This window comes from Accipiter gentilis, chromosome 18 (assembly GCF_929443795.1).
Source record: "Accipiter gentilis chromosome 18, bAccGen1.1, whole genome shotgun sequence".
NCBI classification, from domain to species: Eukaryota; Metazoa; Chordata; class Aves; order Accipitriformes; family Accipitridae; genus Astur; species Astur gentilis.
The window spans coordinates 18,401,702-18,627,401 of NC_064897.1; the positions used below are offsets into that span (position 1 = coordinate 18,401,702).

General features: G+C 41.6%; 1 protein-coding gene across 6 annotated transcripts; it reads left to right on the forward strand.

Annotated features, from left to right (window-relative positions):
* The first annotated feature begins 39,009 nt into the window (after window positions 1-39,009).
* On the forward strand, window positions 39,010-215,617 carry BICD1 (BICD cargo adaptor 1). 6 transcript variants are annotated; one of them, XM_049822525.1, is made up of 10 exons: window positions 39,010-39,472; window positions 131,450-131,662; window positions 166,122-166,274; window positions 169,817-170,254; window positions 176,911-178,005; window positions 185,803-185,954; window positions 192,544-192,861; window positions 193,839-194,029; window positions 208,479-208,554; window positions 215,084-215,617. In XM_049822525.1, the coding sequence occupies exons 1-10, from the start codon at window positions 39,260-39,262 to the stop codon at window positions 215,169-215,171; spliced, it is 2,937 nt and encodes a 978-aa protein (XP_049678482.1). In that variant the 5' UTR covers window positions 39,010-39,259; the 3' UTR covers window positions 215,172-215,617. The 6 variants fall into 6 exon arrangements, with proteins under 6 accessions (XP_049678482.1, XP_049678488.1, XP_049678483.1 ...); XM_049822531.1 differs by lacking the exon at window positions 208,479-208,554; XM_049822526.1 differs by lacking the exon at window positions 193,839-194,029 and having other exon boundaries at window positions 192,544-192,751; window positions 208,469-208,554.
* The last annotated feature ends 10,083 nt before the right edge of the window (window positions 215,618-225,700 follow it).

Below are 225,700 nucleotides of genomic sequence, written 5' to 3' on the forward strand. Positions count from 1 at the left end.
AGTGATACATGAAGCTGACTTAAATGCTTGAATGAATTCTTTTCAATAGGAAATTATTCAATCCATTGACCCATGATGATTATATTCTAAATATTTGGAGAAGTTTGCTCACTGACCCTGTGCACCTGCTAAGTGAGAACGCCAGTTTTGAGTCCTAGTAGATACAGCTACGTCTTCTTCATCTCTTATATCAAAGAGTGAATCTTGGCTCTGTGACTGTGTTTACACAGTGACTTGTGCCTACGCTGCTTTGTTATGGCTAGGATCTTTGGGATAGACTGGCCACATCCTTTCTGCTCGGTTCGTGTGTTGGCTCAATAGGTATCTTGTAAGCCTTAGCACTTAAAGTGCTTTGCGCTTACAAATGGCTTCTAGCTTATGCTATGATTATTGCGTAATTGTTGTATGCACCTGCATACTAAGGGGGCTGTGTCAGATGCTCTTACTCAGTTGCCATTTCTCCTGCTCCCTATGGTGCTGGCTGAAGCCACAATACTACAGCAAGCCCTTGGCCTTGGAGAGGCAAGATGCTGGCATCCACCTCGATATGGCTACTGTGAGAAAATGAGTGTTATGTTGCTTGAAGCGAGCTGATAAATGTGAGCATGAGGGCATTCACTAGCATTTAAGATACCTATCAGGGATGTGATGTGTGCCCATTGTCTTGTGTATTGCCTGTACTTGAAAGGACTTGTAACATGAATGTCACCAGTGGGGTTACTTTGTAAAAACCATGGATCCTGTCATGGCTCTGAGAGCACTAATAGGTCTTAATGGTCCTGATCATTCATATGTGGGACCTCCACTCACACCCCCTGCTCAGGGGCCCAGGAACTCCATTTAAGATAAGCCAGGGCTTCAGTCCCTGCCTGAGCAATGTTCAAGGTCTACCTGTTTCTAGCTCCATTACAGTCATGCCTGTGTGTGGGCATGGAAGTTGCCCGTTGATCCGGACCCTGACCCGTGGATGGTCTTCCTGCCTGGACTCAGATGTATGTTACTGTGAAGCTACCTGTCAATTGTGACTGTGTCTGACCCTGGTTGCCATTACTGGATCTGATCCTGGCCTGTGATTGACTTCCCAGCTTCATATTGGCCCTGCTTCATCGCTACAAGCTTGTCTGATGATCTGGACTCTGGCTTGACCCTGGTTACCATCCCTGTCCTGCTTAGGTGCTGTGGCGATGGGGCCTTGGCTGGTGAGGCCCCTGCCTTGCCAGCTGTGGTATCTCCCTTGGTTTCTGGCCCCTGGCCCTTAGGGAGCTGCTGGTCCTTGCTGAGCCCTGACAGGTACAGAGCTGTGGGTTGTGGGCATGCAACATCCTGTCCTGTTGGTGTCTGTCTTTTCTGTCCTTCCCCTTCCCTTCTCAGAAACTTTCTGTGTCAGTAGGAGGAGCTACCACTTCTATCATTCTTGCCTTTGTGCCCCAAGAGAGTCATGGATGAGGTTCCTGATAAGTGTAAAAATGTAAATGTCATTTGCCACCCATTTTCAAAGGCAAGAAGATGACCCACAGAACTACAGGAGACTGATCAGCCAGCCTGATCCCTTTCTTTGGAACGATTATAGAACAATCCTCCCTGAAGCCATGACTACCCAAGTACAGTAAAGATAAGGTGATTTGGAATATTTGGCATGGATTTACAAAGGGTAAATCACACCTGACCAACCTGATGGTCTTTTATGATGAGGTGACAGATTCTGTGGACAAGGGGACTGTAGAAAATGTTGTTTACCTTTAACAAGGTTCTTGATGTAGTATTCTTGTAGCCAAATTGGAGAGAGATGGTTTGGATAAGTGACTTGCATGGTGGGTGGAAAATAAGCTGACCAGCTGGGCTTCGACGATGCTGTCTGTGATCAGGGGTACAAGGTCCAGCTGGCATCTGATTACTACTGCGTTCTTCAGCAGTTGGTACTGGGGCTGTCATTGTTCACCATCTTCGTTAATGAATTGGGAGAATGGGATGTAATGAACCTTTGCAGGTTTGCAGGAAACTCAAGCGTAACTGTCGTGGTTTAAGCCCAGCTGGCAACAAAGCACCACAAACCTGCTTGCTCACTCCTCCCCTGCACCTGGCCCAGGTGGGATGAGGAGGAGAAAATGTAAAGAAATGCTCCTGGGTCAAGACAAGGACAGGGAGGGATCACTCACCACTTACGGTCTCGGGCAAAAGACAGACTCAACTTGGGGAAAAAAGAAAATCAGTTGAATTTACTACAAATCAAAACAAGGATAATGAGAAGTAAACCCAAATCTTAGAACATCTTCCCCCCACCCCTCCTTCCTTCCCAGCTCAATTCCTCTCCCAGTTTTCTCTCCCTCCCCCGGCATGGGAATGGGGGTTGTGGTCAGTTCCTCACACGTTGTCTCTGCCGCTCCTTCCTCCTCAGGGGGAGGACTCCTCACTCTTCCCCTGGTCCAGCGTGGGGTCCCTCCCACGGGAGACAGTCCTTCACGAACTTCTCCGGCATGGGGCCTTTCCGCGGGCCGATCTTCAGTCACAGACTGCTCCAGCGCGGGCTTTCCCATGGAGTCACGGCCAACTTCAAGGGCATCCACCTGCTCCACTGTGGGCTCCTCTCTCCCCGGGCTGCAGACGGGCATCTGCTGCCCCGCTCCCCTCCGTGGGCTGGGGGACACAGCCTGCCGCCTCACCACGGGCTGCGGGGGCATCAAAACCTCCTCCGGCACCCCTCCTCCCCTCCTTCCTCACTGACCTGGTGTCTGCAGAGGGGTTCCTCTCACACCCCACTCCCCGCTCCGCTGCAGGTTCCCCCTCTGAACTCCGCTCTCCCAGAGGCGCGACCGCCATCGCGGACGGGCTCGGCCTGGGCCAGCGGCGGGTCTGGCTCGGAGCCGGGGAAGCTTCCGGACGGGCTCGGCCTGGGCCAGCGGCGGGTCCGGCTCGGAGCCGGGGAAGCTTCCAGCGGCTTCTCACAGGAGACACCCCTGCGGCCCCTACCCTCCTAACAAAACACCGCTACACAAACCCAAACCAGTAACTTTCTGTGGAAATTCAGGAAAGGCACACAGGGTGTCTCCCACAACACTTGCTTCCTCTCACGTCCAACAGGTGGAACTAGAAATACTTCCGAGAGCTGGTTTCTAATGGCGTGACGAGGCCATGGCCCCAGAAGATGGCCTGTCCAGCAGGTGCCTGTCTTTGGCTTCAGGCAGCAATGCTTGTGTGGAAACTGGGCTCGCATCTGCTCCAGGACCTGATAAGGAGCCCCTGCCCTAACCATCCAGCGAAGTGATGTTCAAGAAGATCAATAGGATGGAAGTCTGTAACAGCAAGATAACAAATTTGACATGTTTAACTGCAACACGGTTATTTCCTTTGACCAGATATGAACACAGATGCCATAAATTCAGTGGCCATTTACTTCATGTAATTGTCATGACATGTTGTAAATCACACCCATTGTCTTGCCATGTGTCCGGTCGTGCGGTGACCTGGCCCCTGTAAACTGAGAATAGAGCCAGTCATCGAGAAAAAAAAACACACGCAAAGTGCTGGGCTTGGGAACTTGGAAAAATGTTACCACCTGTCGTGGAGTGATGCACTTCACTCGTAGGAGAGAAGGAGCAATAGGTTTATTGATATAAAACAGTGATTTAACCAAGTTTGATAGTAAATGAACAGTGGTTTAACAAGATCTGATGGCAATATATCAGAGAAGAGCCATTGGTTAGTTTGCAATGCTAATAGAGAAGACTGCAATGTATGTTCTCATTTGTTTAAATCACTTGTGTTTGTGTTCCGTTTACAGTAACATGAACACAGCATTTCTGTTTGCCATCCTGCAGGGTGCTGTAAGAGAAAATAAAGACTTGTTTCAGCAGGGAGAGTCTGAACAGGTTACCCCATTAAAAAGAAGGAAAAATCCATAATGCACTAATTCTATGTTTTGCACCACTGCTATCAGTAGCTTCCCGGGCAAGTGGGCCATAAGGTTTAGTTGAGGTCAATTCCTGTTAGATAGGTATATCATTTTCTGATAGTGGGGTTTTGTGCAACTCCTTCTGGGAGAGCAGTCACCTTTAGGATTGCTTCTAGTAAATTAAATGGTCCGCTGGTTTGCACAGGTTGTCCCTGATGTATTTTCTCCACTTGTTTAACTGCTCAGACTAAACGTAAAAGTCCCTTTTCCCATTCAGAGTATAGTTGTTCTGTTTTTTTAAGTGTGGTTGAGCTAAACAATAAAGGTGTTTTTGGCCCACGGGGACCAGTTAGGAACAGGTTACAGTAAGTAGTGTGTTTGGCGAAACCTCGTTCGGCTATAATAGGGTCACCAGGCTGTACTGGTCCTAGTGACTGATATGTTTTTAATTTTTCAGGTAGAGTTTCGACCACTCCCAGGGTCAAATTTCCATTCCCAGGGTTTGCTTTTCCATAAAAGTGAGTATAATGGATGGGAAATGATAGAAAACCTTAAGTATATGCTTCCTCTAATATCCTAAAGTTCCCATTAATTGTTGTAACTCCTTTCTTGATTGGGGAATTTGCAGCTCTTTGATTTTTCCTAAGGTATCTGGAGGAATCACTGCACTGCCTGCTATCCACCAAGTACCTACAAATTTTACTTCTTTACTCAGTCCCTGACATTTTCCAGGTGGAATCTCAATTTCTACTTTATTTAGTGCTTGCCATGCTGCTGCTGCAGCTTCCCCCACCTTCTCAGGGGAAGTTCCTCCAATCAGAATATCATCTATATATTGGTACAGTTTTATATCTTGGGGGAGTGAGACTGTCTGTAAAAGTTCAGCAAGTGCGGCATGAGCAATTGTGGGTGAATATTTATACCCCTGTGGGAATCTGTTAAAGGTATTGTTGTATTCCCTCCCAAATGAAAGCAAACTTCTCTTTGTCCTCCTCCTTCAAGGGAACCATAAAGATCATACCTTTTACATCTAGCGCCGCTATCCATGGATGTGCACCTGCTTCCAAAGTAGCTGTTAGGTTTGCAATGTTTGGTACAGCAGCTGTTCACAGTACTGTATTGGCATTCAGGTGCCGATAATCAATTGTTAAATGCCACCTCCTGTCTGGTTTCTTAACTGGTCAGGCAGATGCATTATATGGGGACTGGGTTCTGGAAATCATTTGTCATTTCTCCAAATCAGCTAGGACTTCAGGAATTCCATTTCATGCCACAACAGAAATCGGATATTGCAGTACATTAGTAATTTTGAATCAGGGAGTGCAGGGGCTGCATGAAGTACATGCACTGTGGCCTCCCTATTTCTGCCAGGATTGGGATCGATTTTTGAGCTGAAAGACCACACACTGCCATTCGGCAGGCACCAGGTTCATCCATTTAAAACATCGAAACCTAAAATATTTTCAGGATGATCTTTAATTGCAAAGCAAGTAGTTGACACGCTTCTCACCCAGGAGCCATAAATTGACATTGGCAATTTGACATACAGCACTTGCTCTGTTCACACCAGTAATCTTAACTCTTTGCCGTCCAGATCACACGCCCAGCTTCTCGGCATCTTGTTGCATTAGTACTGAAATTTGTGCTCCTGTATCTGTTAAAAACTTCACCAACTGTCCCTGAGGACCAACTGAAATTAAAATGTATGGGCCATCATCACGTATCCACTGATAAGCCTCTGCTTTCCGAGCAGGCAGACCCAATTAACCTCTGGGCATTGCTCATATTTTGACTTCATGTCCTGCAGTTCCTCCCTAAGGGGGAGGCAGGGGTTGTCTCCCTTTCTAGGAACTGGTGCTGGAGGAGTTGAAATACACTCCTTCCTTTCACTGTTATCTCATTTCTGGAATGCTTCAATTGGACTCAAGATAAGACCAGTAGGCTGACCTTGAATCTTGGTTCTGGGAATGCGTAGGGCAAGGGCTTCCCAATTACACCAGTCGTCACAGGCCCAGTCTTCTGAGAAGTTGGGACTCGGATTCACTCCATGCCTCCCTAAACAATCAGTGATACTACTTGCCATTGTGCCAACTATGACAATTTGTCGTGGATCGAGTGATGCACTTCACTTGAAAGAGAGAAGGAGCAATACCTTTTTTTATATAAACCAGCAATTTAACAAAGTTTAATAATAAGTACAACAGTGGTTTAACAAGATTTGATGGCAAGGTACACTTGAGTATTTACTGCATAGAGGACAGGGTCAGACAAAACTGTCAGGGAGACCCTCCCGTTGAGTCATGAGGTTCAGAAAGGACCCCCTTGCGTTCTAAACTCCTCCTCAGAGTGGAGTTTAGGTGTGGATGGATCCAGACTTAGTCCCAGACCTGGCCAATGTCTAAAGGATTATATATGCGCAATCGATCCTTTATATCACTTAGCTAAGACTTCAAAGTTTCAGTGTGCTTATTCCCAATTCACTTACTGTTTGGCACGATAAGCATTCTCTCAACCTCGAGGAGTAACCTTGGAAGGTCTCTCTAGTCAAGGGGAGATCCTGGTGTGCAGCCCACTGCCATGCAGGAGAGCTCAACGGGCCCTGGGCTGTCTACTATTTATGAAGTAAGATGATGGACTCATATTTGCGTACCAACTAGAGACATTAGTTTCTTCCAAACTTGCTTGAGTCAGACATTGACCGTGTCCTGGTTTCAGCTGGGATAGAGTTAATTGTCTTCCGAGTAGCTGGTATAGTGCTGTGTTTTCAAGTTAGGTATGAGAAGAATGTTGATAACACACTGAAGTTTTGTTGTTGCTAATTAATATTTAGTCTAAAGGACTTTTCAGCTTCTCATGCCCAGCCAGCAAGAAGGCTGGAGGGGCACAAGAAGTTGGGAGGGGACACAGCCGGGGCACCTGACCCAAACTGGCCATTGGAGTATTCCATACCATGTGATGTCATGCCCAGTATATAAACTGGGGGGGAGTGGGGCTGGGGGGAATCGCCAGTCAGGAGCTAACTGGGCATTGGTCAGCAGGTGAGCAATTGCACTGTGCATCACTTGTATATTCCAATCCTTTTATTATTACTGTTGTCATTTTATTAGTGTTATCATTATTAGTTTCTTCTTTTCTGTTCTATTAAACTGTTCTTATCTCAACCCACGAGCTTTACTTCTTTTCCCTATTCTCTCCCCCATCCCACTGGGTGGGGGGGAAGTGAGTGAGTGGCTGTGTGGTGCTCAGTTGCTGACTGAGGTTAAACCACGACAGACCAGCACTGTAGTTAGGTGGGTGCATTAATCAAATTAGCCCTTGGCTATTGTGTTGTTCTCTGCCTCCCAGATGCAGTCATCACAACCAGACCCATTCATTACAACTGCCGCTGGTAGTTATCACTTGAGCAGGGTTATGGGAAATACAGGGCAGGTTGCGGGCAGGAGGAGCATGCTGTCACATCACCACATTTGGTGTTGACAGTACTTTCCTTCCCAGGTGTTGTAAGTAATCTTTTTTCCTACTGGTGCCTCATTAGCTGAGTGCTAGACAGGTGAGTCTTCTGCTTTCCAATCCAGAGTGATCTTCATGGTGGCAGACAGGTGGGTTGTAATTTAGAATAAAGCCTTTATTCTAGAAACCTGGTCCTTTAAACAAAGTCTTCCTTTAAACTTGGCTGTAGTGGCTACACTTGCCACATCCCTGTCTCACTATTTGTCTCTGTGCCTTCCTAGACTTAAATATTTTGCCCTTCATTTTGGAAACCTTGCCTTCATCATCACCTTTTTTTCCCTCCTGGGATTTCTTGTCAAATTTGCAAGGTTGCTACTGCAAGCCTATTTTTGAAAATCTTTTTCTCTTCTCATCTTCCTGGGCTCCAACTTGGCTTCCTCTGCCTGCAGGCCCCCAGCCTGTTTTCATCCCAGCAAAGCTTACAGTCTCGAAACTTTTCCTGGGCTCTAGCTCCAGTGCTACCAGCTCAACCATGCAAAACCTATCTCATTTTTACACTTCTGCATTTAAGCCAGGGGTTGTTTTATTTTTACTTTGTTTGCTGTCTGTTCATCAGCATTAAGACTACAAGGGGAAAATGGTTCCCTGCTTTCAGCTCTTATGCTCATTGCTCTTAACATCTTCTAGCTGACAAGAAAAGCAACTGAGAATATTTGCATCCTCCCTCTAGGCTTGGGCTGGAGCATGCCCATGGCAGTGGGAGCTTTGGAGCACTTAGCTGTGAGTCTCAGCAAGTCCCCTTGGGCACATGCAAACAGATTATACAGGCTAGGGTGCTCTGATTTTGTTTGCTTGCCCTTTTTTTTCAGATGGGGTAGTGGTTTTGGGGAAGATCAAAATGCATACAGCCACACCAGGAACCCATGGTCCAGGTTTCCAGCCCTTCATCGTCAATCAATAGAAAGATGCTGAAATTTCCCAGTGAATGCAGCACAATATTTCTAGATTTTTTTTTTAAATGGCTGAGCTATTTCTGAAGAAACTTTAAAAATAACCTGAAGCTAAGTTCCATTCATATGGCATTTCAGATAAGGCAGTTAAAGTTTGGTAATCTGTGGTGGGTTGACCGCAGCCAGCAACTAAGTACCCACCAGCCACTTATTTGCTCCCCACCTCACCCCCAGTGCGATGGAAGAGAGACTGGGAGGAACAAAAGCAAGAAAACTCACGGATTGAGATAAAGACAGTTTAATAAGTGAAGAAGAGGAAAAAGAAACCCACAAGTGATGCAAAGACAATCACTCACCACCTCCCGCCAGCAGACCAATGACCAGCCAGTCTCCAAGCAACAGCTACAGAAAGACTATCCTCTAGTTTTATTGCTGAGCATGACATCACATGATGTGGAATATCTCTTTGGTCAGTTTGGGTCACCTGTGGTGGCTGTGTTCCCTCCCAGCCTCTTGCCCACCCCAGCCCACTCGCTGTGGGGGCAGAGTGGGAAACAGGGAAAGCCTTGAGGCTGTGCAAGCACTGCGCAGCTGTGGCCAAAACGCTGGTGTGTTAGCAACGCTGGTTTAGTCACGAATCTAAAACCTGGCACCACATGAAGAAAATTAACTCCATCCCAACTAGGCACAGTATGTAGTCAAAGATTGACTGAAGTTTTCAGTCCAAAGCTATGACACTAGGAAAATGAAGATCCACATGGTTCTCTGCAAGCACCTCAGTCCAAGTGCTGAGACTTTGTGAGCAGAACACCTTCTCATCATTAAGGCCGTGATGGTGGCAACTGGTGTCTCTTGAAATTCAAATGAATGTGGGCCTTGCTGTCTTCAATGTTAAAGGAAAAATTCACCTCAGTGTTTTCATTCAGTGAACAGTAGGAAGAGAAAAATTTCTACCTTTATGGTTATATCATGGCATAAAGTGAAAGACACCCATACAGTGTAATGGTGGACTTTGCCAAGGTATCTGTTTTCTGTAGTGTTGCTTTCTATGGCTACATACATAAGCATTTTGCAGTACTGATTAGTTCATATCATTCCTTGCGTTTCTCCATGCAGTGCTAACTGATGAGCATTGCTTGTTTGATCTTGTAAATCTGGCTTAGATGATTCATAAAATGATTTCAGTCTTAAAATGTAAAATTTTACACCTCAGTGTAAAATGGCAGGTTTGCTGCTTCTGTTTCAGTTTTATGCTGCTATGGCACTAATAATTCTAGTGCATGGGAAACAAGCCCATGTCTGAAAGGGCATTAGGACTATAAAGCAGAGCCTGCACCATTGTGCATGTCAAGCCCTCCTATGTTCCCCGGGGGACTATCCTCTTTCCTCCAATCATCAGTGCTATTAAAAAAATCATAAATAACATTCTCCTTAAAAATAAAATTGAAAAATAAAGTCCCTCTGCCGTAGCAGCACTTGTTCAATAGACTACAAGCTGAAAGCCAGAAACTATAATCTTTGCAACAAAATAATCCCACAGAAGATGGTCTTCAGATCACAACGGGGAGATACAACTAATAAGAAGTAAAAAAATATACTCTGTATGTTAATTGGCTCATAGTGCCTTTCCCTTACATCCCATTAGAAATTTTTCAGAAAGAAATTAGCCTGCCACTGTGCTCTCACCCAGTAACTTTGGACTCTGTTGACCAATATCAAGTAAAAACCATTTACAAAACCCAGTAACATTGATGGCTGGTTTGAGATGAGAAAAATGATGAGTCCTTCCTGCCTTCCTTCCTGCCTTCCTTCCTGCCTTCCTGCCTGCCTGCCTTCCTGCCTGCCTTCCTCCAACGCTGCAGTAAAGGCAAGGAGAACTCAGCCCTCAGGTTAGCCCACAAATTAGCATACGTGTGGCTCCCAGCTAGCCACAAGAGATGCTGACTTGTACCCTACGAGTGGGATGAAGTTGGGGTGCTGTGTTTGGGCCCGGGAAAATACGGGTCTGAACAGGGGATACTGTAGAGAGGTTGCTGATGACAGCGGTGGGGGAGCATCTCTTTGGAGATCCTGGATGCATTTTGTTTATCTCACTACTTACAGGACTTCTCTGCCTCTCTGCTTCTTTAATGATTTAACTCCATGGATCAAAAAATTATATGTCCCTTGCACTTTGGAAGTACAGAGACTGTTCTGAATCTCAGGCACTGCAGAAACAAGATGCAGTGTTGCCAGAAGCAGTAGAAGAAGGAGGAGGCAAGGAGAATTTATTGCAGGATTCACCTTTAAACTGAACCAAAATTAAGTTTGGCATAGAGAGGTGCTTGTTTGTGCTTGAAGACATAAGGAACTAGGAAGAGCAGTACCAATACAAACATGAAAAATGTTTAGTCCATAGTGTTCTATCAGGAGGACTTCAAGGAACAAACAAAACAATATAGATTGGAAATAATAGGCTATAAATACTATGGATATGAATGAAGACTAAGTTAAATACTCTACCTGTGCATGCAATCATTTTGCAAGTAACAAGGAAAAAGAATGCTCTTTTTAGACCTCAGCAGGAGGCAGATTGTGGCCCACCATGCAAATTCATCTTCTAGGACATTTAATTAGAACAAAAAAAAGTAAAAAATATTTGATAGGCATAGCAGACATATTCTGTAGGTGGATGGAAGTTTTCCTAATACAAACCAGCAGGACCATGACAACAGCTTGTCAGCTGGTAGAACAGGCGTTTTCCTTTAAAAAGTTATCTGCAGAATCCTAACTGGATCTGGCAGTATGCTTTACAGGAAACTTCTGCAAAACTGTCCATAAATATAATGTGTAAGAGATTCATGTTCCTTGCTGTATCCAGTTCTTAGTGCAGGAGGAAAAGACAATTGGAATAATCATACCAATATTAAGAATCCCTGTGTCAGTAAACCAGCAAAGATCATCTAATTCCAAATACGAGCAAATATCAACATGCTAAGAAAAAGATGACAGCAAGACAGCAAAAATCATATAGGCAGAAAAAAAAGCAGTTTTTTTCTGTTCATTATCACAACTGGCTTGCCGAGGCACATTGACAAAGGGAAAATTGTCTGATCTTATCAACATGGAATAATTAGTTCAGTAGCAGTTATCCTCGAGATAAGTCAGGAGTTGTTATACATTTGTAATTTGTCAAGCTCCATAAGCAAATGTCCTTTAATGTAATTTGCAGTTTGGGTTCAATGATGCCATATTCAGCAGGTTGCTGTTATTTTAATCCGCTCTATGTAGTTCCAGTCTCCAGAGTATTAACTTCATAGCGATTTTGCCAATATTTGAATCTCTTTGATAAATTGCTGTGACTGATAAATTGGCCACTGTCCATTCAGACAGCTGCTCAGAGGAAAATAGCTGCAAGGAGCAGCATTATGGCTACAAGGAGTACCTACAGGGAGCAGCATAAAAAGTCTGAAGATCATCTGCTCCATAGAATAAGCAGTCTGGATACGTGCACAAATGTCGCATGTTAACATCAAACCTCTTATTGTGGTCATGCTGGCTTAGCACAGACCTGCATAGCAAAGGACCAAACGCGCCTGTCTCTAGTACTGTCTGCTTCACCTGTGGGCATCTCCAGCAACTCCAATATAAATGGGCAGCTCGGCAGAAGAACCAACACAAAAAGCTTTCTGTAGGGAAACCTGATGTTGCTCCTCAGCATTTCTGCTCTGCGTCTCACGTAGCCAACTGTGGTTGAACCTGTTTTGATGTACAAGTACATCCAAAGCAAATTCCTTCTCTGATAAGACCACAAACAGCTACAGACAAGACTTAAACATGCACAAGTCCCTAAACTTCAAATTTGAAAATGTTGTTATGACAAAAAGATACTCTTTATAGAAAGAGTATGGGAAAGAGAGCTTGAATAAAGCACGAAATTATGACATGCTTTAATATTTAGATGCAACTATATATAGAAATAAGGTTAGTTCTAAGGGTTTAATGGCTCTGTAAACTTTGCTGGTTTTTTGGTATTAATGTTGAAAGACATCTTTATACTCTGCTATAACAATATATATTCTGGGTAAGTCACTGCTGTCTTTCACAGACATATTTTGAAAAAGCTTCACCATGATATAATGGGCAATATGAAAGAGATGTTTAGTAATGACTGTATCCTGAGAATACTTGTACTAGATTTATTTGTGAAGACTAGTCCCAGAATGCTTTTGACTTGTATTAATTTGGCACTGAGATGATAGGTTTCCATACATAGTGTAAAGAAGGACTCTCGGGGAAAAAAACCAGAGTAAGATGAGAAGTCCCGCTGCTGTCTGGTAGGGACGCACTCTGTGCTGGGTTAGTGCAAGTGGCTTTCAGCTTTTCTGTACTCCTGGGATGTTTTGTTGGAAGTGAGATAAGAAACTGCTACACCTGTGAAACGTAATGCTTTACAGTAGAGTGAACTGGACACTTGGAACTCTACAATTATGATTTTTACTAATGATAATTTATAGAGGCAACACTTATACTAAATTAGACCAAATCATACCAGTTGGAAATAGTGCAGTGGAACAGAGCTCAGAAATGAGACAGACACATCAGAATTGAGAAATGGGCCAAGACTTCCCCCCCAAAAATGAGCTTAACCATAAGTAAGTATATCCACTTGCTTTACTTGGGAGACTTCGTCTATGTATTCATGTTAAGATTATAGAAAGAGAATTCTGCTCTGAAATAATTTTTCTCTTGTCCTGAATTCTGTTACTCCAGTGGTCCTTTCAACAGGGACAGGTTTCTACTAAGAGCTCGGTGGCGGGGCAGGTTAGCCATCATCTCCAGGAGAGCAGCCACCTGCTAGCAAGGTCTAATACAGAATTAAGTCATATCTAGTACATACACCAATTTCTGAATTCCTCATGTCCTTTGTGCATCATATCCTGCTTAATTTACTTGTTATCATTAAAGTCCCTCTCAATTCTTGGAAATTAATTGCTGAGAAAGTCAGGTTTCTCTAGAGCAGGTTGCCTGAACTCTGCACTTTTCTCTACACAGCTTTTGTCTAGGAGTCAACCATGAATGTGGCAATGGGTCTCTTTCCCAGCTAGATCAATACCCTAGCCTCTGGAACAGACTTTTTCTCAGAGTTTTTGGCAGAGGGTCATTAAAATTGTTAGTAAACTGGAGATTTCTATTAAAAAAACCCTCAGAATGCACTCATGCAAAAAGTTTTTGATAGAGCCTCTGATGTGAATGCAGAAGCACAGTTTTAGAGAAGAAAAGCTTTTCCGGACTATTAGCTGGTGGTTTGTAAACTGTTAGGCTAAACAATGTTTAAAGTCTCTCTCCCCTTTCTGTTGCATGCCAATGGCCTCATATTCCTCCTTTGCAACCTCTGACGAGTCATTTCCCATTCTCTCAGTTTTTGTAAGAGAAAAGCTGGAGGCAGTGGGAGCGTCGCAGAGCCTTGCTGCAGAAAGGGGATCATTGAGCCGAGATGGGCCAGTGGCAAAATTGCCAAACCAGCACAAACTTATTTTCTTCTGATGGGACAGCAACTGGCCAAATCACTGACTTAGTATAACTGTAAAGCAGTAGTGGAATTGCTGATCGGGCATTGATATATTTAGCTAATTGCTGATTTAACATCTGGTAGACCGTAGGGTTGATGTTGTAAAATCACTGCGACTAAAAAAACTGCAGAGTGGGGGTGAAGTGGTTGATTGTCTCTGGGTGAGCCTGGGGAGCTGAATCCTCAGGAAGGCAGCTGCGGGATGCAGATGGAGTGACGGGTTGCCTTTGGGACAGATTCAGAGCCGAGTCCCCAGGGATGATGAGCAATCTGGCTGCATAAATGAGGAAGTACAGAAGGTCACAGGTCACTGAAACTGAGACGATAAAAGGGAAAATCAAAGACCAAGAGGTAGGCTCAGCAGAATAGGATCAGCATTGAAGATCCCACTGTCTGGGAATCCACAGCTATGAAGGCTAACATCTTTTCCAGGCCACCTTGACACATGAGGTGAGACACCCCTCATGACTGTGGATCCTAAGGGCTAACAGCTGCATCTTGCAGACCTTCTTGAGCTGGGAGAACTCAGGATTTTCGGAGTGCTTGTCATGCTAATAACATCACTTGGCTAATATTTATCATATCTGCATACTGCTAAGTTTATCGTAGTTACATACTTGTTAGGTTTAGGCAAGCATAGCTGGCATAATTGTGTGTCATAATTTCCTTACCCCTGTAGTACTTGAGTTTGTTGAGCAATTTCTCAGAGCAGGAGACTGCAAGCAGTGTGGGGCTGGAGACTGAAAAGGCAGGGATGCCGTGTGAAAAGACAGACAGGCACCCAGTGTGTTCAGCCTGTAGAGCTGTCTTTGAAGACTAGAGGGGGTATCAAAGGGCACCTACGCCACTTACAGTAAATCTATAAAGGGTTTTACTCTGTCTTTCACAGACAAGAAACTTATTTCTACCTTACTGTAAGGAAAAGAGTTATTTTCCTAAATGAAAGGAAAGAAGATATTGTGCAGTCACTGGCTGGCAGCGGGGAACTAGCCTGCCTGGGAATTACAGTAGCCCAAAGAAAAAGGGTTTATTGTACAAAGGGATTAAAATGGAGAGAATGAAATTATTGTAAGAAGGGGATTCAGAAAGGAGCAATCCCAAGTGAACTGGGTGAGAAAAGGCAGAAACTGCACAGAAAAAAAAAGTTTTTCAGCTGCAGCGTGTCCAGTGAAATTACAAAATAGTACTAAACTGAGCTCTAGATATCACTGCTAAATCCACTAGATGACAGTGTGGAGACTGCATTCAGCCCCACAGCAACATCTGTCCTTTACAGGCCTGTTGGCATTGTCTCACTGCTTTGCTAGAAAATCAGTTTGCAGTGTGTTTCTGCTCATACCCAGGGTCTTTGTGAGTGTCCATGGAGAGAAGGTGGTCTCAGTCGATATTAACAATAAAAGTAACACTGGCATGAGAATTGACTGTCATTTTTCCAGCACTGGCTTTTTTTTTCCTAAGCCTAGAGGTCTGGGGGCTTGGATTAAGTTGGGGAGTGATGACAGAAAGTGAGCTAAAGGATGAAGGGACAGCCACCATCTCTCTGCTGTGCCTTGCAGCCTTGCAGACAATCATGCAGGGGGCAGACTTTTTAGTAGTGCCTATTGCGATAGGACAAGGGGTAACGGTTTTAAACTAAAAGAGGGTAGATTTAGAGAAGATGAAAGGAAGAAATTTTTTATGATGAGGGTGGTGAAACACTGGAACAGGTTGCCCCGAGAGGTGGTAGATGTCCCATCCCTGAAAGCATTCAAGGCCAGTTTGGATGGGGGTCTGAGCAACCTGATCTAGTTGAAGATGTCCCTGCTCATTGTGGGGGGTTTGGACTAGATGACCTTTAAGGGTCCCTTCCAACCCAAACCATTCTATAATTGTACGATTCTATGCTTCTCTTTGCACACCATGAGCTCTCCCCGTTGCTGCCTCAGTGCACTCCCACAGCGTGTGGTGTCTGGCTCAGCCATCCCCCAGGAACTGCCGACTGATACAGCAAAGAAAAAGCTGAGGGTAAAGGAAGAGACTAGAAGACAGCAAGTTGGCAAGGATTAGATGCACAATACAGTTTTGGCTTCTCCAGTTTTGTACAAGGTAATCGGCAAAGCAGGGTAAGAACACCTGGGGAACACAGCAAGTTTCCTTTCATAGTACTAGGTTTCTCCACACAGCCTCTTTCCAGCTAGGATGTGGTGTGACCCAGTGTACAGATATTAGCACTGTAGCTACAGTGTGAAGGACCACTAAAAGTTATGACTGAATATTTAATACTCAACTGGGATTTACACTACAAGAAAAAGAAGATTGAAGCAAAGACTGTATATGAATCAAAATCAGTGCAAACTAGTTTAATGTAAATAAATCTCTCTATATATGTATTGTAATTTCTATGACAACACTGCCTGTTTTGAAAATGTGCTGTCAGTATACAGGCAAGATTAAGTTAATGAGCCTGCAAACCTTGGTTGCTGTGATTAGCCTTGCTTTAAGGTGATCTGTATTGCTTAGTCCTCTCCAATATCCTTCATTTTGTAGGACACCACACATTTTCACCCCAATATTGTCTATGTTTCACACCAGTTCCACGGGTTGATCTCCATCCCTTTCTTGCAACGTTAATGGTTTTTAGTTGCGCTCCTGCAGTCCAGCCCACAGAGGTTACAGTGGTGACTTCTCGTGGTGGCCTCCCTGGGGCAGGAGCGCTGGGGGGGGCTACAAACCGTCCGGTCAGAGGGCACAAACCATCCGACTGCTGGTTATGGGGCTAGGGTGGTCACCCCCTTCCCTTCTGCTCTGTCTCTCCCCTATTAAACAATGCCTTAGTTTGAGAGATATAAAATATTCATCTGTTGTGCCATTTATTCTAGCGCAGTTTACCAGGCACTGGAATCCCAAAGCACCCTCAATTTTGTCAGCCTGATACAGATGCCTTGAAGCTGGCACTTAGCAGTTGTCCTGGTGATTTTATAACACCCAAGGTTTTAGGATTTTTGATTCATGTGCTGCAGAAACTTGTCCTTATAAGGGATAACATGAAATTCCACGAGTGAAAATGGGTGGATTTTCTTTTGTTCTGCTTTTTCTTTCCATCTAGGGGAAGATTTGTCAGTCTAACTTTCCTTACCTCCCTTTCTGTAACTAGAAAGAGAAAAATAAATACTGTGAGTGATCTCACTTAATAACTGCCGATCCATGAGTCTTTCATGGCCTTTGGATCAGATGGCTGTGCAGAGAAGGATTTAAAATCAGGATGTCTGTGAATCTTCCTTTTCTTCTAAATTAACCCTATATTGCAATTTCATAAACAATTATTTCGGTATCTTTACTTCTTAAACACAGTATTACTTATCATTAAAGGCCGCTTTGAACATAAAACTATTAGGATGCCCTTTATTAGAGTGGCTTACTGCAGCTCTCTTTCTAATGAATTTTTTGCTTTATGACTTCCTGGCTGAGCTTGGGCTCTTACTTTAAATCACACAATTGATTCAGTGTTCAAAGTCAGTTTATCAGACCGTGTCTTCACGAAATTGCCTGCCAGCAGAGCAGCCTAGGCAATGAAAAATTAGGATGGAAAACAAAGTAACCCTGTCATTTTTTTAAATTGTCAAACACTTGGGGTCTGCTTCTGCAACCCTTAAACTGTGGAAGGAAGGGGAGCTTCTGATGCTGCCCAACCAAGCCAAAAGCAAGCAGTCCTCTGGGGTGACACCGCTTCCCTCTGGAAGGGGCAATGAACAGCCCGGGACTGGGGCAGCTTTCCTGACGGGTTCGTCACATGGCAGGCTCCCTCCTCCTATTTTTCCAGTGAGATGTCTGCAGACGCCTACACTGTAAATTCATTTTGTCAGCGGAACGTGGTGGGCCCCAGGGAAGCCATCGCCTGTGCTATGAACGATGCGCCGTGAGTTGCCATGCCTGTCTTATAAAACTATCTAGCAGTAAAAGACATTTTACAAGATATTGTAGTTGAAATGATGATGAGAGATATCATCTGAGAGGATGAGGTTGTGGCAGACACTTAAGGAAAAACATCTGTCTTCCATTAGCTAGCCCGGTCTTACCAGTGGTGCAGCAGCCATCAAGCGATGCTGGGAAGGGGGCATGTAAAACTGGGCTGGACACAGAGCTGGGGGGGGTATGGGATACCTGCAGTCCTGACGTCAAGGGTAAAAGCTCACCTGCCTCTGGATTAGGCAATCCTGGGTCTCATCACCTGGATAATCAAGTTGCTTTTATTTTTCAGTGCATCAGTCACAGCAGCTTGGCTGGACCGAGGCCTGGTTTCACGCACACCTCAGTGGTTCGTAGGCAGGAATAGAATTTGACCCTTTAACAAAATGAAATGCCACATTGTAAAAACTGGTTAAGAATTATCATGTACTTCCTGAATGTGCACATGCTTAATTTTGCGTACTTGGACATCGCAAGGAAAGCCTTAATGTAATGCAGTGAAGTATAAACTTACAAATACTAGACTGCACAACGCTGCCAAAATCATTTTTAATCTGCCAGCAGAACAAAGAGTTAAATAAGTATCCAGAAAATCCTGTTTTTTGAAGAAATATCTCATTTTTTGTCATCTTCTCAGAGAAAAATTATTCATGTTAAATAGGCATCAGATCTTTATACAATTTTTAGTCACTTTTAATTGATTTTCTTTTCGTTCTTTTAGAAATATATTGAGGTTTGTTTAATAAAACTGTGTGTACTTCAGTCCCTTGATGCTGAAATAAAAACCACTGGACTGCTATTTATGAAAATAACTTTATTTGTAAGCCACAGTGGAGAGAATAATGACGCAAACTGTGGTAAGGAAAGCAGCACTGCAACGCACAGGAGGAGTCCCATGAAAATAAGTTGCTCTAATGAAGAGGAGACTGATAGCTACCTAGGATCTCAGGAAAAGTATTTTACTCATCAGTGGAAGCTTCAAGGCAAGTGTGCAGGTGGAAATGTTGACAGTCCCCTAGTTCAACTCACATGGCAGGTTTCAAGACTGTAAGAGGTAATTTCTAGAGCTGGGTGAAAAAGAGATCAAGAAAACCTGATAACACAGCATTAGTTTTGACCTAAATTAGAATGCAAATACGTTTTCCCCTCAAGATTTTGTTCTAGAAATGCTAAAAGTTTGCATCAAAACAAAGCAGCCAGACGTTCCTGAAAGGGAAACACATTTTGCTGTAACTTCTTATGAAACTACATTAACACAGACCAAATTCTGGTTTTAGATAACCTAGTGCGACCCCACTTAAAGTCAATTTATTGTGACTGATAACAGAACTTGGCTCTACAACAAATGAACATTGCTGCACTGTATAATAACCATGTGAATAACTTCAGGACCAAGTCATATTATATGAAAAATAGCTCTTGATTTTAAAAATGCTTTGCTTAGAGCAATTTGTCACATACAGCTTTCCCAATATTGTGCACTGCATCTTGGATGTTGCTTTTGAGCAACCTGATGCTCACTGTAATGCAGAATTTCCTGGTCAGACACATTTTCCATAGCACTATGAGAGTCCCGTGGCTCCCACAATGCACCATCCATGTTGTTTAAATAAAGAACACATTGAATTATGTCAGGGAAACCAGGACATTAAGGAAGAATGTAGATTGGCACTCTAATTTGTATCATAAAATGCACTGCAAGCAACAATTGCAGTTTATCGTAGAAGTGCTTCAGAATGAAACATTTTGGGTCACTTGGAAGAATACTGAACTTTACTTCAACTTAAGTACATTCCTCATGTTGTTCAATGAAGATAATATTTAATTTAAATTATTCTAATTGTAAACTGAAATTTTTCCTAGTGGAAAATTTTAATTCTGCAAAAGTTACTTTTATATCAGGAAATGAGCTAACTGTTCAATGCCCAAAAGACTTTGCAACTGACTGTTTTGTTAGCAGTATACGGCCCATGCTGCAGAAAATATGACCTGTTGTCATTGATCTTATTTGGGTTTCATCAGAAAGAAGGAAACACACAATCAAGACTACTCTGAATTGTAATTAAACTTTGTCCTCCTGTTGACCCAGTTATCAAAAGCTACTTCCCCATGTGAACTGGGAAAATCAAAGTAAGGTTAATATGACACAAGTGATGCAGCTGGGTTCAGTAACTACCATGTAATAACCATGCCATTCTAATGGGCCAAAAAAAAAATAATAATCAGAAATATGTGAATTGCCAGTTTGATGGTAATCGATGAAAAATGTATACCAGCAAAACGAGAAATAGTCGTAATGAATTATTTTTAACTAGAACCTTAAATCTTTGGTGTTTCTTTAATATTTTCTGAAGAGTAAATAAACAAAGAGCTAATTAAAGTAATCAGGATAATTGTGGCTCCTATCTGAGGAACCTATCCAATTATCTAAGCTTGTAACAAGCCTTGCATTACCTGGCAAGGCATGGACGTCCTTGAGGAAAGCCATCTGGTAGCAGAAGACATGGAATTTTTAAAAAGGAGTTCTTCAATCATCCATTTCAGGAGAGAGTAAGAAGGCAGAGATCTGGCCAGGAATCAGGTAGAGCAAAGCAGAAGGTGGCTGCCTGGAAGGGTGAGTACTGGAGGGGTGGAATGTTGAAAAAAAGTAGAGGAAAGGAATTGCATGCTGTTCTTGCTGGTTTTCCTTAGCGTTGTATAATTTCTTGATCAGTCTTTAGAGTAAAGCTTGTGTTTAGATATTCCTCTGAGGGCTCTGTGAGTGACTTGCTCCATCATCACGTCGCCCATGAACAGGGAAACCAGACACAGCCTGTGTTCACAGCCTGGGGTACTCTTGGGCTGTGCAGAAGCTGCAGGTAAGATACGAATGAGCCGGTACTTGTTTTCCGGGTTAGGTAGCTGAACTACATCAAGTTGTTGGCTACAGAGCATTTATTGGACATAAGAACTACGAGCCCTGCATGTGAAGGACACAGTGCTGAGGAACAGCCAGCCCTATTTGCACAAGATACAGAAAAATCAAAGTTTGGGGTCAGCATTGTAGCTTCTGCAGATGAAGCTTACCCAGGGCTTTACTAGTTGTATTAAAACTTGTTAATTCTGGTAAAAAACTGGGAGAGTAGATGATAAATGGAAGAAGAGACAGGAGATGGCAAAAAAAATATTAAAATCTGCAAATCATTATATGGGTGCCTGTTCTGGATTTAAATGTGTTAATATAAATTAATTATGAACCTGCAATCAAAGTGAAAAGTTGGAGTATTTATGGAAGGAGTACAAAGTGGTATAATCTAAAAATAAAATAGTTTGGGCTGAATAAGAGGAAAAATGGGGCCAAAAACTTCCAGTGATCTATCTCCAGCTTCCATGTTTTGATGATCATTTGACTGAGTTTGTTCTCCAGTGTTGCAGAATATTATGAGATCAAAAAGGCTGACCCATATGGAAATTTCTGTTGGAAAATAAAACCTGATCCTGCTGCTTTTCTGACACCAGTGAGGTTTGATAGCAATGCAAATCATGGAAGCACAGAAAAATGCAGCTCAAGAAAACTATTTGAGAAGAACTTCTTCCTTTTCCAACATAACTTTCAAATATATGTACACCCCTTCTGTCTGGGTACGGACAGCAAAGATACAGGTCTGTGGGGGTGGGAAAATCCCATTAAAAGAGGCAAATGGAATCTATTAGGATTCCCTCTAAAAATGTATAAATTGCCCCCCTCCCAAGCAAATATGCTGAAGCCTTTCAGTTGAAATATGCTGAAAGAAACCCAAATAAAATATCTACCACCTACTCCTAAGTTTTAGACTATGAAAGGATTTAAAGAAATACAGACATTAAATAGAAGCAAAACTTTCCTTTGTATCTAGCCCAAGTAAGTGGACATTGTATTGTATCAAGATACTACTTAGATCTTCATACATGGTAATGTGATTTAAGCTTCAGTAATATGAATAATAACAAAAATGATAAATAATCAGCCTCTTTAAAGAACAACTTTCTAAAATTGCAAGGCTCAGTGGGGGTACCAAGAATCTCTAGTATGTACCTGAATAATCTGAAATCATTTTTAGATTGAAATAATTAATCCTAGGTGTCCTGTGAATGGAGATGAATATTAAAATCTGTCCTAGGCATGTATTATTTGAAGAATATTTTCTCTAAATCTGTTACGGAGACACTGAGGTAAAACGGTTTATTATTTTAGCTGAGAAAATAGATTTCTCTTCTAGTACGACTAATTTCTTACATTACCTATCTGTCAGGATGGTCCTCGTAATTATCATTCCTTATCATAATGGAAATCAGATCTCTCATTGATCGACTTCCTAATACATTTTTTGCATTGGCTGAGATGTGAGCTGGAAGGTAAGTTAAATACTGATGCATAAGGTAGTACTTTGGTTAAAGTTGTCTTAAATTCCTTAGCATCACCTTTACAAACAATGTGAAGAAAATGACTGGGTGTACATGGGAGCTCCAGTCTTTAATTCACCTTGTCATTTCTGTGCATTTGCTTGGTTCATATGATTTATCTATCAAATTCTGAGTTCAGTCAGTTTGGCGGGGAAAAAAAAAAAAATAAAAAAATCTAATTTTTCCTCCTATCCCTGGTTAGGGAGAGAAATGCCAGACCTGATATTGTCATTATTTTGCCATATTGACTCCTCACAAAATGTAATCCTCCACATGAAATCCTAGTCTTGCTGCAAACAATGGAGAAACTTATAATTTCATTGGAGTACTGATTTCAACCTCACAGGGGAGATCTACTTCCTTGTGTTTTCTTCTTTTCTCTCATTTGTACAGATTTCTTTGTTCTCATGCTTCCACTGCTCCAACTTTAAGATTTTGAACTTTTTTATTATTCAAGATATGTAGATTAACTTCAAGGGAAAAGTTCTGCATGTTTGGTTGTCTCATTGAAACAACATAAATTATTCTAATGACTTCCTATTTCTGACTATATAGTGTTTGTAAATAGTCATTCTGACCAAATAGCAGACGAACAGCTGTAGTATATCAGAACAAAGGTCCATATACCCTGTCTGATATATTATACCTCTACTATAGCCAGTGGTAGACAGTGAAGAAAAAAAAGCCATAAAAGCAGGGCAATCTTGGATTAATATTTTTTCCAAGATACTCCTCCAGTTTCCAGCAATTTCTGATTTAGAGACTTCCTGATCTACAGATTGTATCTACATCATCTTGTCCAGCTGCCCTTGACAGAACTTTCTTTTATGAATCCATCTAGTAGCTTTTGGAATTTATTTCTACTTGGGCATCCAAACAAAACAGGATGTTGTGCCCTGCAATGCAATTAGGCACTGCATGTGAAAGTGCTTTGTTTCATTTGTCTTTGACCTGCTGCCTGATGATTTCATTTAGTGCCCCATAGTTCTTGTCTCATGAAAAATAATGACTAATCATTCCCTCGCCACCTGCTCCACGTGATTTATTTTTTTCTAGACCTCTATCATGTCCTCAGTAATCGCTTTTCCAAGCTGAGGAAACCAAATCTCTTCACTTTCTCCTACAGTGGAAATCATTTCCTATTTCTGACCAATCTGACCCTCCTTATCTGTATACTTTCTAGTTGTAAAATCTCATTTTTGAAGTGACCAGAGCTTCACACAAGATTGGGTACACCGTGGCTTTATGGAGTACTAAATGATAGTTTCTATTCCCTTGCTGGTCTTTTTGATGGTCAGGGAGTAGGAAGCTTCATCTTCTAAAGAGGTATCTGTAATGACATAGAATACTTGGTGATAAAAGCTGACATGAGAACTCGCTATGGGGAACGTAGAATTAGGGTCACTCTTCAGCATGTGCACTGCTTTGCACTGATCAGTGCTGCATTTCTTCTACCACTTCGTTAGCCAGGCAGTACTGGGAGATCTTTCTGTAACTCCTGGCTAGCAAGCTCAATTCTGTCACTCCGAAGCACTAGCCCTTCTGGGAAAAATAACCCCAAACCCCAAAATGATAGAGATTTTTATGTGGCATCTCACAGAAGAAAGTTTTTGTTCTTGTGTTTGCTTCCAGTTCTTAAGCAGCCTAGAGTAAAAGAAACAAAAACAAATAGAGGAATTCTTTTTTCTTAACTTACTTTGCCTCTCAAATTGTCATGGCATTGAAATGGCAAACCATTTCCTTCAGTTATAAACCAAAGGCAGAGGCTACAGATAGGTTCCCTGACTGTAGAGTCTCCATGAGTAAAATTTTCAAGAACTGGCTAGACAGACAGCTGTAAGGAATGGCAGAACAACTGCTGTCACGGGGGGAGATGTATGAGAGGTCTGTCTGGGATGTCCTCCGATGCTGCGACTAAAATAGCCTTAAACATGGGATCGATACATTCACAATGAGTCCTTGCTGGCTTTGGCACATTTCATTATACTGAGTGAAAAGTAATTGGTCTCATTGGTATATACTTCTTTTATATGTGTTTTTAAGGATGGGGATACATCACATGTATGTTTTTTTTAATCAGTGTCCTGTCAGTACATAGCAGCTGAACCCAGCAGTGATGACAGTATCATTTAGATTAGAATTTATAAATGGAAATGCTGTGAATTTTCACTTTATTAGCAGCTTTGCAAGAGACAGGCTTCTTGTCTTTTATTTTATGCCGTATAAATATGAAACTAAATTACCTGAAGAAGTGTAGCTTTTGTAGGGCACCTTAGTATTGTCAATGGCACTGGTGGCAGGAGAAGCCTGAGGAAAGCAGGGAGGATGAAGGGGAACAAAGAGAGGACAAAAAGAAGAGCAATATGCAGAACAGAGTGCGACGTAGTGTCAAAAGGGATTTAAGAAAAACAAAGCTACTCAAAGACCAAACAAGCAATTTTTTTGTCTCCCAGGGAACTAAATGAAGTTGCTTGGGAACTATTGACATACAAACCCACGAGGAAAAACAGAGAGCAGAAATTTAAAGCATTGATGCCTATGGCAAATAATTCTTGCAGTAGGCATGAGCGGTCCCTATCTGCTGCTACCTGTTCAGAAATGTCTGCAAATGATGCAGTGGGAAATGCAGAAACACATCTGGGATTTACTACAGAAACCTACCTTCATCATTTGAAAGACCAAACACTCGCCCTGGGCGTTGTACAGTTCTGCTGTCCCTGTGGGTCAGCACGGAGCTGCTTTAGTGGTTAAGAAGACGAGATGTCCTGTGGTCTGTGGAACGCGTAAATGTGATCTTTCACGTGTATCAGCAAGTCTGCAACATTCAGCATGAAGCATTGTTTAGAGGAGGACTGATTTATTTCAGACATCATTCCTAACTCGAGGAATAGACAACATTAATACAGAGCCATCTGTGTAAACATCAGATCTGTGTGATGTGGAGTAAAATGAAAAAAAAGGCAGTACAGGCCTTTATCTTTAAAGGCTTTTTAAAAATTCACACTGCCAGTCAGTACGTCACGCTCCAAAGATTTAAATATTGAGTTGTGTAGAGGTTTAACTGCAGTCAGAGGATGCAGTTTAGCCATGCTAAACTAACCCTCAATTGGGACAGCCTGTCAGGTTTAGGTGGGAGGTGTTTGTGCCTCAAGCAGTGCCTGCTCCCAAAGTCCCAGCATCCCGATCCTCCCAGCTCCCTGAGCCAGCCTGGCTGCTTGTGATGCTGTGCACTGAACGGGGTCAGGGAAGTGATCTGCAGGGAAATTTTGGTCACCTGTAATATTTTTTCTTTTCTCTTTAAGCAGATGACTCGTTAAAAAGAAAATTGGGAATCTCAGAGCAGCTAATGTAACTTCTACCTATATTTAGTGCATCCAATCATTACACCCACAGCTGATTAATAGCAATAGTTTAAAAGAAATTTTGCTTAATAGTGACGTTTCTTTTCCCCTTAGGCTGCCAACAGCTTTCCCGTATATAATCTCATTTTTCAACAAGTTTCAGCTACCAGGCTGGCTACAATAGGGCTTTCACTACATTTTTTTTAGTGCTTAGTCACCTAAGTAAGTTTTCTCTTGATATTTTTATTCAAGCGTCTCTATTGAGACAGTAGAATCTGGAGCACATGAAGCCCCAGACTGGAGAGTGCCGTGCACCGGGGCAGGTGGCTGGCTTGTCATCTCAAGCAGCTCCTTTCCTGACATCTATTTCCCGTGAGCATGGGAGCAGCAATGTACCTGTACCTGAAAATGAGTTGTTTGGGCCACTTAAAGAATCACTGTCAAGGGTATTAGCAAAAACGATTTAACAGGAATTTATAAAAGCATGACTTTGCAAAGTTCGATGGCAAGGTTCACTCTATTACTTAATACATGGATAAAATGTACACAGGAAAATCAAGTTAGAATGAAACTAGAATTATTTATACAGAGACCAAAGACAGAAAAGTGTAAGAGAGAAACATACAAAGGAAAATCAAGTTAGAATTGATTTTTCATCATTTGCACAGAGATTGGGGATGTAAAAAGGTAGGGGAGACCCTCCCATTGAGTTATGAGGTTCAGAGAAGACCCTCTTGCTTTCTAAAGTCCTGTTAGAGCTTAGGTGCAGCTGGATCCACTCCTAGTCCCAGACTTCGACAACAGGTTATGTCTAAAGTAATTATGTGTGTTAGAGAGTCTGAGGTTCATTCACAGTGTGGGGTGAATTGTAGGAAAAAGCAATATTTATACTATACTTGCTATAGGATATCTAGGTTAATTCACACATGCATGCACACAATATATATATATAAAAATAAAGCAAAGGTATATCTGTTAAAATTTCCCCTTGAGTTCAGTGAAAATATTAATGTCAAATGTCTCAACATTTTTCTCAACAGGCAAAGGGTTGAGCCTTAAGGAGCAAAGGGTATCAGCCCAGTTCCCATCGTCAGCTTTCGGCAATAGTCCTCCAATTTTCACAAGCCGGAGAGTTTATGAGCTCTGAGAGGTGTCCCCCTCAGAGGGAGATGCTGGTCGCAGCCCACTGCGGTCCAGGAGGGCTCAAAGGGTCTCACTTAGTACCACTGTTTATAGGTTTGTGAGATGATTGGCTTTAGTCATCAGCAAATTACTGGAATTCCAGTAGCACCGGTGCCATTTTCACATGAGCTACAATTCAGATAAGGAAAGTTCCAAGGCTGTCGGGAATGACTAATATCCCTGCTCCCATTCCCCGCCTCCGCCAGGCAACAGGAGTCCTTGGTACGGTCAGTGCTGCTGCCCATCTTAGCCATGCAAGAATTCCTGGTACGGTCAAGGGACACTTAACCACCCAACTCATTACACAAATGCTAAGGCCTAACGGGAATTCCTGAGATCATGGAGTGGCCCAGGAGCAGGGTGGAAATGCACCACCGCAGTAGTTGGCCGTGTTTCCTGAAGGGCCAGGAAGGGAGGACCCATTTCACTCTCCTGTCATATGCCCAGGCGCTGCTGACAAGGATCAGATGGCAGGTTGCCATTCCTGAAGGTTGTGGTGGGTGGACGAATCCCTGCCACCCTCGGTTCTGTCTCTGCTCCGCTGACAATTTCCCTCTCAGCCAGTCACTGAAGTCTCACACAGTTCCCATACGTTTTCTCATTTTCTTTTTATTTTCTTCTTATTGTCCTATTGCTAAGGTCATCCTTCCACCCCTCTTTCTCTTTTTCTCTATTTTTCTAGTTCCCATCTGTCATAGGTGGAAAAGAAACACCAGACAATGCAATATTGCCAAGCTCAACTTGGTTCACCAAGCGAAGGGACGGGCTGCATCAGGAAAAGCTACGCACACGGGCGCGTACACACACAGAATTAACTGAGGCCTTCACCGTGCACACTGAGTTGGCACAGTCAAGCCCAGGGGAACGTGATGCTCGCTCTGCCCAACCTGTCTCTGTGTTGGTCTCTGGGCAGCAGCTCAGCACCACGTGTGATGGTTCCATCTTGAGCAATCTGCTTCCATGAAGTGTTGGACATCTTCAGAGCAATGCCTCCGCCTAGTCTCTATTACTCTCTAGTGCTGGGGACTTATAGCCAGATGTCAACACAGGCTACCAGCCAAATCCATCCACAACAATACCACTTTCCCAGCAGTTTCAGATGTTCTCTAGTTCCTTGCTGGTCCATGGCCTGTCCCAAGGCTCATCATACTCAGTCATTTGCATTATCCCATCAACCATAGCTCATTATGCTCAGTAACCCAACCCTTGATCAAGGCATAGTCATGATGCTCCTGTAATAGCATTATTTATAAACAAGTATATAAATAAACATGTGCCTGGCGGTGTTTAAGTCTTGTTTTGTATTTACTTAACACCAAATCTCAACTGCTTGTTGTAAAAGACAATGAAAAAAATCATTCTGCTTGCCCTTTTCTTTGGATAACCTTGAAGCGTAGGTGTGAGTGTGTGTCTGTTCCAGCTTTCCATGGATTGCAGTCAAAGGATGCCAGCTAACGGCCACAGAGGTCAGCCAAGAGACCTGTCTCCCCTGACCATTCCTATGAGGAATTCCTTGTTCAAAACAAGTCCCTCATCCTGCTAATTCATTTTCAAAACATGTTTCTACTCTGACAGATCCCTTGCAGAGAGAATCTGTGACAAGTTTGTAAATCAAACTTCCTTTCTGCATCTAACATCAGTACGTTGCCAAATCTCTTAAAATGCAGCAGCTGCCATTTTCTCACAGGATTAAGGAGAGGGAGTACTCTTGAAGTAGGGAGGAGGGGAGGGTTGGTATTTGGTGTTCTCCTTTTAGCTGAGCACTTGTGTTGTCTTCTCCATGCTGGTGAATTTTCTTATTGAAGGATGCTTCATATTTATTCAGTTGCCTGTCAGCAACAGCTTTGAGTGATCGGCAGCAGACATCAGAGCAGCAGGAAATCAGGCAGAAGCAGAACAATCAGGTGCCCACATTTATTTTCCCCCAGTTGTACTGAATGGTCCAAAGTACCATCTTTCTTTCAGATAAGTTTATGTCTCTATCTGTGTTTGCAGATCTTGTTCTATTCATATCATATAGATAAATGTGACGATAATAGCTGCCTGAGTTTTCAGACAGCCTGAAAATCGGAAAGATTCATGAACTTATTAATCTTAGAAGGAATAATAAATGGTAATCATCAGGCATCAATGTTAAATAACATCAAGACATATTACCTCTTTGCTCATCAAAGCAGGCACAAACAAGAGGTGTGATCAGAGATGATGTCAATAGCAGAACTGAGATGTTCTGCAGGACTGTACAGTCTGGTATCACAGCTATAGCATGATCTTTGTGTGGACTTTGCTTGTAACTAGGTTTTCAGAAGATATTATCACTCGTGTATTCAATGTGGCACATCAGGGAGCAGTTCCTTTGCGTATTGTCCTATATAGCTCACTTGTTTCGGCTTTTCACAAGCCTATTTTGGGACTTAGCAAGAGCTGAGCAGAAGTACAGCTCCCCTTCTTGTCATGTCCCCTTCCACAAGCAGAATTACTCTCTCTTCCATCTTCGCCCATACAACCCACATTCACATTCGCCATTCACAGGCTGTCTCTGAGCTTTTCCACATAGTATCTCCAGGAGCTCGTGGGGAAGCAGTAGCAGATGGATTCCTTGCATCAAAGGAATTGCCATCTGTTATTTCTCTTCCCAATTTTGTGCAAAGCTGGCAAGAATGTGATTGTTTCTCCTATTCTCCCTTGATCCTTTGCTGCCCAGTTGGGCAAACAAAGGTAGGCAAATAGCAGCATCCCTCTTGCCTTTTCCCCCGGTTATACTAGGATCTCCTGTAAGCGATGGTAACATTCAGCACCCAAAGGTGGTTATACCCCCACTTCACAGACCCCCCCATGCCAAGCTCCACCTGCTGTGCTTTCAGAAACTCCTAATCATCCAACAAGAAATAAAAAAACCTTGGGAGACAACCTCACAGAAACTCCCAATTAACTTTATCCCCCTCCCAAATGGTAGTACATATCAGGAAAGGCTCTGGCACTGTGGGATTGGTTTACTCTACTCTTACACCGTATTACTGTTTCCCAGGTAGAGACATTTGGATAGCTATTGTTAAAATACACCACCATACCTATCTACATATCCTCATTGACAAGACTTTCTTCTGAGAGAAAAATGCCTCACCCAAAAATCTTACCATGTTTCCCACCAAGGGAACTCTAGCAGTCGTATTTTCTGGTCTGTAAGGTCAGGATTGGCAACTGCTGCGTTCTCATCGTGTCTTGCTAATTTGCAGGTTTAGTTACAGTCCATCTCTCCTGGACCTCAAAAGTTCATTCAGTAATCTGCTGGGGTTTTGGGTTCTTTTTTTCAAACAAAGCTCTTGGTTGTAAGGAGAAGCTAGAACCAAATACCAGCCAGTTTTGACCTGGCTCAGAAAGCATAATACAAATGAAAATAGCCCAAACTATTGTGGCAAAACAAACCACAAAGAAAATACCCTTAGGACTTTTTTACGGGTTTCAATTTTTTTTTTTAACAGTCAGATTTGACAATACAGAATTAACATGAAATATTTCTATGCAGTACTTGTTTCAGCTATTCCAGTCCTTGTGTGTGTGCTGAATAATGTGATTATTGTAAGAAGAAGCATTTCTACTATAAATGCAATTATTGGAAAAAAGTTCTAGAGAGGTTTTTACGTAATTAAGCTTTTGATACCATGCCTTACGATAGACCAATCATTTAATCCAAGATGTAAAAAGCATGAGTGGGAAAATTCACACCAAAGTCAATCTCCAGTTCAAGATCTTAATCTCTTAATTGTGCTTTGACTCCTCTCTTGACTGTGGAAAATAATTGTAGGTTTGATCCAGATGCCTTCTTTGTAAGCCTTTATTTAGCATTTTGAATACACTCCACCTATTCTGTATTAGGTATTGTGACAAAAAGCTAATAAACCCTAATTTTATAGGATAGCATCATAGATCTGGCACCCTTCCCAAATGCCACACTCACTTAATAGAAATGTAATGTAATTTCTTTGTGTGGTGTGTTCTGCGTTCATTGTAATGTGTGTTTAGCAGCTGCATTGGAGAGAGGGCCACAACCAACCTATTCCTGAGTGCTGAAGTATTAGCTTATAGCTCTTTAAAAAAAAAGCTAAATCATATGCCTTTTTTAGTATCTGAAGAAATTTTCCTAATATTATCAACACAGCATTATAATTAGATTCCATACAAAAATTTCAGTTTCTTTTTCAGCCATCATTGTCTGTAAATATTTTTAGTCATTGATGCATGGTAAGGAATGTAAGGCAAATGCTAACTTTAGCAGAAATAAGTGCTTTTTAAAGCTATATTTAATAGGTGCACTGCATATCCTTGCTTTCAATTTCAGGACAAGGTACATTGTTAAATACAAACTTGTCTCTCTCTGTGCTGGTTTTGGCTGGGATAGAGTTAATTTTCTTCACAGTAGCGAGTATGGGGCTAGGTTTGGGATTTGTGCTGAAAACAGCGTTGGTCATTCAGGGATGTTTTCGTTGCTGCTGAGCAGTGCTCACCCAGAGCCAAGGGCTTTTCTGCTCCTCACCCCACCCCACCAGCGAGGAGCCTGGGGGGGCACAAGGGGTTGGGAGGGGACACAGCCGGGACAGCTGACCCCGACTGACCCAAGGGATATCCCAGACCGCAGGACGTCATGCTCAGCATATAAACCTGGGGAAGAAGAAGGAAGGGGGGGACGTTCGGAGCGATGGTGTTTGTCTTCCCAAGTCCCCGTTAGGCGTGCTGGAGCCCTGCTGTCCTGGAGATGGTTGAACACCTGCCTGCCCGTGGGAAGTGGGGAATGGATTCCTTGGTTTGCTTTGCTTGTGTGCGCGGCTTTTGCTTTACTTATTAAACTGTCTTGATCTCAGCCCATGAGTCTTCTCACTTTTACCCTAACGATTCTCTCCCCCATCCCACCGGGGAGGTGTGAGCAAGCGGCTGTGTGGGGCTTAGTTGCTGGCTGGGGTTAAACCAGGACACTCTCCCACACCAATCACTTCTGAGGAGAAAAATCAGTTAAAATGGGACCATAAGCTGCAGTTTGGTTATTATTTCACAGTCAGCTCTCATTTCAAACAGGGGATCTCCCTATTAATCTGATTTTGCCAGCTGCTTTTGCCCATGCTGCGGTGGTAGGAGGAAGCCCAGGAACTGGGCAGCTCAGCACATCCCCTCGCTCCACAGATGTTGGCAGAGACTTGACATAATAGAAGGAAGAATGAGACCAGAGGAATAATGTACAGCCTCATTTCACTTCCCAGAAAAACACTAAAAATGATTGAACAATTGATTTGCGAGCATCTGGAAAAAAAAAAAATAATCAAGTTTAAAAAGTGCCAGGGTAGACTTGCCAAGAAAAGAGGGCATCGGACCCATCCCATTCTGCTTTAAGGAGAGCTGCCTGGGCAGGTAAGTGGCAGTGGGAGGCTTGGGTCACCGCTGCCGGAGCAAAAAGATGCTGTTGTGTGGAGGGACCGGGTGCTCCGGGTGGCAAAGCCCCTCGCTAACCTCCACAGGTACCTACCTGTCTTGGGGAGTCGTTACTGACGGCTTGATGGCAGTGTGACGCCTTAACCCAGGGGTGGTGGGGAGCAGCGGGTGGGCCGCCTGGCAGCCCTGGGGAGGACTCCCGTGCACCCAGGGCACCGGTCTGGAGGGTGCCAGTGGGGCAAAGCCCCCAGCCTGGTGCTGGGCTGGTGGGGACTGGGGGCAGCGGCGGCAGGAGGGAGGTGGCCATTACCAAGCAGGGAGACCTAGGGGCTGTGGCCGGTGGGCAGGCCCTGAGGAGTTTGAATGACATGCAGATTTTGGAGTATTTCTGCTTAAAAACCTCTCAGCTGTCATGATGGCAAAAACTTAACATGCTGTTATCATGCTGGATTTGAGCTAAATGCGGCAAACTCAACTGGGTGTAGTGAAGAAACTCCCTGATCTGATCCTGCTCTCTGGGAATGAAAAGTTTTTAGACAAAGAGCAGTTGATCACACATTTGTATGACTTTGTTGATGCCTCTGTACAAGAAACAATCATTGCAGGCCTTTTGGAGGAGGATATTAAAAAGGATCTTGACATACTGAATAAGTGATCCAAAATCAACAAGATGAACCTCAGCAGACATAAATGCAAAGATGTAAGTGGCTGGAAAAGCAGCAGGGCAAAAAAAGATCCTGAAGCTACGGTAGACTGCAAAATACTTACTAGTTAACAATGTGTTGTGGTTCCTTAAAACATAGGATGGAGTCCTAGAAGTGGTACACTGGCAATGTGGGAGATAATTGACCCATGTTATTCAGTAGCGGGGAAGACTTCACCTGGAGGGACTGTGGTCAGCCTAGAAGAGCAAGAAATAAACCAGTTCATAAAAGGCCATCCAGGACTCTGGATGGGATTAGAAGGGATGATTTACAAGGACAAACTGAGGGGTCTGAGGAAAAGATGGAAATTTGCTTAATGAAGAAAAGAGAAACGTGACCAGCCTAAAAACGTTGAAGAAACTGATGAAAAGGGCATGGTGCCTACTGAAGGATAGGAACAGATCATCTTGATACAGGGTGAAAAAAGTTTAAACTCTACATTAGAAAAATTTCCATTTGTGATGGTGATGAAATATTGGAAAAGGCTTTGTAGGCAGGAAAAGGCTTTGTAGGCATATTGTTGTATATCTGTCACCGGGGGTTTTAAGAACATATTAGATAACTCTAACCATGAATGGTCTAGATGCAGCTGATCTGACCTACATGTGGGATTGGACTCAACGACCCTCTAAGACATCTTCTAGCCCTCTGATGCAGAGACAGACAGGCTCGGGACTTCTCAGGAGCGAGCGGCAGGTGAAGATGCCGGGGGGGACCATACGAGGGAGGGGGAAGGTGCGAAGTGCAGATGCTGTCCCGTGCTCTGGTGAAGCTCAGAGGGAGGGAGTGGAGCTGACCTTGTCACTGCTGGAAGGATCCAGTCTCCCAAACACAAGCTGCCTTGCCTCTCCACGTCACCCGTCTCTCAGTGGGCGCAGCAGTGGGTGCCTGGCTTTCCAAGGCTGTGACAAAAGTAAAAAGGTGTTTCAGGATATAGTTATTTTGCCGTCATCTCTCACAACAATCTGCTGCCCTAGACGGCCAGCTACTTTGCGGTTTGCCTGAGCCCCGATTCTAGTGGTTCTCTGGGCAATGGATGCTTCTGCTGTTCGTCTGAGACAAACTGTGTTCTCCCTTCTCCTCCCAGTCTTAAATCTGTCTGGTAAGGAACTGTTTGCACTGTGATGCTGATTTATCTAGGCTAAATTGCTGAGAAGCTGTTTGGACAAAGTATTCTAAGTGGACATGTCTTCCTTGTGTCACAGGAAAGTGCCTAGCAGTTTAAATAGGCATACTAATCCTTTCTGTGCTTCTTTCAACCTTTTTTTACTGGTACTGTGAGTCTCTGCATAGAGTGGAAGAGCTGTGTCCTGGGTCTTGAGCCCAGAGGCAATGCTGTCAATTGAAAGACTCGGCTGATGTCTGTGGAGCTGAATCAAGACCCACGTGCAACACTCGCTGAAAGCAACACCCTTGCAGGCTGAGGTGGTATTACTCAGTTTAACGGAATAATAATTCACTTTCTTTGCTATAGTCTGTAGTTTTTCTATACTGCAGGTATCGGTTTGCCGCTTAGTTCTTGCTGACTGTTTTCTAAATGTCCTTACACTTTATTTTATATTAGTTTTCTTGTAAAATCATTTTTGGTTCTCCAACCCCTGCTCATTACACACAAAACATCCTGCCAACCATTTTTGTACAGTCCTTTTTTGTGATTTCCTTGTTAAAGTGTTCTGGTTTATCCTGTTCTTCCTTTTGGATTCTGTATGTTCTACAGTAGTGGTTTTCAACCTTTTCAGCTTTTTGGGGCCCAGAATTATTCTGGTGGGGATGCAGGTTCCTGTATACCAAATTTAAGTCTACCTGATAATAGGCTTTAAAAAAAAAAAAAAAAATTATTTACCTTTGCAGATCCTCTGAAGGTACTTCACAGAGGACTCACATAAGGACACTACTGTTCGAAAGCCTTTCTTCTGAATACTGACACTCATGTTAATCAGCATAACATCATTACTTTTCATTATATGCATTATTGTTTATTAGCTCCTGTGTTTAGTTTCTCTTGGCATTCTCTATAAACTAATTTTCTTAAAACCTATTACCATTTCTATTGCACTAGGATCTTGAAATATCTTTTTAAATGTCATTTTCTTCTCAGTGCCTCCCTTTTATCTCTAGGATGGTCATTCATTACGAATGTGGTGCTTATATTCAGCACTCCAGAAAGATGAAGCTTTGGCAGTACAACAGCCACTTGTTTATTTCCAAACCAGACCCAGCACAGTTACCGAACTGCCTTCCCTCAGCGCTTTCCCCCTCTTTTCACTTTCAGGAAATCAGTCCTATTCTACTAACAGCTACAGATTTGTCCTCATACCTTTTTTTTTTTTTTTTTTTTCCCCTTTGGTCACTCTGGTGAGCCTGACAAACACTACTAATTAGCAGTTGTTAGATTTGGGCTCTGGTCCTCTGAGATGGTCCATACAAATGGACTGAAAGTGATTTCTGTGTATGCTGTAGGTGCAGGGATTCAGCCATCTGCAATATATACTACAGGGTGGCTTTTATAGCTGCACTTCCACAAAGATGTAGAACCAGTAGTTCATTTCATATAGGTCATTAAATGCTTCTTAAATGGTTTGAAATTTGGATAATATTCTCCGGAGCAAGATTTGAACTGTATCATTTTGCCTGTCCTTGAATATCTGATTGTCTCCAAAAATGTGTAATCAGAACAGCATTTTTGGTACTGGAACATACTACCCTTGGTTTATGAGTCCACTAGTATCACATGCCAGGAATTCAAAGGGCAATTTCTGCCCATGAAATGGATGCAGTCGGAAGGAGGCTCATTTTAGGAGGGTATGTTGAATGTCACTAAATGACTATAGATTGGTTTGAAATATTCATGTGAAAGGGGTGCCGCAGGGCAAAATGAAGGAGAAATAACAATGCAGGGTGCTATGCTAACCTTTAGTAAGATCGGGGCATGTTTTTTGAGCTGGGGGAGGCAGAAAAAGTAAGACCATTGTAGCAGGACTTAAACCAATGTGAGATCATGCATACGCGGGCAGTGAAATTATCTAAAATGCCCATATCGTTGTTTAGGGCTATCTGCACTGAGAAGTAGGCTCCTAAAGGTACCAGATCTGTGACTGAGATCAGCTCTTTGCTGGCACCACCGTGCAGTCACTTGAATCCATGCATTGTTATAGGCACTCCAGAGAGCAAGAGATATCCATTGAAGGGCGTCCCGTTGCTTCAGTTATTAAGTCTTCACTAGGGAATGACCAGCTTTGAGTCATGCTGCAACACCTCCTTCTTTAATGATGTCTTTTCCTATAACTGTGATACTTTTTATAGGACTATCTTTTCACATCTCCACGGAGTCAGGAATGAGGAAAACCAGAGCTCCTTATATCAGGGAAAGGAGGTTGAATATTCCTCAGATCCATCAGCATAGATGGAGGAGTTTTGACAGTTGAACGGAGATGCTAGTTTTTAAGCGCTAAGAAAAGATACAGATGCAAAAGACAGGATTCATATAATTAAATGTATATGTCTGAATGTATACCTCTGTGCCTGTGCTGGCCACCCCAGGTCCTCTGTAGTCAGTGGAGGGAAACCGACAACTCTGGGGACTTTTAAAAGAAGACTTTCAAAGAAGTAGACTTCTAAAACAAAGACAAATATCACCAAAGGAGCCAGATCTGATATTGTGTATGTTTAGGAGGCAAGATGCAGAATAAAGGGGTACTACCAACAGCAAATCATAGGCACGCTGGGTGTTTTCAATTTAGAGTTAGCTACAGGACCTCCAGTTTACGGCAAGTCTCCCACAGTCACTGTGAACTTCTGCACAGTTCACAATAGCGGGACTTCCCTCCCCACTTTCTTGTGAGGTATTGCAGAAATATTGACACATTTTAACACGCCAGATTTTCCCTCTGGGGTACAGATGTTCAGACATGCGGTGAGGCTGCCCTTGGGCTGTGAGTGAGATTGTCAACTAAGTGACATTAAGTGGAGTTACACCAAGGCTAGGTTAGCTGTAGGCATCTGGTTGCTTCAGCCAGTTTCCACACTGTGCTTGACCCAACCGCTCATTTTCAGCACTGGTCTTAAGCTCTTTGTTTTCCGATCCACTCCTGAATGAGTGTTCACGAAAGGCTTGCTTGCACAGTGGCCTAGGTTGAAAGCTGAGGAACACAGCTAGACTAGAACTTGTAAAAGCTCTTGAGACAACATTTCGCTCACGCTTTGGGTTTTTTTTGTTGGTTTGGTTTTTTTTTTCCTTTTGATTTGTGGAATCTTTCATCCTCTTTTAACAAAAGGATGTTGAGATTAGGTGTACAGTTGGAATTACAGTTGGAATTACAGTTGGAGTACTGGTGTTTTCCTCTCTGTTTTGACAGTCATCGATGACAGCCACTCAGTCTCCTTCCCTATTAATATTCACACTTGTTTATTTGCTATTAATATTCATGCTTGGTTCTACACTGGAATTTATTAAAAATGTGCATTTTTGGAAGCTGCTTTCAGCTGCAAAATTGACAGAACATCTATTACTTTGCTTCTTCCATTTATGTTCTCTAGGCAATGAGAAGCGTTTAGGCCAGCTAGATTACAATGTGTTAGCCACTTATGCAGGCACGTATATTTGTAAAATAGATATCTGTTGTATACTGTATCCATACATTGTATAACTAGTGTTAGCACTTCCATTTGCAGATCTCAAAGCACTTTGCTGTGGAGTCTAAACATTTTTACCGCTTTCTTAGACGTGGGGAAGCTGAGGTAGAAAGGGCACGTGGCTTGTTTAAAACCGCATTAATAGGTCAGCAAGAAAGGGAATCTCTGTCTTTGATTTCCAATACAGCGCTGCATTGGTGGGCAGCGATATCCACCTTCTGCACATAACTTCTTTTTTTTTAAAAACTACCTTCCTTTTCCTGGAAATTCTTACTCAATTGCTAAAGACATAATTCTGCTAGTATTTTAGAAAGAAAACCAAAGATCTTTGTAAAGCGTGAGAAGCTGATCCCGCTAGCACTCAGAGCAAAACTTGGTCGCTATCAGTAGGATCAGGTCTCTGTTCGCAGGCCCTAGTTTGAAGAAACAGTAAATTTGGGTTTAATACTCCTAGTACCGCACAAAAAAGGCTGCGCCATGGGACTTCACGACGACGGTGATCCAGGATGAACTCACTTTTCCAGTTCAAATATGTAAACCGCCCCTAATCCGGTGTGTTAACTTTCTACTGGCAGGCTTTGTACGAGATCAGTTACTGTCTGTCTGCAGCACTCCAATTTTACGCTGGACGAGTAGCATCTGTCTTTCCGCAGCCAGCATAAAGCCAGCGTAAACCTGACATAATCTACGCCTCAGGTCCTCGGGTCGGTTTGACAGAGGAACAATGGTGTGACCGCATCTGATGCGAGTCAGTTTTGCCCTGCTGGCTGACCGGTAGCGCGGCGATGCTGCGCTAACTGACGGTCATGGAAGCGTGGCCGCAGCTCGACGCCCCCGATGCCGCCGCCGTTCCCTTGCCCGTTCGTTCCCCCGCGCATTCCCGGCGGACAGGGAAGGCAGCGGGGCAGCTCTTCCATCCCAGTAGCCCGAAACGGCAGGGGATGATTACCTGAGGCTGTCCTCCTGCTCCCGCAGCTTACCGGGCCGCGCCTCCCTTTCTATTTATCCCAGCCTCGCCGCAACACGCCGAGAAAACCCGAGAGGCGCTAAAATTGCACCACGGCTGCCGGGGGCGGGGGCGGGGGGACGTTCAGAAGCGGCCCCGCGGCGGCGATGGCAGAAGATGCCACCCCGGGGTGAGGGGCTCCGGCTGCGTCGGCCGCTCCGGGCGCCTCCGCCTGCGCCGCCGCGCTTTAAGGCCGGTTTCCCTCCTCCCTCCCCGGCGGGGAACGGCGAACCGAGGACGCCGTCGTCTTAAAGAGCGCAGGGGAGGGACCGCGTGGAAGGGAGGCGGAGGTGCCGGCGGCTCCCCGGGAAGAGGCGGGCGCCAGCAGCAGCAGCACCACCAGCAGCAGCAGCAGCAGCAGCATCTCCCCGGCGGCAGCCGCCGCCGCCGCCGCACCGAGGCGCGCTCCCGGCCGCCCCGCTCGCCTCCCCGGCCTCCGGCGCGGCCTCGCCGCCTCCGCGGGCAGCCGGGCGGCCCGGCAGCCGGCGCCGCCGCAGGGCCGGGGGAGGCGAGCGCGGCCTCGCCGCCTCCCGGGCGGCCGGGGGCGGAGAGGAGAGGAGAGGAGAGGAGAGGAGGGGGCGGCCCGCCCCCGCGTTCGGCGGCGGCTGCCGCAGGCGGCCCCGGCCCCCGTCTCCATCCCCGGCCCCGGGCCGGCGGCGGGGCCGGAGCCGGAGCCGGAGCCGGAGCCGGTGCCGCCCCTCGGCCGCGCCCGCCCCCTGGCTGCCTCGGCGGCGGCGGCGGCGGCGCGGCAGTGCCGGCGGGGGCTATGGCTGCGGAGGAGGTGCTGCAGGGCGCGGACCATTACAAGAGCGAGATCGAGCGGCTGACCCGGGAGCTCTCCGAGACGACCCACGAGAAGATCCAGGCGGCGGAGTATGGGCTGGTGGTGCTGGAGGAGAAGCTCACCCTCAAGCAGCAGTACGACGAGCTGGAGGCGGAGTATGACGGCCTCAAGCAGGAGCTGGAGCAGCTGAAGGAGGTGAGCGAGCCCGGGCTTTTGTCTCGCCCCGCTGCCCCGCAGGGGCGCGCAGCCCCCGCCGGCGGCGGGGAGGTGCGGGGGCGCCCCACGCGTGTCCCTCCCCGGAGCCCCGGGCCGAGCCCCCCCTGCAGGTGGGCGAGCCAAGATGTCCGGGCCCCGGGGCGGCTGCGGGGATTCGTGCCGTGGGGAGGAGGGGTTTCCCGGCGCCGGAGGATCGGCCGGCACCGCGGGAGCTTAAGGACGGATTACAGAAGGCTGCAACCCCCCCCCCCCCCCCCCCCAGCCAGCACCACCACCGCCCGGGGCAGTTTTCCCGGGAGCCGGGGCCGCGCTCCAGCCCCTGCCGCCGGGAGCCCCAACTTCGGGGAACGGGGCGTTCGCAGCGCCGGGGGGGGGGCCGCCGGGCGTTACCTGCATCGGCCGGGGCCGGCTGGGGCGGGGGGAATGAGAGAGCCCGTGGGGCGAGCGCCGGGCGAGCCGGGGAGGGAAGGGCTGGGGATCCGTGTAAACAGTCGTCTGCAGTGCGTGGGGGGGGGGGGGGGGAGACGGTTCCTTCCGAAGTTATTTATAGACCTGCTGGGCTCTGCCAGGGAGGGGGGGGTCGCTGCCGTTAAGGGGGGGGCGAAGTAGCCGTGCGATAGCCTCGAGGTCACCCCCCCACCAGTGGAAATTAAACTTCTGCGTCATGCTGGAAGGATAAGAGATTTGAGCGGAGCCGTGGGTTTGGCTTGTCTTGCAAAGGCGTTTTGGTAACAGCCGAAGTGTAAGGTGGGCGAGTGCTACACCTTACCTCTCAGCTTTGCTAAACATGACTCTGAAAAATCATCGCTCTTCCTCTGTTCGTCGTTAAGTGACTTGGGATTCATACAGGGCACGTACACGGGAGCCACAGAAGGGCTGCGTGTCCACACATATGCACCACTCGTAGCTCTACATTTTAGGGGTTTTTTAATACCGTCTTAGAATGTAAGTAATTACATATTTTATAAAGAGAAGACGAGTGTCAAACAGATATTCTCCCAAATGTAGAAGGTATCTTTTCGTTCCAGAAAAATATATTGCTGTAAATAATGTGCAGAAATTCTGTTCGGTTAGAAATTGTGAATGTATTCCATATTGAAGGAAGCCACTTAATAAACTTAGTATTTTAAAGAATAGATTCATATATAACCTAACTGATGCACTTTTAGAAGTATTCTTAATAAAATAAAGGTTTCATTTTACTTGCAGGTAAATGAGTTATGCTACAGACTTGGTTCAGTGTCCAGAAGAGTTGAAAAAATTATATTTTCAATAAGAAGAATAAAGCTGTTTTTCAGAAAAACCACTGATCTCCTTAAACTTGATCTCTGCCTTCCGGCCCTCCCCTCCTCCCCCCCCCCCCCCCCCCCCCCCCCCTTGAGCCTATGCAGCAGGCTCAGGACTTTGAAAACAGTAATCACAGGTTGAGAGAGAGAGATACATAACTTGCACTGGCATGAAGGCAGTGCTGTTTGAAATGACCTGGCAGTAATAGAGGAACAGAGTTAAGGGGGAAAAGTGCAATGCAATTTCTCGGAGGGGGGGTGGTGGTGGGGTGGTAAAAAAAAAAAGATAAGCGGAGCTGCAGCTAGCTGTTATCCCATCATAATAAGGTACAAAAGAAGACTGATCAGAAACCAGGCGGCACATGGGTGCGCATGGTCACAGATAGAAGGGATAGTGCAAGGAATTGAGTTGAAATTATTAAACTAGAGGGGTTGGTCAACAGAATTAACTGAAAACAAAGATGGGCACAAGTTCTCTTCCTGGTTACCTCCCCTCCAAGTAAATGGGATTGCATGCTCTGCGGCCCAGAATGTCTCCCGTGGGGCCGTGCCTTCATGCTGTGCCAACCACAGCATGGACACCGAGGATATCCACGGAGAGAGGAAGAAGTGAAATCCTGTAGCTCGCCTGATGCCAAGCAAGAGTGGAGCCTCTCAAGTTTCCAGTCCAGGCCTGGGACTCAATTCCAGAGCTCTCCTTAGCTTGCAGGTAGGGCATTGCCATCCCCCACCTAGACTGCAAGAGATTTTTTTTCTTGCTTCTAACCTTCATAGGAGAAACCACACTGATTCTTGCTGCACATGCAGCCCTGCAAAGGAGAATTTACTCGTATCCCTTCCTGTTGCTGTAATCTGTTCTCTAGCTTCTCTGTTACCGCCTCCATTATGACTGTTCTCTGAGCGCAGATCAGACTCGTAACTGTGAGACATAAGCGAATGGTGCCTCTGATGACGCTAGCGAGGCAGAATTCAGGTGGTTTGGGCAAACTGTCTTGTGGAGACTTGGGGGTGTAGATTTTGGGGCTGTAGGGTTCTGTCGGGAAGCTCTCAAAGTGGCAGAAGAAGTCCGAAGACAACTTTTCAATTAAGGCTCCATCCCAAATGTGTGGAGGAGGGTCTTTGTGTAACTTCTCCAGCAGGCCCTGCAGAGGATGTGCTGGACAACGGCCTGGGTGGACATCGAAGTGCCATGACTGACTAACGGGAGCCAAGACGACTCCCGGTATGTCAGGGGAGATCTGTGCTTCTGCTCTTCCCTCAATACACCTCCAGCCTCTCTGAAGTCGTATTAGGGTACAGAAATCAGGCCTCAGGTTTGCACTGAAGCAAACAGTTTATCTATTCACGAGGAACAGTAGGCGCAAGAGCGTGGGCAGGATTATGCTTAGGACTATTACCTCTCCTTCTGTGCACCTTCTCTGACCAAATTCAGTTACTGGGGTTGAATTTTATTGAGGCAGTTCTTCATTTTTTAACTGTTTCATTATTAAATTCTTGTGTTCTCTTGTTAGGAGCTCCTTGTATTTATTGCTCAGCAAACAGAGCTGCCCATCTTTAACTACTCAGTCATGGCTTAGCAGTCTAAGATCTAAAGTCTTCTTCCATTCTCCTTGGCAATTCAAAACTCCAGTGAACTTCAGCGGGGCCTTTTCCGTATAGATTGTAATACGGGGCCTCAGCTATACAATAATTTCCATTGTTGGAGGGTGAGATGGGAAAGTAAGGCCATTATAGGATGTTGAAATAAAAGCAAATTGCAATACATTACATTAAATATTAATACTTCTATACAGGATATATGCTATCCACCATGCAATATGAATTGTTTTAGTAACCTCTGATGTTTCTTGTGCTGTATTCAGAGGTCTCTCCTTTAGCCTAAGACTTTGATGTTTTGGGCCATGAGACTGATTTACGTTACAAAAACTTTGAAGTTTTAATCAGTGACTTAATAAGGACTTCTTCCAACTTAGAGCAGTTATTAACACATGTAAGCTGTCCAGGAAAGAGTCGAGACACCTATCAGCTACCAACCTTATGTTTTCAAAAATGAGCTGAATGGTAGGAATGTGAAAAAGTATACTCCGTTGTGTTGACTTTAACAGCTTTCATCATTAGGAGAGGGAGTACTTGTGGTCCTCATGCTAGGCAAGATTGTAGTGTTAAACAAAGCATTATTATTTTTAAAGCTTTATTAATTTTCATAGGGTGTGGGGTTTTTTTCAGTCTCTAAATGACGTTTCTGTGCCTCACTCAATTACATCTCAAACTAGTGGAATTTCGGGCCTTTGGTAAAAACACTACAGCTTTAGGGCCCCTGTTCAGAAAGTTACTTTAGCAGATGTGCCTTTTAATCTGCAGTCCATAAGAATGCAGAGAATAAGACTCGTTGCTATTAGTCACGGGATTGAAGGTAGCCTGTTTTCACTGTCTTGCTGAATTGGGAGTTTAATTACCAGCATATTTTATGGAAAACATTTTCCAGTGTTTTTAGTATCTGTGAGTCTTACATGTTCTGTAAGGATAATCGTTGTTAGTTTTCATTCTTCTAATGAAGTGTAAAATGGCTTCATACTGATCTTCTTGCCTAGGCTATCAGCTGTAGCTGACCCTGCTTGAGCAGGGCGGATGGCTGAGATGATCTCAGCAGGTCCCTTCCAACCTCAACCATTCTGTGACTCAGTGATTAGTTACTGTGCACTGGGGGCCTGCAGTGTTTTTAAAGGGGAGAAATACCACTCACATCCCGTCATGATAGAATGGGGATGGAAGGCAGCTTTGGTGTCCAACTCTGCAAGACATTTAGGCATGGGAAATCCTAAGCAGAGATTTCTCTTTGGGAATCAAATAATGAACATAGCAGCTGAGTAGATCCTCAAGTCCCTCTCCTTGACTCGCTCTCTGACTGACTGATTTAGGCAATATCTCACTTGGCTTCTTGGCTTTTATGTATTTCATTCTATGGAGACAAACTCTCCTGCTGAATTATGCATAGCGCTGACTATCTGATTTCCAGGTTGAAGATGCAGTTTGGTATTTGCTTTACTTTAAACCCAGTTATCCTTGGTAAATTATTGGAAACCAGGCTATTGGTGAGCAGCCCTATCTTTGGCAGGTCAAAAATTCTTGTTTTCTTTATGTCACAGAGATGTTGTATCAATTATTACGAAATGCTTAGTTTACTAGCAGGACTTCTACAAACAATTCTTGGTCTGTGACTGAGAAGGGGTTTTGAGGAATAGAGCTGAAGGTCTGTCTGGCAGCTTCTTTTCTGTTCTGCTCTTCCCTGTACTACTTTAATGCAGGTGACCCAAGCTCCATCTCCCCTCTCTTCTGACACAGCGCTGCCCGTCCAGCTCCCCCACTGTTCACCGAAGCCTCTTGCGTGCCTGCTGCCGGAGTCACCTCTGCTTCTTCCATCTTTGAAGTGTGCAGTTGGTGGGACTTCTCTGGATCCAAAAAGGGCAGAAGAGGGGGAGACTCCTTAACCCAAATACAGCCCTATTAACCGGGGATTGCTTTACACACCTGTCTGCATCACAGGACGCTTAGAAAAGTGTGAAGCGGCTCAAATCCCAGTAAGATGTTCTGAATTCTCCCCAAATATGAATGTATCCCAAATATATAACCTGGGAGCGTGAACTGTTGCCATGTCAGTACATCTTACAGTGACAGCATCTGTGGGCTGGGGCCGGATGAGGCTGAACATTTCCAGCATCTCATCCTGATCTCGACGCTCTGTCCTTGGTGTCTATTCACGTCATGTCACTCCGAAAGGCTGTGCTGCCTCGCACCCAGCTCAAAGATGAGGAAGGGCAAGGGTGAGTGAGCTGCAGACCTGGAGGGACAGTACTCGGATGCTCTCTGCAGTGTTGGCTCCTCCAGAGCCCACCTCCGTCTGTCTCTAAGGCATACACTGCTAATGGAAGAGCAGTTCCTTCGGGGAGGTATGCTTAGAAGGAACGCCTGAGCAAAATCAAGCAGCAGCTTGCAAAGCTTTCATTCAGTTATTACAGGCTGGGGGCTGACTGGCTGGGGATCAGGTCTGTGGCAAAGGCTTTGGGGATCCTGGAGGACAGCAAGCTGAACACGGGCCAGCAGTGTGCCCTGACGTTGAAGATGCTAACAGCATCCCGGACTGTTATTAGCAGAAACGTAGCCGGTAGGTCAAGAGAAGTGATTATCACTTTCAAATTGGCACTTATTAGACCCCATCTGGAAAACAGCATCCAGTTTTGGGCTCCCCTAATACGAGACAGACATGGATAAACGGGGCTGAGTTCAGCAGAGGACCACCAGGATGGTCAAGAGCTGAAGCACTTGCCCTGTGAGGAGAGGCTGAGGCAGTGAGCTTGTTCAGCCTGGGAAAGAGAAGGCTGTGGGGGACCCAGCAGCAGCTTGCCCATACCTACCAGGAGGTTACGGAGAAGGCAGGGCGAGGCTTTTCACAACGGTGAATGGTGGGACAACAAGAGACAACTGACATAAATAGAAACTAGAGAGGTTCAGACTGGATTTAAGATAGAACGGTTACCCTGTGAGGACAAGCAGTGCCACGGGTTGCCCAGAGAGGTTGTGCGGTCTCCTTCCATGGGGGTTTTCAAGCCCCAACTGGATACAGCCCTAAGGCACCCGGTCCGAGTTCAGAGCTGACCCTGCTGTGAGCAGGAGGTTGGACTAGAGAAGAAAGGAGGTAGACGGCAAGGGACCTCGACCAACGCCAGGTCTCTGAGGGTGCCCGCTGTGCCTAGTTAAATTCCAGTAGCAGCTTGCTGTGAGTTACCCAACACATAACAGCGTGCTGCCTGGAAGCAGTGACCATTAGCAGAGCTAGAGCCTCACTTCACGCTTGAATTTCATTTTCTCTTGCTTGTCATTAAGCCTGCATTGACCTGAGGTTACTAAGGGTGTAGTTTGATGTGCTCATCTCTAGCAAGACAACCCTGCATCTCCCTTTGTCATTCCTGCCCCTGTTCTGGCTCTCGGTTGTGCGACTGTTTATACTGTCACACCAGGGTAGAAAACTGACCTCAGTTAAAAATAACCGAGGAGGGGGTGTATGCTGTCTGTGACCCAGATTGGTTACCTGAGCTGGTTCACAGTACGTTCCCGTAAACTGTTTTAGCCCTGTATTGCCAAAAAGTGAGCGTGAGGCTGGGAATCTGTGCTGAGGAAAGAGGGGGATGGGATGAACTGCTTAAACAGGTACTGATGTTAAAAGAGATGCTCATCAAATTATGGCAGGATTGCTTCCTCTAAGAGGAAATTAATCCGTGCATTAGCCTACAGAAAACATAAACAGGTGAAATAATCTTAGGGGAAATTAGGGCTATTGTTGGAGCTTTGGCAGCATGCAAAGAAAAATGTAGATGAACCTTTTTTTCCTTTTTTTTTTTTTTTTGTTCCCAGGGACCTGTATTGCCGGTTGCTCTCAGTAATTGTGTTATATCCTTATGAGCCAGTACAGATAAACATGTGATTTTAGTCTTAATAGCCATCCCTTAAACAATGATAGTCAGCTTTAAACTCTGGGGGCTCACATACTCCCAAAATAATCTAAATAGAGTTCAATTTCTTTTCTCCCAATACTTAAATTTACTTTCACTCTTTCATCCAAGAAATCTAAGCAATCCCTCTCTAATCTGAGGGATTCTCGTTGAATCAATCGTCTGGGTTGAATTCCTCAGAGGTAACTGGAAGTTGCAACTGGATTTTATGTCATGGAACAGTTAATTTTTTGTAGATTTTCTAGAAAATATTGGATTAGTACCAAATCTGAAATGACTGAGGTGTTAGTGGGTGAGCCAGGCGTTATTATTGTGAAGTACTTCCTGCCTAAGGCTCGAGAATGCAAAATTAGGGCTCACTGAAGAGATTTTAATCTAAAGGGCCACATCTGGTTGGAATTAGGCCTTTTGTAATGGATTAAACAAACTAATTTGCTACCATCTTTTCACCTTCCTTTAGGTGAAACATTTTTGCTTCCCTTAGGTATTGCATTGTGGATTTTCTTTCTAAGGGATGTGCCTACAGTGTGTGTGCACAACAGCAGTCAGATCCAACACCTGGCTTTGTTGAAAGTGCAACTAGGGGCAAAACAATGGCAGAGAAAGTCAGATTTGGCATAAAACAGTAATTCGTGAACATTCAGCATGGTAAAAGGAGGAGCATTCTCAAAGTCAGATGGATAGAGTAAATCTGCACCTGGGCAACTTTTATGTACCTTATGCAGTTGGCAGTTGGAGGAAAATACATGCAAGACCATACATTTTTCTGGCTGTATTGAGGGCTTCTAGAAAAAGAGCTTTCTTCCTGAACAACCTCTCAGTTTTTCACATGAGCTCAAATATGTTCGTTCTTCAGCACCTCATTTTCTCTCATGTTTTCGCATTGGTGTTTTGTTCAGCGTATGGAAAATGAGAATAAAATTTGATTCACTGCTTGTTCCTGCATCCCTCATGGCTTTGCTACGTTGTAGGGCTTTGCTGCACAGTTGCCTTTGCTATGGATTTCCCTTCCATATTTGTCTGATACCTGAGGGGGTAATGTTTAATTCAATACAATTCTGTACCGTACATTTTTTCTTTGGGATGATTTTAATTTCGAATGGCAGAGACTGAAAAGCATGCATTCGTTTCTGCTGAATGTGGCGTGACTTTCATAGCCTTGTGAACTCAACACCACCCTATTTTATGGAGGAGGAGAGAGGGTATTTTCCTAATTTAGAGGAATTGATATGTCATGTAGAAGCATGAATGTGCCCTTTGTCCCTTTACCCACTTGCATCACTAGCAGCAGATGATTATGAGGAGAAACCAGCAATTTTTCATACTGTACTCTGAAAGCAGACCAGCTACAGATGGAAGTCGTTAGGACTAGTCAGAGGGTGAAAAATGTATCTCAGCAAGGGCAGGTGCCTAAAGCTGAAGTAAGCAGGTAGAAATAAAGCTAGATTGCAGATTAGTGTTTTAATGGGGACTTTACTTCTCTGTGGAAAGTAGCATTAAAAATAATTTCAGGATTATAATATTTGTGTTTCCGAATTTCTCACTACCAAAGTTTAATTAACTTAATAGTTACAAGAAAAAGAAGGCCACTGTCCTAAATCTGTGGTTTTGAGACAGGCCTATGAAAACTATTAACACCAAAAGACTTTCACTAAGACTGAAATTGGTCCACTCCTGTTTTCTCCAACTCTCTTGTGGTTCCTCCCTCTCTGCAGCCCATCATTCTCTGCCTCTTATTCTTGTATAGCATTTGTCTCCTGTCCATGATGGTTTATGTACTTTTTAAAATCTTTTTTTTCAGTCCTTGCCCTACATCTTAATTAGTGTTGATGTGCTGCTCTGTAAGACATGGAGCTGATTTTTTATATATTAAAGACCCTTTTTGTCATTGTGTGAATGTAAGAAATATGGCCATTTGTGGCAGACGAGACCTTCCATACTATGCTCAGATATTGCAATCACATGAGGAATCCTAGAGATACCTAGAAACGTTGTTTTAACATGGGCTGAAAATGAAGCAGCAGAGGATTTGTCAGCTCTGCTTTGTAGCAGCCTCACCATTAAAATCATCCTTGGAAAGATCACTTTTAACATAGCTTTAAAATTGGGTTGGCTGCATGTGTGCACATAGAGAAGATACCTTTTCACAAGGTTTTGCAAAAATAAATACTTTTTTAAAAAATTATTGTATAGTTTCTGAGGTTGTTTATTTATTGAACCCCAGACGGGAAATTGATGCCCGGTGAGGTTAGATAATGCACTCGGTCCTTGTGATCAGCGCTGGGAGTGGGACCCATTACCCACACGGTCGTGCCATACCTTTTCCATCGCTCTCGCTCCCCCGCATCACACCTAATTTGCCTCTGTGCTGTACAGCTGTGTTAAATCCATCTACACAGCAAGTAGTTTTCCAGTGCTAGCAGTAATATGCTTAACCAAGAAGCATAAAAGATGTCCTCGATGATCAGAGGTAGTCATCTTTCAGTTCAGTCAGTCACTTCTGGGGACATTTCAACTAAATTATACAAACTTCATCTTTCCTTCCTGTTCTTTTTTGTCTGTGTTTGTTTATTTTTAATTTTGTGATCTCTCAGAGTTCACAGGTGACACGGGGTTAGCAGGGGCAATGCCATGCCTTCAGTATGCACTCTGGGAAGTTTATCTGCACCAAACAGCCTTTCCTTGGTTCCCGTAGTCACTCTGGGTGGATTTAAATGTTTGGGTACTGAGAATGAACTGTGAAGTGCTGTTTGTCATCACTGACTAATGGCTACATCCACTGAGGGAAGCTGGGAGTTGTTAACAGTTGCGGTTTTAACTCCTGTTTTGGATACTTAGAGGAGAACCAGCTCCTAGTAGTTGTAAAGCTCAGATAGGAAGACGGAAAAGGATTAGCAAGTATAAAGACAGGAATTTGGGTCAGGCAAAAGGAACAGGTGGCTTGGTGAAATAATTCATTTATAAAAGCTTGGCTGTTGGCCAAACATGAACACAGCATGATTTGGATTTAGTCTTGCTCAGGACTGGAGTCTTGTCTACTCACATCCACAAGGATGCCAAACTGCACTGAATCCTGGCCCCGTACTTCCAGCAAGACAGAGCTCTCGACCTTTTTGGTATTTGAGTTTTAAGAGAGCTAGAGCATTTGGTATGGGGGTACATGGAGAGTTCACAATTGGGTTAAACTGTCTGTGTAGACATAGCCTCTGGTTCTCAATTTGATCGCTAATCCAGGATACTTAACAACTATTGTCCAACTTGAGTCTCTGATTCCTCTTATTAAAAATGTGCTCGCAATAGCTTGTAGTTCGTGTAATTTGTGGTATTAATAAAGACAAGTTGGGTTTTTTTTAAGTGGGTGGGAAAAGTTTTTCTCATACCCTGAATACCTCATGGAGTTTTTACGAGGCGTTAAAAGGTTGCACTGTTCTGGATAATTCCAGGTGTCTGCACAGCAGTGGCAAACATGGGGAGCTTGTCCGAGTTTAGTTGAGGGGAACATTTTCATTCAGTCCTTTCTTTCTTTGATAACTGCGTGTGATTCCCACCTACAAAGAAGAAAGGTTTTATTTAAGCATCAAGTGAAAAGTGCTGTCTCTAACAATAGACCCTATATTCAGGATTGCGCCTCAGGGTCATTTATAGCAGGTATGACTTGAAGACTGACGCTGAAGTCCTGGCTACATGGGTAAGTCAAAGACAAAACGGGGCCATAACTTAACTTTTAAGTCTGTGCCCACCACCTGCTGGCAAACAGCGCTGTCATCAAGATGTAAGTGATAAAATGTGTTATAAACTGAGAATTCAGATTTCTTCCCACCAAAGAAGGGAGAACTGGTGTTAACTATCATTACTGTGTCTCAAACATGTGATCTTATTCTTGCAGTTTAATGAATTGTCATAACTCTGCTGAGCTTCAGCAACTGATTGTGTGTGTGCAGTTGGCTAGCCCCAAATGTGTAAGGGCAAGGTAAAAAAAAAAAAGCAACCCGCAAAAGCCAGCAGAAACCTGAAGGAAAGAGTTTTCAGCCGATGTGTCGTCAATCCACAGTAAGCTAAAAACATGCACTAGATCAGTTACTAATCCATAAAATCTCAGTCATAAATCTGGGTTCTTGGTGACAAATTTTTAAGTAAAAGGTAAGGATATGGTAACAAGGACTCCTCTGTGAAATAAAGTGTATGATATATAACTATATATAAGAGAAACAGTGGTTAGATGGAATATAATTGTCTCTGTATACCAGTATGGGAGATGGAGGCACGTGATGTCTGTTAGGAGTGCATTACTTTGGGCATTAGGTAATTTCATTTCTTGGGCATTAGGTAAGTTTTTATTTTTTCTGCCAGTTAAGGGCTGATGGTTGCCATCTGACAATAAAATTTTGACTTAAGATGCTGTAAGCTCAGCTGTGTAAAAATAGCAAGTCTGGAACAACACAGTTGAGCGATAACATTTTTTTCCAAATGTGCTGAATTTGAAGTTACAATGATGCTATATATTCTTAGATGCTTACTATTCCTGAAAGAAAATCCATATTAAAGTGATAGAACTGAATTATCAAATTTAGATAACTGGAAATTTGGATCCTAAATGCTGTATTTTAGTTATCATGGAAAACATTGGGTTTGCTTTATTAAGCAGGCTTAGCAACCTCGTATTGAAACCTGTATGACTTTCTTTTTGCCCACATACTTTGAAATTACAGATCACACTTCGGATACACATTTACACTCCTGGCTTTAAACATTTTTTGCTGTAATCTATTTAACTGCTTCATGATTTGTGGTTTCATGTATTTTCTGTTGTCTTGCTTGTGGAGAGAAATTTATTAAAGAACAGAAAATGCAGTAATGCTTTGAGTATAGCTTTAGCACTTGGTGTTTGAAAAGTACTGTACTCACTATTCCTCAGGCTGACATTAGAGACATTCAGAGTCATGCCTGTGTTTAAGGTTGTTGAATTTTCTTTTGTAGCAGATTAGACTGATGAGAAGACACTTCAATCTACAATGAGCATATAAGCCTTATTTGGGTATAAATAACCCTTTCCCTGGGTATAACAGGAAGAGTTGCAGTCAAAGACCATGCCCTGTACACTTCTTATTCTGTGAAGACCTCTTACTCGCAAGATTCTTCTTCAAATGTGGCCCCTGGTTTCTTTACTGGTGAGAACTAGAGTTAGGCACCTGCAGCTGAAGCTGAGCTGGGTACTGACAGTTGCTGCTTTCTTGCTGTTACCCAAGGATCTGCTTGTTAATTATTCCACTCTGAAGAACTGGGTTTGGAAATGGAGGTCCTGAATTCTGCCCCAAAACCCTGTGGCAGAGACTATCCTCCTGCCAGGTTCCTCAACTCAGCTGTTCCCTTAGGAAAGAAAGCAATCTGGTTAAAAGCGAGAGGCCTCTATTTCAGTCTTTTATCACTTATTTTTTTTAGCAGAAAGCAATCTACCACTTGAAAAGGAGTCCAAAATCTGATAAGAGACATTTTTAGGAGCTTGCAGTCCAATGCTTTGTGCCGTCTGTGGAGAAAGGAATTGCAGCTTCGCAAAAGTGACAGCGTTATGAATAGTCAAGCACTTACCAGAGCCCTGGCACTGGACGGATGCAGGGGAAAAGCCAGAGGGAGTGAGTCAGCATGACCTTGGCTGCTGCCAGAGGGATGGGTACCGCATCCAGCCTCCGTGGTCATTGACATTGGTTGGGGTCTTTAGCGGGAAGAGCCTGCGGTGAAATAGAATTCACTAGAGTAACCAACGCGGGTATGTTTCTGACAGGTGTCACGTATATAGTAGTTATGGAAGCATCAGCATAAAACAGTTTATAGTTATTAAAAAGTAATTTTGTCAGTAAACAGGTCTAGTTCTTTGTTACCCTGTGAAAGAACGGACCCCGCTCTGTTAAAGCAGAAACATTCTGAAAAATCAAAACACTGCTTATTTCATGAGCTGCTGTTTTGCCTACTAGGTTTGAGCAAGGTGGGATAAATTGTTATTTATTGCATGACAGTAGTACCTGGGGATTCTGTGATGCCTGGCACAATGAGTTTCAGGCATCAAATAAAAGGTTAGAGATTTTACAGTGGAAATAGACAACCTTGTCAGGGATTTGCTATTAAGCAATAGTAAGGGGAATTTACAGATGAGTAGTGGAGGCCGAGAAGCTGTGGATGGGTAGGTTGTTCAGCTACGGTTTCATAGGAAATCTGTGGCTAAATCACAAAGAAAACAGGTTTTTCTCAGATCTAGTGCAATCATTTATCTTCCAAAGATCCTTCCATTTTAAAAAGCTGGTCAACCAGAAAGCCAAAGCAATCAAGTGCCCTATGCTCACTGACCAGTGTGTGCACTGGCAGTACCTCCCACTGGTGCCAGTGTGACCAGTAAGGCCATTTAGGAATGGTGTTGCTGGTAGTTTTGCTACTGTAACACAATCAAAACTTAAGGAAAAATGAGGATGACAAACTTACGGACAAACCTCTTTGGTTTCTTACTTCATTATTTGGCAGCGTTTCAGTGGCGAAGCCCTTGTCATTAGAGACCATCGGTAGCTCTTCGCCTGCATCCTTCCCCTGTGGAACTGCCCCTTTGCCTTACCATCCTTCTGTGGTCCCTCGCCCACGTACTCTGGTGATCCCAGGGCACATGGAAAAGCACCTGGAATCCCAGAGCACATCACCATTCCTCACCCCCAGCTGCCCCTTCTGCTCTGTCGTCTCCCCCCTGGAAGCTGACTGCTCCTGGCTGCCGTCCCACTATTTCTAACAGTCTTCCTACTCCTTCCCACTTATCCCTTTCTGAACCATGACTCTTCTCTGCTGTGACTGAGATTTTCACATCAGCATTTACTAATCCCTACAGCTGTTGAAACGCTTCATTTTTCTTTGCTCTTTCCCCACATCGAGTTGTTCTTTGCAGGGGAGACCAAATTCCAGCCGCCTCTCCCTGTGAAGAATGCATCTCGCCTCTCCTCGCCCACTGCCTCCGGGTAGCCTCACCCCACAAAGTACCCCTTGTTCCTATTGCTGCATGGGGAAAAGTTAAATGACATACTTTACTGTATTGAGCGCTGGCATGTGGGATGCCCTTTATCATGAGAATATGTGGGAAATCTTCATTTAAATCTGTGAGGAGTGACTTTTGCAGTTCTTCGGGAGCTCGAGCTGGCTAAAATTTCACAGAGCGTGTTGAGCGCTAAATCGGGCTTCTTGCAGAGCTGGCAATGGTTAATGTGGAGCTTGGACTGGGAGTTTGTAGAGGGCGAGCTCTGTGGGGCAAGGCCTGCGCTTGCCCTCCTGTTTGTATTGAATGTAACACAGTGAACCTCTATTCTTGTCTGGGACAATTAGGTTCTATGGCAATATGAGTAATTAATAATAATAATGGGGCCTCTTCTGTGGATGGGCTGTTAGAAATAATTTCCTTCTGCCGGTTGCTTCTCTAGAATGTGGTTTTGAACTTTGAGATCCTGAAAGAGATAATCGAAACACAAGCAGCTGTCACAAACCTTTAGCTTTGTTTGTGTAGGCAGTGGTGAAAATTGCCGAAACTAAATGGTCAGATGGCTCACTGGTTTGTACATCTTTTGTTGCAGCATCGAGCTCTTATGCAATGGACCCTTGTTTGATTAAAGACCCTTCTCACCAAGAGGGGGTTTCAACTGTCGCTATTTTTAATAAAGGGAAAAGAAGCAAAGCCATGCAAAGCAAGCCATTGATCCCCCGTTGCTCTGCACCCATTTCACTTACGGAGCACTCAGAATTAGCTGTGCCGTGCACTGCCAATGCCCTGCCATCGGGGTGATCCAGCTGCTGCAGCTGCAAGAGGTAGGCTCTTGTTTCCAGGTGTGGTTTATGAGATGGTGGTGACTCTGAATCCTGCCTTCACCCATGCGGCAGCTAAAGGCAGGATGAAGCATTTGGTTGCTTTGGTGTGTCACGGTCCTTCAGCAGCCGTTCTGCATCCCCTCTGCAGGAGGCGCGGCGTCTGGCCCACAGGTTGCCATTTGGCTGAGCCTAGTGAGTGGTGGTAGTACGACGTAAGGAGCGGCGTAACATGGGTCCTCCTGTCCACACGGTTCATCGAGGTCTGAAGGCTCCTTCTGTCCATCTTCTTCCCCATACGTAAGGGAAGCTGAACTGTAGAGGCCTTCAGAGACCTCTTCCACAACCGTCTTTGCAGCCTTTGTCGGAACTCTGCCAAAAAAGGCGTTAATGACTCGGAAATTCAAAGTTAGGCGTCCAAAAGATAATTTATTCCTCCAAATATTTTACTACTAATAAAAAACGTATTCCTTCAATGAACGCAAACCTGACTTTTTCAGGAAGCTGACAGCTGGTGACATGATGGCGAAGATGAGTATGACTGAGAATGTCACATCGTAATTCAGGGTTTTAGAGTACTGTGTTCCCAGTAAGCAATGTAAGAATGCAAGTGTCCTCAGTAGATTGTTGCTAATGAGCAGGATAGTAATTTCTGAATTTTTTTTTTTTTTTCAATCCCTGTTCTATTTCTGCTCTGGTAACCATAGTAATTACACTACGGTTTTGTGGTTTTAATCTATCCATGACCAAAACCTCCTCTGGTGACCAGTTTGTTATTATAAAGATCATGTTGTGGCCTGCAGCCAAAGGCACCGGTACTAATACAGAATGTGATTTTTATCTGTTCTTATGAGGTATGCAAAGCCAGGTACAGCAAGTATTTTTTCAAATTTTTTTAAATAAAAATATTGGGCTCCATCACAACGCTGTGAATTATGATCTGAATTCTCTGCTACCGCACCTCTCCTGAAATCAACAGAATTATGCTACCAAAGAATTTGGTCCTTCGTAGTGTTAAGTCACACAATTCTAATAGTGACTGTCATGATGACGTTCCCAGAACTATAAGGTATTTTGATGGGACGACTTGACAGCATACTGGAAGCACTGGTGACTCAGTGTCAGTGCTCTGCCTTCTGAGTCAGAAATGAGCTGGTGCCCCAGCAGTGCAGTTTGTTTTTTGTGTTGTTCTTATGAGATGTAAACCCATCTGTTTTCACAGAATTATTACATATGACATTTTCTGAAGGAAAATTAGTATTCTTGCTACTTTTTTGTAAATTTAATGTCAAGATAGCTTACCCTTGGCTGTCTGTCTTTACTGAGCTGGTAGGAGACATTAATCACCTTTGCAATCTTTACCCTTCAGTCAAATTTGGTCATAATTAGCCAACAGATTCCAAGTTTTTAGAGGAGGTGAGACTGTAAGAGCCCATAGGAAACAGTCTAGGACTTGCTGTTTCTGGTTTGCCCTGGATAGTTAGGTGTAAATTTGTGTTACTGAACTTGAGTCACCTTCCATGCTGCAATGCACCCTAGTGAGGTTTAAAGGCAAATGTCTTTCTCATTTTCAGGTTTGGGATCCATTTGCAGAAAGGAGATTTTCTTCTATGATAGTCGTGAGAAGGCTTTTTCCTCAGTGCCGTGTGGCATGAAAAGGGCAGCGGTACAAGTGTCAGCTTTGACAAACCAGGCAGCTTCTTACACTGGAACAGATAAGAGCAGAATCTGGTCCTCATGGCTAATCGAGAAGTTGTGCCTTTTTGCAAATGTTAGCTGAAACATTTAGCTAACATATTTTAAAACTACCTCCGAGTGGACAAATGGTCTGCCAGCTAAATTCCTAACTCTGACATAAGAAGGAAACGTAGGCACATCAGTCAGTCCCCAAGTTAATCTCTCATTAGTATGTCACAGTACATCTTTCAGAATCTGTTCAACATAACTTGAACTAAGGGACCACCAGAAACATTGTATAGCTAGTCTTTTTCTCGAATACCTATACCGAAAGTTATTATGAAAATACTAAAGAAGTCTAATTTTAAATTGTGCGAGCTGGGGGCGGGGAGCGGAGGAACATCTATGTTATGGAGTTCGTGAAAGATTATTGTACAAGGTATGTCTGAAACCCACTGACTGTAGAAGCAAACAGGGATAAAATGTGCACTTCAGAGATCCACTTTACCTCAAAAAGTCTCAAATAGGTAAGGTTGCTTTAAGAGTCTTATAGACGCAAGGCCTTTTAAAGCAACGTTAAGTTAGCGAAGAAGTGTATGGTCTTGAGCAAAGAGCTCCGGGTGGCCCTCCTTGAGCAGGGGCTTGGACCAGATGACCTCCAGAGCTGCCTTCCCCCTCAGCCACGCTGCGAGTCTGCGTAAAGGAGTTCTTAAAGCTGGCTTCAGAACTCCAGGTGTACGTGTGAAATCCATGGAGGATCTTTGCTTCTCCATTTGAATTCCCTCATCACTTTCATAAAGATGAAATAAAGGAAAGTAAAGCAAGAGATCAGATTTATAAAAGGAGCGTCTCACCACAGAAGGCTGCACAGTGGATTGTCCCCAGCAGAATTAGCTTTAAAAACTTGTGGAAGACCTCCTGAACTAGCTGCAGCTGGGATATAGGTGTTACATAAGCACAATACATTCCTTTGGTTTTGTTTGTATGATCTCATTGCTAAAGATTTGTTTAACCGTTTCTTTGATGAAGTGTGCTGGGCTTGTTATTTTTCCTCTTTATCCAGTTATAAGTGTAATCTAAACATGAAACTTCTACAAATGCAGGCCTCTGATCCCACAGGAACAGACAATATTAAGAGGGTAGATAGATACTCATGGAACAGCAGGACCCCTAAAATGTACATCCTCTCCACCGAGCTGCGCAGGGTTGTATCTGCCATGTCCATAAACTGAGATCTTCTGCGGGGTCTGTGAACCACGACTGCCAGGAGCAAAGGGAGAAAAAATGCAGAATGTTGGTTCTTTTTCCCTTAAAAGCAAACAACAACAAATAAACAGCAACTCCCCTGTGCTGTCTGTATGTACAGTGATTTATAAAAGTATATAAACATCATCAAGACCTGGAATGAGGTGGCATCTTAAATGAATGTAAAAATCATACTGTTTGCAGCAATGACGGCTGTATTTGTGATCACAAAAATTTTGGCTGTAATGTAGAAGTTAAACTTGCATCTGTAACTGGCTGAAATGAAACAGTTTCTAAATTAAGTTTAACAAAAATGGCAGTATTTCCTTTCAGTTCCAATGGAAACCTTTTTTATTTCCCAGGCTGTCTCAATTTTGTCTACTTATCTATGTCATTCAGAGTAGGCAGGTTTTTACCTTCTTTGTAACAGAGGTGGAAAGTAGTTTGAAAAAACATGGGGGGGGGGCAAAGTTTGCAATAATTGTTCATCTAAATCTAAAATATGATTTGTATGTTCTGCAACAGATTTTTTTTTTTTTTTTTTTTTTTTTTTTTTTTTGCTTTGGCCATAATTTCCTGATTTTGGCCATAATCCCATAAAGTATTTCTAAAATATTTCTCCTGTCTGAAAATATTTTTATTGACTTGGAATGAAAGTGAACTGCATTACAAGATTTTATTTTTTATGATAGACTTCATAAGATGTGCAGGTAAATGTGCTCTGTAATCTATGCAACAGAGGAGAAGAAAGCAGCAGAAAAATAGTTGTAATTTACAGTTGGTAAATTGGACTGCCTCTGTTAGCATCAATAAACGCTGTGTTGTTTCATATCTGCTGAAGATCTCATCCAAAATAAACTAATCAGTTATTGTAGGCTTTATAATATTGACATTTTAGTAAGGCATTTCTAAGTAAATATTACATTTCTGCATAGTGTTGTATACCTGTGGTAATTACCCTGGATTGAAGAAGTCTTCTTCATAATTTATGAATGACACAGACATTCCCACAAGTTCTGAATGTTGAAGTCTTTTATTACAGGTATACGCAGACAGTCATGAAAAAGCTCATTTTAAATTCATATGGATTCAGTATTGCATAAAGTGACAGTTTTTAGTGCCAAACACGCAATGAGATGATCAGGGGAATATGCCTACATGTGTATGTGAAATCTGGTGGTGGCTACTGCTGCATCGCTGAACGCCTTACCGGAGGTGAAGTCCTTTGTGTGCTGCTACGGCCGGGTCCCCCATTTTCTGGATGAAGCAATATCTAAAGAGCCGTTGAATTTTGATAGCATTTTTTCTAGAGAGAGCACCTCAGGTTAAGAGGCTGGTTCGATGCATTTGAAGAAAACCAGGCTGACCCAGTTTTTCTGCATGATTGGGGTTTACAGGAATGAATTTACGGCAGTCTAAAGAGACCAGGTATTCTCACTCTCCTTGAAATCCCACCAAGAGAGCACAGGGATAATTAAGGCTGCAGTCATACACGTTACTCCTGCCGTCGTTTTACCAGAAGAAGGGATTACTGCCTTTACCTATTGATCTTCCCTTCCTCATTCCTCACTGTCCGCTACCAATTGCATGATTGCTTCTTAATGCAGTTCTGGAAAAAGAATGTGAAAAGTCAAGTCTACAGCTCTTAATCACAGCGTTTTAGTAATATTGTGTGGAAAAACGTAGGGGATTCCTTTCTTTATGGGCTTGGCATAGCAACAGGATCAGGCGAGGTCTAAAATGGGCTGTAAATAAGGGAGAGGAGGTAGGTCTCGAGGGGTGGTTACGACAGAGAAGCCGTGTGGACCCTGATTAAAAAAAGCTATAGATTGATCCTAAGCAACATTCAAGGAGCTATTTCCCTGGCTCAGTTTTCCCACCAGAGCTGGTTAACTGCTGCTTTGATGGGTATGTTTCCAGTGCTCTGCGAAGTCAAGGGCAGCTGGTGTTGAAAGCTGGAGGCAGTCTGTCTGGTTCGGCTGTGTGTCCCTGAAGGCTGGGCCAGCCCCACGTAGGGCCAGCTGACAGCACGGGAGCTCTGATTAAGGCTGTGCTTTGGCTCGGGGTCTGTTTTGTTTATTCTGGAGGTTTTTGCTGCTCCAGGGAGGCTAAAACAAATACATAAACAATTCTGCACTTTTGCAGTAAAGAAATGAGGCAAAGAACTCCCAGCCGCCTGCTCTGCTCCACTTCACCCTGCCCGTGCTGAAGGGATGCTGCAACGGCCGGCACCCGCGCTCGGAGCGTTGGCTCCTATCGCAGGTGAAAATGGGTTTACACTAATGCAGTGGGTTGTAAATTTTGCTCTCTCTTGCAGGGAAGGTTGTTGGGGTTGCCTGCTTTTTAGTGCTGGAGTCCTGGGGCTTTTAAGAAGGTTGTGCTGCTTTATTAGTACTGGAACCATAAAGACCCATCTCCCTGTAAGAAAAGAAGTAGGGGTACCCAAGGATTGTGGTGGAGCACGGATGTTGTTTCCAGCTGGGTAAGTGCCAGAGCAGTAGGGGTTAACTGGGTGGGATGCCTGTGGAGCAGCCTGGGGAGTCTTTTTAGGGCTGTGGCTTGTGCTTACCTTGGGAGAAAATTTTTCATTTTTATTGGTATGTTTTTATTTGGCTTTGTATTGTTTGCCATGTGGCCACAAATACTCCATGTGCAGGCTGCAGGACTGTGGGAACTGTCTAGTCCTCTGGTTTTTGGGTTTGGTGTTTTTTGGGTTTTTTTTTGTTGTTGTTGGGGGTTGGTTTTTTTTGGTTGTATAAAATGTGCTGCTTCTGCTGCTACATCCTGGAAGACATCAGAATCTTCTCAGCCATGTTTGGGTAAATAAGGTCCTGAATAATGCTCGTTCTTCAGTTCTACAACTGAGTAGTTCAGCTGTGGAAATGTAACAGAGGTGGTAACTGAGCTGCTTGAATCCTTTTTTCGGAGAGTGTTTGGGAAGTGGTGAACTCAGTGCGACTTTCACACCTATTGGCAAGGAGTTGGGAGTGACATTTGGAAATGTCTTGGTTTTTCTGCTATACTGGTAGCTCTACCATACAATTCTAAGAACAGAATCCTCAGATGTCACTTTTTTCTATCCTCTTTTCTGAGGGGAAGAGAGGTGGTAGTGGAAGAGAAAAAGACTTGGTAATTCAGCACAAAAGTGTGCCTTTATTTTGGCTGCAGCCTTGGTTGATCCCACAGGCTAACCAAGTGTCAGACACATGGTAGAGCTGAGAGAGAGACCAACTTCTGTGCTTGTTACCTGAGAATTTAGTGATGTTTCGGTGTCAGGCAGTGCATTATTTGAACATTCATAGCCTATTCCACAGGAATGAATGTATGAAACTTAAGTATTTTGATGGATCAGTGTTTCCTTTTCACTTTCCTTTCTGTGTTTTCCTGCCTTAATCCGAGACGTGAGGCTTCTGTATTCCATCGGGTGCTGGATGAGTTGGTCAAAGGGACTTGAGTTTAATGTTTAGTGTTATGGGTTTAGTGTTATGTATCTCTGCTTGGCTGACCGAGGAGCTGGACACAGCTGTCATTTCATCATTGTTGGTCTTCAAAGAGATTTCAACTGATACTTGAGGATGAAAAGTCTGTTACAGTCACCAAGTAGTCTTGCTTCTTCAACTTTTTGTATTATGTGTGGCATGATTACATTTTTTTCTGCCTACCTGTATATATTAAATATGTAAGGCTTGCCTTAAGGGCAGCATATGCTGCTAGGTTTGTGATGGTTTCTGCAAAAGAAAACAGGAGTGAATGCTTACAAATATTTAGAATTATTGCTTAGCTGCAAATCTCTGTACTGGTGGCTCTGATTAAATGGAAAATATGCTGAAAAACTGTTTTCTGGAGTCATACAAACACCTAATTTTCATTAAAAAATTAATTGTTCATAAGACAGTATTCATAGAATGATATTACCAGGTTATGGCTCTGTCTCATTTTCCATTTAATTAAGCCTGTGTTTTAGACTAGTCTATAGCAAAGCTCTTAACTTTAGTCCTGTCCTTACTATTTGACTGCATGTATCAAACTGCTAATAGAAACCTAAAATGCAATTGTTCTTTCAAATTATTGTTTAGATTAAAATGTCAGTGGGCACTATGAAGACCTCTGACACTGGAGGTATGAATTAAATGCAAATTCATCTTGTTCTCATTTCTATTATAGCAGGTTTTGCTAAACACCAGTTAGAAGGTAATTTTTCTAATCTCAGTTGTTAGTATTTCAGCATTGTTTACTGTATCGTCTGACTTTTTTGTTTTAGTTTTTTTTCTGCCTCAAAAGCTGAGAGGAGATATCGCCTGCTCGATGTCAACTGATCATTCTTTGAAAATACAAAACACATTTGTAGCTTGAAAGAACTTAAAGAAGAGAATGTAGATTTTTGTGTATGTTGCTGTGATTTTTTTGTTTGGTTTTGCTTTTCTTTTATTCAGTTGCAGCTGTATCCCAAAGCTCAGGGGCTAGAATTAAAAGAGCCCTCCCTGCACGAGTGCAGAAATGTGCCCTCAAAACCAGATGGGCTGTGACTGTTAACAGAACTGGACTTAAGAGAAAACAACAATTTTCAGGTTTCAGACCTTGCTTCACTTGTCTTCCTTAGGTCTGTGGAAGTTATCTACTATGTCCTTTTTCAAACTTGTAATGACCTGTTTCTGTCCTTTAAAATTATCTCTAATGATCACATAAGATACACTTCTTATTTAGTTTCAAATCACAGATAATTCCTGATGCATACAGTATCTATCCATTTTTCCTGCTGTGTTACTTAAGTCTCTTAATTTCTTGTTCTTCAGTGGCTCTGTCCTCTTTTTCCAAATACTAGGCTCTTCTCTCTCAAGCGTTTGGAGTAAATTTCTGGAAAACTGCATCATGCACATCTCTCTAAACTTTCCAAAATACTTCTTTGGCTTGTATTCAGAGACTACTTTAGTGGCAAATAAATTTATGGGATTATTTTAGAAGAGAAAACACTTATTCAGTAGCTATTTTTACATATGTAAAGGCATATTTAAAATTTTGCATTTAGCTTCATGAGTTGTTATAGAAATGAGTTCTGTAAGGCAAGAAACAGCAAGGAGGGGGGAAAAATCACAAGGCTGTTGGATTTGGGGGGGGGTAGGGAGGGAGGCTTAAAAAAAATAAATTTATCTAGCAGTTGGGCTGGAAGTCTGGGCTCTGGTGATAGTGCATCAGAAAATGTGCTGTCATCTTGCAACATTACTATAGGTTACTGCTGTGAATTTTCTTCGTAAGGAAGCACTTCAGTTCAACTGCACTCCGCTACACGTTAAATATTTAAATGTGTCATTGAAAAAGAAATTCAAATTGCATGATGTTGAAGCGTTATTTTTGCTTTAACGGCTAATGCCTTGTAAGATGAATTCACCACGCACATTTGGGAGAGATGCTCTGTACACCTCTGAGGAATCTCATTGTCTTCCCTTCGGTTCTTTTCACGGAGTTTTTCTTTGGAGTAACGCTGGTGCTGTTTGAACGCTGTGTGACGCATCAGCAATCGGTTCTGACAGGTCCTCTCTGGTCGCTTCCCTTTGCTCCCCAATGCCCCCACGTATCTCTCTGCTGGCTCTCGTTTTGGACTCTGAACCCCCTGGAGGAGGGTTCTGCCTTTCCACTCTGAGGAGCACCCTGCCCTGTTGGAGCCCAGGCATTGAGTAAAAGACTAGTAGGTGCGACTGCCATACAAGTAATTCATAATAGGCACAAAAGTCCTGGAGTCGCTGAAGTCAAAGGTGAACCTCCCCTTGACTTAAACCAGGAGGTTTCATTCCCAGCATCTGAGAAACCAATTCGTGCTTTTGTCTTTGGTAGCGTTACATACTGTCATGAAAGTTTGGATTCATCTTGCTGACCTTCTGCCACCCAAACGTTAAGCGCGTAGCCCTTGGGGCTCCCTTCTTACCTAATGGAGGGAGAGGCATGGACAGACAGACGGTCAGACTGCAAGAGGTCACTGCTGGAAGTGCCTCTGCTGTGAGGAGCTAGTGGCTTTTTTAGGGTGGGCAACGAAACTTTTAGATGACTTGATGTTGGGGAAGATAAATCCCATCCAAAGTGCTTACAGCTACGCCATTCAGATTTACTTTTGGCTGGATGAACAGATTCAGAGAGTTTAAGGGTAAAAAAAGTGCTTCTGGTTTGCATAGTCTGATTTTGGGATTAAGAGGTGGAATATAACTCTCCTGTTAGCTCTGTGCTGAACCCTATGGTTTGCGTTTGTTTTGTGGGCATCTTCTGAAAAGGCATCCAGTCTGGATGTGAAGACATTGAAAGGCAGACTCTACCATTTCCTTGACAATTAATTTTAGTAGTTAACTCCATCTGTGATTAAAAAAAATCTGTACCTAATCTCAGATTTCAATGTGTTTGGTTTACAGTTCCAGCTGGAAGTTCCTTTTTATGCTTTTCTCTACTTGAATAAAAAGCCCCAAGGACATTGCAATTTCTGCCTGAGGTGATTTTTTTTTAAATTTTTTTTTTTTTAGATGTCATAGTGAAGTCACCCGGCCATTGCTTTGCAAACAGAGCAAGCTCCTTACCCTCAATGCTGAGTTTTCATATAACCTTGAGACAGTATTGTAATAATTCTCAGCATCATCTCTAAATTTTCAGTGTCCTTTAAAAGAAACGAGTTATTGGAACTCTCAGTTAATCCTGCATCGTGCAGCTAATAACTTATGTGGGGAGAAAAATTGTATTCTTGCTTCCTAATTCCTTTCTATACATCTGAGGATTGTGTTTGCTCTTCTCTGACATAGAATCATGTTGAGGTTTGTGCTGAATTGCTCATCCTCTACTATGTCTCATTTCTCTTTAGAGCTTTTGTAGCTGCCAACATTATTCATAAAAATACTGAATAGTGCCAGACCTGGACTTTGTTAATTAGAAACAGCCTCTGCAGTCTCTACTCTTCAATAGAAAATGGTGGCGGAAGTTTAATGAAAAAGCGTATTTGACCTTGTGTTTTATCTCTTGTATATCATATCATCTGCCTGCAGTTACGCAATTTTATCTGGAAAATACTGTAAAATTAAGGGAATATGAAGATTTTGACAGCTAATTTCTAGATTTTTAAATTGCTCTTCAAAAGAATGAATTATGAAAAAATTAACTGCTTCATATCTGACATATAATGGGATGAGTCTGGTAGTAAAACCTTTCAAACAGCAGCATGAAAAATACTGATTCATATCTCCATTCTTCCTTATTGCATAGCTGCAGATAGTGATTTTTTTTTTTTTTTTTTTTTTAGAGCTTTGCAAAAATGCTGTATGTTGTAGAGAATTCCAAGGTTGCAGAGTTTCTTTTATAAAGGTACACAATGAATTAAAAAAATACAAAGAAACAAATAAAAAACCCCAAACCCCCCAAACAGCAGTATTCACAATCATAGTGCTGAAAGTACAGTACTCTATGATGCTTAACTACCCTAAGAGGGAAACAGCTTTTTGGGTACTAATGTACTTAAGCAAATCTGCTTTACGGTGGGGGTGGTGGTGCGTGTCTGAGTCTGCATTCATGTAAGGTATTTGGATGTCAATGTAAAACACTGAGCAGGATTTAACTAGGGCCGTTTGGAAAGAAGAATTTAACTTTGTGAATGTTGTAGCTTGAATCAGAACAAAGCTGAGCTTTCTGTGCAATTAAGTTTAGGGGAGAGAAAAAAAGAGAGAAGAGGTGTCAAACAAGCTAATACCGTAATGGTTACGTCACTGCCAGGTGATCTGAAAGGTCTAGAGTCAAGTACTTCAAAATTAAGCAAAGTGCCAGCCTGAACAAGGGTCTCCACGTGCTATGGCAGTGGTTTGGCTGAGTAACTACTTCAGGGTGGGCCCTCTGCTATCCTCTTTTTTTGGGTGGGAATCACTGTTTTCTGAGGAGGAAAGGAGATGGGGTGAAGGTTGAAAACAGTTTGTCAGCTCTTTAATGAGCATGTTTGTTCACAGCAGAAGACCATTAGTGCTCATAAGATGCAAAATATTTTTTTTATTGGAACCGTATCTGTTTCAAATCAAGTCTACCAAAGTTGAAAATCGTGGTAATTGAATGTGCAATTTCTTAAGCAGCCATCTTCTGTTGTTCTGAGAAGAAACTAATAAGGAGCAAGACTTGCACTGTGTTTGCAGTGAACTCCTTCAGCGTGAAGCCTCAGCATGTGGCTGGTAGTATCTTAGGGAGGGGGAGTGCAGCCTCTGCTCGCTCTTAAAGACCTCAATCTAACTAACCTGGCCTACTTCAAATTGACAGTTAAGGTAACTAAGGTGATTAACAGGATACGACCAGATTCTGAGTGGAGGGCACTTGTGAACGTTACGGCTAGGTAATAACCTGGCATTACACCTTTACCGGGTCTGTCCTGGAGTAAAACCTCAGGACCTTTTCTACAGTTAGGTATCCCTTGGTGAAACCAAAAAATGTGGTAGTGAACAGGTGGTGGAAATACGCCCTTTTGCTAGTGAGGGCGATGGCCTGGGAGTGGGACCTCGGGTGGCAGCAGATGCTTCTGAAGGTCCTGCTGCCGGCTGATGGGGGTCCAACGCGGCATTGGCTCCCAGCGGCGGAATGTCGTCTGAGCGGTACGAGTTGGCTGCCGAGTGATGTGGGGAACCACAGCTAACGTGTTTGACAGACCACTGTGGAGAGGGTGACGTACCTGCTCAGCCCACTGCGCCAGCTGAGTGCTTGTGAGCTCAGTACGGCCCGTTACAGCCCTTCTCCGAGGCTGGACACGTTACTGCTCTAGCGTTGGGTCATCGCCTCGTGAAGGAGGTGCCGTTGCTGTTCTGCAGTTTGCCTGAGGTGTACGAGCGGGATGTCAGCACCGTGATGGGGCTGTATCGCTGCTGCCTCTGTAGCGACTATTTAAGGGAGTGATGGGCTCCGTGAATAGGAGGTCACCAGCCTCTGCTGTAGGTTAGCGCATCTCCTTGTTTCACACCTACCTTTTTCTGCTTGGGAAGGTATATGGTATCGTTGCTGTTTATTATTTGTCTTACTATGGCTCAGGTGATTCTTGGCACTGGAGCAGCACCTCACTGATCTGAACACTGTGCAGGCACAGAACCAGGAGATGACTTCTGTCCCTGAAATCTTGCAGCTCTTCAGGGTGTCAGCTAATGGTGAAAACTGATGTAACTAGACTCAGGGGTTTTTGTATGGAAACATTTAAACTTTGTTGAAATACTTTTTGCAATATCAAAGAATCTGCAAGCTGAGAAAAATCCCATTTAAAAGATAAAAATGCCTTTTATCTGGAAACATTCAAATATGCATTTGGTTTTAACAGAGTAAATATATTTGTATAGGCAAGCACGCGGATGTTAGGTTTGGGATTTTGTTGGAAAAGCTTTCTTGTTTATTCAAACTGATATTTTAGTTAAAATGTTACTAGTTACCCCTTACCACCATCATTTAGTTCTAGTTATACCATTTGCTCCCAGGAAGTGAACATAGGGCTGTAGGAGAATCACGTTTCCTTACAAGTCGCTAGAAAGAAGTTGTTTGTTTTTTTCCTCGTTATCACAGGAAATTCATCAAAGCGTTGATCCTATTTGAAGAAAGTTTGTATGGAGAGGGGTGTGGTGAACTTGTGGTATCTTCTCTTCCTCTCTCTCTATATCAAAGTAAACTTTTTAAAATAAAAAGTGCTGTGCAATCTGATGCGGGAGGAAGAAAGATGGGGAAAATCTGTAAGTTTAGAAGCCAGTTGTACTAGGGTAAAAGGCCTGTGGCCATCACTAACCAAGGTGTAAGTGTACTTAAGCAAGTGGACAACAAACTTGCTCAGGCTTTAGAATATTCCCTTTCGGATATACTGACGGCATAACAACTCCATTGTGCTTTCTGACAAGAGGCTGCATGGGAGGAAGGAAACAATAGTGCAGCCGAGGTCCGCCGTTTGGCTCAGGGGAAATTTGCCTGTAAGGGGCTTGGGACGGAACAATTAATTGGAAAGTGCTAAGAGTCCTTTGGGAAGACCTCTTCTAAGTGACTATTTGCACAGGAGCAATTGCTTCCCTGCCTGAGTTGCAGAACAGGGTGGAAGCAGAAATAAATCTGTACAGTTTATGAACCTATGATTGTTATTTATCCCTTTGAATACTAGTAGTTGTATACTGGGAAAGTTCGGGGTAGGACTCTGCCTGGCAGCTGGCTAAGTGTAGCCACATTGAATCTTTCATTTGGAAGGGAATGTGCTAGGTGTAATGGACTGTGATGTCCTACCAATCCAATGGGAATTATAATCCACTAAATGCAAGTGCTGTTAGTGTGTCTGGGTATCGCTGCCCCTGTGCATCACTCAGTGAATGGCAAGATGCACATTCTCCCTGAAACTCATCCTGCCTTTACTGAGCATGTTTGACTAGGCTCTGGAGTTGCTAACCCTGCTGTTAGAACAGTGTATTTAACTCAAGTATCAACTTTTTTGATGTTTTGTTTTTTTGACTGGAACTCATTGCAGGTGATGTTACCCACTGGATTTATATGCAGGTGCAGTTTAGCCTGTGAGTGTAAAGATAACTGCCTGATGTGTTCAGTGTGGAAACCCTGGTATGTTTCGACCTCTCTATAGCTAATGAACTTTGCAATCCGACCATAGTTTAAATTGCATAAATATGATGCCTTGTGGATGAATGTTTTGTTTGGTGGTTGGTTTGTTTGTTTTTTTTTAAATCTAGCATTCAAATTTGTCACTGAATTAAACATGGAACATTAACTACAATGCCTCTTCCTATAGCCTGTTAATGGTTATTTCTGCTAAAACAAGGTAAAATATTGCAATTGTTTTGCTTCAGAAAGGACATAAACAGTTTAATTGGAAACTAATTACTTATTAGATTTCTAACTGATCAACAGCGTGTGATGCCAGAAACTAAGTGCTGCTCTTTCTCTGCATGTCGGTCCCTTAGTGAAGTCCTGGAGGTTAAGGGTAGGTAAGCCAGGGTACACCTTTTCACACCAGTAATTCTGTGTGTCTCCACTGTTTTCAAAATATCTTTTACAGGTGACAGCTGCATGCACTGAACTATATTTTAAAAAATGTTGATGTTGAATGGGAAAAATACTCTTTTCCTGTGTGTGCATTTTTGTGAAGCAGTTTGATGTATAACAATGCTTCAAAGGGTTTCACTGGCAACACGAAGAGGAGACATTGATATGTATGTAACTCTTTTGTGACAAACAGGAGGTGCATTAACTTCGTAAATTGAGATCATCTCGAGTGGAAGTAGCACGTTTCCTCTTCTAGTTTGGTTCAGCTGCAGCAAAAGGGGTTTTTACCTTGGCTGGTTCAAACTTCAGAATATTCTGATTTGGTTTTGATTTTGGGAGATGTAATAGATCGCCAATACTAACAAAAAGCTTTCTGTAGTGCTCTTAAAATAACATTGCTATTTCAATGATTAATACCATTGCACAGTACATTGGAGTAATAACATTAGACAGTGTGATTATTTTTTTTCCCCTCTGCAGTTTCAATGTTTTTTGTTTGGAATTCCTTTTTTTATTCAAGTGATACTCTTGTTGCTAGCAATTCAATTATGTTGAGTATAGATTTTTATTTTCTTACAAAAATGTTTCATAAAAATTACTGAGTGTAAATGCAGGAGTAATCTGGGTCTGACCTGCATAAATGCTCACTGTTTCACCTACATCATGAAGTGATTGACTGCACAGGTAAGATGCACATCATCTCAGACTCCTGCAGAACTGATTTATTTTTTTTTTTTTTTTTAAGCAAAACCCAAAGCAACTGTTCTCAGCAGTTGAGTAACTTAAGACATCCAGTATCCGTGGTCCAGAAGAGCAGCAGAGAACAGGGAACAAAGGCTGCCCAGAAAAAAATGAACTCAGAAGACCTGTTTAGAGGTGCTGAGGTGGAGGGAGTATGTATGAGCTTTTTGTGAAGGTTTTCCTCTCTTGGGCACAAACCGTTTCTTCTGTGACCAGGCAGGAGCAAATCACAGATTGGTACCTTAAAGATATAATGCTGCTCAATGCCATGGCTGCTACTGAAAGACCCAGCTGTGCAAGTGCAGTGCCCCTTCTGAATTGGGCTTGTTTTAACTACAGTGTGGTGTGGTTGCTGTGATGCTCCTGGAAAGTGTCATTATCAATTGGGTGGCCTGCATTTTTACTTCTTAGAAGTGTTATCTGTAAAGGCATCTTCCTGTTTTCAATGGTATTGGCAGCCTCCCCTTCGGTGCAACTTAAGCTCCCTACTCAGGAGAACAAAAACCGGCAGAAAACTTGCATTCTGACCAGCCGGGAGACTTGGTGGGTAAGATCACGGCTGCCGGTCCGTCCCCTCTACCTTGCTCTGATGGCCAGCTCTCTGGGTTACCTCTCATAGGCTGCACCGAGTATGTTAAGGTCTGACTTGATCGGAGGAAAAAGAAGCCAAAAAAGTTGGCTTTAATGTGCCTTCTCTCTAGGGTCCTGTTCCCGATAATGATTAGCAGGTGGAGCAGTCGGGGCCCAGCAGGACTTGAGGAGCGCGAATCAAACGGCGCAGGCTGTGCTGAGGTGTTTGCCTGACCAAGACCAAAGGGGAAGCAGGCACCTGAAGTTACTGCTGCCGACGCTCTTGTGATGTTCTTCTCCAGGTCTTACTTTTTAAGTAAAAGATGTGCTTGCTTATGTCTTGCAAGCATAGTTAGTGTTAATATTGCCATTAATATTGTAGTTATTACCTCAGATATGTCAGTCCTGCAGCCAGGATTGCAATAGATTGTTTATGATTTGGGAAGAGCGGTTGACTGAATCTTTATACCTGAATGTCTAGATAATTAGTGTAGCTCAAGGCAAAGGATATCTAAAGTATACCGCTTCTACAAGCAGTAATTAATTCATTTCCAGCAGTTCTTGGATATTTATTTATTCCATACGGTGTGCAGTCATTGATTTTTTTGCATTTACTGTCTCATCAGTTTAAAGATGGAAGTTGGGGAGAGACATGCGACAAAGAAAAATATTTTATTATTACTTCATAAAGCAAGTCTAATTATTTTTTCTTTGTGTGGAAATGTATTTTGCTGATTGAATGATCCAGTATGCTATTAAGTACAGAACTTGATTATTTGCCAGGTTTTCATCATCATGGCTGATGTTACTAATACTTGTTAAGCAAAACTACTGTGAGCTTATTCTTGCTACCCTGCTGTGACAAAATACCTTCAGTAGCATTGCCAAAATGTCCACGTAGAACTGCAAGCTGTTGTGTTAAGTTCTGTTGGGACTATTTATCTGCTTAAAGGTAGGCTTTTATTTAAATCAGCGATGAATATACTTGAGGCAGAATATAAACAGTGATGGAAATAAAGTATTAGAGCAACTGCATGCAAAAGTGTATACTATAAATTATTAAAAAGAGACTGCAGGGTGAATGGAAACTTTCCTAGTGTGCAATGATGAATTGCAAAAGGGATCATGCATAGCTAGGTGTGGTGGTGGTGGCAGGATCTGTATTAAGTGGTTTGTGTATAGCTCCAGGCCTGCCTTATTTAGGCTTTGGTCAAAACCAACCTTTTTAGCCCATGAGGACTGTGTGCTGTTGTCATCATCGCTTGGGTGGGAGTCCTTGTCGGTGTTAGAAAACACTCCGCTCTGTGAGGCTGGGCAGTGACTCCATTTTGAATGGTGGTGGGAATCAAGTCAGGTGGAAGATAACAGGACTGAATGATGAAAGCTTTAACTAGTTTGTAGCTTTTTTTTTTTTCTTTAGTCAGGGTAGATCATAAAGATGGCAACTTTCTTTTTGGTGATGCTGTATCGTTCCTGTGCTGCAAGTCCTCATGCATCTGTGCAGAGGAAATGGCTTATAACGTGTACATCTCCAGTCAGACATGAGCTTAATGGGACATAACGGGAGTCTGAGTGCTTCAGATTTGTTGTGGAGAAGGCAGAATCTGTAACAGCTGTTCTTTGAAATACAACTTCTCCTTCCGCCAAGATATGAAAGAGATGAGGAAAACGGTATGTGGAACTGCAACCCCTGCCAGTTAAATCCCATCTCTTCCCGTAGTTTATTCTATGTTGAGCACCTTTGAAAGTGTGGATGCTTTATTTCTCCAGCTGAGGTGAACAGGATAATTTCTCTTGGATCAGACTGTGCAGTTTTAATTAACCAATGAGGTGATAATTGCTCAGCCTGCGGAAATCCCCCTTTCCTGAGGGGTGGAACACGATAGCCTCAGTGGTCCTGGTCCTCCTGGTCCTGGCTGAGGGCAGAGGGATTTGATCTCCTTTTCAGATGAAAGGGTTGCTGCGCTGCTAACGCAGAAGCTGGGTAAACTGGTTCTGCCCAGCTTTGTGTTTGCCTGGGGAGACCCCGATAGCTGTGTTGGTTCTGCTTATGTGTTGGGGAGGGGCTGTTCCTCTCCCTGGCAGCGGTGTTGCACACCTCACGGTGCTTGCCCCAAATCCACTCCTAGGTATGGTGCGATATCCACCAGACTCTGAGGTTCTGCGTTGCTCTTCTGCTGGTGACACCTCTCAGTTCAGAGGTCCTGCTTCCCCTGTGCTCCTCTGAAAGGTTGCTGCTTCCACCAGCACGTCAGTTCAGCTGCTTTCAGGGAGGGTCTGCACAAAGATCTGTTTTCACAGATGCTTCTCGGGAAGGTATTTTCTCGGAGTTGGGTTAAGACACGGCTCTCTGAAGAGCCAAAGCAATGCTGGTAGTGGGCAAGAGAGGGGCACAGCTGCAGGCTCCTCTCCGCTCATCCTTTTGCTCTCCGAGGCTGTTGCTTACTCCCACTTCAGCAGGAGGAACCTTGCCTGCCTGGGTGAATTCCGTGCTTGCTCTGTCTCCTCTGTGGAGGCGTACCCGTTTCTACCTGTGGCTGTGCAAATGATACTGGAGGCATAAATCAGAAGGAAATCCTGAATTCAGAGATGGGAACAAATCTGCTTACAGCTCTCTTAATGAAGCTGCAGACCGTTGTGCCGATGCCTGAGCTAGTGGTTTTGTGTATCTGCATGGGGCTACAGAAATGGGGGAAGGCAAAGCAGTCGTGGCAGCCTAACCCGTCTGTAGGTTTTCTATTTCTGTATTTCCTGGATCATTACCTACCCCTGCCTGGATCTCTTTGCTCATCATCCAAACAGCTGATTTCCTGAAAACGGTTCCTGTCTGGTTCCAGCCACCTCCAGCTCTCTTGGACGTTTCTGGAGAGGAGCCCTACTCTCAGCAAGCACTTAAGGATTAACCACAGCGGTGGTGGCTTCTTGCCGGCGCTGGAGCCCCGAGTGGCGACTCCTCGTTTCCCACACCTTCAGCAAGTTTTTGCTTATTTCTGCCAGACGAAGGGATGGCTCTGTAATGGCGCAAACCAGATCCAAGTCTTCAGTCTGGGATAGCGCGGCCGCTCTCATCCTGTTATGCTGGCTGAGAGCGGTCGCAGGATTACGTGCAGAAATAAGGCAGCTTCTGTTTCATAGCAACAGCTTGTTCTGTGAAGTGTGTGCCTCCCATTTCTGTTATAGACTGGCTTTATGGAAAGGAGAATTCAGCGATAACCTCCTTGTTTCTGGTGTTAACAAAAAGTATTCATGTATCTAGTTATTTAAGCTATTTAGGAACAATCTGGTGAGTGAACTGTTTAAAGGAGGATGATTAATGTATGCTAACCACATTCTCCAGCTGAAATTTGTTTACCACACTAAAATGTCAATATTATTATCCACTATTATCTTGAAGTGGTAGTATTTCCATCTTCAGACAATGCAGCATTTCTAGAATACCAAAGAGGCAGATGCAGTGAGGAGGCAGAGGACTTCTGAAGCTCATAACTCCATAAGTAAATCTTTACTTCATACCTGTTACTTTGGGAAATAACAAATGAGGTTTTGGTGCGTATTTCTTACAGTACAGGCATTTTCTCTTCACTATTTCAGGTGTCTTTATTTACATAAGCAGGAATAAAAAACCCTATGGAACTTCAAAATAGTTCTTATATAGTAGATATGAGGATGTGATTCATAATCTCTAGGTGGGAAAACGATCTGTTTAAAACTATGGATAGTATTTGAAGTATTCAGGGTCTAAAGTGGTATGTGTGGGGGGTTTATTTATTACTTTTAAATTTGGGCCTTACCCTGGTTTTCGCGACAAAATGCTGCTCTGCTTCTTAAGCCTAAACCGTGAAGATACAGTCAGGAAACCAGTTGCCCGAATACTTGTTTGTAACAACAGGGTGGCTACTTGCAGATATTTTAAGGGCTCCGTTATTTAAAGGCCAGCCCCTGTTTGACTTGTCAACGCTTTAAAAACTCTGGCCAGAAATAGTTAAACTAGTGAATGTTTGGTCGCAAAGGATGAAAGTAAAATCCCAGTATGCATCAAAGCAGTTGCTGCGGTTGTGACAAACCTGTCTGTCTTTGCGGAGGCAGAGGAGGCTCCGTTGGGATTGTCCGACTGCCACGTCCCAGGAGGAGAGGGGAGGGCTGGGACAGAGGAGGATGGCTGTGAGGAAAGGCCGCGTGCTGCTTCGTAGCCTGGGTCTCTGCGCTAATATGTTTAGCAAGAAATTAATCTGAAAAGGCAGACGTTTTTTGCTTGTCGGTTTTTACCTTGGCAAAAAACCCTTAAAGGTGTATTTGTGCAGGATGGGTGCTTGCTGACTGAGCACTGCTCGTGTTACAAATGAGAGGCCAAGAGGGAAATATGCAAAGTCTTTACTGGACTGATTCTTTGTCTCCTCGTGTGTCTGTGAGCATCCCAAACTGATTTGAAATGGTATGTCTGGAAATCAGTGGGTTTTGGGGGGATTGTGTGGGAAGGGGAGGGTAGAGAGGAAGCATCTGAATTAGTTGTTTGTTTTGTTTTTTTTTTTTTTTTCTTTCTGTTCAGTAGCTTTTGCTGTTCCACAGTGCTGGATAATTTTCCAAGACCATTCCTTACCACTCTTTACAGTGTGGTATTTTAGGAGACTTTTAAACAATACTGGAAATTAATGGGAGATATTAATGGCTCATCACTATTGTTAATTTATATTCGCTACAAAAGCCTCTCGTACTAGATATCTGGAATCCTAGTCACCCTCTAACGTGTTTTATTGCATATCTGATCTGAAGGATAGATACTGGTTATTTGTGCCCACAGTTGTTATTACATACATATCTCCCAGCCTGATCTGGAGGTGAGAATCCAAGTTGTTCGGATGTAACACCCGGTTGCTGCAGGAACTTTGTGGCAACAAATTTTGCAAAAGAAAATGAAATCTTAGTATCTGAAGGCTGAGCTGAAAATTGAGCCTAGTCTTATCTACCAGTGTAATTTTAAATCTTCTCAGGCTTGTTTACCAGAACTGCTAGCTCTGGTGCAAAAGGCTGTGCAAGGCCCTTAAGTGCTTGGTCCTCTGCCTCCAAATCCTGTACGCGGGCTGCAGTGAGAACCCTCTGCCAGCTGGTAATAGCAAACACCTGTAAAGGAAGAGAATGTTAGAGAAAACACCAACCCTCTCAACACTGCAGACGTCAGGGCTTCTGAATGGTATGGAAGCTTCCAGATATTTCTATTGCATGATCTCATCCTGAACTGGGTTTTTTCTGTGCATGGTGCATGAGATGAGACTAGTGCTGGGGAGGAGATGCTGGAGTGCTGACTGAGATGCTGAAGTGTGGTTTTAATGGCATAGATGCTCCCGCAGCCCTCTTCAGTTCAGTCTGCTCCTTAGCAATTGCTCCGAGGTGCCGAAATACGTTCTGCAGCCACTGCTGAACCACCTCCAGCCAAACTCAGCAGTTTTGAAGCCTCCAAGGGTCTCTTGTAATGCTTGCTAGCTGTAGAGGGTTTTTTTTTTTTTTTGATTGATTCCTGCTTTAGTGCCTTTGTGTTCTTAGCCCACAAACCTCACTGAAAGGACAAAGAGAAGGGATGATATAGCTCAGTCAATGAATTAATTTTAGAAAACACATCTTTCAGAATGCTAGCTGTCAGCGAAACCTTTGCCTTTTGGAAATATCTCTTAGCCATCTCCCTGAATTGCTGCTTCAAAGTATTTCCAAGGTTTCCACTCTAATTTTTTTACCCATAATTTAACATCAGCAGTTTGCTCTTAAGTGCTTCCATGGTTGCTTTAGACAAGAATCGGTGTGTTTTGAAATCAGGTGTTGCTATATGCAGTAAGGAGAATTGTGGGCATAAGTGGTCAGAAAACAACATCTTTGGTCTGAATATGAAGATTTAAAGATCCTTCTTGATGATCCTTCTTGGATGAAGTACTGTTGTTGCTTTATTCTACCTGTCTGCCTATATCTATCTTTTGATAACTTATAGTGAAACATGGGACACTGTAGTTTTGTGTTTCTAAATAGCATCCTGCACAAAGTGAGAGCTTCTTTGTGTTCTAGTGGTCCAACTAGCAGCAATTAATAAAACTTCCTGAGCTTTCCCCCTGATTCTGCCTCCAAATGCCCTGAGACACTGAACCTGTTAAAAACTAGCATTTCTGTCTCCTTCCATTTTTCATATAATATGCCTTTGCAACTAGTGATTTTTGTTGTTGTTGTTACTGGGATATAAAACAAACTGTTGAAATGTTTTTTTGCATAGGCTTTTCTGTATGATCTGCACTTGGCTCTCCTTGGGTAAGAGATTGCTTTGCTGAGCTGAAATATGCAATACCTATCAGAGGGGCAGAAGCCTTAGGGATGGTGCTGTCTAAATCTGAATATTGCAATGTCTGGGAGTTTGGATTTTAAGGTTTGATACACACTGATATTTTAAACTAAAATACAGAAAACATTATAGGGAACTAAGAGTGGAGAATTTAATTATATGTTATATCTGAAGCATACTGGTGTGACTAATCCATCTAAGATGTGCATGTTTGGATTATTGCAGAGTGACCTTAGGGCATTATAAGGGCAATAAAAATTTGAAAACAATAAATTATATTGTAATTTGGCACACCTAATATACTTTAGCTGTGCATTGACTATTCCAAATGAGCTACCTTCTGTGTTTATAAGCCAAACAAACCCTTCAATTGTAAATTTTTCTCTACTTCATCTTCCCTGTTGTCTTGCAGATGTCTTTTTGAACTAGACTAGTATTGGGTAATTCTGTGTCGGTGATGAAGGGCTTGGTCCAAATTACTTAAGGTCTGATGGTTTTCATTCAATGCAACTGTATGCGGTAAACCCAAATGCATGTTTGGTGGATGTATGTCGGTTTGCAGCAGGTGATGCGGTCTATTTGTGCATACATTCAGTTATTTAAGAATTTTGTAATAAGCTGAATGGAACTTTGTAAAATCCCTCTAATTTTCAGGAAGTGTTGCAAAGAAATTGCCAGTGTGAAACTAAAATTCATAAGTAGTCTTTAAAAAAAAAATCCGACAAAAAGTAATGCTTATTCTTCTGGGATTAGGCAGGTATGCACTCTATATCCTAACCACAGCATTATTACTGGATTTAGAAGTTGCAGAAATCAGCTTATAACTTTCAGTAGGCTTTCAAAGAAGGCTATCGTAGTTACAGTAATAGTAGTAAGGCTGTAATAAGTGAGGCTAGGAAGGAAATGTGACAGCTCCTGTTAGAACAAATGAAAAAGTGATGAAAAGCAAACAAACTTTTCAAGATCGAAGCCTTTACTCAAGTCTGAAACCAAAATATTAACTTCAAGCAAGCTACTGACGGAACAGTTGTCTTGAGTTTAATTTAACTATCACCTCGTAGCATCCAGTCATGCTGCAGTAGGAGTACTGGGAGATGTGCTACCTGCAAACAAGGAAGATATTTGTAGCATCTGGCAATATTTCTTACTGGGCTGACAAAACAAGGAGCCATGCTGTACTCTATTGTAGAGTGCCTTCATCTGGGATTGAATTTGTTGACAACGTTGGCTGAACACCCACATAATATTTTTTTTTTAAAGAATATGTAAATTTATTAAAGGGCATTCATTTCCTAAGAAAACTGTGACAATATATCTAGGAAGTTTTCAGTAGTTTATTTTGACTTCTGTTATACTTTTTATGATGTCTGTCAATGAAGTGGATAATCTACATTATGCTTAGACATGTAGTTAAGTGGGGAACCCCAGGATTGGCCTGAATAGGGACTTTTAAAATGAAATTTTAGGGTTCAGCAGAAAACATTCTTGCTTACAAGTATGTGATAAATCACAGGCAGAGAACAAGTTGTAGTCTATTTTCTGTTTTCTGTAGAGATGAGATAAGAAGAGATATCTTTAAATTCTGGTGGTCTACATCTCTGCCACAAATAAATGTAACTTATGAAATTGAAAATTTGCCAGTAAGACCATTCCTAGGCTTTCTGAGCTGTATCGCAGCAATCTGCAAAAAAATAGACTTCAGAAGAAATGGTTTTAGGTCAACATTGGAAGCACTTTACCAAGACACTTTGATCCATTTGATTTAAAAGAAAAAAAAATTGTAAACAAATTAAAAAATTTCTAGTACTGTGCCTGCAACTTCATGTGTGGAAAGGCCTAGGTGCAACTGTATTATGGTTGTTTCACAAGTGCAGACCATGCTCTCATGTTTTAGTAGGTTGAGCAGAAGCCCCTTGGAAAATGTGGTTCAATCCTTTTACAGCCTTTGTGTTTAGCACATCATGTTAAATGTATTTGTGACCATCCGTATGGCAGTGATAAATGGCTTACTGGATCAGAGGTCTGCGATAAATTGATAAGGAAACTTCTCCTTCAGTATACATGTATCTGCTGATACCTGGAAGGATGTTATTGAATATTAGAGATGAAGGAAAGAACTCTCTAACAACTGGCAAACTGCTGCTTTTATCAGATAGGTAGACAAGAGTCTTGGAGGCATTAAAAAAAATTTAATTCTAAGCAATTGAGTAGTAAAGTAGATCAGTAATCACTTCGTTTAACATCTGTCAAAGAGTAAGACCTCTTGCCTATTTCTAAAAGCAAAAGTTCAGTGTAGCTAGTGGAGACTGGAAAGCTGTTCATCATCCAAGCAATCACCTGTGTCAGCACCTTTTTCTGCAGTCAGTAATATGAATAATTTAGTTTTTTGCTAATGGCAATAAGAACTGTTCTCAAAGCTTCCTTTACATTACTTTCTAGTTGTTATATACAGGCTTCCCCCCTGCACCCCAAAATTACATATATAGAGATGAAATCCTTCCTTAATGACAGCACCGTTGGAGTGCAGGAGTTGCGGAGAAAGAAGTGCAGTGGTGGTGAAATGAAGTCCAGCTCCCATGCTTATTCCCTGAAGCACTGATGCTGTGGCTTCTCTCATAGCAGCTTGGCTTTTTCTCTACGTTGCTAATCTGAATTGCTTGTGGAAGATGTGTTGCTGTATATTTTTAGGGTGCTTTTATGTTGCTCGTGGTGATGGAATGCCACTATAATTTTTGTGAAAGATTCAGCATAGGCTGTCATTGGGGATTTAGGAGTATCAGCTGCCAGGCAAAAGTAGGGATATTTAATCTCTTTCATGTTTGTGCTTTCTAGCTTCACTGAAACTGTGAGAAATCTTCCCTGAGCATACTCATCTGTGTAAAACACTGTCACTGGAGTTGCGTTTCTCGGTGCAGGAAAATGAGAGGAGGAGGGGGGTTGGAAAAAAGGAGCTTTGTATTAAGGGATGAGAATCTTGTTCAAATTTGAGTCAGTGAATGTTGCTCAAGAGAACAAACATGGTGGCAATGAATCTTTCCATGGTCCCAAGCCAGATGAACTCTGTATCTGCATTGTCGTCTTCTAGCTGCAGGTAACGTGATGCCTGCCTCTAGCAGGCTTGTTTTATTCAGCAAACGTAGGTAACCTGTGGAGGTGATGTCAGTTCAGCTGTCTCCGGTATTCTCCTTCTCAGTGTATGAGATTCAGGTAATTCTGCATCTCGGAGCCATAACCCCAACTAGAAAGCTAGTTGAATCCAAATATGTTGCATGGTCAGAGGCTAGTAAGTTCTCACTCCCCGGTGTTGTCAATGAAACATGAAAAATGTCGTTAAAAGGATCGTGCAGATGCAGACTAAACTAGCAATGGTCTCCTCTAAATAAAATGCAGGCAGAAGGCCACCAAGGGAGAAATAGGTTCTGAATGTCCCGCTCTGAGCTTCCGAGGCATGGTTTATCTTTGTTTCTGAGAATGGCTCAGGGCTCTCGGAACCAAAGCTCTTCCGAGTTGAGGGTGACTGAACTAAAGGGAAGCAGGGGAACAGGGGGCTCACCGACACCGCTGTTACAGGGCAGGGTCGCTTTTAGCTAAGCCATGCTGATGTTGCTGAGGGAGGGGGAAATGAGACGGAGAAGCTCAGTGAGGAGCGTGTCGGGGCCTAAGGATGGCAGTCCCACCTCTAAAGGAGCAGCCCCAGTCTAACAGCAGGAGGGCAGTGAGGTGGTGGTGAGGACACCGAGTGGAGTAACGAGTCTTTCTCCTTGTAACATGTCCCATTGCACAGAAAATATCTTCCCAGACCTTTTGAAATAGGAGGAAATACTAAATGATGAGGACTACATTAAAAACGGGTTCTGTTATTCAAGGAAGGGCTACCTGGTGACTTGCTTGCTGGGTGTCGGGGTGGTGGTGGGCATTACAAGGTGTTTGGACAGGCTGCTAGGAAGGGAAGGAGAGGACCCAGTGGTCAAGGTCTCTTGCCTGTATCCTTGTCACAGTGAATTCAGAGGTTCTGGAAACAAAACTGCGATGCTCTCTAAGTCCTCTTTTGTCCCTTAGCAGTAATTAGGTAGGAAATAGAAGGGACGAGTGGAACCAAATGGAATGCTGCTTAAACATGCACAGAGGAAAATAAAACCAAAACATGGTATACTTTTTTCTGCACTAATACCAGAAACCTAAGTAGTAAAATGTGGAATTAAACGCTTGTCTTTAAAAGAGGATATCGACATAATATGCATCTTAAACATGGTAGGAGGATGACAAATGCTGGGATAACGTAGTATCAAAGTACAGAGAAAGACAGAGGAGTCTGAGCCGACAGAGAAACTGTGCTGTATGTTAAAGCTTAAAGTCAAGTCGGATCAGCAGCCTGCCACAAGTAACTAAAAATCCCAGTGAGTTTAAGCACAAAAAAGAAAAATATGGCAGTAGGACTGTATTATTGGCATCAGTGTGGTTATAGCAACAGTGCTATGGAGGAAGATGGGAGAGGCTGTATAGAGACAAGGAACGACGGCTGTGTTGTACCTCGTCCCATGTACCTTTTAATGTCTGTCTGGATTGGGTACCTGTCAGATTGGGATGGGATACTGAAACTAAGCTTTAGACACTGTCAGTGGCACGGGCCAGCTAGTGAGGGGATTCACGAGGGGACAGGCAGCATCTGTTTCCTGAGCATTCCGAGCAATTCCAAAATGTCACAGTAGAAAAGCTGCCCTCCTGTGATAGTAACGGCAGCATGCGTAAATTCAGCGTCTCTGCAGAGAGCTAGCAGCGTAACTGGTAGGCTACAGGTTCAAAGCACATGGTTTAAATCCTTTTCTGCACAGTGTGTTTAGGCTGTGGAGCTTGTCATGTGGCACTCTGCATTGTTTCACAAAATGATGGAACAGGTTTCAGAAGTATCTGTTGAAGGCTGATAAATAGGAAGACGGTATTTCTGGCTCAGGAGGTCCCAGATGCGCAAGCTAGCGTGTATTCTGAGGACGTCTTGGTGCGTGCTTTGCTTCCTTATGAGCAGCTTCCCCAGGGCTCTGCTGTTGCTGGCTGTTGGAGAGCATAGGTGGGCTTCTGCTTGGCTTGTACGGCTTTTCATACCTCACTGAAAATAGGAAACAAGTGTATGTACAGACAAATATCTGTAAAGTACACTAATGTTCTGTAGATTTTGGTTTTTTAATAGCCCTTATGAATAAATCGTCTCTTCATCCCTTATATTTCTAGGGCTGCTTTTAGAGCTGCTGTCTTGAAAGAAGCAGGCAAGAGCTCTGCTCCGCTGTAGGTAAAGCAGGTTGGACTCTAGGTCGTGCCCGTTGACCTAGAGCAAGCTCACCAAAGAGTAGACAGGATCATTGGTGAATGAAAAGTGAATTAAATGCTGTTTTGTTTGGGGTTGGTTTGGAGTCGTGCAACGGCTTGGCTTTTTTGGATCCCTGATCTGGCAGTCGGCGCAGTTGAGTGCATCCTGGTGCTGGTGGGAGGGAGTGTGAAAGTGGGAATGGGTGGTCAGGAGGAGGAGGAGGAGGACCAGGGAAGGCTGTCCATGGAAGCAGACTGTGCCAGGCTTAGACTGTCAAGCTGTGCACCTTGGCCTGCTAAGGGAAGGCATGCGCACCTAATCTTTGCGGAAAAGTTGTATTTATTCCATCAAAATTGTTTTGCTTTTTGGAAACCGGTGTAAAATCACAGGTAGAGTTTCAGAAACCTGTGTGATCCTGTTAGCTAATAGATTAGCCTGCAATAGCAAGTAATATCTTTAAGTTAAAATGTTGATAACAGTAACCAAATTATAATTAATGACAAGAGGTTTGCAGCAGTTTTACAGTAGGAATTTTTAAAAAAGTAATTTTTAGGTTAGGCTGCAGATACATTGTGTCTGTATTGCCACATGGCTCAGAAGCCTCAGGAAGACTTCTCTAGAAATCTCTCATGTTCTTTCATTGAGACTGTGACCCAGCAACTGTTTAAAGAGCTGGACTCTTTAAATTATTTCTATTTTGGGTGTTTTCAGGGCAGAGGAGAAGAATAAGGTTAGCACCAGGAAATATAGGAAGAGACAGGCCATTTACTTCATACAAAATAGGTCAATATTCCCCACCGCCCGGGGTAAGCTCTCTGCTCCCCAGCATTCGTATCCGCTGCAGATGGGATGGGGAGTGTACACTGTGCGTCGCCTTCTGGGGCAAAGGACTGAAGTGACAGAAATGGAGAGGCTCCTCTGAGGATGAGTAGCAGATGATGGAAGTTCACTGGTTAGCTTAAAGAAAATTTGCATGATTTGCTGAACATTATAGTGATTAAAGAAAGTCTATGCTGAGTTAACACACACTTAGCAGTGTGAGAAGCAGCTTTAAATAATGCAAATATTGCCAGCAGCTAATTAGGAAGGGTGATCTATGAAGTCGTGTGTGTTGGCTTTTTTTGTTTTGGTTTGGTTTTTTTGTTTTGTTTTGTTTGTTTTGTTTTTTTTTTTTAAATAGCAAAGTGGTTTCCAGTACAGCCTTGAAAAGCATGTTGTCTTCCCTCAAACATGTGATAAAAGTCTGTTCCTGCTGGTGGATCTTCCTCTTTCTTTTCTGACCTGTATCAATGCCTTTGATCTCTCCTGCTCTCTTCATACAGCACATGGGAGTTGGTGTTTGTGTCCTTAATGATTTAGGGTACTGGAAACTGACCTGTACAGGGTATGTATGTGCAAAATGGATAACTTAAAATCCTATTTTTGAGCATACCTAATCACCATAATATCTTTTTTAAAGGAAAAGAATTAAAAATAATATGTATTTCTTCAAAAAGCAAAATTTTTTATTTTAAAGTATTGCAAACAGTGCTGACAATTTTTACTTAAAGCTGGTATCTAATAATGAAGACCTACAGAACAAAATATTAATTGTCCAGGTCTAAAACAATCATTATAGAAATTCATACCATTAATATCCTTAGCAGCTAACGCTTAACATATAATCAGCTTTGTAGTGGTTTTTCACTAATTCTCCTAGTCTAATTTTGTGTATGTTTAATTGAGCTAGCATGGCTAATTCAATTTCTTTTATCAACTCTACCCATGGCAAAGGTCTGAGAAGCTATTTACATTGTTGAGCTGGAATGTGAGGGAGACTCTTCCCTCTCCATAAACTGATCAGTTCTTTTAATGCTGCAAGGTGCCCTGAAACCCAGTACTTGTGTTGCAAAGTACATCTTGATTGAATTACGCTACTTACATTTCTGCCTATGCAAGCTCTTTCGTTGCTTTTCAGTTGTCCTACAAAACTACTAGAAATGTTTTTGGGTTTTGCTTTTTGTTTCCCCTTAGGTTTGTGATTTTTTTTTTTAATTATTTTTTTTATTAGTAGTATTTTTTTAACCTTGTGGTTGCACGTAAAAGGGAAAAAATATCTAAGGACTGTGTGGCAGGAGCTACGCAATTCCTGCTAAGCTCCTTCACATGCTGGATGGGAATCTCCTTCCTCAGTACTGTGCGTGACCACAGTTTGGTGAAGCTCATAGCTTAAACTATTACCATGATGCAGTAATCTGGGGGGATACTGCTGTCAGGAGCAGGACCCTGCGTGCCTGTTGGGAGCCAAAGCAGCTAGAGAAACTGTCCACATAGCACCTGGGTGTTAGCACTGAAATCCTTGCCCCGGGACTGTATTCTCTGGGCTTTGGAGAATAAGTTCCCTGCCTGCTTGCTTGGCTTCTGTAGCATCGTTACTGTGCATGGAGAGGATGGGAGGGACTTGTTTATTTTTCTATGTAATGTAAGCTTGAAAGGTGCCAGGAAGGTTGGAAATGATGAAAGCTCTGAGGAATTAAAGAGCAAGAGTGAAGACTGATACTGCACTAGATGGATTTTTTTTTTTTTTTTAAATTACATTTAAACTTCCTTTACCATAGAAGCACTGTGACTCAGCTCATAAATCGTGAAGGATAGAAACTGTTTAGAGAATCTTCCTGAATACAGGTTCTTGTTTTATGATGAGTAGATTCATTTCCCTGTAGATGTTCTGGCTCTGTGATGACCCAGACAAACTTTTGTACAAAATATTTCAATTATTCTTTTCCTGTGCTCACTTCAGTGAAAATGGAATGGACTCTCTGAAACACTCGAGTTGTGATACTAAACAGGAATAAATCTGTCTGATCTAACTAAAATGAAGAGGTAGAGTGCATTTGAGGATTCCCTGGTAGTATCTCCTACACAGACATGATAAAACCCAATCCAAACCAAAGCTCTAAACCATTTTAAGATCACCTCAGATTTTAAGTGCTTGGAAGCAGATGATGGTACTCTGCAAATTTTTGTGTGTGCTTTAGATGTGGTTTTTTTCCTGAGAAAAATAATTGCACATAAAGTAATGAGTAAAATGGTTCAATAAAGTAAGGTTTTTTCTAAACATCAGAAAAGATCTGTGGCTGTCATACATAGGATTGCAGGTCTTATGCTTGGCGTGTAAACTTTTTTATATTAATCTTCCTATAGAATCTTCAGTTAAGTGATAATGTAGCTATTCAGATAGTGCTTAAACAGCAAAGTAGATATTGTTTTATCTGTTTTCTAAAGTGGAGAGTATCAATACTATTACTTTTACAGCGGAAATTCCTGGGATCAATGAAGTCCATAATGCTTTCTTTGCTTGAGAGTATTTGCCATCTTAAAAAATAAAATAAACTAAAAAATCCAACAAACAAAATCCGCCCCCCCCCCCGACTTCCCTGCGATAACACAAAATCCATGTCCTATATGTGAATATATGTTAAAGCTTCACTGCACTTGACTATTAATCTTAAATTATATCTCTGCATGAATATTTCCGAAGAAAATAGGACAGCTTATTAGTGGCATAGTTTTTTTATGTATGTGTAATTTCTAGCAGAACTAAATTTGCACAACTAACTACCCTCAGAGGTGAAGTGTATACAACCCACTGCATCCTTCATTTTGGCCACCTGGCAGAGGTCCCTTTACTGCCAAATGATGATTACTTCCACCCTCCTGGCTTTTACCTGTTTGCAGCTGGATAAAGTGCAAACAAAACAAAGCAATCCTTGTTTGTAGTGGGGATCATCCAAAAATAGAGTGTTCTAAGCCAGAGAAGGTGGCAGGTTACTATTTTAGAAAAGATACAGATTTGGCAGGAGGGTTTTATCTGAAGGAAAGTTGTATGATTTCTATATAAAGTTCCCAGCTTTGTGGATCTGACAGATGGGGGTGTCATTTTTCAGGATTATGACTCATCTCATATATTCTAACTATAGTTATAACGCTTCTTGAGAGGCATTTCATAATTTGTTCACTGACAGGAGGTTTTGCAGTTGTCTGCAGAATGAAGATTTTTCTCAGCAATTCAGAAGTGGGGCAACCACTTCTTTAAGTGGGATCCTGCTCGGGGCCCAGCTCTGGATTTTGGAAAAAAGGGATAAATGGACCAAAGGTGCATTGTTATAGCTTTTCTCATTATGTTAGCTTTCCAAACCTGCCAAGGTCACTGCTGTTTGCAGAGGAAGTCAATGAGAGGGGTAGTATGTATCAGCCATGGGGGAGGAAGAGGGGAATAACCTCAAATACAGCATACTGAGGTGTATGAGATTATCCACTATTTTTTGCTTAATGAGCTCATCTGCCTGCAGTTACGGTATGAAAGGCAAAGATGATGAATAACCACAAATGTTGCAGTTTTCAAAACCTGGACAAAAAAAGGAAGTTCTTTAGACGCCTGGTAGGGTTGCACCCCCAAAAAATGAAGTTGTTTGTCACTTCTCTTCTCCTTTTTGGAAGCATGATTCTATTAATCGTGATGATACAAGAAGGTGGGAGGTGACAGATGAGAGTGGACTGTGATCCGAGGGAGGGAAAGGAATGGGACCAGAGTTTGTCCCTGTCCTACGGGTTATGGGGGAGAAGAAAAGAGCAAGAAACCTTTTGGCACCAGAATTTCTGTGATCATCCCAATCAGTTCTGAGTTTCCTGTGTTTGCAGCTTGGTAACAGAAATAATACAGCTCTCCTGAAATCAGTGGGAACTGGTGAATGTTCAGCATATGATTTAAAGCGGGCAATCTTGATGCTTAAATACAGTGCTTAAATACTGTTAGCCATTTGGTGGGACAGGGGTGGGAATTCTATTTGACTCGCATGGTGAGAAGAGATGGAAAAAAGAACGAGACCTCTGACCGCATGAGCACTGAGGACCGAAATGTTGATTTAGTGCTGCAGCACCTTGTTCTGTAACTCCCGCAGCTCTGCCAGTCTTGCCTGCTTGTTCAGCACATGGCAGCTACATCGAGGTGTCTTCTCCTTAGATGAGGTAAGGCGCAGTGACTGGAATTAGGCATGACCCGTTTTCCTCTTGGTGCTGATCATGTTAGTGACTGCCTTTGCAGGATTTTAAACACCTTTTGTTGCTTGAAAAACCCCCAAAGCAAAACCCCCTTCATAATGATATTGGCTGTTGTACTGCATGACCCTGAGCGTAGCTTACTGTGTAACAAAGAAGTATTTTGCTTCCAGATGACAGCATGGAGGAACATTAGCGGAATCAATATCGCATTAAAGATTCAGGCTCCATTAGGTTGATATGACAGATTATTTTCTCGGAGCGCTGACATCATGCTTGGTTACGTTCATTCCTGGATTTTCACGAGGTAGCGATAGCGCTGACTCAGCCCTACTGAGAACTTCAGTCTCTCAGGAGATCCTCCCTTGTGCCTCCTCCCGCGGCACGGTCGCCCAGTTATCTTCAGGGAGGCTGCAGCCGTCGGGATGCCCTAGCACCGCGGTCGGTCCTGGGCTTGGTGCTGGCTGGGATGCTGGAGGCAGTCCTTGCAGGCCTTGCCAGGTGGCAGAGTTGTCCAAAAGTGGAAGGTAGGTTGGAAGTGGTCTGTAGAAAGCCACCAAAGGAAAGGGTGATGTCGGGGAGGTCAACAGGAGAGTGGATTTCTTCATTGTCGTTGCTGTAATGATTTGCGTGATGAGGTGTGGTGCGATAGCAGGGTACTGGAGTGGGACTGAAGAGCCTCAGCTTTGCTCCTTAGTTGTGTCTGTGGCCTTGAGAAATTTGCTCTCAAATTTCCCCATAGGTAAATCAGAGAAATAATGCTTATCCTTCTCTAGAACTTTGAGATGCCCAATGGAAAGGTGGTGAGTATTATTAGTCAGACTTGGTTCTTCTTCCCGTTTCTCTTATTAATTTTTGTACATTAAAATTGTAAATATTTACATCTCTTACTCTGGGAAGATTAATTTCTCCCTTAAAGATGACGTTGCTTTATGCTTGCCAAATTATTTCTTTAATGACGATTACGCCAGTGTGCTGTAGGAGAGGCTACATCAAAGGAAAATGACAAAATGGTTTGAATTTCAAAGGCACGATGTTTACCGCATTGTTTGCGGTGGCTGGTAGGAAGGGACTTCCCTGATTGAGTATTCAGCTGTGTTTCCAGGAAACTGTTGGTCTCCATTAACACAGTTCCTTCAAAGCCCAGAAGTAAAAATTCACGGTGTCATTTATGCAATTAAAGAGCTTTCATAGTTATGTTAGCGGGTCTTGTAAAGCTTTATCAAGTCGGGAGGTAAGGCAACAGTTTGTAAAAGCAGCTGCGTAAATTGTTCACCTACAAATACGGTCAGTAATTTAAGTTTCTAAGTATGGATTTAAATTGTCTAACACTATGCTCTTGGTATTTAATTTTGGGTACGTCATTGGAAAACTTTAAAACGTGATTTTTAAAACGTCTTATCAGCTATTCCTTCTTCAATTCAATTCTCCATCAATGCAGAATTTCATCTTCCCCTCACTAATGAAGTAAATAAATCGATACAAATGGCTTGCATCCATAAAGTCTACCGAGTTCTAAGCTTATGCAACACCATGAAGTCCACAAACGCATCATTTTAGTGCCTCGGCTCTGGTTTATGAAGCAGCAAATTGGTAAGGGAGGTAAGAAGGCTGGCAGGAAAGTTAACAAGGCAAAATTTCCCTTCTGGAGTGGTCCATTTTGGACTCTTTCCTGCTGTTCTATTTGGAACACGCTCTATGGGCTTCCCAGCCGTTCCCTCCCCCTCTGTCGGGAAGCGCGTGAGCTGAGGGTGCCGGTGCCGGTGCCGGTGCGGACACCCCAGCGCTGTGTGTGTGCTTCAGGCCTCTGCTCCCGCTGCCCCCGTCCTGAGGCGCTGGTGCTGCTGGGCAGTGCGGTCAGTGGTGGTGGTACTCTCCTCTCCTTTGGGACTTTCATCGCTTTCCACTTCTGGGACGCTCAGAGGTTTTTTCCCTTTGGAAAAAGGATCGCTTTTTTACAGAGAAATGGATTTAACAGTTGGGAGGAAGCAGGTGACCAGTCACTGTTACATACTATAAAATATGTGTGAAGTATATGTATATATGTAAATTTTACAATACACAATATTTATAAAATTATTATAGATTATATATGTGTAAAACATGAGTATGGGATGTGTATATATACACACATGTATATGTGTATGTGTATACAGCCATACATACATGCACCATATATAGGTATATAAATAAATAAAAGGTTTAAATCCCGTACATAAACATTTAAAAGCTGCTCAGATGAAGACACGCTTTGAATCTGATATAACTTCTCATTTTATTATTACCGATGTGTTTATTTTTCGTTGGAGCCTGGAGGCTGTATGCAAGACTATGGCACTATGTAAAATACATAGTAATTTCTCCAAGACAGGAACTGAATAAACAAGGTGAACTGAAGGTAGAAGACAGGCACGGAAGAGACACCTGGACGCTGCTGCTCTTTGCTTTTGCTAACATTTGGTGATCTTTAGTTGACTGATTGTTTTGTTTGTTTGTTTAGGTTTATTCAAATTATTTACTAAAATTTTTCAGTTGTAGTGAAACCAATTTTTTTTTAATTAAAATTTTCTGTCAGTAAAGGAAAAACTAATGTAGTTTTGGAGAGCAGTATGTTACTTTATTGATACTTCTGGCTTCAGAGATTAAATCAATGGGAATTACACAGTGCTCTGGGGAATTTATAGCTAGCAGTAACCAAGCAGAGACTTAAAACCTCCCCAGGCAGTTGCACATCTGCATAAGGAGGTGGTGCAGTGCTGGAGGTGGAGCCCAGCAGCGTGGCTGTGGCAGTGCACACTTGGTCTGCTAATTGGTCATGGTCTGATGGATTTCAATTTGTGTCTAGATTGGATCAGCGGAAGAGCTGGGAAGGGAACAGAATTTTCAGTCTCATTCACTTAGGAAGCTTCAGCTTGATGAATACTAGAAATAGTTGGGAGCTCACTTTGTCTCGGGGTGTTGTGATTCGAAAAATTATTTGATAGACTTGTCTGAAGGCAGTTTCTCATTGCATTTAGTGTGATGTGTGCCTAGCAGAGCTTGTGCTGTGACTGCTGAACTGCAGCAGCCCTACTCAGTCTGTCTGCCGATGAGCTGTTGCCTCCTCTAATTTAAATTTCGGATTTTGTTTCCTAAAATGGATGTTCCCTGACTTCCTAGGGCATGGCTCTATTTTTGAAGGAGTTGGTAAGAGACACTGGTGTTTGATTGCCTTTTGAGTTTCTTCCGCAGTGCAAGCCAGTTCGCAACATAGACAGTTGTTCCCATGGCCTTTTGTGCCCCCTCCCAGCCTCTTGCCCCCCCAGTCGCTGCGGAGGGGCAGAGTGGGAAACGGAGGAGGCCTTGGCACTGTGCAAGTACTGCTCACCAGTCGCCAAAACTGGTGGGTTATCACCGAAGATCCAAAACCCAGCACCATGGGGGCTGCTGTGAAGGAAGTTAACTCCATCCCAGCTGTACCCAGTGTACAATGATATGATTAATTTGAAGATACAAATGACATCAGTGTCTGTAAGCTAGTATTTACTTGAGGGCAATTTTTAACGTTATCTACTTTCATTTAGCTTATCGTAACTGTGGGTAGTGGGTAGAAGATAAATACTTGGTTTCTTTTCTGTTGCTCTCAGAAATAGAGAATTGTGGCAGATGAAAACTAAGGAATAGAAAGAAGAAATGGTTCCTTTTAGTAAAAGCAAGCTTTATGCTTTTCTCTTGCCAAGCATGCAACTTTCATAGCTGGAATGTTTTCCCATTCATGCTATCTTGGGTACAGACAAACTGTTCATTGCCACAACTGAAATGTCCATATACAGCATATCTAACGGACAAATTTGGTTCAGAGGGCTTTGTAAATGAATATTACATGGAAAAGTTCGGATGAAAGAGCCCTGAAACACTGTCTTCAACATCATATTAATTCACCAGGACGTGAGTTTGCCACACGTACGCACATGTAAAATGAAACTCTTTCTTGAGGTATGCTGCAATGATGATAACGCCTAATATATTGTGTTTCAGTGGGACTCTGTTTCCACTCTTCAGTTCTCTGATGACTGTGGATATTACAGCGCTCTGCATGCCTTAACCAAGAAGTTACACTGCTGCAGTCTTGGTCTGCTTCATTGGTTAGACATTGAATAGGATTAAATTGGAGTTTATTGATGCTGAGGGTATAGTGCTGTGTTCAGCAGCTGGATAAACATCTATTTGGAGAATTGAATATAATGTTTTCTGCAAGATGCCAGTATCTTTTTCTCTCTTTTGTTGTCCTTGCTTCTATTGCAATAAAAAAAGGAATTTGCATAAGGTTTAAAAAGCCATAACATTAGTTCAGAATTCATAAGGTGAGAGAGTAAAGTTACTGGCTTTTGCAGATTTAAGACCATCTATAGAAGGACAGATAGGAAGCAAGGTTAAGTGCACCATGTCAAAGGAAACATACCACATTATCTGCTCCTTCTGTTATTTATGCACTCTCTTGTTTCTGTTTAGCCATATCCTTTTAGGCTGCACTAAGGTGAATGGATAACTTTGAGGGGAAGGAAAAAAATTGTTTGTATTTTATTTAAGCTCTTCCAGAGAAGGCTCTTACCTGGGGAAGCAAGAGGAGGTAGCTGAAAGGGAGGAGGTGTATTTAACCCCCCTCCCAGGGATTCACAGCCTTGGCTGATCAGCGGGCAGATGGTCTGTGGATGTGAGAACCTGTTCTCTACATCTGTTCCTGCCTCATCCTTCCCTGTGGTATTCCTGATTCATGGATTCCTCTACAGGCAGTGAGGAGGGCTTCATAGGGCTTGGTCTCTTCTTGGGAAGATCAGTGGAGGATATAATGTCTATGATGGGCACTGCAGAGTCCTCAAGAACAGTTCTGTGGGGGGTTCTTCAATGTAAATTTGGGGAAATTGTACCTTAGTGGCTGGCCCTACAGGTTGACTGAGGCAGAGAATCTATAGTTGAGTAGTCTACCATTTAGCAGACTTTCTACCACTTCCCCTGTTGAAATAGTACATAATAGAAATTACATAGGAAATACAACATTGATCTAATTTTCATCGGCAAAAGAAGTAACGTGCTGCCAGATAAGGAGAAACAGATGCAGGGCTTCTGGAGATCTGGGCATACCGTTCTAATGTGTCTTGAGAACATGCGCTATGAATGCTTGCATTCTTCTAGATGGTGCTGCAAAACATTTAAGAGAAATGGGTCAGTGGTTTTTTTTACTACTATGTCTGTAACTTGTTTAATATAATGATGCAAGCTTTTCCTTGAAATAGGGGCTGATCCTGCATCTATTAAAGCAAATGGAGAATGAATCTCATAAGTAAAATCTTCCAGTATTTGCATCTTCTTGACTTTTATTGGTAATTAATTTTTATAAGCGTATGCGAGAAGCAAGTAATGATGAAATCAATGCCTTGACATATTGTCAGAAACTGTTTATGATGCATCCATGTTTCTTAAACTAGTATTTGAGTCCTGTGGAAAGATGGGAAGCTATACTCGCCCAATTCATGGGTGAGGTAGAATGAGAAATTTAACCTGTTTAAGTATGTGTGTAAGTCTCACCGGTGAGATGCAACTTCTTGTTTCTCTGCCATCTATGTTGTAATTAGTGCACTTCACCATGTGGTTGGAGGAGGTCTGTTTTTATTTCAATTTCATGAAGCAGTTCCATTGCTGATTCAGATCTGGTATCCTCAGTAAAACATGAGGAGCTGTTCTTCCTGCAATTACAAGCTTTTAAAATGTTAATCTTTCATGTTTTCCTCTTCTTTCCTCTGCAGTTAAGTTGTTGCCATCATTCTTGGCAATTAACTGTTTTATTAGGAAGCTCAGTGTATGCCCTTAATTCCCTCTAAGCAGAAACAGTCCTTGATTTAAAGCTGTGATGGCAAATAATAAATGGGAAGTCATTTCTTCTAAATGATGATGTATGGTAGCCTTGCTTGGATTTATATCAAGTGTGGAATGACTTATCTTTTGGGACAGCCAATAACAATGTTATCCTATGCCTTCAAGTAAGTTTGAGATGGTCAAGTAAGGAAACTTAAAAAAAAATAATTAATAATAAAAAATTCCTTCCTGCTGCCTCCTCTCCCCTTGAAAGCTATGGGAATACTAGGCTGGACTTTAGTAACCCACCATCCTCCCACCCCCTCATTGGCTGTACCTCTGAGGACAGCTTCAGATGACATGAATGAGGTAAAGCCTGCCTTTCTGTCTTTAGTGGTTTGGCAGTTATTTTAGGCTTCAAATGCAAACTTGATTTCTGCCTTTTTCTTTTCTTTTCTTATGTATTTGACAATGTTCTCATACTGAAAAGATGTACTCAAGCTAGTCTTTGATCTCAGACATTGTTAAAACAAATGGAAATTATTCTTTCAGGGGAAGCTGGAAATTACAGGAGACTAACTGTAGGTGAATATATATTTTGCAGGTGATTATTCTTTAAACATAATAAATTCCACTAGAGAATTTTTCAATGTATTCTGAATAGATTTATTTATTTTGATTTTTTTTAAAAATCTGTCATCTGGTATCTGGAACTCTCCATTTCATGCTCACCTGCTGGCTGGGGCCAGCAAGTGAGGATCTTTGCAGGTGAGGACCACACTGAGGCCCGAGTCAAGATCCTCTGAAGTCAGTCAAGTGGCTCCTGCTGGCATCCACAATCTCCCGATCAGGGTGTATGCAAGTGGTGGTGTGATATATGATGTGCTCCGGATTTAGGTGAAATCAGTGTTTTCAGTGACTTTGGTGGCATTTTGAACTATACCTTACCCTGTATGGCTGAAGCTTGTTTTTCCGTGTATATGTGTGTACGTGTACACAGATATTGTTGCGTGCCTCAATGCCATCTAAACTGAACAATCTGTGACTGGTTAAAAATGTTAAGTTGAACAGCTGTTGTGGTTTAACCCCAGCCAGCAACTAAGCACCATGCAGCCACTCACTCCCCAACATCCAGTGGGATGGGGGAGAGAATCAGGGTGGGGTGGGGGGGAGGAAAGGTAAAACTCCTGGGTTGAGATACAGGTTTAATAGAATGGAAAGGAAGAAACTACTACTACTACTACAACAATAATAAAATGACAGTAATGATAATCAAAGAATTGGATTATACAAAACAAGTGATGCACAATGCAATTGCTCACCGCTTGCCAACTGATGCCCAGTTAGCTCCCAACCAGCAATCCCCTCTGGGCCAAGTCCTCCCAGTTTATATACTGGGTATGACATCACATGGTGTGGAATATCCCTTTGGCCAGTTTGGGTCAGCTGTCCTGGCTGTGTCCCCTCCAGCCTTCTCGCTGGCTGGGCATGAGAAACTGAAAAATCCTTGACTTGGTCTAAACACTACTTAGCAACAACTGAAAACGTCAGTGTGTTATCAACATTCTTCTCATACTGAACCTAAAACATAGCCCTATACCAGCTACTGGAAAGAAAATTAACTCTATCCCAGCCAAAACCAGGACAATGGGCAAGTTCCATAGCTCAGCCTCCATTTCAAATTTAGTAGTGTTCTCCGAATGGTTAAAAGAAAGAGGAAACATTTTCATTACCATGGCCTCAAAGGGGGAAAAGTGGATCTCTTAGTCAAGAGAGAAGCAAACAGATTATCATCAAAATCCCAGTATTGGGCTGAAGCAGACTTGAGTGAGTACAAAGAGCTGATTTTCATCTCTCCTGCCTTTTTTAATCAAAATTATTTTTGCCTGAGTTGTCACAGACACTTCTACAAAGGGAAGGACAAAGTGTCAGGGCTGAGACTACTGTGGGGAGCAATAGCTGAAACAGCAGAAGCACTTGAGGTGTCCTTGTGACGAGAGGAGTCCTGAGGACTGGTAAGCTTGCAGGGCAGGGTTCAAACCCAGGCAGAAGCTAAATGCAGATTTGCAAACAAGAACTATTGGCAGCTCCGGGAAGGGTAAAGGGGAGGAAAGCCGAGTAGCGTAGGACTAGAAGGACCCAAGGGATGCTTGTGTCCTTCTATCCAGGGATGCCTGGAGCAGCAGAGCTAACGTTACTGAGGGCTGCCAGCTCAGATCTAATGTCTTGAAAACATACCATGCCTGGATTACCTTGTCAGAAGCCATCACTGCAGAGCCTCAGGAACTAAAATTGGATTGGCATTTTGTCTTTAGTGATATTGCAGGGTTGCATTTGTTATGGATGTGAGGATATCTGGTATTTTAGGTATAGAGAATGGTGCAGAGGACCGTTGCTCAAGAAATAAAAATAAGACACTCCCTAAATAATGAAATGGCTGAATTTTAGGCTGGGCTTCAAGATGGCTTTCCATGATAGTGTTAGTAACTAATTAACCTTGTTAGCTGAGGGATCAGTGAAGAGCCAGGTGGAAGCCTTCCCATGTCATTGAACAGTCCTTGGCAAGGCATTTTGACTTTTAGTCTGATTTTTATATGCTGTTGAGGGAAGGATTGCCAGTACAGTAAGAATTTGGGAGAAGGAAGAAGTGACTTAAAAAAAAAAAAAAAAAAAAAGCCTTCCAAGTGCCAAGTCTATCATCTGCTTTATTAGTATGTCATTTGCTGTGTTTACTGAAAACTCCAGTCATGCTGGGAGTTATCCATCTGATATGATGCATGTGCTATGACTGTTTCTCCTAATAAATCTGATTTTTATCAGCTCTGTTTACAATATGGAAAATCGTGCAGCTTATGCTAAAGCCTAAACTTAGAAAGAATGTCACAGTTAAGGTGTACACTGGAAATACCAGTTCTGAGAAGGTCTTAAGGATGAAAAGGAAATATAAATTTCATCCTCTCAGTGAGAGGAAAACCAAGTCATTGAGCTGTAGCTAATGTAAGTTCATGCATTTCTGTTGGATAAAATAACTGAGAGATAAAACATGAGGACAACAGTAAGAGAAAGGGCTCCCTGTTCAACAAACAGACTGGAAACACATTAATACTGTGCTGGAAAGGACAAGTTTAAGAAAACAACAGGCTAGGAGTAACTTCAGGTACACTCCATTGCCATGAGGCCCTGAAGTGTATAGCAGAAGAGGGGAGAAAGAAATACCCAGCTCCTCATCCATAAACTGAAATAAAAGAACAACTCAGAATTATTTTTGTGTAAGAAAGTCTTAGCATTATATTTTATTTTTTCATCTATGTTACTCTCAGCTTGAAGTATTCAAGTACAGTCTTTTAACTTAGAGACAGATTTGGCTGCAACCTACTTAAGGCAGAAGTTTATTCAAGACAATATATGTGAGATTAGCCTGTCAGTGCTATAATTACAGAAGTGAATCCCGTATTGATCGGTTGTTCCACCAGCTGCTGCAGATCTGTCCCCTGGACAGAGACTGCAGGGCTTCTTACTTGCTTGCTCAGTTTTGTGCTAGTTCAGGCTAACCTTAACTCTTACTGCACTGCTTCCCTCTTGTTCAATATCTGCGGGTTTGTTGGATGTGTTTAAATTTGTTAAATATGTGACTGGGCAATAACTGTAGCACTCTAACCATCAAAACCTAGGTAACAGAAAAGCTGTTCTTACCTCTTCTTCTTCCAGACAGAAGAACTGCCTGCGAGTTCCTCATTTCATGTCTTTGTACTTTTCCTGATGACTTCTTAAATCTTCAACTTATACAAACTAAACCAAGGTTTATGCCTATGTCTGGTAACAGGGCTTTGGAGTTTGTAATCAAAACCTTCTTGCTTGTGAGAATGAATTGTGTTTTCATCCTTATTTTTGTCTAGGGCTCAGACTCATCACAGAAAAAAATGTGACAGGTAGAGGGCATTTATTTTTTTTTTTTCCAGGGGAGCACCACGGTTGACTACAAAAGGATGCTGCTAACCTCTGTGTATGCACTCTCCGGCACAGGTTTTGTCGCTTATAGGATTTACGGCATGTTTCCCTGCCATGGTTGTTTCTACAGGCTTCAAGGACCAGTTTAGATATTAGTACTGTGTCAGCAGCAAGAAATTTCCCTTGAGAGCTGTAAATAAGAGTCTCTGATTAGTGTCTGGTAGCGGAGACATTTATTCCCATGGATGCACCCATGAGCTCTGTAACAAAGCTAGTGCTGTGGGCTGTGTCAGAGATGCAGTTGTTTTAGCCACTGATTTCTCTCAATATTTTTACCTCTTCACATCCCTTTATTTTGTTTTGAGTTTCTTTAGTTGTCCTGGATCATCAATGTGATTGCCAGGCAAAGCAGTCTTTGAGATGTGTTCAGTCAGGTCAGGTTAGCTGCATCTTCCCACACCTGAAGAAACTCTCAGGTGATGACAGCCACTGTTCTTGGCTTTGCCAGCTGAAATGCCTTGTGCAAAGGACTGTTGCCTGGACAGTACTGCACCTGGACAGCCTTGCAGGGCATGACTTCAACCAGATGCAGGTTATGAAGCCACTTGCATCACACTGAGCATTTAAACGGTCTTTGCCAGTTCTTGGAATTAGGTCAGTAAAACATATCTTCTGACTGGCTTTTCTCAATTTTGGCAAGCTGAACGATAGCGCAAGCTGAAGGTCTGGTATTTGCGCAGCTAGCACGTGGGTTGGGACCAAAGTAGCCTCAGAGTATCCTGAGAGCGTTCCTGTTTCTTTGTGAGGCGAGAAGCCTTCGTGGCTTCAGACAGCCACAAAATACCTGATGGTTCAGGAGCCACAGCAGGTCTGTTGAGTGCACCCTGTCAGGAATTTGTGCCTCTTCAAAGTGGCTTAATGTTAACTTCATCATGTCTCTCAACCCAAAGACAGTGACACTTAAGTATGGTATGAATACTTAGGCAATGTTAGAAATACCTTTTCAGGCTTTAAAGTTAGCAGGATGCTTATATGCTCAGCTGAATGATGCAGAAATTCCATAATCTCAGTTCAGCTGGATGGATGTCCTGCTCTGGGCAGGACTCTGAAGATTTTCTTATTTTTTTTTTCACACCACACTCCCCCCCCCTTTGGGGTTATTTTATTGCATTATAACTGTGGGGAAAAAAAACATTCTGTCAGAGAACATGTAAGTGATGAGCATGCATGTTGCTTGCTTAATGTTCTTGGTAGTTTGTTCTGTTTTTTGCAATTATAGGATCCAATAGTTTAGAAGTTGTTCTAAAAGCTTTTGGTTAGGGAAACTGATGAAATGCAGTAGAAGTTTGTGCTCACATATGGATCCTATGTTTCTGATAAGCGTTTTTGTTGTGGTTTAACCCCAGCCAGCAACTAAGCACCACACAGCTGCTTGCTTACTCCACCCCCCTGCAGCAGGATGAGGGAGAGAATCAGGAAAAAAAGTGAAACTCATGGGTTGAATTAAACACAGTTTAATAGGACAGAAAGGAAGAAAATAATAACTGTAATAATAATAATAGAATATACAAAACAAGTGATGCACAATGCAATTGGTCACCACTTGCTGACTGATGCCCAGCCAGTTCCTGAGCAGTGGCACCCAGCCAGCTTTCCCCCCAGTTTATATACTGGGCATGACATCCCATGGTCTGGAATACCCCTTTGGCCAGTTTGGGTCAGCTGCCCTGGCTGTGTCCCCTCCCAACTTCTTGTGCCCCTCCAGCCTTCTCGCTGGCTGGGCATGAGGAGCTGAAAAATCCTTGACTTTAGACTAAACATTACTTGGCAACAACTGAAAATGTCAGCATGTTATCATCATTCTTCTCATACTGAATCCAAAACACAGCACTATACCAGCTACTGGAAAGAAAATTAACTCTATCCCAGCTGAAACCAGGAGAGTTTTTTATATTCTTTATCCTACTCCAGTAAATGCCAGTTGCCTCTTCCAAAGCGTTTGCTGCTGTTGTTGACGGCTGGAATTGAATCCTGTCATTCTGAAGTAACTGTGATGGAGAGGAATTTATGTCCCTTGTGATCAACAGTGGCCATACTGAGTATATCTCATGCATGGTATTTCCACAAACAGAATGTAGCCACTGTTTTGGTTTTTATACTTTCATGTTACTAGCATCTTGAAAGATTAACTTTGTATGAAGTTACTTTTACTTAAACTCTGTTAATACAGACCTGGATCACTTGAAGCACAGAAGATTTTAGTTCCATAAAAATGCATAATACATTTGAGCTAATAAAAAATTAGCCTTCTTCACTTTGAAGTTAATATCCGCCCCCCCCCCCCCAAAAAAAAAAAAAACCCAACAAAACCCAAACAACAAACCCCCACACCCCACCTTCAATTCTGTTTACTAGCCGTAGGTAAGATCTCACTTGCTCATGTGTTATCTCAATAATATCCCCCTACAGTTTTCTTGGGGGCCAACCCAATGCCTTTGCTGGAGCTGACTGACTCTAATCTTAGGTCAGAATTCAAAAAACAGGCTAAAAATAATCTTAGTGTAGATTTTTATTCCCTTCCACAAGCCATAGCAGCAATACTACATGAATATTAGTTATGTTAATAATAACTGAATAAAACATTTGAATCAGAGATTCATCTGATTTCTGTGAATTGGAATGGTGAAGCATACAAGAATATTTGAAATATAATAGGATGCTCTTGGAGAGCAAGTTACTTTTAAATGGGTGGAACACATGCATAGGCAGCAACTGCAACTATTCTGTTAATTGTTCTAGACTCCTGAATTAAAGATGCAAAGTAATCTGCATGTGCCTCCTTGGAAATATTAAGGGACAATGATTCATTAAGTGGTTTCTGAAGAGAAAGCTTTTCAGACTGGGCCACTGTCAAACGCATCAATTCTCTCCTGAAGGAATTAGCAAGAATTTGCTTTTGCTCCTATATTTTGTTGCATTTTAAATAAAGGAGGGAGAAGAGGAAATGTAGACATGTGCCAAAAGTATGCAAGTTGAGTGAGACATCCTGCCAGCTGACCAAAGGCTTTCTCTGATCCTGCTGAATGTGTATTAGTAAAATGCAAATATTTCTCATGCAATTCTATCTCTTAGCCTCAAGTTCTGTATCTTAGCTGACTCTAACACCAGAGAAACTGCAGTGGAATAAATCAACTTGGAAAAAAGCTCTCATCACAGGTAGGTGTTAGATAACTGAGAGGTGCACTAGAAAGAATCCTTGGACTGTGGTCTCCAGGCAGTGGCTGTCCTTATAAAGGTTTAATACCTTTATTGATTCATAGGGCTATTACATTTTCCACATTGCTTACTTTGAATCTGCTGCAGATTGGTTTGTATGAGAGGTAAATGGATGATTGTACCAGAACGAGGAGCTTGATACTATCCTGTCTCTTATTACAGGAGAAGTGAAATTGTCATTTCAGGATATATACAGAAAACAGGAAGTTTCACTGAGATAAACAAGCTTGGATTACATTAGAAATATAAAATATTCATGAGCCATATTGATGCAGCTTTTATTCTAGGGATTTACTCTAGATCTGCTCAGTGAAGACATAATAGATGTATTAAGTGCTTTTCTTTTTAAAGATAATTTTTGGAATTGTCAAATACAGTGCTTCAAAATTCTTTTTTTTTGCTTTATTAATCTACCTTATGAAAATATTTTTATTTGGTTTGTTATCACTGGAAGAAGCCAAAGAGGAACTCTGAAGCTGTTCTCTCAACTTTTGAGAGCAAAATATAGAGGTTAAGTAAACCTTTGGTGTGTTTGAAGTGGCAAGTTGTTCTAGACTTTGGTTAAAAAACGACTCTCTTCAGGAAAAAAGATGCTCTATGAGTTTATTTTCCTGGATCAACAGTTAAAGATAGAATGATGATGGCAGCCTAGAGTCACGCATCTCGGACCCAAGCAACGCACAGTTGTGAGTTACACTGTAGAGAAAGGCGTGGGGACCTCCCACGTTCTGCAGCCCCAGTTCCTGATTTGGGGTGCTTTTGCTGGCAGGGCCGTAACCAGCCCTGAATGCAACATGCTGGATAAGAGGGATGCTCTGTTGTGGGTGTCAGACTGTTTCACTCTTATTTCCATCTTGCTTATCTACTCTTGGGTAGATTGTGGAAGAGGACTGCATAAGGGCAGCTATTCAGGACTGCTCAGAAGAGTGTGGACCCCCGAAAAGTACTTGGCTTTGGCTGTGTTGGCACAGCAGGATAGATTGAGTAGAAACTTGAGTATGTGTTTTACTCAGGATTGTTATGTTTCCTAAGTTTGTTGCGGAAGCAAAACAAGTTGATTTGTTTTGAATTTTTATGTTTACATGACTTCAGCTTTTTCTTTCGATTGATCTTGACTAAGTTATGCTTTGGATACTAGTGCAGATGGCAAATAAAACTCAATTAGCCAAAGAAGATACTGTAGTCTTATGAGATCATCTAGCATTTCAGTGATGTTATTAAGCTTGATTCTAACGAGCACTGCAGTAGCAGAACCACAAAAACCAGCTGAGGTTATCTGGCAGGTGTATGCTTCTGAATACGTTGCTGTGACACGCCACTGATTTGGCACGTCTTTAGAGAGGGGTGTGTTAGAGGAGTAGAAAAGTGGTGGAAAAGTGTGTGTGTGTGTGTGTGTTGGGGGGGGGGGGAATCAGCCTTGGCAATGGATATGTGGTTGACTGGGATAGATTCCAATGTTCATGAGAAATAAATCTGTGAAGCAGGAACCTGAATCATAACTCTATCCATCTCTATCTCAATGGGCAGGGCTGCCCATTCGGCAGGGCATTTACTTTCCCTGCTTTACTAATAGCATGGAGTTCTGTTAAAAAGCAGGTGTGCATTAATCTTTCTGTATTAAGCAGAAACCCAAGCCTCACTGGGGGAAACAGACCAAGAACTCATTTCTTCTGTGAAATATTCATTATCGTATATTACTGTTTCTATAGTTGGAAGATTGGCTGTTTTGAAAGAAGTTAAACAATTATCTGATCCTTCTAAAATACAATTGAGGGGAGACTGAAAGTACCCAGAATTCTGTTACACCACTTCTTATTTAATAACTTTAACAAAGGTCATTTATAGATGATACTGTATTGCTTATACTGCATATTTAGAGTTTATGAAAGTTTCCCTGAAAATTGAATAACTGAGAAATTTTCAGTTTTAGAATTGTGAAATACAGGATAACATTGGTTGGTATATCTGACTGGTCATTTTTTCAGGTAATAGTGAATCTGTCTGTGAATATCCTAGACCTTATTCAGCCTGAAATAATTACCTGAGTAGCTGCAAGGAGAAAATAAGGAGTTCTGTCCTAATCCAATGAAACATCTTCTTTGTTATTAGTGCCATGGAAACCTGCAGGCCTATTTACATGCTAAGGTTATCATGTGCTTAAGTGCTTTCGTGGATTGAGGCCTCTTTTGCATCTTTATTGAAAATCCACTTAAAAACCCAACTAGATCAATCTTGTGGCTGTTTTGACTCCTAAAACAGGGTTTGCAGTGCTGCTGGTTTTCCTCTAATAATGCTGAGTCTCTTTCGCACTGCTTTTATTCTTCATGACTTGAAGTGAACCCACTTCCTTTTTTCACCCCTGATGATTATATTGATGACAACATCAGTGCAGGGAGCCTGGTAAATGTTTTTTGGATGTTTACATTCATCTTGCATGCTGAATAAAGAGTGAATCTCCAGCACTTCATCTGACCATTAAGTTTGTATATTTAATAAGTTAAGAGAGCAAATCTGCATCTTAAAATATCTGCTGAGATGCCTCAAGCTTTCATTTGAGTTTCGTAGGGCTGAAACTTCTAAAATCTAGTTTAGTCCCGAGTATGAGATGCTCCAGTGTAGTTGACATTCTCCAGGTCTGGGTTAAGATAAAAACCATGTTTGACAGAAACATTAGCTATATTTGGGGGGGGGGTGGGCAGATGAAAAGGAAGAATGGTTGTTTTCTAACATGCAAAATAGTGTCCTGAAGAAGCAAGATTAATGTGTAGATTTTCTAACATGCAAAATAGTGTCCTGAAGAACCAAGATTAATGTGTAGATACTTATTCTTACATCTTGAGCCACTAGGGACTTGAACAGCTGTTTCACTATGCAAATACAAAGCATAAGTATGGTTACTAGTCAAGATTTCTGAAAGTGTATATGACCTTGCCTGTGATTTAATGTTAGGCCTAAGCCAGTGGGATGAATCCAGCTCCCCCTAAAGACTTTGATCAATGTGATTATTTGAGCATAGTAATTGCTACATCTGACTTGCTTTTGAAATGAGGTCTCTGTATCCATGAAAAACTTTATCTGCATCTCATGACTATATAGTGGAGGGGGACTAGCTGTTTCTGTAGTAGAGAAGGTTATCTGTTGGAAGAGTGTTTTTTGTTTGGGGTTGGGGTTTTGGGGGGGGGGGGGGGGGGGCTGTTCACCCAATAGGTAGACCATACCTCTGGGAAAGAATTAATCATACCTTAAATTGTGTCACCTGAACTTAGCAATTATTCATAATCAAACTTTATTTCATCACCTAAAGGAAAACATAGCAAGATAAAATCTGTGGAGCCCAGTAGCTTTTAACAATTTGCGTAATAATGTTTCACGTAATCCAGCCACCTAAATGAGGGCTTGTGAGTGGTTTTCAGTGCATGATCTCTAGCAGCTCTGAAATGACTTCTCAAGGGGTGAATGACTAACTAACCTAAATGTAGACTTAATGTCAGTAGACTTAAATTCACTTTACAGCAAAGTTCTTGTAGGGATCTGGAAGAAGAAGGCAGCAGGAAGTCACTTGCTTAGATTGATTCTCAGGAATCTCCAACCCCTGTGGATGAATCTCCTGTTCCAGGACAGCAATATATAGGGTATAGTAAAAATAGTTTTGAATAAGCAATGAAGATATCTAAACCATGAGCAGATGTTCTATTTTCTTGTGTTATATAAAGTTCATATGACTAGGAAATCCATTTTTTTGGCCGGGATATATTCTCATATAGGAACAACAATTGCCTGGCTTAATTCTCACCTTCTGTCTTGCCTTTCTGCAACTAGTTGGAAAAATTTGTTTGAAACACCGTTAGAAATTCTCTTTTCTTTCCTTGCCACTACATTCAGCTGCTCTGTTGCACCAATTATTTCAGATGGGCAGATGCATTTCCTTTTCTAAGGCTAGGCATCTCGCCGTCCATCCATCCCTTACCCTGAGCCCTGTAAGAATGTGGGCTGTAGGTAACAAACTGTACAATTTATAATTCACTTGAAAAATACTTTACACAAGAACCTGGAAACATCTGTGAGTATGAAGGGGAACAATATACCAAGCAAAGCTGAAAGTAGGTTATAACCCTATTTTCTTTAGCAGGATAAATGAAGAAGGCTTCAGGTGTACCCATCTTCAGTGAATGTTATACCTTGCCAAAACTGTTAGCTGACTTTTTCAGGGCAACCTGCTTTGCTTAATAAGGTCCAAATGACTGGAGCAAAAGATTTCCCGAGATCCCCAGAAACTGGACAAAGGTCTGGACTTTGTGCTTATTGATTTCCTTGAGGTTGTCCACTGGTAAAAACTGAATCATTTGTACATCAGCCTTTCTAAATCCACATCCGCTCTCTGGGAGACTCTTCTGTGATACATGCTCATGTAATGACTTAAGATAGCAACTCTGACAGTGTGGGGGGAAAAAGGCAGTCTTTATAAGCAGCCTTTCTTTGTGGCTTTTAAGTACATGGATGATGGACGTGCTTTTGAACATCCTTGGAGGTGGCTTCCCTTCCCACATCAGCTGGAAGAGGCTGTCCATGGGGAACTGTAGGTACATCTGCACGAAACAGTGGCACATGAAGATCCACATTGACTGAAAGGCTGTCACGGATCCTAGAAGCAGCACAGTACACCGATGTGGCATTCTACCAGGCAGCTAACTCATCGTGAGCTCTGAGTTGTGGCTGGCTCAAGCTGTGCACCATGCCAGCACAATCACACTCATTCTAGTGCCTGGGCTAGCTCGTTCATGGCTAACTGGGTGCGTTGATATGGCACCAGACAGTGGTTTAGTCCTCACTTTGTTGTGTGCTATCCGGCTAATGTTCCCATGGACCCCATCCTGCTGGTGGAGGCTGATACAAGTACATTCTGTCTTTTGGAGCTGTAAGAAAGGCTTTTGCGCAAGTCACTACGTACCTTCTGAGGATCTCTTTTATGTTTGGGATAATCTAAAAAATAAAAACCCAAATCCCCCAAACAAACAAAAAATCCAACCTGAGACAGAAAAAACAAGCCTTCTTTGCCCAGACTTCTTAGCAGGAGCTATACTTCGAGCATATTCATGTTGTGCCAGATTTTTGTCTGTGAGTGGCACTTCGTGCTCATCCTTTCCTTGGAGCCAGAAGGATGTTCTTAGTGGCTGTAGCTTTTCCCAATGCAATAGGTCAGTCAGTTCCTTGGACCATGGGTCTCCTGTACCCACCTAAGCAGGTACCTTACCATGCTGCTTTTGGTTCAGTGACTTGTTTTTCCTATAAAAACCTCTTTTCTTGCTTGAGACCTGGAACAGCTGAGCTAGTACCCTCTCATCTTTCTCTGTGCTCCTTAGTTGATCCGTGGTCAAAGCACTAGCTGGGGGCTGACAGGCAGCACAGGCTGGTCTTCCTGCCCCGGCCAAGGTAAGGCTGTGCCCGGTCTTCCTTTAGCAGGGCTGACTGCACAAAGACATGTAAAGTAGTTGCTTGTAGCCTGTTTGATTCAGGCTAATTGCTTTGACTTCTTAACTCATACAGAGCTCCTTTTTACTGAACTACCTAATTCACTGAAGTATCAGGTTGTCTTTGTCATCTTATTTCTATAGCATTTATCAGTACGTAAAATAACTTTCTTTCTGTCTTATCTTCTTTTCTGCGATTTAGCAGGAAGGGCATTCAGTCAGGTTTGGTGTTGATGGCAGCCACAATTCACAGCTTCATCTTTCTTTTCTTGTTTGCCTGGAGCTGCTCTGCCTTACTGAACAGAAGGCTGATAATTCCCTGCTGAATTTCCAGGACTGCTGAATGAATAAATTGTGTAGGGGAGTGAGTGGGAGGGGAAACACTTCTCTGTGGTTGCTTTCCCCCCCCCCCCCCTTTCTTTAAAGAAAAATGTATTCTCTAAAATAGTAAAGCAAATCATCTACAAAAGTGAGCAGCACAAACTATAAAATTAGCCTGAAACGTGCAGGGTGTAACTTCTGAGTATGGTGGTTCTGTAGATAAGCCATAGAATATTTTTTTTCAAAAGAAGTTAAAAGCAGTTCATCCTTAATGTATGCATGGAAAATAATCTTTAATATTTCGTTAGGCTCCTTCGTATCACAGGCTGTCAACTTGGACAAAATCCAAGCAGGGAAGGGAGTTCTTACAAGCAGTCCTTCTCCCATCTCCCTCCCCCAGCTAAATAGAGTACAAGATCTAACCACCTAAATGTGTTTGCATGCTCTCATTGCAGTAAATATCCCTGTTCTTTATAATTACTACATATACATACTCACACGTATTAGTATTTAGAAATATTGAAAAGTATTCCTTACCATTGTCATAAAGCAATTACTTATGCTGTTACAACTTGGTTTTCCTAGGATGATGCTGATGTATACGGGGGGGGGGAATAAATCCCCAAACTCTGCAGAATTTGATGCTGTCAATTTGATGCTATAAAAATACAAGCTGTGCAGGCATGAAACCTCCATGGAATAATAGGACAGTTCTTCTGAAGTGATACATAAAAAAGGATTGGTGATGGAAAACTGCTTGTTTAGTTGGGAAAGATGAATTCAATCCCAGACCTTTATGGAAGATATTGTGAATAAAACCAGAGGGTACCTGCAAAAGGAAAGGAGATGTTTTCTGGCTGATAGTGTAAGTGGATTAATTAGGTGTGAAAGTACACTTATTACAAAGCAGCTTGAAAATATAATTGATGGGTCTCTAATTGGCTCCTAGAAAGGAAAGAAGGGACAGTAAATGGAAAGCAAAATAACGGAAAGATTTTTTTGGCAGGGATTATTTTTTAGTGTTAAAAAGACAGACTGCAGTCTCACGTGCCCACCATGCCGACACTGTGGGCTTATGTTCTATGTGGAGATTTTTCAGCTGACCCATATATCAGATGAAGTTTTAATGTAGGGAAATGATCATCTTTGTAGGAGCTTTTCATTTTACATAGTGTGCTCTGAGATTCCAGACGTAGGTTTTAGCTACCTATAACGTCCATGACATGCAGGGAGTTGGTGTTTCATAACAAAAAGCAGAAAACTAGTCTGCAATTGTCAGAAATGCACTTAGAATTACTGAGTGATTTTCTGTTTTATTTTTCCTCTCATATGTTTTCAGAAATGTGGTTCTTCAGTTCCTTTCAATAGGCTAAAATGAAATTAAAAACCTAGCCAGCCTTGAAACTGAATTTCCTTTTAGCTCTCTGTGTCAGTATCTCAGGTGCTTATAAGAAGTTGTCTAGCGCTCTATTTTTCTGAAGAGGTGAAGATGCTTTTGTAGATGAAGAAATGTGACTTTTAAATGTTTGAGCTTCACTCCTTATTCCACTTCAAAAATGATGAGAAATCTATGCTAAAGAGGCTTCTGTCATACTCAGCATTGATTGAACTTACTTAAAAGAAGCAGTTCAGGATGTTTCTTACAGATACAGTTTCGGAATGGACAGCAGCTTTGTTCAATAAAATTGATCAAGGTGTTAAGATGCACAAATATGCAGCTGTCCCTGTCGTGTCAGTAGATGAATTGCTGTTGCAGCATAACAGTCTGTGGATTCTGGGTAAGCAGTTATCACAAAATGGATGTTAGATATGCTATTAGTGAGAAAATGGGGAATGCAAATATATGGCCTTTGTAAAGGTAAAAAGACTTTGACTGCAGAAGAAAGGGTATTTGGGGTTTTTATGGCACCATGTATCTTTTGTACTCCAAAATTAAGACTGTTCTTGCTCAGAGCAGCTGTCACAGCAGTGGGAAGGTTAAGAATCTGGTAGGATCTCTGTCTTACCATACATACTTAAACTGTATTTTAGGGAAACTGACTGTGTCTTCCTTATGTGATTTCTGCATTAGACCTATCCGTGAATAATAGTAGTGTAAAAGCAGCTGGGACCATACTGAAAAAGCAGAAATAGCATTTTTTTTCTGACCCATTCCAAGCTCGTGTTTGTTTTGGATTTCTATTTCTTGCACCAGTTACTGAATGTGCTTGAACATACTTTTATACAAGCTATGTAAGTGTTTTTGGGAAGCCTTGTAACTTCAAGACTGTCCTTCACAATAAACCCCAGCTTCAATGTCACCAGTGCTGGCTTTTAGTGCACCACCATCTGCTGATCTTTCAGTAGCCATTGTAAAGCACTTTCAGGGTGCACTAATGCGTGTTCCTTATTTCAGGTAGTGTCTTATCTTAAAACGCTTCTAGTAATGTACTGTTATTAACATAAGGGTTTCTTTCTGGTTCAGCAGAAATAATAGGGCAAGCAGCCAGGCCATCACTCACTGTCAGTGTTTTAACAGCTCAAAATCTAATTAGTTTATCTCAAAACTGCTCTCTATAATAGGGATTTGCCAATTTAAATTCTGTGTACAGAAATGCGCTAACTCTTATGGTTTGCGTAATAGTCACAGTTGACATCCATGGTACTTTGGGTGAAAAAACGTGGATGTTTTCTGCAAATCAGGAGGCTATTTCAGCAGCTTTAAAATGGGCTGTGTAATTTTACTGTTATGATTTTGCCTACTTGGACCACGATTGTTTCAATGGAGAATTGTGGTAGCATTTCTGTCCTTCCTGCTATGTGATTTACCTTCAAATATTTATGTGGATTTTCTGAAGCATTCTGACAAGTCAGTAAAAATACACAATTGCAGCATCAACTGGTGATTTGTACGCATGCAAACTACTTATGAAGTAAAAATTTGGAGAGACTGAGGGAATGTAAAGTTTCTGGCTTTTTTTTTTTTTTAAGCTAAATGTTTTCTATCTTCTCACTTATAAACAGCATATAACTGTTCTTCTAAAGTGTAAACATTTGTAATTTCCTGCCATTGCCACTAATAATGCTTATAGTGTCTGTCTATTTAAAAATGGAATAAAAACTTTTGCTTTGGGACTGCCCCTAACAAAAGTTCTGTAAAAAATTAAAGCAACCGTGTGGAAGACAGTAATACTGTCAAATCCAATTTGATAGTTTAAACAACAAAATCGAAGTATGATAAATAGTATCCCCTATTTTGAGAAATAAGAAGATGTTTACACAGCCCTGGATTGTTGAGGTGAGTATAGGGAAGGGATTTTGATTCTTTCCTTTATCAGACCCCAGCCTCCTTGCTCTTCAAACTGGAAGGTTAGTATGTGGTTTTGCATTTAAATATATGAATTGTCCTAGAGCTAGAGAAGGCTTTCTGCTCCATTTTTGAGGGAAATACTAACTAGAATTAATCTTTCCAGGAAGCTTCCAAAATAACAACAGTAATAAATTACTCATGAGTGCCCAGTTTGAAACTAGGTTACAAGGGACTTGATATTTAGAAAGCACTGACCTCCTACCTTTTACGATTTAAAGGCCTTTGAAGTATATAAATAAAGGTACTTGATACTCTTTGAAAAAATGTTGGCTAGTGTCTTCACTTCGGTATTGAAAAACATTATCAAAATGATATGGTGATGTTTAAAGCCATGATCGTTGTGGTATCTACTTAATGTATAAAATGAACATTGATCTATGTCCACCGTCTTCCTAACCAAATGAATACCATATTCCTGTCAGTATGCTATTATTTATTCATATTGAAGTGGTATCTATAAGTTCCAGCTATCTAGAAGGAAAAATAGTCTTTATTAGTTGATGAATAATTAACTTAGTCAAGTAGTGGAGAGGTGGACCAATCCACACAGAGAGGTAATGTGAAATGAGTGTGGTTACATGGGAAGTTTTCCGGAGTTTACAATATAGTTTCTTGGTTTCTTTTTTGTCCGACTTGTAATTCATGTCTAACTTTTAACTCTTTTCTGTGAAAACCCATTGATGAGATCCCATTTCTACTCAGGAAGTATTCTTTGCTTATGTTAGTATCTACGCTAAAAGATAGGCTTCTGAAGACAGTGACAGTGTCAGTATAATTACACTGCAGCACAAAACCACTGCTTTTGGTTAACTGGAGTCAACTCAGTAGTTGCCAGTGTAGGGTCTTCAGTGTTAACTTTATGAAAAGAGGAAAAGGATAATGCACTCCTTCCAGGTATGTTGTAAAAAGGCCAAGACTATTAAGAGAAGAATAAATCTGAAGGCCAGAAGAGACTGTTATATTAACTATCTTAATTTGCTATTAAATACACATGATAAAATTTCATAGTCGTTTTTTTGTTGAGCCCAAGAGCTTATGTTTGACTAATGCAGGTATTGCATCCAAACTTTACCACGTCTTCAAAGGCTGGGTGAAGAGACTGACCAGGCAAACATAGCCCCAATACTAGAAATATATATCCCTTTCAGTGGTAATAGGACAATACGTACATATACAGCAATGGAGACCAGGATATCAGAGTACTGAACACATATGCAGCTCTGAAAAAGAAAGACCAATTGGTGTTTTTTGCAGTCTCGTATGGACAGTCTAGAGGCAGCTCTGCTTCTGTCAAAGTAATCAAGATGTGATGTCTCATTTTCTTTTCTTTTTCTGGACTTTCAACCACCTCCAAATATTACTAATTGGGTGGGTATCACTTAGTTATCTGTGTGAGTATAATTGTAGTACGGTAGGTGGACAAGGAGCAGGTGTATTTAGGAAAGCCTGTGGCATGTTAATAAGACAGTACTGCTTCCCTTGGAACAATCAAAGCAAATTTATGGTGGCATTATTCTCCTAAACGTGCTAAACGTACTGCTGAATACCATTTTGCCCTTCCAACATTCATAGTGCTTTAGCTGCAGCTGGAGCTGTTTGTGGAGTTAAAACGTTTAGGGCTCGTTCTAGCGAGTTTGGGACTATTTTGCGTATTTAGGATTCAGTCTACCGCCTGCTGCAGCACGGGCCGGACTAGAGCTGTGTGTAGTACAGGGCTGCTTGCTGGTCTAAACTATCCCTAATAAACTGCAGCTTCTTCAGCTTCTGTTAGATATCTGTACTGGCACTGTGGGACTGGGACTGGACCAGTAATAAGTACTTCCACTTGGACATTCCCGTGTTTGTTCTTCTTTTGGGCTGGGTGCTGTTATTGCCCAATATGGGTGAACTCTAGAAATACAGTTCTCACTAACCTCATTCATAGACATCTGTTAGCTAAATCAGCACCAAATTATTGTCCCTTAAAAACAAGCTGCCTAGTATGGCTTGTTGTGCTCCTTTGGGCCTGTCTTCATTTGAACTACACAATGGTCCTTTCCCTTATTAATTATAATTTTTTTTATTTATTTTTTTTCCCCTTAGCAGCTATAATATCAAGCCCTTCACATGTGCTTCTGATCTGCTTGTGAACTACACCTTCTGTCTATGTAGTCCCTCTGATTCCCTTTGGTACTCAAGCCTGTTAAGTACTATTTACTCTGGCTCTGGAATCAGTTAACTTAAAGGGGTGGTTCTGGTTGGCATTTATTTATTGTTTCCCCAGCCCTCCCAAAATAACAATTAACTTCTATCCTAATCTGATCATAAAGGTTTTTTTTGCTGTATCTGTGGTCTTCAGTACTTCATGTCCCTCATAGTTTTCACTAAGCCTCTTTGCTAAAGCACTGGTTTCTTATTGCAGCTGTATCTTCTCCACATCTCTCTGCTCCCAGATGTTACTGAGTGTTTCTGTTTCTGGTATCCTTTAAGGACAGGGTCAGTCTTTTAATGCAGATTATAAGATATCTGCTTGGTTTCTTCTTCATCCATGAATTTCGCTTGACTCTTTAGGCCTTCATTGTAATAGATTATCACTTAAATAGGCTCTTCTTCATCCTTATTAAAAAAAGCATGCAAAAGTTCATTTCAAAGTCTTCCTATGCAATGTTTCAGTCTTTCAGAAATTATCTACAAGCTCACCCAAGCTAGCTACTGCTATCTGGTGGGGCAATAATCAGCTTTAAGGGGTGACTTCATTCTTCATATACTGTTGGTTTGAAGCTGTCTTCATTATAGTTACGTTCCCTCTTGTTCTTGAGCACAAATGCAGCTGCAGCTTCCAGTAGTCGCTTCCTTGCAAAGAGCAATAAGAAAATGGGAGATCTGAGGAATGTATAACGTTTAGGCAATCTTGATAATATAGCAAAGTCTTTAAAGCACTGCAAGACTCAAAGTCCATCTTATCAGTTCATGTTTAGTTATTGGATTAGCTTGCATTTCTGAAGTAAGCGCAACCCTGTCATCTGCTATTCTGGTTGCTTGAGCAATTTGATTTTGATCTATATTTTACTCTTCCATTGCAAATCACTCATGTCTCCCTGTTTAAAAGCCTAATATAATTTGGTATGGTTCTAACTTGACTGGCATCTAATTTGATTTCAGTAATAATATGCTCATTTCTGCTTTGCTCGTGATCCCTGCCGCTCTGTGTTTAATAATGTGCTCTGTCACAAAGTTTTTGCGTTTGGTTTATTTCTTTTCTAAAGGAGTGCAGGGGGAGCGTGTACTATAGTCTCTAGCACACTCAAAGTCCTGCAAAATGCGAGTCACACTAGATGTTTCTGTTCCAGTTGTTTGAATTGTCCCCAACTTTTGTGGCTGTTAGTGTCCTGGTTTTCCTTGCTAACTTTCTGAAGCTGGTATTTGCTCATTACCTGTTTTTGAGATGACAAGACAAAGGATGGAGATCCTTTCAATCCATCTTTCCTGGGTATTTCCTGAGTATTACTGGTCAGGTCACCACCCCTTGGGTAATTCCATAGCTCTCAATCATGTAGATTACTTGGACATTTGCTACCTTGCAGCGGAGCAGTGAAAGCAAACCAGCTTCCTTTCCATTAATCATTTACGCTGTAGACACTGCTGCAGACTGACAGTGAGATGGTGTTTTTGTTATCTGTGCAGACTTTCAGCAGTCCTTAATTGCTTAGGCTGTCAACATTCTCTATCAGTTATTTCATCCAAGCTTTACAACTAGTCTTCAGAAGTAGGTAACCAGACCGGTGAAGCATAAACAGCAAACTTAAGATCAAATAGTTGAAATGCATTTTCTTTTTAATGGTAATAGGACAATACTTCATAGAATCGTAGAATGCCAAGTTGGAAGGGACCTCAAGGATCATCTGCTCCAACCATTCTTGGCAGAAACATGGTCTAGACAAAATGGCCCAGCACTGTGCCCAGCCAAATCTTAAGTGTCCAATGGTGGGGAATCCACCACTTCCCTGGGGAGATGATTCCAATGGCTGATTGTTCTCATTATGAAAAATTTTCCCCTTGTGTCCAGTCAGAATCTCCCCAAGAGTAATTTGTATCCTTTTCCCCTCATCTTTTCCATGTGACTCCTTGTAAAAAGGGAGTCTCCATCTCCTTTGTAGCCACCCTTTAAATACTGGAATGTGGTGATAAGCCTTCTTTTCTCAAGGCTGAACAAACCCAGTTTGTATATTTCCATGTATACTGATACAGACCAGGAAACAATTCTGTGGACCCAGTTTTGAAGGAAAAAAAGCAATGAAATGGTGTTTCTTGAAGTGTCTTATGGGCAGTCTAAATGTGCCATCAGACTGGTTATTTTATTTTTTTCTTAGAGGTGCCTATTTTCATCAGCTTGTTTATCTGTAGACCACCCATCACAGTACAGGAACTTAAGAGTAGCAAGACTCAATGAGATACCTCATTGGAAGAGGAAGGTGATATTTATTTCACAAAATTAAGTTAATTGGTTGAATAATTAACTTAATTGGTTAAATAATTAATGCCCTTGCACTTGCTTTTTCATAATTATATCTCACTTATGCTCTCATACCTGTGTGGTGGGTACACCCAGATGTGTATGCTAAGTGGCCTGGCCAGGGCCGCTCGTGTGGAGCATTAGAAGACAAGGGACTCCAGCTGTTAGAACTGAGTCCTTGTCATGTCTGTTTGGTTCTTCATGATTTGTGTGGCAAACAGATTTTAGTCAGGTTGTTTGTTTATTTATGATGTGATGTTCCTTTGTTGTTTAGGGTTCTCAGATTTCTTAGGTTCCCTTCGAAATGCATGCTGCACAGCAATATTAAAAGAATATGGGTATATATGGATATATAGAGACAAATTCTTCCTAATAACTTCTTATTAACTTCTATCTAAATACTGCTATGGTGCTGGTATTTTTTTACTTTCAAGTTATAATACAGTGACTCTACAATTTGAATGTTGAAGCTGTAGTTCTTGCTAGTGATTTGCTCCATTGCTGTCACATTTTGAAGTATTTGTGCTACTTCTCATTTGGACTTGCCTAACTTTAACTTAATATCTTTCCCTTTTGATTGAATAGTTATTGTTTCATGGTATTTTCTATTCTTGAAATAGGTTCACTTCTTTAGGTAAATGGCATATATTTGATAGACAGAGTAGATGAGTCCCTTTGCAATTGAAATTAATTGGGAGTAGTTTATATATAGTCACTTCTATTGAAGCAGAAATGAAAGGGCAGAAATGTGTTCTCCTCTGTTTGGTTCTTTGTTTTTTTTCTTCCATCCCCGCTTTAACATAGTGGTAGTCACAATGCAGTCGAAAAGAGGGCACAGGAAGAAAGTCTGGGTTTCTTCCAGAGGTGCGATGGAGGAAGAAGGTGGCCAGTCCCAGGACTTGAGTGACCTCCTTGGTCCCCTGGAAGAGGCTTGGCCAGGTCCCTGCTGAAACAGGCTGGTAGCTCACGTGCAGTGCTGCTGCTGCTGCTGCTTAGAGATACCAAGCAGGTAACATGTTTCCAGGTACTTAAGTTACCATTTTCCACAGCAAGAGATGAGTGTTCCTAAAATCAGGATGTCTGTTGTAGGTGACCCTTCTACAAGGTAACTAATAAATGACTTCTTTGTGAGGAGTTTTTCATTAGAGATGCGCTTCTCCATGCCACCATTTAAACTCTTTTATGTAGGAAATGTTTCCAGCAGCACAAGTTACAAGTAAGAACCATTCAGTTTTGAATAATTGTTACAACAGTCTGGTCTAGTTGCCTGGATAGTGCAGGACATATAAAACTTCGCTCTATGTTGGGCACACAATCTCAGTCTGAATAGTAGCAAATTTTATGATGGTATCACAAGATGAAATCTGGCCACTTTTTCTACTTTTTCTGTATTTATTTTCAGTGCTCTTTTTTTTTCTTTTTTTTTTTTTTTTTTTCTGAGAAGTATAGCCCATCAGAGCTTTCAACAAATGGCATTATTCTTTTTCTACAGAAAATATGCTGTCTTCTTACTCTGACCTTGCCAAAATCTGACCTTCCTCTGTGATATTTCACTAAAGTTAAAAGCCAAAGTCCCTGCTTTTGTTTCCAAACATACCTGTTTGTCACCAAGGGTTGCTGTGTGCTGTCATTCTAATATTATTTGTATTCTGTGCTGTATTGCCAGGGTCAGCAATGAAACATGATTATCTTGGGATCTAATGAAATAGTTTCCTGCCTTCTGTAATTCTCGCAGTGGCTCAGACATTTAACCTTTTGACCCATTGGGACTAGTGGCCTAATAAATATACTGCTATGACAGCAGAGCTGTCTCAATTGTTTGCTGTATTTCCAAGAAGTCAAATATTTTAAACTTTTAAATGTTTTGCACTTCTTTTATTTCTCCCACATGATGGGGTTTTTTTCGAACACAGCTCAGTAAACCTAGGATGTGCTGAATTTGAGTCTTGCGTAGTATCTACGTGAATTTTATAGTAATAAATTACAGCATGCCAGGTAATATCTGGAAGAACTTTCAAAGGCAATAATTAAAATATTTTCTGTTATACTACATCATTATTTCTTGTTTACCATTTTTCTTTACCTTTATAATCTCTCTGTCTTTGGCATGTGTATTTAATCAGGACAGCATAAGTGATGGATTTTATCTTAGACATGGCTCTGATAAGGTTCCGGGTACTTGGTTCCTCTCACTTTTATTACCATTCCTCTGATCTCTCTGGGCACAGTTTCAGCATGTGCCTGTGTTTCTCAGCTGTGAGATGGGCTGCCACACGTGGCTGGCCCAGCTGAGCTACAATGCTGCTCCTGCTGAACAGACCTTCAAAAAATTGCTTGGAGCACATTAGCAAAAATGGATTGAGTAGGCCTAAAAAAAAATGAGTTGCTATTTTCAAAGCAGCCTAAGGGTTTTGGACGGTCTTTTAAATCACAAATCCATCTCCATTTCCTGGAGTGTTATGAAATCAGCAGCACTGGTGTGTGATTAGGTGTATGTGTATGTAAATACACAACACAGTGTCTCAGTGCTATTTGGGTAATAAACAGCAGAATCATGATGAGTTAAATTGATCTTTTTTTTTTTCTTCTTTGAACTCTGTCCTAATCAATTTCTTTTTGAGATACAGCATTATAAATCTCTGGGTTCTATATATTGCTAGCCTTTTCTAATTTGCATTGGGCCAGAGATATATGGTAGCATAATACTATAAATTTACTAAAAATATTTCATTCCCTTCTCCTTTCCCTGATTTTTCCTCCCAAGCTATGCTTTATGAAATCTTGTCACAGCTCCCAGTGATGTGTTAACAGTTTCTGGAGGTTGCAATTCATCCTGAAAAGGGAAACCAATGCTTGAGAAACTGTTAGAGGTAGCTTGGATTCACCGACTCAGACACTCTTTTGTGCAAAAGGGGCACCTCCTGCCATGCGGGGCTAGCTCAGAAACCGGTATTGTGGGGCAACGTGGTACGGAGATGGCTGATTAGCTTTCTGCAGAGGCAGCCTGGGTTGGCTTGGCCAGTGTTGAATTGAGTGAAGAAAATATTGCTGGTTCTTACCGAGCCTTTTGACTGTGCTCTGCCATTTGAGGGCATTCATCAGCTCAAGCGCAAGATCACGCTTCCTGGACCTTCTAAGCCCAGCCTTTCTGTTTCGCTAGCAAGCCCACGGAAAACCTGAAGTGCTGAGAAACGTGGTGCAGAACAGGCTGGCTGGAGCTGCAGGGATCAGGCCAGGTCTGGCAGGGCTCATTCATTCTGGTTCGCTGCTGCCCACATCCCGTCCCGCTGACGGTGCTGAGCCCTGTGAGAGTCTCTTCTCTGCCTTCCTAGGGATCCTGGTTAGCGGGGCGCTGCACAGCCGCATGGACTGTGTCAGTGTTGCTATACACACAACTGTACTCGCATGTAACTGTACTTACAGGGTTTTCAAAAGTGTGTTGAGAAGCACACATCCTTCCAGTTTCCTAGGGTCATTCAGGTGGGGTACCCTTTGGGTAGACAGAGACTTGAGAGTGGTGAAGTTTGACTTAAACATCATCTGCATAGATTTTTATATGCAGTCACCACTGTCTTTTAAAAGGCTGGCTTATAGGTTCCCAACAGTAAAGGTAGTTATAACTATATTTTGACACAAAGGAGTATCTATGAATCTGTTGCAAAAGAAATGAGTTATTTGATGACACAATGTCTTTTTCACTTGGTGTATCTTTCTATTGGTGTGTGTTTCCTACAAATGTACAAATTGTACTTGTACATGTGCTGCAGTTCAGGGCTTCAGGTTCAAGATGTTTTGTGGATATGCAAGCTTAAAAAAAAAAAAAAAAAAAAAAAAAGGAAAACCATCAACCCTCTCAGGAGTTGCCTCAAAGTGGGAGTCAATAGGGAGCTCTCTGTCCCCTTCTGATGTTAAAACATTTCAATTAACTAACAGATCTTCCCAATGTGGATTTGTCTGACATTCTCCAAAGGCTCTTTGTCTGTAAAGCAAGGAATGGAAAACAAGCATCCCTATAGACAGCTTCACCAGCTCTGTCAGGTGTCATGTTGTGATAGTATTTTTTCATCTAATGAATTGTCAAATATGATTCGGTGTAAATTGCAAATGTAGATTAGAAATGCTCTTCAAGTAATGGAAGTGTTTCATAACACAGAGTACGAGAGGCTAACAATAAAGGAAAACTGCTTATGATAACTTGTTTTGTGCTGAGGTGGTCCTGGTTCTTTTGGGATCTCGGTAAGAAAGGCACCCAATGCTTAAAGCTGGTTAACTAAGTTATTCAATAAAGGATAGAAATTATAGAGTGCTAGCAATCTTGCATCCCTCCTGATGCTGGGACCCTGCCTGCTGTGGCATTGGATGAGCCCTGGGTGGCTCATGGCACGCTGTGTCACTTCCATCCATGGTGAGTGTCACCAGCCTTTCTCTTCACTTGGAGCCCTTACAGGGTCTTGGTCACAATACATGTCCATCAATCACTGATAGGCAGTCAAGTTTGGAAGATGGATTTGGTTTTGAAAAGTCCCTTGGCTAATATGGTTCACTACCTTATATCTATAAAAATATAGTTCTTGTCCTTGAAATATGTGCATTTGTACGAGACAATGCTCTATACACATATAATTGAGTATGCATTGTATGTATACACCTTGACTATCTATGCATTGATTATGCGTACACAGATTAATCATACTATTGTGTAGAGCAGCCCCATGGTATCTGTGATACGGAGGCATACACTGGAGAAGTAGTCGTGGCTACTCTGCCATGGCTGGCTGGTATCACAGGCTTCCCAGAGCACACCTGCACGCGCGAGAAGGAGCCAAGGGTGCGGATCACTGACTCCTCGTCCCACAGCCTTCAGCTGCGCCACTGCAACACCGGGGGATGAATAGAAACTTGTGAATGGTGATGTATGCCTTTTGGTAAAATACCACTGTGTTAGACTCGTTTGCCCAGTGAAGCCAGTGTACCTCAGGTAATATGAAGAGGTCTTGTAATAAGTTGTTAATGTTGGAGGGGTATACTTTTTTTTTTTTTTTTTTTTTTTTAAAAAAAAAAGCCATCTCCGAAGTAAGGCAAATGCTGCTTCTGGAGATGTTATAGAGGGAGTAGGTGATGCTCATTTTACATAATCTCTAAGATGCCTGACTTCTACCTACCACACTCATTCTGTTACAGATTTGATTCACTCATGTTCTCATACACACATACTTTCAAGAACCAAGACATGTATGTGTGCACAAGTAGTCACATCGGGTTCATTTGTGTGACAGGGAATGTTGGGTACTAATCATGTGTTTTGAGTTCTTATCGACTGGAAATGACAAACTTTTTTGGACTGTACGAGTTAAGGAGTGGATGGTGGGTTTGATATTGTGCCTCATTTTGTTTCGTTCCTCCACAAAAATCCTGAATTTCAGTTTTCTTTTTCCTTATCTGGATGTCTTATGACTCCAGTCCTGTTCTTCATTATCTTGACACCTTATCTTCAGTTATCTTAAGGTCAGTTTGTTCTTCCTTTTACACAAAATCTTATATATGGCACTCAGTAGCAAATAACTACTAACTTTTCTTTTAACCCCTGTTCTGCTGTGTCTTATGGTGTGCACGCGAGCACACGTGCACACATACACAAATATTTCCTTTTGCACTTCATTTGTACCAGTCTTAATACTTTTGTTTTAAATCCCTTCAGAAAGGTAGGAAATCATTCACCTTGGTCATTTGTGGAAGGCACTGATATTTGCATTCTGATGTTGCAGCTGTGCAAATGGCCACCTGACTCATACTGGAATACATTCCTCTACAGTTTGCTAAGTATCAAGTTCAGAGATGTGTGAAAGCTTCCTTTCTGGAAAAGAAAAGGAAAGCTCCGGCATCCGGTGCCGCGACAAGATTAGCTTGCTAGCTAAGCATTCCCTCGCTGGCTGCTGACTGGTGTGTTCTCCTGTCTGTGTTGCTGATCCTCTGCTCTGTGGGAGCGTGGGCATCGCTCCTGTGGATGGGCATCAAGGGAGGAAAGATAACTTCATATTCCGTGGAAACTGCTGTTGAGAGAAGGAAGATTCTAAAGGGAAAATTCTGATGATGCTGGTGAAGTAGTTTAAAAGCTTCTGTGAAAATAGGTCTGCCTCTGAAAGAGCTGAGATTGATGGGTTTTGCTGATTTTCAAAAGTTAGTTGTTTAAACTGTTTGCAATTTGCTTGTGATTTCCACATGAAACAAATATAATGAATCAGGAGCCAGAATACTGTATATCATCTAGAAATAAATACCCAGGGGTAAAATCTGGGCTTCACTGAAGCCAATGAAAGCTCTTGTTACTTTCTCAGTAGAACTAGATAAGTCATGGATGCTTGATTTGCATATACTTATGCAATTATTTTACAGTTTGGAAGATGGGTCACCCTGAGACAAAGCTGCTGACAAAGCAAAAGCATATTATCCTCTTAAACTTGTTATCCTTTGCAAATTGCTTATTGGGAGACAACTTATTTCACAAATGGGAGTTTTCATCATCAGGCAGTATTACATATTTCACAATGTGTCAAAGAACAAGGCTGAGAACTACTTAAGATTTTGGCTGAGACAAGATGGCCCCATCCTATAAACGTGCCTGCAACTCTGGATGTTGCCTGCTGATTCCTGATCTCACTGTTTTGCATCTGGTTTTCAAATCCTGTCCTCACTGCAGCCACCCTCCTCTGTGTTCGTGCAGTGAAAGGAAAGTACTGCTAGGGACAGCCGAGTCCTTAGGCAAAAGCACTGGGAGAGCTATGCCTGGACAAATGGCTTAGATTGCAGGTTTCTTGCTTATAAAGCTAAATCTTGGTTGAACTATTGCCTTTTGCTTAGGTGGGGGTGACACATGGGAGCCTGATCAGTCTGGAGCCCTGCTGCACTAAGTAGGTATACAAATGCACAGCATGGGGCATGGTCTGCCGCCTTCAGTTTATCATCAGGTTGGCTTTGGACAGACATGTTTGGTGTGAATGCAGTAGTACTTGGAGGAGTGCCAGGCCATCTCCCTTCTCATGCAGCCTCGTACGTCAGACGAGTCCTTCTCCTCATTAGTAGATCTGCTGGTCAGCAGTGTACACCAAACTCCTTTCCTCGCTGTCTTTGCTTTGGTTGAATAAATGAGCAGGGATTTTTGTTGGTGTATTGGTTTTGTGTGGCAAGGTTTTGGTAGTGGGGAGGGGGTTACAGGGGTGGCTTCTGTAAGAAGCTGCTGGAAGCTTCCCCTGTGTTCGAGAGAGAGCGAGCCCATACCACCCGGCTCTGAGACGGACCCGCCGCTGGCCAAGGCCGAGCCAATCGGTGATAGTGGTAACGCCTCCGTGATAACATTTATAAGAAGGAAAAAACGTTGGGAGGGAGAGAAACAGCCGCCGGAGTGAGGAGTGAGAACATGTAAGAGAAACAAACCTGCGGACCCCCAGGTCAGTGCAGAAGGAGGGGAGGAGATGCTCCAGGCGCCGGAGCAGAGATTCCCCTGCAGCCCGTGGGGAAGACCGTGGTGAGGCAGGCTGTCCCCCTGCAGCCCAGGGAGGGCCACGGTGGAGCAGATCTCCACCTGCAGCCCATGGAGGACCCCACGCCGGAGCAGGTGGGTTCCCGAAGGAGGCTGTGATCCCGTGGGAACCCCGCGCTGGAGCAGGGTCCTGGCAGGACCTGCGGATCTGTGGAGAGAGGAGCCCACGGAGCAGGTTTTTCTGGCAGGACTTGTGACCCCGTGGGGGACCCGCGCTGGAGCAGTGTGCTCCTGAAGGACTGCACACCGTGGAATGGACCCATGCTGGAGCAGTTCGTGAAGAACTGCAGCCCGTGGGAATGGCCCACGTTGGAGGAGTTCGTGGAGGACTGTCTCCCGTGGGTGGGACCCCACGCTGGAGCAGGGGAAGAGTGTGATCAGCCCTCGTCCTGAGGAGGTGAAGCGGCAGAAAATAACGTGTGATGACCATAAACCCCATCCCTGTCCCCCTGTGCCGCTGGGGGGGCTTGGTGGTGAAATCGGGGAGTGAAGTTGTGCCCGGGAAGAAGGGAGGGGTGGTGGGAAGGTGTTCTGAGATTTCGTTTTATTTCTCATTACCTTGCTCTGGTCGATTTGTAATAAATTGAGTTAATTTTCCCAAATTGAGTCTGTTTTGCCTGTGACGATAATTAGTGAATGATCTCTCCTGTCCTTATCTCGACCCGCAAGCTTTTTGTTATATTTTTCTCTCCCCTGTCCAGCTGAGGATGGGGGAGTGATAGAACAGCTTTGGTGGGCACCTGGTGTTCAGCCAGGGTCAACCCATCTCAGTTGGGTATTTTGGGTTTGTTTGGATTTTTTTTTCTTACTCTATACAAAATGAATTAAAGCTCCCTAAGGATTACATTGGGGACCATTTATAGCAATCCCATTCTTTGAGTCTCTTTTTTTTTTATTAAGTAGGCAAGCTGTTGTTGCTGTAACATGATTATCAGTACCACCATATGCCTTAAAATCTCACTTGCTCTGGAGGCACGAGATTATCCAGCACTTGCAGTAAGCACCCAGCTGCAATAGCATTGTGTGGAACAGGTGTGTGCACTGCATTGATCAATGCTGATGGAAGCATAAAGTTCCCCATGGTAAATCTGTGGCTGGCAGCACTCTAATTAAACCTTCCTTTGAACATAAATGAGAGGTCTGTAATTTTGGCCTCTTGTTCTGAAGGTCACGCTTTTATTTGGAGATTTTTCCAACTTAAATTTTTAGGAGGTTTTATAAATGCATGAAGCAGCAGAAATCTCTGAATTGTCCATCTTTCTCCTTTTAAACCTTTGGTTTAGAAATTATTTTTCTAAAAGCTAATTTGTGCCCTCTCTGAAACTTAAATATTCCAGCCCTAGGAACTAGAACATAAAGCTCTCCCTTGCACTCCATTGCCCAAGCTACTTGTGCTAAAGTATTACAGAGTATTAGAGTTTTAGAAAGCACACATTCTTTATTGCAGCACTGAATGCAGGGAGATAATTCCACCTAGTGTGCATGCTACAGCTTCAGCACAAACAGATTATATGGAGTAACTAGTTACATATTAATCATAAAAATTATTGTAACTGATTATCATAGTACTGCCTACATCTGTCCATGCGCAATGAAGAATTCATTTGAGTCGAAGGGCTGCTTTTGTGACCACTGACCCATTTGAGATTGTTGGCTGTCCTTGAAGTCTTTGTTCTTGTCCTTGTTCTTTGATCTTGAAGCTTAACGCAGTTTCAATCACACGTGGTCAGTTTCAACATTGTTCTCATCTGGTGTACAGGAACATCCAGTCATAAGAGCAAAGAACTGCAAAACTTATGAGTAACTACCTCTACTAGTTAATTGCTTGGCTACACTTTTGTCTATTGTTTCAATCGTAACATTAGTATAAGATTTCTAATAATTATTTACCAAATCTCACTTTTACAGTCATCTAGCAGCAAACTAGTTTCCATGGCTGGTACAAAATATTAAAACCATTAAAAATATTTAGACTTGCCATACAGAATGTATGGACATATGCTATCACTTTGAAGATAAGATTGTACTTGTATTACTTATTTTCCTATTCAAGAAGAGAAGTTTTCTGTTCTTAGAGAAGAAAATCCTTAATTTTGCTGCTTGGCAAAAATACTATCGCTTACCATATACTCAGAACACATAGGTTTAGTTCTCTGCTTTTTTTTTTTAATTGAAAGAAAATAGTACAAAACATTAAGAGAAAAGGATCTAAATAAAATAGGTGTTCTATTGCTTCCAGGATATATGTAAATACAGCTAAGTGTTTTGCAGCAGCAGCATACCATTTCCTTCTAAATTTGAGACCAAACCTCAGAATCCCTCCTAAGGTGGAGACCAGCTAGATTAAAGCTTTCAGGTGACTCAGTAAACAGGTAATTTACATAGTTCTGTTTTTCAGGGATGGTGTGGGAAAATAACAATTAGTTGTTTTATAAAATTGCATGAATGTACTTGAAAGGTAGCACAAACCTAATATTATGACAATGAAATTACAGTTTTCCAGTCATCACTTTTTGTATCTGTGTTGAGGCATACTCCTTATATTTGCAGCAGACACTGATACTGGATTTCTCCTTTTTTTTTCTTTTTTCTCTAATGTGCAAAGAATGTTATTTTCTAAGCGGCAGCTTTCTCTTTCTTTGCTCCATCTGACTTCACTGGTTGGTGTGCATCTCTGTCTAGGATGTGGTTGTCCCCCTACTCCTTATTTCCTCCCTTCTTAGAAGAGGGATTCTAGGCATGCAGCCTCCGCTTCCTTATATGCTGCTCTGGGATAGTCCTAATTTGTTGGGATTAGAGTCCTTCCTCCCCCTTGTGCCTTTGCAGCTAGAAATAATCTTTCCTTATAGAATGCTATCATTGAAACTTTTCTCCAGCAGAAAACTACGGCAAAAGTAGTAGCAGCAATGTAGAATGCAGCTGGTATACTTCATGGGTTGTTTTTATTATTCACTAGCAACATGAGTTTTCTTAGACTACTCTTAAAATGCGCTGTAAAGGTGCTCTTACTATGGAATGTGAGTTTATATATGGGGAGCTAATGTGAAATAAAGAGTGTCTCAGCAGGCCGACAAGTCTTAAAGAATTGGATTTTGGCACGCATTCTTTGCAGCTTTATTCAAGCAAGCACAGGAGAAGGAATTACAATTATCTTGGCCATTTCATAGTTAGAAATGAAAGAAAAGCAGTCAGAAAAGAAAAAAAATAATCAAGTTTTAGTTAAACATGGGATTTTGCCATGTACTGCAGAAGTAATAGAGCTTCCATGGAAGGCATGTTCCATCTCAAACTTTAGACACATTTTGTTTAAAAAAACCCAAAACAAACAAACAAACAACCCCACCAACCAAAAACGTTTACAGTTTCTGTGTTTGTTCTGGTAATGCTTCTATTGGTTTTAATTGGAATTTTGTAATAGCTGGAGGTTGGCCTGATAATATTGCGAACTCGTATAAGCACCAATATAGACATTGGTGCAAGTTTTTAAGCCACTTTATCTTTCACTAATAATGTGTGAATTATTTTGTTTGTAGAAATAATTTAATTATTGGCCATATTCATTTTGAACAGAGCTGCTTTAAAATTACCAGCATGAACGTAATTAGTTGTGTTGTAGATAAGTGGTGCTCTTTGTTAGAAGCTTCCCTTTTCTTGTGTTTTCTGTGCCTGGAGGGAATGCTCCGGATGGGGAATTCAAATCCTCATCTAGAGTGCTGTTAAAGGCAATTAAATGGAAATTCTTACTCACTCCCCCTTTTACTGGATTGCTGATGAACAATGGAGGTTAGTATTGAATGTTCATTTTCAGGGTAGTGCTTTCTTCTTCTTGTCTATAAATATTTCCTAACCATCACATTTAGGAGTATTTTTGTTCCTTATTTATAAAAAAGCAGCATGGTTGCCTAAGGCCTCACACCCTGGCATATTGATTGAAATCAGCACAATATGTACTGAGACTGCAGAAGTGTGGCCGTGTCTGTAGCCGAGTTGAATGTAAATGCTCATTTCCCCCAGTATTTTCTGAAGGCTTTGTTGATTAGCATCTGATGTATGAGTTTCAACAGGCCCGTAGACACCGTAGGGATATACTGAGAACAAACAGAAGACGTCCACATTGTGCACGCTTTTATCCAACGCTTCCTTGAGGAAAAGACTATGAATAGTTGACATTTGTCCTACTGCTCTGCATCTGTAAACAGTCTCAGTATTACTTTTGTTTTCCATCTATCTGATCTTCTCAGTATTTCTGGCACAGATAAAACCTCCAGCACGTTAGTTTACCAGTCTTTTTTGCAAGTTAACTCTCTCATGCAGATATTAACTTACATGACTTTACCATTGCACCAGCATTTGCATTGTTATTGAATTGAGTTCATTAAGTAAGCTGGTATTTGGAAATGAAGTTAAATGCTTTTTGCCTTTAGGAGATAATAAAATATCTTCTTCAAGTAACATTTATGGATTTATCATAGTTGTGAGAACAGTATAGTTGACTATAGTATATCGTATCTCAGATTGTGAATGAGTGTATCATAACAGTCATTTTCACTGCGTAGCAGATACTGTCCTTTACATTTTTCAAGTGAGAAGTTGAGGAACAATTTCCTTAAGGTCATATCAAGTGTCTGAGGTAAAGCATGAATTGAAAAGTACTGTCCTTTAAAGTTTAACCTTCACCTTTTTCAGAAGGCAGACCAATCTCATCAGAAAAAATAAGGAAAACCCAGTTTGTCATCTTGCTTTAAACAGAGAATAAAACATTAAGCGTTTTTTCTCCAAGTTGTGGCATATGAAGTAGAAAATAAGTTGTTACATTTAAAAAAAACCAAACAACCCAAACCAAAAAACAACCACCCAAACAAACACACAAAAATCCTATTCATGTTGTGTGGCATAGAGCATAAAACTGATCATCTTGAGTCTGGAAATTATGAAATGACTAATTCTTAGATAGTTGCTTGGCTACAACTGAATTTTGATCAGTTATCTCATATTCCTTTTGACTGGGGGACTACTTAAGTCTAGGAACCGTGTTTGCCATTCTGAGCTGACGGAGGAATTAGTGATGGGATCGAGCGTCTCTATCTTCTACGTCTTTGTAGGAGAGTTCAGCATCCTGCTTGCTTGAACACAGGAGGAATCAGACAAATGGGACACTCCCGTAGCTGTAAAACAGCAAGCTGTTTTCAGCTAGAATGTCAACCCAAAAGTTCGTGGTCTGGTTTTCTTGCCTATATGCCCATGCTGATTCCGGCTGCGTTCTCAATCTAGTTTTGAGTTTCCAATCGGCTTCCCTGCATGGGCTGTCCATCTTGCATGCACTATCCACATACACCTATTAATTTTTTTCTTCTGTCATCATTAAGCATGCATCTGTCTATGTTTTGATTGCAACATGCCTATTATTTGCATTTGAAGACTTTAATGGCTTCAGAATTGGATTCCAAAAGGAAACCTATTGGCCTCTCTCAGCTGTCTTAAATTATCATCAGGAGGTCATGTCAACTACATAAAGATTTAGTCTAAATTATGAATAAATTTCAGAGGCATAAAACTTTACCACTTTTTAAGAAAACAGATATAACATGATTGGAGCCCTTCAGTAACTTCTGTAAGAGTGTTGTTGTTTGCTGTTGGCACGACAACGCTGCCAAAAAAACCAAGTTGGGTTTAGACTCCGCGCTACCTCCTGTGTTCATCAAGAATAAAACACAGTCCTTGTCCAGGCCCCTGGACAATCTGTGTACCCACAGTGTGAGGGAGCAGGGAATGACAAACAGCCAAGTGTGTCTGTATGGAGCAACATCACATCTTAAGGGGGACGCGGGGCAGTTTTGTACTGGCTGCTTTTGAGGGCAGGGCTAGAAGCCTGCTCACCCACTCGCTCCCCTGCTCAGCCTTGCCTAGAGGGGATTTCCTCCCAGACCTATGTCTGCTGCTGATTGCTTCTGAGCAGAAGAATGTCAGAGAACCATGAGCTTTGGATAATGAGTTGTGCAGAAAGGAAAAAAAATATATAGTAAGCTTAAAAAAACCCAACAAAACAAACAAAATCTGAGACACACGGAATTGCAAGTGACTAAAGGAATATTCAGTGATAAGTGGGCATTTAAGCTATGCCACAAAATAAGGCCTGTCCCTGACATTAATCCCAGTAAGGCATTTCTAGCAAAGGTTTCCATTTGTGGTGCCATATTGACGTTTGCCTAGGAAATACGCTACCTTCTTGGATAATCCCAAACTGATTTTTTTTCCCTGCTTTTGTGTTAGGAATGTGGAGGTAACTAATACATAATACATTCTGCTTTGCAGCAAGTTAGCAGCTGAAATAGGTAATTATTTGAACAAGTTCAATGCTGTTGCATTATGCATCAGAAAAACTACATTAAGTGTCAAAGCCATAAAGGTAGGCTGCCTGCTTGTCCTGATAGCAGTCAGGTCATGTTTTATCGCTTATTAGTCATCACAGACTAGAAGAGTGAATTTCTATGCAAACACTTCAGAATTCCTGCCCCAGGAGGTGGCTAGTAAAAATAAAACTGAAACTCAGAAATAGCATCCTTCATTACCTACTTATGTTTTTAGCTGATCTTTTGCATATATGCTGCTTTCTACACCTAAATTAGACATCTAGTTTCTCTTTTTCCCTTTTTTTTTCCAAGTGCTAAATATAATTTTCATTTTACAGACATCATTTCATGTCACTCACTGCTCATAAGCTTTCTATTGGTGTTTATATTTGTCATATAAATATTCTTACATATGTTGATTGGAACAGTCATGTTTTTCTATTGCTCTTTTACAAATCTGTGCCCATTTTATTCGCTGCTTTCTTTCTTTCATGCTAGTTTGCTTCTGACACTGTAATTTCTATTTGGGGTTATTTAGAGTTCAACGGCAAATGGGCTTTTCCTCAGAAGTTGCACCTTTCTCCGTGATCAGACTGACCTCTTGCCTGTGTGTGCCCACAGTTGCCATCCTTTATCACGCACTCAAATACTGATCATTATTTTATTGTTCTCAAAGTTCAAATTTTAAGAACCCCCCTAAAAGGTCATGATACTGTTATACAATTCTTAGGTCTCAGAATATATATACAATGTTTAATGAATTCTCAGGTCTCAGAATATACATACGAAGTTTAATGGCATCTTGTTACTCAGCTTTTATGACCAACTTACCAAAAAAGTATCTCTTAACTCAGTCAAGAGCATCCTTTCAAGCAATGTCTTGAGAGAAGTGCTGAGACTAGTGTAAGGTGAAATTCAGACTGGTTTCTGTTAGGACAGTCTTTGTCAAAACAGTAAATGTGCCTCAGTCTTTGTAGCTGACTTGTAAGCTATTGTGCCTATGCTGGGAGGAGGTTTCTCTGGGGGATAGAAGCCATAAAAGGCTGTACAGTCCTGTCTGAGTCCCGACTTAAGTTTGGGAGATGTGCTTTGTCAGAAAAGCTCTGCAATGTGATTGCTGAAACTAAGGGCCACCAAGGGACCAGTAGTGATTTCTAAGTGGTTTTAATGAGTAGTCATACCAAGCAAGGCAGCACCATACTGAAAAGAACTGTGGTAATTAACTAACATCTCTGCAAGATATCATACAGCACCCATCCAAATACTGTTGTAGAAACAGTGCAAGCGAGTTGGGCACCATTCCCGCAGTTACAACCGCAGTTCTTTGCTTCTGCAGTTACTTCTTTGTGGCTAGGTCAGAGAACTCCACAGCATATGTGGATGTACTTGTCCTAACCCATTTGAAAAGATGGAACAGAATGGAAGAACCACCTCTGTGGTCCCCTCCCCTGCTACCAAAAAGACTTGTGCCACACAAACCCTGGCATCACCTGAAATTTGGTTTAGGGAGAAGCTGGTGTGGTACTAATATAGGTGACAAAGTACTTTTAGGCAGGAACAGTATATCTCCAGGAGCCAAGCTATATACCTTTGCTATAAATACCTGCCTAAAATATCGATATCTTCATCAACGGTGAACACAGGGAACATCTGCTCTCCATTTGCATGGTACTTCTTCCTCTCCCTCGGTGTTGTGTGGTGTCAAAGGAAAACTATTTCCCCAGTCAGGCTTCCATAGCAGGCTGGTATTTTCCCGTATTCAATACCATGAGATATGTTCAGCAAACTAGTTTGGACCCAACACTTGACCCAAATGCAGGTGAACTTTCTTTAGCTTGCAGTCCAGGTAGCCACCTTGTCATGTTTTGAGCTTCACCTGCTGCTTCTTCCTTCCACACCTGATGCCAATACCAGTTGCATCCAGTTGTCACATATGAATGCCTCTGTGCCAAACGCTCCTCCGGTTCGTATCCATTACTGGCTTTCACTAATATGGATTTCCCAGCTCCTGGGGACCTTTTGGCTCTTTACTGTCCAACCTGCTCCGGAGGCAATTGTGAGGACTGAAGCGGGCTGTTCCAGCCCTCCCAGGCTGCAGCCCGCTCACGCTGTTGGCTGAGCGTGCAGTCCGTGCCAAGCGGTGGTGTGAGGTGTACTGCCCCGTCCAGACCGGGAAACCGGGAGTTGTTGGATGACAACAGTTGCGCTTGTCATAAAGTTAGTTGACCTGAAAAGTTTTTCAGGTGACTAACTTTTCCTACTGCAGGGATGGCTTCAGGGAAATAAGTGAGCACAGTTAATTGAAATATTGCTATCATAGCAAAGCTATAAGGTTTTATAAATAAGTAAACATAATAAGCAAATTATTAAAACATAAAACCAAAATAGAACGAATATCTGGCTACCAGCTGAAAAATACTGATGTACAGCTGAATTTAAAAGTGATCAATCTCATGGAAGGCCTTAAGTGGGTACGTCTGGAAGGTTTAAACTTTTTGGTGTTCTATACAGACCATGAAATACGGAAGCAGGACTTTTTGCTTGCTTTTTAATTAAAAGACATCTCGTGTTCCTCTCCTTGTTGTGTGGATCTGCAGAATTTCCATCGATATGGAAAGAGAACTATGCTTCCTTTCTTTCCTTCCCCTGATTTTTAATGTTTAAGAAAAAAATTGAATAGTATAATATATGGTAATGTTCAAATTTACTTACGTAGGAAAAAAAGTTTAAATTATTTTCTCTGTCATTTTCTGTAGTCATAGCTACAAGAAAATGTTAAGTACATGCTAATTTTCTGTTATGCTATGCACCCTCCCCAAAATGTGCATTCATGGCCATTCTCAAACATCACGTGCTAAAATGCACCTTCGAAGTACGCTTGAGGAAAATACAGTATGTACCTGGAAAGCCATCATCACTGTGTACTGGTATTTACTCAGAGTGCTTTTAATTGTAGTTCTCGAGTAGAGAGGGCTCCAGCTCCCATTTCTTCATGAGCTTCCCCAGCCCTGTCAGTCCTACCTGCTGTTCTGCTGAGTTTTGATTTTTTTCTTTTTTTTTTTTTTTTTTTTTCTCCCCGCCCCTGGATATGTGGTGTTTACATTTGTCTTGTAGGTATTAGACTGGTGCTTTTTGCTCAGTCTCAACTTAGGAACAATGAGCCATTGAATGTAAGTATGTAGAGTAAGAGATAATTTATCAGTAGTGTTCCTGAAACAGTCGTCTTAGTCACAGATACAGTTACTGAATCAGTGCTTAACAGTTTCATTAGACTGAATTTCTTGTTACTTGGAAAATCCTATTTGGCAAGTTGCTGATGCTTGCTATTTCAGTAACTTGCAGTCTTTTGAGAAGACAGCTGGGTTAATACATTATTGAATATTTTTAGAATCCTTTAATGCTGAGTTCACAGGATTCTCTAAGTGAATTAGACTTAAAAGCTAAAAAGTTTTTGAACAGGGTTTTGCTTTGAAGTTTCTAAGGGTGGCTTCAGTTCTAGTGCCAGTAAAACATAGAATGTGTTCTGAAAGGCTATAAATAGTGGCAGTAAAACAATGGATTTCATTTGGCAAGTAGTTCTTATTGATGGGAAGGCAAAGGAGGACACAGCTTACAGTGGGTACAAATGTATACTCTGCTTTGTGGTTTCATATAGCTGGGTAGAAATTGGGCTTTAGGGAAGAATTTCCCACCAAAAGAACATATATAACCATGACATATCTTTCCTATATTGGGGGAAAAAAAAAATTAAAATCATGGTCTTTCAAAAATACTCTCTCTGAATTGAGAGAGCTTTTGCCTATGTTAGGCTAAATATTCTTAACATTAGAGGCCTTCTTTTGGCTTTTTCCAGAATTAGGCCATGTCATTTTCAACCAAATATCTGTTTTTAAAGGCAATACAAACAAAACAGGCTGTGCTTTTATTTTACTTTATATATAATTTCATTAATATTTTATTTTTATTTATATATTATTTTGTGTTATTACATTTTTGTGTTTGTGTGTTGTTATATTACTGCAGGTTTTCCCCTCTGTCTTTCATAGCTGAGTTTCTCCATCACTTCTACTGTTGTGGCTTGTACTTTGCTTTCTTCTGGGTTGCTTCAGAGCTGTCCAAGATAACATCAGAAACTGTCACTGAGAAAATACTGCCTTATTAAACTGATCACTCTAAACCAGTAACAAAAGGAGGAAGAGAATTACTGAAAATTACCTATATATTTAGAAACTTCTCGAATACTTAAATATTTTTTCTTTTCAGTAGAAGCAGAAGACACTGTGTAGAAATGAAATGAAGGGGCTTTCAAACTCCATGTTTAGCTTACCAGCAGTATAAAAATGGCCACTGCTTGAAACAGCTCATTTATCTGTCTTTCAAGTTATGGGAAGCTTTTTTCCATACCATGAAGTCAGCTCCTATAATAAAAGAATGTTGAAAATGGAAAGCAATTTATAAAGATTTGTCAGCTATTTATGCTCTTTAAAAGAAAACAAATGCCACCTTTTGTTTTGCAGAACTAGAAAAGAAAGGAATTGAGAATTATCAGCTGCCCTCATGCAGGAGAGTTAAACACTGGCACTAATTAATGGCTAGTTAGCAGAGTGCCATCTTGATCTCAGTGGAGATCGCCTGGACAGGGGCCATAAATCCATACTGGAAATGAGAACAGCTTCAAGATGCTTCATTTCAGCTAAATGAGATGGTGGCCTTCAGCTGCTAGGAAGCTGCTAAGGCAGTATTTATTAGTCAGAGTTTGGGACTCACAGATCTATTTCATTCCTGCTGGCTATGCATCTGCTCGTTATTGTTGATAATTTTTCTAGGGCTTCAGTCGTTTTATACTGTGCACTGTTTTCCTCTTCCAGGCATTTGGACAGTCCTTCTCGATTCACCGCAAAGTGGCTGAAGATGGTGAAACACGTGAAGAAACTCTTCTCCAGGAGTCTGCATCAAAAGAAGCTTATTACCTCGGGAAGATTTTGGAGATGCAGAACGAGCTGAAGCAGAGCAGAGCGGTGGTCACCAACGTTCAGGCAGAGAATGAGAGACTCACTGCTATTGTCCAAGACTTGAAAGAGGTAAATGGGGGTGTGCAGGGAGCAAGGGGCTGAATTTTTTTTGAGTATCATGGGTGGCATGGCTCTGAGTCATAAAAATACTACAAGAAGTGAAAATGCTCACCTACCAGTCTGTGATCATCCCAGAAACTACTTGGCCTGAGAGGGTTAGAATTTAGAAAGGAAAACATGTAACTTTTAAATTAGTATATTTGTAGGGTTCTTTTGTTGTTCTTTAAAAATAAAACTCAGTTCAGGAAGCTATAATTTCCAAAGCACTCTTAGCATTTTGCATTTTATTTTATAGCACCTACATATAAGTTAATGTTACATAAACACCTTTTCTGCACACTTCTAATATTCATGGAACTCCTGTCTTTCCCAACACTCGCGTAATTTCTTAGGTATTCTGGGTTGGCTAGAATTAGATAAAGCTTTCACCCGTTTTTTCTACTGTAAAGCAAAATTAAAATGCATGCTCATGTTTAGAAAATGGGTAACAGTAAGGAAGCCAAATGTAGTTAGTGGCCATATGGGACACAGTGGTTATTGATTAATTTCAATGGAGAATTTAGTAGCATTTAGTAACTAGTCTTTTTTCGCTTGAAATTTGGAAGTTTAGATAGAAGTTTTTTTTAATTACTATTGTTCCTATATCCCAGTTAGTGGAGGACTGATATAATTTTACTAGTTTATTCTTTCCATATTGATGGTTTGTTTTCACAGTTCATGTAGCAAAGCTTAACACAAGACCGTACGTGAGAGGAAGGTGACTCTGTTTCCTTCAGCTTTGCTAGCAAATTGGCTCTTGCTCACTTTCTTAGACTCTTAGACACACACAACTTAGACTTACTAAGATGTGTGTGTCCCACCACTCTGGCCAGCATTAATTACCGTGAAATGTAGGATAAGGAATACTGGCTATCAAGTCCTCATCACCTGTCCTGGGCTCCTCATAGATTTGTGACCATGTGCTCATTTTGGATGTGCCTTTCTGCCCCTAAGGAGTAGACATTTATCAAACTTATCTCTTTGGCTTATGCCACTCCTGTGAGTCCCTGCTGACCTATTTGTTGCTCTCTAGTCTCCTTCCCTGGGTGTAGGCTGTTTTTGCAGTCTGGGTGTCTGAGAAATTGCACACGAGTCTGCTGTGATTTTGATGGCCTGTTCATCAAGGTGCCTTCAATGCACACTTTTCTTTTATCCTTCTGCTATTCCTTCTAGTGCTTTCACACACACATTTGTACCTCATTGATGCCAGTCGTACTGTTTCTCTTGCAAACCTCTACAGATTCAGTTTTTTAAGCAGAGCAACTACGTGCAGGGGAAGGCAGCACTTTGAAGTAACCCCACATCTTCCCTGCTTTCCCCAGGAATGCTTGGATGTAGGGGCGATCCCAACTGTCCAGCTGCTGGAAGAGATCTTTCCTAGGCGATTCTGGAAAGTGATTCTTTCATGTGAATTTAACAAAGATTATCATGGGGAAGTGGTGCAGTCACCATCCCTGGAGGTATTTAAAAGACATGTAGAGATGGCACTTGGGGACATGGTTTAATGTTACTTGGCAGTGTTAGGTTAACAGTTGGATTCGATGATCTTAAAGGTCTTCTCCAACCTAAATGATTCTGTGTTTTCTGTAGCTGAGTTGAATGGCATCCTTTTAACCTACAGCAACCCCTGGGACAGGGTCTCCTTGGGACTGGGTCCTTTAATCCCATTGAACATTCTTATTTAACGGTTGCACTGGACTTGCCTATAATACAAACCAGGTTTCAGTAAGAAGTAAATTTATGCTGTTTATTCACAAGTTCCAATTAACATATGTGATTGTAATTGCTGTTGCAGTGGTTAACAAAAAAAAATTAAAATCAAGTTCATATCTACTCATCCTAAAATCATATCCTAAAATCTTCTTGGTAATAGGCAACTAGCTGCTGACACACCCACCTAACCATTTGGTGAGAGAAAATACATGTTTGTCTTTGTAGTCAATTCCTTCCTTTGGGATCTCCTTGGGATTCCTTCAAATGCAAATCTCCTTCCATTTTCTATCATCATTATTGATCTGGAAGCTATTCAGGAGGCAGTTTCAGTACCTGTCCTCCCTAGAATATTGATTGTCCTCATTTCTTTGGAGATAATAGGAACCCGTAGTGTGAGACCAGCTGCAATTATTTCATGTTCCAATGCTAAATAGAAACAAGGCCTAGTAGTTAAAGTGCAAGAAAAGAATTTACTTGAATAAAAATAAGGCTGATAAACTGATTGTTATTATTAAGATGATGTTGGACCCTGCGTGTAAAGTCCTTGACTAGGTTGAACTTTTATTTTGTGGAACTACAATCAATGTATTTAAACATAAACGGGATTAGTGCAGATAGTTCATTCAAGCTTACACCACTTGTAAGCTTGTATTGTGATTAATTACTTGAACATAATAAGAGATAGCGGGTGGCTGACATCTGCCTCCAGGCTCTTGAGGATGTTGTCTCACTGAATTACACTGGTATCTCTCCTTGTGCTCAAAGGAGTCTCACCTTGTACCCAGCTCAGAACACCTTGGTCCAAACAAATAAATCCTAAGGCTCTGATGTCCAAGTGCCTGCAGAAATGCGATGCCCTTCTACTGTAAGTGTTTATGAACTTCGCTTGGTTCTGGGTACTGCTAATAGGAAAAGGCAGGCTTAGCCTACTCCAAATCTTAACAAGCACTAAGGTGAGAGAAAAAAAAAAAAAAAAGAAATGTCTGGTACATTTTGGGGTAAAGACAGTCATTAGAAGCTGCCACAGGTAGATTGCTACAGTGAGAAAGTAATTTGTCTCTTTAGTGAGAAAGTAATTTGTCTCTTTAACAAATATATTTTAAAATCTACTTAGAGGAAAAAGTGGAAGAAGAAAGGATGGTCCTTATGTGAGCAACTGTAGTGAGTGATGTAAAGATAGATTCTGGATGGAAGCTATCTGGCTGTATACTGTCTCTTCCCCTCCCTGCCCCTCTCCCCTGCCCAAGACAATATGCTTTATAGTTGTTTTTTAAAACTTACTAAGACATCTTATAAACTAAATCAAAAAATTATATTAAGTCTGAAGGTAAAAGGAGTGATTAAAAGTTTGAAAAACTGCTGTGTGGTTCTGGAAATAGCATTTTTGCGTAGATGACGGAAATTTATGGTACTTTATCCATGCATTCAGTCCCTTATGATACTGAAGACTGATAGCTAGGATTTCAAAAAGTGACCCCTGTTATTGGTACCACATCCCTAAATAACACAGTCAGTGCTTCTCCATTCTCTAGTCTGTCGTGGGAGTTCTCTTCTGAACACACTGCTTTCTCAATTTGCACAGAAATCCAACGTCATATGAAGGTGTACGAGCATTTTGTGAACCATCAGAATACACTCGCATGAATGCTGATGGCTTTTAGGAATCTTGGGAATTCCATAGCCCCAGAGTTTAAAAATTCATGCCTTTTTGCAAGTATCTGCCGTATAGTCACAGCTGATGTCTGCAGGGCAGCTTGACCTGGATCCCTCTTGCTATTGAAGGGAATGTATCAGGCTCAGGTCTCTCGAGACTATGCATCGCAGTCTGGGAAAGCAAACAAACTGATTTCAATGCTCATCACTAGGAAAAAGACATATATTTGAAGAACTTAAGCATTTTTTTCATCCTGACAGTAAAGGATGAACCAGGAATCTCTACAGAGATGGCTTTCTAGATTCATGTTAAAACGATCAAAAGAGTAAAACACTAGCAGCATTATTTTTGATGTAATAAAAATCCCTAGATTAAAAACACTGGGATGAAGTTGTGCAGCCCTGCTGCCCTTGAAATCAATAGTTAAACTCTTACTCATTTCAGCAGTACAAAGATCTTGTGGTTCAGGCTAATCGGGCAATGTATGGGTGTGATAGCCTGGACTTTTTTGGAGGGCAACCTATGTATGATGCAAAGCATGAGCACTTGTGCTGTGTGAATACTTATAAGAACATTTACTGCTAGCTATGGCCATTTCAGAAATGTAACCTCATGCTAAGTGGCCACATCTCTATTCTGAAAATACCTAGGAAGTGGAAAAAATTTACAGGCATTGTGTTCAAGCTGACTTTTAACTAGAAAGATAATATTAAGAACTGGTATTTCTATACCATATTATCTTCAAAAAGTTCCTAATTGGCTATTTGCCATTTAGAATTTATCATTTCTCAGTCTGAAGAGTTAGGGTGTTTCTCATTTTTGACAATTCAGGGTAAAGCCTAAAAACTAAATGTGAGCACATGTCTAGTTAATACCCACACCAATTTCAGGTTCTTGTTTTGTTGCTCTAGGGTTAGACCGTAACAGGATTTGGGTACATAGTGCTTCCTGTTTAACGTAGGATGTAGTTAGGTCCAAAACTGAGATCCTCAATACGCTCAATTGTCATCGACTCCTGGAGGCTCCTACAGTCCTTAGATGTCAGAGTTTCCTCATGTAAAATTTTCTGCCCGTGTAAAGGTCTGTTTCCAGATGCATTCAGGAAGACCTCTGGCTTGGACTGAGGTCTGTTACTACACTGTTGCTGGATATTGAACGCTGCTGTAGGTGCTACTGGGATCCTCCAAGAAGATATTTCCCTAGCTGACCTCATCACCTAGTGATGTCCTTCCACCCTCTGGTTCTGTGGTTGTGGCAAGGTTTGGGGCTCCAATTTCTCCTCTGTCTAAGGGATTATGAATCCACTTCTCCCTCTGAAGAAAGTGCCCTAGCAGTCAGTTGGCAGGCTCTTCATTCCTTCAGATGAAGGTGTTCCACTTTGTTGGGGGATAGTTAGTATTTTGTGGGTCAGGGAGAGCGAGAGTGATCAAACTCATAAGAATGACTGTAGCCTAAAGGCGAAGCCACTCAGCTGGGAATACGGAACTAGTTCTAGTCCCTATTTCAATTAATGTTTAATAAGTTGAGGCCTGATAGGGAGACGGCAGAAGTGTATCTCCTGTCAGGAGAGCTATCTCATCGCATTTTAGGGTAGTATTACCATGGTCAGTCCAATTAACTATATTTACATTCCTTTGTTTTGGAAGTTTCCTTCAGTTGGCTAGAACCGGCTCTAAATTAGGCTTAGAATATAAATTTGTTACTTTGCCCACAGGGAGGTGTCTTTCTTTTCTCTCTCCTGTTTTTAGAAAAGCCTGCTGAAGGGAGACTTTCCAGCTTGCTGGTGCCTAGCCACCCTCATAAATTTTTCTCCCTACTTTGCTGACAGTGCTAATGGGTGGGGTTTTTTTGTCCTGAGAGGCTTAAAAGTTTGCTAAAAATTTATTGTTTCCTTCTGCTTTCAGGAAAAGTTTTCAGATTGACCATAATCTTAACTATCATATAATAGCATAATGTTCTGTAACATGGGAAATTTTATTCGATGTTGCTGACCTGCTTCAAATCAAACTCCAGTATATTCTTGTGTCTTATCTGGACCTCTTTAAAAGCATGTTAACGCTTTTTCTGTAAGCAGTAAAGTGTTAATGCTTTTCCTGTGAAGGCACTTACTTGTCTATGTTCTATCTAACTGGAAAGAGCTGCAGGACCTCTGGGGGCTTTAGGCTGAAGAGGGTGGACCGTGACCCTGTCTTTGCTCCAAATTCCTGTCCTCTTGACACATTCTCTGTAAAATCAGCAGTGCGTGTTTGTAAGTGAAGGCCACTGGTGGGCCAGCATTGCATTGATGGCAAGTGGTGCCCTTCACTACCACCGCAGGCCGTTCCTTTAACCCTTGTTCTGTTTTTAATTTCTGACATTTACACGCACATTTCCATTCATACTGTGTTCATATCAGTCTCACTAGTTCTCATGCAAGCGCCTACACCTCCTCGCTTCGGAGTGATGTGGACCAAGGTGTAATCCCTGTTAAAGAGGTCTACGGCAGGTTTTCTCCTAACAGGCAATGAAGGCAGTGTGCAGATGGGTTTGGTGACTGTTGTCACCACTGGCTGTGATGGGAAAAGGTAGCAGCAGATCACCCTGAAGCGTAAAACCTGGCTTTGTGGCACGAGGCAGTCTGGAAGGTACAAAACTGTGGAGGTCATACTCAATCGTGTTTTCTGACAAAGATTTTTTTTTTTTTTTACTAATTTTCACATAGTTTGTACAGCAATTTTGTGAGGGTGTTATTTCACAGTGTTAGATACTGATGCTTGTTAAATGGTTTTCTCTGCCCTGTGCATTTATTTTCCTCGTTCACAGAATTTTACTTCTGAAAAGAAACAAAGTAGCTTTCTTTATGTCTTGGAGACAGAAAAATAAAGCGAGCTGTGACTTGTAATCCTACCAAATCTCTCCTTGTGCAGTGCAAGGGATAGATATACTAGTAGCTGATACTGTCTATCTATCAAAGAAAGAGCCTTGAGTATAGACAGCAAGACCTGTCCAGCATGGACTGCTTCCGAGTGCCCTTGTTGACAGATAAAGGTTTAATTATAAATCTGCCGTTCAACTTCATCTACTACTGGGTTACCGCCAAACACTTTCTTGTGGTTCTTTTTTCACGCATTGACCAACAAACCACTTGCTCCTGCAGGTGAAAGCAAAGGTGGCCATGTGAGACTCACCCATTTATTTCCTAAAATATGGTTTATAATCCTATAATTGCTCATAAAATGATAGTGTTTCTAAGCACACGCTCCTCATACGCACCAACTGTAACAGAATAGGGAGGTCAACAGTGCAGGATAAATACATTTTGTTGTGGCACTGTTTCCTCAGGGTAATCTTCAGCTCCTTGTTCTGGTGTTCTCACCCTCGAATATACCTGCAAGCTACCAAAAGCAGCTTTGGTTAGTTGTGTTTCCTGTTAATGAGCCTGGAACAATGACTTAGGATGTAAACTTGTGATCTGACACATGCATGACACTGTTTTCTTTGGCAAGGTTCAGGCATTTAGCTCTGCTGTGAATAACGGAGTCAAACAATGGACAGTAGGGAGGTCAAAAAAAGGCCAGGCAGGATAATGAAGCATAACCAAGGGACTGTTGCATAAATACATGTTGTGGTTTAATCCCAGCTGGCAACTGAGCCCAACACAGCCACTCGCTCACTCCACTCTGGTGGGATGGGGGAGAGAATTGGAAGAGTAAAAGTGAGAAAACTCGTGGGCCGAGATCAAGACAGTTTAACAGGTTAAGCAAAAGCTGCGCATTCAAGCAAAGCAAACCAAGGAATCCATTCCCCACTTCCCACGGGCAGGCAGGTGTTCAGCCATCTCCAGGACAGCAGGGCTCCAGCACGCCTAACGGGGACTTGGGAAGACAAAATGCCATCACTCCGAACGTCCCCCCCTTCCTCCTTCTTCCCCAGGTTTATATGCTGAGCATGATGTCCTGCAGTCTGGGGTATCCCTTGGGTCAGTCGGGGTCAGCTGTCCCGGCTGTGTCCCCTCCAACCCCTTGTGCCCCCCCAGGCTCCTCGCTGGTGGGGTGGGGTGAGGAGCAGAAAAGCCCTTGGCTCTGGGTGAGGACTGCTCAGCAGCAACGAAAACATCCCTGAATGACCAACACTGTTTCCAGCACAAATCCCAAATACAGTCCCATGCTAGCTACTGTGAAGAAAATTAACTCTATCCCCGCCCAAACCAGCACAACACAGAATGCCTTGTTATAAACATTCAAATTCCCAGCAGCTTTGAGAAAGGGTCCTTTGCAGGGCCTCAAATAGAAAATGAAAGAGGGTGTACTTTCAGCTGTGCTCCATAATCTCTAGGCGGTAATTAATCAAATCGGTATCTGGCAGTGCTTGTTCTTATATAAGATCTGTGAAATAATGACCCCTTATTTGTGCTGAGGTAATGTTTCAAAGCCCTTTATGTACACCCCTGTACAAGGTATTGCGTGGGAATGTGCTGAGAGCATAGCCGTGGAGACCAGAGGTATACCTTGGTTTAAAGAGGAGCGAGAGATTTCATGGAGGATGTGGCCATTAGTGCTGCTTATACCTGAGGACCCAGACCCAGTGCCCAGCTCAAAGTTCCTCAACCCCCTGATACAGGGGGCTGGGAGGGGATGCTGGGGGAAGCATCGTCATATAACGTCCCTGTTTCTCATGTGTTACCCACCTGTGAGTGGCTGCTGCCAGAGGCAGGGTATTGGACTAGCTAGCAGCTCTCTGAACTGAAAAAATATTAGTTTTGTGTTGCTTCAACTTTCTTAAAAATGCATAACTTTGCTAACTTGTTTTTGTTTCTAGATGAGGAAGCCCTCATAAGAACGGCTTGTGCTGACTTACTCTTTTCAGTACTAATTTGCTGGTTAAGAATAACTTGGGCTTTTGTCTGTTCAAGTGGTGCAGAGTAAGACGGTTTTTGGCAGTGCTGGGATTGGCTGCGCTGCCAATTTTTAAAGGATCCTTGCAATGTGATCTGGACTCTCAGGAGCAAGAGCCCAGGAGCTGTGTTGACTTGTACCTTGTGACTTCATTCATATGCCTGGGATTAAGCGGGAAAGGGAGAACACCCTGGGTATTTCTGAAGCTCAAGTCCAAAAGCTTAAGCACTTTTCCAGATAAAGGAAGGTCGTAACAAGAAGAAGGAGAAATTTTTACTGGAAATCTTCACTGCCTGAGTGCATAAGCAAATAGAGCGTAAGTTTCAGTGAGATGTGCCATGGATAAAGATTATTAAACAAAGAATGAAAGTAAGTTTGTTGTCCCTGTTCCAATTAATTCCCTTTTTTTTTTTTTTTTTTTTAAAATATCCTGAGTGGTTTCAGATTTAAAAAAGAAAAAGAGTTAAAGCTTCTCCAAGAGACTGATGCTGTTCTTCCTAGTCATTCAGTGTTAGAATGAACCTGGCAATTGTTGAATGTTTTATGCCTTCAGGACTCGTTGGGGTTACAGAACAGTATTCTTGATGTATTCCCAGTTGTCAGTACACAAGCAGTGCAGTCGTATTTCTCTTCTCCTGGGAGTCCCGGTGTGCATTGTAGCTCTGTGTGACTTTACCCTCTGTTGTTGACTTTCTCCTGTTCTCTGCATACGGATGCGTCACTGCTTGTTTTCCTAACCTGCTTCCTCCTAAACTTTTGACATTGCTCATAATTAAGCAGTGCAGAACTGATGGCACTGGAGATCACTGATTCAGAGATGAGATCCACCAAACAAAACTGAAAAACCTAACGATCTCGTCTGGTGCTGTGATTAGTACTTGGACCTTGAGAGAAACTCATGCATGCTAATCACACATGGACAATAATTACCAGCCAAGGTACTTGAGCTTCCACATTTGCTCTTATTTGTTCAAAACCCACATTTATATTCAGTGTATTTTTTCTTGTCCTTTAATCAATACCGATTTATTTGTTAGAGTTTCTCCCAGGTTCTTCTAGGTAATTTTGGGAAAGGGGGTTTACCTTTTTCTAGGGATGTGTCTTGGATACCAGGGCACAGGGCATTGCTGGTGCCCTGACCCCAGAAGTGGATGATTTCTGAGGTGCAATCAGAGCGAGACTGAGCATGACACATCTACTGCATGCCTTTGGATGGCTAATGACTACTAAAAACTTCCTTGGCAAAAAACCACCATACAAATAAGAAGAAAGAAACCACACAGAAGCAAAACCTATGAAACCCTGCAAAATATGAGAAAAGCAAGCATTTTGGGGGGGTTGTATTTTTGTGCTCTGTATGTTGGCATCCTCTCATTTAGATTAATTCAGCCCGCATCTTACAAAACCGAAGTCTGCACTGTGTGGCAATGTGATGCTATCCTTATGTATGGTCCTCTGTGGAGTATGTACTCCTGTTCAATTCCCTTTTCTGCCTCAAAACTCATTACCAGTTTGGCCCTGGTATGAAATCATTAATAAGTTCTTGGCTCCCATCATCTGTGCTAATTGTGGTTTCTGCAACAAACTCTGTTCCCAAGGGGAAAAATATAAGAGGAAGAGAACAGGAGGGTGAACAGCAAGAAGCTCAAATATACCACCTTTCTCCCTTTGCCCTTATTACCATATATGAGACAAGCTGGTTATTTTTAGTTATTCTCAACAGTCAGTGCCAGTCAGCATCCAAGAGGAGGGCAGCAAGTCAGGCAGAGGTCAGACAGTGTTATCACCCTTTCATTGTGATGGTCAAATCCACTTTTAAGCTTCAGGATTGAGAGAAATGCACTTTTGCTGGCAAACGTTTTAGATGTGTACGTGCAGATGCTCATACATAATCAGAGCTTGTCTGCTTCTGTGACATTATTGTTCCAAAAACCCCATCAAATAGGTAGGACTAGATATGAATGCAATTTTTGTCTTCACTGCTTATTCATTCTGCTTGCATAGCCTTTCCTCTCCTTCCGAAGCACAGTACGTTGGCTCTTTCAGCCAAATGTGCCTTGAAGGCATCATCATAGATACGTGATTTTCACTTCAGTGAAACGGTCAGGATGTCTGTTCTGATACTGGCCGTGAACTATATGTGAAGAATGGCTGTAGCATTACAGTGTCAGCTTCAGCGTGAGGTGGGTTAAAAATGGGCTATTTCCCATCAGTCCTGCATACCTAGTCATGAAAGGGGATGTAAAAGCGACTGTTAGCAAATACAATACTGTGAGTTTTGGTTAATGATACAGGGTAGTTTACATTTGTCGCTCATATTCCCACCCGTCTCATTTTCTCAAGGGAAGTGGCAACACAACAGCATTGAGAAGATAACAGCTTCTGGTTCTGTGCTTAGTAGCTGTACATGATTACAATGGCAAGGGCAAAATTCTGGTCAATGTGGAGAAAGGAAAGTGATTCTTTCCCAAATAGCTTCTCTCAAGTGTTTTTTCATGTGCAGTGACTATCTGTCCCTCTCAAATAAGGCATGCAGAGTGCTCAAGACAGATTAAGAAAAGCAGGAAAGAAAAAGTAAAAAACCTAAAGAATAGGCATAGACAGGGGTTGGTTGTCAAGTAGTGAGGAGTATGTTAAAGAGAGAAATTTAATATTTTGGCATACATCACGTCAGCAACAAGGTTTTATAAACTCACTCTGCCTTGGCTTGCTCCAAAAATCTGAGAGGAAAAGGATGGCCTTGGTTCGTTGTCCAAGTCTTCCAATGCAATGAGGAAGGGCTGAATCTGCAGACCCTTTTGCAAGATGTCAGAAAAGAAGTTCCAATCCACAAAGACATCTAAGCATGTTTTGAAGCAGAAGCATAAAGGGTATCCAAGAAAGCCTATGGATAGGAATTTCAGACACGTTCACAGACACTTTTTGGAACTGGTGCTCACCTTGTTTTGGCACCAATTCTCATAAGCATTTTACGGTGCAGTAAGTTGTTAAGCAGGTAGGAAATAGCTATAGATGTAGATTTATGTGATTAGTGTATTTTTTGACATTCATTTTATTGCAGATCTTTGAATCATCATCAGAATATTTTTGTTTTGGGAGCTGGGAGGTACAGCTGGTTTTTGTATAACTTGGTTTGCCCATACTCTATAATAATGTCAGTGGTGATTTGAAGTCAGTCCCTTGACAGCTTTCATGTATTAGATTTTTGCATTGTTTTTATTCCTTGCAAACCCTTTTAAAAAGCCCGTTACGAGTTTTCCATTACCACTTTTGCCCTCTAAAAGTTATGACTGACTCTTCCTCCTAACCTGACTACATAATTTCTTCTCACCAAATTTGTTATGAGATGGAGTTATACACCAGAGCCATAACTCTGTTTTAAAATAAATCACTTTATAGGCTATAAATGAAATTAAACCTTAAATTGCTAATAGAGTTTAGAAATACTACTGTATTGTTAATCCACTTGAAATTGTATTAATGTCTTCAAGGGAAGGAAATAATGACAGTGCATGTTCTGAAGTTGAAAAAGTGAAAAAGTTTTAGAGCGTTGGGAAAGAAAAAAACCCCTACGTGGGTCTGGAAACTTAAAATAAGAAACGTACAACCTTGCTAGGTTTCTGTTTAGGAAATCCTTCTCCTTTTAGCATGTTATCAGTAGTAATAAACTCTTCTTGTACAGTCAGCTCTAACACAGGACAGCTACACCACCTGTCTCCTGCTGAATTCAGGCTGTGAATTGCTTGGGTGCAGCTAAGGTCCAGATTGCAGGAATTTGATGAATACTATTACCTAGCTTCTCCCTGCAGCAATCAGAAAGGCAAGGCGAACCAACTACCAGCTCAGTGTCAGCAACATTTATGTAGATTAATCATTCTTTTATACCCATTTACTTTGGGCAACCATATTTCCTTTTCAGAGCCAATAAATGCATGTTACAAACTGAAACTCTGAAGTCCCCCTAACACAGTCTACATTTTTGTTCTTAGCTGAAGTCAGAAATATCAGAGATATTGATTCTTTGCATAGTCAGGATAACCCGTGCTACAGCCTCTGGAACTTTGTGCCTTGAGGCAAAAAGAGCCATAATCATCTATTTAAAGGCAGGATAGTTAGCAAAAACTTTGTTCTTTGACTAAACCTAGAAAGCTCCTTGCTTCCAAAGGTGGCAAACTCATTGGAGATTGTTTTGAACCCTGTTGTCATTTGATTAAAAATCATGGCAATAACTTAGAGTGAATTGGAGACTTAATCTTTCTTTCCATCAAGAACCAAATGCAAAGACTGGATTATCATTGTGGTTTTCATACTGTATTGCACTGACCTTTTCACTGGGGGTTTTAAGCAAGCCCAGAACATTAAAACCAAAATAGGCTCATGTCTTCTTTATTACATGCTGCTACTTAAGGAAATTTAGCCATGACTATTTCTTTCCTGTCTACCACTGCAGCAAAATTCTGGTGTGGGCTACACCATCTTGCAATGTTTGAAATATCAGAGCTTGTCTTGTTACTGAAACCTAAAATCACAGTCAGTTTTTGTTATGTGTATTTAAGCATTTTTGTTCAACAGGTTTTTTTATGCTGTGCTTCATAAGGACACTCCCTCTCATAGTTGTGCCTTGAAGTAGTGGAGGCAGCTCTAAGCATCATTGGTATCTGAGGTCTGGGAGGTCAAGTTATTTTTAAAGCTCATGTTGCAGCCGAAAAACAGTTCAGGCCCTATAATGGTGTCATTCAGTGGTGTGGTAAAATGGGTTGTGAAAACAACAGTAAAGTAAAATAAACACATGTCACTTCCTCCACTGAAGCACATAACTCAGGGGCTATTGGGGTGCAGAGCCATGTGCCTTCTCCTCTGGCTTTCTGCTTTCCATCTCCCATCTGTAATCCATTAGAAACTTTCATTATTTCAGCATGACTGGGGTTAACTTCCAAATGTGATTTATTGCTGCCTCTTCTCGTGAATACACAGACGGAACCTGTGTTTTCAGCTATGCTGTTCTCCAGTTAGATTCAGATTTCTTTTCTTGCTGTAATTTTCACTTTACAGTGTGGGGTTTTGTTGCACAGCCTTGATAGCCTATTATTGTTCGACCAAGGGTGGGGAAAAATGATTTGTTCTGAGAGAGATTGTATATGAAGTAAAAGACTTGCTTTCAGTTGTTTTGGGAACAACTTTCATGTTCTTCAGAAGATAGATTTTTATTATTATTATTAATTTAGTATTTTCCTAGAGTTTTTACTGCTTTTCTTTTAGAAAATAACAACCAGCACTGAAGCACTAACTGGGCCCTTCAGCAAAGTGCGCCTGTAATATGAAGGCTCTCTCTCTCCCACCTTTCCCTGTGTGCTGCAGCTTCTGCTGGCGCGTGTGGTGGTACCCTGTCCTTGCAGTTGGCCAGCTGAACAGCAAGTCCATGCAGTACTGGTACCTTGCATTTTCACACACCTCGGACTGAAAAGCTTCGCTGAAAAATAAAAATGTAATTTATTTAAAGAAATTCTGTTATGTTATGCAGAATAGATAAAGAACAGGCAAATTCTTTTAATAGCAGAAATAGTTTACCCAAGGTGCACATTTTTCTATGTTTATGTACTTCAATTTTTTTTGCAAAAGAGGCCTCAGACTTCCTTTAAAACAAATTGTTGTCACACAGTCCAAGCCACATCCTACCTCTTCTCTTAAATCCAGCCAGATTTAAGATGTAGCTGTACTGGGAGGTTTAAAAATGATGATGGAGATGTGTCTGGGTGCGTGCTGAGCTCCCTTGTGCGTGGCTGGGCTTTCAGAGGGCACCGACTGCAATCAGTGTGGTCCTAGTGGAGGTTTCCCGTGCTGCCGGGTACCTGGCTGGTAGCTAGCGATAGCACTCAGGGCTTACGCAAAGAGGATTTTTCTCCCCGAGGAGACGGATGGATTTCCTGTGGCTCCAGCATGGCTTTTCTGGGAGCAGATAAGGCGTCACTAATTAGATGACGAGGCATTTGGCTATTTAACAAACACATAAAAGTATATGTGTTTCTTTTCCGAGTTAAGTAAAGGTGGCCCGTCCACCTGTGTCCAGTCCAGTAAGAAGTCCAAATTGGTAAAATTTGTCAATTCCAATTCATATTTTGTCTTTAAAATTTGGCTTGATGTGACACGTCATGAATACGAGTTCCAGCTTACTCTCCCAACCTTTCCAGGGCCAGGGTAACAGAGCAGGAGTACCAGGGGTAGTTTTATTGAAGAATCAATAGTCAAACAGCAAGGCAACAAATGACAATAAAGCAAGAACAATAGGAGACAGAGCAATAGATACAATAAGAACAACCAACAGTAATACAGCAAAAAACAATACAACCAGAACAGTAACAATAATTACGTCCTTACAAGAGATCTCGAATGACTCACAAATATATGTACGATATCGACAGAAGTAAATAAAGCTTTCCTTGACATGGATATGAAAGAACAACCAAAGCACTAATAGAGCATCTTCCCTGATTAAGATAACGAACATTAAGGGGTCATATCTGGGCCTTGTACGAGCGTGCTTGTCTCTGGATTGATGGGTTGGTAGGCTTTTGTTTGTTTGCCGAGATCACTGCTGTATAAGGTGAGTAGGATTGGTGTTTTGTGTTTCAAGAAGAGCTAATAAGGCAACAAACGTTCAGAGCTGATACCACCAGCGGTTTTTTTCAGCCAGGAAATGGCTCTTGCAGATCTCACTCTTGTTTCTGAGTAAAGGGAGAACTGCAGATGTGTCTTCTCTTGTGTACTCAAACATCTTTTCTGTGCATCACCTCCCAGGAGGACTCTATTCCTTTCTCACCTGTGCATTATTGACTTTCAGTATATTTTGTAGCCTTATAATAATTTTGTGCCTTACTCAGGCCAGACACATGCATTTCAACTATCTTCAGTGTAAAAGTAGCCTGAAGGCAAACCCAGGCATGTATTGCATCTTCAACTAAGTTAAGAAATCCCTTACAAGATTCAGGGAATGCAGTGGCAATACCCTCCAGCACTATGCCATCATAGAAAAATCACCATCCCTCAGCTTTGTGCACTTGCCCTGATTCAAGGACATTCAATCTCATAGTTATTGTGAAAAAAACGAATGCAAGATTTGCATTGGAATAAAGTTCTGCAACACAGAGAACATTTCCAACCTTCTTACACTGCAAGAGTTACCCTGGGAGGCTTTTTTTCTGTAAGGTGCAGACAGCCGGCTACAGGAAGCATCTTACTTGGTGCCAGATCAGACTTCAGAAGCTCTGTTCCAGTCTGTGGCCTAATTTGACTTGCTCTTTTCAATTGCTTATGTGAGGGATAAGTTTCTGAGACCTTAAGTGCTGTGCTTTTTCTTTTTTTCTTGCCTTTTTTCTTTTTTTTTTTTTTTTCTTTTTTCTTTTTTTCCTAGAACTGGTCTCATCTAGATATCAAGAGGCATCAAAGACCTGTTTGTCTGTATAGTATGTTTACAGACCTTGGCCGAAGTTAATCCCTAATGCATTACTGTTGACCTCAGCTGAACTATATCTAGTATATATTTGCCTCATTGTTCACAAATTGCTACTAAAAATTGCTAAATTCTTCTTTTTAACCATTTGCATAGTGGCACACTAATTCAAAGGAAAAAAAAAAACCAACAACCCAGACAAACCCTAAACACAGACTCCGCACTGCTCTATTCCATTCAGTACTACTGAGCTAATTTTCTCAGCCTCAGTGTGCAATGCTGCACTTAAAAACTCATTTGTGAGCTCTAGCTGTTAATGAAAATAGTGATAAAACCAATTCTTTTTCTGAAAAGGCTCTGCTGTGCTTTGTAGGTAGGGAAGTACTCCAGTAACTCCTGTAATTACGACCTTTCTCCTTTGCTTTGGAACATATGGCAGGATGGGATAAATGAGCAGGAAGAAGGAAGCTTTGTTTCTCACTATGACCAAGGTATTTTTTTCTCTCCATATGTTTTGTACGGCTGTATAAATTCGAAAGTGCCCAAAACCAACCGTGGCTTGCCCTCTGCAGGTAAAAGATTGACTCCCTATAAATGCTGTCATGCATGTTTTGGCTGGGCACACTAATCATGCTCTAAACCAGTCTTCTTATGGGCAAGATAAAGGTGTATGTGTAGTTCAAGATGATCTTATATAAAAAAAAATAAAATAAATCTTGCCTACAAAGAAACAAAATAACCTGAAGCAGCTACCAGCAGACTGCATGTAGTTCACGTACATTCTGAATAAACATTCTCTATCAGGAAGTGGTCTTTAAAAAAGAAAGCCTACAAATTACCAGAAATAGGATATCTCTGTATGTGATTTTGTTTTAGAACTACTAACAGTATAATGCTGATGTCTAGACAGTCCATAATCTTCCATTCCAGGGGGAAAAAAAAGTAAATTTTCTGCCTCATCCTCAGAACATTATATTTCATAGGTGAGTCATTTTCTAATGTTATGGAAATGATAAAGATCATCTGGATAAGCGAGGACTAGTAATTCCTGTTGCTACCTCAGTGGTGCTGCCATCTGTTCAGCTCCCTGCGTACTTGGTGAGATAATTTAACCAGCCTGTTCCTATAGCACACATTAATCTTATTCATACAAAAGATAAAATACTATGAAAAAAAATTATGTTTGCAATAATTTTTTTTTTTTAAACCAAGACATGTTTTACAAATTTCCTACCTCTTTATATAAATGCATGTATTGTTTTACCTGGTAATCAATTTTTTGCACTGCGTTTTAACTGCTCTAAGTTCTTAAGGTCAATAATTTTTACAAATTTTTTATAAGTAGATGAGTTTTTTCCCCTAGTGGGGAAGTTGAAGCACAGAGGCTGAGATCCCAGTTTTTAATAACTGGCTGCCCTCTTGCATTGTTTTGTTCCTCTGACGCTTGGTGACCTATGCAAGATGATGGGGGAAGTTTGTGTTGCATCCTGAAGCTCAAATTCCTGGGATTTGAGTATCTGCAGCACTAACTGAAATGTAGTTTTCCTTACCCAAGGTTCAAATATTGTAATTTTTTCTACAGTGCTTCTGATATTCAAGAGCTTTTAACAATGCTAGTATGAATCTGTTGGGTTCTTCTTTATATCGTGCAAAAGAAGACCCAGACTCTGTCACATAGCAGCTGTCTTTCACATCTGTTTTGTGTGCTTAAGCATAGAAAATACTATCATTTTCCCTGATTGAGTATTTGAAGAACCTACCATCCTTTTTGGTTTGCTATTAAATTTAGGGTACTATAACTTGCTTTCTCTTCAAAGAAAGATTTTTTTCACTTTTAGAAATCCCTTCTTCTGCATCAACTCCGCATTTCTCAGTTGCTCTCAAAGCTGTGTACTGCTGCTAAATCCAAGTTTCTAATTGAGATTCTAAGCAGAAAAAATTGCATCATTGGCTTTTGTTCTGCCGTGAAAGCCCATATTAATGGAGACTGCCTTATATAAAGCAGTCCCCTTTCACCTTTGAAAACAAAGCAGAGTTCCTGTCTGAAGCAAGTACTGTGGCATTTCAGTGTTTTTAAAGAGCCGTACTGAGCTTTATCCAGAGCCTTGACTGTTCTCCTTATCAGTGCAATGCACCATCAGCACCGGTAACGGCGTGATGACACATAGGGTCCAGTCAGAAGGAGCTCCATCTCCGAGCTGGTCCCCTGGGCTGGGAGAGGGGCAGCCTTTGGTCTTGGCACAGAGCCTGGCGGAGAGATGGTGCTTCACCTCAAGGCCACTGCAAGAAAATAGCTGTGCCACAGGCTGGCATATGCTTTGCGGTCTGCTGCTGCCTTACCTACCCCTGCCCGTCCCACACTTGCCAGAAACGCGGGATCCTATTCAAAGCTCACCAAACCGAAGGTGTTTTAAAGTTTCCTATCCATATTCTTCCCCTGATTACCCTGGGTTTGGATCAGAGTCAGGATTTCTGTAGCAGAGAAAGGGGCTGATGCTAGAGCTCATTGCATAGGGAATCTCTTACTGCAGTCCATTACACCAAAGTAAAAAGTGTGAAGGTAATTGTGTGGTTGGAAAAAAATAAGATTCAGCTGTGATTAGTCAAGCTTTACTTACTACCCTTCATTTCAAGAAAACATTCAGGGCCTTGTTAAACATAGAAGAAAGAAAAGAAGTATTTTCTCAGGTGTTATCTGGTAAGTGTTAAAATCCTCGTGCTAGCAAGTTACATTGGTGACCCCTGATGAGGCCGAACTCAGCCACGCAACATGCAAGGATATTATGACTGACTTTCTCCATGGTATGCTTTTATTATGGGCTCATTAACATACAGTAGCTAATATATGTTAAAATATGCATTGTCACCTAGGGGGGTCTGCACTGTGGAGAGAAAAATTTGTGTCCACTGTGGTTCCCCAGCCTCTCCTTCTGCCAAGTGGAGAGCCAAGAATATCACAACTATTTTATTGACAGTTGGGTTTTCTTTTTCAAAATTATGATTTGGTTTGGTTTTGTTGGTTTGTTGGTTTTTTTTTTTTTCTTAATTAGGTTTTTCCCATCAATATGAGAATATGGTCTTAAAATGAAGGGGGAACTTGAGAGAAAATTTTGGTTAAAAAAAACAGAGGAAAAAAAAAAAAAAAAAAAAAGACTTTGATTGCCAGAAGTTATCCTAAGGTTCATAAAGCTTCAGCAGAAAATGGTATTATAAACCAGTCTGTCTGCCCAAAAGACAGATAGCACAGTGGCGTAGACTGCTGCTGTTGTTTTCTGTTTCTGATTTTTGTCATAGCGGTATGATACCATCTTCTTTTTTAGCTAATAAATAAACAGCTTAAAACATTTGTCATCCCTGAGGTACTAATGCACTTTGTTGATGAAGTTTGGCAAATGAGCAGCCTGCAAGATTAGCAATCTTTTTTATTTTCTTGCCATTTTGAGTTTAGCTATTATACATCACATTTATATGTCTTTCATTAACCCCTGTTTAACTGAAATGACAGGTATTTGAGAGAAATTAGTATTTGTTGCAATTCAGCACACTCATGCCTTTTGTTGAAGAAATGGGGAGTAAGAAGTAAGGATTGGAGGGGCAGAAGAAAGAAACATTTTGGCAGTCTTCAGTGGGGCAAAAAAGGACCACATATGGTAGAGGAGAGAAAAAATTGAATTGTTGCTGTTATTAGGTAGGGTGGGATGTTTTTATTGCTGGGTATAGAACAAGTCAGGGCAGGAGAAGCTTTCAGTACAGTGTTTACATTAGAGTAAAATGTTTTTAAAAGATTCACTGGGCTTTCTCTGGGTTACCCAAACACTTCTCCAAGGGAATGAGAAGAAAGAAAATGAAAGCCTGTTTGGAACAGGAATGTTTGGTTTTGTTTGAAATCTGTCTCCTCTGTCGGGAAACTATCATGCCCACTCCTAAGTAGGTAGTTTACTGAGAAAAGCAGTCCCTAAATAAAACACCAGCTTGGTCAGGGTCAAACATCAGTCTGTAAGAACAGTGCTACAGCGGCTCCAGTCCCTTAATGAGGCTGACTGAGGAAAATCTTTATGCTACATTTAATTCTAAGAGCAAGCAAAAAAAGGCCCTGTTAGAAGACGGAGTTGTGATACCATAGTGTGCTAGGCTAAAAACAGAGTACATCTGAGTTCTGTCTTGATGCTCCTGAAACTCAACTAGCATGATCTCTGAGGAGCCCAGGAGTGTGGGGAGAAAACATTTAAGATTCAGAGGCTGATGTCTTAGTCATCCTTTTATTGCTATGTGAGAGCTGTCTCCAAAAGCTTCCCATTTAGTGATGATAGCTGGTCAGGTCCACAGGGAAAGCGATGGTTCCTACTTTCTCAGGACCGAGGCCAGAAATAGATTTTTTTAACTTTAACTTGAGGCTTTGGATTGCACCTAGAAAGGAATCCATACTTTATGGAAACCCTGGGATTTTGACTTAGTACTTCCCACACCGTTAACATTGCTGATGCGTTGTGGGGAAGGTTTTTTTCCTAAAGTGGCTCAGCTCTCTTCCCTGTGCTTGCTGCAGCTACGCCATTCCTGCAGCAGATACCAAACTGCTGCAAAGTAATGCCTGCCATACTCTGGAACACCAAAATGGGTAGCACTTTTATGTCATATACTGGGATCATATAATGGGGCAGTTTGGCCCCTCGATCATAAGGAGCCTTCATCAGTGGATGCAGGATGAGAGCAAAGAACAGACAGATGTGGCTGCAGGGTTCGTTTTTCCTGCTTATGGCTCCAGTCTTTCACAAGAGGTACTTGTACTCTGTACAAGTTCAAGAAAAATTACCTGTGCCACAGAAACTTCCATGTGATCAGAGGTGAAAGGCAGAGACCACTAAACAAGTGTGCAGCCTCTGACAGGGGTGTGCATTGCCAAAAGTTGTGGTTACACCAGAAGTTTTGTTTGCCTTTTTTTTTTTTCCCCCTCCCCATTCCACCACTGTATTTGGCAACATCCTACGTTATACTGCACAAAGAGCATGGTGCAAGTATGTAGATGCGATGCATATCCCCTGTCCCATATATATATATTTGTATGTAGGCACACAAGATCAGGAAGATGCAAGGTTGATTCTCTGGTTGAGAAGCTGGGTGAACTAAGCCTCAGTATAATAAAGAGCCCAAGGAATTGTTAGCAGTCTGGATCATCTTCCCAACAGACACCGGTAGCAATGTTCCAAACATGAAAAACCTGTGAAAGGTCCACAACTGTGTGGGTATATGACATGGAATACATTGATCAATTAACGAAGGGAGTGCATAAATCTCATCTTATTCCCGTTGCTTGTCTGAATTCTGACCCAGTTCAAGTGTGATGGTTTTTTCCTCCCTGAGGACAGCTGTTGTTTTACTAGGTTGATTATTCTGCTGTACTTTTTTTTGCAGTGTATAACTGAATTCAGTTGTGCTCTATCGAGCCATTGGGCATAAAACAGAATAAGTGAAAAACTTGCATTTAGTTATTTGCTGAAACTGATATTGGATTACATTAGTAATGACGTTAAATCAAGGTCTTGGTTGAGTACTTAAAAAACTCAGAGGAAAGTTAAGAATACTGTAATGAGCTTGGAGCCATCCTCTAGTGTTTTCTTATATTTTATATCAAAAGTCAGTCAGAAAAAAGCAAAGAGAGGATGAGCTATCAATCAGCAGTGGCCTGCTGGGATGTTAGAAAGCAAAGGGAGCAACTAAGACTTTGGACTGCAATCCTTCACTGTCACCTAAGTTTCTTACCGGTGGCTGGAGGTTTACAGTCCAGCACTCCAACGTTATCCATGGGTGCGCTTGCACTCGGGGGGGTCGCTGCCGAGGGCTAGATGGGGAGGCTGTAACGCTGCCGGCATCTCCCCCCGGCAGCCAAACCTGCCAGGGCTGGCCAGGCTGGCAGGCTCGAGGGCTGGAGTGAAGGCTGGGTTCAGAATTTGGAAACACTGATATTGAGATAGGTAAGGCTTAGGCGAACATGTCTTTGAAAAAAATGTTTTCCACTCTACTTGTCACGTGGGCATGTTGTTCTGGATTTGCATAAATCTGGAAAAAGGGTAGTTCTTTGTTTATCAAAGTCTTTAAGCAGCACAACATCAGCAAGGACGAGGAAACTGCTTCCCTCTCTTGCTGAACCTGGGACTTTGCAGCCCAGCTCCAAGAGCTGCCGAGCCCCTTTGCTCATGGGCACTTTAACGATCACCGAAATCTCTTGGTACTTGCCACGAGATACTGTCCTCCTCGTGCCACAGGGTGTTTATAGAAAATTATCGGTGCTTTAGTGAATATTTTCTTTAGGTAAATAAAAGGCTGGTTTAAGTTTTTTGTGAGCGTTCCAAGTTCAGTTCTTTTAACTGTACCTTATTAATAATTCAATAATCCGTTTCAGCAGAAGGCTCCTGTTATCAGACCAACACCCATCATGAGCAGGATGGAAGTCCGGTGGAAACAAATGTTGAAAGGAAAACAGCAGTGTTTTTAAAGGGGAATACAAAAGAATAGAAAAAAATAGATTTAAGCATCATTTTAATATCCAAAGTCAAACAATCCCAGAACATGACTAATATTTTACTCCCTGAGTAAATATGGCATCTGATGGCATTTTTTTCCTGTTTTGTTGCATTGCAGGCAGTGAATAATATTCAGTGTTTATTCAATTTCCAAAAGAATAATTCAATTCTAAGGCTGTGCTGCCAGGAGCAACATGCTTGAATAATCTTTGTGAGAGTTACAGCATTGATAGTCAGCCCTTGCACTGTGTTCTTATGGCATGTATTACATTTGTATTTCTGACCCGCGTGCCAAGCAATGAGAAACTTGTTTCCTCAGCCTTTTAAGGACAAGGGAGAAAACTGTTAAAGTAAAAATTACTACTGTTGATGGTAATATATATATATATACACACACATATAAAGTAAATCTGTGAAATATGCAGTCTGTATTAAAATAAAGGAAAGGGCAGATTATAAAAGCCAAGATCAGGTTTCAAACCAATTTATATTGAACAGAGTACTACAATGTTAGAGACACTTTCTGAGGACAGATGTTTTCGCTGTCCATATCAATAAATTCAGGTAACCTTTAGTGCAGTTTATTTTCTCAAATCTTCTATGTAGGCATTCATATTCATGAATCACCACGTGTGCTGTAATGAATAAAAATTATGTGTAAAATTCAGTCCTAGGGGGTGTAGTTTTCAGACAGGTGATGTACTTATCTTTGGCTATATTTGCCACCTAAGTCAGTCAAATATATTACCTAAAATAAAAATGCTAAGTCTTTGAGGAAAAAAAGGCATTAGTCATCAAGCCATTTTCATCTTTTTAATATTAAACAATTCCTGTTTCTGAATTGATGTTTCTGCTCATGCCACAGAAGAATAAGCAGGGGTGGGTGGGTGTTCTGCACACAAGGTCAAATAAGCCGCAGAATGCCGTGCTGCTTTTTGCAGCAGATGGGTAATGTTACATGGATTTCAGTTATTGAAATTACTCCTGACTTTGAGGAAATACTCTCTCTTAATAATGACAGAATTGGCCACATGATAACATTTTGTGTTTGTGGCACAGATGCCATGCCTCTGTCCTTCTGGAGAAGAATTACTGATGTTTAACTTTCTTGTTGCTCCTCCTTTCTTAGCAACTTTTTTTACCACATTGATATTTTTCAAGTGGAACTTGAAATAGTCTGTTGTCATTGGGTGGGCGCAGATTCACAAAGAGCTTTTAAACACCTCTGCAGCTGGCAATCTGCAAGAATAATTTTGACAAGGGAAGCTCTGCTATGAGCATGGGCTTACAGAGCTGCTTTGATGCTGAGCTCTCACAGCTTCTCTGCAGCCGAGGAGGAGAATAGAGAATGTCCCAGCAGATGACTTCTTGAAATAGATTCGTACCTGTGAATGCTTTCCTTGTATCCTCTAGCTATTTATTCACGCTATTTTCTAAAAAATACTAATGGTTTCTTCTTTGTTTCTTTCAATATATTTCTTCTCTCAGTCCACTGTGAGGACCCAGGTGCTAGAGGGAACGCGGAGTGTTAACCGAGGTCTCCTTTTTCCCCTTTGCTCTGTGGCAGGAGCTACATGGGATTCTCACCTCTCAGGTGCTTTTCTGTTTGTAGAGGAGAGAGAGGTGGTTGAAGATGAGTAGGGTGGGTAAATGGAAGACTCCTGCAGAGAGAAATAGGTGTATTTGTTTTTCTGCCTTTTATGGCTAGAAGAAGTACTGTTTTCCAATTGCAGTGTGAAAGACTCGCGTTCAGATGAGACATTCAAAAGCAGTTTCTGACAAAGGCAAAAGTGAAGTCAGGAAACGGGTTTCTGGGAAAGGTGATGGGATCTGTCAGTGGAAGTGTTTAAGGAGAGATTAGGGAGGTTCCAGGATTGGCATAGGGGTAGTTACCTCTATCCTGGGAAAGACGAATGGACTAGCTGCTGCCACGGGGCCCCTTTGAGATCCATTTTTCTATTATTTTTATGATCTTTTATGAGCTGAGGACAGGGATTAATTGCACGTCTGATTAATTTGAACTCGGCCCCCTACTAATTTAGCTGCACTGTCCTGAGGACCAGATTTATGAGAGCTGCTGCCCAGCCCGGGGTCTGTGTGTCGACATGCTCTCAGTTCCCTCAGCTCTAACACGGCTCCGCAGCACAGTCCTCCCACAGCAGGAGAAGGCAGAGGCACTTGCTCACAGACATCGGCGTTGCAACTTCTAGCCTGTATTTACAGGACCGAAGATCGGTTCAGCGTGCAGATTGAAAAACCAGCGCTCGGGTAGTATTGTAATGCGGCGCCGGATGGTGAAGCTGAGCTGAGATCCCTGGCCTGGCACGTGCATCCCTCGACAGCGCGGCTTGATTACTGATAGAAGGAGTATAAGGAATGTAGGATTGAGCTAGCAGCGAGCTGTAATTAAAATAGCTCTGAGTCCTAAGGAGGGGAGGCAGTTGCCATGGGGAATGGAAAGCTTACAAGGAGCGTAGCTCCATGCCTGGAAGCGACACCAAAATTCATGGTCTGTAAAGGAATACTCTCTACGATTTGTTTTGGAGTTTTAGAGAGCGGGCATTTTTATTGCAGCGCTGGACGCACAGGGGATAATTCCACTTAGTGTGCATGCCACAGCCTCAGTGCAAACAGGTTCTATGGAATACCTAATTACATATTAATCAGATTAGTATACATATACATAAAAAATATTGTATCTGGTTATCATAGTGCTGCCTACATCTGTCCATGCGCAATGAAGATTTCATTTGAGTCGAAGGGCTGCTTTTGTGACCACTGACCCATTTGAAATTCTGTTTGCTGACCTTGAAGTCTTTATTCTTTGATCTTGGAGCTTAACATGGTTTCAGTCACATATGGTTGGTTTCAATATTGTTCTTATCTAATGTACAGGAACATCCAGTCATAAGAGCAAAGAACTGTAAAGCTTATGAGTAACTACCTTTGCTAGTTAATTGCTTGGCTACGCTTTTGTCTATTGTTTCAATCGTAGCCTTAGTATAAGATTTCTAATAATTATTTACCAAATCTCACTTTTACCGTCATCTAGCAGCAAACCAGTTTCCATGGCTTGTACAAAATATTAAAACTATAAAAATACTTAGACGTACCATACAGAACGTGTGGACATATGCTATCAGGAGAATGGAGTCACTGCCTGGCACGCTCAGAGACGAGTTACCACAGGGAGCTCTGAAATCATCCTGACATCAAAAGTTAGACAGCAGAAAGCAATGCAAAAGCAAGCAGTCGATAAACAGAGACATATTTTTCCATACCAACCAAACATAATGGGTCCTAAAATACTCACGCTCACCCCTCTTATTTAGGTGCTTTGGTGTCTTTTCTCTTTCTTCTTTTCTATTCTCAGAATTTCACTTTACTGCTCCCTGTTCCGCAGCATTTCAGTGCATATAGTGAAATCTTAGTCCTGCTGAAGGCTATATAAATTTTACAATTTACATCGATGGGGCTGGGTTTCCCCCTCTAGTACTTGGAGTAGATCATCTAGATGTTGCTGAGCAGCAAGCATCTCAAAAATAGAAATGGCACGTCTTGCTATTCCCTACCTCCTGCTAGCACCAGCGTGTCCACGCTGTCAGCGGTGTCAGGGAGTTTAAATACCATTAAAAGTAACTTTTTGTTTGTTTGTTTTCTGGGGTGGCTTGCTGCCCCTGATCTGGCTGGTGATGTGAAAGCTGGCGCTGGCCCAAGGGAGGGTCAGGACCTGGGAGCAGCAGCTGTGATGCTGCTGAGCTTAAACTGATCACAGACCCACACCCTGTGAGCACAACTTCTCTTTTGTTGGTTAGCGGGTGCCCCTTTGGGCCTAGAAGGAAATTTGGCACTTTGCACCTGACAGATGGCCTCTCAAAGAGATACGTATAACTGGCAGATGCCTCTCCCAAGCGATCAGTTAGGCTTTAAAACCAGCTCTTGGTTTCTTGATGAGCTTGAAAAGGCCTGTGTGGCTCCTCCATCAAAAAGCCTGCCTTGAGGCATTGTCATGTAGAATCACTGCTGTTGGCTTCTTCAGTTGTGGTTAGAAAGAGACAACCTTCATAGGAAAGGTTGTAATAAAAAAAAAAAAAAAATTACCACTCAGGCCAAAATGCCCCAGATCCCCCCTCCATTTTTTTTTTTTTTCTTCTTTTCTCTGAGCTAATCTGGCAAGAGCAATTTGGGTTTGGTATCTTTATAATAGTACCCAGTCAGCCGTGGGATAATCAGTGATGTAGAGTGGGCAACAGCCCTGCTTCAGAGAGTGCAGACTTGAGCGTTTGTTACTCAGGCACTGTTCAGTGCAGTGGGGATAATGAGGATGCGGCAAAATAATTCAGGTAAAGCGTGCTGTGAAGAGGTAGTGCCCTGTCCACACCTGGCTGCGCCCCTCTGCCCCGTGCTCTTCACCCTGACCAGAGCGCAGGGGTCCCGGGGGAGCCCGTCCTGCTCCCACAGCAAAGGGGCTGGGTGGACGGCAGCAGCAACGCGGCGTGGAGGAACCTGGTGGAGGGTCCAGAGCACAAGAATCCTGAGGAGCTGCTGAGGGAGCTGGGGCTGTTTAGCCTGGAGAAGAGGAGGCTGAGGGGAGACCTGATCGCTCTCTACAGCTGCCTGAAAGGAGGTTGGAGCGAGGTGGGTGCTGGTCTCTTCTGTCAGGTGGCTGGAGATAGGATGAGAGGAGATGGCCTCAAGCTGCGGCAGGGGAGGTTTAGATGGGACATTAGGAAAAAATTCTTCACCAAAAGGATTATCAAGCACTGGAACAGGCTGCCCAGGGAAGTGGTGGAGTGACCATCCCTGGAGGTATTTAAAAGCCACGTAGATGTGGTGCTTAGGGATATGGGTTAGTGGTGGACGTGGCAGCGTTAGGTTTATGGTTGGACTCGATGTTCTTAAGGGTCTTTTCCAACCTAAACGACTGTATGATTCTGTAAGCGGGAGTGGGAGTGGCCTTTAGGCGGCGGCTGGCCCCTGGGTGGACGTGGTTTTGTCCATCGGTACCTGGAGACATATAGGCCCGAATGGACTCAGGAAAGACTCTTTGTGGAGAGCGCTGCATTTCCGAGATGTTGTTATCTGCCTGCTCCAAGGCTCAGGTATGTCGTCATCTTTCTTTTACCCAGTCAGCGTGGTATTTAGAAATAAATCCTCCCTCTTCTCAGAAATGTTTAATGCTACTAGAGCTGCAGGAGACAGATGAGTAGCAGAGTTTTAAGTTTAAACAAAATGACCTCCACACTGTCTTTCTCACGGCAAAACTTTTTCCAGCCAATTGATATTTTGCTATTTGCAGTTATCGTATGTTAACGTATGATGTCATCCTGCAGATATGCAGAAGGATCATATTAACTGAACTAGGCTATAACCCTGGAGTCTGAATTTCCTCTCACACTGTTTTAATATAGTTTAGTTCAGTAAAGTTTCTTTGCCTTTGAAGGAATTAGGAATATTACAGCAGTGTTTGTTACAGGGTGCTAATGTTAATTAATTATAATTAATATATCATATATAATTGAATATAATTAATGCATTAATTGCTATAAATGCAGTCAAAACAAAACATTATTTTTCAGATAAATATGTATGATTAGAGATTTGTAGTTTATATCAGTTTATAAAGAAGCCATTGTAATATTATGTGACCATGATACTCAGTAGGAAAATTAAATACCTAAGCAACCAGAACATTCCTTAGTTCTATCTTTTTATATATACTTATATATAAAAGTCAATAAAACAGATATTTTGTAGGGATTTATATGTAGCAGGATTTACAACATTAAATATTATGGGTTTCAAACTGTGATAACTACATAAATGGGCCATTTAATTGCCCTTGATAGAAATTCACCTTACTACTTTAGATTTAGTGATTCCAATTAAATGCATTGAGCATTTCAGATAATGAAATTATTAGATGTATTGTAAATGCTTTATTTAAGAGCTGTTCCTGCTGAAGGAACTTGAAACGTACATTATCTTGATCTGGCTTCTATTCAATGTGCTGTAGCTAACAAATATATGGCTTTCTTCCTTGTCTTTGATAGTGCTGTCATTCTGTAAGTAAATCCATGGAAGAGAAAGATTATAGGTACTTATGTTATTCTACAGATGTATTTTCAAAAATATCTTGTGCGCAGTAGCATGTCTGCTTTTTTTCTTGTTTTGAGACAATGAATGATACATCAAAAGCTAAGGAATGTCAGAATTGTACATCGCTTCAAAAGTTAGTGGTTTCTGGTTTTGGACAATGGGAGCTGCATTTGTGCTCTTAAAGTGGTATGCCAATACAGCTGGCTAGATCGGATACGATATCATGAGCTCTAATAATAATGCTACCTGAATGAAACTTTTTGAAGGATAAGATCAGATAAATTCAAATTAAAAAGTAGGATGCAGACTTTTAACAAGGAGGAAAAACAATCATTGAAGTAATTTATTTTGGGATACAGAGATATTTGTGTATTGAAAGGGAAGCAAAGATGGTTCTGCAAGAGATATTCTGTCCCTGCTTAGCCAGATATCTACATCTATGAATCGGGAGGATTGGGCTGCAAATGCTGCAAAAGGGTCACACTAAATCATCCACAAAATCCCATTATGGTTTTTAATATGTCTGGAAACATGGAAAATTTCATTCTTTCAGTTCAAGGTGAGTATTCCTGTATATGAGAGAGGGAAAATTTAAGACTATTCTGGAGGATCTTCTCTGGGGACTTAAAATAGTTGATGGTAAATAAAATAAAGTGTTCCTTGCTCTTCTATTCCCCCTTTCGTTCTCTCTTCTCTCAACTTCCCTTATCTCTTCAGAATTAAAAATCAGGACCTGCTGGGGCAAGCTGGGTATTTCTGCAGTGCTCCCTGGCTGCCTCCTCTCTGGCATGGCAGGTCTCTTTTTGGCTCTTTACCTTGTACTATTTTTCTCTCTGGATTCTTCCATCAGTAGAAAGGAGGAGGGGTAGCTTTCCAGTGGTGTCCTGGTGTCCTGCTACATCGTGCTGGTGACAAGAATTCTCTTTGTATGATGCAGAATTAGATTTTTCCATTGTTTATGGAAACAAAAATGTACCAATAACTCACATTAGAGGCTTCTAAAGAGGATATATAATTGGGCTTTAAAGTTTCTAAGGGTATATCTGTGTATTCTAAAAGTAATGAATCAAAGATACTTTAGGGTTTGGTTATTTTTTCCTCATTCATTTCTCAGGAATTTACTTATACTTGCATGTTGCCAAGAAGATGCAAACAATATATTTAAAAATAAGCCAAAATTATTTATAAGTGGGGTTAATTTTGTGACGGAATGATCCTGAAGGAAGCCCCAAACCTGGTTTTGGCCAAAGCTGTGCTGGTGGTGCTTCCCCATGTGAAGTTAGTGTGTTTGTATTTAAATTTGAGCCCCAGTTAAACTGTATTTTCTGTGATGTGCCTATTATTTATCTTCATAAAAAATACACCTTTTATTTTCCTCTGCAGAGTAAAGTAAACATGACATACAAATTTACAGTAAGACTTGTCAACAGACACATGAGATCATGGATATTAGTCTGAGCATAAACTTTCTATTACATTCAATTTACTGCTAGTGCAATAAAACTGTCATCAGATCGAACGGGATTTTATACTGCATCAGCTATAATACAATGCCATTAAATTGGAGGTATATATATTTTCCATTGTTCTCTTATTCATGAATTATGAAAGTTAGAGAGTTATGCACAGCATCATGGTACAGCTTTCATATTCCAACAGATAAGTGGTGATTTAGTCAGGGTAGTTTGGGGCAGGTAATTAATTTCTGATTATAAGGCTGTTTTTCAGTGTGAAAAATAGTATCTTTTACTGCAGTAAGGACCTGAAATCTTTTAATGAAAATTTGTCTGAAAAAATGTAGGGAAAAAGCCCGAATACCATTTCCTCATTTTTGTTTGGGACAAAACCCAGTAGACAAAACCCAGAAATAATGTCCTTTATGTGCTTCAAGATAGGGGAGAACCAAAATAGTTAATGGAACTGCATTCACTTTAAGAAGAAAGCCTCAGAACACCACCAATTTCCAAGAAGGGTCCACAGTTCAGGAAATCAAGAGCCACTAGGGCTCACTTCTCCCCTCGGAGATGAGAATACCCAACTTCAGGTCATTGTCCCTTGCCCAGTTTGCTTACCTTAGGTACATTGATAGGACACAAGTGGCTTCCTTGGGCAACATTGGGGATTGACATAAAAATGACCCCGAGGGAATCATATATTTTTTCATAGTTCCTTCTCATCGTTTTCAACATCAGACATTTCCATTCTTTCATTTTAAAATAGTTTCTTACTTGCAATTATTTGATATTACACTGTGTATTACAATGTATCTACATACACAATTAATACAACATGGTCTGTAGGTAGCATATGGAATACAGCATTTTAAAAGTCTATACAGAATCAAAAATGAATAATATATTCATATATATTGCATTGAATTTTGGTAAGAAGTGCAGAAGTTTAGTATTTAGTATTTATAGTCCGCTGAGGCTCAGAGACCTATAAGAATTGAAGTGATGGTTGTACTATACAGGTACGGTCCTTGCCGCTGTAAAACCTAGAGTTGTCTTTCACTTTTCATATACGGCAAGTCTGAAAATATGTCTGAGTACTAGTGGATAGGTGACCTGAACAGACTTTATCTCAACTAAGCCTTCTGTTTTTCATTTCTCATCATCTGTTCCATTATGTGTAGGTTCATTAGACATGCTATGTGACTGACGTCTTCCACAATTAGTGCTCACATATAATTAGATGCAATGCTGACAAGGACTCTGTTGTTTTCTATAGTTTCACAGAAAGGCCTTTCCTTCTTCTTTGGCACCAATCCATTAAAACCGTTGCACCATATTCAGCTGGTGACTGGGACTGAAAATAATTTACAGCCTTTAAAACATTGGTTGTGTATCATTAGCTCCACCTCTTGGATTAATTTTGTTTTTACAGATCCAGTAGTTAGTCCATAGGGGAATCCTCTCCGGAAACTTATGAAGTCCTGAGGCAGTGCCCTAGTAAAAGCATCTGGCTTTATTGCTCTATCCTGCAAGTTGCATGTTCAGTGCTTGATTACCAGTAAATTTTAACTACAAATTATTTTACTAATAATTTGGGTTATGTTGTCCTCTAGTGGCTCATATAGATAACTGCCCTGCTGACAGACTCCTTTTGCCTTGTGTTTTAAATCCTCTCATACTGTTTTCATACAAGTCCAAGGCACCTCGGAAGAGGACTGATGCAACGGCCAAATAAAAAATTTGCTGCTTACTGCCACTGTACCTATACAGCAAGTTCTATCTTCTATAATTGTGTATTATCTGCTTAAGAAATAGGTATTTAAAATAGGTCAAAGAAACAATAGGGAGTTGTGAGAAGATACTGTATTTAATCAGAGCATTTGATGGAAACAAATATATCCTGCGTACTGACAGTAACAAAGAATAACCTCAGCATGATTTTTTTTAAATAGGTTGGAGATTAGTTCACTTCCACAGAAGACGTCAAGATCTCATATGAAGGAAAACAGAACAGCCCTCCAGCACGTCCTGTGGCTACTCACTCATAAACCTCAATTAACGCCAGGGTATTGCCTTGTAACGTGGCAGCATCCCCTTTTATAGGAAGCAGCGAAAGCACTAGAGTGCTTTGCAGCTGGACATTTGCCAGCATCATGCAGATGTTTGTAAATAAGAGTGAGGGATCTGGGAGCATGGAGAAAAATGCCAGGGTGCCTGCAGTGACAAAACGCACATATTGCGTCACTTTGAAAAGGTGATACCGTGTTGTCTAACGTGCTGAGTTTGTTTTGGCCCCGTGGCAGGGCAGTGGGGTTGCTTCCAGCGGAGGCCTGGGCCCTGGCCATGGGGAGCGCGGCGGGTGGGATGCTCCGACTGGCGAGTCTTCCCTTTCCATACTGCCGCTGCCGTGACCAAATGCCGTGAGTGATGAGGAGTAGAGGTTCCTCTGCAGAGGGAGTTTCTGGGTGTGTAAGAGGAGGAGGAGAAGTGCTATGAATGCTGCTGTTTATGCCTCTGAGATTACATGGGAGAAGGAGCAGTTACAAGTGGTGAAGAAATGTGGTTTCTGTCGTCTTAAAGAAATTCGTGGTGCACTCCAAGATGACAGCTCACGTTTTCTTTTGCTGTTAGCAGTAATAGGAAATAGAAAGGAGTACTCCGACCGTACAGAGTTAATGAGAGGCTTTTTCAAAGTAGTGTGCCTTGTACTCTCTCAGGGAAATAATATATCAGGATTCAGTAAAAATGATTTGCTCAGGTCCTGCATCTCTGGCCACCTTCTTTCTTCCTCCCTTTTTGGAGAGGCCTTCCTTTCAACCAGCAGTGTGACTGTGTGCCGGTTGCTATTCATTCCCTGGCCTCATCGTCCTCCAAACAGCGGGAGAGTTGCCGAGTAGCTTAATTATACTTGGCACAGCGGACTCGTGCGTTTGGTGTTGTCCACGTCCTGCCTCAGACTCGCACGTATACCCACACCTAGCAAGTGTCAATAACCGCCACAGCTGACAATGTCCTGACAGAAACAAAGTGTATAAAGGCAGCCCTGAGGTATAAAATGCCTTCACCTCCTGAAATCATCTGCTGTGCCATTCCTACAGTTCACTCAGAAGTTTATCAGGAAACGATCTCAGAAGTTTATTAGGCAACGATGGATGTAGGAATATTTGCAGAGTGTTACTTTTATCTAGTGCTCTGTGACTCTTCTGCCACTGGGGATCTTTTAAACCAAAGGCATGCCTTCAGTTAAAAAAAATCACGTAGGGTCTTTATTTCTTCATAATTAGCTGTCAGGAGGGGGAAGGTGATGGATTTTATTTTTCTTTCACAAAAAGCCTTCATTTTAAAAAGTGCTTCTGTAACTCTTACATCAACTTTTTTTTTTTTTCTTTCATGTTTTGCAATGTTATTTTTCAGGGGTTTATAACTGTTTATTTTGCCCTAGGTGCTAAGCAAAGTTCTGTTTACCCTCAATTCAGAATATGGGGGTTTGTCCCTTATGTACCAGAGGGTGAGTTGTAGAGATTGATCTATTTAAAGCTCCCCGACTACAATTCCTACTGTAATGTTTTCTTAAACATTTGACTATTTGCAGGTAGCTGTCAGTGGCTGCCCTCCCTCCACACTGGAATCTTTTACAGAAACCCATTACTGCTCCCCAGGTGTGCCCTTTCTGACACCCCAGCAGCGAGGGGGCTCTGCCCCATCATTAAAGTCGCAGTAGTGCTTCCCTCCACCAGCTGGTGCGGCAGTGCTCGGGTTCCTCCTGCACGCAAGGAGATGATGTGACTGATTATGCCTATTCCTATTAATCACGAAAACGTAGGCTTCTCTTCAAAGTAGAGGGGGAGGTTGCTCCTACCGACGGTGTCGGTCACTGTTCTCTTCCAGCTGTGTGTTAACTCCATCTTCCCGTAGTGCATTTTACATCGGGGTTATGTCAGCAGAGTCTTTCCAGACTAACCTGACCCTTGATGTCAAACTCAGTCAGAGCTGGAATCTGATGGAAGCAATTTTTCGTGAAACTGATCCCTCGTGACCTCTCTCGTAAGCTGTCTGGGAACCGTATATGCTAATGGGAAAATAAAAGTGGTGACCTCGTGTGTTCTCAGACTTGCAGGGTGTAATCCCGCTCAGCACAGCGCTGCATTTGTCAGGTTTTTGATGAGCACTTTACAGCCGCCTGCCCGGCGGGTCCCCCCTGCCTACCGTGTGCCTCTCTAATGCCTGCGGATACGAACATGGGAGTGCGCCTTGCTCGGTAGCAGATGTCTTTCCAGAACAGATGCCATTACTCATTGCTTGTCTGTATGGATGTAGAAAGCATCCTTCAGTGGAAAGCAGGTGATAATTTTATGTAAATCCAAGTGTTATCATAGGGCAATAAAACTAATGAGATGATAAAGCCTTGCCAGATTTTCTGCTTCAATAAGCACCTAATCTTGAAACTGTTTTAATCAAGCCTCCTTATCAGATGTTGTCATTTGTGCACTGCCAGCACACACCTGAAATTACAGCTTGGCATCAGATTAAAAGGTGATGCTGTTTTGATTTGCACTGTTAAATCATTTCTATTTGAGGATTAATTTTTTGTTCGACCTTTTCTAAAGGCAGTGTTCATCGTTATAGCGGCCATGTATGAATGGTAATGTACTTGCATTTTCTCTCATCAGAATAACGAAATGGTGGAACTACAGAGGATACGAATGAAAGACGAAATTCGAGAGTACAAGTTTCGAGAGGCGAGACTGCTACAGGACTACACCGAGCTTGAAGAAGAAAACATCACTTTACAGAAACTGGTGTCCACACTGAAACAGAATCAAGTAAGCATCTAAAGATTCAAGGCGCTATGCTGAAAAATGACACCATTTATCTCCAATTTCCATAATGTGATCCCGCAGACCACTTTGATAGGAGTTTCTTTGTATGTCTTTTTCAGTTGGGTTTTTGCTAAACGCTTATTCTGAAACAGTGTTATTGGCCATTTTTGATGCATGGGGAGGCCCTTACCTCAGTTTTAGGAAAATCCTGGTGGAGTATTTCGTTGCAGAACTTTGTAATAGCAGAGGAATTATGAAAATAGGTAGAACTGCATTTTTCGCTTCCTGCTTTTCCTCTCCTTCCTCCCTGCACATTGAACTAGACGCCCAGCAGCAGAGTTCAGCCCTCTGTTTCCTGCATGTCCTTTCCTCTTCTGACGTGGATAAAAGGGGAAATAATCTTCTCCGCATTCTCCTTTTTTTCCCTGCTCTGTGGGTTTTCCTGTACCAGTGTTGCTCTCTTCTCAGCCATGCTAACCCGCAAGTGTAGCAAGCTTCAAAAGTAGGTGAAGGGATGTCTTAAGTTCCTAGTTTGTCTGTTGTGTTCTCCCTGTTGCAGCAATTTGCAGCTGATGACAAACCAGCACACTGTAGTTGTCACTGCAGTGCTGAATGCACCCCGAGGAACCAGCATAAACAACAGCCTACTGCGTCCAGAGGCGAGCAGTCGTGGGGTCTGTTCACCCCCGCACAAAAGCACAGCTTCCTTTGCTGCTGGATGTACATACTGCTGAGGAAGCAGTCAAGAGCACGGTTGCCCTTTAAATTGAACAAGAGAGATTTGTTCGCATGTCAGAAGAGTTATCTTGCCGTGATCAATATTTAAGTATCCGGGTTGGGCGGTGTGACGCTTTCTGGCTTTTAGACACTGTCCAGACCAGCGTAAGGTTGCACTCCAGGACGCCGTTTCGGTAACTGCTAGCAGATGGTAACGGCGCTGTGTTGCAGCCCCTGGTTTACATCCCAACCTACTGCCTGCTTCAGCTGGGGCTTTTATCAAATGGCCAAGACTTGTCACAGTTTCTAATGGCAGCCTGGTGACAAAGCTGCCTTATTCCTGCAGGTGTATGCAGTACTATTTCAGCTATCTTTTACCGCTCTTTTACTGCTCTAGCACAAATGCAATTGAAACATTTAAAACAAAGGAGCTGTGCTGCAGGGAATATGCAGATAGTAGAAGTGAGTACATAGTTTCCTTATTTATGAAGATGCCTAGACTTTCACATTCCCGAAACTGAATTTATAGCAGATCATCCTTGTGTCAGAGTTATTTACCAAGGCAGCAAATTATCCCTTTGAGGCACAGATTTTTTTCCTCGCCAACCTCATAGGAGGCATTTTCACACTATCAGGAAATTACAGACCCCTTTATGGACTGTCCTAGTTTCCCCCAGAAGAAAATATGTTTGCAAGTGTTTATATTTGTCATAATATTTCATTCTTAATGAAACCAAATGCCAGCAGTCTGTGGAGAGAAAAAGCATTGCCACATTTTGAATGGCTTTAAAAATGAGACATTTTGCATCACATATCCATGCACTTGTGATTCCTACAATAACTTTGATCTACAAGGTAAAATTTCAAGAGCATTTTATACTTTAATTTACAAACCCATATGTTACAAGTCTTAGCGCTAAACTGTCATTATCTGGGTTGGGCTTTTTTTGTAGCTTTTGTAAGCAAGAATCTATGAGATGGTTACCATATAGATAATGTAGACCTTTGGTTTTCGTATGGATTTAAAATTGAAAAAGGGTTGGTTTTTTCTTTTCATGTCCTTAAGTTATAAACATAGCTACTTGATTGGATTTCATAATTTTTCAGATGGACCTGTCCCTCCAGCCAGAAAAGAGATCAAGTTCCTAAATGTAGATTTGAAAATATAACAGATTTTCCTTTTCTGTTTAAGAATCCCAGTATGACTTTGGAACTTTCATTGTTGTTTGATATGTTTCCATTTTCTGGGTTTGAAGATTAGTGCTTCAGTTTTTAAGTTTGCCTTTCCAAATGTTTATGAATACAAGACTTTTGACAGGTTGATAAATATTCTACTCCAGTAGGAATAGTGGATATTTCTGTTTTCACCAGAACCTTGTTACATTTTGTTTAAATGTCTATATATGTCAAATAAAAAAGTATTCTAGACAGTGCTTTAAAACTGCAGATAGTAATGTGTTTGAGTTATAAAAGCCTCAACTGCAAAAATTTTTTTTTTTTATGGAAGCATGAAAATTCAGTATTTCTTTTTCTCTTTCACCAAGCTATTAAATTATTTCACCTGATATGGGGGGTTTTTTTGCATTTAGAAATGAAAAGGTAGATGAGTAACATGATTAAGATTAAATTAAAAAATCAAAGCGTGACCGTTTTTAACAGGAGAGTTCATCAAGCATGGATATGGATCTTTACAAAGCTCTTCCTTTTCATTGCTGTGGGATTTTCCAACAGTGAAAAGGAAGATGAGGACGGCCAGCAAGGGAAGGCATTCTGCGGTGGAGATCTGCTGCACTGTCTAGATATTGCCGAGCAACTGGTTTTGAGCTAGACTGGGTTTTCCTAGGCTTTCCTTCTTGTTAGGGGCAATAGAGAGGACTGCATAAAGGCAGCGGGAGCTGCCTTTAGGGAAGAGAGAAGCAGCTGTTGTTTTCCTCAGCCCACAATGCCTATAAATACTTCGATAAAATACTGCACCTTGGTGTAGGGCAGGAAGCCTGCCCTCTGAGAAGGAGAAAGACCAGCAAGTCCCTCCAAGCCTGGCAAGGCTGCACTTAGGTCACTGGGACACACTTCAGAGAACGCTGTCGGAGCAACAGGTTGCCGAGTGCTCCGGAATGGCATCCCTACGTGCAGTTCTGGACCGCGTGGCTGAATGAGCTGGTTACTACGTTTTTCTGGTAGTTTAAAAATCTCGAACAATTTGGGGCATCTTAGAGTTTAAACTGATTGTATGAATAGTTTGCTGTTTGATTTTTAAAATTAAATGCTTCTTGAATAATGGAGAGTCTTGTTTGACACAGAGAAGAGAGTTGAGGCTCTTCTACCATCCATATTTTTGAAAACTACTAAGACACCAAGATACTTGAGAGTGTCTATGCCCGAGTGACTTTACATCTGGTAAGAATTTAGATAGGAAGTCATCTTCAGAACACTTGCAATTAATAAATCGGACTATATTCACCTGAGATCTATACATACCGTGATATACAAACATTGCTTATGGTAATTCATCACAAATCTAGGGTTACGAGGACATCTGCTACTAAACAGCCTTCTTTCCGTGAAATACGTTATTTGTCCTCATAAGCTACTCAGGAAAAGGTGTTACATTTCTTGATTCTCACATGCTGAACAAGTGAGCAGTGGAGTATTTAACAGAGCGAGCTCCACTTGCATTTTCTGCGCAGCCAGTTCTCTGCAGCCGCAGGCAATGTCTGGTATTTCAAACTATAGTTTCTGTAACACCTATTTCAATAGGGCTGATAAATGGCAGGTTTTCATGACTCAAGTTTTAGTATTATGAATGTTCTTTGTCTTGTCTAATTCAGGTTGAATATGAAGGCTTAAAGCATGAGATTAAACGATTTGAGGAGGAGACAGTGTTGCTTAATAGTCAGCTAGAAGATGCCATCCGGCTGAAGGAGATTGCTGAGCATCAGCTGGAGGAAGCCCTGGAAACTTTAAAAAATGAAAGGGAGCAAAAGAACAATCTGAGGAAGGAACTCTCCCAGTATATCAACCTCAATGACAGTATGTATAATAACCATATTAATATATCAGTAGATGGATTGAAGTTTGCAGAGGACGGGGGCGAGCCCAACAATGATGACAAAATGAATGGACATATCCACGGGCCTCTTGTGAAACTCAACGGTGACTACCGAACTCCCACGGGTAGGAAAGGAGAATCTCTGCACCCTGTCTCTGACCTCTTCAGTGAGCTCAACATATCGGAAATACAGAAGCTGAAGCAGCAACTCATGCAGGTAAGAGCTGAATTTAATGTTCTGAGGTGTTTAGACACACATCCTATGGACCCTAGTGCCAGCTTTTGCAATGATTTCCCCTAGTAAAATTCTTGACCACCTATGTTCTGTGCTCAGGCTTCTGCTTTGGCGTTTCTTCGTATCCAGGCTTTGCTAGAAATATCCCTAGCAAACAGAGTATCTGTCTGCAAAAAGTCAGTGTGATCTGAGCAGATGTTTAGTGCGGAGGAGAAAGGGACCTAGTTGCTGTGGTTGCAGATGGTTAGATTCTTTTTTCCTGCTTTGATAATGGGAAATGTCCCTGAAATTGCAAGTGGAATAAAGTACTCTTCAATATGACCAAGGCTATCTGCAAAAACCCCCGCTAAAATACAGACAGACTTGATGGTGCTCCCTTGCAAGTCAGAGGGAGGTTTTGCCATTAAATTCAGTTTGAACAAGATTTGGCATACCATCAAGAGAGAACAAAAGGAGAGGAGCGCTCCTCTTAGTAACTGTGCGCTCGAAGAGCATGTGGTGTGCGAGATGTCACAGAGTGCCCTTGTCCATGCTGGCAGTCCCGGCGGATGCGCAGGCTGCAGGGGGTGCCCTGGGGACCGTACAGCGAGCGCTTGTTCTCTAGTCGCCCAAGCCCAGCCCAGGCATAACCAGAATAGGAGCCTGGGATGCAAGCCAGGTAAAAACTCAAGCTGCCAGCCCCGATGCTGACATCATCTTAGAAGGGGTACAGTGCCACACAGAAGAAGGGTCCCACTGCCCAGGCTGTTGAGCATCTTCTCTGCCGCAAGAGCTTGAAAGGTTTTGGCACCGTCAAGGAAACATTCAGTGTTTTCTAGCTGCAGGCTTCCAGAAAGTGCCTCTTCCAAAGAGAGGAAATGTAAATCCTTTACTGCTTAAAATGTAAAAGGCGATATGGAAGTAAAGTAGAGCAAACCCAATTTTCAGTGCTTGCTAGAGAACAATAAATCCCTATGTGGTCTATCCTATATTTGTTGAAGACTTAATTGTTTTATTTACTTCATTGCCAAACTCACCGTGGGAAGTTTTGATCTGAGCTCTGATGTGGCAAACACTGATGACATGTAGTGCTTTACACAAATAACTTTGATGCAAGACATACATAATTTAAGTGAGAAAGCTAAAGTTCAGAATTTATTTATGTGAAAAATTCTGTCAAGCTTTTCCAGTATTAAAATGTAAACAGTGTGTGTATTTTGCGTGTATGTGCATATAGAAAAACACACATGTGTATGTATGTATACAATTGTGGATATAATATATGCACATATATATTATATGCAAATTTTGATTTCATTCAGAAATGCAATGGTAAAAATTAAAAAAACCCCAGGTTCAGAAGAAATGCTTTGAAATGTTCACATTTTAAAATACAGCGTAAGCATTTTCAACCATAATTTACAATGAAGTGTATGCGATATAAAATTGAGTGAAAGCTGCTTGGAAATGAAAAAAATAAGATTGTTTGGGGTATGCTTTGTCTTGATTTTATTAAATTAAATATTGACCTTAATGAATTGGCAAACTTCTACTTCAAAGATACTGCAACTGTATTTGTCACCTCTGACTTAAAAACTTATTTATTTTACAGCTCTTAAACAAAGAGGCAGCCTTCTGCCAGTCACTAGCTACAAACTTAGGACCCTAGAAAATAAACATAACCATTTTTTTGGTTACAACATTTTTCGATGCTGGGCCCCAGCACCCTCACGCCAGTACTCGCCACCATTGCTTGGCATTCTAATCCAGTTAAAAGGTTTGCAGTTTAAAAAGAAAGACTACACCTAGGTGGAAACCTGATTTCTTTAGATGCTGAAAAGGGTTACTGCAAAATGCTGATGTGTACTTTTTATAAAGTAATCATCTTCTCTGTTGAGTTGCATCAGGTCACCTTGGGTCACACAAATTAAATGTGAAAAATTCCTCCAAAAATTTTCCTCATAGTAGATGGGAGATTTAATCGGGTTCAAGCTGACAAAAGGTAATTCTTCAGCAAAATTGGATTTTTTCTTTTTCCTCTACAATGTCATTGCCACATGGTGTTCATTCAGCCATATCTCAATATTTGGTATGTGTTCCTCTTGTTTTCTCTGAAGAGGCTGTACTATGACAGAGTTGCTGAAGGAACTGACCCTCTCCTGGGAACTATTTTTATGTCTATAGGACAGCAGGCTCCTTTTCTGAGAGAAGCAAACTTCAGATTTGCCATTTTGTATGTTTGTGGCAAATTATTTCACTCCTCAGTCTCAAAAAGAAGCCTTCACTAAACAGTTAGTATGACACATATAATTCCTTCTGCAGCTTTAGAGTGCTGTTGCTCCACGATCTGTGCTGGTCCATAGGAGACATTTAATTGTAACTCTTCCCTTTCCATCTTTTCAATCCACTAGGTAAGAAATGTCTTGCTGAAAATTCTCATATTCCGAGATTTTCTTGGAAAAGCTCAAGGCTTTCTGCTCTTCCTTCATGTTTGTTTTCCAGTGGAAACAATTCTCTATCTCATCTTTAAAGCCTAGGACTCCTCTCTTCCTTCCATGGTGATGCTTTCCTTACTCCTGAGGCCAACATCATATTTGGAAAACTAAGATTAAGTTCTCTTAAAAAAAGAAGAAAAAAATAAATCATGCAGCCCAGTTTCTGACACTCTTCCCCAGCTGCCTGGTATTCTGACAAATATGATACAGTTGAGATTCAGGGTTCCTGAGCTGAATTTTCCTGTTAATTTGTTCCAGTCTCCACCAGGAACTGTTCACTGGCATTCTGATGTTAATTAAAAAAATAAAAGGGGGGGGAGGGATAAACAGTAGTGGTAAAATTGGTTTCCACAATTGCAAATATAGATCACATTGGGAAGGAAATCTCCTCAAACTGAAGTCTTTGAAGGGAAGGATGCACTGCAAATAGGTACAGCTACTTGTGAATCGCTTTTGTTTTAAGATGATAAAGATCCTTACTGCAGCTACTGATTTCAATGTCAAGTCCCGTCCCGTCCCCCCAACTGGACTGAAAAATAACTGCAATTCCCCAAAGCTTGCTGTGGGTGGAAATAAGAGTATAGTGTTGTCTAGAACAAGAAATATAATTATCATACTTGGAAACAGCAGAGTCATTAATATGCAGAAAGTGTGCTCAGGGCTGAGTTGGAGCTTTGGGGTTTTTTTCCATTGGAAGTAGGAGCATGTATTTATAACTTTAAACAGAAGCGGATTAGCTTAATCCATAATTACTGGACCAGAATAAGTAAAATTCAGTAGATCTACGTATTTAATTTTGCCTACTGTCCAAGTTGGTATATGGGTTTTAAAAGTTGCATATTTTCTCTGGAAAGAATCCTTTCTATTTGTAAGAAGTATTTGTTTCCAGAACCCATTTATGTTCAGCAGAGAAATGATCATAAAGATCCCCATTAACTCTGTTATAGTTTTCCTTCACGATAGAATATGATGGCTGAGATCAGTAATTTGGCAGGATCAATCCTGTCTGATTAACGTAAGCAGACACTGAAACACTGTGCTGCTTTAACACGGAGTTGTTTTCTCAAAGGAAAGGCTCTCTGGCTGGTAAGCCCTATATTTATTTTTACACTAGTGCAATCTACAGTTAATTGCCTACTTTGGTGTGAACATATCCACAGTGGAGCCATACACCTCAAAAAACCAACTGCCTTTGATGTGTAATGTATGGATCTTTATTATCCATATGACTTCTCACCATAAGGTGAGGTGATCCTTTAAGTTAACCAAAACTCAGATTTTTCATGCAAATGTGTAGCTTACCTTACCAGTCTGAAGGACCCTGATGAGGGTAATGTAATTAAGCCTGCTATACCAGGTGATAACAGCTAGAGTTCAGCTGAAAGTCTCTGGGGAAAGCAGACCTGGGGCACACTGCTTGATGGAAAAAAAAAAAACAGAAGAAATGAGTGAAGAGACTTCTGCTGGGTTGATCTTTGAGGCTCCCCAGGACAGGTCTGACCGAGAGGTGTGTGGAAAGCAGTCACCTTTTAAGAAAATGCCCTTGGCAAAGGAGAAGGTTGCCCTGTTTTGGATTTTTCTCACGAAGAGTGGTTTCTCAACTAGGGCACAGGGGATGAGCAGTAAGGGCGATGGCCAGCAGACTGAGGCAGCAGCAGGGGAACAATGTCAAATGGAGAAAGGTACCAATATACTCATGGTACTCGTCTGTCCTTTTCTGCCCAGACTACGTAGTGCCTAAAATGGAGCTATATGTAAGGAGACAGACTCTTCCTGGATCATAAAATAATGATGATGTTTGGCCCTGTTTTTTAATTCTTAAGCTGTTAGTCACCTGTACACAAGAAAAGTAGGCTGATTTTTTTTTTTTTTTTTAGATGTTTTTAACATGGCTTCTATTTTTACAGTTTTTGCCTGCAGTTGATTGCAGGTTCTAATAGAGGCCGTGTTTTGAGAGCCTGTCAGTAAAGCCAGGGGATTATCACATGCTTTAGTGCCTTACTACTTCTGAGCAGCAGCCACTGCTCAAAAGCCTTGTTATGAGAAAATAGGAGTCTGAAGCACTGCTTGGAACATTTTGTGAGATGGCATTAATACCCTCTAGGTCTCTAAAAGGCTTTTCTTTTCCTTCAGTAAGATTTGTGGTGGCTGATCTGACTCTCTTCCAAATACTACCTGGGGGAATACTGTTAGGGAAGGAAAGGTTTTTTAAAGGGTTTTTCACAACTGACAGCTTTGAATTCTCGAATTAGTAATTCAGCCACTCGTAAAGGGAACGTGGAGCATGCCATTTTCACTGCATGTGTAAACATGGGGCTGAGATACTGAAACCATGGGAGAGAAAGAGCAGTAAAGCTCAGGGTGCTATTGCAAAAGCCATGAAAGCAAGAAGGATCCCAACTCCCTGTGCCTTCCTCTGCTTCCCAATTGACAACTCAGAACAGGACAAAGGCACAGAAAAAAGTTGGAGCATTACACTTCAAACTTGAAATAGGAGTCTTTCAGAGGTGTTAGCATGAGTAGCAAATACCTGAGCACATCAAACTCTGTCTTGTTTACTTGCTTTAAGATGCTGTGCGTTAAAACTTCTGGTGGAGTCCTCCATGACATCTTCTGCTGCTCAACATCCACATATCTCTGGATATTAAGAAAGGAACTTACTAGGTCAGAACCAGTGGTTTGTTAGTTATACCACAAATTCTGTTTTTCCTGCCTTGTCCTTAAATGGATGGATTTTGCTTACAGTTAAGTGCAGACCTGGGAGTTGCATATGCTTAGTGTCCTGATCTGTATTACGTTCCCACACAGTGGGTTATTTAATCTAATCTGTGGAAATGTACACGGACATTTGTTTACTGTATTTGCATTCTGTAATCAAGCCTTAATGAAGTTTGCAACAGTCCAAAGATGTAAATAAATATTATGAAGGATTGGTAGAGCTATTCATGGGAAATGTAAATTCAAACTCCATTGAGAAATATATATGTACCAGTGGAATAGCTGATAGTTGACAGTGCTGCAGTTCGTATGTTCAGGGAATGTATGTTGTAATAAATCCCGTATCATCACTCTAGCTAACTAGGCACTTAGTGCTTGGGCACTAAGTAATTCTTCAGTGGGCAACATGTACAATCGTGACCTAGAGATGTTGCAAATTGGAACAGAGGCAGGGACTTCGTAACCCTCTGAGAGTTTGTTGTGGTGCAACAAAGCACCACATAGCCTCCTCTTCCCTGGTGGAATGGGGAGGAGAAAATATAAACACTTATGGGTCAAGACAAGGACGGGGAGGGATCACCCACCACTTATGGTCATGGGGGAAAACCAGACTCAACGGGGGAAAAACCAAAATTTAATTTGTTACCAATCAAATCAGAACAGGACAATGAGAAGTAAACCAAAATCTTAAGCACATGTTCCCCCCACCCCTCTACTCCAGATTTTCTCTACCTCCCCTCCCCCCCCCCCCAGTGGCGAAGGGGATGGGGAATGGTGGTTGGGGTCAGTTCGTCACACCTTGTCCCTGCTGCTCCTTCCTCTTCAGGGGGAGGAGGACTCCGCACTCGTCCCCTGCTGCAGACGGGCATCTGCTGCCCCGCTCCCCTCCGTGGGCTGGTGGGGACAGCCTGCCGCCTCACCACGGGCTGCGGGGGCATCAAAACCTCCTCCGGCACCCCTCCTCCCCTCCTTCCTCACTGACCTGGTGTCTGCAGAGGGGTTCCTCTCACACCCCACTCCCCGCTCCGCTGCAGGTTCCCCCTCTGAACTCCGCTCTCCCAGAGGCGTGACCGCCGTCGCGGACGGGCTCGGCCTGGGCCAGCGGCGGGTCCGGCTCGGAGCCGGGGAAGCTTCCGGACGGGCTCGGCCTGGGCCAGCGGCGGGTCCGGCTCGGAGCCGGGGAAGCTTCCAGCAGCTTCTCACAGGAGACACCCCTGCGGCCCCTACCCTCCTAACAAAACACCGCTACACAAACCCAATTCAGAGTTACACACATCCCTCCCTGACTTAGTTTTATGGTTTAGGTATATATGGCTAGAATCTATTGGAAGGCCTCGAGCTGTGTGCACAGAGTAAGGGAGTGGAAGAGATGAATGTGGTTGCAGAATTTTGTGTTCATCTCGGGTAGAACGAGATCCTGGGTTTCTTACTTCGGCTCTGTTGCAGGTGGAGAGAGAGAAGGCCATTCTCCTGGCCAACCTGCAGGAGTCCCAGACGCAGCTGGAGCACACCAAGGGAGCCCTGACCGAGCAACACGAGCGAGTCCACAGGCTCACCGAGCACGTCAACGCCATGAGGGGGCTGCAGAGCAACAAGGAGCTGAAAGCTGAGCTTGACTGTGAGAAGGGCCGAGAGCCCGGCGAGGAAGCACACGACTACGAAGTAGACATCAATGGCTTGGAGATCCTAGAATGTAAATACAAAGTAGCTGTTACCGAGGTGATAGACCTTAAAGCAGAAATCAAAGCCTTAAAGGAGAAATATAATAAGTATGTAGAAAACTACACTGAAGAGAAGGCCAAGTATGAGAGCAGAATCCAGACGTACGACGAGCAGGTGACGAGCCTCGAGAAGTCAACCAAGGAAAGCCAGGAAAAAATGGTCCACATGGAAAAGGAATTGCAAAGGATGACAAGCATAGCAAACGAAAACCATAATACCCTCAACACCGCCCAGGACGAGCTGGTGACGTTTAGTGAGGAGCTGGCTCAGCTCTACCATCACGTCTGCCTGTGCAACAACGAGACACCAAACAGGGTCATGTTGGACTATTACAGGCAAAGCAGAGTGACCCGCAGCGGGAGCCTGAAAGGACCGGACGACCCTCGAGGCCTCCTTTCCCCGCGGCTCGCCAGGAGGGGGGTGGCATCACCTGTAGAAGCCAGGACCCCGACCGAGCAGGTGACGAAAGAGGCCGCGGAGCCTGGCAAGGAACAGAGCCCGACGAAAACACCTACCATTTCTCCTGTCATCACAGCTCCTCCTTCCTCCCCTGTCTCCGATACCAGTGACATCCGCAAAGAGCCGATGAACATCTACAACCTCAATGCTATAATAAGGGACCAAATCAAGCACTTGCAGAAGGCTGTTGATCGGTCGCTGCAGCTGTCGCGCCAGCGCGCCGCAGCTCGGGAGCTAGCGCCCATGATCGATAAAGACAAGGAGGCCTTAATGGAAGAGATACTGAAACTGAAATCACTCCTGAGTACGAAGCGGGAGCAGATAGCAACCCTGAGAGCAGTGCTGAAAGCCAACAAGCAGGTAAGATGCTAATAAAGTAGTCAGTCGGGAAGGTCTGTTATTTATGCAGGTCACTTACAAGCTTTCCCAGGAGTATTTCGGGGGAGAGATTTTACTCACAGGTTATTTAGCCTCTCACTCAATCACGGTGAGGGCAGACCTTTCTTCCCTCCCTCCCCGCCTCCTCTTCAAGCTCTTCAGCTCTGCTTTTCTCAGCACCCACCGTTCACCGGGGGCACGGGCAGAAGAGCCTTTCCTGTGGAGCGAGAGGAAAGCAGAGGGGCAGGGTGGGAGCAGCTACTACCCGGCCTGACGCACGGGCACGTTGCTAGCGTTATCGCAAAATGGTAAGATTGCCGACGTCGGAAAACGAAACGGAGCGTGCGTCGAGAGGCTCTCGGGGATGTGCTGACCCCTCGCCAGGGCAGGTACTGCTGGAGCGGTGGGGAGGGCAAGTGTTGGTGGCCCGGCTGGTGGGATGTAGTGGAGCGCAAACAACCCATTGTGTTCTTCTTGGCTCTTGGTAATGCTCCCCGGGCTGCAAAACTTGAATGCCCCCCAGCAGATTGAAGGGGATTAAAAATAAATGCCACAAAAGCGAAAGCACGCCTCAGGCAGAGAAGGACGGGTGTAAGGGTGTGACCAGTGGCTTTGGACCATACAGAAGCTGGGCATTTCTTTGATAAGACAGCAGGTGAAACGCTGAGTTATTTTCATGGCAGGTGGTTGGAATTTTTTTAAATTATTTTTCTTTTTGGTCAGAAATAATTTCTTCTGCCGTTGTCACATTTTTTTTATCCTTTCAGAAATAAAATCAGGGTTTTCCTGTTTGGTTTTTTTTTTTTTTTTTTTTTTTTTTTTAAGGAAAAGGACAACATCACTACATGATAAAGCTGACTGAAACAGTAACTGCAATTTTTTCCTTTGAGAAGGATTCGTTATAAAGTTATATTTTAAGAGAATAAAAATTTTTAAATTATTATTTTGAAAATTTTCACTGCTTAAAAAAATCATCAAACCACTTTATTTTTGATGTTTCAGCAGTGTAAATAAGCTAAGAATTACTGCATTTTATATCAAATGCCCAAAGAGGACCACGTAATGGTCTGTTTTTCAAGAGTCCTGTCAATTTTTTTGCACAGTATATCCTCCCAAGCCCTTTGTATCCATTAGATTCCAGGTCTGCAAACATTTAAGAAAGTTAAGTTTAAGCATGCAAATAGTTTTGTTTACTTCGGTGCATGTCCTTATGCCCAGAATTAAATCGGAATGCAAGAGGCTGCATCGGCAGTCATCATTCCAGATTGCCCGGGACTTTTCTCATCTAAAACCAGTGCAGTGCTCACCACATGGGGGCACGAATCCTGGTTAACAGCTTGGGATTCTATTAACTGATGACAGTGATGGGATTTCAGTGTTAAAATTCCCAATTGTCAAGCAGTCTGAAGTTACAGTTTCAAGTTTAATTGATTGTTGGATCTGTAACTGCATGTCTAGAGGATTTCTAAATTGCAGCAATATTTCAATATACATTGAGTCTTTTATAGCATTTCCCCTCTCCAATACAGCACATGTTAAATATTAATTCAAGTAATTAAATACCATCTCTAGCTAAGCAATAATAGCTCTGAGCAATTATATGTGGATTTTCCATGTAATTAAAATGTAATTAAGATGTAATTGAGGTATATGGGTTTAGATTCCAAATTAAAGATTTTTTTCCGTTAGCATAGAGCTATCATTTATCTTTTGATACTACCAGAGGATCTACCTCCATCTTGCTCTTTTATTGCTGTCAGAAATAAAGCATCATCCTAAAGCAGGCTCACTGAAATGGGAAAGACAGATTGCTGAGTAAGGAGGTGCTATTAACTAAACTTTTATTTATCCGATAGCAGCATAGATATTGGTAACTGTACAACTGGGTATGGAATCTTGCAATACAGTTAATGCAAACCAAGTATCAACATCCTCAAATTTTCAAGTTAAAAGACATACTAATATAAAAGGGAAGGAGAAATTTAAAGTTACAGAAGGAGGGGGTGAGTTTTATTATGTGCTAGCAGTACTGTCAGCCTCAAGTGATGGGTGGATCCCAGGACCCAAAGCACATCTCATGTTCAAAAAACAGCCGTCAAGCTTCGTCCCCTTGAGTTCTTCCCCTCCCAAATAACAAGTTTTTCAGCAGCAATAAGCTGGGGATATTTTTCCCTTGTGGGTCTGAGCTTAGATGAGCCTACAGAGGACATCTGGTTCAGTTTTTCACTTTTGCTCCAGAACCAGAAGAGCTAGAACTTTGATTTCTTTAAAACCCTTCCTTGATCCCTAATGAAGCTGGCATTAATACGAAACTAGGTCTTTTTCCTGCAGCTGGATGCCCTGGCCTGTCCCCAGCCCCCAGAGGGGCCACCTCCCACCTCGCTGTGCTTTGTAGCAATACAATTACGACACACCTGTACTTGTCAGCGCTCCAGAGACACTTTAGGTGAAGCTCTGTTGGTTGGAGTAATGTGGGAGAGCAAGATGAGCGCAACAAGATGCACTGTAGAAAGGGCAAGACCTGCCCTTCCTCGGGCAGCTCGCCGTCCAGAGCCGGGGGGGGAAGAGCAGTAGCGGACCCCCGGGTCTGGATTTGGGGCTGTGTTTCGGTGGTGAAGTCACACCCTTAACCAGGGAAGCACGGCTGCTATCTAGTGAGCACCACGAGTATTGCAACATCAGGTTAAAACGAGAATTGTGCCGTTTTCCTGGCAATGCAACCGGATCGCTGTGCGCTGACATCCTCTGGTGTCCAGGTACCCGGGGGCAAATGGCTTATCGGAAGAGAAAAAGAGCAAATGGAGTTTCTGCTTCCAGACTTGAGTTGTGTTCGCTTTTCTTCACAGTGACTCACCCGACTGCAGGACAGCCCTGAAGGAATCTCTCTTTCTGCCTCCTTCTTTGCCGTGGGCCTGGCACTCCAGCAGTGCAGATGCACCTTTTAAATCTCTAACAGCATACAGTAAATTTCTGTTTGAACTGGACAAGCCGTTGCCTAGTTTAAAGCATTTGGCAATACAATGATATTTCTTTTTATTCTAGCTGTATTTTCTTTAGTAATATTTTCAAATAAGCATTTTGTCGTTAGGCTGAGCTGCAAGTAGACTACATAAAACTCTGTAACACAAAAAAGAGAGCAAGATTTGCTCTAAGAAACTGCAAACCTAAGCCTAGGAAAATGAATTATTAAATCAATTGCTCTAGATAACAAGGCATATACATCTTCCTAGCTTGCTTGCTTACCTTGCCTTGATTTACGTGTCCATTTGTTTGTAGCCGTAATTACTGGGTCAGCACCAGTTTTGTGGAGCAAACCCAAGTAACATTAGCATTAACAAGTAACATAAATTGTAAAGTAATATCAAATTAATGATACGATAACTTTTAGGACCAGTTCAATAATGGTTTGGTTTTTGATTTCTAATAACATTCAGAAAGCAAAGCTGCCTATGAGGGGAGTTTAATATCCTGAAGTTCTGACTGAAAAATGATCAGTTGTTCTCGTAGGTAAACAGTTCGATGGGAAGGAGTTGAGTCAGCAAGACCTTCCCATCTGTATTGGCAGTAACTATGGTGTCTCCAGCTCCCATAACTGAGATACCCATAAAAGTCTTTCACAAAAAATAACTTGATGATAACCTCAGACATACAGTACCTTATCTATAAACAGATGCCCTATATAGGCAGAATACAATAGAATTTCCGCTGGGGAAAGCGAGACTGCATGGAAAGATCCGGTACCACGTGTGATTTCTGCACTAAACTAACAGGCTACTGTTCTGCTTTCCTGTGTGAAAAAATAAAGTACTTACCACTGTAGGACTTAATATGCTTTCAGCAACATTTTTTTTACTTGGTTTGCTTCTCACACTGCTAATGTAAAGTAAATGGGATATGAAGTTGTCTTAGAATGTGAATATGTAGAGAAAATGATGTTTGTTCACAGATTTCAGGATTTAGGTGGCAACCTTTAGGCAGCTGGATTTGGGCAAACATCTCTTTGGTAAGGATAAGGAGGGGGATGAAAAGGATGTTAGTTCTGGCAGTGCCTGGGTCCTGGGATATGTGCCCACCTCAGCCTGTGTGGCTCCGTGGCTGGGCTTTGGGGACGAGGGAGCTGAGCTCTGCATGCCCCAGCTCTCTCTTCCCGGGTAGTGTTTCACACTCTGCAGAAGTCCAGGTGTTGGAGCTCTCTGCTCCCTCCCAGCCTTGCTGTCAGCTCCAGGTGATGTCCTCTGCACAGCAGATGCTAAGTGGTCTGTGAGTAATTAGTCCTGTGTCTCCAGGTGGCTCACTGAGGGGCTGGGTAGTGCGTTCACCCAGTTCCTCTGCATGACTCGTCCCATCAGGACTGTCATTAGCCCCTCTCCTGGCTTACTGCATTATTTACTTCTCTGAAGAGTACTCACGTGTTTTTCTGCATTCTCATCTTTTTCTTGTGCTCTCCATTTCCATGTGTGTTGCTCAGATGTTGCACTTTTATGTGGAGCGAAGGTTCTCTGATACATTTTTGTAGTTAAGTACAGCTTAAAACTAAATGTTTCAGAAAGAGCTGTTGAAAATCAAAGCCAGGTCCGGGGCATTTGCTTGCTTCTGGCACCCCCTACTTGGAGATGCAGACTTCAATTTGCCCCATCCTTCCCTTCAGAGCGCTCTCCGAATGCACGGTTTCCCCCAGGTCATTAAAATCTAGATTATCCTGCAGAACTGGTTTCAGGCACAACCACACATATAGGGCTCAATGGGTACAATTTTGGAGACTGGCTGAGAGGGGGAACAAACAGAAATAATTTAGACTAGAGCTGGTGCTGCAGGAAGAGTAACATGAAGCTATGGCTTCGGTTCATTTTGTGCCTGTTACTCTTGGCACGGTCTAGCGGTACAGCTGAGGTGACCAGACACAGAGGTACCTCTGAGAGACAAAGTCCAAGTTCCCCTTCTCCCCTCAGCCCCACTCCCCATCACACGCTCTGGCTTCAGGTGCTTCAGGCGAGTTTTCTGTCTCTTCAGGCTCCCCAAACTGGCTCACAGTAAGCACAGAAGAAAACCGTCAGGCGTGCAAAGGGTAGGGATGGGGAAAGGCTAAGTAATTATTCTTTTGGTGGCAGGTAGCCAATATAGATTGACTTAGCTGCCTTGTAAAATGGCAGCCTCTGAGCCGAGGAGTCTGACAGCAATCAGCTTCAGTCAGCATCCAGGTCCCAAACTGATGAGCTGTACGTAAACTGAGCATCTGCACCGCCTGGTGCCCCCTGACTTACAAGGACCTCCTGAGCGCGCTGTGCCTCCTGCTAAAGCGATACGCCGCTGCTCTGCTGGCCCTGCCTGCAGGTTTCCAGCAGAAGCTTCCCCAGCTTGCTTCCCCCTTCTTTCCCTTGCCTATTAAAACCACATTTTTGCTAGTCTTACTTGCTTCTCTAGTAGAGCACTTGTACCCATCCATCCTTCGCTTCGGAGAGTTTCAGAGGGGAGACCCTCGACAGCCTGCGGAGGGTGTGTTCAAAAGCTTGTCTGGTGCGTGGGGAGCCACCAGGCGCTTCCAATAGGTTTTGCAATTTATGCTTCATTTTCTGGATGTTGTTTTGTGGAAAACTCTAATGGGAAGAAAAAAAAGATTTGAAGATTTCACAGAGTCCTTCATCTGTTACCTTTATTCACCAAGTAAATTACATTTCTAAGTTATTTTTCATCCTGCAGTGTTACATGCCTATTTAATTTACTCTGACATCCAGACTAAACTGTAGGGATCACAATGATCTGTCTGATCATTGTGCACAGTTTCAGTGATGTGTGAATTATTGGGTTTACATGGAATATATAATCCCACTGCTGAAAAAATTTAACTTTTTTTTTTTTAAAGTCTAGCATTAGGTGGCACATATCTTTAACTCATTTTCATTCCTAAACAAAGGAAAATCTTTGCATGAATTCTGTGTTCAGAGATGAGGTATGATAGCTTAAGGAACGTGGGGCTGTATTTCTCTTACAAAGCAAAGACATCTAAATTCCTGCCTTGGAGGCAAAGCAGAACTCAATTTGAGCTATAGAGTCTACCTGTGCTCACATAAATCACTTCTGCCTCATTAGTGACCTGAAAATTCTTAAATAAATCTGATTTGATCATATCTGTTAAATAGGAATTCGTCCTCTGATGCACTATTTCCGAGATTTCCCTTCAAAAAAAGTACTTTCATTAAACATGGTTAATCCTTCCCCATGTACATTTTTGCTTATGGCTGAAAGCAGATAGAAAGCTGACAATTTCTGCTTTGCCCTGCGAAGGTGTAGGATGGTGTCTGCCATCCTATGTTGAGAAAAGCTGCATTCATTTGAATATACCCCTAAGTGATTGATTTTTTTAACATGTATTGCTGGTGATTTCAAATTTGGCATGGAAAACCCCATCTATTTAAAATGACAGGTAGTTACTAGTGATTTTTAAAAATCTCTTCTCTCAATGTAAATTAGCGTGAAAGTAGAGAAAACATTGGTGAGTGTACAATTTTTTAAAAAATTGAATTATTTCAACGCTGCCACTTCTAACTGTGCTATTTCCCTAGACACAAATGAATAAAGTTGTATTTTAGTAGGACATGCTAATATGTCCTTTTGTTATGAGACATTATTAGTGTGAAATGTATTGAGTTTCAGAAAACTGAGTTTAAAATAGGTTTCCAACTGTTTGGTTATTACTATCTTTTATCATGCCCCTTTGCCGGTTGCTTTAAACTAATGTTCTTCTACGCTTCTCTCCCCGGTGGTGGCTTGAGAACCCACAAGATCAACACGGGAAATTGATCACCTGTATGAAATACTGCAATTTATTATGCACTGAATGAAGTGAAAAAACAACCATAACTCCCTCTGAGTAAATATAAAAGGAAACATTTTTTCTTCATCTCATTCAATGGCAATAATTTTAAATGTCTTATAGCAGCAGTAGGTATAAAGCCTCTGCAAAACTATGTATTTTGAATAACTTCAAAATTATACTAAACATCATAGGTAAAGCAGAAGGTTCAACTCTTGCAAAAATAAGACAAATGTAACTATTAAAAGCAGTAGAGCAGTAAATTAAAGAGATTTAATGGATGAAATTGAAAAAAAGAAAGGAAGGAGCAGAAAAAATGAAGGGAATAGGATGACTACAAAGCCTTGCTTTCCTGTTAGGTCAAAATTGTACTTTACACTTTTTTTGTTCTTTTCTTGTAGTGGTTAAAACTGCCAAAATAATGCTGGTTTGCACAACAGTAGGCATGGCCGGCGTTCAGGTGTAAAAGCAAGCTGTCAGGTCCTGGCAGTCACCTTGCCCAAGGAAAGCCTCAGCTGGCAGGGAGCGTGAGGCAAAACACATTCGTTCACACCTTGGCTCCAGGGGCCGCGTCTCCCGTGCCATGGGTCCTGTTTGCAACACGGTGGTGGGATGCACCTGGGTGGTTACTGCGGCTCAAATGACATGGGAGCAGCTCCTTAAGCAGTAGTCACTTACTTGCCTGAGTCCTCAACGTGCAGCTGCAGAGTTTTGCAGAGCCATTGAAGGTGTCGAGTTGTTGCCAGTGCATTTAAATTGGCTTTGTCCTTCCAACTGCTTTCTCCTTTTCCTGGTTTCATGGAGTACAACTTAAAAGAAGACATTAAAGGGTGCAGTGCGATGAAGCTCAGGTCTAAGTTCTTTTACTGTGTGAATGAAGAAGGAAATCAAAAGTAAAATCAAACGTGGCATCTTAGCTGTTATCAGATATTCGTCTGGTAAGCATATATCCTTGTTTGTCTTTTTAGACAGCTGAAGTGGCACTAGCTAATTTGAAGAATAAATACGAAAATGAAAAAGCAATGGTGACTGAAACCATGACCAAACTACGGAATGAATTAAAGGCTTTGAAGGAAGATGCAGCAACCTTCTCATCCTTGAGAGCAATGTTTGCAACCAGGTAAGGGAAATGGTTTCACCATCTGGTTCAGCATTGTGAAAGTAAATACGTATGTGCTAAGTGAGAACGTACTTAGCTGTGTATGTTGGGTGCTTAGGAGGAGAGACAGAAATTATTTTCTGCAAGGTCAGAGGTTTGCTGGATGAAGGTGAGTGAGTCTTAGAGTGCACACTGTGCAAAACCCGCAAGCTTTCAAGTGCTGCTGAGATGCGTGTCTTGGAAAATAAAGCTGGAGAATAGCAATGTCAATACAACCTTGAGTAAAGTGTTATAAATGCCAATATATGCCTCTGGTATATTTGCATTTATAGGGCTTTTTGAAGTGGAAATCAAATAGTAGATTTATGTGGCTGAGTTTCACATTCAGAAGTACGCAGTGATTCTTTCATGTAAAGCTATCGATGTGAAGTTAATGATGATCTTTAGAAACCCATGTTTTCATTATCGTGAGATTTATTACTTACCCCTAGTAAAATCTATTTCATCAACCAGCCTGTGCTGTAATCCAGCACTAATAATTGTGAGGCCACTGCAATTTCCCACTCCAGCATGAATTCTTATTTTCTCACTCTGTGATATTCAATTTATTATCTTCTCCTTCACAGGATAAAAGTTTCACTTATTTTCTGTAACATAGTTACTCCTGGCAGGACAGTAATTAATCATCTCTCATCTTTCCTTCTCCCACACTTTCTTCAGAAGAGCTTTTGGTTTTAGCTGCTTTTTAAAAGTTTACCTAAAGATAATTTTTTTAAAAGATCCAACATTTTAATCAATGAACTCTTAATTCCCAAATATGAAAGGAAATTAGTATCCTTAGGAAATTATTCTGTTATATCAAGGCTTTTTTCCCCCCTTATGGTGAAAGACAATATAGGTTCGTTGCTTGTGCTTTAGTCCATAAGTGATAAGATGTCTTCATGCCTCATGCCAGCATCTCTCCAGTGTTCCCTGTGGTATATATAGGTGCCATCTCACCTCTTCCAGCCTTCTAAGGTCCTTGTTGCTTAGTGACAGTGGCAGCAGCAGCTGGGAGAGGTGGGAAGGAAGGAGAAGGGACATTGACATGCCATGACATTGGTGCTGTGTACAAATTCATCATAGGTCCATCGTCAGAAGAGTACGTGTAGTGCCATAATGGAAATGAAGAACCAACTCAGCAGGTGGTGTGAACCAAGGTAGCTCCATTGATTTCATTGGCATCTAAAGATTTTCTTCAAGAACGGGAAGTTGTGTGTGTGTATTAGAAACGTATGTGTCGATCTTTATTTGCAAGCTCATTACTCTAGGAGATACACGAATGTACTAACCCTATAGACTACTTGGAAGGCTACTAACTCCAGAGGAGAGGAGTGGCATCATGAGCGTAAAGCAAAAAAGGGTCTTGCATGGAGCATAAATCATCAACCTACAAGGTAAAAGAAGTTTGCAAAGATTTAGAAGTTGTTACTTAAAGGGAATGTTAGGTTGTTGGTGTGCTGAATGCTCTTTATCCTATTTATGCATCCTGAGTGCACACTTCTGTTGGGTTTAAGGCTTAAGGTTTAATATCTTCTGCGAGAATCAGGCTTAAATGATGCCATTCATCTAGGTGCCTTTTCTAGGTGTCTTGCGTGCAGGATGCAATGAAGCTTCTGTTTCTCTTCCGTGAACTATAAAGGGAATCTGGGTGACTTGCTGAGTTACAGATTTCCACTTTGTAAATGTCTAATATTGACAGAGATACCCCCACCCAAGCATCTACTGCTGTTGGTAAACTCCATGCAGTAGTGATTAAACACTCAGTGCATGGCCTATGGAATGTATCCCTGCCCTTGAGGTCGTAAGTTTTGCCCAGTATTTTCTGAGCACAGTTATAAAAAGTCATTCACTGCAAGGTCTTGTGCATCAGTGTGCTCCTATGGATTTTTCTGTTGTAAAATATTCCTTTTCCTTCCTTGCTGTGGAATATAATGGCCTTTATAATTAAATCAATCTTCCTAAATGTTCAAATCATTGACTCATTCTGAATAGTCCATTTGGAATAGCATTTGCTTAAATGACAGAAAGCTGATATACTCTAGATGTCTGTTGAAGAATAGAAACCTGTTTGAAAATACAAGACTCTAAGATTCTCCATGCAGTAACATTAGATGCAATAGCAACCTTCAGCATATAAAATCAATCGTTTAGTCTTCTGTTGAATGAAACAGTGGTTTCCATGGTTACCCTGCATCGCATGGTTCTTACTCCTGAATTTGTACTGTAGGGAGTACATCCCTCTGATAGTAGAGTTATACTATAGATCTGAAAATAATTTCATATACTGTTTGATAGAGCAATATCCTTTCTCTTTCATAAACCATCCTTTTCTGTTCATTTGGTGCCCAAATGGATGTTCATTCTGGTCGTGAACTTGTGTGGTTTCTTCCTCAACTGCACTGGATAAAGTCATATCACATTATAAGGAGAGCACAGCACATCTGTTTCCAGTCTGAACAGCGAAGATAACACTTTTCTCCAAAGCTCCTCTATGCAGAAAGCAGGAGCCATCCTTTTTCTGTGTTTTTCCTTGACACTTGTGCATCCTTCCATTCCTTAATTTCTTTCTTCAGTTCTTCTCTCCTCCCACTCAGGTCCTTCTGTCATGCTTGTACCTCTACTTTTGCTCTTTTTCCTTCAGGGACCGTTTTTTTCCCAAACCAAAAATCTCTGTGGTTCTGATCTCTACAGCTTCCTCCTTCCCTCTTCATTAGCCTTGTGATCCCTTTCTGAATTTATTTCAGACCTGTCAAGAATATGTCTTCAATACAGTTCAAACTCCCTTTTCCCCAAACACCTCTCTTAAAAAAAAAAAGAAAGCAACAGCATATAAAACCTTCTTTTCTGTGGGATGCATGGGGTTGGCAGAGCAGAATTGAAGTTCCTGTGCGATGCCAGGGCCATGTGCTGCCCATCAGATTTGCAGCTCCTGCCTTTAGCCTGCTTATTTTGTCCTGGGCTGCTTCTGGTGAGACCCTTTCCTGCCCCTCCTGTCATTTCCCTTCACTCCAACCCCGAGTCGCTGACCCAGGGTGAGAGATGTGGGAGTGGGAAGCAGCCAGCAATCATCCAGTGGGAAGATGAAAAATAAATTCTTTAAAACATTAGTTTTCCAGTCTAGAGTAGGGGTTGCCTTGGGAGAGAAAGGGAAGAGAACTCTCATGCTGAAGGAGAGAAGGAACTACTTTTAAGGCAGGATCCTAAAAGGATTCAGAAAGCTAATTTTACATATCCCTACACATGCTTGCTTTCCCAGCCTAAACAGAGATACTTAGAAGGAGAGAGCAAGAAATCTTATTCATTATATTGTCACAGTCCTGACACTGCATGCACTGATTTTATTCTCTATCCATCAAGATGTTTTCTTATGGTTAAGACTTTAAAAAAAAAGTGCGCTGAAGAGATGGACTAGGAAGTTTGGACAGGTCCTGGAGTTATCCTACATGAGAAAACATTTATGAGCAGAAGAGAATAATGCTTATATGGCTGGAGCAGGGACCTGTCATTGTCAGTGTCACTGGGTTTTAGCTCAAGCTCTGCTATGATTTATGTTATCTAAATTATGCATAAGCCTGACTCGGTATTTGGTTTGCATTCCTAGACGCAAGAGATAGATGGAACTAGAAATCCCTTAAACTCCTATATAAACTTCTTGGATCGGTTCATACAAAATAAGTGGGCTTATGTGTTTGTCTGCTTCCTTTCCGAGACAAGAGAAATGAGAAATAGGCAATAAGTAGACCAGCAGACAGCAAGATAACACTGATGTTTATTTAATAGTCACTTCTAGTTTACACCCATCCTGGAGCAAGGGGGAAACTGGGAAAGAGCTCTGACTCAGGAGGACATAGCCTAACTTTTGTTACTCACTACTATTTGAGTGCTTCTGAAAGGCCTGTTCAGAACCCTGGTGCATCCTGGAGACCTGCTTGGTCCGCAATGGTCTGTGCCATGCCAGAAGTCGTCTCTCCTAGGAGCTCTTAAGCTTTTTCTTCCTCGGTATGCTGTGAGCCTGGATGGATGTTTGCAAAATGTGTGGGTAAAAGGCAATATGGGTGCGTGTTATGGTTTTTTCTTCTTTAATTCTTCTCTTTTTATCCTACACTTGCATGTAGCAGGGAATATTTCAGTGAAGGGAAATGCCGTGGCTGCAGGCAGTAGCTACCTCCCACTACATGGAATAACTTTCACTGCTGCAGACTTCAAGGAGATCTGAGGCTGTTAATTCAGCAGTTTCTAAAGTTTAATTATGGTCTTTACTTGACTGATTTAGGTTTAACCTTTCTGAACACTGTTTCTCAAAAAAAGCCCCAATGTGCTTGAGCAACAAAACACGGAGACAATAGACCATGTGTTTGTGAAAAATAATAGGAAACTTGGAGTCATGGTGGAGGTCAGATGACTGGAACCACCCAAACACTGCAGTGAACTGCCAAAAATGCAGGGTTGCTGTTATGGGGAGACTTCTAGGAAGGGCATGTAATTAATCAGAACAGTTGGAAAATGCTGTATTAACGAGATTGGGTTTTGTCTTGAGTTTGAGGCCAGCTAACAGCATTTAGTATATCCAGATTTCTAGACCCAGCTTGTTATAGTTCATAGCAGATGACGAGAAGCAGGTTTGCCTAAATCTGCTTTAGTAATATCCATCTTCATGCAGCTTATGTTTCTTAACCACTCGTAGCTGCTTTTTACAAAGCAAATGTCTAGATACCAAGAACATGTCTTAAATCCTGAAGAAAACCAAACTTTTCCCAAAAAGAAAATTGGCTTATTGGTGTACTAAGGCAAGGCAGTTTGTTCCTCTAGCGGCACTGTGCAGCAGGTGTAGCTGCAGATGATACTCTTTTTAAATTTTCAAAAGAAAAAAAAAAAGGTGTCTTCTAGACAAAGAGGAAAGCAGGAGAGAAGGAGAGAGATGGATACAGGATCTATCTGCTTACAAAAATGAGTCTTAAAACTCTCATAACACAGATATTACAGTAACTCCTATTTCAGATGAATTTAATTTAATCTCCAGAATGCTGATTTCATTCTAATGTCTCTGTCAAAAACACTGCCTGAAGCATCAATAGACAGACATCTCATAGCTTGGAGCAGAAATAGGTGTGCAAGCTGGCTTTAAGCCAACCAACATTGCAGAAATATCTCTCTTCCTCAAGGCTTGAATAAAGACAGTCATGCTTATTAAGGTCCTGTAGAGGAAAGATAATACTGAAACTGTCACTGAAACTATGGCTGACTTAGTAATTTTGCCTCCAGTGCCTGAATTATTCAAAAGGAGAGAGCAATATATAAATACGTGTGTGTTTGTGTGTGAAGAATAACTATGAATTTTTGAGTATACTTCATTTCTGTTTCCCAAGGAGAAGATTAAAGTTTCAGGGAAATTAGTTTCATCCCTCAGTTTGCAATAATTCAAACGTTTATCGTGTCACACATTTTGAGGAGGAAAACTAAAATTATTTTCTGTGCTTGTTTCCTGTGAGTGATACTGATTAAGTTAAATCCTCATCCATTACACTATTGTAATTACACAGCAGAGCTATTTAGATTTATTCAGATCATGTGGGGAGGAGATTTGACAAAAGGTGCATCATTTAATGTGAAACATTCTTGGATGTTGCCACAAGTGTCCGATGGTCAGACAGTACTGCTACCTGTGAATCATTTCACTACTGGTATACATTTATCACTTTCGGTTCTTACTGATTAGATGGCCTATTTTTAACAAACTGAAGCTATTTTATTTCAAAAAGTGACTAAGACCATGCTGAAATGCCTTGCTCTTCCTGTTAACTTTAGGAATTGAATTCAGTCTTAAATGCTAACAAAATCACGAGAAAGGTGTTTTTGCTTCAAAATCTGTCTCAGAGTTCAAAAGAAAATGAAAAAGATACAGCTTTTCATGCAGATAAAAGAGGCTCAGGGTTAAAAAAGAGTAGGTGACCATAGCAGTGGATACCTGAGCACACCTCCAAGAGATTCAACAGTGAATGTGAAATAACTTCCAGGCATGGGTTTTCCTGAATAGTACCTCTTTAATCAGTTAACAATGGCAAACAACTGAGGGCTTCTCGCTTCACAAAATCTGAGATGTCAGGTGTTCAAAGTACTTGCAGTCATCATTTTTGGTAATGTTTTGCAGAAGCGGATATTACTGTCTATGGAAAATAGTATTATCTAATTAGTAGACATTCTTATCCATGGTGAGTTACTAGCAGAACCAGCACCCAAAATTGTTATTTGTGGTCTAACCTGGAGATAATCCCAAACTTCCCCTCTAATTGCTTGTTATCTGCATTAGGAACGTATTATATTGCCATAGACTACTCTGATATTATAGATACAGGTTCTCCTGCTGAATGGGAAGTGTTGTCATTCAAATCCAAGTCCAAATTTATTCAAAGTGGGAACAGAAGAATTCAGGCTGTCTGCTTCCAGGATCAGACTTGGCAAAAAGCTTGGATCTGAATCTACCCCTGTAACTGCAGCCCAGGAATATGATCACTGGTAGGGTTGGTTCTTGGACTGGTTCCCCAGATTTCTGCCTTGTTTGTTTTCCCAGGTGTGATGAGTACGTCACGCAGCTGGATGAGATGCAGAGGCAGCTAGCAGCTGCAGAGGATGAGAAGAAGACCCTAAACTCTCTGTTGCGCATGGCTATCCAGCAAAAACTTGCCCTTACCCAGCGGCTGGAGGATTTAGAGTTCGACCACGAGCAGTCCCGACGCAGCAAAGGCAAGCTTGGAAAGAGCAAGATCGGCAGCCCTAAAGTAAGTGAGGAGGCATCAGCCACCGTGCCAAGCATAGACACTTTCCTCCTGCATAGTCAGGGCCCACAGCAACCAAACTTACTGGTCAGCAGTGGCACTCAGAGGAAAAGGTATGCATGCAGTGATCTTTACAGTACAGTGCAGTGGCCAGACTTTCATTAAAGTCGTTCACTGAATTGTAAACGTTTTTGGTTTTTTTTGGTTTTGGTTTTTTCTTTTGTACTTTGACTGGGGAGAAGGAGGTGGGGAGGATATGAATATGAAATTCAAAGCCTGGCAACATGTGGTTCTGATCCACCTACTCACTATGTTATTTCCTCCTCCTTAATGCAGTGTTTTGAACTATATTCTGTCAGTGTCTCAGTGCATCTTGTATGTCTTTAATATTAGCGTGAATGTATTTTCTTTAACAAGTTTTCCTTAAGTTTTCCTTAAGGTTTTCCATAATGAGCATCTGAAATAAAAAAAAGGATTGTGGTCTATGAGCATTTCAGCGCTTAACACAAAAGAAACTGCATCTCTTTGTTAAGCTCTGGTGCTCACTTGTTCTTCATCAGTGCGAAAAGAATATGGATGCGTTCACTCAAATCAATTTTTCTACATGGGAGCAAGCAACCTTTTGAAGGGGGATGGCTGCCATTCATAACCTAATGCAAATATTTCGCTGTTCAAGCAGTGAGTTCTCATCTTGTCTTGTGACTGCCCTGCCAAAGCTCTATAGGTGTGGGGATCGCCACGGTTCTGAAGATGAAGAGGACTCTCTGTTAGAGAAGTCCTGGATAATCATTCCCTTTTCTTGTACACTCTAGTCACAATGCAAAACCAAGAGAGCATTCAGGGAGCCTTGTACATGTCGACTCCAGGATGCTGAGATATAACTCAACCTCATCTCCTCCTCCCCTGATATGACCCAGGATTTCCAATGCAGGCAAGGTGCCCTGCTGTGGAAATGACGTGGGGTGGCAACGCTAGTTGGTTTTTACCTGTTAAGCAAATTAACCTGATGTTGTCATTCATGAGGCTTTGAAAGGTAATTAAAGTAAAACTCTTTTGTTTCCATATGTATTTTTCTTGGATCTCCTGCAAGACTATTCTCACCTTCCCTTTGTGATCAGAGCCATCCCAGGACTTCAGGGACCTACCTCCAGAAATTATTAAGAGCCCCCCCTCATCCCGCCTCCACAGAATCATATCTTCTGAGGGGCCCCCCTTCCATGAGTGAATTCATCCATGGGCACCGTCTCAGCAAGGAAAAAAGGTTAACCGTGGCCACACCAGGTAAACATTTTTTCCTTGGGTGCATGTGGTGCTGAGTGGTTAGCAGAGCAGGGGACCCTCCCAGCACTGCAGATGCAATCTAATTTGGGCATTTTCTTGAGACCTGAAAAGCAAAATGTCTCCTCCTGTGTCACCTGTGGCAGGAGATGACATTCTGCCGGCAGTGGCCCAAACTGGTTCCAGATGCAGTGGGGAAGGTCCTGCTGTGGTATAGGTGGGTGCAGTCCTGCTGGGATCCACAGAGGCTGCACCCCTGTGCCTGGGTGCTGCTCAGTCTGGTGGTTGTGTTGGTAGTCCCCACGGAAGATGCAAACCCACCGGGACAGAGGAGTCAGACGTGTGAGGACCAGCAAGGCAGTGATTGGCAGCGTGCAGGAGCCTAGGCAGCATCCGTCTTCTGTTGGCCCTGGAGCGTTCAATCAGGTGTTTCTAAAGGGGAACGTTAAACTTGCAGAAGGTTTAGTTTATATAAATTGAGTCACGAAGTTTATCTTTGCAGGAAGCTTTTGCTCTTCATTTCCTGCCAAAACGTAGCATCTGCTTCGAACAAGGTGTAGAAAGGAAATGCAGACTGGAATGCCGTTTTAAAGGTTGTGACATCTTTCTGCTCCTGACAGACAAGCTAGTAATTACTTTTTTTCTGCATCTGAGCAGAACCTTTAGCCTTTAAATGTGCACACTCTTGTCTGGTGGTAATTTTTTTCATTCTTTGTTGTTCTGAAATTTGTTATACACACAAAGCATGAGTAGAAAATACAAAAGCTAAAACCCATGAAGTGGTTTCTGCTCAAGTAAATGTTCATTTTGGAGAGCTGAGCAATACCCTTTACTACATTCTATCTCTCACTCAGTGCCAGCAATATCACAGCTGCCTTTGAGTAGTGCCATGCAAGTAACACCCACTCAGAGGACAAGTATGAAACTGCAGAGAGTCTAAACAAGACATTTTCCTAAGGAGTGTTGCAATAAATAAATGAGCTGGCTCCTGGGGACAAAAAGGTGGGGAGGGTGAAAGACATGAAGACTTTAAAATATACAAAATAAATGGTACTGATCTTTCAGCAGTTCCTTTGTATTTTGTTGGCAATGGAAGACCACGTGCTTGATTTCTACCCCATAGACAGGATTCTATTTCCTAAACACTGGCAGTGTCTCTTGTATTCTTTCCTCTTCATTTTACAACAGAATAAGGATGATTTTCTTTCTGATGGACATCTCTTTAAGGAACTGGATTTTGCATTTTCTGTATAGCCGAAATCCGAGGATCTAGGGCCCAAAATGGCAACCTTCTAACATACAATTTACAAGAATCTTCTGATTGTGACTGTACTTCCCATATACAATTTACAATAGTGCCAGGCCGAGGAGAACCAGATTTTAATCCAAGGACTGCATGGTCTGTATGTGAAGAACTCTTGACTATATATTGTAACTGCAGTTTAGTGGAAGAAGTAATGATTTTAAAAAAAGAATTGTGCTCAACAGATAGGTAAACACAATTTACTGTATTGCAAAATTGTTAGTAAAATGGTAAAATATGAGGTCTTTGAATCTGGGACTCTGAATCCTGAATGTCTTTGTGCATTAAATTTTTTTTCACCATTTTCGTGGACCAGCATCTGATATCTCACAGAGTATCACAGATGCACAGACCACAGATTGAGAAACACTGACGCAGTCTCTGACTTTTTCCAGCAACAGAGGCCAAAGGATGAAGCAACCTGAAAAGTAGAATTGTCCAGAAAATAGAGTTTGCCTGGCATTTTAGGTACATCTCTACATATTCAGAGTATAAGGGTCTTGAGACAGCATTATTGTTTTATCTCACAATTGTCCCTATGAATCTACAACAGTCCCAGCTTTCTGAATGCATTTGTCAGAATTTTATGCCATCACATGGCCTTAGTCTCAGCCTGTGAGACTGAGAGGTTCAAACCAGAGATTCTTATAAGCACTCAGATTCCAGTATTAGCAGGGCCCATGTTAGAATCAGGTTGAGGATTAGGTAGGGAATTTTTCAGCATTGTTCTCGCCAATTTCTGGAAGATTTCTTACTGCTGTTAACAGATCAAAGGAACGATGCACAACGTGGGATTTTTCTTGCTATCTTTCTAATTATCCGTTTCCTGAGAGTAAGGAACAGTGAAGGATGTTATTGTGCTGCTTGTATAGGGAATGTTTAAAAGCCTCGTATCAGAAAGAGCTTCTTTTCCCAGATGATTTGTGCAGTCAAGCAAGCCAGCAAGAAACGTAGCAACCCACACCTGCTTCTTCATCAGAGAGGATGCAAAAGAACAGCATCCAAACTCGAACGCTATGGAGCAGAGTATGGCTTGGCTTGAGGCTGTGTCCTCAGAAGTGGAGGAGCAATGAAGCCTAAATTAAATGCAATGCGGTTTGGGTTTTTTTCTTTTAAATTTGTGAACTATTTCCTTTAGATGAACATTTCGCACACATGATGTGCAGGCTTCCCTATCCTTTCATTAGCTCCCAGTGTTGTGGGGACTGGGAGGCTGTAGCTGGGAATGCATTTGATGGAGAGGAAGAGCCAAAATAACTAAAGCTGGTAGAGGGAGAAACCCGGCAGGCTCCCCTGCCCCATGCTCCCCAGGCAGTAGGCAAGGTGTGCCTGTCTTTCTCTTCCACCTTCTTCTGGACTTGGTGCTTGAGAGAAAAGGCTACCTTCCCCATGCGCTGGCCCCAGCTTGACTGCTGCTGCCTACCTGGTAGAGGAAACCTGGGATTACTTTTCGCTGCCTTCATCAGAAGAAGACACTGGTATGAAGACTGACTAGTGAAGACCAGCTGAGCTAAAGACCTCTCAATAAAGAGATTGTTATTTCCTACTTGGTGTCCATTTGGCTGCCTTCAACTTTAAATCAGCATGCATGTCCCTCCGACATCAAGCTGTGGCACCATGACTTTATCTGAGCTTTCTAATTGAAGTAATAGTTCCCAACTGCTGCGGCTAAAAATACCACTCAGTCCATTTCCAAACTATCATGTTCCATTTCCCCTAGGTAGTAGTATGCATTAAGCTTCGCTGTGTGTTTCACTTCTTCCATTATTTTCTATTGGTTTTACACTTTAAAGTCTTTATTCTTCTGATAGACAGAATCAGCTGGTATGTGCCCAACACAATTCCAGCCTGCTTTTGCATGTGGCTCTTTTCATAACTACATGAAGAAGTCAGGGCATATAGAAAGCCTAAGGCTGGATTTTACAGTGTGTAACACTGTATTAGAAATAACCTTTCCTTTGCGGTTGCATTCAGACTCCTTGAATATAAAGTCATTAGGTGCCTCTTAATATCCCACAGTCCCGAGTATGAAATAAGCTTGTCTTGACTTGTTCAAGGAAAGAACAAGACAGAAAAAATTTGCTGTACGTGCCCTGATACCACTCTTTTCTCTAGCGGTTATTTTAGCACGAAAATTCCAAAAGTTCTCTAATCAATCAAGATCCTTGTGTGGATGATGCATCCGAAGAAAAAGGTTTCCCAACAGGCTTATGAGATGGAGAGTAACTAATAGCTGCAGCCATCTCCCTTAAACAGGGGCAGTTAAAGGATCAACTATGATCTCCCTGAGAGTCTCTCCTTTGTTGAAGTGCCCCCGAAACAAACTGTGGTAGATGCTTCTTTTCCATATTGTTTACGATTGTAGGTACCACAGGGCAGATTTCATTATTTAAAATCCCACCCAGGAAGACACTTTGAATAGTAAAGTGTTTCATATTTCCTAGGAAATCAGATCATAAGAAGCAATCCTTTCCCTTCTGTACAGTCATATATTTTACTTTATTAGAATAGAAAAAAGGAAAAGTAGCCTTAAAATGTGACAGATTTCTCTCAAATTCGAAGCCTGGCTGAGGTCAGATGCTTAGTTGACATAACCCAGGCTAGCCCCATGGGCCTCAACAGCACTATGCTACTTTACTCCAGTCCCAAGCTTCTGTTTTGTAGGGTTTAGATTTTATTGTTCTTCATGTGCAAAACCACTGCAAAATTAGGTAATTTTGTGGAGTTGCTCATTTCTGAAAGCACATTAAACCTGAAAGTTTTCTTGATTTTCAGTCTTTCAAGGCTGATTTACAGAATAGCATTAATTCTCACAAGAGACTAATGTGGAAGATAAAGACAGCACAAGGAGTGACATATAATAGTACAGTAACTGCTCAAGCACTAAGCTCACCACCCATCATACATAATTGAGAGTATATAGTATATACTTTTATATAAAAGTCATCCAAGATTAATTTCTGCTGTAGATCTATGCTTACAGGCAAATCAACTATGAATAACAATATGATACAAATAACTAGCTTTTATTTGTTGGTTTGCATTCTTACCATAAAATTTAACTTAATATGCAGAAATTCTATGCTGAAGGAAATCCCTATAGAGAGTTAGTAGTAGTGTTTCTAAGAACTAACTTACAGCATCTGTAGGTAGAAAATATTTCTTAAAGCTAACAAGGAAAATGATAATGAAAAAACTCAGTCACCCAAATATGGAGGCCCTAAGAAGTCTTCCAATTAAGTCTTTAAGCTGGCACTCAAGGGGAATTGCTTAAGAGTTGTCTTTGTTAATTGCCCTTTATACTGAAAGTGGTTTCACCTGTGAAGAATAGGTTAGAAACCTCAGAATGTTGGATGTAGCACAAACACAATTTAACTCTACAAGGAGCAGAGGGTCTGCTGTGTGGGGTGGTCTTTAGTATTACAGGGAGTTAAGGGCTTTTGACGGCTATGCGAGCTGTTGAGGAACCTCTCCTGGCACAAGGGATGAGTAATATGCTCCACTGCTATTTTAATTTTTTTCTTTCTGGATTTTGAGTTTTTTTCAAAGTGCAGTGTTTAGGATATGATTTTCAGAAATTTTCTGTAAAAGGTTATTCTCGGTGTAATCAGAAGCTCACCTTCTTTTTTACGTGTTTTTTCTTAAAAGAATGTTAAAGTAAAATTTATCGTGTGGGCCAACATTCTTGGCTTTGGCTCTTGCTTCTCGATGTTGTTTAAGCAATGTGAAGATATGGGAAAGTGTCTTCAAAAGGAATATTATGTGTAGAAGCCCTTGGTAGGAAATGAAGCTGTCTTTACCCTTCCCTCTTGGATGAAGGGGTTGGGAAAATGACCACAGGAGGCTCACTGACACTACTTTCCCCAGCAGAGGCTGTCTGCAAAGGTGACCCTGTGCACCTTACACCATTGGAAAGGTAGGGGAAATAAATTTTTGATAGTGGGTTTGTGTCTTCTTTTGTTGTGTAGTGGAAATAGTTTAAGTTCAAGGTCTTTGGTTGTGCATGTTTTTTGTTTATTTAGGAATATTTTGCTAAAGATAGTTCCAGCTTTTTTTTTTTTTGAGGTTAAGTACCAATGTCAGAAAGCTGCTCATGGATTTCTAAGCTTTGCTACTATAGATGTTTTTTCAGTATCTCAACTTCTGCTTTTTTATGAACTTCTCAATTTTGAAACAGCAGGACTGTTAGAAATCTGAACACAGAGGAAAGAACAGCTTCTTTTAAAAATGATTGTGGAAGAAGTCCTTTGAGGAATACTCTCAGCTCAGGCCTGAGTTTTGCTGGGAGGCTGCTTTGTAGATCTTTATGATTGTTCAGGTCACCCAGTAAACAGTTTTAAATATTTCTTATTTCTCCTTTGTGAAGGGATGTTATAGATTAAAGAAAAGGAAAATCAACATGGCTAGGATCTAGATACCTCTTTCTATGCTGATTTTTTTTGTTAAAGAATTTTATTCTGAATTCTAGTTCATGAACAATGTGGATTTATCTGTACATTGAGTGAAACGGTTTATTCTTGAAAAGCAGGGTAGGCGGTTAACTGAGCCACCACTACTAATTTATATACGTAGCCATACAATATTTAACTAGTCAGGCTAGTCTGCTCTGAATTGTTCAGTCAGGTAAGCTTGATTCGCTTCATCCAAGCAATGCAAAGCAGCTGGAGCATGAAAGTTCTTCAGAACCATTATTTTTTAAAAAACCCACAACTTTATTCTGATAGCTCAGGTTTATAATGCAAGTGCAGATTGCCTTTTGACTCATTAGAGATCCGTGGATGATTCTTCCGAGTCTTCAGCTATGAATATGTTGTATTTTTATCTACCAAGAATGTACTTGTGTTGATGGTGATCCTGTACCTGCAAGATGTCTCTGAGCTTGTGTAATTAGGCAGCCTACTAGCTATTGCAAGACTCGTGCGTTATTGGTCTAATCTGTCTCTGCTTTCAGTGAAAATTGGATTTTATGTGTTTTTAGCAGGGTTTTTTAAAACTAGGTGTAGTTGTGTTTTGGGTTGTTTTGTTGGTTTTTTTTTTTTTTTTTACCTGAACATGATGCTCTTCACAAAAAGGATAATTTAGTCATTATTAACTTATTATCTGTGTTTACTTTTTGTTCTGCATTGTTCTATTTTCTGTGGGTTTTGTAAACGTGCCATATTTGTGTATATATGTGTTCATTGTTTAATGAGCGGTATTAGTGCATATATACAGATATATGTATATATCTTCCTGCTCTCAGGGCCATGTCCTGCATCTGATATGCTCATTTAAGGAAGCTTAATGAGCGTTGCATATTTATGCCATTTCAAGCATGGTACATTGTCCTTGTGGAGGCCGTTTTGAATTTGAAGAACAGTATCCTTGCCAAGGACATTAGTTGGCTGTAACTGATGAAGAAGTCAGCTGGCTAAATGTACTTTTACCTCTTGGTGCCACTGTGAATAGGACCTTTTTGCTCTATGCTTTTCCTCTCTTGCATTTAGCTTTCCAGTTACCACTGATGAGACCAAACCCATACATTTCATGCTGATCAATATAATTTAGCTACTTTGATATAATTTAGCTATTATGGCATGAATTCACTGCAGTTCTACAAGCTTCATTTAAATTCTATTTGTATTTTTCACTATATAAAGAAAACAGTTCCAAAATAAAACCCATTTTTAATAGAAGCCCCAATCTTTTTGTTAAACATTTAAAAAACAAAACAAACAAAAATTGCAGTGAAATCCATGCCTTACTGTTGTATATTTTAATTAAAAAGTTATTGACATTTTTCTCTCTGTATCTAAGTTACGACATCATTGCTGGATGGAATGGTTAATACTAGCATCATTTGTTGAAGTTCTCCAGTAAAATCTTATTAGACTTCTGGTTGTTTCTAACTAAACAGGTATGCAGGTGACACATCATAACATTGTGATGTGTTACCAGATACTTGTTGCTTTCTATGAAAATTTTGGGCTTTGGAATTCAGTCTTATCAATTACCTAAACCAGCTATTGAAATATCTTGACAATGTTGGTAATAAAAGCCATCCATCTCTATCTTCTTTTATGACAAGGTTTAATGTGGGTTCATGACTTATTGATTTTCACCATGAGATATACAGGAATATTCAATATTGTGCTTCTCATCTCATAAAATAGGCAAAGCTGAAGTGAGTCTCTGTTTAAATTAGACATGCTGATGTTTTAGCTCTCTAATAGAGCAGTTCCTTGGAATGTTGTGATGTATGGAGTAAGCTCACCAGCAATTCTTTAATCAAGACTAGTGTCCCTGATTGTAAGTATTTCCCTGTCTGCATTTTTTAGGGCTATGAAACCTTATAGTTGTACCTTTATGTTGTTTCTTCCAAAGCCTACTAAAGTTACTGTTCCCACGGACTTCGACTTTTGGATCAGGCCCTTCTTTACCCGTAAAATAGTGCAAGTATTTGTGGTTTGGATGTATTTGTGGCTATCTGAAATGGACCCTAGACACTTACATTTCCATGAAAGATGGGTAACCAACAAAACAGAAGTGTGATGATTTCTGTATTTTTAAGACATTTCTTTTCTTCTTTTGAAATGTTTAAAATGTGTGTGTCTCTTAGTATCTCATCAATTACCAGACCTTTCTAAATGTGCTTTTTATGAACTGTATATAAAAGAAAGGAATATATATTTTCAGCTTCTACCATTTCCATTTCTGCTACTTTACTAACCCATTATTTAGCTTCTCAGTAGATTTAATGAGGAATTATTTAAAGCATTCACAGAAACCGTTTGAGAAATAACTTGAACACATCATGATATAGAAAGTGTGAAAAAGCCTACAGACCTGACAAGAAACCTCTTAATGTTCTTAGTTTGTAACTGGAGAAAAATGCATTTCACTGATTTTGTTAATGACTAGGTTGTTTTTTTTTAAATTATTCTTAATATGAGCTACAGTAAAGGGCAAGTCTGGCATATAGCTTCATCACTACACTTTGGGCTAGCAGTTACATTACCACTGAAGAACATGGAGTGATGGGGGAACAGTTGGGGGTAATTCAAGTCTGAAAGAAAGTAGAAATCAAGTCATGCAGAATAAGGAAATAAGGGGGAAAAATACTCTGTATAGTGTAGCTGTTGTATAGATGAAAGAACTCACTAGAACATACCAAAGAAACCTGACATGTTCTGGAAAACCACCGAATCGGTGACCTACTAAACCATGTCCGTCTGTGTTATGTGTCAGGTAGTGCATGAAGTTGTTAGTGATGCTTCATGAGTTGGTTTGTGGAAATTGCCAAGACAGATAGCATTTCTCTAAATGCGATAAGAAAATGGTAATTAAATCCCCTACCTGTTCCAATAAGCTCCATCACCGGCTCTTATTCCCGAGAAGCGTTTAAGAGAAGGCGCTCTGTTGTGTTTACTCTGACCTTGTCCTGAAGGTAAAGAGCTGAGAGGAGGAGGAGCGGGAGGTGGCCTGTGTCAGGAGCTTGGGAGTGTAGGAACAGTGGGACATTCCCAGGCCACTGTTGCAAGAAAAAGAACGGGCATGTTGTGAAATGCAGTGGTTTGGACCGTGGAGATGACGGGAAATGAGAACTTTAAATGCATCCTACTGCTGGCTTGTTGCATCTTAGTGCAATATGTAGATATTGCTGATGCCTCCAGCTCTATGTGCAAATGGGGGTTCAGTAACATACTTGTATCTCTTAACCTTTATTCTTCAAATAAGTTTTGAAAAGACTAAGAAATAAGTAGTGGAAAAATTCATTGTTGTTGAAACTTCTCCAACCAACAATAATCTAAGACACCAAGTTTCTCTGAATATTAAGCTTACGATATGAGTTACCTGGATGTTTGCAAGACTTGACATAGGAGTTTCATATTAAATCAGCTTTACCATGAAGTAAGCCAAAACTGATACTTGGCTGATAACTTTGTCTATCTCCAATCAACAATCCATTATACAGTTTAATGGGAACAGAGGTGAAATTCAGACAGGGGAAACCCCAGAGAATAGGTACTGGAAAAAACGTCCGTGCACCAGCTAACTTGCGCCTGGTGAAGTTTATTAGGCTGCCTGTGTGCTAGCTGTGCCAGAGCGGGGCTGGCTCTCCCGGAGCTGTACGATGACTCCGGACCATGCCTCAGTCCCCCTGAGTCAGTCCTGCTCTGAGAGCGCTGGGATTAGTAAGGCCGGCCAGGCTCCGCGTGGAACCCATGTGGTTGCTCCACCGTAGTCCTCTCCTTCCAGGGACAGCCCACAGAAACACAGAGCTGCGCCCAGTTTGCAGCTGGCAGACTGACCAGCTGGGGCTCTGCCTAGGGCAGAGGTAACTGTGTCATTTCCAGACCCAAGCTGACCCTGGAAGCAGGAGAAGGGAGAGACTCTTCTAATCTTTGACCTGTACCATTGTTCATGCTTTTTTCCAAAGGTAAGCCACGGCTGTCCTCTCACCAGCTGTTCTTCGTAATAACCATTACCACTTAAAGTTCCTCTTGGCCTCAAGGAAGGTCAAAGTTTTCTTGGCATCCATTAGAAAAACAGAGATAAATTATAAGTGAAACCAGCTAGTCAAATAGTAGTATAATGTCCCCATCACCCGTGGATATAAACAGTTTTGGGACTCTTGTTATCCTGTCAGATTACAGTGTGAAAGCATCTCTACAAATCTGAACTCGGCAAGGTGGGCAGGTGTTTTAGTACCCTCTGCCCCGTTCTTGACATCTCGCGTTTGTCTTTTGGGTTTGGAAGTTTTCCTCATTCCTCACCTTTGAGTAAAGAGGATTGATTTATTGTCTTTGTAGGACTTCCTGTGTGATGCAACGTTTCTGCCTCTGCACAAGACTACTAATTTGTTCTTTGCCCAATACTTTTGACTCATGCTATTAACCATTCCTTCTTTCCCAATAGATTGACTTCTTGGGGAAGAAAACAATTCATTACCATATAAATGGAGACAGCTTCTCTTCAAGTAAACTGTCAATAATATCTTCGTAGACATGTTACCAAATTCCTCCAACTTTATGGAGCAAGTTCAGTTGATGTTGGGTAGCATGACACAAAGTGAGATCACTTGAAAAATTTTAGCTAGGAAAGAAGGACTTTCTGTTGGCCTGGAGTGGTCAACAGGGTGCTAAGGAGAATTTAACAGACTGAAAAAGCCTCAATCTCACAATTTGTCGTAAGAGTTTCTTGACAGCTTTTCTTTTATCAAGAACAGATTTTTCCCCCGTTTTTCATATCAGAAATACCAAATACGTAACAGTACCTGTAAAAAAAGGATTGATTGGTTTGTTGTTTGACACTCAATTTTACCCTTTCAGATAAAAGGGAAAAAAGCTCTCCATTGATTAACTGAACTAGATGCAGTTAAAAGTAGGTTATATATCAGTTACTCATTCACAGCACCCCCCCAGTGCTTATCTTGGGATTCTTACTAGTCTCTGTCTTTGACAGCACTGTGTAGAGATTAGTAATTTACTGAGTGTCAAAATGTGCTGAAATGTTCCATTGCAGTATGCTGGGCCCTGAGCAGGTGGGACTGAAAATGCTTGCACATAGGTTTTTCACTGAGGACATTGCTGATGTCAACAGAAGGCATGCCCATCTCTCAGACACTAATAACCCAGTTAAGCAGGCCTGCGTTGATTGGAGTCACCCAGTTCACAGACTGGGGGGCAGAGCACACCTTGTGACATGAAGGAAATGCTTTGTTTCTGTGGCTGAGCCAAAGGGAGGCACAGGAAAATACTTTTTCTTTTTTTTTTGGTGAGATTTGCTCTCAGCAGATAATTTATAGCAGCACATTTAGTCCTCGTGTGAGCAGACATAGCTTCTCTGATCTCGGTATTTTTAATGCTCTTGCATCAGGAGCTGATTAGCCTGATTAGGACTAGGCATTAGATTCCAAAGGAAAACCAGCACTGGCTAATCTGTGAGAGAGGAAATCTCTGAGCTCTTTATACCACCATTGCCAGTGAATGGCTTAAATATTAAGAACTGGAAAATTGGAATAGGCCTAACGTATAGCATGAGTCAAGCCTCAAAGCTCCAACAGATGCAGTGGTGATACTGCCACAGGACTCTGTGTGGACTCAAGTCCTGCTGAATTCAGTGAAAACTGGCATATGACTTTTTGTGTACAATAGCTCCTCTTTGCCCTTTGTGGTTGAAATGGTCACTGAACTTCATTTCTTGGTTAAAGGTTCACAGAATCATGGAAGGACTCTGAAGAGATCAGCCAGCACCCACCCCTACCCCTGGCCCCCAGTAGTTTATTTTCTCACAGCAAGTGGAGATGATGGAGAAATAAGATAGTTTGTATTTAATAACTTTATTAATCATTTTGTTGGTCGTGGTCTCGGAAGACATACCAAAAAGTCTAATCTGTGTCTGTTCCCCAAGTGTCTTCTACACAAATGACTGTCCTTTCACTCTGTAGCTTGACTGACACTCCCCGAGATTTGAAAAATACTTGGAACAGGGTTCTTCCGATGTAAATTTTTTATTTATTTTTATTTTTTAGTAAAAGAGAGCATGTCTTTCTCACCTTGTCATTATGGTATGTGACATTGACCACAGAATCAGTAAAGACATCTTTCTTTGAAACTTTTAACCTTCAGCAGAGTGTTTCAGAAAGAAATATTTACTTGGTAGAGGCAGGAGTTCCTTAGTAGAAAGGAAGGACTGAATGTTGTCTGCTAGTTCACCTTTAAACACAACGTAACAAGAAGTCATTTTATGATTGTCATGACGTTAGAGACTAACATTATAAAGCCTCCAAATTACTTAAAAGGATTGAATATAGAAGGAATAAAGTTAGCTCTGGCACAGCTACTTGGACAGAAGTAGATAAGAGCTTCTTTGAATTTGAAATGCGTATATGTAAGCCATATGCATTCTGCTTAGCTCTTTCATAGCATAATCAAAAACTTCACTCCTGGAGGACGTAGGACGACAATTCAGCCATTTTAAGTGACGTGGATCACTAGATTTCATGCTGATGTGTGAGCCAAATTGTGTGATGCCAGGTAGAACTGTTGTTTCATATGAAGTCGAGGGATTTTCCTCACATCAAATAGTTATTATCCAGCTTGCATAATGCTTGCAGAATCTGGTGCTCTATTTACACATTCTGCTAAATCTAGTAGATGAAGAGGCATCATAGAATGTTTGCAGGATGTTTGAGATATTAGAGTAGGATCATAAATCAGGCATTTGCGTTGTTCTGGTAAAGCCTGTCAGAACAATTTCTTCTGTATTTATGAAACCTGTCTGCACCTTTTCATCACACAGCATTCTGTTCTGTATTCCTTTTTTCACTGACTACCTTCTATAAGCTGTCAGCAATGACTTTGCTTTGGACTTCTGCAAACTGGTTTGTTTAGCATAAGACATTACTTTTTTTTTTTTTTACAATCATTTTCCGTCTGCAGTTAGCCTGCTCTGTCTGTCCCCCCAGACACCTTTTCTTTTAATTTAGCTTTGTGCAGAAATGACAGACCCTTCTATTCATGGCTCAAATATATTGCAGACTCTTGCACTTCTCTGCTAAAAGACGTGCCGAGGACTGTAGTGACCATCCCGGTAAAAGAGAATGGCACGGTAGCCTTTCTCATTCCATTTCTGCTTCCTGACACAATGGTGCCAGCACTGGCTGTGCATATTTTTTTTCTGATGTAGATACCTCTGCACTTGAAAATAGGTTCAAACCCCTCCCTTGGCTGAAGCAGGAAGAAACTAGTGATTTGGGTACACTTGTTTCCACCCACTGGAGGTCAGCACAGATCTTCATAGGAAATAGGAAGAATCGCTCTGGGCCTGTATGACAGGGAAATGTTACGGTAGTGGATATGATGCTCAGTGTTGCTAGGAAGGTGTGTTGCTCTGCATTCTACCTGATGTCATCTCGGGACTCTTGACAGCCAATTACTTGTGCGTTCTTCCACTTGATTGAGATAAAGAATAGAAGTGGGTTTTGGAAAACATCTGCATTGTAAAGAGAAATGATTACTGGTGTTGAGCTTTAAGTAGCAACCAACTGAAAAAAACCCCAGAATCAAATTCTTTACAAGTATGCAAAGTCCAGTTCTCTCATTTTTAAGGTTCAGGGGAAAGTAACTCCTTTCCACTGAAGAGTCAGGTTGAGAATGGGGTTGAAGCAGTCAGAGAGGACGATAGGTCTGCAAACCCTGCTGGAGACAAAGTGATCTCCAGTAGTTTTCCAGATGGTCAGAATTTCACCCATAGATTTTAATGTTCGAAAGGACCCTGATGACTCTATTGTCTGACAATCTGAATCACACAGGCAGTGGAATGAAAGGTCAGACTGCTGTGGGGAAAATGAGCAAATCTTGAGATCTAGAAATCTTGGTAGAAGCTAGTGAGATAGAAAGCAGGCTTGTCTTGTTCAACTACTTTCATAAAGTCCCATAAATATTATTGAGTTTAAAGCTGTCTTCATATTCCAAATGTCACAGTAAAAATGTAGCAACAAAGGATTATTTGGGTTTACTGTTATTTAGTAATTTAAGAACTAGAATACAGCTTTGCAAGTGATTTAATGTGGAAAATGCTTTGGCAGAGAACTGATAAAATAATCTACACAGAACAGTGAAAAATAACTGTATCGAGTCCTCCCTTTTCCCTGCAAAAAACAATCTCACAAGCACTATTCAGAAGTTGCAAAGACTTTCTTGCAAGCTTTTTCTCAAAGGCCTATATAATAACATGGCATCTGTAATTGTTGTTATATGGGTGTAAGTTCTCTGGAGAAATTTTGAGTAGCTTTATTGACACTTTTTATATTAGATGTAAGCAAAACAACTTCATCACCAGCAGAAGAATGAGAAGTACAAGGTTTAAACCAGATCCTGAATACAGCCCATTATCGTTATCTGTTTAAACAAAAATTTGCCAATGCTAAGGGAAGACAAACAGAAAAATGTCTCCACTGCTGCTTCTGGAAGAAAAAAAAAAAAAAAAAAGGCAACAACTAATGTTATTACTATCAGAAAAAAAAGGTGTTTCTGTCAGATAAGGAATCAAGAACACATTCCTCACTAAATCTCTCCATCAGATGCATAGCCTGTGTACTACTGTTACTAACCCCTTGCTCTGTAATCTCTCTGTATATATGTCTAATTTATCAGTTTCTTGTAGATTGTCAGCAGCCTGCTGCCTCCATACCGCCACACGGCTCACAACTAGCCAGGGGGCCAGATTGCCAGACTGTCAGGTAAACTTAACTAACTCTCTTCTCTTTGCACACAGCTGCATGCACGTCTGCAACTCCTCTCCTCTTCCTTATACAAAAGCTCTTCCCTACACTTTTTCACTAACAGCAAACTTTTAACAGCTTGAGGAACAGTGATAATTTCTGCAGTGACAGTGCAAACATGAATCACAGCATTCACACGCTTATATCTGTGCAAAAAAACCAGAAAATAATGCCAAGTTGGATCTTGCAGTCCTCATTTGGTCTTTTGATGCAGAAAGTTTCTTAACGCTGCCAAGATAGTAATGGGTTTAATTTGTTGCTAGATAAATTTACGTAAATGGGGGACTTTTATTAATTTTAGAGGTAGATGTAGGCTTCTCTTTGTAAGGTGGTATTTTAAAGGCGTTTGTGAGATTTTAGCAGAAAGCTCTCCCTGACCTGGAAACTAGGACTCACCACAGTCGGTTCTTAGTCTTGTTGTTAAAAGTAAAGTCCCGGTGTCCTTGCTCGTAGGTGGAGCAAGGGCTAAATCACGCTTCTGAGATGGTTGAGTTAATCAAGGCACAAAGACAAACCAAAGCAAAGAGAGATTACCATACTTTTCTTTATCTGTTCACGGTATATTCAGTGCATATATCCACTTATGCCTATACTCTCATTTGAAATGGGTTACATTATTTTTAGACGTTAGCCTGATCTGTAGTGACCAAGTTGATCTATAGCCCTACATACAATGAATTTATTCCCCGCCCAGCGCTGAACTTCACGTGCGTGTAAGTCTGCAGCGGTGCCCACGGGGGAACGGGTGTGCTACAGCTTTCAGACTGCACATCAGGCATTGCTGAGTAGAGTTCTGTGAGTCACAGGGGATCTCTCGGCGGCCTTGGAGCAGCCGCTTCGTTTGTGCCTTTCTTTTATTGCCTATACAGTGAGCGGCTGCGTGGTGCTTAGTGGCTGGCTGGGGTTAAACCATGACAGGATATTGCAAAATTTTTACTGAGAAGCTGGTGAAAGCTCATTATAACTGATAAGTACCAATTACTGGTTTGCAGTTTGGAGTTTTACAGCACTGAAAAAAAGTTACTAGTTCCATTTAAAATCCTTAAAATCCCCGTCAAGTGGTTTCTGCTGTATTTTAGATGTTACAACAATTTGAGAATATCATTAGGTGCTTTGAATACATAGAAGTTTAACACCAACAAGTCTTATTTTAACCCTATTTAATTTACCATCACAAAACCAAAGCCTTTTCTGTTCCCTCCAGAGCAACTCTCCTGGTGGAGAATATACTCTAATATCATCCTTCTCTAAATGCTAACAAACAATTGCTCCTGCTATTTCGAACATTCTTACCAGAATGGAAGACCTAACTGATCTAGTCCTGTTATACATTTGTCTGCAAGCATTATCTCGTTCTGCTAACAAACCCACAGGAAGGGATAAAGGTCCAAAGGAACGTCTCAGGCTTTTCTGTTTTATCCCCAAATTCTTCCTCAGTTAGGAAGACCTCATTAGCTACAATCAGAACTGGAAGTATTGTTCAAGAGGCCTTTCTTGCCGTGTTTCCAAATCAAAACCATGGTATATTGAAAACAATAATAATTAAAAATATGGTTAACATTTTGAAAAAGTCAGATCAGTCATCCCACAAACACACAGCTGTATACTTAGCTAAACTATTGAATTTCAGATTACTATGGGCTTTTACTACTAGATTGATACCCTTTTGGTGAAGTGAAAATAACACACTATTTTTGATATATTAACAGTTGCCTGGTTTGTCTCAGCCGCATAGCTGCACAGCCTCATAAAGCAGTGAACTACGGATTTAACACAAGTCAGCATGATGGCATAAGTTGCTGAGTGCTTTAAATAAAGTAATTGAAATCTGGAGTAAAATTTGAAGGTATTTAAAGAACCAGGTAGACTTACTGAGGTTCAGATTTTCTAAATCCAGCAGAGGAGGAAGACAGCAGCTTGTATTGCCCTTCCTCATCCTCTGAGAGTCCCTCCCGGTATGGCACATATGCTTTCAATCAAATGGTCATGCCAAATGAGGCAGATTAAAGCTCTGCCCAGCCCTGAAGTCACCCATTTTGAGAGTGAGGTATGCTTGTTTATCTTGCAGTAATGTGACCTCTCAGTGGCATTTCACCCTGGATTAAACAATAGCTTGTTAAGACTTATAATTCACACAGATGTTTTCTGCATCCTGCAATATGCCTAATCATGTTCAAATGAGTTAATATTCCTGACCATACCACAGATAGATTCACCCTGAACTTTAACATCAAATACAGAGTTTTCCCTCATCCATTATCTATCCTGAATCTTAAGTGGGACTTGTGTAACTGAGTTTTCTAGTAATTGTGATTCCAGTGCATAGACTTTAGTGAATCTCTCTAGATAAGGTATGAACAGATTCAAGCCAAATGAAACTCTGGGACACCTCTAGTCAATTTATTTAGCTATACACCTGTCTGTCTCTTTGCTTAATTCTGCATATTTCAGCTGGAACCTGATTTGGAGAATCTTAAGAAACTTTTCTAAAGAGATTTTGTTTAAGTAAACTGATGCAACAATGCATGAAAGTCTTGCTCTGCCTTCCATGCATCACCTTAATTTCTAGGTCCAGTTGCTTGTGGGGCAAGCAACCAAATCTAGGCCTACCCTGAAAATTACTGGGTGATATTCACCCTTCCTAGCATCTGTAGCTACCTGTCTGATGGACTATATTGGACAAGACTAAAATATTGCCATCATCCAATATTAAAAAGAGCGTGTCTGTCTCTAGAATGTATTCAGGTTTCTGCTGAATGCAGTGAAAACCTCAGAGGCCAGACTCTAGACCAAAGTTACCTGTTAATAAAAACAAAAAACAAACCCCCAAAACCTGATACTGCAAATGAAATTAATGTAATTTTTTAGTAAGAAATAATGCTTTTATTTCATATAAAATAGGAAATAAGTTTAAAGTAAGGTAAAATAGTATTGAATGCAGAATGGTTACATTCTGAAAATATCACTGGTCTGTTTATATTTTCCATTGCGGACTTGTTAAAGTTACAATCAGTGCCAGACAATATTGCATGCGAATGGCCTCTTTAAGACAGAGAACAGAGTACTTACTAACACTGAAGGGCTTTGCATGCTATTTTCCAACTGATTTTAGAAATACATGATTAGCATTTTGAGTGCTGGAGAAAAGAAGAGCTGCTTAAAACCAGACAATAACACTAACACAAGAAATGACACAGACTTCATTCATTAACTGAATGAATAGATCCCTAAATGATCCTGGCCTTTAAGGAGATGTTTACAAAAATGTCTGTTAAAATCAAATGTTTTAAAAGCTGCACATACCCCATAGGGGGGAATGTAACAATGTTCTTCCTTATTCTCAGTTAATACTCAAGAGCTTCAGGTTCTTCCCTGTCTCTCTACTTCTTTGTGTTATTAACCTCACCTGCCATCCTCTACTGCCCGTGACTGTCTATGTGCCTGACAGCTCAGCTCCAGGACCTGCTGCCACGATCACCTATACTGCCATAAAAAGCACACTGAATGCCATGTGTCACTTGCTAATTCTGATGTAATTTTTGTTTATATACTGCTACAGTAATCTGCATTAATGAACTGGATGTATTGTGTTTCTGAAGAGAGGATGGTTTAACAGTAGCATTTTAGGAAAAGATTCAAATCTACTGGGACTGCAAGCGATGGGTGTATATATGTTGCTACGAAGGTCCCTGATGATCTTGTAAATTTTTTTCTCTTCCCAATGCCCCTAATATTTATAATTGGTTGGATGGGGAATGGTGAGACAAAGTTTTACATTTCTTCTGTACATAGAAATGTGCTTATATTTCAAAGTGAGAAGAAATGCAGAATTACTATGAAGAGAAAACTAATATAATTCTACACACGGTGCTTTCTAATCTGAGCATGGTCTGGGATAGTTTGTATTACAGTATTTGCAGTCAGGGCTGACTTTGTACTGAAGGTCATGCCAAAACATTATTATGGTTGTGCGTATTTGTGTAGAGGAGACTCTTCTGTGTCTCAGAGAGGCTCTTTCCTCACCAGTCCTCTCCCTCAGAGCATGAGTATCTTGTGTTGCTTATTTTTAAAGCTGGGAAGGAAGCCCCAAAAGACAAACGCCTCTCTGCTAATGAGCAAGGAAAATGTCTTGTCGAGTTTCTGTTCCTTTCTGATAGTTACAGAAGTCCTTTGAAAAAAGAAATGGCACAGCAAGGGAGGAAAGTAAGGCAGTCTTTGTACAGTAACATGACCACCTCCTTGTTTGTCTTCCCCAAATGTGATGTTAAAGTTCTAATTCACATTTATTTCGCTGAAGGACTTAAGACTAGTGCTTCTCCTAAGCCTATCTTGAAAACAGGAGGTGCTGAAGCCAGGAGCTGGCTCTTGATGAGTGGAAAAGTTTGAGAGTAAATGGAGATCTTTTGGGTCCATCTGCAGTCACTCCTGATGCAGGCTCATTTGAGTGGAGTAGGCAAAGATCTCACTCAGATCCCTCTTGAGACGCTGTGTCTTTATCTGTATGTGGCAGAATATGGAAGAAGAAAAGGATAGTTACAGCCATGGAAAGAATTACTTAGAGAAGATGGGTTTGGTGTCTTCTCAGAGTGTTTGATTAAACAAGTTCACCTACTAAGCTTCAAGAAAATATTTTAGATGATTAAATATTTACACCTAGGTACTTAGGGTTAGACTAAATCTATATGTAAACTGAGGAGTCATAGTCTGTAACACTAAACAGTTTGGGACTGACCTACTCGGGCAGCTGAGCACAAAACAAACCTTGTGAGGTCCTGAGCTTCTACAACCTGCTCTCACCAGCCATTTTGCAATCAAGAAACTCATCTTCAGGAGCATTAATGTGAAACGGAATCTGACTTAAGACATACAAGTCTATGATCTTCGAATAAGCCCAGAGGTGCACAGACTGTAGCTCCTGCTGAATTGTCATACGTGTGGATTTGTTGTCATAGTCTCCTAGACTTCTCTGATTTGAAAATGTGAACATTACCATCTACTTTCTTAATCATGATGGTGCACACTTGTTTCTGGCTTCAAGTAAGCGCAATGTCATTTCTTTGTTTTCCTAAGTAAATGCTATATGTGGAACTACATTTTCAGGGGCAGATTTTCAAATACCTCTGGCATTTCAAATTGATTCATTTTCAGCAATAGGCTAATTGCATTCCTTCAGCCAACACTCCAATAGTCTGTGCTGCAGAGATAATATGTAACAGCACGGTTTCTAAAGGACAACGGAAAAGGCAAATTTTCTTGAAGGCAGGGACAAATGATTGTGCTTCATCATACATCACACTGTTGAGCTTGGACTAACTTCAAGACTGTAGAACATCTGAAACATTAGGAAAAAAACTTTTCCCACACACATTAAAGAACTGGCTTTTGGGTTGTTTTTTACAAATTGCATTTACATTCATTCTAGTTTAGTATCCTGTTTTGCCACATGCTTTCCTTGAAAGTTTAGTGGCTATCACTTAGCTTGACATTGGCAAGATGAGCGAAGTTCACCCTTTTAAAACAGGACAGGCCAAGGCTGAGGAGTCATACAGGACTCGCTTAAGCTGTGTCCACATTACCTACTGCAGTGTAGCATGGGCTGCTGAGCTGCCTTTAAATGAGCGAACCTGATTATCCGAAGCTTTTCTAGCAGGAGCACCCTGGAGCTCCGCACCAAGAAGCGGGGTACGTTTGCGTTAGCTGCCCCTTATCTTTGTGCTGCCGCTGCGAGGCTGCTACTCCAGCCCCACCTGGTTTGCTGGGAGCGGGTTCAGACCTCTGCGCTATATGACAGTGTACGCTATAAATGCACATTTAGAGGCTTAAGGAGTGAATGCTGTTATCGGACAAACTGTATGTGAAAAACAGTCAAACGACAAAAGTATACGACAGAATTGAAGAGGATTCAAACAGCACAAAACCAAAGGAGAACAAAACACAACCCCCCCCACCCTTTGGAAGTACAAAATATGTAATGCTTATGTTGCCTGCTGAGGAAGGTTACACTGTATTTGTGTGAATGTACTAGTAAATAGGTCACATTCAGTAAGAGATCACATTTTCACAAAGTGACGAAACCCGCTTTCCAGACTGGCACCATCCTCCATTTCGAACAACTCATCAGTTGCATATAGAAAATCTTTAATGCTCACAGAAAGATGGCACCTGTATTTTGTCTTTCAAATTTGCTCCCCCGTTTGCACATGCATTCATTTCTCCACACGGCATTTTTCATCAGAGCAGGTAAACAGCAACTGTGTACACGAACTGGCAAGAGGATATCCGTGCTACTTCGTGTGTGCATCCAGGTGTCACTGAATGTGTGCGCGCTGAGGATTTTCTTTATGTATACTGTGTATCTGAGGATACAGGTTTAGAATGAGGATTCATCCCCTTTTAAAGTTTGTTTCCAGCCCTGTACTATTTACGTGCATGTAAAAAGTCTGCCATGTATTTTAAGCACTCTTTCTCTTTTCTTTTTAATTTTCAGTCCTAATGCTCTTCCAGAAGAGCAGCCACATTCCAGCTCTCAGTGTGCCCCTCTCAACTGTCTCTCTAAGCCTCCTCCTTACCCCTAATCTTCATATGCAACGTAAGAGAAAATGCAAACAGAGTGGAGTTCATGCAACAAAGGTTGGGGTTGTTCCCAGCGAGCCGGTAGACAATCCTGCCTTGTTGCTGCATTGACAAGTCTGGATTCATATCCCCTGCTCTGGCGACTGAGGGAAGGTTGAGAAGAACAACACAAAGCACAGAGCCCAACCTATCAAGAAGACTTTTTATGGTTCCTCTGATTGTATTCAAACTTTGCTATCACAACTAAAGTGTAGTGAAATTTAACATCCTGACAAAAATGTTCCTCCCAGCTGCTTGGCTTTATCTCCAAAATAATGAGAGACTTAAGCCAATATTAAAAAAAAGTATGTTACAAAAATCCTACCCTCACATCCTCTAAGTTCAGCCATAGGAACCAGTTCAAATTTCCTTTTGTCATTAAGGGTGTGATATTTATTTCTTACTTTATTTGGACCAGAATTTTGTGTTTAGAAAATACAGTCTCTTTTTTCTTTTTTTTTTTTTTTTTTTTGAGAGAGAGTTGTATTTAATTGATTTTATTTTTAAAAAACAAGCAGAAATAGCTGAAGTGAAGAATGACTGTGTTAGTATTAAAAAGAGGCTTGTTGCATTGGCCAGTATATGGCCAATTTTTATTGCACAAAAATGTTGGAAATGGGTTGAATTGGAATGTTAACATGACTGTATATTTTGCTGCTGCACTGATATTGTTTATGCACTTGTTTTTTTGATTCCTATTACACTAGCTTCTGGTTTTGTTGTAGCTCTTCACTGAAAGATAATTATTAAGCCTAAGAAGGAGATGAAAGGATGATGTATTGATTTGTTTTCAGTTGTTTGCTTGCATTGTAATTATAATTTTGCATTTCAGACAAGTAGATGAATTGGTGCTGTTTTTTGAGGTTACTTTCTATTTGGTATCTGAGAAAGAAAATCTAAAACAAGTAAAATGCTGTGTGCTAATTAAAAACATTCTTTCCTCCCGCTCCCATATTCAGGATACTAGCTCGAGGCCTTACCGTGAAAGGCTAGTATGAATGGCGAAGTCGTATGTAACTCATGTGAAGTATTCTGTGGCGAAAGAACTCATGCAGGTAGGGTTAATGGTGTGGATCAAAGTTAGTAGGACTTTACTGTAGTGCATTTTTTCCTTGCCAAAAATCAACAGACACAGAACCTTAGCTCATGTCAGTTTATGACAAATACTCAGGTGATCTACGCTACGCAGACTCTATCGCAACAGTGCACAGTGTTCCTAGTTAAAGATTCTTTCCTGTAAAAGCTGAGTAAGTCTGGGCTTTTTCTTAAAATGTAGTGAGTTTCAGAACAAAATCAAGGATAGAGGAGTTTATTTTGCACAGTACCTGACAGCAGGGCAAGTGGCTAAGTATGGGGTCATGGTTCAGCATCTATGGGCTTCCCGTCTGGTCATCAGCTAGAAAAAAAGTCTGCAGTACTGCCTACCTGCCTACTCGTTGGTAACTAGCAGACTCCTTGCTTTGTCAGGTGGCCTTAATTTATCTACAGAAGAAAGGCTTAGATACTACCACATGGCTTTATTCCTTCTCTGCAGCATATGTATGACCTACAAGCGGGAAACGCAGTACAGCCTAAGGTACAGACCAGCTGGGGAAAAAAATTGCTGCAGGTGTGGTTGGAATAATTCTTTCATATTCTGCCTGAATCTGAGAAAATGAAGTCAGTCTTCTGTTAGTAACAGTGCTTACCAAATGTTACGACATGCAAAACATCAGCAGAGGAAAGAATCGGTGACCACTCAGCGTGCCTAACAAATCATTATTACCGTAGTACCAGTAACGAAGGTGCTGTAAATACAAATACTCTATGTCATCAACAATGTATGTCGTGTAACCTTGGCAAAGCAGCTCAGCTATTGTGACAAAACATTCAGAGTCAGAGGTGGAGAAAATGGGAATAAACTGATATCCAGTTCTGATCAGATCAAACAGATGACACTCGGCAGTGTTTCGACTTCGGTTTCCATGCGGTTCGCATGAGTCTTCTTGTATACATTTACATCACTATTCAGTATCATACTGAACCTACCTGTTGTCTTGTCCTAGAAAAGTCAAGGGAAACCCTGTTCAACTCTATCACAATGTCTGACACTGAGATTAGCTGCTATTTTGATTTTTACTTTTAAAAACCCAACATTTTGTCTGAGGCAAATGCTGCCTTCAACAGGCATCTCAAAATTCCTGACCTTGTCAGACTGGTGTATGAATATTGTACAGTGGCCATGTCTGTGTCCAACAAAGACAGCTACTGTATATTGTTAAGAAGAAAAAGAATTTGTATTGCACTTTGAATACAGTTACTGCAGGCTGCACTTGGAATAGTTTTTTCCTATTTTCATATCCAAATCAAATGCATTTTCCCCAAATTTAAGTTAAATAACAGAAATTCAGTGAAATATATTTCCTTTCTATACAGGTACGAATTTATTGGAAAAAATGTTTTATCGGAACAGTTGTTTAGAAATGTATTTGTTTCCAGTTGTGATTTGCAGATCAGCTTTGAGAAATAGAAACGTTGTACTGGTATGTCCATGTGGATCAAGAGTTACGAAACAGCATCCAATGGTATAGAAATTGCAGCCCTGTTTTATAGAAATAAGTGGGTTTATTAAATTTTTTATTCTCTTAAGCTTTAAATTCTTCGTTTCTAAGTTTTCAATTTACATTTTTTTATATATAATAAAACTTAAGTGTTGGAAATGTAAGAGAACTAGAAACAAACCAACTTAAATGTACAAATGGTTGTAGTTATTGCATTGTAAGTTATAAAATTGTGTAGGTCCCTGGGACAACTTTTGTCAGTTAACCAGTACAAAATAAAGTATATATCTTGAACTTGAGATGATAAATTCTTCTTTATTATGTAGTGGTTGATAACATACACCTTTATGAGAGATTTTGTAGGAGATATTTACATGCAGACAAAACCAGAAACAAAAGCCTGAATTTTTAAGAGTTGCAAAATACTGTATTTTGCCCATTTAAAATTAATTTATGATGTGTTGATACATATTCTGATTTTTAAAGATTGAGAAAAACCAGCACATATATTTTGTAATGCTTGAGTATACTCAGAAAGTCTGGAATGTGTCCTACACAGTAAAGAAGAAATTCAAATCCTGCTTCCACTTTCACATCTGAAATGCATCTTTCGTTCTCTGTGATGGCCTTGAAACTTCTTTGGATTTGGAATAGCCTGTTCAGTTCTTGAGGCACTCTGGTTTGGGTTTTGTTTTCTGATGTAGTGAAAAAAATTTTTGCTTTTTCAGTGACACGATCCACTTCTGGGAATCCAGTTTATAGGAAATGTGTGGGGAAAAAAATAGGAAAAAAAAAAATAATCAAATATAAGGGGAGAAAAAGTTGAATAAATAAATTGTAAAATGTAATAGTATGGAAGATATATTTTCTATCAGTCAGAAGATAAATGGAGGTTTTACAGAAGAGGAAATATTACCATTTTTCACGCTAATCGTATAGAAGTTTCTGCCTTTTAGGTGGAGGCAATAGTGTTATTCTTTCTGATTGATCTGATTGACAGGTTGGTATCTCTGTGCTTTCTCCATTCGTGTTTTTCACAGTAAATTAACGTAATCATAGCTATACAGTAGGGTTCATAGAATGAAACTATAATTAACGCTGCAAGTTTTAATGCCAAGGTGACTTTCAGTTTATTTTTTTTTTTAAAAACTGTGAACTTGTTTAAGCCATTTGCTATATTTAAGTGTGAACAGAAAGGATATGTTATGAAATATAACCTCACTTATGATATATGACCTCACGTATGAAGGCTGCTCATGATAGTTATGTTGGAAATACTTAAGTAAGCTGTTAGTAAAATAAGACCCAGTCCTTACCACACTGGGAACAACACCCACGAGCCTGGGCCCTTATTTTGATACCAACCTTATCGTTCAGCACGTGATGCCAAAGTCAGTAGTTGTGCTACCAATTCCACTATAGCTGGATTGATCATCATCATAAGGTATAGATTATATCAGTCCTTCTGAGGTCTGTTCCTTTCTTTGGCAGAAGATGCATATCCACTAAGGTTACAGTAAATTTCTTTCTTTTGTACTTCAGAAATCTTTGTTTGATTGAGAACGGCAGGCACTGAAGTTTTACCTTTGAAGTATGACAATTGCTACAGTTACCTCTTAAAAATTTCCAGTCTTCACTTTTCTTCGGTTTTCCTTTGCTGTGTGTGCAGTGAGTCTGAAAGGAATATACAATATTCAGACTTTTTTAGCCATTAAGGGTTTTTTTAGTATAATTAAGCATTCTGTGGAAAAGAAACAAAAAAAGCAATTGCCTTTCGCCTTCAGGCACAAATGCATCTAAATATGCAATGTAAAATGTGTGCATGAGATTCTTAACATCGTGTAGCTTTCCCATATCCATAACTAAGCTAGAACATTCTTATTTCTTGTGCGATCTGCATATTCCTCTTGCTAGAAAGGTAAGAGAACTATCACAGAGAGTCTGTATCTTTCTTTTGGAGGTGCATGGCTTAAATCCTTATTGGATTTTAATCTGTTTCCTGTGCAGTTCTTGAAAACACCCTTCATTAAATCTAATGGCAACCAAGCGATAAACTGATAAAAGGTAAAGGAAAAATCCTATATTTCATGACTGGAGTTAGTGTGTGGGCAGACTCTGGGTGATAGGGCCATGTGTTTCAAAAATGTCTTTCTACGAAGCTCTGTATTTGTTTTGATTATCATGATTTGCTGTAAAAGAAAGAGTGGAGAAGAGTGTATGTTTTTTCTCAGCATTAGTAATCTGAGTTAAACAGTTTTTATTAAGTATATGGTTATTTGATTTCAAAAATATTTTGGAAATCAATAAACACAAGCGATTGATAAAAGTTTTAAGTAGACTGGCTTGCTAGCTGAGTTGTTATTTTATCAGCTATGAAGAAGAAATAAGAGTAATCTAGCTTTTTTTTTTTTTTCCCCCCTCCTGTTCACAGATATGGCTATGTGTGCTATGCCAGTGGATAAATTAAGTCCATTTTATTAGTTACTGCCCTATTGATTTTCAGCCCTGTGGTTTGACTGTTAAAGGGTTAATTAACTTGATCCTTTGTAAACAATTAAAAAAAAAAAAGAAAACTGATGTTTTGTGACTTTTGTAATCTATTGAATGTTTCTGTTTGCATGATGTTCTGTATCTAACGAACCATACAGATTGCTGTGTTCCTTTCAAGAGTTTTAACATTGGTGGAGTTTGTGACAAACACAAATTTGTATACTGTATGTTTACTGCTGTAATAACTCAGCTACTCCTATGTTGAATTGACATTATGTTGTCCTGCCTTCTTGGGGTTAAATGATGGAGTGTTCCTAGGTGGTGAAGAATATAAAAGTATATATGTTCATTTGCTAAAGACTGAATATTGGAAACTCTTCTTGTTGCTACTTTATGCTAAAAGCAAAAAAGTTAAATAATTCTTGTTTCCAAAAATGCATAATTTGTTTTTAAAATTGAAGTAATTCCCATGTTAACTCTTTCTTGTCCTTGTAGACAATCCTAGATTAATGCCTTGTGAGGGATTCATAAAGTCTGTGCTTGTACATGTGTAATATGATCATGCAGTCAAATGGTTGGGAAAAACACTCTAGTGCTGAAGAAAATAATTAAAAGAAGCCAATATACTGATTCTTACATCTTTATGTTCCAATTAAAATTACAGTGTAATGCATAACTGTTCCAGTGAATAAACTGGCCATTTTTGTTCATTTAATGCCATGCTGTCTGGTCTACTTCTATTTACATCAGTTTGCAGTGTGTTGGCTTAGATTATACTTTTACATTTATTTAGTTCTTAAAGAGCCATAATTGTAAGTTTAAAAGGTATCAAACAGGAAATTGAGAAGGGAAATCAACATCAAAGGAAAAGGCAATCGGAATTAAAGCAAAGATGCTTCCTCTGTTTTCTGAGATTGAGGCAGATACTAAAATACCGATTCCCCATATAGTGTTTCCAACAGATTTGAGCAATCTCTGAAGTGCTGCAACATCTGCATAAAGTCTCAGTACAAGAACGCTTTATAAGATGGAAATCTCCACCCTCAGGGGATGTGGAAGCAAAGGAAGAGCTGAAGTCAGCATAAAATTAGCTTGGGAGTGCTGTGTACAGTACAGTGTACCATACCTGCTTTTTAAACTAAGAAGCATCCTTTTCCCTTGTGGAAGAGCCTTGCTCTGACAGCAAGGGGGTCAAAATCCTCCCCCCGCAGCCAGTCCTGCAGTCGTCTGGGAGCTCGGCCGGGCAGGCAGGTGGCTGCTGCAGCTCCTCCGGTGAACTTTGGGGCTCGCAGGGTCTCTGAGGGGTGGGTAGCAAATGCCCAGCTTTCAGAAATGGGCCAGGAAAAGGGAAGAGCCTGGAGGAAGGATTGCACCTCCAAGCCTGCTGCCATGTTTCACTCCATGGGAACTATTGGAGCGCTGGCTTTGGTTTTGGCTGGCGAGGTGCTTTGGATTGTAACAGGATTTGTGCATGGTGACAGAAATGCAGTTCAAGAGCTGTTACTTGTCTAAGTTCTTCCTACTTCTCTCTTTTCTTCCTTTTTCTCATCTAGCAGGGAGAGGTCTCCCACCATATCTGTGTTTGCTGCAGAAGTGCCTTTGGCAATGGTGTTGCACGATCATTTTAGCAGAAGTCTGACTGCTCAGGATAGAATTTTCTTATACCGGGTGATCCTCCCTTTTGATTTTGAATTATGAGAGTTTCTGAGAGTTAAAAAAAAAAGGGGGGAAAGCAGACTCTTCTTCCCCAGCGTATTTTTTTCAATAGCAGTTTCATAGAGGGTTGCCCCTTGTGTGAATGTTGATTTGAGAAGCTTGTAACCCATATTGCTCTATCCCCTTCCTCTGTATCGCCCTCCAGCTGGTCCTATGCAGCTCTCTGAGAGGCAATGGTGTGAGTAAGGTCGCTGAAATAGTCTGAGTTAAAAAAAACCCCACAACTACTCCAAAAAAAATGTGTCTTTTGTTTCCAAAGGAAACGTTTGTGTAGTATCTGCCTTGAGAAGTACCATTACCCCTTGTTCTGGAGCAGGAGGTAATTTCTGACGAACAAACTATCGGTTTTCTTATAGGAATATGGGAAATGATAATGGAAAAGATCCTGAAGCTAAAGTTTTCAGGAACTGCCACTGCAAGCCTTTGTTTCTGGATGCCTCCCTTAAAAAATCTTCCAGTTACACTTAGAGAAATGCAGAGCACTCCCAGTTATACCTGAAGGCAGCAGGAGCCATAGACTCTCTTAACACCATAAAACACTGACAGGCCACTGGCAACTCAGGTTGAGCACAAAAAAGTACTGCATAATTTTTGAACAATGTTGAAACCTATATTTCATGGGACTAATAATAAGAACAGAGGTATTTATTATGAAGAGGGCCATATCGAAGGGCCTGACATCCACACCTTCTAGCAGCCTGTGAATGATAAACATAGAAGATTTTATATATAGAACAAACTACAGGGGGGAAATGGAGCTAAAATAGATAATAATAATAATAATGTGCATCCTGGGGAAAAAATATTTGGAATAAAGCCAGCTCTCATCTATTTGTGTATGCTAAAGGCACAGGCACACTACTTTGCTCTCAGTGGAGAGTTTGAGTGATTGCCTGAATGAAAGAAGAAAGTCCTAACCTTGCAGAAAAATAAAGCTCAATACTATAGTTGACAACTCAGCAGAAGCTCAATAACCCAGTAAAAAATATTGACCTTTGCAAGAATGATTCCTTCCTGACTAGAGCAGTATATTAGAAAACACACAATTCACTCATTATTTATAAATTCTCTTATATCATATTGGAGTTATCTAACTTCAGGAATAAGGCTTGGTGGCTGGTTTTAGAAGAAAAAAATGCATTTAAATAATTGTTATAATAACACATGATTGAGAAAATGTTATTTGTAAGAAAGCTTCATATTAGATGGGGGAAAGAAGCCCTTTCATCTTCCTTGAGTGAGTTATCCAGCAAACTTTGGAAATAAATAATGAGAAAGTTGTGTCCATTTAAATTAATTAACAGGACTCTCTACGTGGGAAGGGCTGTCATCTTTTTAAGTGTTGATCACCTCTGTCAAGGAAATTGATATTTGCTATTCAATGCTGTCATATTGGTTAAGGTATTAAAACTGAGGCTATTTACTTAGATGAGGAATATAATATGGAAAGCTACATGAGTACAGAGGTCCCTTGGTGACCAAATTCCGAATGCAGAGGATGTGGGCCCAATATTTGGTTTTCCTTCACAGAGATGGGAAAGGCCTATGATCGCAGGAGAAAAAGACCTACTGTTTTTATAGCACACAGGTCTTCTTCTATCCCCCTATACAAAACTAAATGGCTTTGCTATAGCAATAAGAAACCTCTATTAGAGATAGACGACCTCTGTAAACTCAGATGGCTCAATGCTGATCCATCCAAGGTAGCTCTTTCTATAGTGATACAGCTTGTTAGTGCTCTAAGGTGAAGCCGCAGCTGTCCTTCATGGCTATGTGGATGCTACCCTCGGGCCCTAGACCAGGGAAGTTACTTTAGAATCAGCTGGGGTTTGACCCACGCCATTCACGGTTGGGAAACTTCCTTCGACCTGAATGAATGGACCTGCCATTTAGTTCATTGCTTTCAAATTTGATTTAAAGAGATCCCTGGGTTGGAGCAAAGCACCACCGACTTTAGCGAATAACATGGAGTATCTCGCGCAATTTGAAGATGTGACTGACGAGTGCTTTTGTGACCAGCTTGCATGACTTCAACCATGCAAAACGTAGAATTAGAACTTAGATAAATGCGCTGCATACAAATACCAGCCATCTCAAAGTCCTACATTACTTAAAAAGAAAATGCCTCTGTGAAGCAACCACTGCTTTCAGAGGTTTTTGTTATCTAAGCCAAATGCAAAGTAGCTCTTTTTATCTTCAGAGCACACTATGCATATTAATTTATTCCCAAAACATTTTTGCAAAATGGGTACTGTTATCTCTCACCTACAGATAGACAAATTGAGACTGTGCAATGGGAAAACATCAACGCTCAACAAAGTGAGCCAAGTTTCTTTACATGTAACCCTTCATCTCTCCACGTACATCCACCCTGCACACACTGGAACCCAAAGTGGCTTTAGAGATGGTAGCCAGGTGCTCTCAGCAAGGTGAGTTATTTAGTCCATGTGTTACATACCCTGCTCCAGAAGCTGCATTGCTCGAGTGCTTGAGCTGGTTCAGAACTCATTCCCTATTTCTGCGGTGCTTGGTATTAATAGGTCCTCAATATAAATAGCTGAGGTTCAACATCCCCTTTCTGGTTTTAATTTCCTTAGACCTATGCCCTCCTTCTGACTGTGTGCCAGGCCTGTAAACCAAAAAGGCAATTTGACTCACTAGGCCTAAGACGAAAATGTTGCCTCCACATGGGAAAACTTTTCTTCACCCAACAATGTTAGCTCGGTAAAATATAGATGTTCTTTTTCTGGTAGAGAACTTGGATTTCCTTTAAAGTGACTACATCCCTTTAAAGACTCTTCAAAATCATGAACGTAAATCTGCGACAGAGCCCAAATCAAGGTTCTGGAGTTTCTGAAGTTTCAGACCCCTTGTCTACGCAGTTTAGCTTAGTGCTATTTATGCTTGAATATAAAAGCATGGCATATCTCGGCATGGTGAAGTTACAGCCGTTTGCAGTGCATAAACCCTCGGATATATACTGTAAAGCTTGCTTGAAGTAATGAGTTCCAAAATTAGGCAATGTTAGGTCTCTGGAGATAAAAATACATTTTAAAAATTATAAATATGAATGGAATGCTATTTTTGAGATTCAGGATACGAGAGAGTTTAAGTGGAACAGGAGCAGCATTTATATCCTTTTCACAGCCTTTGCTCCAAATAATCACATTTCAGCTCCGAAAGATCCAAGGGAGTCTGTGGAACGCGGAGCAGAATGAAGGAAAACAAAGGTGGTTGAAGCTAACTTAGAGGAGTTAGCAAATGCAGCAACAGCTTTGAAGTCTCTCTGGTGCAAGTCACTATAAATTATTGAGAAGCATGCTGAAACTCCTGTGTATGTGCCATATGCCTCATTAGAAGAGATCTTAAGTACCCCACAGCTTGTTTTTTACAATAAGGAAAAGCAACAAAGTTACAGGAATATTGCAATATTGAGACTGGTATATTCTCTTCCAGAGCTAGAAGTAATAATTATGCCTTTCTTTTCACAATATGTTTTATCAGCCAATTGCTCTCCAGGTGTTGATTTGTAAAGGAGAGAACCAAAACATTTTGCTTTACTGTTTAGGTAGGCATTCATAGAGAAACAATGGTTAACATTTAATGTATACAGCAACTTAGCAGTACGTGGCTTTTTAAACAAAGTACGATCCCATACGTTATAGCACCAATGAAAGAGAACGGACCCGAGGCTTGGCATTGGGAATAAATGCAAAGCAATGGCAAAGAGCACTTTGTTTCATGGT

Bases quoted from the DNA above. Each gene is read 5' to 3' on its own strand.
- BICD1 (XM_049822531.1), top strand. From the start codon at position 39,260: ATGGCTGCGGAGGAGGTGCTGCAGGGCGCGGACCATTACAAGAGCGAG. The intron at 178,006-185,802 runs GTAAGATGCTAA...TTGTCTTTTTAG, and splicing joins TGCTGAAAGCCAACAAGCAG to ACAGCTGAAGTGGCACTAGC. The intron at 192,862-193,838 runs GTATGCATGCAG...ATCTCCTGCAAG, and splicing joins AGTGGCACTCAGAGGAAAAG to ACTATTCTCACCTTCCCTTT.